This window comes from Echeneis naucrates, chromosome 11, assembly GCF_900963305.1.
Source record: "Echeneis naucrates chromosome 11, fEcheNa1.1, whole genome shotgun sequence".
Lineage (NCBI taxonomy): Eukaryota > Metazoa > Chordata > Actinopteri > Carangiformes > Echeneidae > Echeneis > Echeneis naucrates.
In genome coordinates this window covers 11,367,697-11,626,831 of record NC_042521.1, presented here as the reverse complement: position 1 = coordinate 11,626,831, position 259,135 = coordinate 11,367,697, and the positions used below count along the sequence as shown (strand labels likewise).

At 41.0% G+C, this 259,135-nt stretch overlaps 9 protein-coding genes and 2 long non-coding RNA genes across 25 annotated transcripts in view; 6 read left to right on the top strand and 5 right to left on the bottom strand.

The window, feature by feature from the left end:
- LOC115051120 (uncharacterized) overlaps positions 1–2,975 on the top strand; it is a 13,238-nt gene extending 10,263 nt beyond the window's left edge. For both annotated transcript variants that reach the window (XR_003841260.1, XR_003841261.1), the window contains exon 3: positions 1,662–2,975. This is a non-coding gene — a long non-coding RNA (uncharacterized LOC115051120). The remainder of the gene's footprint in view (positions 1–1,661) is intronic.
- Positions 2,976–26,528: 23,553 nt separating this feature from the next.
- sem1 (SEM1 26S proteasome subunit) lies at positions 26,529–28,393 on the top strand. The gene is made up of 3 exons (XM_029514500.1): positions 26,529–26,652; positions 27,103–27,196; positions 28,228–28,393. The coding sequence occupies exons 1-3, from the start codon at positions 26,577–26,579 to the stop codon at positions 28,268–28,270; spliced, it is 213 nt and encodes a 70-aa protein (XP_029370360.1). The 5' UTR covers positions 26,529–26,576; the 3' UTR covers positions 28,271–28,393.
- A 16,253-nt stretch (positions 28,394–44,646) lies between these two features.
- Positions 44,647–87,350, top strand: slc25a13 (solute carrier family 25 member 13). The gene is made up of 18 exons (XM_029514248.1): positions 44,647–44,669; positions 45,726–45,779; positions 45,937–46,079; positions 51,334–51,449; positions 54,478–54,617; positions 59,437–59,583; positions 61,559–61,697; positions 66,091–66,184; positions 67,221–67,305; positions 69,824–69,911; positions 70,951–71,109; positions 72,860–72,912; positions 73,325–73,405; positions 78,172–78,312; positions 81,960–82,098; positions 84,712–84,870; positions 85,516–85,606; positions 86,674–87,350. The coding sequence occupies exons 1-18, from the start codon at positions 44,658–44,660 to the stop codon at positions 86,852–86,854; spliced, it is 2,022 nt and encodes a 673-aa protein (XP_029370108.1). The 5' UTR covers positions 44,647–44,657; the 3' UTR covers positions 86,855–87,350.
- Positions 87,351–87,705: 355 nt separating this feature from the next.
- Positions 87,706–132,430, bottom strand: dync1i1a (dynein cytoplasmic 1 intermediate chain 1a). Its single transcript, XM_029513462.1, has 16 exons — positions 132,304–132,430; positions 131,890–132,004; positions 130,858–130,945; positions 128,435–128,494; positions 128,002–128,114; positions 112,893–112,991; positions 111,307–111,463; positions 110,349–110,448; positions 110,095–110,220; positions 99,862–100,008; positions 98,736–98,849; positions 98,461–98,594; positions 98,073–98,217; positions 93,616–93,756; positions 90,513–90,638; positions 87,706–88,440 (listed from the first exon to the last, which is right to left on the bottom strand). The coding sequence occupies exons 1-16, from the start codon at positions 132,409–132,411 to the stop codon at positions 88,330–88,332; spliced, it is 1,884 nt and encodes a 627-aa protein (XP_029369322.1). The 5' UTR covers positions 132,412–132,430; the 3' UTR covers positions 87,706–88,329.
- On the bottom strand, positions 132,313–145,601 carry asb4 (ankyrin repeat and SOCS box containing 4). 2 transcript variants are annotated; one of them, XM_029513465.1, is made up of 6 exons: positions 145,212–145,601; positions 144,498–144,797; positions 144,164–144,406; positions 143,810–144,057; positions 143,617–143,730; positions 132,313–132,428 (listed from the first exon to the last, which is right to left on the bottom strand). In XM_029513465.1, exons 1-6 carry the CDS (start codon positions 145,507–145,509, stop codon positions 132,390–132,392), a joined length of 1,242 nt encoding a protein of 413 aa, XP_029369325.1. In that variant the 5' UTR covers positions 145,510–145,601; the 3' UTR covers positions 132,313–132,389. The 2 variants fall into 2 exon arrangements, with proteins under 2 accessions (XP_029369325.1, XP_029369323.1); XM_029513463.1 differs by lacking the exon at positions 132,313–132,428 and adding an exon at positions 142,305–143,497.
- Positions 134,199–141,623, top strand: pdk4 (pyruvate dehydrogenase kinase, isozyme 4). Of its 2 annotated transcripts, XM_029513466.1 has the most exons (11): positions 134,199–134,552; positions 135,125–135,266; positions 137,233–137,304; positions 137,645–137,829; positions 138,157–138,246; positions 138,341–138,418; positions 138,733–138,809; positions 138,895–138,993; positions 139,143–139,256; positions 139,578–139,691; positions 139,906–141,623. In XM_029513466.1, exons 1-11 carry the CDS (start codon positions 134,435–134,437, stop codon positions 140,047–140,049), a joined length of 1,233 nt encoding a protein of 410 aa, XP_029369326.1. In that variant the 5' UTR covers positions 134,199–134,434; the 3' UTR covers positions 140,050–141,623. The 2 variants fall into 2 exon arrangements, 1 of the variants encoding a protein (XP_029369326.1); XR_003841215.1 differs by lacking the exons at positions 138,733–138,809; positions 138,895–138,993; positions 139,143–139,256; positions 139,578–139,691; positions 139,906–141,623 and having other exon boundaries at positions 137,645–137,855; positions 138,341–138,392.
- Positions 145,602–146,011: 410 nt separating the features above from the next.
- ppp1r9a (protein phosphatase 1, regulatory subunit 9A) lies at positions 146,012–189,727 on the bottom strand. Of its 4 annotated transcripts, none has more exons than XM_029513641.1 (19): positions 189,676–189,727; positions 183,295–184,825; positions 173,487–173,619; positions 172,392–172,512; positions 169,072–169,176; positions 164,158–164,293; positions 159,844–159,996; positions 158,434–158,487; positions 157,449–157,678; positions 155,994–156,090; positions 154,654–154,771; positions 153,490–153,569; positions 152,496–152,658; positions 152,236–152,308; positions 151,912–151,971; positions 151,655–151,703; positions 150,084–150,203; positions 149,100–149,282; positions 146,012–148,849 (listed from the first exon to the last, which is right to left on the bottom strand). In XM_029513641.1, the coding sequence occupies exons 2-19, from the start codon at positions 184,681–184,683 to the stop codon at positions 148,667–148,669; spliced, it is 3,447 nt and encodes a 1,148-aa protein (XP_029369501.1). In that variant the 5' UTR covers positions 184,684–184,825; positions 189,676–189,727; the 3' UTR covers positions 146,012–148,666. The 4 variants fall into 4 exon arrangements, with proteins under 4 accessions (XP_029369501.1, XP_029369500.1, XP_029369498.1 ...); XM_029513640.1 differs by lacking the exon at positions 189,676–189,727 and adding an exon at positions 188,481–188,542; XM_029513638.1 differs by lacking the exon at positions 189,676–189,727 and adding an exon at positions 185,956–186,313.
- sgce (sarcoglycan, epsilon) lies at positions 188,035–198,533 on the top strand. Of its 4 annotated transcripts, none has more exons than XR_003841226.1 (12): positions 188,038–188,230; positions 192,554–192,676; positions 192,947–193,104; positions 193,604–193,676; positions 194,601–194,799; positions 195,374–195,536; positions 195,754–195,968; positions 196,412–196,438; positions 196,908–197,096; positions 197,432–197,475; positions 197,733–197,874; positions 197,999–198,533. XR_003841226.1 is itself a non-coding variant. In XM_029513643.1 (12 exons), exons 1-12 carry the CDS (start codon positions 188,185–188,187, stop codon positions 198,047–198,049), a joined length of 1,326 nt encoding a protein of 441 aa, XP_029369503.1. In that variant the 5' UTR covers positions 188,038–188,184; the 3' UTR covers positions 198,050–198,533. The 4 variants fall into 4 exon arrangements, 2 of the variants coding, with proteins under 2 accessions (XP_029369503.1, XP_029369504.1); XM_029513643.1 differs by having other exon boundaries at positions 197,837–197,874; XR_003841227.1 differs by lacking the exon at positions 196,412–196,438 and having other exon boundaries at positions 188,035–188,230.
- Positions 198,534–199,916: 1,383 nt separating this feature from the next.
- Positions 199,917–209,838, bottom strand: casd1 (CAS1 domain sialic acid O acetyltransferase 1). Of its 2 annotated transcripts, none has more exons than XM_029514535.1 (18): positions 208,742–209,838; positions 207,555–207,651; positions 207,211–207,331; positions 206,419–206,463; positions 206,252–206,314; positions 206,080–206,124; positions 205,849–205,972; positions 205,343–205,557; positions 204,784–205,203; positions 204,283–204,372; positions 204,062–204,181; positions 203,393–203,549; positions 203,138–203,217; positions 202,697–202,798; positions 202,389–202,529; positions 202,070–202,147; positions 201,219–201,311; positions 199,917–201,024 (listed from the first exon to the last, which is right to left on the bottom strand). In XM_029514535.1, exons 1-18 carry the CDS (start codon positions 209,001–209,003, stop codon positions 200,755–200,757), a joined length of 2,523 nt encoding a protein of 840 aa, XP_029370395.1. In that variant the 5' UTR covers positions 209,004–209,838; the 3' UTR covers positions 199,917–200,754. The 2 variants fall into 2 exon arrangements, with proteins under 2 accessions (XP_029370395.1, XP_029370396.1); XM_029514536.1 differs by having other exon boundaries at positions 206,422–206,463.
- Positions 209,839–210,161: 323 nt separating this feature from the next.
- On the bottom strand, positions 210,162–227,878 carry col1a2 (collagen, type I, alpha 2). 5 transcript variants are annotated; one of them, XM_029513527.1, is made up of 51 exons: positions 227,675–227,878; positions 226,051–226,055; positions 225,021–225,032; positions 224,622–224,657; positions 224,149–224,232; positions 223,529–223,585; positions 223,297–223,341; positions 223,134–223,187; positions 222,908–222,961; positions 222,751–222,804; positions 222,600–222,653; positions 222,170–222,223; positions 221,738–221,782; positions 221,526–221,624; positions 221,206–221,259; positions 220,816–220,914; positions 220,357–220,401; positions 220,004–220,102; positions 219,797–219,850; positions 219,573–219,680; positions 219,421–219,474; positions 219,218–219,316; positions 218,970–219,023; positions 218,770–218,868; positions 218,630–218,683; positions 218,480–218,533; positions 218,336–218,389; positions 218,033–218,086; positions 217,853–217,897; positions 217,613–217,711; positions 217,354–217,461; positions 217,176–217,229; positions 217,016–217,069; positions 216,292–216,345; positions 216,096–216,149; positions 215,906–216,013; positions 215,620–215,673; positions 215,303–215,356; positions 214,955–215,116; positions 214,738–214,845; positions 214,288–214,395; positions 213,970–214,023; positions 213,777–213,884; positions 213,566–213,619; positions 213,303–213,410; positions 213,161–213,214; positions 212,783–212,890; positions 212,443–212,686; positions 212,125–212,309; positions 211,723–211,965; positions 210,162–211,554 (listed from the first exon to the last, which is right to left on the bottom strand). In XM_029513527.1, the coding sequence occupies exons 1-51, from the start codon at positions 227,742–227,744 to the stop codon at positions 211,408–211,410; spliced, it is 4,071 nt and encodes a 1,356-aa protein (XP_029369387.1). In that variant the 5' UTR covers positions 227,745–227,878; the 3' UTR covers positions 210,162–211,407. The 5 variants fall into 5 exon arrangements, with proteins under 5 accessions (XP_029369387.1, XP_029369389.1, XP_029369391.1 ...); XM_029513529.1 differs by lacking the exon at positions 225,021–225,032 and having other exon boundaries at positions 211,408–211,554; XM_029513531.1 differs by lacking the exons at positions 225,021–225,032; positions 226,051–226,055 and adding an exon at positions 226,899–226,924 and having other exon boundaries at positions 211,408–211,554; positions 227,675–227,744.
- LOC115050612 (uncharacterized) lies at positions 226,820–230,592 on the top strand. Its single transcript, XR_003841217.1, has 3 exons — positions 226,820–226,918; positions 228,797–228,904; positions 230,413–230,592. It is a non-coding gene; the product is annotated as an uncharacterized LOC115050612 (long non-coding RNA).
- The last annotated feature ends 28,543 nt before the right edge of the window (positions 230,593–259,135 follow it).

Below are 259,135 nucleotides of genomic sequence, written 5' to 3'. Positions count from 1 at the left end.
GAAATGTTTTGGGTTTTATACAGCTGCTAATCTTTAACACAGTTCGTACAATCATTAAAATATAGACAAGGGAAAATAGGAATGGTAGGGAACCTCAATGTTACAGAAATATTATAGCATGGGGAAAAAAATCATTGTTAGAATGTACTCATTGCTGTGCACCAAAGACACATATTTGAAATCCTGCAAATAATATCACCAGAATATATTGTATGTAATCGACACAGAAATCACCACTGTAATATTTCTGTTGTTGGCTGTATAATCGTCCAACTAAATGCTCATAAACACTCAGAATCCTTATAAGTGTTTGAAATAATGACGCGTGCAAAATTAAAAACAAGAGAGAAAATCTTTTGAAATTACTGACTTTTCATATCATGTGACCTTCAGCATGATGAGGGATCCTTCCTCTGTGAATGAATAAAGGCCTCATTTGTATATCAGCCTAACCTGACCGGGCCTTTACAGTTATCTTATCGGCTCTTCTAACAGAAATAAATCAGCTGCTGTGCAACAACTCTTAGGAGCACAATCCAGAGTGCCGAGTTAACACACCACAGATCTCAGACGAGTCTAATGAATTGGCCAAGAGATCATGTCTATAACACGCTCCATAATATCATGCTTATTAATTTGTTGGCTGAAAAGCCCTTTGAACCTTTATTTTCATTTACTCTGAACTCTCAGATTGGAGTGGTGAGATTTTTAGGAATTTGTCCATTTTGGTGAAGCGAAGGTAACCAATTATTGTCATCATTGCCCCTGAAAATGCATTACGCCTCACCTGAGGGCTCCCTCAATCAAAGAGACTGAAGCAGTGATTAAGAGATGACTTCTGACCTTAACCCATCGCAAAGTCAACCCAAAAGGGCCGCTCAGCAATCAGTATTTCATATTCAGCTTCATATTGCAAACTTTCTTATCTCTGACATGTAACCTTGGGCTTCACAATGCCAGTTCTAGGTTTGGGGCCTTTAACATTGTTTTACCTCGTTTATGTTTAAATGTGGATTTGCCACAATCGTTCCAAGACTGGTCAACCTTGAATATTTCTACAGTGAGTCAAACAAAACAATTCCAGCTCGTCATTCTCTGCTTAATTTCAAACACAAAAAAGGAAGTTTCACTTTAAACACATCCACACAGATATTAGGACATTTCTGAGTGTTTGTTATTGTACGGTGTCTGCCAGCAATTATACTGTCTTTAGGAAGAATTATTTCGGATCATTAGTTTTATTGTCATTTATTATCTGATTATACATCAGCTCACACTCACTGCTGGCCGCAGGAGAAGATAGGCATGTTTTCCACTACATTAAAGAACACGTATCTGATTACTAGTACATTACACTGTGTTATATGCCATTTCTTACATGTTTATATACTGGCTGTAATTGCTAAATAGGTTCCTTCACATGAAATATTGCTGTTCACGTACACGTTTCACGTTTTTAAATTAAGTTTAAAAGTTTATGGGGATTATATTTTTATTTTTTTATTTTTTTATTATTTTTTTTTCCAAAAAAGGGGCTTCTGAATAACTTTTTCTCCCTTTGTCTCCCTGTTTTCCCCTCTCCAACATCTCCCCCTGCCTTTTCCATCACACCCACCTTCCTCTCATGCTCTCCATCCCCCCTCCCTGTGAATCATGTCCAGCCACCGGTCTCCATCCTGTCCCCTTCTCTCCTCTTCATCTCCCTCTTCATACCCACTCTACCCCTCTCACTCACTCCCCTCAACCTCACTCCTCTCTCCCTGACCCCCCCCCCCACCTTCACCCACCCCCAACCCCACCACCCCACCCCAAAATAGGTATGCCTCCACCCCCTCTTGGCAGCTCCATCTCCTCCTCGCCTCCCCCTTGTCTCTCCTGGGTTGGTTTCCACAGCTGTGGTGAGTGAGGTGCAGATGACCGGAGAATTGGCCCCTGGGAGAGCGCTGAGCCATCCTGGTGCTATTAGGCTCGTGGCTAATAATAGGTGTTTCAGACCGGGGGAAGATCAATCAGGGGGAATCATGGGGAATGTTCGGAGCAGCGCTTTTTACACATCGGCCCAGATGGATGAAATTACACTTGTCAGTTTTTAGTTGCATTACTCCCAAATTGGTTGTCTACTCTTTTTTTTTTCTCTCTCACCCTCCCTCCCTCCCTCATGCCCTCTCTCTCTCTCTCTCTCTCTCTGTCTCTCTTCTCTTTTCTCTCTCTTTGCCCTCATTCATGTGTCAGTGGCCTGCTAAAAGGATTCGGTGGTGAAATCCCTGTCATTTTTGTCTTTGCCTTGTTTAGCCCTCAGCGAGCAACTCTATTGCTGCATATATGCACTTAGAAGAAATAAGTGTAAAATCTTGTCTTGCGTCCTCGGGCAATTTCCATAAATGACATTCTGTATATGCTCTGCATGTGTAATAAAACAGTTTGATGGACTCAACAATTCAGAGTAGAGTCGAAGCAATTAGTCTATTAATTGGTTAATTTATTAATTCAAGGTTTTTCAAACCAAAACTCCAAACTACTGCTTGTTGCCTGCTTTGCTTGGGTTTTGTTTTTGTTTTTGTTTGTTTTTTTGGTGGGGTGTGTGGGTTTTTTTTTCCCCTGTTTTTGTGAATTTAACATCTTTTACTCTGGGACAGCTGGTCGAACAAAACAAGACATTAATAGATAGCACCTTGGAGTCTTTGGATAATCAGTTTATTTTGGTTTATTTGATTTCTTGTCATTTCATGGACATAAAAGGATTTATTAAAAATGAGCAAGAAAGAAAAGGGTGTGAAATAATGGCTTACAATTATAATGTTTTCCTAATGATATGTTAATTTACAAAAACCTGCACTGTAACCAAACTGATAAATGTGTTAAATATAATAATTATATTGTAAGTGCAGTGAATACTTGTCTAACTGTAATGTAATTAAATCTGTCAGGTGGATATGAAACCTTCACAGTGTTTAAAAGCTAAATAAAATCTACCACAAAACACTGTGTCTTTGCCATTTATTGGCTTTTTGAAATAACAGCCTGTGTCTGAATTTCTTTGAAGCAATATATATTTTCAGAGAAAAGAAAGTGATGAAATGAAGCCGGGGGAGGTTTACATCAGGTATAAATCGAGACTTTGAATAGCAGCTCGATGCCTTTTTGGAACTCCTCTTGTGATTGACTGATTTAGACTAAAATATTTGAAAATCTTTTACCAACAAGGCACCTGGAGACAGAGATGTGGTAATTGAATGACCTGAGCTGCAGTGTTTCTGTGCAATGGCAGGGAGAGAACCAACTCAGTGAGGTGAATGGGGTTTGTGCCTGGCAGTGCATGTAAACCAGCATATCATCTAAACCCCCTTAAGCTCCTGATGTGTTACATGATAACTGGCACAGCGTGTCAGTCGGAAAGGCCGCTATGGAAGCTGAGAGGGATCATTTTGAGGCAGCCACACAACAGCTATTTGTGTCAGTGATTTCCACTTCTGACTAGGCGCTGACAGACTAAAATATTTTGTGTTTACTATGCTGTCCTTGCAGCTTATCTTCACATTAGCAATTTCCCCTTGATATGGCTACCAGCTCAAAGGAGTGGGGGTGTAAGGTATTGATATATCAAAGTGCTTGCTTGTGTTAGTCCTGTGTAAGACAAGCGGTTGCTACAACCTGCCATCAAAACACTAGCATGACAATCACAGCAGAAGATTGGTTGTGTGATAAAGCAGCTGCTCTGAATAGCTCACTGAGGAGAACCCCCCCCCCCCCCCCCCCCCCCACCCCCACCCCTCATTGGAAGTCAATAAAGCCCCCCAGATGGTGGGGTGTCCCGGTCCATGGAGCAGACCGGACCGGAGAGAGAGAAAGGCCGCTTAGACTGGAAGCACAGTGGCCATGGGGGAGGGAGCCGTGGTCTGTGGGACAGTCTCCTTAGCAACGGGAAGAAAATTAACATTGACATCCTGACTTCCCAGCAAAACTCGTCTCAGGGCTTCTGCTTGATATTTTCATTGGTGAGCAAAAAAAAAAAAAGATGTTCAAAGGCTGATATAAAAACATACACTCCCTGCTTGTCTTCCATTTATATTGAAATGAGTTTTTTTTTCCTACCAGAGCTCAGCTTGTGTGTGGTGAATACAGAGAGTCCTAATGTATGTATTTTGCTCATTTTACTGTGTGGCGTTTCCGCGCCTCTCCTCTGTGACTCTGTGTTTGCCTCCTGCTGTGGTAAACACAACATTGCTATGATAGCACATGCATTTCAGAAAGCTGAAAACACCGCCAAGGAGCCGAAACATTCACTCTCTCTCTCTCTCTCTCTCTCTCTCTCAATCTCTTTCCCCTCTGCTTCAGTCGGTCCTCTCCCTCACTTCCAGCCAAGGTATTCAGCTCCCATGATTGCAAACACGCATAATGACAGCATCTCCCGGGGCCCGGCGGAGGTACCCCACTGATGCTGAGAGATTCTACCCTGTCGTCACATTGCAGGGAAATTTGTCGGCGGTGCACATTGGAGCCTGGTGAGCTTTTGGCAAGGCGCCGCCAGAAGCTGGGCTGGCTGTTTTTTGTTAATAAAATGAAGTGCAAATTGTGCCGTGCTCGTATGCATTGGAACAGCTCACTGCTTCCTCCCATTACGAGGCCAGGGCGAGCGCCATGCAAGCATAAGCGTGAATACATTATAAAGTAATGAGGAAACATCCAGGAGAGGGTCACGGGGGGCGTCAAGCAGCTCCAGAGGCCTCACCAAGAGCTTTCTGTGTGCTCCGTGATGGATTAGTCATTTGCGTTTGAAGAGCGAGCGAGAGGTGGAGTTCAACGATGTTACACATAGCAACAGTTGCTAAGAGTTGCAGCAGTGCGGCCTGTTCAGATGGTGAATATGTACAGTTGCTGCTGAACGGGAATGTAGGTGAATGGAGACGAAGCTGTTTTGTGTATCACCGATGATGATGGCTGATGGTGACATTTCTAATAATGCCACCTAATATTCATGAACATAGAAGCACTGCTAGAACACAAGGATGGTGGAGAGGATAATACTGTCAACCATTCATGCCAGAGCTGTTCGTACAAAATGTTGCTGATATTTGGAATTGGAAGAAAATCCTGCTTTGTGGATGTCAAAATGACGGTTTTTGCTATGGCTGCAGCTGGAGTATACACCCCCCCCCCCCCCCCCCACCACCACCAGCGTGGTTCTTAGACCTAATGTTGTATTTAAAGGAAATCCTTCACCAAACAGGAATTATCACCCCCCCTATCTTACACTCTATTCAATATGTCACCAAAAATTGTGAATTTGCAGTGACACGTGTAACCGAGAAAGGCAGCCCTGAGTGCATTATATAGATTCTCCCTGTCAATCATTCATCACACAAACGGGTCACACTCTATACATTCCTGTATGTGGGGTGGGCGGCAGAGGGGAGGAAAGGGGGAGGGGGGCTGGTTTGAGCCCAGTGCTTTAGAGCCACTTTCAGTTTCTCCACGGCATGAACACCCTCCCATTGGCATTCAGTCACTGATGAGACCGCTGAGCCGCAATGGAGTCGCCTGATGGAACGCCATGGCAACGGCCGACACCTGGCAAGAGTTCATCCCACCTCCTCTCTCTCTCTCTAACCCCCCCCCCCCCCTCCCAGATGCTGGAACATATTTCCCTCAGACTGACTGAAAGCCCCTGTGAACAAATAATGGGTGCACGCCAGTCTAAATAAAGTGCGGTTTATGAGTTGCGGTCAGAAACGTCTCCCTCTGCCCCTCTCTCTCTTTTCTCTCTCACTCTCTTTTGCTCTCTTTTTAATGTTCTGTACAAAAAAACTGTTGCCAACATTTTTTTCCCTTTTTTTTTCAGGCCACATGGCTGGTTGGTGATTATACAAAGCCATTTTTTCCCTTTCTCGCAGTGAGGCACATAGTCAAATAAAAGAGAGCGGCTCCACACCAGGAGTCTGCAAACCCATTTTCTTAGAATGGAACAAGGCTCCCAAGCCAAAACAAACCAATGTGTACCATTGCCATTTTTCAGCCTCAGCTTTTCAATAATATGTTAGACCTTGGCGTTGAAGAAATGTGCAGCGAGCCTCGACTTGGCTTTGTTATCAATTAATCAAGGGCGGAGTTTTGCAAAAGCCTTGCAGTTGACTTAAAGCTTGCATGAATGTTCAAGTAAACCATTATTTGATGAAAAACCCTGAACTGTTCATCATAAATCAAACCTAATGATGATATAAGAGCTTGTAATGTTGTTTAAGTGTAATTTGCAGTGAAGTTTTAAAGTCTTTGTAAATACATACTAACTCGGTAGTCCAAGACTTTGGGAGGAGTGACCTAAAAAGAAGACTGATCATTTGATGTCATACAGAGTTGGACTCACCCTGCAGACAGCTAGCTCGGCTTTCACCACAGTGACAAAATGAGCCTACCAAGGAATTAAATACTGACTAATCAACATATTCTGTATGTGTATAATCTTCATATCTGTGGATAATTAAGCTGCAAATTCAACAACTAAAACGGGCAATTTATGTTGGGGGGTGGAGGGGGGCTAGCAATCTGTGTTAAATGGATAACACCGTGTGTGGAGGCAGTTTGGATTTGACACCTCCAGTGGAAAAAGAATAAAGGTAAGGCTGTTTGCAGAGTCTGTAAACCTTAACTACCTCACAGTCCAACTAGCTTGTTATCCAAGTGAGCCAATGGAGCCCAGTGAACCAAAGATGGTCAGACCAGATTTCACCTGGGGACATTTTCTTGCACGAAGAGGCAAATGTCAGGTGTGGCAGGAAAAAAAAGGTAAGCACTCAAGTTCCAAGCAAACTATGGGACACCACAGCCAGACAAACACTTTTCCACCAGCAAAGCATTAGACGGTGCTGTTTTGTCATTTCCTTCTATCAATGTTGTACGACACGCTGCAGCCAAGCAGTGTTGCTCTTTGTCTGTTGTTTAAATCCATGTAGATCCATCCATTACCCCATTAGGGGAGCTGGGGCTGATCCCAACCGTCATTGGGCGAGGACCAGGTACAGACTGGACAGGTCGCCAGTCTATCGCAGGGTCAACATATGGAGACAAACGACCATTCATGCTTACGCTCACATTTAGAGTCACCAATTAACCTCCATGTAAATGTCTTTGGACTGTGAGAGGAAGCCAGAGTACCCGGGGAGAACCCACATACCGACTCCACACAGAACCTCCTTGCTGTGAGGCAACAGCCCTAACCACTGCACCACCGTGCATGAAGTGTTTAATTTCCATGAAAATTGATTATCTCAGCTGAGACCTAAAGCTAAACGTTGACTCACCGAGAATCTGGCACCCTGCGCCGGATGTGCGCTACAGAATTTTACTCTGAGAAGAAAATACCTTCAACACGTAACTCTAAAGATCACAAGATTTTTCTTTTCATTTCTGTTCATTAAAATTCCGAATAAACAGGATGGAAATAAGACATCTTTAGATTTCTTGATAGGAATATTTTCTTCCAGTTTGGACACAGCCAGGCCAACTATTTCACCCAATCAACATCTAATGCACAGGCACAATCTTATTCTAAAACGAAAACAAGTAAGCCTATATATTTCCCTAATCTTTAACATGCTTTTGAAGAATGCTGTGCTATTTTATTCATTGAGAATGCTTTTACTTCTATTTGAGTTCAGGTATCAGGTAACATGAGTAATGCATCATATGGTACACCTGATACACCATTATACACTAGGCATGACAAGAGGACTTCCTGTGCAAGATAATAAAAAAACAGAGGAAGTATATGGTAACTGACTATTTTCACTTAGTATCCTGGTGATTTTGGACATTCATAAATACACTAGCTATCAAGACTTGGTTTATAGCCTGTGATTAGTGGCTGCTACAGTGCTATGCTTTGGTGCAGCCCTTAGTCTCAGTTTTCCTAAGGTCTGGCAGTATTTACATGCCTCATTTTGTCCCCCTAAAACCAATCTGCCGAGGCCAAGTCATGCCAGTAGAAGGATCAAGATGGCTGCCCCAGCAAAATCAAGGAAAAAGCCTTGAGGTTTTCACGAGGATACTGGCAAGGCGGATTGCATTTTAAAATGTAACACATTTACCAGAAATTAAGTCTTCAATTTCAACAGCTCCCCCTTAGACTTGGTGCTGGAATACAGAGGTTTCTCTTCATCTTTCTGTTTCTGCAGTGAAGCATGTGGCCATCATCAAATTATTTATGCTAAATTGCCAGGCTATAGGAGGTATGAAGTTAAAGTGGAATGGCAAAGACTGTAGAGAGCCATTGACTGGTCGCTCATTAAACCGAGAGACAGTAATGATTTTCACTGGTGTAACAGAGCCATGTTTAATTCTAGTCGGTGATCATGCTGCTCGCACCGTAACCACATGCATGCAAATAGGAAAATTAGGATTTGTGAGTCTATTACATCAACACTGTATGAACAATCACTGCCTGAGCCAAACAACTCTCAGCAAGTAATCCCGGAAACCACAAACTACAAGTTGTAAGAAGGTGCATCAGGCATCGTTGTTTAAAACTTTGCTAAATAACAGTGAAAGCCAGTGAATGCTCTCCTTTCAGTCTGTGATAAATTGTGCTCCATGAGCAATGTAATGTGTGCTGATTATTTAAGTGTAGCAGCTACATGTTTATGGAAGCTTTAGGCAGTCTGGATGGTATGTCAATATTATGGCCACTGAAGTGTGTCAGTTACTTATTCATGTAATAATGCAGTTTATACATCAGGTACGCTTTCATGTTTGCCTGAGGGGAGAGGTAGCCATGATGTAAACTCAGGTCTGAGAGCAACCAGAAGTGTTAATGAGTGTTAAATAGCTCTTCATGTATAATCCTTGTATAATCACATGACCTCTGTGGACATCCTCAGCCCTAACCTCTATCCACTTTTCTCCAAGCCAGGAATCATGAAATCCGAACTCTTACCACAACCCATGACAAATACATCACACTGAAGCATTTAGGACCTCTCACGGGCTTGTCGAATGTTGAAAGGAAGAAGATACAACAATTCTATGATCATATTTATCACAGCGGTGTACAATAGGATAAGCTCAGCTGTGAGAATTCAGTTTAACGTCAAAGTCATTCATTGGTAGAGCATGTCTATGGCTATTCATGAATCTTCATCTTTGTGGGCATAATTATAAGGTACGCAGTCTTTTGTGTAAGTTGGACTATCTAATATTTGTCCATTCACTGGGAAAATGAGTGTAGTTCACAGAAAAGAACAGGCTGGGAGAGATGTGAATGACAGGTGTGAAGTGGCCAAAATACTCTGAACACAACCAAAAACAACAGTCTTTGTGTTTGCATGTTGGAAGACAAAAAGGTGACAAAGAGCTTGTGCGTACATGCTAAATCAATGTCACATTGAAGGGGTCTATAAAAAGTGGCAGATGTTTGTTTTTCTTTGGGTGGACTACTTCTTTCTAGGATTCCACTTTAGTGGAAAATGCAAAGTGGATACTCTTGTGTTCTACATCGGCCAAATAACTATCTTGAAAGAACACGAAAGAGCACCTCCATCCAAACAGTGGCTCTTGTTTCTGTCGTTACAGATGTCCTGCTTAACCCTTATTCATATACGGCAGAGAGACCGAGCAATCCTAATTGTCTATGCAAAAGGAAAATTTTGGGCTGAAAGGTTGTCAGTAAAGTAACTAAGGTTTACAGGTTCGATCCCCCATAGATTAGCAGGCAGTACACCGGGTTAGGTGTTAGATGAGCATGCCATCATTTACCAAAAATGCTCTGCGCACTCATACCGTGGGAAGAAAGTAAACTGGAATCACAGAGCAATTAAGAGGAGGTGTTTTGTGACACAAACCACACAAATAGCAAAAGTTATGGAAACTGTTCCCTTAAAGCCGGGGGGGGGGGGGGGGGGGGGGGGGGCAATAATTAGATTAGCTTTTAGTGATTTGGTCAGCACCCTGGATTTGAATAAGGTGGTGGATTTTAGAATGTAAACGCAGCATGGCAAGTGAGACAGTTGCTTCAATTGTGGGAATTAGTTACGACTGATTAAAGTCTGATGCTATAGGGTGGAAAATTAAACTTGGTGTTTATATTATATATTATTATTCATTATACATAAGATGTGCACAATCTATTTCCATGAACTGATAACTAATATTGGCAGCGGGTCCCGGCCTGGGGCCTTTCTGTGTGGAGTTTGCATGTTCTCCACGTGCCTGCATGGATTTCCTCCTGGTACTCCAGTTTCCTCTCACCGTCCAAAGACATCATGTTTAGACTAACTGGTGACTCTGAATTGTCTGTAGGTCTGAGTGTGAGTGTGAGTGGTTGTTGGTCTCTGGGACTGATGTCATTGGGAATGAATGATAACTTATACTGATACATAAAAGCGTTCAACCCCGTATCGAAATTTAAGGACATTTGTTGTGCATGCGTTTCTTGTTTTGTCTCTCTGCACAGTTTTCAGTAAACTCAGGTTAAATTTTTTTCTTAATTTTAGATTATGGTGACAGTGAATGTCAATATAACTGTAAAAAGCTGCTAAAATGGTTTGCTTTGTATCATATCAGATTTAGCCTTGACATAGAGACCGTAGTGGAAGATGTCTGTTTTGTGTAACATTCTGGTAGGACATTGAAACAACTAATCCTCTTTCACGGAAATGAAAGCCAAGCTGTGACGTATACACCATGCATATGTTGTGTCGGTTGTACAAGAACATTTGTGGGGTCATCAACCTTTTCTGTTGTAACCCCTCAAGATGGCTGCTTCTGTTAGCAAGACAGGAAAGTGAAGTGCTGCCGACTAATATAAGCTATGCAGCAATAATAAAAACGTACAAAAACACAGCCCAGAAATTTTTGGGGGCCACGACATGCCAGTTTCTTAGTAAATGTGTGGAGCTGGAGCTTATCAGTGTCGTCACTGCTACGAGCCACAGTGTCTATTGTAGGAGTCATGTGAAACAACCAACCAACAGCCTCAGAAATGTATCGGCCATCAACACTTTTATTTTTCATTCCATAGGGGAATTTCTGAAGTCACCATGAGCAGATAAATTTATACAGCATTTGGACACTGTAAAAAGAATAGCAAGCAGCAAACATCATTTACTATACACTGAATATGGAGTCATTTCAGACACGCTGGGCCGTGATGAAGTTTCACAGCCAAAAGACATTGACCAGCATGTAAGATTGTTACAATTATAGACTGTAAATGGGAAAACTGTCTTCACTGTGGCCAAGAAAACCTTTTGAAGAAATACATATACGAGACGTGTGTGTGTGTTGGGGTGGGGTATATAATTTCAGTGCACTTTGATGCCAAACTTCTTTTGACGTGTGGAGTACTTCAACACCTACTGGGTGTGACTAATATTCATCACAACAACAGTTACTGTTACACTAATTCATGCTACCTCGGGGATTTATTAGCTTTCAGTGCAAAATTAAACAAGCCTGCTTTTACATGGCTACCTTAAAATGGCCATCGTAAATTATCACGCATTAAAAGACGCTTGTGGTGTGTGCGAGTGTTGTACCTCTGCTGAAAGAGGAATCATGAACAGCTAACGCCGCAGGACAAACATTGCTCTGTTCACTTGATTACAACAAATAAATAGGACTGGGAGAGGGATATATCTTCCCTGAGAGTGCACATGCAGTAAAGCACCAGGATGTACTTATGAATTACAGCAAAGAAACTTGAAATGTCAATCTCTCCATGAGCAGCAGGGTTGCCCTGGTTAGTTACATTTTTCTGACACACTCATGCAAACTTTCTTTTACAGTGTTGACACGCACTCATGACAAGCAGTTAAAATGCTGCCTCATAAATATCGGCTTCGTTTTTATGCCCGCTTTGAGGTAGCTCTAATTAAATAGGCACTACATGCACTACCCAGTGACACATGTCCCAGCCCGAGCCAAAAATAACACCAGCCTGAGGAAGGACGGGAGACGACGGAGGAGAAGGTGAGTGCTTTGTTGTGTGTCTAAGTCGCATGCGTAGGTATCTGTGTTTCATCCTACATGTGTCTGTGTTTGCACTTGTCTGTTATAAAAATGTTCCTAGGGCCACAGTCTCTGGCCTGGGTCTCCTGCGGGTTCTCCCAGAGGAGTGCTTTAAAGGGCCGAGGCCCCCGGCATCAACAGGAGCCTGCTTCCATGTGAGCGAGGTGAGGCGAGGCGGGGGAACAGCTAAATTTGAGCTTTGTGGTGAAACATTTTTAATACAGAGAGAACTTGTTGACCTTTTGTGCCGCTAAAAGTATCCTGTCAACATTGTTCTCTTAGTTTTTTAACATGTAACATGTACTTTGCTTTCTGGCCAAATGCCTCCTCACTGGATCTTGTCCTTTTAATATCAGAATGAGAAGCTTATCTTCTGATTGTTACTGAGTTGTAAAGTCTGATGGCATTGGGAATTAATGACTTTCTGTAAAGACACAAGAATAAGTAGAATATTCAAAATCTGTTAATTAGTGTTCAAACCGCACTCATTTATCTTTTTCGACTACTGCAATGAAAAAAGTTATGGAAACACAACGTATGTTCGGCCAACAATTGAATCGAACACAACTGGCTTTAGGACCTAGGTTTGTCTGACTAGTGTCATCAGACTAGTGAGGACTAGTCAGACTGATGCGTTCCAAACTGATGAAGCCCCTGGATAAGGAGGCGAAACGTCTCTGACAAACCTAAGTCCCAAGTCCAGTTGTGTTCGATTCAATTGTTGGCTGGATATGACTATAACCTGGATGAAAGAGAATATGCACGGACACAACATATGTTGATTGTATTTTTTATGACAAATGCATCAAATAGTTACCTATTCACTCATCCAACAGACAGACAAGACAAATAACACGTGTTTGTGAGTTGTTTTACAGAGCATGTGGTTAATTTAGTTCAGCTTTCTGTGCATTGTTCTGCTTTGGTCATCATCTGCTCCAGATGTTAACTAGCTGGCTTGAAACAGCAGCTACTCTGAAGGAAAAATTCTGTGAGGCATTGTAGGCCTTAAAACCAAAACAATAAGCTGACTGGCACCAAAAACTATTTCGTGAAACTGCAAAATAACGTGATAATTCCCTCCATCTATCGTCTCATCAACAACTTTTACACAACAGCTTTTTTGTTCCTGTATAATTGTTGATGCTAATGCTATTGCAAGACTTCATTCTCAGCTGCTGCTTTCAATGACTTTGACAGCAATGACAGAAATTTTATTTAAAAATGGTTGAAATATGAACTTCATTAATTCAAGTGCACCCAATTCCCACGACTCACTATAACCAAGTTCTGTTAAATGAATATGGCAACATGCTTCACAATCCAAACCCATACATCTACCACTAACCAAAGAGCCAAGCATTGGGGAGCTGATCCTTTTAATCCAAGAGTGATAATTAGTTTCTTCAAGCCTCAGTACAAAAGTGTGGTTTCAAGGAACAGCTGTTTCTTATACATTTTCAACCTTTAAAAAAATTCTGCATTACACCCACTGTATATGTGCCCCTTAATGTTCACCAAGAGCCAAAACTTAAGATCCAAAACATAAACCGCTTCCTCATAGCCAAGAGCTAATTGATATTTTTCCACAAACAGCATCCAGTAAAGTTCTCTAATGGCCTTAAATCTTAATCATCGCAGTTTCTCTAGACTAGACATGACATCATGGCAACAGGTAGCCCAGTTTGTTCCACGGGTCTTTAATCATCGAGATTGCCATCATAATGGATGAGTGGTTCACTGGTTCAAGAGAGCCTTTTGTATGGAGGAGACAGATAAGGTATGTCTCTGCTGGAAACAAAGAGAGGAGAACAGAGTTTCCTTTATTTGGATGATCTCGGATGAAATTTAATTCAAATAGTTTAAATTATGAATATCGAGAAGTTACGATGATCAACAAAAATGGGATGCCGGAATGCCAGAATTGCAGACTTTCATTCCAATGTCGGGATACTTTCTGAATATGGTGCAACTGTGTGGACTAAACAACTGCAGATGGCTCGCACATTTTGGACTCCCATGACAATCAACAGTTATAGATTCACTCCATCACCAATAAGCCGACCACTGCCAAAACACAATCAGCTCGCTGTCAACATGTTCGCTACACTGTTCCTCTCTCCTCCTCCTTTCTCTTCTCCTCAGCCCTGCATGTTGGATGCCTCGGTGTCAGCCACACCAGTTATTCCCCTAATCCTAAACAGATTGGCTTCCGCCACAGAAGAAAACCCTCAGTCTGGCCGTCTCCTCTGCGCTTGCTCCGCAGAAACCCCATTAATCGGCAGCACATGGCGATAGGTTATGGAATGGATTATGGGCCTTGCAACGTATGTGGTCTGCAGGCTGCTCCAATGGTTGCATGGTGGCGTTCTAGGGACACACTCCCCGACAAGGAAACAGAATTGATCAGCGCTGTTCTCACTTTTACAGCCTCCCCGACCAAAGTAGGAGGGGGACAGTTGTCAGTCATTCCTAATAGTTGCTCCCCTCAACAGCGGAGTCAATGGCTTTCTCCCTGATGTGAACACTGCATAGAAACTCATGCGGCGGGCTGAACGTGTAATTATCAAACTTGGAGCTGCTTATTAAGATGAGAAAGAGGACAGGGCGATTGTGTTTTTTTTTTTTTTTTGCAGTTTTTTTTTTTTTTTTTTTGTTTCTCAGCACAATAGAGTAAGTGGAGGTCTGTGAAATCATGGTGAGGAAGAAGGATCCGTGAGGAGGAGGACAAGAAAGGGAGAGGGAGGGGGCAAAGAGAGAGAGAGACATGGGGAGAACGAGATAAAGGAGAAAGAGACAATCAAACACACACACACGCACACAGTAGTCAGAATATAATAGTGAGGTGGTCTTTTTTTCCACTACTGTGCCAGTAGGTGGTATGTGTGAATAAGTGTGTGTGAGCGTGTACACCTCTGAAGGGGTGGTTGAGGTCTCACAAACGCAGCTGCAAGGCCTGCTCTGGCTCCATCATTTGTATAGCACTAGTCTGCCAAGGGTGAAAAGTGACCAACATTATCCAAGAATCCAGAGTGAATTTTGTGTGTGTGTGTGTGTAAGTTCAGGAGGAAAGGGTGAAAATAACACCTCTGCATGTATGTCCAAATGGCTGGATCATACACACGGCTGACAAACAAACTTGTTATTTTACTGATTCTGTCTTCATGTGTACAATTTCAAACACAGTGAGTAAATTTGGTGAAGATAAGAAAGTGACATATTCCACCCTGCACAAGGTCTCTGTACAGGAACTGATTTGCTTTTCCACAGGAATTTGGCAGAGACCTGCATTGACGTCCTGTCTCTCGTCTCAACATAGGAACCCTTAACAGCAACCAAACATCACCTTAAAAATGAGTTCTGCTTTAGCTGCCAGCATTGGGTTCAAGAAATGAAACACACTGACATTGGATGTTTGGCAGAAATGATGAGAATGCACATTGAAGCTAATGTTGTTAGTATTTGAATCTGCTTTGTTATTCAGTAGTGGATGTAATCACAATTTGAAATTCAACCAGTTGATGCAACATGGAGGTTGGTTTATATTTGTGCCCTACCAAGGTCTTGATGTAGCTGATATTGATCTCGAAGGGGGTGAAAGTCCACCGTGAGGGAACGGTCTTTTTGGTGTGATATCTTCACAGCTGGTTAGCCATGGTCATAACTTGATCATAACATGGTCATAACTTCCCGTCAGCTTCAGTGACCTCAGGTGACAGGACACAGGAGGCTTTAAAAATTTCAAATGGCCTTTTTGGTGGAGCTGGACAGAGTTATCAAATGTAAACATCACATTTACTGAGGTCATGTCATTATATTTTTATATGTAAGAGAAAATAACAAATGTGCTTTCCAAGTGATTTACTCAGCAATGTTCATATACATTCTGTTACAAACCATGCTTAAACTTGGTTCAAGGCATAAACTTAATGTAAGTGCAAGGATATGACTCACCATTATGTGTGTGTGTGTGTGTGTGTGTGTAGGCCTGTGCATGTGAGAGGGGAAACAATAGGACTGGTTCATAGACGCCACTCCAAGCGACCCAAGGCCAGAAAGACGTCGGACTAACAACAGCTCACACAGACGAGTCTTTGGCATCCTGCCCATTATCTCCCTCCAACCAGTCAGCCATAACTATTCTGTGTTCTCTGGCATTTTACAAGAGCTAATGAATAGACTCAATAGCAAAACATGAAAAGGCATTTTTAACAGACTATCTACTTACACAGTAAGAAGGCGCAAAAATAGACGCATCCTAACACATTTTGAATGGTAGCTTTTAGAATCACAAAGATATTTTCTTTGAGACACACTAAAAAAAAAAAAAAAACTAGCTACGTATGCAAAATATTGATGTGATTTCTGGCACTTTCAAATGAAGATGAATGGCCAAGCATTTGGCATGCAAAGAATCAAAGCTTTGTAAAATAAAAGCTCTATTATGTCCTCATTTAGCCAGATACATTTGAGGCTGCCATAGTTTTTTAATTTGTGTGATTTTATTACTGCTCATAATCAGCTGGAGTTTACTTCATTAGAGCCAGGGGATTTCCTCTTCACACTGTCGCAGCGTACAGTGTGCATTGTTACAGCTTTTTCCATATTTGTTATTCTCTGCTGTGAATATTCACATAATGGAAGAGAAGAGCTGTTTCACTGAACGGGTCAACTCAGTGTTATTTCATTGTAAACTCTTAAGTGTCTCTTCAGCGAGTTAAAAGCATTTAGAAAGTGCACATTTTGACTACATGGCAGGATTTTTTGGGAAACAATGTAAAACGCCTGCAAGCACATGGTGTGTTTGTGTTGTATGAAAATTGATTTGCAGCCTTGCATATAAGTGAATGTGCAACGTTAAGAGGCCACTGAATTGGCTTTTGTTTTTCCCTTTTTAACATGCTGTATGTTGTACTCTTTAATGCAAATAGCTAGTAAAACTTTCTTGCACGAAAAGGAAAAATGTATTCTCAAATGTTAAGTCGACAGCTGCAGACAAGCATTTTAATTTTGTTTGAATAACTCATTGGGAACTCAACGACCAGGTTCTCCATCATATTCATAGGACAGGTGGGTGGGTGCCATTAACTTTGCTGGCAATGAGTTATAATCTTATGGTAAAATTACTTCAACACAATCTGAGCCTTTAGAAAAATCTCATTTTGCTTTACAAGGATTGTGGAAGTGATCCAGTATAACCATGAGCTGCCCTGTGTTTCCCCTTTGCGTGTGTGAAGATCTGAAACCTCCCACACAATCCCAGACTGCCTTGCTCTTGATCAAAGGTACAGTGTGTTATTCAAAGAGCCTCATACTATGATACAGGGGCTCCTGTTATAATTAGTGGGAAGTTGCACCGCTGCCGACCTCCAACCCTCCAACCTCATCTTGTAGTTGGGTTTGTCTGAAGATTGAGGACGTGCAAGCACCATCGCTGATGTGTGTTTGACAGGACTGATCGCTCCTTGACCTCAGGCTTTTGTTGATGATTTTTTGGCTGATTTTTTGCTGATTTTTTTTTTTTTTTTCTAACCGTAAATGCACTTCTCTGAGACCTGCCTGAGCACGAGCTGAAGTAGATGCTTTGACCATATGACCATATGAAACACCGCAAACATTTGTTTCACTAGCTCAAAGCTGATCACACATTCTCCTGTCTAAAACTTTAGCAGCTGCAGTTGCAGAGGCTCATGTCCCATAGGTCAGCATGCATGGGAACGTGTCCTTTTTGCCCCTGCACCCCCCCCCCCTACCACCACCACCACCACACCCCACTCCTTATTGCCTCCCCCCATCCACTTCCTGCTATCTCCAGGGCCAATCTAAAGCTGTGCTATTATGAGTCCTGTACTCGGTGTGTTGGCGGCCGATTTAGAACATCAACACCATCAATCAACCCACCAATGGGGCCAACCAGCTGGCTGAACCGTCCTGTCCCAGTGCCGGACAATTTGTCATCGAACGAGGCCAAGTTGCGTTCATGTAACTACACCCGAAGCTTTCGTCTCTTTGTGTTTCCCTCGCTAAAAAGCTCTTTTGATGACTTTTTGACTCGCCCTTTCAACTACTTCCTTGAAGCCTCGACGTCTGCACTCACAACAGCCTCTTTACCAAAAGCTCTACAATTGTTTTCTTTCTGTCCTCCAATATAGGATAATTGAGCACCATCGGACAGGCATGGGACATGGCTCACTTTTGTTTTTCTTGAGTGATAGTTTTGTTTCTGTTTGCAAGAGTAGTAACTTGTTTTATTCACTGTTTTGACCGTTGGCTGGAGAAATAAGCTGTGCATTTGCCATTACAAATGTTTCCCCTTTTTCTTTATGTGTTTCACTGGGTTGGGTCATTATCTACCCAAATCTATGCCCAACAAATAAACAAACAAATAAACATACAATGGAGAAACTATGAGTCATAGGTCTATAAAACACTGGATATGGCTGTCCTGGTCACATTAAGTACGCAAATATTTGATTTTATGTATGTTTCCTGTATACTTGAGTGATAATAATAGCGTAGAACAGACTTTATATGTCCATAAAAGTCATAGACAGTCAATAAAAAGGAAGGCTTTTCCCAACCTAATAAAACAGAGGCAAAATATGTCTTTCAAATTCATGTCATCAACTAATACGCAGAAAGGCAGACTCTGCAGCTTTTTTATATAAAAGTACATTTTAATTTTGTGAATTACTGCAGCTATAGATATGACAAATGGCCTTCACGAATTCCCTGTAACAATGATGTCATAGATTCCTCATCACCCTACAGCTCATAACACACACACACACACACACACTTCCCTTCTTAATTGCTCAGTGTTCACTGCTTTGCTTTATTTCTCCATTGCTCTCACTCTCCAGGCCATCTGAGAGGCCCCTGGGGGCTCTGTGGAGGCCTTAGAGTTGTCCAAACACCCCAAATGAAGGTCTGGGGAAGTTCCTTGCTCTTTTGTCTCTGTCGTCTCTGCCAGGGGAACAAGTGCAGCACAGTGCGCAGACTTGGGTGTGTGTCTGCTGGGGTCACGATGTGGCTGCTCTGCGATCCCTCGCAGTCACGCTAACCATTTCTCCTCTTAGAAGCCCACTGCCCTGGATGGCCAGACAGCTGCACAACTGGCTGCCCTTTACCAGTTCAATCAGCCAAGGTCACCAACAATCAACGAGTGATGATGCACATCTGTGTGTCTGTAGGCAGGAAGGTATTAAGCAGCATGCTTCTTTGAATTCTTTAAATGAAATGGTCACGTATCTCCCCTTACACACACACACACAACGATAATAACAAAATCATGTAACTGCAGTTCAGGTGTGAGCTGCGTTAAATTTAAGTGATCAACATTCAAGTGTGTGCAAGGGATTAACAAGAGTCTGCAGCAAATCACAGTCGACACCTCCAAATTTTGTAGTGAAAATGATTTCTGCTAAACAGAAACATGCTCCAAAAACTGGGCGGCTTTTTACATGGTCGCACGCAACTTTATTTGCCTGTAAATAATTTTCCAACATCCCATTCAAAAATTGGAGTGTTTGATTTTGCTTTTATGAGAGAATGTTTTACAAATGCTTCGCAGGCCAAGAGAAACTGTACCTGGCAGTCACACTGAAAAAGGCTTTCCTCACCTTCTCTCAATATTAATGAGCCCAGAAACAGTTCACATTCAAAGCCAAAATAGATTACACACAGTGCAAGGCAGTTGCCAAACATATTGCATGACAAAAATTAATGCAAATACTGCTGAAAAGATACTTGAGGGAATTATCTCTCATTAAACTTAGAATGATTATAACAATTAATGTTAATAAGTATTTCTGTCAATTGATTGAAAAAGGAAGTGTGAAATTTACAGCAACAGTTAAAAGAAAATGTCTCATATTTTGCCATTTAATCATGTACTTCCAGTTGCAACTTGTGTGGCATTCATTCAGAAGAAGAATCTGTTTAGGGGCATGGGGGCAAATGGGGTGAACTTATAACAAGTATGAATTGGACCATTGGCCATGGCCTTTCTTTGAAAAGTCTTAATGACAAATCACCACTTTCCCTTTCACCTCCTAGCACGCCACATCATTGGCTGGGCTGCGTAAGCCTCGCCCATGGCCATATTCTCAAAAAAACATTTTTTTGGTTTTATGCCTGTCTGGACTTCAGCGCTATGCTGAGTTTTTTCTGTTACCACTGGCTGCTTCTGCAGACTAGCAAAGTGTGTGGGAGCTGTGGTGTTCTGTTGTGGTCGGAAGACACAATGTGGCTTAAATGTTAAATCATATGGGTCTCAGGCAGCTCTTCCTAAATTCAGTGTGACCAAGTATGCATCTATGCATGTGGTATGTATTGTGGCCTTAGTCTAAACGCCTGATTTAAGATGTTTATGTTTTCCCTTTTTTTCTTGTGATTCTTGGGAAATTGATAATGAACACACACACTGTGAGTTATCATGAAAAAAACAATTAAAGGAGAAAAAACAATTAAGAGAAAGTAATGACTTTACAAAAAGGAGGGGAAAAGGGGTTCGATGCCTAGTGTTGCATATCATCCTCTCTGTTTTATCATTAAATTCCTGAATACAAAAACAATACCTGCGAAGGAAATCTAATCTGATACCAAGGGGGTAAAGTTAACAAGGACTGAAAAATCATAATTAAAAATGTAGACTTCACAGTGTCCTATTTTGTGGACAAAACTGAATTGTTCACATACAAATGAGGGAAAAAAAAACCTGTGGATGTTTGCCTGGTTGTTTGGATAAAGTGCTAATAATTACATCTCTTTACTCAACCAGGCTGAACGAACACACGACCCTTGACTTCAGCGTAGAAGAGGGGATTGTTTCTCACTCATGACATGAAACCACAGTTGGACCCTGAGACCTGAATGATGGCTGAGGGATGCCAAAGCTAAATCCAAGTCCAGGTGACCACCAGCGGTCCCTGTCTGAAGCCTCGTCTTGAGGGTCTAACTACTTAATAAGTGCTTGTCCCAGGTTTCCTGGACATAGTCCAGACCCACAGAGGCCCCCTTCGAACGGACGCCCAAAAGCATGAGGAGGGCTTCATTTATCAATCAGACCAATCACAGACTTTTCCGGGCTTGGGGACGGCCACATGTTGGGGATTAGGAACAAGGAATTCAGTACAACCAAATTGAGCAGAGTTAGTTAGTCAGGGATTATAGCAAATCAACAATGAAAAGAGTTGGATTATGTTACAGTTGCAGTTGGATCAATGTGCTGCTGCTGTCGCCTTTCAGTATAAATTCAAGCAACATTAAAGTAAAACTGTAATGTTCATGAAATGGTGGCCGAACATGAGAGTTTAGCATTTGAACTAGTAGTTTTACAAGTTTTACAGTAGGATAGAGGATAAAGTTTGGAAGTCAGAAATGTAATGCACTAATGTAATGCAAAGTTTTTCATTTTTTAATATATCTATATTTTTCAAGTATTAGTCACCATAAACTATAATGGACACCAGAAAAACTGATGGAATAACAGCAAAACTATCTGTATATTAAATGTGGAAAGCACTTTACATCTTGCTTCTTTAAGCATCTTTATGGTTCTATGTAGACTGATGTATCTGCATTAATATCAAACTTATTTGCAGTTTAGGATGATCAAACATGCAAATCGACGCACATGCATGATTCCCACGCCATGTCCACACCATCACAACTCAAATGTCTGAGCAGCGTGACATCACTGCGCTACAAATAAAGTTCATCTGAAGGCCCAGAGTATATAATTATTGTTACCCAGCCAGCACACGAGCTGCGAGCTGTGCAATTGATTTAGAAGCTGGAGGAGAGAGGTGAGCCATCACCGTCACCTCTGGCATGTTGTGTCACTCCTGCTCCATCTCTGCACACAGATGACAGATGAAGCTCTGACAGATGTCAGGGAAGAGCAAAGTAGGTCTTGTCACTCATTCACTGAACCCCCCACTGTGTGGAATACACACACTTTGACATACCATGACTATAACTAGAGAGGAGAGAGAGGTGTGTCTCTCTCTGTGCAAGATAGAAAGAGAAATAGAAAATGACTGTGAGAAGAGGGAGGAAAACAGGAGAGAAGAGAGACATGGGTGATGAGAGATAGATAGATAGATATGGATGCAACAAACAATATATAATGATTCTCTTAAAGCTGACAAAAACATTGAGGGAGTGTATAAAGTCTGGTGGGAGGGGTGGGTGGGGGGCATATTTGTTTGGCACATTGGCAGACAACTAAAGAGTTTTCAAAGCAAAAGTCTTAGAAATCCAGGTAGCCAGCATTTCTCGCTGGACATGCGACGTGTCATCCCTCACAAAGCCCTTTTGTGGCGCTGATCTTGGGACATGTCACACCACAATAGATGCACTTCAGGCCTCAATCAGCAAAGGCTCAATAAGCATGACGAAGAGGGAACATGTATCATTTCACTCCCATGTATAGCTTTGCCTTAATGATAAGAAATATACCATCACTGTCTCCCAACAAAACTGACTAATAAACATTGTGAGGGGATTATAAAACATAATGGAGCACTACAATTTCAATATAGCATGTGTCTGTGTGTGCTCATGTGGAGCTGCGTGTGTGTAATATTTTATATCTATGGGGTCCCTTACTCGATTCATCAATTCATTTATAGCAGTCAATGAAAATATGTTTCAATTCACCGTGCACCATTGGCAAAGAAATTAACTCTGATTTTACACAGAGGACAGCTTAAGCTAATGACTTAGTGTCAGCTAGAGGATAGACTTTGCAGATAATGGGTACTTCCAATAAGAGTGCTTTTCATAGAAGGGGTTATCACCTATGGTAAGAGTGTGTGAGTGCTTTTCACATACAGCATAGGTCCATGGCATTGGACCATGGACACAGGGGTAGTGCACTATTAGCACACTTTACTGGAAATAAATTAGCATGTAATTTTATGATTTTATTAAATGATATTTTGGGGGTCCAAAAGTACACCTGCTGTAATTGTGATTGAAAGGGTTTTGAACAGTGGGATTATCATTCATTTATGCAAAGAAATTACAAATCGAATGCAGTTTACATTGCCTGTGAGTGGAATTTCTACCACATCATTGTTGCTCACAAACTTTCACAGCGTAGAAGAGGAGATATTGGAAATATTGTGAATAATATTCTCATTATTCCATACCTGTAGAGATTCAAGACCAGCCAATAGAGGTGTCATTGTTCCTCAACTCTAGATTTCAACTAGGGGCTCAGGCAAAATGGAGCTAGACCCCCCATATTTCATTTCTCCCTCGCTGATAGCATTTATCAGCAGTGTCCTGATAAAAACAAAATATGCAACTTAAGCCCAAGCAGGACTAAGCCGCCGAGGTGGACAGGATTACCTGGAGGCTAGCCGGGACAGGCATCAGATTGTACTGTCATAAAGGGCCATTAGCCTCTTGGCAAACTGTACCTCAAGCCCAAAATGACAGAGCTTTTCAAGACAGACAGAGAGGAAAATATGAAACTTAAATTCGTCATGACAGACATGTCGGTGTATGGGACTCCCAGAAAAAATGGCTTGTAAAGAAAACCAAACAGAAAAAGATCTTTTTTTCCCACTTTTTTTCACTTTAATTTCGTGCCATGGATTTCAAGTTTCTTCATGAAATAATCAGTATCCATTGCTATTTATGCGAGATGTAAGGATTTATCTGAAAAGAGTGACAGCTTTCCACACAACACACAATGGAGTAGACTCCCTGAATGGCTGGGATTAAATTTAATGCACGTTCTTGACAGACATATCCTGGAAGCATATCATTCTTTCTGCAGGTTTCCTAGGAGCAAAGCTTACATGTCTTTTCTTGGATTTGCCTCATTAATTGGATAGTTAAGTCCTCTTAATCCACGATGATCACTTTCTTGTATGTCTTATGGCATTTCTTTAAGCTCCTGTATCGTCTTACCGTTCCACCTTAATACTTCACAGGTCTGAGAACAAAATTCATCTCAAACTTTCTGGCTGCGCACGTTCAGTTTTGAGTGGTGCCGTTGGAAAGCACATTACAAAGCAGGGGAAGTGCAGAGCATAATTGCAGAGCGGCTGGTGTTTAGACAAAGTGTCCACCTGTGGCAAGTATACAGCCAGACAGCATAGCAGACAGCAAGCTGTCTTCCTTTGCACTGTCACTTTCTCTGACATGTGGGACAAGAGGTCTTGTCTCTTATCTTTGGGAGGCGATCTGGATTGTTTGGTCTGTCTCACACACACACACACACACACACACACACACACACACACACACACACATATGCACACTTCTTTTTTCTCAAATATCCAGGCATTTCCATCCATCTACCTCTCGCTGTGCACTGCCTGAAGGCCATATCATGAGCTGAGCCTGTTTTAAAGAACTAAACAGTTGTGGCGGGTGTGTGGGGGCATTGTCAGAGTGGCCGGGCAGGCTTCAACTAGAGTCGTCCTCTGTGTCCCCTGTCTGTCTCTTTCATTGCACTTACCCCAGCTGCCAACCTGTCCTTTTCCCAGAGGGCTTTGTGAAAGGACAGAAATGTGATGCTGCTATTCAGACACAAGTTATGGAGTCTGTCCATAACTCCCAGCCCCCGCCACCTCCTCCTATTTCTCCTGAGTAGGGAGACTCGAGGCGCCAGGCTTGGTGTAACTGCAGTCTCAGGTATGCTAGGTGGACACTGCAGCAACTTCCCAGGGCTCCACCTCCACCTGCGACTGAGTGATGTGGCAACAGTCCATTATTCGATTTCTCCATTAGTGAAGATGGGAATGAAAATGTTTCTTCTCCTGGCATCCTAACTTATAGCGTAAATGACTGTGATAATGCCCATCACTTCAATGTGAAAGTCTCTTTAGCTCTTTAATATAGAGGATACTTTAAAGTGCGACATCTTGTTGAAAATTTTTTCCTAGCATTTTCTAGACATGTGTAGGACTAAAGAATTAATAGTTTTTCACGTGGCTTGTTTTGGTTAAAGTAGTTAATCATGGCTGACAACCCATACAATAACATATAAAAAGATAATAATGATACATGTTTGTCTGGATCTGGGGGCAGCTAATAATGAAAGAGCTTAAATAGTATATTCAGTCTCTTTTAATTGGAGAACGATAATTTGTGTACAGGATCTGCTCCTTTAATTGAATCCTTTAGTTTTACACATGTGAATGTGACAATTCAATACAGTGGCGTTTACTTCCTGCACTCACTCCAAGTCTTGTTTCCCTTTCCTGTGACTGTTGTGGCATTGTCATGTGTAAAAGCTTAGAATGATTACAAAATAATTTGAAAATAGAATAAGTGCGCACAGCCTAAGTTGAGGTTTGTTCCATCTGTCAGCATATGACAGCTGCAGAGCAATTTTCATTGTGGTACAAGTGGTTTTGTGGTAAATGTGTGCTCTCATTTATCTAAAATACATCCTAAGCTGTGGCTAACGCTTCATTATTGGAGCAGGCCACATGGATTACAATGTGCATTTGTTCCTAAATGAAAAATCTTTGCCAAAATTTGAATGACTTGTGTGCATATGTTTTGAGGAAAAAGAGGTCTGCACAAGGCTTTTGTGGTGATGGACAAGAAAGAGTACGTCTGGGACAGAGAGAAACATCCAGGGACAATTTCAGAGAGGCAGGGGGAAAGAGGGTTCTGTTTTCCAAAATATTTACGAGTTTGGTTATTTTGTTTTGTTTTGTTTTGTTTTTTTTTTTTTTTGCTCCACCTTTTCAATGTCAAACCACTGTTATTGAAAACCATCCAAGTTGAAAACAAGGAAACCAACAGATGCTTCACATTAGCCCTTGCTACAAGCAACACTATGTTGATGAAGGCATTCTTTTTTAATTTCTGTCTTCATCTACAACAACAATCACAAAAATAAAAAAAAAATTCATAAGGTGATAAATTGTTGGGGGTGTTTATTCCATTGGATGCATTTATTATATTTCATTTTAAATCAAACAGTGAAACAAATTTAGCATTATTTTCAGCTCTACCCCCCCTCACACCTATTGTGAGATCTACAATTGTGGTAAACTGGGATCTCCTTGACTACTGGATGTCCGTAATTATACTGAATGAAAGGCAAAACTAACTGATGCTAAGTTCTGAATATCAGAGAAGATAATATACGTTACACGTAAAAATAATAAACAGAGCAGTAAAAAAATATGAATCACCCTTGGTTGAACAAATGGTACGTTAGGAGTTAATATATCCTAACGATTAACAACGATTAAAATGAAATCATTCAATTGCAATTGCAGTGCCCTCTTAAATGTTTTAACATTTCACCCAGCCTGATGATTTTTACAGTAAATGTGAGGGTTAGTATTTAAGTCCTTTCTGCTTTCTGGTTCTTCCCTGCCTTTGTGTTTCATTTTGAATACAGTTGATAAAGTTGATCTGTGATGAAATGTGCTGCACAAAATCATTATCTCCAGTCAGCTGACCGCTGCGCTGCTCTGCGCTGTTCTGCGCACCGAGCGCAACCGGTGTCAGCGTTAACATCTGAGACTACCCACAATCCCCTGAGGCCAGAGCCGCCCAGTCACCAACAGCGACACAGCAGAGGCAACGCAGACATGTCGGACAAGAAACAGACCGTAGACCTGGGTTTACTGGAGGAGGACGATGAGTTTGAAGAATTTCCAGCGGAGGGTAAGTAACGTGTACATTGTTTAACGTCACGTATTTTCTCTCTTTGTTCAGTATCTGTTGGACCGGCCGGTGCCGGGCCCCGCTGCAGTGACTCAGCTAGCCAGGCCATGCTAGCGTTAGCATTAGCGTCCACACTCGCAACCAGCAGGGTTAGCTGGCTTAAGTAGTCGAAGCTTGGTGCTTATTGTTATTGTTGTGTGTTGGCACATGTTTTTCAATATATGTTAGGCATTCATCAAACCCCTTTCACTTATGTTGTTGGTTTTGTTGCTAATTTTTGCTATCTAGCCTGCCGCTAACGTAGCATTAAGACAACATGCTAAAGTATTAGCCTGTCAGGTAACCGGTTGATTTAAGCAGCTTTTGCGATTTATCTAGTTAATTTCATAGCCGTCTAAAAAGCTCCGAATAGAGAAAGCAATTATTTGATTTTCACTGTTTGGTCACTAGATTGGACAGGGTTGGATGAGGACGAAGATGCTCATGTATGGGAAGACAACTGGGATGATGACAACGTAGAAGATGATTTCTCAAATCAGCTGAGGTAATTGGAAAATGCTTACATCAGCCAAGTACAGCTACATGCCCTCTCCTCTACCATTCCCTGTACAGTACGTAGGTCGTTTGATTTGTTACCGCAAATACTTTGCTTTATTGAACTTATAACTTATAGAACTATTTTTGATTTTCATTTACTACTCAGGATCTGTTTGATGTAGTTATTATTGTGTCGTGCCTCAATTAGGAGGACACATTTAGATCTTTCACAGTTCACAAGTGTCTAAATATCTAGAGTTTCTCAAAGGACAGATGGGCCATCCTCTCACTAATCTACAGATTGTTGTATGCTGGGACCTGTCCTTTATACTGTCCAAATGTAGCTTTTATTATCATTGCCTTTGCTAACATTTTTATTTGAAAGCTCTTGCAATGTAATGTAGAATTGAATTAGCACTGCCCAGTTAACGTTGTCAAAAGATTCCTTCTATTATTTAACTTGATTTGTAGAACAACTCTACACAAAATGTAATGCTTACCGTAACTATTGCAGTTAGCAGTTTCAGTCACCAGTGCTGAATTTTACATTTTTTTTCCCAGTATAAAACATTTTGTGATGATATGAAAATACAACAGAAGACAGATAACAGGCATCATGTCCAGTGTTGAGATTTGAGCATTATAAATGAAATATATCATAATTTTTGCTTCATAGGCTTACTGTCACGCTTATTGAGTAATCAATAACTTGATAGATAAATGGTGGGTCTGTTTTTTTTGTTTTTTTTTTATCTGAGCACTCTGTAGACAGTAATATGCTATTGTTTTATTTGGGTCAATTATGACAGCTCTGCTATTAAGTTGTTTCTTGAAGATATCATTTTTGTTAAAGGGCATGGCTGCCTTATATATGTAATCATCAAATCCATAGCTGCACGCATTATGCAATATTTATATATTTTTCACTCCCATCTCTTAATGGCTCTCACAATCAATAGAGGGTACTTATGCCTCAACCACCCACCTGTAATCATCTCTACTGACTTGATCTTTCTATTTTCTTTATCCTCCCTGCAGAGCAGAGCTGGAAAAACATGGTTACAAAATGGAGACATCATAGCAACTGACAGGGCCTTTCAGTATGCGATGACATTGAATATGGACATTGATATTTGAACATTACTGGTTGACCACACACCAACAGAAGAGGATGTTCATTTGTTAGTTTCTTTTTCTTTTTTTTTTTTTTGTAAGAAAAAAAAAACCTTGATGACATTAAAGCGTTTTGACAAAGTAGTTCCTTTGATTGTTTTTACAAACTGCACTACATGTTGAGACAATTACATTTACAGATATAAAATTTCCTCATCTGTATGAACAACATTAGTGTTTAGTTTAGCTGAATCTGATCAAAAGAGTCATTCAACTTTGAGAAAATTGATTTCTTTTTTTTAGTACTCAGGCACATTGTTGAAATTCAGTTAGCTGTAATGCTAAGGTAATAAATCATTAATGCATTAAAACCTCCATTTCATGCTGCATAATCACGGGTTTTATTTAACTCATGCTTGAATGGGCATTATTAGAGACCCAACCTTGCTTCACCTAGTGTTTCAAATTCTTTTATTCTTTGATACACAAACAAAATCCAAAACCTTAGCTGCAATAATTATAATTTACAGCCCTAGCTGTAGCTCTCCTCAGAAACACATCTGCCAAGTCAATATGGGATGTCTGTAATTGACAGCTTGTTATTGCCTTATTTCACATTGCACATTTATTTTAGACAAAATAAAATTTATATATTACAGTAGTTGAATTGAAAATGTATATGAAATATTTGATAATCCTGTATCAACCATGCTTATGTATGGCTCTGTTAACTGAAATTCTGAGTAATCTCTGAATATGAAAAGAGCGAGCATATATAAGTTTAGTGCAATGGATATACACACTGCAAACAAGTGTCTGTAAGTGTGGTGTACGATACACACATAAAGAGGCAGATACTCTCTACTGTGCTGTATAACATCCCCCTTTCCTCTCAGCCCCACAGTGCACGGCTGAGTCCCTGAAGGAGAGATTATCCACTGCCATGTTTGTCAGAGGCAGGGAGGGGGTCTCAGCATGGGGTCTCCCAGCCTGCCTTGCCTGGGCCTGCCCCTACTGCCAGCCAGCCCCTTCTCTTCCGTTTGGCACAGCAGGGGCTCTGGTACTGAACCAGAGGCCAATTTATCTCCTCACACTCCCCCAGCAAAATGATTTCTCAGTGTTTTGTCGACTCTCAGTCCCAGGGTCCTAATGAGCTGAAACGGATGCTAGTAAGACCAAAGCAACAAGAGCAGTTTTCGGATAAAGAACAACACCCATCTTTTGACAGTAGAGGTGGAAACTAGCCTTAATACATTTACTCAAGTGTAGTACTTAAAAAGTGGGGGGGGGGGAGTTTCTGTATATGTATTTCAATTTCATGCACCTTTTTCTCATTTTAGAAGAAAATGTGTTGCTATGAGGATGATATTTCTGTTAAAATTTTTTACTCGGGCATGATCACTGCTTACAATCTGTGGGTGGTTATTGATTCTAGTTTTTTTACTTTGCCCTTTTGGTGCTGATATCCCAGCACTATTTTTCGTATCCGTTTATATTTGGAGACAGTTGTTCCGCACTTCAAAGTGTTACACTCAGGTTTGGCATTAAAAGCTGGAAAAAGGTAGAAGTTGAAATCCGTTTGCTCGGTTCAGGCGTTTAAGTGTTTGCAACTGAAAGCATACTGACAAGTGTGTTCTGCTCTTCTGGGAAAATGCACAATCCTTGTTTACTACTAGTTATTATCCCAATCAGCTCCATATCAGCGCAGGAGCTCTCCTGAGTATACACCCTCTATCTGTTTTTGAAAGACAAGGCCCTAGCTCCTACTGATATCTATGCCAATACAGAAAATAAACATTTTCCTGGCACATACTGCAGGGGAAAAAAAATCAAGGTGACATTTTCAATGAACACAAAGGGCTCATATCTATACATATGGGATACTCTGATCTGCTTATGCCCTTGAAACTGACGGCCCTGGGCCAGATGATTATTCTATGGTTTGGGAAGTCAGTGAAGTGAAAGAATCGGTAAGTGAGAGCAACAGAGGACCTGTGACCATTTTGTTTGTGCTGAGGGTGTAAGATTGGTCCCTTGTGCTTGATACTGTGAGGGCCCAGAATATGGGCTCACAATATTCAGCCTCACACCATTTGCTGAGCTTTTCACTTTCTCTGCACAAGTTCCTTGAACCCATTAAGACATGACTTTTTTTTGTGCAAGCTTTCTGTTGTTCTGTTATGACCTGCTAGCTTGAAATGTATTGATTTAAAATCTACTCAATTATGAGATTATACTTTTACATAATTTGAAGGCTGCTTTTAAAATAATTTTAATGGCGAATTATATTTTTTAAAGTACAGTCCAGTTCTCTTATGCAAGAATTGAAAGGTTTGGTTGTCAAAGAGACCACCTGTAGACTAACACTTTCACTGGATTACTTTCTGGATCAGTCTAATTGGGAACAGCTGAATGAAACAAATTTGGCAAACTGATTGTTGTCTTTCTGAATGCCCAGATTCTTTGGAAAGCATTTTCTTATTTGCAAATCATTTTCTCTTGGCTCATGCCGTTCTGAGACCACATGACTTCATGCTGCAGAGCAGTCAATGGGACTGTGGCGAGCACTATTTCATAATACTTCATGTTAGGAGATCGAAGATCCATTGTCCTCATGGCCCACGAGCCTGTGGGCAAGAGTCCCTGCTGTGTCTATACTGAAGAAACAGCAGCATCTTTGGGTATATTTTCCTCTTTTTTTCTGCAGATACTGGAGGCTACTGTGACCATTTCTCTCCCTGCTGCTGCAGGCCGAACGCTCCCTGCATTTCCACTCCAATCCCTTCATCGTCAAGCCACGGTGAAGACGAAGCTGCTGCTTCACAGCCAGGAAGCTTGCAGCTGCTACTATAATAGCTCTAATTGCATGTTACTTTTGTTAGGCTGAAATTAGTGGTGGGGCTACAATACTAATACTAAATCCCCCCAAAACCTCCAAGTAAAGATTGAGGGGAGAGAGATTGAAAAAAAAAAAGACACTTAGGGGTGCGTTCACCAGTGAGACTGCCAAGCCACTGCCGAATGGCCCACACCTGCATGCTTGCACCCCCGCTAAAGTAAACACAGATAATAAGGTATAATTACTTTAGAAAATAATAACGAGGAGCAACCCTCCAGACCCCCCTACTCCTACTGACAAAGGGCTGCCTGTTTATTGTGGGATGTGAAACAGCCCCAAAGGACGCCGGCGAGTGCCCTATCAAAAGACCTGAGGGCCCTGCCGAGGGTCCCTTATAGGACAGTCATCAGTGTCAAGGAGGACTGGAGCTTTTAACTCTCTTCTACCCTAACTGCCTCAATTAACCAGTATAGAGTGACCACAGGCTACTTTTTTCAGCTCCATTCATTCTCATTAAAATGATCCTGTGTCATCCTGATGGTTTTCCCCCTTTCAATGGGATCAGAAGAAACCTATCAGAAATTATACCAACAATGAAATGTGTAAGGGAGAAAATAGGTTCTCTCTCCATATTTGTATATACACCAAATAGTACAATGTGGAAATATGCTGTACTTACACACAGATGTACAAAATGTGTATCACATAGTTAGTTTAGCAGAAGGACAACCACATGAGACTCTAAGGAATCCCTGGGTACAGCCAAAAAATAGACTATCACATAACCCACTGCTGAATGTATTTTGGTCAAATGGTTTTTATATGAATTAAAATGTTAAGCAGTTCTTGCTGTTCCCTCATCAGGTTCCATTAAGTCTGCTAAACCTCTATACTTCAGTACTTTCAATAATTAATAAGCAAATAAACACAATTCCCAAGATGACAGGCATTACCTTAAAATACCTTTCTGTAGTTGTGTGTCAACTAGGCTACATTCGGATAGACATTTGTGCTGTGTTAAATCATGTTGTTACTGCAGATTGATCCAAATTCCACTCAAATCTCAAGCAACAAAAAATTCTGGTCCTAAAAGCTGCATAATTTGAAACATCTATTATGATTAGAGAGCAAAAAGTTTCTCCACACACTAAAGTAACCATCAAATGCCAGGTTTGGGGAGTAATGGAATACATGGAACGGCGTTACGTAATTAGGATACAAAAAACGTAACAGTATTCCGTTAAAGTTACAGGAAAGGAGATGTAATCACATATGATATACATTCATTAGAAAATTGGATTATTACTGGAATTCAATTTTTAAAATACATTTTTAAATAAACAACACACACGTGCATGCGCGCACATCACGACACGTCACGTGCCTCTCACCACCGCAGTACCGAGGGAAACGGCAGAGTTGCTAATTTGTTATCATAGTCCCGAGTAAAAAAACACGCTCTTACAGGAAGGAAATATCTCTATTATTATGTCTTTAAAGCTGAAAAGGGTGCATTACTGTACAGTGCAAGCTATGCCTTCCAGATGTGAAAATGCTCTCATTATCCAAGGACTCGACATCTAATTTAAAGAAACGTTTTCAGGTAAGAGCAACTGCTAACGTAATCTACTCGGAAACCTAGTTAGCTAAAGTTAAAGTTCGTTAGCTGGCTAACCCGTCAGCACTATTGTACGTACATCTAACCTACCGAAAATCACAGCTAAACTTAGCTTAGCTTAGCTTAAACGTGCTCAGAAACACTCCCAACGAGCCGCTGCTGCCCAGCATCGCTGCAAAGTATCGTACTGCCAGTGGCTAGCCCGGGAAAAGATCACAAGGCAAGATCCAAAGCACGGTTTATCTAATGCGCATCATAAGTCAGGGACCTCTGTACTACTACAGTACCACTGAAACATGTTGGTACTGCAGGTAAGAATGCTGCATACCGGAATAGTTTACAGCAGTTTACTTGAACTTAAAAAAAGTAAGACTTGAATTTCGACACGGCACATCCCAGAGTACAGTCAAGAGACTAATATTTGAATTTGTGATTGATGATGTTCAGTAGCCTTCATTCAGAAAACTTGTAGAGGGAATCAGTGGTGGCAAATAGTAATGTGGAGAAAGACACTAGTCCAGCTTGTTTAGAGGGAATTTGCTGCCATGAAAGAAACCTTGACTGCAACACTTCCGAAAGTGACTAATGTGTGCACAATAGCAGACTTGCGGACTGCACGTAACAGAAGTTCCTTTGGCATGACATGCCATTGGATTGAGGAGAGCACTCTGGAAAGGAGGTCTACTGCACTGGCCTGTGCACGGGTGAAAGGACTGCATACTTTCGATGTCCTTGTAGCAAAAATCTGTGAAATCCATGCAGAGTACAAAATACAACACAAAATTACATTTGTGTACAATGGTCCATAAATGCTACTTTGTTAAAGCTTTCCGTGAGTTTGAAACAACTGAGGAGGCAGCACAAGATGAGTTGGATGATGGAATAAGGTTCTTGAATATGGATACAGTTCTGAAGACGGAGGGAGATGACGAGCTTCAGTTTTTCTTTCCCCCTCATCAAAGATGTGCAGCACACATGCTCAACCTGATTGCCACCAGTGAGGTAGCAGCATCAAAAGGGCTTTCCCAAAAAGTGTACCGAAGCGCAGTGGGAAAGTGTGCTTTCATATGGAACAAGGCACACCGGTCATCAGCAGCTGCAGAAGCAGTGCAAGATATTGCTAAAATGAGGGTTTCTGTTCCAAGTGTCACAAAATGGAGCTATGAATATATGACAGTTGCCAGACTGATTGGAATTACAGAAGATCAACTGGATGACATTTGTGGAAGGCTCTAAGTGACCAGGCTATACCCTCATGAGATGACGTTTCTCAGGGAATGTGTAGTTGTGTTACAGCCACTTGCTCAATCCATTGATCTTTTACAGGTGGAGAAAAACTATCTTGGGCCTCTCATCCCAACAATCTTAAGCCTCAAGTCGAAGCTCTCTAACAAGTTGCCATATATGACCTACACAACAAACATCAATACTGCAGTCACAGAGGCACTTGACATCCTTTTTGCTGCCATCCCAAGCACCCTTGATGCAAAAATGGCAACAACCACCATGCCAAAATTTCACTTGTGTTGGCTATCTATGGAGATGAAAGAAGATATGTGCAAAACAGCGGTTTAGGAGGCAATGTCTTTGGAATCCAGGGCACCTGCAGCTGAAATTAAGCTCTCTGAAATGCAGCTCTGAGACTTATGGATCAGAAGAGGGTTTTTTGTGTTTGGGTTGATAAAGGCACGGAGGAAGAGGTTCGGCGGTTCCTTGATGATACCATGAAGAGCATTGATTCCCTACATGCTTTCCCCTTGGTTAAGCAGCTCTTCGTGACAATACTACACTGCCTTCTAGTGTGCCAGTTGAACGTCTGTTCAGTTATGGAGGAACTGTTCTTACCCCATCTCATAGCAGAATGTCTGATGACCACATGGAGCAAGTCCTCCTCCTTTGTTATAACAGAAAGTTTTGCCCAAAGCTAGGTTTGGATTAAATGCAGGTTTACAGTTGGGATGCACCTGTATGCAGTCTTTTGTCTTTCCAAATGTCGAAGGTCTTAAATTGTACAACTGTACTTTCATGTAGAATCTTATGGCTGCATTTGATTAATGGTTTTCTGTTTATTTCTTTTAGAAGATTCAGTTGGTGGATGCCCGATAAAAATAAATAAGTAAATAAAATAAAGTGGATGCTCTTATTCCATGTACTAAAATATAATTTTCTGTTTATCTTGTAAAAGGAGCATATTTTACATTTGCTATATAAATGAGACTATTCTGTTGCCTAGTACTTTAATCGGAAATTGGTAGGTGTATTGCGTGAATTTGCTTTATGGCTTTCATTTTCTTTTTGTTCAGTAGGTGGGCATCTTATTTGTTATAAAAATACTGAATGCTCTTAATGCATGTATTAAACTAAAGCAGTATTTGTAAATGGTACTTTTCTGTAGGCCTAGTCTATACTTTCATCTGTAATCCATAGGCCTAGTACCTATTTTTGCTTTATTGTTTTCTTCTTTTTGACAGATCAGTAGGTGGAAACCAGATTTGTTACAAATATTGTGGGTGCTCTCAGTGTAACGAAAAATTTGCATATTCCGTTAATTGTGAAAGGAGCAGATTTTATTTCTATATATACATTTTTAATTTTTTGTTTTTTAAGATCACAATGTTCTCTTGCACTTAATTAAAGATGATCTTGCTGATATTTATTTTCTCTTGTCTTCATTTGCATATTTGGTGTTGAGGTAATCCAAAAGTAACGGAAATTAATCAAATTAAATTACTTTCATATTGTGCTACTTGGATTACGCTACTGATACAATTTTTTAAGAAGTAATGAGTAATTGTATGGGAATACAATTTTAAAGTAACTCTCCCAACCCTGTCAAGTGCCATATTTTGTAGTCGAGGGGAACACACATAGCTAAACTTGAAATCTTTTACTCCACCTAGTTACACAAACAACTAACAAATACAATATCTGGATTGAATTTCAGCTTTTCTTTGCAAGCCCTATGCCTTCTTATGAGAGTCATCATAGCTTGGCTTTAAATGAGTATAAACTCCTCCAAGCATGTGAACATAACACTGGATAGTTCACCCAGTATGGGATCACGGAGTGGACTCACTGTCACTTAAATCTGTCCAGATTTTAACCTAATCTGACATGTTGGCACATAGAAAGAAACAGATGGCTATGTTTCAGTTTACCACTATCCCTGGTGCTTGAGTCATTATGAAAACACAAAACTATAGTTTGATGTCAGGATGGATTATAAGTGCTCTATTTCACCAGTTTATGACAAGATCCATTTTACAGGTCTTTGACAGATAAATGTACAATATCACAATTCCAAAAATATGCAGCAAAAGCAGAATTTGACCTCAGGAATTATCATAAATGGGAACGTTTCTTGGGGAAAAGAAACCAAACTGCAGTGACTGAGCTACAGTTACCTACAGCTAGCAGGTGAAATACTGTTAGTGAGATAAGTTTTTTTTTTTTTCTGTTCCAGGAGAGTCATTCATGCTACAAATAAATCAACTTGAGCAGTGAGAGTAATTTGCAGTCAATGATTCAATCAAACTTTCCAATTTGAGGATTTCTAACTGCGTGTTAATTGTACATTTAAATGTATCAAATATAAAAAAAAATGTTTTAGTTCAAATGCACGGCAAATCAAGAAGATTATTTCTGTACATGTTTTCCCCACCTATGGGACTGCTAAAAACTTAGTATAGTATCAAAATTGTTTTATATGTAATGCCAGTGGCAAATGATAGGTAATTGCCATCAAACAACACTTTACTGTTTACTGCCATAACTTTAATGTTTCTGTATTTTCTGTTTGTTTCCTTTTTAGGGTAGAAAAAGTAGTGTTGCTGTGATCAGCATCTGTGAAATGTGAAATATGATACAAGTCCCAACAAAACCAATTCTGTGAAATAGTACACACGGCAGAAGCAGAAACTCTCGCTGAGTAAATGTTTTCCATTGATTTAATGCAAGTATTGGTGGACTCTGGTACTTTTAACCAACACAAAAGGGAGATAATGGCTGCTGTGATTAAGGGAATGTAAAGGGAATCAGTGTTGCATGTGAGTCATCATCATGCCATCATTAAACCACATTGTGCAACCGAGTCAAATGGGCTCTGCAAGGATGGCAGCGTGTTTTTAACGGTGACGCCTGGCAACAACACCCCCTGCTGTGTTTCCTTCCCGTATGCCCATGATACCTGGCAATTAGGGAGTTTGTTTTCTATTTTTACTCCTGATTTTTTAGCTCTCTTCCCCTCCCAAACCTCCAATATTTGAACACACTGGATCATCCATCCACCTGTCCTGCACTTAAAAGCATTGGACAGTGAAGGAAGACAAATTAACAGGGGGGACAATTTATACACCAGAGAGCCTTTTTTCCGCCAGAGCAATAAAGCACACTTGATGTTATTATAATCTCTGGTGAATTATCAGGCCTCTGATAATTGTAATTAATCAATCATCAGGCTCACTCATGCACTCCCATGAAACCCAGCATCACTGCAGATCAACCTGAGCAGTGTTGACCTATGAGAAATCAATGTGCAGCCATGATTCAAGGCAATAGCTGGAGGTTCTTTCACTTGGATCAAGTAATTAGTGTATGCTTAGTTACACACCACAGTATCTGCATCATAACTGCAAAAGGCAGAGAAACAATTGCAGTGAATAGCCTGTTAAAGACCTCAAACATTGCACAATCCAATTCAAGTGAGCATAAAAAGTTTGCAGGACAAATACGTGCAGCCTCTGCATTCACACTGATCATATTTACCACAAAAACTTCATCGCTACGTTGTGCGGCCAGAGTCCAAAACAATGTTACATGTTTAAAAAAAAAAGAACAAAATGACTGATAAACTCATAAAATAGGACATAACATTCTTTCCCTCTCTCTCTTGCTGTCTTTGCCTTTCATCACTCTGTCTTTCTCACACACACACGCCTGGAAATGCTGGGTGGGAGGCCTTGGCCCAGACGCAGTCAACTGGTCCCAGTCCCAACAAGGAAACAATTAATCATGTGTGAGCGGCTGTCTGAGTGTCTGCTCTCTGGACAACAACAACACTCAGCCATTTATCTCCCCTCCAGGCAGGACAGCCAGCCAGCACACCACGCAGGCATGCACTCTCATCTTCACACACTCTCACACACAAACACAGATGTAGAAGAACAAAAATGCACAGATTCAGATACACTCAAATGTACAAGAACGCACATGTGCAAAGTGTAAAAGCACATTCACTTAGAACAGCAGATGTGAATGACATTTGGCAAAGCAAGGACACACACGCACACCCACACACAGGTGCTCACTGTTTTGTCATCCTAATCAGATAGATGTCAGCACTTCCTAATGGTCATGTTGACATATACAGGAGCTATATATTGCTGTATTGCTGCAAATCTCTGAGATCAAAGAAAAACTGAAACAACTCAACTTTGTTTCATTACTCATTTGAGAGCAATGAGTTTTACATCAGTTGCCTTTGATAATTCAAAGTCTATTTGGTGTTCAGTTGGCAAAAACAAAATGGCAGGACTGGGTTAGCTTTCTTGCACTCTTCTGAGATGATGGAACAAAGTTGAGTTGACAGTCATTTTATTTCAGGAAATTTAGTCCTCTCTAATTTAACTCTTGGTCTTCCGACGTGGCAAGGCAGGTTAGGAGTGAGCTAAAACAGGCAGGACTTGGCAAAATGAAAAAGGAAATTTGTCGTTTATTCCCCATTCCTGTATCTACCTCAGACAGGGGGCAGCTTGTGAGCATGGGGGTGCATGCAGGTTTGGGTAAGTCTATGGTAAATCAGAACATTTTTGTCCGTTGGAAAGTGTGTATCTGTGCTCATGAAGATGTGCAAATGTGTGAGCATCTGTATATGTGTTAATGCATGTCTCTTATGCAGTGAAAAAAGGGCTTTCTAAACCTCAAGTGGAGCAAACAAAGAGGCCGGTGTGTGTTTCAGGACAGGGCATCTGGATGGCATCACAAGAGCCTGGCAGATTGGTGGTGACGCAGGGTACTCCTGAGGTCCCTGGTGAGAAAACATTTCGCTGCAGTCTGCAGTGAAAAACAAGCTTTGAAGCGCTACTGCAAAAAAAAAAAAAAAAGGGAAGCAACGGCATGCCAGTGTTTTGTTTTTGTTTTTGTTTTTTTTTTTCATTCTGAATTGTATCTTGATCATATCAAATTCTGATTGTTTTACTGTATTTGACTATCTAAATTGTTGTGTCCTTAAGTGGCATCACCAGGCAAGCATAGGTGTGTTCATAGTGAATATTTGATATTTTAAGAAATGCGTACGAAATGTTTACGTCTTGCTGTAAAAATGAACTTTTAGTCTTTTAGCTTGGCTTAGCATGAACACTGGATACAAGGCAAAACTGATACCTACCTCTTAGTAGGAGCTTTAAGTTTAAAGACCACAGAATCAGAGAGAATGAGATTGGTATGACTCAAAATGTCCATTGTACTAGTTTCCCTATTTAGATATTCAATGTGTGGAGGAGAACCATCTGCAGAGTGGCAGCAGTTCTCTCTTTTATTGAATGTTGTGATAAATAGCAACACAATGCACATCTATACGAAAAAGTATTCAAAATGCAGGCATGCTATTCTTGTTACAGCCTAACACTTCCTGTATCAACTCAAACTTCAATTATGTCATTTAGACAAACGCGACCGTCATTCTCTTGCTGCCTCCTTCCCTCGCAGTCCAGGTGGCAGCATGACAGGAAGAGGAACAGGAAAGGACTTAAAGATTTGCTGCTGCTCTCATTCTCCTTCAAACACATATGCCCCCTGATCATTTCCCACAATGCTTTAGCACAGAGGCCTCTGTGATCACTGCTTATGAGAAAACACAGGAATCTGACAGACAACTGCCTCAACTACGGGGGAGGAAAAAAAAAAAAAAAGACGCAAGCCTCCTCTTTTCCTCTTTGCAGCACCTACTCCCCCACCTTCATTTGCTCAGCCTGTATGGTCTGCATTTGCAGGAACCATCTGGGTTCATTTATCCCAACCCAGGCAGGCTGTGGGACCCCTGTGCCCTCTCTGGTTGCAGGGTCTGAGCATGCTTCATTGTGGGTCCTTGTTGTTGTGGGAGAGAAGAGCTCAAGACTGCCTGCTAGGTTGTCTGGACCGTCTCAAAGTTCCAATCCGCCCTTTACCCTCCTTCACCAGGCCCACCACCCATCCCAGATGCCCTTAAGCATGGTTAGTGTAGCTTTTTATCAGAGCTGAAAGATACTAAACAGACTCATCCAGAAGCTACAGTGTAGACAGCCAGTTTGGAGGTTTAGGAGAGTTTCATAGCAGATGGAAAAGAGGGGAAGAGTGCAGAGGAAGCAAAGCTGGCACTTCAAATAAATGTGCATGTAGGTGGGGTTGATAACAACTGTCTCACATGTTTATGGATGCCCACGTAAACATTTGCATAATGTGACAAGTGGATGCACACCGCTTCCGAAAGTGTTTGTCTGCAGGAAACGCACTCCCATGTCTCAAGACCACAGGTGAAATGAATGAGACGTCCATTCGGGCCCATTATTTGGTATAATCCGCAGTGAGCTTCATGCCAAATGTCGGTCCAGGTTATCAAACTGCACAGCTGAATAGAAGCAGAGTGACTTTGGCTGGTTACTTAAAGTCACTGAGAAGTTATTCAAACACCCTGTTATTATGGTATAAAGAAAGGCAGCTTGTCATACACTATTACAGATATGGTGTTTACAAGAATGCCACTTTAATGCAATTCATATTATGTATGGTGATTAAGCATAGTGTTTGACAACCAACTGATTGGACAAATGAAAGTAGATTATGAGAGGCATTGTTTTGTTGTGACTCTGGCAGCAGAGACTATGCAGAGACAAGGTTCCTCTATATGACTGATCAAGAAAAGGCAAGATAGTGTTTATGAATTATCATAAATAAATCTTTTCTTATAGAACATCACACAGATGTATGAAGGAAGCACAGAACTGACATAAGAAGCACTTATTTGCTTTGTAAGCACATCATATTAGACAGATTACGAGGCTGATTTCATGAGAGTGGCTTCACCATGTTGTTTGTTCCTATCCTTTCTCGTCCACCACCTTCTTGTCTTTTATTCAAAACAGATTTGTCTCAGTCATCCCACACTATCCGGGCAGTCTGTCTACTCTGTGGTTTTATGGTGAGTCTCCTCTAAGTTATATAAAATTGAAGTTTGCAATGGTTTGTTATTGCACAATGTGTGTTTTCCTCTCAGAGTTTTTGAAACTGAGCACAAGTGAAACGACTGTGGCATCCATCTCATTTCTCACATGAAACATAGTTAATAAGTGGAAAATTAAAATGGCTATAATCAAGTGGTTGCAGCTTTGTAGCCACAACATCCATCAGTCATGGTGATGTGTCTTTGAGAAAGAAATCTAACTTCTCACACATTAAAGTTCTAAGAAAGGAGATCAGTTGAATATTAACAACAAGAAAGGCATTGTGGGAAAAATTATGATTCAGATTTCATCAGGGTCAGCCAATCGGGCACATGAAATATGTTTTTGCGATCAAAAAAACAAAAACATAAAACAACATAGAATATATTTACTTTTTTTTATAATATTGCAGAATTGAAACAAATTAATAAATAATGCATGTTCTCGTCCATATATTTAAAATAAATTGGTACATCTGGGAATTAATAACTCAGACAAAAAAAATAAAAAACTAACAAAAAAAAAAGGATTTCATTACATTTCCGGTTCTAAAGTAAAAATATTCCAGCCAACTTGGTCTTCCTCTGTCTTCAGCCTCAGGCTCAGATGTCAGTTGCTGGAATTCCCTGTGGTATTCAACTGACTGTTCCTCCCTTAATATTATGAAATATCAAGCCACAGATTGCTTTGACTGTTGTATAGACATGGACTGAAGATCTTGCTCATTTAGCAATATCAATATATGGGCAAAGGAAACAATATCACATAATCTTCACATAGCTTGAATTGAAGGAATTTTTCTGCACTTGGGAATGTTCTCCTTGTGAATATTTTTGCTTTGTAAAATTTTTTCAATAATTCTTGGATGCTTGACCACTTGATGACTCCAATTTATTTAAATATATGCTAGTGGAAGATGTCTGGATTATTCAAGAGCAATATTATTTATTTCAGGTATGCTTATAAAAATCTGAGATATTTGAACATTTCATCATCCATTTTTGGGATTACATGGAGAGGTTGTTGGGTAAGTGAGGGAAAGGAGGGAAGTTTTTGTATATTATCTTTATATTATTTTGGCACCAATATAAATGTAAACTATAAAGGAGATTTACTTAAAGGAAGGCTTTTTTGATTTAAACTGAAAAAACACTACATTTTTGCATGATCTTGCAATTGACCCATGCTTTCCATCAATCCATAGGAAAGCCTGTTTTAGCAGTGAGTGATGGATCAATTAATTCTTCAGTCAGTTACAGTTAGTTCTACAGTTGAGTCTTCTTGACTTTTTGCCTCCATTGCACACAATTCAAAAAAAAAGAAAAAAGAAGAAGTGTGAAAGAGCTGGTGTTCCTAAGTAGTCGAAAACAGGACAAAGCCATTGCCACAAGTGGCCTCTTTTTTCAGGTCAAAAAAGTCTTTCAAATTTGAATCTCATTACCATGTTATGAATACGTCTTTGGGAATCCATTAGGCATTTCCTGCCCAAAAATACAATAAGAATTCACATTCAAACTGAAAAAGAAAAGAAATAGGGGGAATAAGAATAAAGGCCCAGCGAGAACATTACTGTAAATCTGTTTTAGCTCTTTCAGTCCACTTAAGAAGAGGCAGGAAAAAAGACAGAGATGTGAGTGACTGACAGATAATAGCAATAAAAGTAAGAACAAACTGGCCATTTTACTGTGGTAAGGCCATTTGCAAAGGGATTATTAACTTGTCAGCATTTCAAACTGAGACACAACTTTTTCTCCTCCAAAACACATCCCCATGTCTGTGTTACTTTTATTAGAAAGTCTTTAAACCTTTTGACCCCAGAGGGCCTCCATTATTGGCTGTTAATAGGGACACACTGGTCAGTAGGGAGGCCCTAAACGCTCTATTAATCATTTGTTTAGAACTTGGGCCTATTTAGGAAGCTCTGTGTTTAGTGTGAGTTAAAAATAGGAGGAGGCAGATTGAGACAGCCCTCCGCCACTCATCGCTCAAGCTGTCAGGGCACGTGGGTCCTTGGGGATGTGGGCAGGAGACCCTAAAGCCATGGAAGTTCAGAGGTCACAAAGTTTATCTTTATTACCCACTTACTCTGTGGCAGTTGACAGAATCATTGTTAGTTTGATCGCTAAAAATAGAGACCAAAGTGCTGTTGTGGACATGACAAAGAAAATCATTTCAGAGCGTGTAAGTTTTAAAGCTTTTCCCATGTAAACAGTCAAGAGTTTCATGTCAGAGCCTCGAGACACTGTAGTTTATACGCCTCAAGTAAATTTTGTGCTTTATGAATAATACAAGAGTAAACCAAATGCTGCTACATGCTTCCTACACTAAATGCCACAAGTAAGAGTTGTTTGCTGGCAGATTGACAGTGATGGGAAATAAAATGTCATGGGATCGAATCATTAATCTTGTCAAATATTGTCATATGACAGGAGAAAATACAGGTGTGGAGATTGCATCTGCTGATAAAACATTACTTACAGCCATTTTTCCAATAAGCGATGGACTCAGTGCTGTCAATATTTGGAGGGGATGCAAGGTATGCCCTGGTGAAGGCTATTTTGTGAGGAGCAGAGAGCCTGCTGGGAAAAATACAGTGGTTCATGCTGGGTCTCCAGGAAGCTGAAAAGCCACCAGCAAAAAGCTATGAATTATTCTGAGCGCAAAATACATTTTCTTTGAAGACTGTCGGGCCATTAGAGCCCTTTTGCTCCCTTTTAAATTGTTTTTATGCTGTGAGTAATGTTAACCTTTGCTTTTGTAGTCATGAAATTCTCTCTGCACCTTTTTCCCTCCCGGCACAAAGCACAGATGGGCTGCAAAAGCTTGAAATAAAGTATGGGAACCATTTACTGTGAGGAAAGAAGAGCTGTGAGGAAGGAACTAAGACGACTACTGACGTTTACAGACCTCTGTTCCTTAGTACAGGAAAGACTTGATGTGTCGAAGAATAAACCCATACAACAACAAGTATATTTGTACGCTAATGCTCAGAGTCAGTGTTGCAGTGAGAACTTTTAAATACTTTGAAGCTGATGGTGGATGAATATCATTTTACACTAACAGGACAGGAGCTACTGTTGGTTTATTATAATACATCCAATAACATATAGACTGTTGTGTATAATAATATTAGCAACAATGAATGTTATTCAGTTGTGATCACCAATAGCTGTTTATGAAAACATTATATATTTAAAGCATATTATTATTATAAATCAAAAACCTGCATATACCGATGTGCGTGCGCAGTGTGTGTGTGTGTCTGTCCATGCGTTTAGCTTATACTCGATTTTGTATTTAACTGGATGATCAGTGTATCAATAATCCATAACAGAGAGTCTATTGCATTCATTTGGCCTGATAAATTATATGAGATTTTTATGGAACAAAAACATAGACAACGTAGTGTTCCGACACACACACACACACACACACACACGTCTCTCTCGCACACACATAGATTCTCTCTCCTTTTCACACACACACACACACACGGAGAGAGAGTCAGCCACATTGATGGATCACTGAATGAATGTGACATGCACGAGCCAAGCCACTGACCAGCTGACCTCTCGTGCCCTGCACCACGTGCATCGCTGATCCTCTTTCATCCTCCTCTTACTGCACCGGCGCGTGATCTCCATGGGAACGTCGTCACGCAGGAGGAAGTGAACGGGACTGTTTGACTGGGAGCTCGCTTAGCATGGCAGCAAAGGTAAGCAGCTGACGAGCTCTTCCCACATCGCTGTCTCCTGTGCTTGCAAACCGGGCTTCCTGTCGGTGATGTCTCCTCTGACCGACCCCCCCACCCCCGCCCCGGGAGACGGTCTTCCCGGGGACAGCTTGCTAGGCGCCGTTTAGCCTATTAAGGGGATGTGCTAGAGGTTAACACTGGTCATACGGCAATGACATTGAGGCTTTACTGTAGCCGTTTAGCTAGTTAATATACATTAGGCTAACACTACATAAGTGAAAGTTACTGAGCTGCCCTTTCAAATTTGTCGTGCTAATGGTACTCTATTTTTTTATCCACCTTGCTCCTTCAGGCCCCATCTCCTCCACCTTACCAGGTTATGTCTTTAAACAAACCGGTCGTGCTCACATGTAACCTTGGTTAGCATCATGCTACATGTCGCACAATCCTGCCACAACTACCTGCAGGAGCCAAAGTTTCTACAGGCTGTAAAGGACGAATTAACATTGTTGCCATTGTCTGTTTGCAACGAATGGATAGCATGTTCCCTGTCAAACTCAAATTAACTTTTAATGCGAAGAACAGATCAGTTCTTATCTCCTGTTCGGGTCCCTAAAAAATCTTTGGGGGAGGGATGTGTGAATTAAACATTCAACTGATATACTAGATTGTGATGAGACTTGACTGAAACTTATTGACATTTACAAAGGAATGCAGTTGAAAACTTTGCAAAAGGATAGTAAGTGCACCTTCAATAAGAAATCCTATCTTTGTGTTTTGCTTTTGGATCACATAATAATAATTGTAAGTCCTACAATAAAATGTTAAAATTAAACTTAACTGTCTGTCTCTACAAACTGTACAAAAGGGTCAGAAACAGACAATGATTTGTTTTTCAGACCACAAGCCAAAAAAGGTTGGGAACCACAAATGCTACTTCTACAGTGTTGCTCAAACAATGAACCAAGGCACACCAGGATGGCAACATAAGTGTAGTATTGATACATAGTGGGCCATTGTATTCACTCACCATGGATGAAAGTTGTATTCACAAAATCTTCATTTATTGTTTTGCAGGGTGTTCTGCCTAGGAGGGCCGACCCTACTGAGTTGAAAGCCATTTTTGAAAAGGTGGGATTTTACCCATATATCTTTGTGTTCTCTTTTGTGTTTACCTCTTATCAAAGCAGCTTTTCAGTCATTGTTCGATTTATGTTTGTTTCTTTTTTATCAAATTCTAAAGCACAGCATCAGTTCCCTTTGTCTGTATCTGTTTTTCTCTTTACAGTATGCCAGTGTTAAGAAGAATGATGAGCACTTCATGTCAGCGCAGGATTTTGTGAGCCGTTTCCTCCATGCCCACACTGACATCCGGCTGTCAGATGAGGCCACAAAGCTGCTTGCTGGAGTGGTGGACCAGAAGAAAGATGGGTAGGCGGTCTAATTTTCACTTAAATATAAGGCAATGTGATAATTTTTTTCCACATAAATTGAGGTGCTCATACACTTTAAATTATGTAGGTATTGGATGGTACACTTATGGAATTCTAACATTGTAAGTTGTTACAATGGCAGTACAGAGCAAAAATCAACTGAGCTTTTGTTTGATTAGAATTGAAATCAGTTAAACCCTTTATAATAAAGGATATAAAGGATATTATAAAGGATATTATAAAGGATAATATCTGATAAACTCACTGTGAAATTTCTATGGTAACCCTTTCTGTATGCTGCAAATTCATCCTTTCTCATTAATAACAAGCCAAATATTAACTGAACTTATAATAGACTTTTATAAAAGCTATCAGAATATCCATTATGTATCCTTTTTGATCATGTGTAACTACCTTTCTAGTGTTGTTTTGCATTTTATAAACAAATATATGAGTGAATCCTTTGGAGTAAAAAATGCACAGAGGGGATGTTCTTACTTGAATTATATAGCAAAGAGACATCAAACCACCAAAGGCCCCTTTCAGGTGTTTCCTTCTTTGTAGATACACCCCCAATTTCACACTTACTCCTCCCCCTATTCCCATCCCTCCTGTTTTTTTACATTAATATGTATGTATTTAATGATACATAATGATGGGTGATAAAATGTTTGGGTAAGTCAAAAAAGATAAAAAAAAAAAAAAAAAAAAAAACAAACCCAAAAAAAACCTATATTGTCATGGTAACCACCTGGGCTTCTACAAAGAGCAAAGTGCGCATGGCTGCGTAGTTTTATGTTATTACATCTACTTTAAGGTGTGTGTGAGTAAGAGTGTGTCTGTCCCTGCACACTCAGAGGACGATGAGATGGAGTAGTGGGGGTTTTGGATATGGAAAAAGGGAGAGAAAGGTACACACACACACACACACACAAGCACACATTTAAAGAACACACAAGTGCACTGTAATTGCCCGAGCTATTCAGGAGCACCCCGTCGCATTGTGTAGCTTTGGAGCAGGATAAATGGTGGCCGTGGCATCAGGGTAAATCTATCAGGAACCCATGGCTCTGGCTTTGTATCTAAACCTCATTGTGGTTTTGTGAAGGGGAATGGAAATGATACAGAGGCAAAACAGGAAAAAAAAGTTTTTTTTATTTAATCTCCGTTCTCCCAAGTATTGTTCAGATGTTATTCCTTTTTTTTCTTACAGTTGACATAAAGACCTTATGATTCTTATATGGTGTGGTGTGTTATTTTCCTCCTGAACTTTGACAGATAAATGATTTGACGAGGCGAAGAGTGTAGATGATTATCTTGCAGATCAGCATTTCATGAACACAAAGCAAATAGATGTAGAAAGGGGAGATGCAGCAGCATCAGTCCTGTCTGTGCTAGTTGAAAACACAAATGCATTGTTTTTCAAGCGCTCAGCCGCGCAAACCTTATGAAAGGAACAGGGAGCAAGACAAAACAAACCACTTTAGCGGCTGTATTTGATGCAAATACATTTCAAAACAATAAGTTTTGGTTGGTATACGTGCAAAGTATATTTAAAGCTTGTGCGCCAGCTGCTGTTTTTTCCAGGTAGGACTCCATTTCAAGAAGATGAGTCAGGAGTAATAGATTTTGTGGGGGGTCGGATGGGAGGCAGCATGCTCACTTACTTTTTTGTTGGGGTGTATCTGTGGGAGAATTTTTACTTCGATGCCAGGGTGTAAACAGTGAAAAATGCATTTGTCTACCTCCCTCTCTGCGACTGTGTAAATCAGGGGATATAGTGACAGTCGTAACAATCTGTTATGTGGAAATCACTTTTCTCTCTCTTATTCTAGCTGCTCCCAGTGAGACAGAGAAACAGACAGAGATAGATTGACATATAAATAGATGTATAGATATAGAGAGAAATATACGCAGAACTTTTGAAATGTTTCAGTTTACAGGAATCAAACACTTAATGTGTAGACACAACATGATTTACAGATTTTCTCTACTCTCTCTACTCTACTCTCTCTACTTATTTATTCCGGTTTGTTTTCACTTTCGACTTTCCTCATGTTTCCTCTCCGTTCATCACTTTTCTGTAGACTCTCACATACAATAATGTACACCTATTTCCCTCCATTTCATTTTGGACTTCAGACTCCCTACCTCTCTGCTTCTCTGTTCCTTCTTCCTTCTGATATTTTGATAGAAGCATCTGTTCAAGTGTGAACAAAAATCACTCTCCCCATAGACTTTTTTAGGTAAAAAAAAAAACAAACAAACAAAAAAAGCCAACAAAAACAAACTTTGTTAAGGGAGCGTGCTGGGAAAATAGTAGTCTGCCAGCTGCTGTGGGCATTCTGGACTTGGACTGGTGGGTGTCCACTCTTACAAACTGAACAGATCCTGGCAGCTAACACTCACCTGGGTGTGTGTGAGTGTGTATGTGTGGGCATTTCTGTGTGCAAGCATGCTCTACATTGGGGGAAGGCTGTCAGTAACAATGCAAAGATGCGAGGGACAGGGGATTATTGAAGCCCCCACATGCCCTTCTCTTCCACTGCCATCAAGCAAGGAGAGCTGTCTTTCTATCAGCCAAGCCAAGCCAACACCATGCATTTATTTTACTCATGAACAATGTTTCCAAGCCTGGTTTTCAGTTCAAAGGAGAGCATTCAGATGCCTACTTCGAAGAGACAGATAAAAGCTAGGTGGTGAGGATAATATTAAAACAAACAAAAATATATGGAATATAGGGTTGAGTTTTTATGCTTTAAAGCGCATTGTATTGGCATCATAACAGAAGCATCATTCAGCTGTCATCTATAGCACATACTCTTTATTAATGTCTTGTTTGTTAGATCACCTGTCGGATACATGTCACAGATATGTCTGGACCTGTTTAAATATTCAAAAAAGTCCTTCAGAGTAAAGTAAGTACGCAGTACGGTGAGGAGGTGACATGCTACAGTATCACATTAGCCCTGTCTCTGAAGTTCATCTTAGACTGCATAGTACATGGATTGGGCAGCCCTGGACACATGCCATGGCAGTTGATGGTTGGGAGATACTGTAGGTTTATTTGATTATTGAGTGTCTCGTTGGGTTGGGTCTGCATTGCAAGAGGGATGACTTCCCCGTCTTGTGGTAATCATTTTGCAGCCGTCATGGCGCTGCTAATCAACCATCATAAGCTTCATCCCTGGCTACACAGTTGTGTGTGTAAATGCTTATGAGTATGTGGAATGTTTCTTGTGTGTTATGGAGATGCCCCCTGGATCTTGTCTGGACTCCCTGGTTTAAACCGTAGTCCAATCCCTGAGTGATCAACAGCCCTCTCAGTTACACTAATATGCTGATTATCCACGTCTGGGAAAACACAGACAAGATGACCAGTGTGTATGTAAATTGATGCATGCAAAAAAAAAAGAAAAAAAAAAAAAGAGAGAAATCAGCCTTTTTTACCTCGGGTCTTCCTGGGAAAATACTGTTCTAAGTCTTTGTTTTGCAGCCTGTACCTGCTGAGACTCCTTTAATAACCTCTGTGAGGTATGATTTCTGAGTGTACTATGCATCTGTCAGAAAGGAATGATCATTTGATAACATTCCAGCAGCGTAAGCAGCAATTGTATTGGCTTTGTTTTTAACAGTGGATCCCCAGTCACAGCTGTATGCTTTTGTGCACCTTTCCAGCTGCTTGCCATCAGCAGGGCCCTGCTCTTTAGAACTACGTGCTTAGTTAATAAAACAATTAGCCTTGCCTTTGAAACAATGACAGCTAATTTCATTTGCCACTGTGGAGAACTTTATGCTCTCATTTATTCCTTTTCCATATTTCTCTTACTTCCTCTGTTGTTTTCTCTCCAATGTACTCATTTCTTTTCTTGCCTTGTATGATACAAGTATGTATTTCTAAATTTGTTTGAAAGCAGCTTTTGTGTTCACATTTTTTTTCTCTCATGAATGTTTGAAGGAAGAAATAACATTCTTGCAGACTAGATTCAAAAGCCAGTAATCTAAACATTGCTTTTCAACCTTTATGAAGTATCTCTGGCTCTCAACAATTTTCAGAAGAGGTCCCTTTTCTCGTTATTATTTAGGTAACCAATACTTGCAGTGCACAACACTTTTCTTCTCAGTCTCATCTATACAGCATAGGCCCTACATTCAAGTACATACAACACAAAGAGATTCAGAGAAGCACCTACATCCAACCTAAAGACAGTCCACTACCAAACAAATATCGCTAAATTTAATGAGAAACATAATTAATTAAAGCAACGAGGGAAATGTAATCTTTGCAAGCCCCCCCCCCCTCGGAAATTGAAATGGGTTTAATAGATGGATGCTCTGGGACTGCTCATTAGCACTGACCCCTCCTGTAATTACCAGATCCATTTGTGAAATTCATAATGGATTTCTGTGCAACTGTGAACCAGGACGTAAATAAAGACTAGACTGCCTGGTCCAGTTCCCCATAGCAGGAATCTCCTGAGGGAGCTTGCAGTGGGTTCACAGAGTACCATTGTTTACGTCTTTTTTGATGTTGTTGTTGATGATGCTAGTGGGCATATTACTATACTATGGGGAGGTGAGATATTTACCAATGTAACACTGATACATTTAGAAAAACATGAAGACATTACTCTATTAGTGCACACAAATCAAGGTCACAATTTCACATTTTTTTCCACCTTGCCTTCTCTTAACTTCCTTTTAGTCACCTCATATTGTATTACAATTAAATTGAAATGAATTATATTTCCTCAACTGGCTCCCAGCTTCCTGCTTGTGTGTCTGCCTATTTAAAAATGTCACACTATAATATAAAACTTCCTATTTAATAAATTTTTTCCTTGCTGGTGTAAAGTTGGCCTCTCTATACCAGCTGCCAGCTCAGACTGAGAACACACACTGAGCTTTTTAAAATGTTTCCTTTCTTGCTGTCTTACTCAATGAGTTTATGACATTACATATGGAAGAACAGAGTGAATTAAAAAGCAGTCTGAATTGCTGGTAGTGCAGATTGATAGGTTGAAACTAGTCTATTAGTTTTTAGTTTAATTCTTTACTTGTTTATTCAATATTTTATTTAATTTATGTTAGTAAGGTGAAATATATGTTAATATTGGGGTCTCAGTTTCTCACATTTATAGCTGATGAATCATTGAAACAGTGAACAACAGATACCAAACTAATGAAGTGATTTTACAGACTTTTACAGTACTACCTGCCCTCTGTCTGTCTGCCTGCCTCTCTTCTTGCAGGTTGATTTCCTTTCAGGAGTTTGTCGCCTTTGAGTCGGTGCTTTGTGCCCCGGACTCCCTCTTCATGGTCGCCTTCCTGCTGTTTGATAAAGCGGGAAATGGAGTGACTACGTTTGGTGAGTAACTTGAATTTACAGGATTAGATAAAAATAATACTCAATTCAGGTACAGTGCACAGATACTCAGTCTTACTAAACTATTGTGCTGTAATCTGTTTTATAAGATACTACAAAAAATATACAGATTTTTGAAAAATACAAATGTTAAATAAAGATATTCTTAAAATATTGCTGCTGCGGTATTTATTATATATTGTCTCTCGTTCTTCTCTAAGCCTTTTGTATAGGCTTATTCATTTGAATTTATCAAATCGCTTTTTAAAAATCCAAATTACTCCATATTTTAACCATTTGTCTTCTTTTTGAGTTATTTGGGAAATCCAGTTTCCAGTTATAAGCATGTCCTTATGTCATTAATTCATGTCATGTCATTATGTCAACTGATGTGTGCTGGTGAAATTAGAATAAGGATGCAGTGTAACTTCAATGGTGTTATGTAAACACAGAATCGAAGTTCAGGTCTCAACACTGCACTTGTTCCTCTGTGTTTGACATTTAGCAGAGACTTTTTTAGCCAATACAGCCGGAGCAACGTGACTTTTCCTCTTTAGTGTATCACTAAAGACGTTTGCATACAAAGTCATCTTTTATTTATGTGGGGGTTTGACCTCCCCCATCTATTCTGTTATGGTTGCATCCACAAACAAAAATACTGTACCTCATCTGTAAAGAAGATAAGGTGAGATTTGGAGGTGGAGAGGGCTGGTGGCAACTACAAGAGGGAGGTGAAGATGGAGGAGGGGTTGGGTAGCTCTATGTGCATGTATATGCGTATGAGCATTGATTGGCACCATTACTCTGATGCCTGGAAGCTCTGAGGTGAAAAGGGAAGACATTTGTACTCGTTGCTTATTTCACATTTGCCTAATTGATTTAAACAAGTCTAATGCCAGCCTTCTGTAGGTGTGCGAAGCGTTAGCACATTAGGCTTGATTTGAAATGCGGTGCACACATCCCGCTCGCAAACAGGGAAGAGTAAGTGAATTTCATTTTAATTGTTGCTGTCGACAGGGTGCAAGATCATTGATGGTGATTATATATGCACATATGTAAATTTTCATATTTAAAAGGATCAATTAGAGTGACGTTGTCTTGGTGGCAATTAAAAGGTCCGCTGTTTTTCTACGTCTCCCAAAGGTTAATGAATATCCCAATGCCAGTGAGTTATGAGCCTCACATACAAGTGGAAAATTGCAGGAAAAACATAACACACATCATGCCATGCGCAAACACTGACTGCAGTGTCTGCTACTTGCATTGGGCTACCATTTCACCAAAAGCAAATAACTTGTGACTGAGATTATAGACTTGTCAAAGTTGCTTATTGTGATACATTACAGAATTCACCCCTTTTTTTTCTCTTGCTTTCGTTTACTCTTTGCCTTTCATAAGATTAAAGAACTTCACAATGGCAAATAAAGAAATCCAGTCTTTATTACCTATTAAACACAAACATTAATGGCTGCGGCTTATGTTGCATTAAAGGCCTATTTGTTCTCCCATGTAATAAATGCCTGTGCTCTGATTTCTTTTAATAAAATGTTTCTGTAAAGCCCTTTTAATTTGATAATAACCTGTGTAATTTCTGTTAAGTACAGGCGATTCAAGGCTCAGAATTGTTAGCACTAAAAAATAAATGCATAATTTGGTAGAATTTTGAATTCATAAAAATTGCAATGTAACACGACATATGAAATGCACTTTTGTCTCAGCCAGAAAGACAATAATAATAATAATAATAATAATAATAATAATAATAATGATAATAATAATGATAATAATAATAAAACAAAACCGGTAAAGACAACTGAGTGTTGACAGGTCTATAAAAGCTGATAATATAAATGGCAGGCTCTGGAGCAGCCGCTCTTTTAAAGAGTTAAAGGCTGTATATTTATTGCCTCATTAAAGTGTAAAAAAACAATGCACAAGCTGTCTTCCCTCTAAAGGTAAGGCTGAGCTGCAGTAAATATCACCCTTCTCTCCTTCTCTTTTTCTTTCCCGTCTGTCTTTATAAAAAAGTTGTTTCTTTCCTCCTCTCCTTTCTCCCCTTGTTCAGCGCGGCTTGTTTGGTAATAAGAAACAGGTCACTCTATTGGTTTGTTTTTGTTTCTTTAGTAAGGCTGTAATTTAGGACTCATGTTCAGTGTCTCTCCACTCCACTGGCTGTAGAGGCTTAGAGGTTTCAGGCAGAGGAACATAAGTGAGAAGAAAAGCCTTTCCGTCTGAATTCATAGCCTATACAGCCCAAACAAGTTCTGCCATGTGTCATTCAAAACTGATTTAGAGTTGAACAACTTAAGTCTCAATCAGAGTGGAATTGTGTTCTGGAGATTGATGTTGACATTTTGACAGAAATAATCAGACTTATTTTTTTCTTTCAAAATCAAATAATTACTAATGTTAACCACAAGATAGGAAACACATGCAGTTTGTTAGGACCTGACTCACAGGAGTTGATTGGAGCAAATTAATAATTTAAGCAGGCAGAAGAATTTGACAATTGTTTGTTATTGCCATTGAGAATATGGGGCTGTTTTAATGGCAGTGGAGGCTTTAAGTAAAGTAGCCAGCCTTTGAAGATGGGTGTAAACTTTAAAACCAAAACAGTCCAATAATCATAGTTTCACTTTTGTCTCATTACTTTCACTTTTTTTGTTCAAAATGTCTCTTTTATATACATCAAATGCATTTATTATACATTTATTTGACAGCTGTCATCACTTTGCTTATTGAGATTGACATTACACACAAAACATTTGATCAGCTTTACAGATTTTACAGTTTAAACTATACAATAATGATGCCATTGAAATAAGCTTCAGTCAGACTGAATATAACAGTAACTGCTACTTCCTCAATAGCACCAATGATGACATAATTGAATATGTAAAAAATTGACAGAAAATGAATGCTACTTAAAGTACCTTTTGTTGATAATATTTAGGTTATGCATAGTTGTTGCATCTTGCTATGATTTCAGAATATTTAAAGGAGTGTATCTCTGTGTGTGTTTCCTCTGCAGAGGATGTGAAGCAGGTCTTCAGCCAGACCACCATCCACCAGCACATCCCCTTCAACTGGGAATGTGAGTTTATACGGCTACACTTTGGCATGCAGAGGGACAAGCATCTTGGCTATGGGGAGTTCACCCAGTTTCTCCTCGTAAGTTTTGTGTTGATCACCTGCTCTCACTGTCCCTCACATGCCATTTCTTCCTCTGCCACTTTGCTGACCCAAGATTGCACTTCTTGCGTCTTTGTTTTTCCTCTCTGTTTTTCTGCTTTTGGCCCTTTTAAGCGATCTGTCTGACTGGCATCAGGAAACGTCAATGAATCCATTTAAGCTAGCTTTACTGTGCCTCAACACATTGCCTTATCCTCACATACTGCTTATAGGTGGCTCATACAAACCTGTCATGTTATTGTATTCTCAGTCACTTATCTAAGCTTGTCCAGATGAATGTGCTCACAAAAGTGCACATCTCTATTCCTCCCAAACACAGCTCTCCATATTGACCAGATTAGTCATTAATGAAACACTGAGGTTATGAGCTTAATTTTGAACATTTTCAGCATTTGTTTTTCATTAGCTGACGTACACCAAGCATCATTCCACTCCACCGATTCTGTAGCAGGTAGAAACACACTACCTCCATAAATAGTATAGCTGGAATATTCCTAGTGTATTTGTGGTGTTTGAGCCATTTTCCAATGTGATGTCTAGACTTAAATCAGGCCTAAGCAGGGAGAGCTGGTAGAGGGGGTGGGAGAGTGTGCCTGAGCTGTGCCAAGTTTGCATCCACATTCACCATGTATTTGAATGAGCTTTTTATATTACACTTAACTTAGACCAGATGGCTTGCACACAGTGGGCAGCAGCACATGGATATTGGGATATATATCTATATATATAGATATGTATACAGGACGTGTGTCCTTGTGTGTGCATGTCTTTGAGCATGTATTGTCTGCCTTTGAATATGTGCTGTTCTGTGTATGTGTTTATCTTTTTTGCTTAACTGTAGCAAAAAAGCAGCAGTGAGCAGTGGCATGAAAACTTGTGCAACTATGTTTATGTCAATGTTTGTGTATTTGTGTGTGCTCGTGTTTGCCTGAGTGTGTATACTCGTGTGTACATGAGTACAACTGTTTGGCGTTGTGGCCAGTTAATGCTGTACTTTGCATTGACAGCATGGCCAGTTCTCTCCCAGTCAGTCACTCAGTGGTTTCCAGCTCCTCACAGCAACAGGCTAGCAGCCAACCACACTCATTGCTCAACTATGAAATGCACATTTCCTTCTTTTGCTCTCTGTATTTGATCATTTCTCATAGCTTTTGATTCATTCCTTAATAAATGGCAGAAGAAAGTGGATTTCACATTGTTATAGCGTGCCTCTCTGTGTAGGTAAGACTGAGGAATGTTCAACAGAATTTTTTTTTTAAGTGTTGTTAATATAGTTCTGCATTCATTTTTTAGATGCCTCTTCCCTGATATACTTACATTTGTAAAAGAAAATTCTAAATATTTCAACTTGAGGGACCTAATGTTGCTGTAGCTCTTGTAAAGTAAGTCATATTATGAAGACATAATAATAACACTGTTAAAAGGCATTACTTGCTGCAATTATAGTACTTAGATACAAGTGAAATTCAGGTATTGGGAGATCAGTCCTATTGTGCATTATCTGTGACACCAGTGATTGCTGACAGGGTAATTAGGATAGACACAATAACCTTTCCTGAAGCAAAATTTAAACATTTGCAATTATTACATACTCTGTGATTGCAGTATTAACGAGTGATGCTATGATAACTTTGCTAGTAGACTAAATATTCCTTAATGCCAACCTTAAAGGGAAATGCAACACAGCTATAGAAGTTCTCAAGGAGTTGTTAACATGCAAAAATGAATATTTTTCTGTGATTCTTTAATATCCTATCAGCCACCGTGTTTCCCCCAGGAATTTTCCTGTCCTTTATTTCCTCTTTTTCCTGCCATACATGCATGTGTTTATTGTTTTTTTTCTGCCATTGTAGCCATGCCACTGCCAGATGCTCACAAGATGGGATTATCGGGGAAAACGTTTGCACCGCATATTTCTCACAAGGGCTCTCTCTGGCCAATTACTGTCTTGATGGAAGCCAGAGATTCTCACCAATTACGTGCATTTTTCTCATCTCATGCGTGGAAGCTGGCTAAGGCTCAGCTCACACTGTCAGTGTGGTGTTGTGTCTGGTAATGGTATTACCAATGTCCAGAGAAGTGGCACATTTTAGCCCATATTATAAATGCTGGCAAGAAAAGGGCTTGAATTACATGGAGGGGACAGCACATGTCCCACTTCTTTCCTAAGCACTCAAAAAAATTGAATTGTTGGCATTACTCAGATTTTTAAAGTCCCAATTATATATTTGACTCTTCCAAGAATCATTGGACAGCCCTTAACATCTCTGTGCAAAGGGCTCGGTGGCACACATGTAAATGTGCAGTTGTGCTGATGCTTCTCCTTATAATAACTTTTGCCCTGTGCTGATGAGAAGCAGAGATTGGAGGGAAAAGAGAAACAATCCTGCCCCACTCATATCTGTTGTTTAAGTTTTAAAGAGAGAACTAAGAGAATCACAGCCATTAAAAACAAACAGCGGTGGTTTGTCATGTGTTTTTATTCTCTTCCAAGGACAATTAAAGTCACTGCACATGCCTCGGCGGTCTCCTGTTGGCTGTCTTAAGCCCCCAGCTTTATGTCTCCTGCCTCCATCACTCTCCACCCAAATGAAAACCATGTCTCTGAAACACTCGTACAGTTGCAGCGAGTTAAGGTTTTAAGAGGCTGAGAGGAGAAACTGCTCCTTCTCCTGGACCACAGTTGTTTTGTTGATCCGTGTGTTTGGCTCAGACTTCTCACTTGACCAAAGAAATGGGATCTAATTTTATAATTTTTTTTTAATACATTTGTAGATGAACACAAACACATAGATAAATGTTTACCCTTATTTATGCACATGCACACAGCCATGAATGCGAAACAAATCACTTCTTCACTTTACTTTTGTTTTTTGGCTTTAGATATTTTAGTTCCCCTCCTCCCTTTTCTCTACCCAGTTTATTTATCACCAAAGTGTTTTGACCTACTCACAACCGACCAGAGAAGTGAGTCACGACACTCAGGATGCTGACACCAAAATATCTCACCTTATTTACTTTGGAAGTGTTTACGTGTGTCAATCTCTTTTCGTTTCCTTGCCTTCCACTCACTCATACACTCTCCAGAACTCCTGCTGTGCTCATAGGTGATACTGACACATGGCTGCTACATTTGCTGTTTTCGCAAATCTGGCTCTTTTGTTGCAATGTCTATTCTTACTCCCCTCCGGTCTCCATTCATCTTTGTGTAAATGTCACTCTTCCCCAGTCGTTTCTCTTGGGCGCTGCGAATTTAGAGTTCGATCAGTTATGCTGTCAGTGAAATATCACTCAAATTCAACACAACAATAAGTCATAGTCTCATAGGGTTTTGTGTTGTGGTAATACCACTTTTTTGAGTTCCATTTATAACAATAACATCTGAATCAATCAATTGAATAATGTCATGCATGTTCAAGGATTTAATCAGTCCCCTTACAGTACTTTTTGTCCTTAACATGTGGCTTGAAAAATAATGTCCATTCTTCTTGGATAAATTGATAATCGTTTATTTTGGACTGAAAAAAATGACTAGCCAGTTGTTTCTTAAAAGAAATATCAGTTAAAACATTTCCCCTGACATGATTCTGCATTTATATAAAATTTTGACATATTGTCATTGAATATAATCTGAATGAAAATGATGGCATGTATAATTGTGTGTGCAGTGTTTCTTTAATAGAGAAATTATGTCTCAATTAATTTGTAAATCCCATTCCCAACCCAAAGCAATGCCTCATCTATCCAAAACGCAAAGATATTGAGTTAACCTGAAACTTTTGTTTTTTTTATTTTATAAATTTCCTTCCTGAAAAATGATTTAGGCATTCAATAGCGTTGTCACTTTACATGTGCATTGGAAATGTCATAAGAGAATCAAAAAAGCTCTCAAAAACTCTTTGGCTCTTTGGTTGCATAGCTGTTTCAGTTGAGTTACCACACCGATATGTATGTAAGTAAGCTTGAGTTGGCAATTCCGGCCTTCGTGATTATGTTATGTTGCAATTTATTGGCGTGGACGTTTTTTTCTTTTCTTTCTTTTTTTTTTTAACGGTATTTCTTTTTTGAACTAAATACCATAAGTCACTGCAGGTGAGTCAACAGCCAAGTCAGACTTAGCTCACTGTCTTCATGCTTATGGTTTTATTACACAGTGACTCTATGGATTAGTATATCCTTGGTGTTTGCTGTAACTGATTTTCTTGTTCTAAGATAGATAAAGCATTGGTGGCGGCAGTTTGTTTACAGCCTCCGTAGACTTGTGGTTGCAGGTACCGATAATGGCTGCTAATTTCAAAGGCCTTGTGGGATCTGTCCCCACCACAGCCTGCCATTGTCCCAGAGGACCTTTGTGTGTATGTGTGTGCAAGAAGAGAGACAAAATGAGCAGTTGGGTGATTAGTCGTCTTTTCTGTGTGTGCATGTCTGTGTGTGTGTGTGTGTGTGTGTATGTTGTTGTATATTTCTCCCTCAAGTGGGTTTAATGGGGATTTGGGGAGGGTGTGAAAAGCCCAAGTGACACCTCACAGTAGGCAAGCTGCTGTTTGGAAAGGAGAAAAGGCTGAAGCCCAGCCAGGCTCTGGCCAGCTGTAACTTCAAGGAGGACACGGCACCAGGGGGCCCATCAAAGCAAGCGCTGTGTTTTATGCATATGTGCTTATGTGTGAGAGTGTATGTGGATTTTAATTTATAATTGCGACATGAAGAGGTGACTGACACATGTGTACAATAATATGCATTTACTGTATGATCTAACACTCAGACTCCCTGTCTTTCTTCTGTGCACTCCCTTCCACAGGAGATGCAGCTTGAACATGCGAGACAGGCTTTTATCCAGAGGGACCAAGCCCACAGTGGCTCCATCTCAGCCTTGGACTTCAGGGACATCATGGTCACCATCCGGCCACACATGCTCACGCCCTTTGTGGAGGAATGCCTCGTGGCGGTGGGTTTTTTGTTTGGCCCTGTGGTGTTCTCATCTCATTTGTTATAGTACTGTTCACAGAGTCAAACTTTAACTTGTTAAAAATAGTGAGTTAGGCTACAGTTGTACACCTCAGAATGGGGATATTTTATAATTTTTGTCAAGGAAATTTAGCAAAAGTGTATTGTATAAGACATTGTAATACTGTAACAATCAGAAATTATATACATATACAATCGCATTGTAGCTGCAAATTTTATTGGCCACGATTCAAATGAATGCACATCTCATGATCTGATGTGGTGTAAAAATGTGAATTGAATGATTAAATGCGCGAGGATGTTCACAAAAAAACATTTTTATTGTGAAGAGCACCTCTACATACATAGATACATTATAAGCAATTCTTTTTTTTTTGTTAAAATCAGTGTGAATCTAAAAACTTAAATCTAACTGTGAAGAGGAAAAGGCAGCAGTTACGCTTATTCTCTTGTTCCCTTTTGTCCTCTTTCTTGTCTTTTGTCTTGCTTTGCTCACTTCTTTCTTACACTCCCACAACCGAACACTGTGGCTTTCCCTCCAGCTCTATATCTCTCATGTCTGCCTCTTCTTTACCTCATCTGTCTCCTCTCGTCTGTCTCTCACCACTACCTTCCCTTCATTTTTTTTTCTCCCTCTCTCCCTCTCAACTGCCCCTCTTTCTATACTTGCCTCCCCCGTGTCTCTGTCTCTCTCCCAACATGTCATTAAGTCTAACCTCGCTGGCAGTGTCAAAGCCAAGCAGGCCAGCTGAATGGGGAAGATAGAGACAGAGATAGATGGGGACTGGAGCTTTACAGTCCATCATCTTTGCTTGTCTTTTTTGTGTGTGAGCAGCTGTGCATGTGCACTGTATTTGTTTTGAACTCTGAGATGTTTGTCTTTTTTGAATCTTGTCTTTTCCTTCTGTGTGTTAGTGTTTTTGTTGCACGTGTGTGCGTCTTGTGTCTGTGTCCATGTCTTGCCCTATTTCATAAACACCTTGGAGACTCTGTCATTTTCTCCACTGTGTTTACCTCACCAACCAGAAATTTTGGTGTGCTGTTAGTAAACTTGCACTCATGCACACTCACACAACACACACACATTCAGACACATATATTGAAAATCTCATAAACAGTGCAAAGGCATAAATGGTGGTATTATGGCAGAACACAAACAGTGAAGGAGCAACCTTTAATTCAGTCACCAAACATGGTAAATGATCAGCGCCACACTCTCTCCCCCCAAACATTGTTCTCCTCTCCCCTTCTATGAAAGACTCTGTGTTGGATATCATGGGAAGATCCATGTCTATAGGCTCCTATATAAACAGATACAAAAGTGTCTCTCTGTTAGGGTACTTTCACCCAACCTAGAGCTTCCCTCCCATGTTGCAAACACAGAAAGCTGCTAGCAATCTTCCTGCATGTGTCTGTAAAGCAAACAGTGCCATCTAGTGAAAGGAAGCTCTCAATTTTTAATGGAGAACAGCAAAGCCCCAAGGCTCATCTGATACTCTCGTTTTAACAACCCAAAACAGGCATTCAGGGAACATGCTTGAAAAACACATTACTAAACAAATCTCAGTTAGAACTACTTTTCCTGAGTCTGGTTTGATAAAGATGGGATCCTGGCTCTCATAAAGGAGTTTGTGGACAGCATGGAATGTCCTCAAAGGCCCCAGCATCTATTTTTAATTCCGTTACCTTTTTTCTATTTTCGCTTCTTTTACCACTTCCTCCACCTCATAAAGAAAGTTAATTAAACTCCAAAAGTGTTCATCTTGTGATGGAAAAAGTTGTGGTTGAAAGAGGTTTACTACTCCCTGTGGACTTAAACTGAGAGAAATCTTGCTGAATAACCACTGGTGTTTATAAAGACATCCTCCATTGAGATTTTCTTCCATAATCATGATATGTGGATGCATCCTGCAAGTCTACTGCCTGTAACATTCTCCCTCCTCTTCCTCACCCAGGTCGCAGGAGGCAGCACATCCCATCAGGTCAGCTTCTCCTACTTCAACGGTTTCAACTCACTGCTCAATAACATGGAACTGATGAGAAAAATCTATAGCACCCTGGCTGGCCACCGCAGAGATGTGGAAGTCACCAAAGGTAGGAAACATAACAACATTTATATTAATAATCAGATTCCTATTTATGAATATGCAAGCATGTAACTATGTGTAATGATACTTTCTTTATGTATTCAGTGGAGAAAGATATAAGCTATCAGGAGACACATTCAGAAAGCAAAATCTGAGCTAGCGTGTGTGTGTGTGTGTGTGTGTGTGTGTGTGTGTGTGTGTGTGTGTGTTTGCTTTCTTACTTTTGTAAACAAAAAATATCCACGTTAATACGGCCCTCTTACTCATCTTTTAGCCTGCTGCTGAGACAGACTCACTTGTTTACTTGTTTATCGGAGGGGAGAGCTGTTACCTGGGGTGGTGAGATATTTGTGAACCAGAAGTGTCAGCTTTTGATGGGCTCCTGAATGAGCTGACCAGTAGTGACGGAGGTAGTGATTCTATGGTATGGATATATCGATACTCATACAAAACTAATCTGAGTATCGATTATAATGAAGTATGGACACTAATTAATAAATGTGAAATAAAAGTGCATGTCACTTCCGAATCTTTTATTGTAACTCTCCAAGGGACAGTCCTGCATAATAGTGATTAGCTTTGCTCTGTACATTCGGCCGCCGCCTCGGACAGTGACGTCACTTTAGTGCACTACCCAATATGCATTGCGATTGGGTTAAAATTTTAGTCAAATTAATCATGAAAAGAAATAATCTGGATTAACACTTCATTTTTGACACCTCTAATATATGCATACACAGACAAACTCTTTTACACAAGCTAATCCTGGACTACAGGCAATATTGACAGTGTGTCTCAGATGATGTTTTCACTTCTGTGTGTGTGTTGAAATGAGGGTGGAACCTTGTTTTTGTTTACTTCCTTCCCAGTGGCATTTAAATGGTCATGTTGGATTGGACCCAGCACACGCACTGCATACCCAAATCCCTAATGGTTGCTGTCTTGTCTATTAGATATCCTGGCGCAGATCTGTGGACCGTTTCATTTGTCATGGGATGTTTTTTGTTGATAGTGAGACTTGTAAATCTTCAACAGCAGAACAAAAATGAGAAACATTTGATTTGCCCACAAAATATTAGGCTTCCATTTTTGAGGCTGTTGTTTGTAATCACACCAGATAGAAAGATTGAACCTTATGTCCTTATAGCCCTTCATCATCCAAAGTAATGCAGAACAAACATGTAAAATTACAATAAACTGAAATTAGGTTATTTGTCATGTATTGCTCCCACATGATTCACTGTGTTAATTGTGCTTCTTTGTCTTTTGTTTTGTTTCTTAAAATCTTTATCTATCTCGCACTAGCTTGCTCCACTTGCTATCTCTCATTCTTCCCCACAGTTTTTGGCAAGGAGCCTAGTATGCTCTCCCTGTCCCTCTCGTTCTGACTCTCTCTCCTGCTCTGGTCGTCTTTAAGAAACCGTTCTAATCTCTCTCCACATGGCCCAGGGCCACTAGTGTAGCCTTATGATGCTATCTGAAGCCTTATCAGGGGTGTGGACCATAACCGACCCAGACCAAAAGTCCATGTGCTCCCCAGGCTGTTCCCACCATGGGTACACCAAGAGTGAGCTTGGCTCGACCCGTGGTGGCTCATAGCCAGCCAGACCTCCGCAGCCACCACCCATCCACCCTCCACTCCCTGAGTCATTAAGGCCTCCTTGGGGACTGCAAGTGCTCAGCTCTGTGTACTACTGGCCCACAAACACATACTGTACACACTCCATCATGTATCAAGTGTATGTGTATTTTGCAACGCACCCCCCTCACATTTCTCACATACACACAAGCATTCAAATACATGAACCCGGCCAAGCATGCACACATGCGTAATAATCCTGATTGATTCCGTATGTGCAGCAAGGCCACTGTTTTGCTCTGAGGATACCAATACAGCACTTAATGTGTACACAACGTATGTTGAAGCTACAGTGGGAATTTGTCACTTTGAACAGATTCAATAAGGTATATTAAGAATTAGGTTAATGGTAGCTTGTGTTAACAAATTGTGTACACGGATGTTGACCGGGTCAGGCGTGACATGATGACATGTCAGCCAGTACCCTTGTGAAATTATCTGGATGCAACTTCAACAATAGTTTTAAGGTTTTCACACTGAGTTTTATATTCATAGTCATGTTTTTTATACTTATAGTCATGTTTAACCGGTTGTAGTTTTATCTTGCATTCAGGTTAAAGGTTCATGATACTCAGACATCAGCTTATTAGCATGCTGATGTTGTCAACTTCTCAACACACAGTTCTGTTTTGTTTTTGTTTTAGTTATTTTTTGTAATACCTCTTTTATATTTTACCCCTATGGTTATTGTTTGCCTCACTTTCATAACTTTTTTTAATGCATGTATAATGCACTTTGTATCACAAAATTGCTGTATAATTATTATTATACACTGAAGAGACCTCCATTAGTTTGTGCTCTGTAACAACAAAGCACTAATTGTCTTGACAAAAATGAGAGGATAATTTTAATTTTAATTTCACTGTAATATTCCAATTTTTAAATGCTTCAAAATTTCTGAATGCCAGTCTGCAAATGGAACTACCTATGTCCAAACTGATTTGTACATTCGTCTTTATCACCCCTTTATCATAACCTAAGAAAACTGAACGCAATCTAATACAGAGGCCCTGCACGAAATCCACGTAAGAGTCAATTCAGCTGTGTGAGGATATAGTTTGTGATGCTTCGGAATCCTATCACATTATATAGAGAAGTAGTTAGAGCATGCAACAAAACACAAGTCAGGGATAACACGAACTGCAGCAGAAATGACCACATTGACTCAACATCTCTAAAACATTATAACCTTCATGAGGAGAACGGTTATTGCTATTGCTACTATCAGGAACCTTCATGGACTAGGTGTTTAGGTGCAACTCTTTTTATTACATGATCCAATTACTTTACAAAGAGGCAAATAAATATAAAATGTGCATTATGTAGTGTGTTTGTGTGAGTGCATGTGCATGTGTGTGTCGTGGCTACAGGCTACAGGTAGACAGGTTATCAGCATTGTGATCTGCAATCTCTCCAGACAGAACTCTGTCTATGTGTTTGTGTGTGTGTGTGTGTGTATTTAGTCTTGTGTAAGTATACTCTCATCCTATTCCTTGAACATTAACTGCATGTGTCTGTGAGTGTGGATGTGTGTCTGTGTGCGTTACAGAGAGATGGAGAGGGAGAGAGAGAGAGATCATGCCTTAGGGGTAAGCTGAGCCACAGTGGGGTGAATGGCTCCAGTATAGGACGACTTTGTCACAACTTCAGCCTGCTGCTCTTTGAATAAAGCAGGTCAAACAATGCTGACTCCTCCACTGTAAGCCAGCCTACAGTCAACCTGTTCTTTATTTCACCAACAATAGACCAGGTTTCATGTAACGGCACACTGAAGCTGCATCAGAGAGCTTGTGAAATCCATAACTCTTCATGGCCATATTTTCTATTCTGTTTTCTATTGATCTGTTGCGGGATTGTTGGGTCTTTTTGTTATGATTTGGCGCTATACAAATAAATCTAATTTGATTGATGATTTTTTCTTGGATTTTTATACTTCTTACTTGCAAATCACAAGCATGTCATACAGGGACGTTTGAAGAAGATATACAATAGAACTATCAACATTTAAAATGATGACTGGGTTCTCCATGTCACAGCTAACTAAAAAGAGTAACAAGAAGATAATGAAACATTCAGTACAACCCGGCAATCCAGTTTACATTATCTAATCGTCCAATCCCCTCAGCCTTAGATTCAGGATGAGCAGTGTAGATGCTTTCCTGGTTGTGAAGCCGCGTACTCGCTATTTACTGTTGTGTCGATACTGTGACCACAAAATATGGTGCCTAAGCTGTTGCTCCAAGTCATCTGGCCCATTTACAATTGTGTTTGCATTAAGTCAAGAATGTTTTCAGTTTTTGATCCACCGGGGCTGTTCCTTGTCACTTATTCTGTTTGTAATTTTCATGGACAGAATCCCAAGACACAGCCAAGTAGTTGAGAGTATCCAGTTTAGGATGTCACAGATTCCTTGCTGTCTGCTGATGATGTAGTTCTGTTGGCCTCATCAGACCATGACCTCAGTTATATGATGGACCAGTTTGCAGCCAGCTGTGAAGCTGTTGTGACCATTGTTAGTGCCTCCAAATTTTAGGCCGGAAAAGGGTGGAGTAAGTTTAAGATAAAACAGTCGATACCTGTGGTTAAGGAGTTGGAAAAAGGAGCTAGTGAATGTATACTGCTCCTTGGTTCTCTGGATGATGTACATAGATCCTGTGCATAGTATCTGTCTATTGATCGAAAAATGGTTTTAACCTGCATATTCTGTTGGTTTAAATCTCAACTAAACTAAACTAAATGAAAACCTCCTTTTTTTTCGTAGAGGAGTTCATTGTGGCAGCTCAGAGGTTTGGCCAGGTGACACCCATGGAGGTTGACATCCTCTTTCAGCTGGCTGACCTGTCAGAGCCCCGTGGGTAAGACAGCCACAAATTACAATTATATACGTACACAAACACACTCTGTCAACAAAAGCTTAACAAAAAAAAAAAAACGTTTTGACTTCCCAATTTTCATAATGTGACAGTTTTGGCTTTTCTGTGTTAAATCCAATGTCAATGTGGGTAATATGAGAGAATCAGAAATAATTGGTAATGTGGGTCAGGTAGAGACATCTAAGGCTTCATATTTAGTCAGCTAGTCAAAGAGTAAGTCTATCCCGCACTTGCCACCCCACATTGCACCTTAAGCCCCAAGGTCCATAACTCAGCAATATAAGCACATTCTTCCTTCTGTAGAAGTGTAACTGCAATGTATCATAATAATCAGACAGGAGTATATCAGTGCCAGAGAATTCTCTTTCAGCCTAAACCCAACCCAAATTCTCAGTCTTCTAAAACAATGTCATTTCCAGTTCCTCTAATGCATGGCACAAAACAACTGTGTATGTCCAACATTCCCCCACTTCCTTTGCGTCTGCCTTGCGGCTCAACCAGTGCACTCATAATTTTTAACCCTGGCATGAGACACCACCTGATTATTATTTCTGGGCAATGGGATACTTTAATAGCCCTCTCCACTGATTGGAGATGCAAGAGATAATAGCCCCAATATTCAGAGCAGAGAAGTTGGGGGAGAGGAGTTTGGCCTTCCCTGTTCCCCCAGCCTGGGAAATTTGAGACTATCATAGACTGGCAATGGAAAGACTCAGAGAAGGAGCATTTTTCTATCTAATGGTTAACTTGGATGAAGGGATAAAAGATTGGGAGTCATTGGTTCATGTAGACTGGCTGTCTAACTCAATCATGCCACAGCACAGGTTCCACCATATTTTTACATTGAACAATGGCAGTATCTTTTAAAGTTTGAGTTACTTCACACTGACAGATTGTGCTTGCAAAGGCCACAACTGTGTGATGCAGAGATGAAATATTATAATCCTCTGAGAGTTTGTACAACAGTTAAAAGTTACCTGAAACCTCTCTCTCTCTCCTCATTGCCTCTCTTCACCAGTCGCGTTGGTTTAGTGGACATTGAGAAGATAGCTCCGCTGGAGGAAGGCGCCCTGCCCTACAACTTGGCAGAGGTCCAGAGACAGGTACAGAATATGAAGACTTGTTGATGTGTTTGGTTTCCTCTTCCACATTGACAGCTCTTTCCCACCTTGACACTATATCTGGGGTTAAATGTCACTGTGCTGAAAGCCAAGATTTATAATTAAGGCAGAGATAGCTCCTTCATTGGTAAATAATCCCCAAAACCGAAACACCAGTTTTGATTTAGGATTTTTCATTCATTGATGGGCTTAGAGTTACAAAGTAGTGAAATTCAGGAAAGGCTGATTCAAACAATTTTAGTCAGGCATAATGTTAAAAGTTTGCCCCCAAATTGCTGGTCAGCCTGTGGTCATCAGCTCTACTCATTTTCAAAAGTTCATATGAAGGTTAACCCGAAGTAGTGTCCAAGAAACGTCTCGATAAAGATTTGGGTTAGGATTTTCTTGAGAGAAAACACCACTACACCACCTTGATGCTTTTAAAAAAACATCCACTCAAAAATCAAAGAAATTAAACTGAGGCAGAGCCATTCTCAATGAACTCAAACATGCTTCAAATTGTAAATAATAGATATGAAAAGACATTAGAGTGGCTAACAAGAGGAAGGATTTTATGACAGCCCGATAGATGAGCAGAGGAGTGTTTTCTTTCTCTGGCTGTTTAGTTAGAGCACTGTTGTCTGGTGGGTTCCACTGCTAAAGTCAAGGCTTGGCCAGGCCATATTGGACCAGGCTGGGGCCAAAGGGGAGCAAGCAAAGGGGCCCAGCACTATACAGACGCCAGTCCCACCACAATGAGCCACTTTAGGCCCTTGTGGTTTGGCCTCAGGGGCTGGCCGCCAGCGAGCAGGAGTTCTCTCTCCTCATCTTTCACTTTTTCTCTTTATTTCCTTTCTGATCTGTCTCCCTTTTGCTCTTGCTCTCACTTCTTTCTCCACATTTCTACTGGCTCACCTTGTCTCCTTTCACTGTCTTTTCCACTTGTTCACTCTTTCTCCCTCAAACATCCTGACACTTAGTATTACCAATGTTATCATTCCTCAAGCAGATAAAGGTGAGGAGGATGGGAGAGGTAGTTGAATTTTTTTTAAAGGGGACATTTGGGCAGGAAGAAACTTCTGAGGTCGAATTGGGGTGGGTGGGGAGCTACTCTCTGGCAGGTGGACCTGTTTTAGAGACTCCCATCCCCCTCACGCACACACATACATACTTACCACACTCCACCCCCCCTCTCCCCAGGGTCGAGAGGCCAGAGCTGGGGAGACCAGACAAGGCAACAGGTACCTCAGTTGGAGGAGGGAGTGTGGCTAATGTTACTGTGTGACTAATGCTGACTGTTAACACATTCAGATCACTTTAATTAAAAATCTATTTGACAAATGGCTTACCAAATTAGGATAGGTAGATTCTTTTATACAGGCATTTCTGTCATAATCAATCAGTTAAATTTATAAAATCAAGACTGTAAAATATATCACGACATAATACAAGCTTTTTATATGTCTTTCATAGACAAAGCTTCAGGTGCAGAGGGGCAATAAATCAACCCATTATAATTCGAAATAGATATGAGTGTTATCTTTACTTGTGTCTTAAATGTATACAATCAAACTAATTGATGTTGGTGATTAGAAATGTGAAATTAGAAAAAATAAATACACTTCTGTAGACCAAAGATATAAATTTTTACACCTTTTAAATATAAGGTATGTACATTATTCAGGGATATAGTATGAGACATTAATTAGTTTTTTTTGTTAATCTTGTATTCTGTCTTAAAACCTGGAAAAATCCAACAATGCTTTTTTTTGTTTTGTTTTGGTCTTTTTTTTTTTTTTAAACCTCTATCCTAGTTCAGCACCTGGACACTTGTGTAGAACTATGTGTTGTTTTCAGTAAGTACTCTTTCTAGTAATAAAAATCAATTTGTTGATTAATCTAACCCCCCAAAAAAATCATATTTACTTTTTTGTGAAATTGTTTGGTGACATATTCTTAAATTAGATGATTGACTGCTTCTTTGTTTCTTTTATCTGTAATTTGAGAAGCTTTGTGAGAACGTCACCTTGAATTATGGGAAATTTAATCCTTTTCTGGCATTTAATCGACAATCAGTTGTCATAAAGTTATTTACACAATAATTACAGAGATAGTAATAGAAAATAATCATTAACTGTAGCCTGGATTTTATCTTAATATCCAACTACAGGTACATCATAATTAAATACTGAATGTCCTCGCTACATATTAAGACATTTCTGCATCGTGTGACTCTAACATGTTTTTGTTTGTCCACTTACTTAAAACATTTACTTACTCTCATTATACTGTATATCAGGAAATTGGGACTTGCTGTCAAACACTGGACTGTGTGATAAATTGTTGATTTAATAGCCTGTAATTTATCTTGCAGGGTGGTGGAATTAGATGTGTGGCATGCATTGTGTTATGAGATTTGATATTGAAGCACATGTGGAAGGTTTCAGTGAAATCACTTAAATAGTGGCTTGTCTACTAGCATGTCTCTCTAACAGTTTTGATTTTTCTGTTCCACCTTGAGCAGCAGTTTGGCAGTGATGGCTCCCGCCCCATCCTGGTCCAAGTGGCAGAATCGGCCTACAGGTTCACCCTTGGCTCATTGGCAGGGGGTAAGAGTCATGCCCTATTGGCTCCCTGCATACCTTCAACCCACCACCCATCCACCTACCTGCTTGCCTACCTACCTGCCCCCCACCATCCACTGTGCTCATAAGAACTGGGTGAGAGAGAGAGGACAATGGTTCCTCTATTGCCCTTTCCATTGCGTACCAGGGCAATGGTCAGTTCCTTGTTTATAGAAAAGTACTTGCTCTCCTTGTTCTCGTGCAGTCACTCTTCCCCTGTCTTGTTCCCACCCTCTACCATCCTTCTGTCGCTATCCTCTGTATGTCATGGGAAAACCTCCCCATGAGGATTCTTTTGTACCTGTATGAGTGATCACAAGAGGGAGAATGACGGTGGGGGTGAAGGGTGGTGCCTAGACGTTGTGTTTGTCTCCAGACTCCCTGCTGTTTTTCTTATTTTCCTCCTCCCTTCCTTCATTCCTCCCTCCTCTTCCCATCCTAAGACAGACAGCTTAATAAGGAGGTACGGGTCTTCTATACCTTCCTCCTTCTCGGTCCCTCTCTAATTAAGTTTGTCGCCTTGGGTCTGTTCTTTTTGTTTGTGTCCGACTGACATGCTAAAGACACCAAACTCAAAACGCTTTTCAAAATGTTTTTCTTAGAATTAACCCCTGAGACTTCCTCTTTCTCCTCCAATATTTCCTCTTCCTGTTAATGGGTCAATTCAACCAAATTACTAAAACCAACCAGTTCATCTTCATTTCTAGTTGCTCTTGGTTTGGGCTATTCCCAATAAAGTATTTAAGCTGCCAATTTTAAAGGTTTCATAATTTGACGGTAAAGGTTTTATAATGGGGCTGTATATAGTATCCGCTCTAAACACTAATTTTTTCTGCATTTTCTACTGTTGTTGTCTTTATTGTAAAACTTATAGATGTGAGCACAAGGCCCAAGAAGACAATGGTGGCATTGTCTTTATGGCAACCACAAACCTCTTAAGTGAAATATGTGTGTTGAAATGAACAATAACCTCATAAAATGTGGTCACTGTCTTAAAAAAAAAGCTTTGTTTTGGTCTCTGTAGCTGTGGGTGCAACAGCAGTGTACCCTATCGATCTGGTGAAGACCCGCATGCAGAACCAGAGGAGCAGTGGTTCCCTTGTAGAAGAACTCATGTACAAGAACAGCTTTGACTGCTTCCAAAAGGTGGTGCGCTACGAGGGTTTTTTTGGACTTTACCGGGGTCAGTATGTACAAATGTCCTGTCGATACTGTGTTAGATGGATTGGATTAGTTGTGCAAAAGCTACTGCTGTTTATAATTGCTTCAGTCTGTAAGACACATTCACTGTTGAAATGTAAAATCACTTAAAAAATTTCCCTCATCGTGGTTGCAATGGTCATGTTACAGAGCAATGTTGGTAACATACAGTACATGCTATTAAGTCAAAGCTAACATAAATGTGCACAGACCTTTCAGGAACAGCTCAGTGGCAGTCAAACCCACAATGCAGGTTTTGAAGAAAGGAGATGGGATGAGAGAAAAGAAGAGGTTAGTAGTAAGGAAAATAAAAGACAAGAGAAGCAAGAGGAGATGAGAGGAGAAGAAAAGTGTATGGGAGACTAGAGGGCGGTATGAGTTCACCTCTCTTTTGACCTGTCTCCTTTGAAGTGATTACTGACTGGCTGGGGACTTTCATAGCAGGACAATGAACATCACACGCAAGGCCACATAGCTTTAGGCCTGTGTCACGATGTGGTGATGTTGTGCGTGTAGACCTACACACTCATACAAACATATAGAGATACTGCGCAGAAGTAGATCTAAGTAGAGATGAATACGTGGACATTCAACAACTAGTTGGGCATGCAGGTACGCACATACCAGGGCATGACATCCCTAATGACTACCTGCCCTGTCTTCAGACACAGGGGTTAGTGTGTCTGCGTGGGTATTGTTGGGGAAAGATTGAAAAATGGTCCCCTGGAACTGCGGGCCTTTAGCAAAATCCCATGATTTTGATTGACAGCACTGGGTTCTTGGGAGGAAACTTGAATGCTTGGATTTCTGTGGGAAACACAAAGATCATCAAGAGTGAATTGTCTCCATAGATAACAGAGACAGACGGGTTTGGCTCCAGATAGATAGACAGGTACCATGACATCCAAACTGAGATTATGTAATATAAATTGAAAGAACATTCACTTTTCTAAGAATCTGCTAAAGGCAAGGGGCGATGGGGGCTTGGAATCATTTACACAAAATTATTGCACTGCACAATTAACAAAGTTTGATTTACACAGATTTTTTTTTTTTTTTTAATAGGGATAGAAATGTCACGTTCTGAAGTTCATTTGTGTGTATATACATATATTGTGCATTGAAGAAAGTAAGTAAACAGTTGGAAAAAATATTTTAAAAATGACTTTGGTTTGTATTTCATGAGGTCCAGGCTGCTTTTTTCACTGGGTTCCAAATTGAGTATATGATTATGCGTGTGTGGCCTTGCTGCACACAAACTACTGTGGACTGTAAGTGTGTCTGTGGAAATGATGTGTGTGTTTGTGTGTGTGCCTGTGTCTTGCCTAGGGGCTGGGTAGGGGGCCAAGTTTCATTGTGCTCTGTTGTGATTATTTTGTTTATTTTTATCCAGCTCTGGGTTGTAATTGAGGTCTGCGTAAACTTTTGGTTGGTTTGTTTTATACTCTGCCCTTTTTTCCCTATTCTGGGAAGCAGTTTCTCTTTCTTCCTCCTCTCCTTACCCCTTCTTCCTCTCTCTTTCTCTTGTTGCTACTCTGATGTCCCCACACTCCACATCAATAGATTCGTTAGCATCTGGGGGATCTCACAAGGTCGGATGCATGCAGCAGGAAGCCACAGTTCATGTGGACTGTGTGGAAGTGGTATATGTATGTGTGTGTGCGTGTGTGTGAGGAGGGGTACCACAGCATTTTTTTTTTTTTTCTAATCATCTTGTCGTTTCCTAATGATAGGTCTGGTACCACAGCTACTGGGTGTGGCGCCCGAAAAAGCCATAAAGCTTACAGTAAGTCACTGCATTAGACACATTGACGTTCACATAGCCAGAAATAGTTTTTATCTTTTTAATGGATTTTATATATAAAGATACAACACATAAAATGCTTTCATCACATACACATATGTACATCCAGACAGACTATCTGACATCTTTGTGAAAACCATCCAAAGCATTAAAGCACACACTCACCCCAGCATCATTTGTGTTGTTATTATAACAAGTATAATGGTTCATGCCTTTTCATATCCCTTGACTATAATCTCCACTTGTGAATTAAATCAATTGTCTTTCAGTGCAATCCAACCAAGATATTCTACAGAAAACACTGTATAAAGTGGATTACCTCTGTATTCACACCATGCTGATCCAGCTTTCGTAATGCTAGCTCTGTAAGAAATTTTGGCACTTCTTTCTCCAGGTGAATGACTTTGTACGAGGAAAAACCAGACAGAAAGATGGCACAGTCCCTTTGGCAGCTGAGATCCTGGCTGGCGGATGTGTAAGTCTCAGTCAGCTCTTGCAATTTGTGATGAGACCTTAGCTGAGATCTGTATGGTGTCATTCATCCACATCTAGGGCCAACTATGCAAAGAAAAACACAGAAACAAAATCTGATCATGAAATACCGTCATGCAGTCAAAACCAGAAGGTTAATTGTGGTTTTTAACTTTTTAGTGCCAGTGGAACATTTCACAAATCTGAGAGAACATAATAAGAAAGAACATTTAAAGCAATTATAATGATAAAACTCATCCGAAACCTAATTCATGCAGTATTTCTGCAATGTGTTCTTTATTTATTTTTGTGCATGCTACAGTTTCTAAGTATGGGAATACATTTTTTCCCAACATTTGTTAACCATTTGTGGAAAATATTGCAATAGTTAAGTTTACCCAACACGATTAGATGTTAGAAACAGGATTTTTTTTTTCTTTTTTAACGCAAGACCTAAAAAGACACATAAATCTAAACGTCGATCCAAGAACCTGTAATAAAATCTTATAAGTGGATCGTTCCAAAGGAGTGACCACAATGGTAATAAGCCATTTAGATTTTCAGTTGTCCCAGAGACTTTACACTTTTTAAAGGTTTGACTTACACAGCAGAGCTATAATTAACACCAACCTCCAGTCCAGTCAAATACTGATGTGCAACCTCCTAATAATAAAGCCAGATTTTTCAAAGACATCAAAAATGATATCATGATGTTCACAAACATATGTCATGACTGCAAACAGTGGCACCAAAATAAATGGCTGGAATTGCTTTCACATGGAAACTGGGATTGGAATATATTGAATTATATAGAAATGTAATTAAAAACAGATATCAGACACAGTAGTTTATATGTCAGTGTGGTGTGTGCTTGTAGATATAAATTCTCAATGACATAAGCCACTGTGATGTGAATGGCTTAATCAGCCAGCCTCTTGATTTTCAATCACACCTCTTCACTGAGACCCCTCTTCTTCTCAGTTTCCATGTTCAGATTCACTTTTAAATTCTCTGACAGTTTGAAAATGTTCCAGTATATTCAGCATGTTTATCCCACTCTGCAAGTATTTTACAGCCAGCTTTACATATTTTTGTATCCGACTTTATTTTTCTCCCTTGAAAATCCAAACATGGAGAGCCTCTCTTTCCCTCTTCATTGCCGTGGCTCTTCAAAGTGCACTGTGCAGAAATGATGCTGTGCACTACATAGACAGTGTGTACAGGACTAAGGCAGCATACGTCTCTTAACTATGTTTACCTGTTTTCTGAGCGCCACCCCTCTGACAGCTGAGCAGACAGACATTGACCTGTTTGGAGGCCAGCAGGAGCTGCATGTTGATGGAATGTGTAGCAATTACACATGAAAGCGCAAACATATATACTCTATCTCACACTAGTAAGAGAAGAGCACACAGATGCACGCAAACGTACACATGCGCACACACACTAAGATGAAGATTGACAGCAGCTGCTACCTGAGACACCCCTTCAGTCTGTTACCTGTTCCCCTCCCATCATAGGTTTTGATCACTGAGCTGTCGCAGTCCACCCACAATCCATGTATGCACACATGCAGACACACACACACACACATGCAATGAGTCCTCTAAGGCGGAGCAAATGAAAGAAAGTCTTTCACTCAACCCTCTTTTGATGCTGATCACTAAAGCAAAGTATTTCAGGATACACAAGTCATTATGGGTTTAGCGCCACTCAGGCACATTCAATTGACCTTATTTATTATTCTGGGAATACGTTTAAGACATTTTTTAACATGGTACATTTGCTATAATTCAAATTTTGGATGGTGATTTTGTTTTTTGAAAGACAGAAATAAAACAGTATAGTAAATTTAGCAAAGCAAACATATAGTAATATAGTAAATACATGTTCTCCACTGTACTGGGTGTGAAAAGTAGCAGTTGCCTCTTTTTCATACAAGCCATATGGATTCAGAGGCAGAACCATAACAGGGGCAAAGGGAGAGGATAAATGTAGCGGAGAGAAGTGTGGATGGATGGATTTTTCCTCTTTTCCTCCGTGAGCCGTCCTGACAGCTCCTTTCATCCTGGCTGAGGCCCCGGTGTTAGTGCTGGCACTGCACTCTGCCCACCACTTTATCTCATGCGCACACATACACACACACACACACACACACACACACACACACACACACACACACACACAGACGCACTCACACATAGAAGTCGAACCCTCCTGAACCCTGTTTTAGTGAGGCTTCAGCCACAGCACATGAAATCTGTTTATATCATTTGGTAGCTGTGAAAGTGTTGGTTTAGACCACAGTGTCAGCCTCAGATCCGCAGTCTATAAAGTAAAAGAGAGAAAGATGGGATGGGATTAGTAATGTTTTGTTAAGTTTCTGTGTATAAGGCAAAGTATATATCATCACAACTTATTTATCTCCCCTAATGTGCTGTTCAGAATCCTAAGTTCTCCAGTCGTGGGTTTCCTTTTCCTGCTCCTAGTGTTCTGTGCCCTCTGAAATATGCTCCTCTTCTCACCTACCCTTTTCTCTCCTCACCTCCTCCACATGCTCCCTCCTTTTCCCCCCTCTCTAAACCTGTGGCTCAGGACCATTAGGCTCCAGTGCAGGTTGCCAGTTTCTAATGATTTTTTGGTAGGAATGGCATGCTCCCTTGACTTAGCTGGCTGGATGCTTATCTCACAGTTACTGGCCTGCATTTCAAGACTTAAGTTACAGAAATGCTTACTGGGTCATTGCTGAAAGGAGGTATGATGGAAAGAGTCTGAGTTAAAATACAGAGATACTTTGTTCATTTTCATATTAAATATATCATAAGTTGCATGGTTAGTTTAAGTCTTTGCATGGGCTTCTTTTTCAAGCCTAGTGTGAATATGAAAATGTTAGTGAAATACACACACATACATGGATGTAGCATGAAGGCTGTGAAATCCAAGTGAAAATGTGTTATTTATGGGTAGTGCACAATGTATATATCTGGCGCTAATCTCTTCTGTGGGGGGGTTGGGGGTCCTCCAACTTTACTAAGCTCTTTTTGCAGTACATGCAAACACACACACACACACATAACTGGGAGCTGCGGTGCGTGCATAAGGTGCCGACATCCCAGGTTTCTAAGGATCACCCTGCCTTGTAATTACCTTGGAATCATCGGAGAGCCGCCAACACTGTCACTCCATAATCACAACCCTCAACCTTACTGCGTCAACCTCGACCTTCTCTCACTTCTCTTGTTTTGACTACCCCCCTCTCTGTGTCCGTCTAACCGTCTTTCTCTCTCTTTCATTAGCTCTTTTTGTTTAGTTGTCTGATTCCCCCATTTCTAATCACCTCTCTCTCTCTCTCTGTCCCTGATGTTCAAAGGTTTGCCAGAATTATTTGATAGGAATGTGGGATGGTAAAAAGCTCTGCACTGTCACTCCTTTTATCTCATGTTGTCAGGCATAATTGTCAGCTCATCTCACTGAACAGTGTTGTTGTTTACTCTCCTTGAGTAAACAACATTTCCATCTCCAGTCTCATTAGAATCCAATTGAAGTAGCCAACACTGCCCTTAATGCTCTTGCGATTAGCCAACATGTAATCAAGAAAGTTATTTCGATAAAACAAGTCATAAATTGTTAGCTTTGAGATGTAGCAACTTTGGAGCAGAGGCCCTCCTGCTATTCACAGCCTCTCTTTGGGTCTGGAAAGAAAAAAAAACAACAACTGAAAACACCTTCAAATGAGACGATTATGATCTCTGTCTCTCCCCCCTCCCTCTCCCCTCTTAGGCAATATATGGAAACACTTAACACTTTTAGCAAGAAAACAACTGCCCATGTTCCAGATTAGAGCTTGATGCCTTCCCGTAAGGCAAAAGCAGTTAGAACAATCCATCATTCATAATGAAACGAATGAAGGAGGGAGAGAAAAGGACAGAAACAACAACAAACAGACCAGGCCTATTTAAGACAGAAACGGCACCATGGCAACCGATTGCTATCTAATTGGGATGTGCTGCCCTTCTGCATATAGCTACAGTAACCATTGGCAACTGCAGCGACAAAGAGACAATACAAGGGATGGGACATCATTTGAGAGGAAGTCAGAGAGTGAAAGTGACAGAGAAAAGCACAACGCCTGAATAACATGGAGTCAGCAAAAGTCCACTTTACAAATAAAACAGTCTTAACTTTTCACTTTTGAAATCCTGTCGTCCTCTCTGACTACATACAGCTAACCGTTTGTTTTGCTGCAACTCCACCACGGCAGCTACCTCCTATATTTAAAAGCACTGCTGACCTAAAAGGCAGAGGAACTAGTCTGAACTTGCTGCAGTCTTCTTGCCCTTCCTCCACAAAGTACTGGTTTGCAGAATACAGCAAAGTGTGAGGTTAGGGAGAAAAAGAGATGTCAGAGCATCCCCGCAGGATCTGTGTGATGAAGACGAACAGCTGACAGCTGACAGAAATCAGATGGATTTCCCATCAGCCTCCTCTACGCTCCTCCTCTCCACGTGTTTGTTTTGGAGCTCATTGCTGAGGCAGCACTATTGTTAAGTTTCATCTCTTGCTGCAACAGCGCACAAGCAAGATAATGGAAACATTTATTCCTTGTGTTTGTGTCATGTTGGTTTTTGAGTGGCACACTCAATCTCATACCAGTCTTAGGGAATGCATACATTTTAGTTAATTAGTTAATTTGCAGCGGTGTATCACTGTGTCACTTCTCCTAATTTCAAGTTTACTCTCTTTACTTTCTTTTTTTTTGTGCTCTCTTAGGCTGGTGGCTCCCAGGTGATCTTCACCAACCCTCTTGAGATTGTAAAGATTCGTCTGCAGGTGGCAGGCGAGATCACCACAGGGCCAAGGGTCAGTGCCCTGTCTGTCATCAGGGACCTTGGTTTTTTTGGACTTTACAAGGTGGGAAACGGTGTTGAGGTCAGATGCTTATAAAGATCATCACCTGTATTCAAACTGGATACAAAAGGCTCTTGTGCTGCTCAGTACCCCAAATTCATTTGGTGTCGATCTACTTTACTGTATTATCTTATAGTATTTTAACAGTCACTGTCTGTGTGATCCATTGGCTTTTTTCAAGAATCTGCAAATGTAATAGACATTACAATTAAACTGTGTTGCAGGTTTGAAATATAGATTTCAGGATTTGATTTCAAAAAATGTTTCCATCATCTTAATGCTGCTTGTTCTGTTGTCCCACTGAACAGCTAACCAGGATACTATGTGAACAGTACGAACATATCTTTTTCTGCTCTTATATATTTTTCACCACGCTTAAGATTTTTTGCTCAGGTCTTTTTAGGATCAGAGAGTAGGAGTTGCATAACTTTGGAATTTCAAAGATGCACAAATGTACTTTTTGTACATTTTTTCCCCAGTTAAATTATAACTGTTGGTTGCTGTGGTGGCCAATGGATTAAGGCGCTAAACCAGGGACCTTATGTCCCTAACTGGGGACCATATAATTTCCTGCCATGTCTTTGCTATCACTGGTTTATAAAGGCAGAAAGTGCCCAAATGTTAATGAAAATGTTGCTGTCATTACAGTTGCCTCCCAACAATTCCAGTATCCCACTGGACAGACATCAATTGAGCTGAACTTTAGTAGGAAAGCGTGCTACTATTGCTCACAAAGCCATAGCTGCACACATGAGAGCACTTGCCCTATTGCTCTCCCCATTAGAAATAATAGCCTTTCAATGCACAAGCTTGAACTTGCACTATTGGTGTCGAAATCCTGCATGTGTATTATTCCCAGTGTTTACTATTCTAATTGCAAGCTAATTAAAACCTGACCAAATAAGGTCAGGTAGACATTTGGGTGTTAAATAGAATGCTCTGATGGTTTTAAATTGAGTTTTCTGACACAGCAGCGGCTTGTTGGTTTTATGCCAAGTCAACACACTTTTACATCCGTCTCATCTGATGTATGAGCATGAAGCTCATTCTTCCTCATCACAGAAAAGATGTTGGAGGATGCAGGGATTGCAACAATTTTAACATTGTCAAACATGGCAGCCAGGCATTGTTTGACAACGTAGAAGTTAAATTAGTCAGCAGTTAAAATTAGACCATCGTACCATATCAGTGAAAGGAAATAAGACATGAAAGAGAGAGATGTAAATGTATTCAGGAGTATTTCCAATTTTTATTGAAAGGCTCATCTATCTGTAAATGGAAGGTACACTCTCAGAATGATACATTCAAATTAAATTATTTGGCAAATAATTGCCAGGTGTTAAGTATTCATTCTTTTGTGTTTTTGTCAGCCCAACAACTTCATAACAATGGATTATTTCTCATAAGTGTTGTGGCTAAATCAGAAGTGATTTCTCTATTAACTGTTGTAAAATTATACGCACTGCCTTACCCCACATCAGTTATGATTTGAATCAATAATTCCCTGTGATCCTCTGTTCAAGTATAGGGGAAGTCACAACTTCTATTTGAAACTGTATTAAAACTTAATTGCTGTAATTGGTATTTTTCATTGGCACAGGGACTGAAAATTACAGTGCCCTCTTTGGACATATTTGGTTTCTCTGATATTATGCACCAACGCATTGTAAAGGTTGAAAGATTGCATACAGTGTAATAATAGCAGCACATGTAGAAATATTGTAATGTTAGTGTGTTGGTCATGTTAGTTTAGTATTTTCATTCTACCCTCTCCTATAAATTTTAAATGTTTGTGCCAGGTGCATGTACAGGTACTGTCCACAGCTACAATATACAGTATATACATAGTTGTTTTGTTCACTTCTGATTGTACCATTTATATGAGAGCTGTAGGAAAGCTGTAGACTGTTGCTAACATTAGCAGCCTCGCTGGTAAGAAAAGGACATTAGCCCTCAAGGTGAAACAAAGCATGCCTAATTAAATTACAGAAATAAATCTTAATGGGTCTTGGCAGGAGATATTCTGCTTCAACTGTAAACACAATCAACTGTGAAAATGTCAATCTCATACCTGTGGCTGAATTAATCACCCTCATTTTATTTATGTAAGACAATGGAACTAAGTAGTAAACAGTTCTTGACTACCTTTTGGTTATGTTAACAAGGCTGCAAACACAAATGGAGCCTGCTCTTGTCTCCATCTACCTGCCTACCTGTTCCATATTTGTGTGTTTGTCTGCTCACTCCTAGCAATTTATGACTAAGTTGGAGTGTGTGTGACTACTGTCTGTGGGAATGCCACACTAACCAAAAGAGTGTGTGTCAATGGGTGCACGCTCAGACATTTAATGGTATTCACCTCCTGGTCCATGCAACGAGAGGAGACAAAGTGCATTGAGAAAGAAGTAGCGGTGTTGGTGGTGGTGAAGGGGAGGCGGGGAGGGGACGAGCTTCAGCCTGCAAGCCCCAGACGGGCTGGCTCCGGAGGGGCTGCACCCAGGCACAGAGCTGCCTTTGTCAGGGTAATTATCCTGACGCTCACCCTCCGCTGGTGGAGCTACCGGTTGGTGCTGGCTGACACACTAGCGCCACCATTGATTACAGGGGAGAATCTGTCATTGTAAGAATGTGGATCGAGATGATGCTCAAAATATATGGGGGCATTTAAGTTGACTTATGTGCCGAAGTACATCCGAGGCATTTTGCCTATTCTGAATAGCATTTCATCTTGGTGTAAAAGGCCTCTTTAGATGGCTCTCACTAAGCTGCCACTCTGCAAGTGCATTAACCAACCCAACACCATTAAGGCTTCCAGTTCCCGTCCCAGTGACGCTGCTTGTCTGTCCAGCATCGATAGAATCTCCCAGCTTTCAGCAGCCGCTCGGGCCCCAGGCAGCAAGCAAGAGGGACAGGTAGACAAGAAGTGCCAGAGGAAAGAGAGGGAAAGAGATAGCTGAGGTATCTGCCAATTTTCTCCCTCTCTCTTCTCTCTGTGTGCAGAGGAACCAAAGGATTATCCCATAGGAGTTAAATGAAGCCTGTCCAAAACAGGGAGACCTTGGCCAACTATTTAAATGCCTTCTGTTGTCTGTAGTTGCTGTATCAAGTCGATGGCAGTATGCCAACAGGCTTGACATGCATCAGGAAACTCAATAGGCTTGATGATATAGTGTTGTTTACAGTGGCAGACAACGAGTCATCTTCGTCAGCCAGTCTGTCTTTCTCTGCTCCTCCCACTCCTCTTTCCCCCACCTTTTTTTTTTTTCTTACTCGGCTTCGCTTTTGGAGCATCACCTGCTGCTTAGGACACAAATTGTTTGCCTATGCATAGACATGATTTATCTGGCATGTTGTGGTCAATATATCACTGCCAAAACGAGTTATTTTAAGGTAGTTTCTTTGGTGGTGACAGCAGTTGATAGCCTTGTGAGCAGACAGTTGATGTTTGACATTGTGGCTGAGAAGAAAAAAACTAAACAAAAACACTATTCATCTTCAGATCGCAAAGCCAGAACTCAAGGTCTGAGTCCTCTGAGTGCTGCGTCTCTTCCTCTACTCCCTTTTCTGTTTGTCTTTCTGAGATTTTAATCCCAAACCCAGTATTATAACATAAAATACATCTTTCTCCTCTCTAACTCTTCTTTCTTCAGGGATCCAAAGCTTGTTTTCTGCGGGATATCCCCTTCTCAGCAATCTACTTCCCCTGCTATGCTCACACTAAGGCTTACCTCACTGAGGAAGATGGAAGGATAGGGCCGGCCAAAATGCTGTTTGCTGGAGCTCTGGCAGGTAAAGTACTTTTTAACAAACCACCCTTTAAACTCTTCCAGGCAAAACAAAACCTGAAAAAATCAAATCAAAAGCATCTATGTTCACCATTAGTAGCAGAAGTAGAAAGTATCAATCAAATTTTATGCTGGAATCAGTCCACTGGTGAGGCAGTAGACCCGCACAGTGTAGGACCATTTCTGACCATGTCAGAGAGATCGGGTATTTTTTCTGATTTTCTGACAGCATAGCAGTCCCTTTCCTTTCACCAGCAGCCTGGAGAACATAAAGGAAAAGAGAGCATTGACTGCATTTTTATAATCCATTCATTTATAGAAATATAAATGAATAAGTACAATTTGTAATTGATGGCAAATACAGTAAAATACCTTCCAACAGTGAAGCAGAAATGCTGGCCTCACAATGTGAGACCTTGAAGTTCAGGAGATAAAGTCTTTTGTGCACTCCGGTTTTGCACAAAGTGTGCGCGCAGGTCTCGCTTTGCTTTCTCATCACATCATCACAGGCCTGCAGTAACAGTAGCAGAGCTCAGAGTTTGGAAGCCAGGCAGCCTCTGACCACAGGCTCCATGGCGGTAGCTCCTAATTAGAGCGCTGCTCAGTGATTGGGGACTGGGGTTTTGGAGCTCTGCTCAGGGAAGCGCCTCACATGCCTGCCAACCAGGCTGGCAAGGAGGCTTTCCAATCCTAATAATACTGTACAAGCAAATACAGATGCATGGGAGAAAGCACAGACTGTTGCACAAACATGCTTGGACATACTTTTCACATGTTCACACTGAAGGAATGAGTGCAGTCCTGTATATGCTTTAGTTTGGCTTGAGACGTGAGCTAAGAGACCAGAAGGACCAAAACATCCACTGATGACTTAACTTTATCATCTCCCTGGAAATATGATCCATTCAAAGCAGACTTTTCATATTGGAGTTATTCTAAAAAAAAACACTAATAACAGCCCAGCATTATCCTGCCAAGTTAAAAAGCTTTGGAGCATTTGCATAAAAGACTTACTATTTGTTTTGAACCCTCAGAGATGTGTCAGCAGCACTCTCTTTTTTACGCAGAGGCACGGTACAACACGGAAAAATCATAAATCGAACCTCCCTCCTCCATTTTTACTTGGTTTCTTACCACAAGGCTGGCAGCCACGGCCCAAAGACTCTGAGCTGAAACGAGCCCCATGATTTCTTTATTTTTTTCGTTACGTCGACACATTTATCATCCCTCTTTCACATATATTTATCAGCGGTTGCAGGATTCTGGCAATTAGTGTTTTACAGTCAGCACAGGAAATTGAATTACACGCTCAGTTTGTACAGCATTATTTAGCCAGGCATTAGTCTCCTCTGTGAAGAACATTGTGTTTGACCATCTCTAACTGACATCAATGTTAAGATGCATGTGGGAAAGAATTTGTATCCTGTTGTCCGGTTTGTCGAGAAATTTAGAATGAATAATAATGAGGACATGCCAAATATTTTTAGCACTTTTGCCTCTGGCTATGTAGACGTGAGATAGTGGATCTATGGATTAATCAAGTGACAGCAGCTTTGGGCTTCTATGCATTCCCTTTGGGCCTCTGCTTTTCTCTGTTGTTGATAAATGTTGTAATATCGTCCTCCTGATCTGCTTTTTTGTGCTATTTCTGCACTCAAAATATCTTTGTCTGTTTGTCTAGAAGGATAGAGGGTGTTGTTTTCGCATAGATTACAATGAGAGCATAATTTTTTTCATAAAAGAAGTAGTTTCAGCCATATAGTCATACATAAGTAATTTATATTTGACCATACAGTATCAATACAACGATCCTATACTACTTCAAAGTGGTGTATAATTGGTATGTGCAATACAGTTGTATATCAAATTGCCTTTGTTCAGGAGGTTCAGGTTTTTAATACTTGATTTGCAGGCTCCCACTCCCTTTATTAGCTCTATTTCAGATCTCTCCTCTTTTCTCATCTCCCCTCTCCTTTCGTCAGTGCAGGTGGTCAGTCTTCACCAGTTGCTAGTCCGCTACCTAATGCTGAGTTGATCTAGGTTACTGAATAGCTCGTTTGGCTGCTACAAAAACCAAGAAGTCAGACTAAATTGTCAAGAGGGCAGTTGATGGTAATGACTGAGCCATCAATGATTGAGCCCATTCATGGCTGAAGTGGCTGGAGTGGGGACTTTGCAGTCACTCCCTTCAGTCAGCCAGTCACTTTCAGTGGTACACGGGGCACAGTGTGCATTGCTGTCATTACTGTCCATTGTCTGGCCCCTTTCAAATGGCTGTAAGGAAAGTGGGAGAAAGAGGAAAGGGAGAAAAAAGGTGGAGATTAAATAATGGCCTCGCTGGTGGTATGGATTGGTTGATGGTGAAGTGATAGGAACTGGCCCCTTCTTGTGTAGGGGCCAGTACTCAATGTATGCAGCAGCCTTGCTGCAAGATGGTCAAGATGTGTTTTAAAAGAGGGAACAAAGGGTGCCAAAAGCACTCCATCAGACACAGTTACGGCAATATGCAAGATTTCAGCCAATGCTGATGACTGCTTTCTACCGATCATGTGTTTGTGTTTGATTTTAAATATGTGTTCTCTTCACAATCAAACCTGTCAAACATTTTTGTGTCCAGGCATGCCAGCCGCCTCTCTGGTGACCCCAGCAGACGTGATCAAGACCAGGCTACAGGTGGCGGCACGCGCTGGTCAGACCACTTACAGTGGCCTGGTGGACTGCTTCTGGAAGATCCTCAGAGAAGAGGGGCCCCGAGCTTTCTGGAAAGGAGCTGGAGGTACATTCACAAATTCAAACATAACATAAAAAAATTTTCCCACCCCCACCCTTTTACAATTAAAGTTTGATTTTCCTACGAAAATCTCTCTAAGCTTTTTTGTCCAGCCACTATTAACAAGATGAGGGAAACTCATAAAACTGGATAAAAATGTAGATATGCTCTTGTGAGTCGCCTCCTGTTATTAATTTCACTTGCAAAAATACACTTTACAAGCAGCAGTGACAGCTTTGCAGCCTTTTTTATGGCCTGGGTTTCTCCTTGTAGACTGCGTACATGTTGATCTATGGTACTGGTTGTGAGGCCACTTGCAAACCAAAGAAAGGAAAAGGGCAGTAAAAAGTTCTTGTCTCACCTCCTGTTTCTGTGATGATTTAATCAGCACTTTCATTCATGGATGTTTTCATGGAGATATTTTGGAAAGGGATGTAAGAATTGAGCACATAAAGCACCCAAAGACTGTGTTCTTTGAACATATTTCCATAATAATAATATTTGAATGTGGGACATCAACAAAACAGACTTCGCACTGGACACTGTCAGCGGGAAGAGAAGCAGATTTCTAAATTCCATTTAATAAGGTAAAAACCAAACTTGATTTTGTGTACATGGATTATTGAGACTCACTTCCACCTCTTCCTGCAGCCCGAGTGTTTCGGTCCTCACCTCAGTTTGGAGTGACTCTGGTGACCTATGAACTCCTGCAGCGCTGGTTCTATATTGACTTTGGAGGACAGTAAGTCTCAATCTGTGTTACTAACTGCTTTTATCAAACTGTGTCAAAAACCCAACCCTAATCTCCCAGTGAAACAATAGAATGTACTTTTTTTTTTTTTTTTTACTACATCTAATTGATCCAATTATCAAGATGAACTGCCTCCCCTTGAACAGTAGGCTTGATTTCAATGTGCAGCAGCTGCTCTTGGTGTGTGTTCCCCATCCACTGAAAAACAAAAAAATAAATAAAAAAAAAAGCCATGTGACCAAAAATAATTTCCGTGCGCACAAGTCTTCAGACTGAGGCGCTCACTCAGGTCTGAACGTGACAATTTTCCTCACACTCAAGGGTTTCAGTGCAATGTGATCAGGGCAGACAGCACCCATTTAACTCGAACACATACTGCTGGGACTGAAAAAAATACCCCAAAAAACAATTTCCCTCCTCCAGATAGATCACTCTCTCTCAATAATTCTTTAGTTCTCTGAAGCTAAAGAGGTCCGGTGGGGGATGCAGGCGGTGAGCCTCTCAAAATGACTAAGAAAATGCTTCTTTTAATGGACAGCTGAGACCATGTTGCACACGTATGTATGGGCTGGATGGCTCATTACTTTTATATGAAGCTGCCTTTCTCCCAAAGGCTCACAGTGAAACCAAATCAACTGCAGATCCAGTGAACAGTCAGTGCGGTTTGGCGCGACTTCATCTGTTTCTTTGCTGTCCGTGACGTGTTGGCAGTGATTCACAAAGCTCGCTGTGATGTCAGGCATGGATTTACTTCAGCTGTTTCAAGGGAGAAATATTTAATTGTTCCACCTTTGATTTTCTATCAAGAGTTTATTTCTGTGGCGAACCATGTTTAATATGATAATATTAATGTAAGATTGAAAAATATTGATTGTAAAACTCCCGTCTGTGCACACTCACATTCTCCTTTTGTTAAAATAACATTATGCACCAAGTTTATGTTGTTCAACAGATTTCTCATTTATCCCACCTTTTTTTTGCATCGTGTCTCTCCTCCTCCTTCACTCTGCCTCTGGCTTCATCCTCCGTCTGACTTTCTGCCTCTCTCCACACCACAGAAAGCCGGCTGGCTCGGAGCCCACCCCCAAGTCTCGGATCAGCCTGCCGGCGCCCAACCCAGACCACATCGGAGGCTTCAGGTTGGCCGTGGCCACGTTCGCTGGCATCGAGAACAAGTTTGGACTCCATCTCCCACGCTACACAGTGGTGACTGCAGCAGCCCCTACAAACACCCCCTGAGTTAATTCACATGTCAGGGTGGGAGTCGGTGACGTTAAAGAAAAAGCTTGAATGTTTTTGGTACAAAAGTAATTGTTTAAAGTAATTTAAGGTTTTATATATATATATATATATATCGCCATGGGTTATCTTAAAACTTGTGCAGATTAGTTCCACCTCTGATTGACGTTATTATAGACTTGCATTACATTGTGGTTTTGTTTTTCACAGTTTATGCACACACGCAGTAGAAGGCTGGCAGACATTGAAATATACCTTAACTGCTTTGGAAAACAGCATCAAACACTATACACAGCTGCAGCTCTTTCCGGTGTCTTCCTATTGTTGCTTTATAATCAAAAGCACATTCATTGTGATAATATAGCTGGCTGAAGAAGGACTTATTGATCAGAAGTGTGGCACTCATGTATATATGAGGTATCTAGTGACATATTTTCATATCTTATATGGCTGTTTGGCTGTTTTGGTCCTGAGTTGCTCATTTGAGCATTTACAAGAGCGAGACATAAAAAAGTACTTGAATCTGGACCCTCTGACTGTACACGTTGGTTTCAGGTCTAAATGTATGCAGATGTGTACATATCCGAAAGAGAGCTGGCTCCAGCTGCAGTGCTGTAGTGTGTCATGAGTATTTAAAATTGTACAGTACAGAGAATGTAGGAGTTACAGATGGTGTGTGATATTTGTGCCTTACTGTACGTATGGCAGCAACATGTCTCCTGAGAGTAAAGAGAAACTTATATTAGTAAAGTGAATGTAAACTGGAGTTTTCATTATTGAGCAAAAAGCAACACATCTGTTCATCAGCTATGCTTTAATGGTAAACATAGCAGGTTTAACAGCGAGCACTCTGCGATACAATATACCTTTTGTTAACTGTTACTGTCCATGAATGAATATACATTTGCAGCTCCTGTTCAGAACGAAAGACATATGTGTCAAAAATCAAACGTCATTCTGCTTCTGACACCCTGAAACATCAAAACAAAGCCCCACGGGTGAAAACATCACCATATTCACTCCATCTGTACGCAGCTGGGATATTTAAAGAATGTGTCGCATGCAGGCCTGACACAGAGAAAAGAAGCACAACGTAAAGTGAACGTGACATTTGGTAAACATCGATGACTAGTCTATGGACCCTGCTTTGTTTTTACAGTAGTGCAAAGCATCATTACAGTACACATATCTCCATAAGGCTGCCACTTTGTATATACTGTAGGCTCACAATTTGCAAGCAACAAATCACTTGAATTCATTAAAGGAATAAATGAGAGTGGACAAATGAGTAGAAGTCAACAGTTTTACCATTAACAGACAGTTGGTGCATTTACAGGAGAGCAAATGCAAAAATAGAATAACACTGCGACATGAAGGTGGAGAAAGAAAACTGAGTGAGAAGCATCATGCTACAGTGACACCGATTAAAGCACACCAGGTCTCGGATTCGCTCTGCTTTGGTTTGGGGTCCTGTTCTATGAAGCCAGCTCCATAGGCCCCTCCTCCTCGCCGTCTGCCCGGTTAGCACGGATCTCCATCAGGGTGCGGGCGAAGCGTGCCCAGTCGTCAGTGTGAGCCACCGACAGCTGGAGGAGGCGTCGCAGAAACACAGGGATATTGTTGCATTAAGCGTGGACACATCTGTCTGATGTTGTTGGCGCCACACCTGAGCTCCTGCTGTCAGTGCTTGTCATGAGGAGGCGGGAACACTTATTTTTACTCAACACTATTTTAAGACAAGATGCAATGATGTGGAAAAAAACACAGCAACTGAAAAACACACACACACCCCCTCTGTCTCTTTGCCTTTCAACTTGTGGGACTTGAAAACTGCACGGCTGGTCAAACACATAGTGACACCGGCTTGCTGCATACTTTGGAGAGACAAATTGCAACATTGTGCTTTGAAGGTCTCTCTTACCTGCCCAACACAATGTGCGTAGGTGGGCAGGCCTGCATGTGAATGAGACTCCAGTGGTGCAGCAGGAATGCCAGATCCGGCGGTTCCAGGGTTTTCCTGCAAACCAGTTGAGTCAGACTCAACTTCTGCCGCAACATGAAATGTTGTCATCTGGCAGTGCGCCGCGTGGGCCAATCAAATACATGCAAGGGCACATTCCTGGTAGATCATTTTGTAACAGAAAAAAAAAAAAAAAAAAAATCTTTCAAGGTTTCCACGGCGTCTGAGCAGCCTTCAACTCCGGACTTGTTCTGCTGCTTTTAACGCATTGCTTTTTTTTGCGGGGGGGGAGCTTGAATGCTAGATCAATGTCCACAACCACATGTGAGACTCAACAATTGATGGTCATGACATTAGAGTGACTTCATTGTCACCCACAGGCTTGCTGCCTGCATGGCAATTGCAGAGTAGAGGGCTAATAAAGGACTTGTCAAACTGAATGTTGTTGCTCTCTAAGTGTAGCAGAGTCGAGCAGTGTGGGAGTCAGAGTGAGTGGGACAGAAGCCACGGCTGCCACCCAAGCTGTCTGCAACCGCTCTGCATGGCCAGGCTGTAATTAAACAGGAACCAAGAGGAGGGAGGCAGCCATTTTGAACCCTTCAACCCCCCACAGAGCTGCGGTGGCCACAGCAGGAGGCTCTGCCAGAGCGTCATCTATATGCTGCCTGAGTGACACCAGCATCCGTAGCATTTCAATGGCCGCTTGAATTTTTAAGAAACTCTGTCGCCAGATGAAGCAGGTCTCACGGAAAAGCATCCAACCGCTGACCCCGATCTGTTAGTTCTGTCACACAGAAAGACTTTTGCTTTCTGATCAAAATCAATTCCTGCTGATCTAGCAGGAATTGATTAGTCCTTGTTAAGTGATTAGTTGATCTAACTGAAACTCAATTAGACAGAGCCCAGCTCAAACTTACCACAACAAATAAAGTGACTACAATCAGCCAAGCAGCTAGGCTAACGTACTGACACTGACCAGAGAGCTCCAAACATAAGAGAACAAACAAGCACAGGCAGAGCGCCTGGCCACTTCTTGGGGATGGCAAACTAACATGGAGGCCATTTTTAAGGAAGATGAGAGGAAAAAGAAAAGATTACATATGGAACAAATCCTGGGTGAACATACAGCACTACAAACTCAAAGGCTCAAACTCAAAGTCAGTCCCCCCCCCCCCACCCACACACACACACACACAAACACACTTTGTTTTGCTAAAATCACTACCAATTAATCCTTTAGCGGCACCATGCTGTACTATAATCTCTGTCGACTGTCCAACAGCTAAATTGCAGCAGCGCAATAAATTTTGGTCACTGTAGTTCACTCATGCTTTTGGCACCTACGGTGTAATTGAATCTTGATTGTTTGAAAACTGAGTCTGTGAGAACCACCAGCTCTTTGCTTCAGAGCCCTCAAAGGCATTCCAACAACAATGCGCTGAGCAGATTTTTTTTTTTTTTGTTTGTTTTCAACCAGAGCCGGCTGCTTAAACATTAACATTTTATGAGAGAAACGCTTGAGTGCAACATTATTTAAATTGTCGCAGTTATTATTCTTCAAAGTTTAACCTCTGCCTTAATGCCTGAAGCCAACGAGCACTCACGCTGCTCCTCTTTCTGGGTGTCACAAAAATAAAGTGGCATGGAGTATATTTCTGCTTTAGAGTGACTCTAACATGTTACTTCATTTATCTTTACCTCTCCAGTGTCGTAGATCCAGACTCGACCCTCTGAGTCACCCACGGCCACTTCCTTCCCTCCTGAAGACCAGTGGACTCTGTTCAGGGCTGACGCACCTTCGATGGTCACGCTTGCAGTTGGTACCTGGTGTATTAAACAGACCAACAAAAATACCACAATCTCACCCATACAGAGAATCACATTGCAAACTGAATTCTTTTTAAACAAACAACAGTTGATTCAGAAAACCATTTCAGTCTTAATCCTGCTTCAGATTACTTTCCAGGCCATTAGCACCTTTATAACAACTGGCTCTTTAATACAAAATGTGTGGCTTCATATAACTAGTGTGCTCGTTCACAAACTCCAGACATCTTCCTTTGTAAGTGTGGAACCTGACAGGACAGATCTGATCTCTTTCCTCAGTCTTGACTGATTATCCTCAGTAGCCAACTAGTCTGACTTTTTCATCTTCATCTTTGTTGTTCTTTTGGAATTGCGCAACTTGAATGCACCTTCTAAAAATTCTAAAAGGGGAATTTGAACCACCCGACAGAAAGACGGATTTCAAAGTGAAATACTTTAATACTTTAAATTCAGTGGTTCAGTGGTTTTTAAAGTTGATCACCAGGTATTCAGGAGTGGTTATATTTCACATTTATGTCAGTTGCTTAACTTTTATCCCCTTCCTTTTCTTCCCTACACTGAAGAGACGTTTATGAAATTCTCCACTGCTTCCATAACACCAATGACACCTCCAGCCTGCCACCTGCAGGCGGTGACTCTTACAGTCGCAGTTGTTTCTTGTTTACAGCTGCATTTTCAGTATGTGTGACCTTTTATATTTTATGTATGCAGCTCTTGTGCTTGTTTCAAGCAGGTCCACGTAAACACGACTGCTAACTTTCTTTTCTGAGCCAAATAACACTGAAATTTATTGTCTTACTGTTTATCCTATTTGTCTTAATGGTTAGGAAATATGGAAATACGGCGCATTATGCCATCATAGTCAATTTACTCCCCTAAAAGGACAAGTTTATCCACATGTGCTACCACTACACAAACCACCAACAGAACAAGAAGTTTACAACTTCTCATTCAAATGTGGACACAATGATATTTACTATGTAATAATTACCTTCACGTTTGCTGTTGTGGAGGAGCTGATGCTCTCCGTAGTAAACAGCAGCACTCAAAAACCAAAAAAACCATCTGTAGTGTTTCCATAAACTGTTGCTGACATGTGGCAGGCGAGTCTGACACATGTCACCGGTGGAGACAGAGGCCTTGGCATCATGTCCTCTCACACACCGAGCTCCTGCGTATTTAAAGCAGCGCTAACCACAGACTGACTGCCATTAGTCTGCTGGCTTCCACCGCTCCGCCCGACTTGATCTGTACTGTATCTGTATTGGCTGTATATGTGTGTTTTGTGAATGTGTGAATGTATGTGTGTGCGTGCGTGTGTGCGTGTGCGGTGGTGGAAATGAGAACCAGGCGCACTGCACTGTTCGGTTAATGTCGTTATGACTGTGTGTTTTTAATATGATGGCAACAATGGGAAGTCTGTTGCTATTAGAACGACTCTGTGTGACTGGATGTGTTCAGTACATCCGTTTGTGTGTGCGCGAGCAAATGTTTCTCATAAAGCACATTGTTAGCCGAGTTAGGCCATCGATAATGAACTCTTCCTCTGTCAGTGAAAAGGCCGCTGTTGAGGGAGCCATGGGAAACTTGTCGTCGGCGCTGCTGAGGGAAGACGCGACACGTGTGATGGGATCAGCGGTAGAGCGGGGTCACAACGAGAAGAAATGACAGATTAGATGAGACAATGGAATTGATTTCACCCACCAGGTCCTGCTTGATGAGATATGAATTTTCTGTGTGTGTACAGTGTGAAGGGGCTGCAAGAAAATGAGACAAATAAGGAGCAAAAGAGCAGAGGGAGGAGAGCCTCTGTGAAGATGCAGACATGTATTGAGGTTGAAGGCGCTGTGGGTGTTGTCTCCATGGAAACCGCGAGCAAAGGAGAATGGAGGATCCTTTTACCTGAGTGATCAAAGGTTTGGTGCCTACTCCGCTACAAAAGTTGGAGCAAAGTATGGTTTTCAGACTCAGAGGCTGAGGTTACATTTTCACTATAATGAAACTTTTTCTCTTCTCTTATACTTAACGTAACAGCAAATGGACTGCACTTACCCAGTGCTTTCACAGTTTGGCTGACCACTCAAAGTGCTTTACCCTACAAGCCACATCCAAGCAGACGCTCACCAGTTCATACAGCGCTTTTTCTGTCACAGTTCCCAGAGGATTGTTTGACATGCAGACTGGAGGGGCTGCCGATCGGTGCACCACCTGATCCAGGAAGGAGGAATCGTGCTGGCATTTTGGCAAATACGATTATCTGCTCGCTTAGAGTTAGATGGGAGGTTGATACCACACTCACATCTGAGAGTTTAACAGGAAATGTGAGTTTGGAAACTTAACTAATCATATCTCTAATATTGTTAACTTCTAGTATTTATTATGTTCTATGCATTGAGAATGAATAGTAAAATTAACCACCATTTACTTGCCTTAAATGCAATCTAAATAACCTAATCTAATAAAGAGACAGATCTTGACTCCTAGGCTGAACTTCCTGCTTTTATTTTCTTCTTCAGCATGGGACTGCGGATTGAGGGCTGAGGATCATGGTCTCCGGCACATCTGTGTGCTTCACTGATGGTACAGATTGTGGGAGGGAGATGGGACGGGCTGGTGGGGTCCTGAGGTTGCCTTAACGTTGGACAGAAGTTGCAGGAATGTTAGCGGGATGGCTGGGTGGGAGTCGGGATGAGGAGATGTCACCCAGGCTGATTTAAAGCGAGAGCTGTGGGAAACACCCACAGGGGTAATCCAGAATCGTGTGTGTGTGTGTGTGTGTGTGTGTGTAGGATGTGGAGGGGTTGATGGGAGGAAAAAGGGCTTGGGTTTTTGGTTGTGTGGTTCAGGCTGAAGCCCAGCAACAGGCCCCGAGGACACCATACACACACTACAACAGACAAAGGGATGACAGAAAACACACCCACAATGACCTAAATTTACCCACCAGTGCACACACACACACACAAACACACACCTCAGTGTCGTTGTTAAGGTTCCACAGGTCTAAGCGGCCCATTCCATCCACGGCAGCGAAGATCGCAGGATGCACAGGTGACCACATGACATCATACACATAGTCTGCGTTGTCCTCAAACGAGTACAGAGGCTTGTTGTGCTGAAAGAGAGGAAATGAGGATATCTGTGTGAGGAGTTGCGGATTACAGTAGATGACATACTAGAAAGATGAGTGAGAGAGAAAGCAAGAGAGTGAGGAAAGGAATGGAGAGAGGGAGCGAGTGAGTTTCAGACAGAGTGGCGCTGCCTCAGCCTTGGGGCCTGTCTGGGTGCAGAGCCTAATTAAAAAGCCTAGCACATTCACACAGCGCCATAAAACCGCTGGGAGAGATGAAAGGGAGGGCCCCTCCACAAGGTGTACTGTAACCTCAACACAACAGCTGTCTGAGAGAGAGGAGAGGAAATCAGCTAAAGCAACAAAACTTTTTCTTTATCCTTGCAGATTTCAGTATTGTAGTTTAAACATTTTCTACATTTCAAGAATAAACTTGTTGGTGCTCTCCAATTGCCTTTTTATTGGCCAAAATGAATATGTATGATTAGGTAATATCAGCATGATGCCATTGTATTGGTCTGTCAGGTCATCTGTAGGCCAGATGACCTGATGACCTAAAAAGCAGAGCAGGATGGAAGAAAGTTATGTAAAAGAGAAATTTGTGGGTTATTTCAGGTTAAGGGAACAAATGAAGTCAGTCAAAGTGTATTAAAGTTATTACTGTAACAATAACACAGCTCTCAGACGTCCCTACTGCATAAAAGATGGTTTGCATGTGTGCGTGTGTTGTGTGCGTTGTGTGTGTCCCTCTCCGACTGCCTGTTCGGATTCCAACAGCTTACGAACTGCATTCCTGACAGGTAGAGTGGGAGGGGTGGAGGACAGGAGACAGGGTGGCTGGAAGAGTAAATGAAGGAATGCAGTCTCTCCATCTTTTTCTCTCACCTCCTCATGTCTTCTCTCTTTTTTTTTTTTTTTTTTTTTTCACCTTTACTCGCTCGCTCCCCAGTTGCTCTGAAAGGCTGTGAGAACTGCAGACAGGTAGCAGGACTCACACACTTGCACACAAATACAAATCAAACGGGGGCCAAGCCAATTTCAAGCCTCGATTGAACCTGTTTTCCAGCCGCACAGGTGACAGCAGAGGTCATTTTTCTCCACCTCGCTGTTTTCCAGCTTTCGATCAGCTGGCTGGCCTTGTTTGTGCTCCCCTTTGTGTGTCTCTCCTTGTTTTAGTGTCTGTCCCCATTACATCAACTCATCTTCTATCTCCACAAAATCCTGTTGCATGTGCAGTGTCATTTTATTTTGATAGTCTGGCTTGTCCCTGTATGTGAATTTCTTCCTTTTTTCAAAATACAGAGTAAAGATGAGATGATTAAAGTCCTCTTTTTATCCACTATGCAAAATGTAAACTACTATTTCACTGTCTGGCAATGATCTACCTTTCTTAAATAAGGTGATTTGGGGAAATAATTTGCAGCACAGTCTCTTTAAACTAATCTTAAAATCAAGCTTAATCCTTGTGGCGCCACTTGTGAAGTAACCGTTTGTCATTATCTTTCCTGTGCTGAGGAGCTGGGGAGTTTCTAGCATGTTTGAACTGAAAATCCATTACTCATACACTGGATACCAACAGGCCCCATGTTTTACACTTGAGCTCTGCTTTATTTAAAGTGTTGATATCCACAAGAACATTTATTTGGGGTTTTAAGAGAAAAGAGAAAATCTCCTTAATGTAATTTCACATCTACTCTCTGAGTAGCCATATAAAAAACAGGCTGGTCGATTTTCTGATTGGCAGACTGTCCTCAGAGTGAATACATAAAATAAACATATGGCCACTTTCAGCTGATCAATAAATTAAAAATAAATAAATTAAATAAATAAATCAAATCCTGTGGCCGACAACTGCGTCATTGTGACATCACAGAGTTACACAAATCTTAAGGCTGAGTTTCTAAACGCAGGCAGTGTGTGAATTTTGTTTATACTCTCACAGTATTAATGTAACATCTACACCTGCTTTATATTAAAAAAAGAAATATCACTTCATACAGTTTGCTTCCTTTAAGACTTTGGTTAAAAAAAGTTGTCAGTGACAAGATACTGGGGATTGAATAGTTGTCCTAATGTTTTAGAAGCTGTGCTATAGGCAGAGGGGACTAAACCCTGAACAGATCCTCATTTTCTTTTGAACAAATACATCCACAGACATTCATCTGAAATGTTAGCGCCACTCTTTAATAATCGCCTGAACTCACAGTGATGCGCACCTTTAATTTACTTCTTAAGGGAGCAAAAGTGGAACGATTATGTTTCATTCAATCACTTAGTAGACGTTGCTTTTGGGGTCAAGATAGCAACATGGTTCAATTTATGCACAATTATAAACCCACTCCGAGCTGTCGCGACGTCTTCACACTTTGGCTGACTTGAAATCTTTTCACTAACCACAATATTTGCACTGCTGAGAGTAAAAACATCAGCAGGCTCCTGTCCCACGGCCTTCTATAACAGCGAGGGCAAACGTGTGTCAACGCAGAGAATCCACTGTGAGCACTGCGTGTGTGTGTGTGTGTCCGTCTGTGCTTTTGTGTGAATGTGTTACAACAGCTTGTGATGGCTGCGATTGGTGGGTTGAACCCAAGACTCAAGGGGATTTTAAGTAAGCAATGACAGCTTGCTTAAGGTGTATATAAGGTATGTGTGGTGTCTATATTTACACGTACACACACACACACGCATACGCTCAGGTATTTTGCCTGCCCACATACAAACATGGGTTATGTGGGATAAGAGACCGGCACACATTCTTGCGGTGCCCCTCAAAGGAAAGGGAATTCCCAAATCTTGAAAAATAAGCCACTCTCCTGATGAAAATCCACAGAAATGTTTTAATATGTAACACGGGACGCTTCACACGTGACTTACGGACCAGCTGCATGCAAACATGAGCCAAAATTCATCTTTCATGTCCAAGTGTGTAAACTGTAACTGGATCTTGCATAAAGTGTAAGGTATTATGCAATATGCATTATGTATTTTCCTCACGCTGAATAATTCTCTCTTTGATTCTTTGTTGTTTTTGCCGTTTGACAGCCAGCTCACATTGATCTCTCTGTCCGTCAATGTTTGCTTTACTTTCCAATCACAATGACCATGACTTTTATTTGTCCTGAAAATGCCCCCAGGCCTGTTACGCCTCACTCCTCCTTCCTGCTGTTGTCTTCCCATCCTTCCTTCCCTCTTCAGTCTCAAATCCTGGACCATCCCATAGCACTCACAGAAGCTTCCTACTGTATGAATGAGTTAGCTAACTTTTCTACTCTCTAACCATCACTCTGAGACAAACAGTGGCTGTTTGCTTTGTAGTGCCACTAAAAAGCTGCAAAATGGAATTTGTTTTGAAAGGAGAACAAGTACCCTGAGTGTACGAGGTCACTTAAAACCAGTGAGAGGAGTGCCCACCTTCAGAGCGGCTCACTTAGATCCACTGAGTACCCATGCATTTGGGTGGGGGGTGGGAGGGGGGGGGGGCTTGCATGTTTACAGGACCCTCAGCATTTTTGTAAACTACAAAATTGGTAAATAAAATGAATGAGGATGAGGTTCCGTTTATTGCCAATAGAAAAACGAATTATTGGTCACAGCTAATTGATCTTTTCCCCGTCAAAATATTCCAAAGACAAATTGTGTCTTTTTGTCTTAGTGACTTTCTGCAGCAAACCCTCACGCTTGGCTGGAGAGTCACCACTTCTCTGACATGAATGAGCAGCACAGCCATTGTCTCTAACTTTAGTGTTTGATGATTTGGTTACTTGAAGTTGCAACTGCCTTTTAGCAGCAGCTTGGAGGTGACCATTAGTTAACATGATTTCTACTTGGGAACATTTCAGCCACTATTTCCAATACGTTGCATCATGTTACAATAGAAACAAGTAAATGAAGACAGCTTTTTTGGGAATTACACAGTACTAAAATACTGTACTGCCCGCACAGGGAAGACTCCCACTGATATGCTTTTCTATTGGCAGTAAACCATTTTTTTCCATCTATAAAGCTGCAGCATTTTATTAGTCCAGCTTCCTGGTGGTGAGGCTGAACTCAGGTTAAATTAACCAGCGCTACAAAATCTCGTTAAAGTATCAGTATCTCAACATTGTTGTTGGATGCTCTAGTAGTAGAGGATTTACAACATCGACACAAACACTGTCATTGTGATATTGGATCATTTCACTTCACCCCCACACAATATCCATGTAACCAGTCACACAACTCACCCAAATTATTCTCACACACACACACGTACAGAGACACACAAGTATTGAGGGACAAGAAAGAAAACCTTTCGTGCTTTCCTTCTCCCTCCCTCACTCATAACATACCCCTCCACACACACAGACGTATGCATGTTATACCTTGGTGCTCCAGAGTTTGACAGTCCAGTCAAAGGAGGATGTGATGAAAAGATGGGAAAAGTCAACCGTCCCCACAGCGCTGTGACAGCTGATGCCTGTCACTGGCCCCTGGTGGCCCTCGAACATTTCACAGATACCTGCTTTACTGGAGGGGGGAGACAAGGATCAAATTCATTATTTTGATATACAGGCCTGCTGAGGAATTAAGTAGTTTGTGCCTAAATGAGGATGTTCATACTAAAAGCAAATATATTGTGAATGAGTTAAAATGAGTAGCTTTGCTCTAATACTGTAACTTCGGATTAGCAGAGAGCAGAAAATCTGATTGAAACATAAAGCACTTCTCTGCACTGTGATCACATGACTGCAAGCCCCCTCTCACACCAACCTGCCATGTCTGGATGCAGTGTACACAGTGCCCTCTTCACTCCCCACCACATAGTTGTTAACGTCTCCAGTGGGGAAGGCCATGCCTGTCACTGCCACCGGTTTGGATTTATTGTAAACCAGTTCCATGGTCTCCTACACACACAACAGTTACAGTACAGTAACAGTTACTTTTTAGCATATACTGAATATTATTTTTCATCTTATTTTTATGAGTCTTACGAGACAAATTGTGTTAGGTTTGTGGCTTGTGCGCCTGAAGTGTGTGTTTTGTACCTGTGGCTGGGACAGCATGTCTAGACTCCAGGAGCACATCCTGCCGTCTGTAGACACAGTAATCAGGTTGTTGGCATTTTGGGTGCCAACCACATTCACGCAGTATACTGGGTGCTGCAAAAACACACACACACACACACACACAAACATGTGAATGTACACAAATCAATCAGGGACACAGGTATTAAAAAAAATGGATGAGATGGTCGGGAAAACACACCTGCATAATTCCACATAAGCACTCCCGACATATTGGGCAGTTTGTATATTAAATACGGATACTTATCTTGAAAAGCTAAAATGTAACTTTCCCCTTATACACATGATGTCATTTTATACGTTGTGAACGAACAGACACCTCACATGCCAGTGTGCAGTCATCCTTTTACATGATTCTACGTAACCATTATGTCATTACTGGGCAGTAATTGATTTGTGTGCTGGGCTGAACAAAGAATGCATTCAGCAATCAGCACCATGCTCACTGGCTGGACTACATGACTGGTGAAGACGAGAGCGACGGCCTCATTGCTGAAGTCGACAGCCACTTTAAAGCTACAACACGGATGGCATGTCGCAATGCGTGTGTAGCTGCTATTAAAAACGCTGCGTCTCTTCTAACCAGGATTACAACAACTATCCTTGTTCTACACGATTAGTTAGTACAGTAATAGAATTATACAATATCTATTCATCGAGCTTTTTACGGGACAGTTTGTCAGCACAGTGCTTCATGGACAGGAGGATTTCTGAACACTATTGGTTCTTTCACAAGAGATATGTTCTCTGTTCAACCACATCAGCTGTAGTTACACTAAATTAATGCTCTCAATACCAACTGCAACACACACCTTTGGATGTTTTTGAAAATTTTAAATTTGATTGGTGTTTATTTAGTTATGAACACTGACTATGATATTTTAGACGAACATGAGGATGTTTTAGGTTTCAATTAATGTGCTGTCCATTGATTATGCACCATATTCACTTATTGAAGGTACATTTAAAGTTGCTGAAAAAAAAAAATATGTTAAGTAACACTAGAAGTATCTGATGGGCCCTGTGATGTTACCATGCTATATTAGATTTTGTGTAAGGTTATACTGACAGTGGACACCAGCCTTACAGTGTGTGCAGCAGCAGAGAGGGGAGTCCTCTGGACAGGGGTGCGCCGGTGGCTGCGATTGTCCCACAGCACGATCTGCCCTGAATAAGTGCCCCCCACCACCAGGTTGGGGTGAAACCTGGCAAAGCCCACAGACACCACCGGGGACTGAGGAGAGAGAAGGAGACAAACGGAGGAAAGATGGGAGAGTGAAGCCACCAGGTAATCACATATTAATCTAGCATGACATTGAGTTTAAGAAAAAATACATAAGTCAGAAAAGAAATGGCTCAATCAGATAAAATGTCAAGATTAAACAGCAGACGGTGAGAAAGGAGCAACAACAAAGAAATATGTGAACCGAAAATCGTAATGCTAGACGAAGCATGAGTGAGAACGAGTGATCAAGGCATCGTGATGGGTGGCAGACATCAAGCAGATAGACGGAGAGGGAGATGATGAGTCTGGCTGTGGTGGGGGTCCGCGGCGAAGAGGGGAGAGGGGTGATGCTGGGGTGGAGACCAGACAAAGAGGGGAATTGTAGTCCTCGTTCCCCTCGTCGTTTCACATTACAGCATCAAAACCTCAGCAGCCACTGGAGCGCTCACTGTAGCCTCCATCATGACAAGCGCACCCTTGAACTCCCTCCCTCGCCAGTGGCGTGTTTATTGAGTTTTGGTTCCTCTTCACTGCTTGTCCCATGTGGGCTTCTGCGTGCAACAGCTAGCCTCGCCTGACCCAGAGCCACTGAGGCATCTGCATTGAGGAGTGATGAGAAAATGCTCCAGCTACACAGTGCTACAGGAGGGTTAGGGTTAGTGATCTTATACATTGACAAATTTATCCCCCATCCATCCGTCTCATTAACTGGCATAATCACATCGAGTTAATTTATAGGCAAGACACATTCGAGAGAGCATCCAACAAGAAGCTCCGAGACACAAATCAAAATTTTGCATTTCGTAAGAGGATTGATTTGGTCGTATATTTTGTTGGAAGGGGTGACACGGACAGATTTAGTATTTCAGAAAATGGTGCGTCACACATTTTGTTGATATGACAAGAACCCTGAGGCTGTGTTTGGAGACAGTCTCTCCATTTACTGTCAGAATCCTCCAAAATGAATCAATGTATTTCCCAAGACAAGAACTTTATGTTTTCTTATGCAAATGCTTTTATAAGAGTATATAATAGCATTAAATTAATCTAAAACTTTATGATATTACTGATGTAGAGTGAGACCAAAATTAATATGGTTTTAACTCTAAATACAAGTGATCAGATGTTATTGAAGACTAATGCACTGCATTAGTGAAGCAACTTCACATTCATCTTTTCAGACTCATCACAGCCTTTTGCCAATAGTTAACTTAGAGAAGACAGTTCAGTTCAGTATAGATGGTAGATATTTTTAAAATGGGCAATCATGTTTGGAAAAGCATCTGATATTGACAACACTCCAGAATCTACAATGGCTACCATATATAAAAGTAAATACAGTCCTATGAAGTAGTGTTGTTCCGGTTCAACACAACTGAGACTTTAGTAGTACAGCATAGTAAAAACAGAAGTAAGCAAAAGACATAAAATTAGCAAACTCACACAGAACAATACTTGGTAGCTTGACATCAGCTGACCAAACTTTCTAATATTAGCCATCTTCATTTACTCGACAGGTTGTGCTATGACCAAATTCCCAGAAATCTAATTTATAAGAAGAATACTGTTATTTTATGCCAATGAAGTGATACTACTGAATAGCAGAGACTAAGGTAGTAACATCATTTCACAAACTGTTCACTCCAAACATTTGTGCTGGCTTAGGATAGATCAATATGCAGAGCCTATAGAAACAACCTAAAAATCCAAAATAGTGTAACCGTCTCCTTTCGCCATCCCTATCACCACACCACGTGTGAAGCAGCCAACTCCAACCCAGTTCATTTTGAAAGGAGACTGGAAAACAAACCAGAGGAAAAGAAAACACTGCATACTCTCTCGCCCTCTTTTTTTTTTCTTCTTTGGTTTCATCTGAGGAGTCACAGCTTCTAGACGATCGGCTTGGGAGTCGCTTCAGATGTCAACACTCAAAATAAACTGAACTTCTGTGGTAAAAATAAAGTCGCTTGTCAGCCGGCACTGCGGTACTCTCTGAAAAGTTTATTTACATGGTCAGATAAAAGGAGATTGAGGCCTTTGATTTATTAGCATGCATTAGTACACAAGATTTGATGTTGTGAACTGAAACAGTTATACGATTTCATAGCAAGGAAAGTCACTTTTGCCGGTTTATTCTATGCAATATGCTACAGTAAAGAAAGCTGCAACAGAATTTAAAGAATATAAAGCCCAAACAAGAGCAGGCAATCCACTCCTATCCTACCTTACCCTCCTAAAAATATTCTACAAGAACTAAAGTTCTAACCTATTCGAACGACTCCACCTTGAACTTGATGACTTCTAAAAATTGCAGAATTTCAGGATGACCTTTGCCCTCTGTGGTTGTCTGACAGGCTGCTGTCTGATGTCTGCTTCCCCAGACTCTATCAGTGGGCCAATAAGGCTAAGTCCTGCCCTCTTTGTTGTCCCTGTCCACAAACACACATCACCACAACTGCTAACTAAAATCTATCCATCAATCCTTAGAAACCAAGGAAACTCTAAACCTTATAGACATTCTGAAGACAGGAAAGAAGAAGAGAAAAATATTAATTGTAAACAAACATCTAACAGTATTGCCGTCTTACCCCATCATCATTAAAGTGACAGTAACATAAGACTACTATAAAAAGTTACATTTGTTATCTGTGTTTAAGATGCATTTCTTCAATTGGAACAAGAACATAAATCTACCTCAAATAAATTAACAGTACTATTGATAACCTTCAATATAAACCTTAATCCCTTTAATCTCTCTAGTAAAAACCAAAATGTCTCCACTTTTACTATGAAAACTGTATAAAACGGAAAATACACACACAAATCAACAAGCATACACAGACACAAACAGAAAACATCCCTGCTCTGTAATCTCTCGTGTGTTTCTTAAACCAGTTATCACCCTGAATAAACATTTCTACCCCACATGAATAATGAAAAAAAAAAAAAAAAAAAAAAAGCAGCAAAATCAAGGGACCCTTCTCCTTCTATTTGCTCCATATGTCAGTTTAACTCGTAAGCCCTATCAGTGTCCTCATCTTAAGAGGAAAAATCCTGAGTAAACTCTGAATCCCCTGCTTAAGAAACCACAGGTTATGCCACCATCCCCCTCATGCACTGTTAGGCTTAGTGAAAGAGCTACTGAAAATTAACCCCACTTTCCCCCGATAGTGCACTTTGAGGAGCACGCCAGCCACAACTTGGACTTAAAATAAAAGCCATTCTCCCCTAAATGTTTCTAATCAAATGCCACATCAGCACATGTTTTGGAGTTTGATGCCTTTTAAATTCGCTGTATGTCATTTAGAATTTAAATAAGATCAATTTGTCCCCTTAAAACTCCAATACCCCCTTAAACTCTCGGGGAATTGGTTGGTTCTCATTTAGATGTCATGTAGAAGGTTATTCACCAAGTTTAGAAGTAAATTATAGGGAGTACAGTTCTGTTTATTACTGCTACGGGACAATGCACCAAGGCATGGGACCACTATAGCTATGAAATAGGTCCAATATGGTTAATGCTTGTTTCTTCCTCTTGCGTCAAATTTTGGTTTGCCAATTGTCCCACAGTTCTGAGAAAAGCCCAAAAAAATAATATATCAAAACATGCCGCTCAATTGGGATCTGTGTGTTATGACTTATCTCTGATGCTTCTAAAGTTTTTGGCAACATAAATGGTGAAAACGTGGCCAAAAACAAAACAACAAAACAATGCAAAGTAAAATGGGAGGAGGCAAAAAACAGAAAAATTTTTCAAACCTCTAGTGCTTCTGTTTTCAGCTCCAAATGTCAATAAAACTTTATAATATAACCTTTTTTTATATCTTTTACATTTTTTGGGTAAGCTTCAATTTATAATGTGCATATATTGTATAGAAGAGTGATGATGTCATCAGCTTGAGTGGTGAGCCAATCTGAAAATTATTTTGAATAAATAAATAATAATAATTTTATATATATATATATAAAAGTGGTCATCACAGTGACATTGTTTGAACTATACATAATTTTTTTTCAAGAGTAGTAGAAATTTTTGTCCTCTTTGAGACAACATGTCTATTTTAACAGAAAAGCATGCAACATAAAAAGTAAAACAATGCACACACATGCACACGTGTGTGTGTCACGTCTCTCCCACAATCATATATGAACACACACACACACACACACACACACACACAGCACCCCATAGCACTTTCAATTTCTCTGAGGAAATGTTCTAGTACCTTTTCTCCTAGTTTTCATTCATTCATGAGCCTTTTCCACTGTTGATCCAAACACTGCCTTTTCATCGATTTGGGGTAATTTATTTTAATGTGTAAACATGACTGTATGTAATGTTACATGTGCAAAGCCTTCCATTCTGAATTGAAGAAATTTTAGGAAAGACATATATTTCTTGCCAAGAGTTAGATGATAACATTTGTTTATGGTTAATATGAAGTTGCTGCCAATAGCTGGCTGACTTAACTTGGCACAAAGAGTGGAAACAAAGAAAAACAGCTACCCTGAACTGTTTCTTGGCCATGACTGGTTGACAAGCAACTGGTGGAGATTTCACAAAGTTAGAAATGTTGGCTGGGAAATAATCTGGAACAAAACCCTCCAAAAAAGAACACTGCCATTTTTTTTCTTTTGCATGTACTCAACAAATATAATGTGTGAATCTGTGAGCTTTGGAGATGATAGTTAGAGATTTTGGTTGCTTCAGAGACGGCCATCCCAGATCCTTTTCTGGTTTTCAACCTTCGATTAGGCTAAGTTACCTGGATGTTGGCGGAGCCTTCTTACTCGGCATACAGACAAGAGAGTGGTATCAATCTTTCTCATCTAACTATGTAAGAAAAACTCAACGGCTTATTTAATAATAAACCCATTTCCCCAAATGTCAAACGTTTCCTTAAAATCAGATGCAGCCACACTCCCCACTTCCCCTGCATCTCCTCTTCATTTCAGATTCATAAATCTGGACATACCAGTCATGCGCCACATCTGTCTAAATAACATCTCAACAACTCTCGTGTCAGCAACGCTCCAACTATGATTGCATCTCCATATCAGAGCTGACTCAGTACTGAGCCTGACATTTCATTTCCAAAATGCAGAGTGGCTGTGTGCATGGTTCTAATCTCACATGCAGCGCAGGTCAGACACCTGCCAAGTCATCTCCTGCCAGCCCAGATGAAGAGGATGTGGGGAGTGACAGCTCCTGGAAGAAAAAGCAGCAGCAAGAGTCACTTCAGCATATCGGGCCTGAGATAAATTGTGGACATTTCACAGGGAGACACTCTCACAGTCAGAACAGTGGGTTTCATTTCTGTCCTTGGGCAAGGTCGGCTCTGTGCCTATGTGTGTGCTCGCATGAGGGAGAAACAACTCACACACGCACAACGTATCATCTACCATATCTCACACAGGCTCACAAGGCTAAGTGCTTCTGGCAACCCTTATTATATTAATGGGAAGTGTTCTGTAGAGCATAATACACACATGGTAGGCAGTGATGAAAGATGGCACCCAAAGAGGGATTAGGGAGATTTTAAGGAATGACAGCGAGAGAAAGAAAGTTGTAGAGAGGGGAACACTCCCTCTTTGTTGCCTCCTCCTCTTTCTCGTTCTTTCCCCAGGCAACAATCTGTTGATCAAGTCAAATAGGGAAGGTAGAAACAGAATGAGGGTGCTCTACTAGAAGAAAACAAGGAAGCAGGAGGCTGATAGGACACAGCAGACAGTATATGGGCCAAAGTAGATCCATGCTTCATGCCCTCCTCCCTCTCTCACCACACTCATCTGTTTTCCACTCTGCCTTATCAGGACCAGATGGATCCAACTGTCCTCTTTTGCATCCCGGCTTCTCAACTGCTCCCACCCCTGCAACCACCTTTCTCCTCCCTCTCTCCCCCTGGCTTTGCTCGTTTATGACACCCCACGGATTTTGTCACTCTGTGGTTTCTGGCGAGGAGAAAGAAATACCAAGCTGAGTCTCCATTTCACCAAGCAAAGAATGAGGGTTTGACGAGCTGGAAGCAAAAGGAGGAGGCTCCATGAACACAAACTAGCTTTTCTGTCTCCTCTCTTGAGCTCCTCACCCTTTACTCACCATGTGTTGTATGTTCAAATTTTATGAACGTTTTGGCTTTTGCTTTCCTTTATTGCTAAACTTATGTTGTTCTATTCTAGTATTGACACTACAGATCCTCTTATTAGATTTGATTTCAATATGAATTAACAATGTAAGCCAAATGAAATGTTTTTCTTTTTCTTATTTAGATTAGGGACTAAAGTGTCACTTTCAAATATAACACAATGAGTAGCACTCACATGTAACTCTGAACACTTGTAAAGTGGAGTATTATAGATATCATATTAAAATGATTAACATGGGTTTCCATATTTCAACTTACCAATAAAAAAGGTTTCAATCAGCACAGTCAAAGTTGTACAAACTAATTTAGTTAACTGCAGCGTTTAACACCTTTTGCCAGTAGAAGCTTCATTTATGTAGTGTCACAAAACACAGTGAGCGCATAGAGGTTTCTCTGCTAAGCTTTTGAACACAATGCTGCTCCATCATCCAGTGTAATTTCGCAGGTTCCAAATCAGATATAGCCGATGAATAATGTTGTATTGTTCTTTCTTTCAAACTCACTTTACCCCCTGAGTCTCTGCAACACCCACCAACACTCTCTTTCCTGGCTGCTCTGCTTCTCTTTCTCAACCTTCCTCTAAGTGCAAAAGACCTATGGAGCAACACAAAACAGAGATATTAATAAAAATATGACTGAGTCCAATGGGATATGACAGTAGCGGCGGGGGTTGTTATAGGGAGGCGTGTGGTTTCAGGGGCTCAGCAGAGGTTTTAAGTCAAACGGGCCCTTTAATGTGGCCTGACTTTGCCCACTTGAGAGGCTGGTGTGAAGTTACAAGATTGGACCCAACTGGGATGAGGCGATGATGGGATCAACTGGTGGGACAGCCTTGATGAGGGGAGGCATGCTCAAATGGTACCAGAGTCTAAAGCACCAGCAACCTCTTTTCCTGAAGTAAAAACCCCAGCCACACTGATGGATCACACACTTCCTGCACAACGTTACAGATCAATGGCAGCTGAGGTGGAGTCATGAAACTGCCTAGTCTCCTTACCGGGACTGTAAGAGGCTTCCCAGTACAATAGGGGTGCAGGGAAATACAGTTTAATTAATAAAAAATAAAGATGCAGATTATTTACTGTCTTAAGTAAGAAAAAAATGCACATTTCTTTTCATGGTATAAAGGAGAACAAATCTCCAAAATAAAACTGTCAGATTATTGCATTTTGAAGTTGGAGCCTATTAAATGGCTCGACAGAGAAAAGCAGAGGGGAAACAGCAAGCAGAGTGTATAACCATGACATTTCTGTGCCATCTGTTTACTCCTCAAGGGAACAAGCTCTGCCTCTTGAACTATTGCATTAGAATGCAATATTACAACAGCACTGCACATTCCCAAAAAATTTTCATGCATATTTACCAAATTGCATTTGCCTGGAACTCCTCCCAAAACCAGACTGTCAGCTTTTAAACTACGTACTTTTCACCTCGCCAGTATGTCAAGAACATGATACCCCCCCCAACACAAACACAAACACACACACAATGTTTCTGATGAGTAAAAAGCAGCTAATTGTTTTTCAAGAAATCACTGAAAAACAATATTAATAACAGTGGGTAATTTGTATTATTTTATTTTGCATCAAAGAAATATTTCAGGTTATAAATGGTTATAAATTTAAATCACAAGGAAAAGGTTTTTGCATTGTTAAGCCTGTTGCAGAGCCAGACAAGAAATATAGAAGCTTGACCTCACCAAAACCCCATCTGTAACATGAAGCCTTTTTAAGCCATAGCCGTATACAATAAAGCCCCTGCTGAACCAGACCTCAACCACAAAACCCCAGCTCTCCACTACAGGCCCAGCACAGTCATTCTTTTGTATCTGTACTCTCTCTCTCAAACACACAAGCCACATCTGTACAATACACACGCATGCACGCACACAAAAACATGTGACACACATATACAGTAGTTGGTCCTCTACCTATCGAGCCACCAGATAAAAGCTGCTTTTCCGGGCAAAGTCTGGAAAAACTAAAAATGTCTGAAAGGCTGCTAAACCACCTACAGTGAGTCTTCCTGTAGCTAAGCATGAGAGGTGGATGGAGTGAAAAACTAAATTTGAGAAAGTAGAGGAAGACAGGGTGAAGAGGTACACAGCCCTTTAGTGTGAGTTAGATGGTAGTGCATGCTCGCACATTAAAAGCCCTTGGATCCATGGCTAACTTAAAAAGTGGCAATTTTGTGCCCCACAGACAGAAAGACAATAATAAAGTTATGCAATCCATTCATTCCTCTCATCCTTTCAGAAAACTGCTCCTGTGGTCCCTCCACCAAAATCAAATCTCCTCTCTGTTTCTCTTTTCAAATTTAATTATTTAATCTTCGCATTATCCTCCGCTGTTTACTCCTCTTATTTACTGCCCGCTCTGTCTTTCTTTTTTTATGATTCTGTTTTTCTGTCATTGACTTTCTTCTCTCCCTTCATGAAAAAACCATGGCACAACCCCAGGCCACATTAACTCACTGACTAAAACTGGTGGGGGGGAGTTGGGAAAGTCAGGCACTCAAGACTTTGTTTCCCTTCAGTCTTTCTTCTTTCTTTTCTCCATCTGATATCACTTCATCTAATGCACATCCTTCCAGTAAACACTCACTTAGAACAAATTGACTGTGTTTGTAGAAGTGGTTTGTATGTGTCAGAAAATCAAAACAAACTACAATGACGATGTTTCATTTTGTTACAAATTGTAATTTCCCAACATCTCAATGCAAACGTGCCATTATGATCTTGTCATTTGTATTTCCCCTTAAATGTGAATGCACTTCACCTCTGTTGCACGAATTTGCAGCTGATTGCCTGGTTTTGATACACTAAGCAGTTTATCAGCTGCTTAGATAAATATTCTTGTTCCCAAATGTTTTCTGTTTAACGTAGACAGTTCACGAATCAGCGTGCTCAAAAACCGCAGTTAATAAAGTCAGATGTATTGTACATATTCTGTCAGAGACCCACATGGAAAAACTACGAGAAAGTATGACATGCATAGCTGTAATCCATACCTAAGACCGCATGGATTTCAGCAGCAGCATAAATTACGGTGTAGTGCAGCACTTAAAAAATCCATTATGGAGCTAGACGTACGTGGCAAGCTTTATATCGAAATATTTGTTAGCAGCATGTGGTCTGCAGGAGTATATGGTTCAGAGCGCATTTGAGAAAAAGAGAGAAAATCTATTTCGTCTAGCTAGATGAAGTTTGAATGTGAGATGCAAACGCATTATAAGATCTTTCAAAAAGTGAGGTGATTGTTTGTGGCATTGATAGTGCTACAGGTGTATTTCCATGTTTACAGTGATTTGTACGACACAGGCCTGTCAATTAGTGGGAAACAGCTCTGCTAACATTAAATTCGGCATCAGAGTGGGTGGGCTAACACACACATGTGGCAGCCTCGGATTAGGAAGTGGTAGCCCACATCATTTTACTACCAAGACGTCTCTATATGGCCTCGCCTGTCTCTTGGGAACCATGAAGCCCTCACACCCAATCCCACCATTCTTTCTCTCCTCCCTCCCTCCTTCCTTCTCTTGTTTTCACTGTCATTTGCCATTAGCATCACACTCGTCAGTGAGTTTCTTTCCCAGCAAAACCTCAGTTTCTTCCATCGAAACTTGTCTCCAGTGGCACCTTTCAGCTTTAATCCAGTCTGCAGGGTCAAACGAGTGCATGTGGAGCTGTTTTTCATTCCCCTTTACTTCATACATAATTTCTTCACTCACAAAAGGTTTTGCCATTAGAGCACAGAAAAAGGCAGAAAGCTGTAGATTTCTGGATGTACCAAATGTTCAGCTCAAAGATATGGTATGAAAAAGACCTGAGTGCAGTTAAATACTTAAATTCACAAAACATAAGGGGAAAAAAAAGGAAAAAGAAATGGCAATCCAAACCTTTTCCATATAGTAACCTGACATCATGACTTTAAGGTATTTTATAGATTACCTGACAGTGAAAGATGTACTCAGGAGTAGCCTTTTTAAACTTAATGTTCCACACCAGGGCAACACCATCCGGCTCATGGGGAGCATCTTCATTGTTGTTATAAGAAGCAACCAGCAACTCTGGATACTGAAAGAGAGAGAAAGATGAATGTTAGTACAACCACAGAAATCTGCCAAGACAATCATGCAGGGATTCATGATGCTAACACTCTCTCTTAACACACAGTAGGTAGGTTTCAGAACCTGAGGACTCACCTGAGGAGACCAGTCGAGGCAGGTGATAACCCGATGTTTTGACCAGTGTTCATCATAGAAGAGTCTACTGAAAGAGAGACTGGAGCCGCTTCCCAAGTCTCTGGAGGCAGACAGTAGAGATATAGTTCAAAGGTTATGGCCTGATCAGACCTGGAGCAAATAGTTCTGCTCCAGTCTCTCAACGGCCATTTGTAAGAAGCAATAAAAGATCCAAACAGAGGTGAATGAATAAATTAAGCAACTATTCAAACTAGAAATTCAGTTTCAAGATGCAGTGTTTGCTCCAACTTCCCAGCCTGTGACAGTTATTTATTGTAGCCCAAGGTATTGTAAAAGCTTTCATAAGTTTGGAGAAACATCAGGTTCACTGAAAGACACTATGATGGTGCATTGTGGGCACACAGACACCTGCTCTGTGTGCCATACTATTTAAGAATTAACAGTAATAATAAAAGGAAATGAATGAAGAGTTATGTGTGTCAGAAAAAGCATGCCAACGGAAAAAGAATGGCATTGGAGTTAAGCGCTCGACCACGGCCTGTTTTAGAAATAATCTCTATTTGACCACAGGTTTGATGCTTCTCTGTGGCTGCAGCGGTCAAAGTTGAAGAGAGTCAGTAAAAACAGCCTACATCTGTCACAGCAGAGCAGTATCCCAAAACAGCTTTGCAATTATGACTCTTACAACTTCAATCACAACTTGGATAACCTCTGTCTGAAGTCAACCCCTTTCAATGGCAAGACAATGCTCTTTGGGTCGTGACGGTTTTCAGTTCACAGGAGTTTTTGAACCCCTGAGAGTGTGAGTTCAGCATTCAGACAGATACTCTGAAGAACAAAGGAGCCTTGCAGGCCCCTGGAGTGAAACAGTGCGCATGAGTCAGTCTTAGTTCGAGGAATGAAAATAAACACGTGCTTGCACAAGCAAACAATCATCCTTCCTCCTTTCCCTTCTCACCCCTCATTATCCTCCAGGTCTCGGCCGCTGTAGTCAAAAAAGATGTCACTGTCTTCAGCCAGAGCCCTCTCCATCACTCGGATGCTGCAGTCAAAGAAACTCTGGAACTCAGAGGAGTGAAGGATCTGCTGCCTCTCCTCCTCCGTCAGCTCCCTCAGTACTGGAAACGAGCCTAAACATAAATATAAAGATACAAGCATGTCTGGAAGACTCCATCTTATATTTTACACCACCTGAATTTAGGGATGTGATTAACCTGCCAGGGATTATCTCAACTAACAGACCCTTTGTTTGGTCTTCTTAGATCTTTGGGACTCTTTTCAGATGTTTCGAAATAACCCATAGATAGTGAAATCATTACCAAATAAGACAAAGAGGACTCAAATATCTTGCTGAAAAACTAATATACTATTTAGAAAGGCAAAAATATGTACATATGACATGTTATGTTGTCATATCTCATGTCTGAAATTACTACCAAAAAAAAAAAACCAGAGGAGTGCTGTACATGATGTGTTTCGACATTCAACATTTATATCTTCTATGAAAACCAGAATCACATCCAGGACATCATAAACTACAAACAGGTCCTAATGCATCTTTTCTAATAAATCCCCCTCCAGTAAGAACTTCATAAACAAGAGAAAAACAAAGACCTCTGAGCATCCCGCCTCCCTCTGAACGTAATGGCTGCACAGCACGGCAACCGTTTTGAAGTCACTGTCCCCAAGCGCACATGCCATTTACACACACAAGCATGCACAGACACACATATATTGACCTTTACCCTGCCTCTTGACTTTGATCACCCCCCCATTCCTTTATATTTCTTACGAGTTGTCAGAAAAGACCCAGTGAATCGAGTGGCAGAGATCAAAGGCCGGGCCTTCTAATAGGCCAGGATGGAGCAGAGATGGATGACTGTGTTTATGCATGCGCGTGTGTGTGTGTGTGTGTGTGTGTGTGTGTGTGTGTGTGTGTGTGTGTGTGTGTGTATACATCTCAATATGTGCATGTTTAGTCAGATGTATTTGTGTGGTGAAATGTGAATATTTCTATGCATATGTGTGCCCATCACATGTTGTTTTAACTCACCCAAGAGCTATATGTCTTTTCTCTCTTACTTACTATGTGAACTCTCCTCTCACACGCATGCGCGCGCACACACACACACACACACACACACACACACACATTGCTATTCCCCTCTACTTTGAAGTGTGGTCAAAGGGTCAAGTGACAGGTTTTTAATCAGTGTTGACCCTCTCATGCCATGGATCTGATATGGTGGACCCGCCTTAACCCCCAGTGTAACATACCCCCACCCTCTCCTCTGATACTCCCACTGACTGGCAAAGGATGTCACACATGAGTTGCCATGTTTCGTGACAGCAAGTGTGAGAAATTGAAGGAAAAAGGGAACTCACGGATGAAGAATGGAGATGCCTGTAGAAACTGGGACATAAATTGCCTGGTATATCAAGTTCATTTATGTGGATTTGTGAACTGACATAATAAATGGATGACAGGAGCTGACCATTATAGTTAGTGCTTTTCCATCAGCCATTCAATTAGCAATTGGCCATTTGTACCTTCTTTGTTTTCTCTGTTTTCATCTTCATCCTGCTGCTCTGACTCGGGACCTGACTTCGCCTCCATCATCTCCTCATCTTCCTCCTCCTCCTCTACTGAAAAAAAAAAAAAAAAAAGGAAAGAGAGAAAGCACTTATGTTAATCAACAGCTGTTCCAATTTTCCATGACCTCCTGCTGTGTATCCCCCCCCCCACTTCCCAAAGTAATCATTCCCAGGCAAGGACTGGTACACCTGACTAACAAACATTCAGTCCAAATGGGTTTCATTTACAAGCACGCGCATAGACACCAGTAGCACAACTTCTTGCAGAATTTCCACCAATGTTACTTATGTATATTAAATATACATTGTCATGGGAAAAGAAGTCTCACGAGAAACAAGTCTGGGCCCATTTCCGGGTCGTAGCTGAAAAATGTGTTCACGTGGTCCCCGTGTATGAAGACACTGTGTCTATCGTGCACACAAATAAGACACACAGAGACACATCCAGTCATCAGGAAAAGTCAGAATTGCATTTGCTCTCCACTTTGTGTCAACTTTGACCCCAAGCACAGAGATTCCATGATGTCTGCGTGCAAAAGGGGGATTCCCTCTACATTCCCTCCAATCAGGCTCTGCAATTACACACAACTCTCCAGGATTTATTGTAAGTGTGCGCAGTGTGTGTTTTTGGTCCAAGAATGAAAGGCTGCTGTCAAAATAGGCACCTGCAAGTCAGCCACTGCCCCCCTAACACCCTCCACACCCCACAGGGTATGTGTTGGTAACCCTCACCAACCTCTCCTCCTCTGCTGTTCCCTCCCTGCAAAACAGATGCTGAGAGTTGAGGGGCCTCTCTGAAGACCTCTTAACACCCTGACACCGTGACCAGACACCTGTGGTCTGCCAACACACGCTACAGACACATATACAATCTGTCTTTCTCTGCCTCTCAAGTGCACACTCCTGGGACCCTCACCCACAGTGCCAGGGGTGGCGAGGGGTTAACTGGCGCAGGGTCAAGCTGACAACAGTCGCTCAGTCCAGTGGGAGGAAGTGACTACATCACACCCTTAGACGTGTCATGCCTCCCTCTCATACACACACACACATGCAGAGTCACACAAGCACACATGTCGGGGTGTGTTTAACTCAGCTGGAGTATGGCCTGGGGCACAGTCAAAACCACTCACTCAAGGGCCTCTCTTGGGCTGGATGAAATGTCCATTTATCACTTGCCTAAGCTTCTGATGAAATCTCTGGTGCTCTTTAAAAGTAACAAACAGAATACTAATCAGAGGAAAACTTGGCGTGGTTTTAGTATTATCATTATAATTAATAATATTACTTCTGTCATTATTTTGCTGTATTATTTTAGCCATTCTAGTACCTTATTCTCTCACACTGTCTTTGTATTCTCTTTTCATTTTCCCTTCTAAGTAAATGTTTTTGATGTATGACTTTAATTTTCATAGTGTGCATATAATAAATGACTAAGCTAAATCAAACACACGGCGGCAAGTTTTTTATTCCAAGTTGGTGGTTAACAGCCAACTGTAGTGATCCAAACACCAGTGACCCAACATTGTGGAGGAGAGACCAGAGAGGACCAGACAGGCAGACTGCCAGACTAGCTGCATCTCTGAGCTGCCAAAACAGACAAACTCAGAAGCCAAAATGCTCAGGGATACCCTTCTTTCCAGCGTTTTGGTCTCTTCCTCTGTGCCTGCTTGTTAGGACATAATTCTCACAGCTGTTTGCTGTTGGGTTTGTTTTCTTTCTTTTTTTTTTTTTTTATTTGTCTCCTATGCAGTCTTTTGGTCATTAATCAGCAATTCCCTTCAGACGTGAATAAGCAAGTGAGGGCCTGCTAACCAACATTGTGTAGATAAATTAAACACAACTTCTATTCTATTCCTTTCCATTCTATTTTCTTGACCTTATGTGACCAGTCCGGTGGTTGGAATGTGTGGTGATTGGGATGGGAGGAGTGTGAGTAGAGGAGAGAGACCACATTGAGGAGCGGTCAGACTGTCAAACCCCAGGACCACAGGACTATGGAGCAAGGCAGCATGATTCATGGCCTATGGGTTACCTCACTAAGGGAAGACGGTCCAATTCCCGTATGAAGATACTGCTGATGTCGTTGCCAGTGGCCATGCATCAAGTTGTTCTGTCACAGTCACGCACCAAAAATATCCCGGCAATTTCCTTTGAATGGAAATTTTCAGATATATTTCTGCGTTAGCTCAAAGTAAAGCACAAGCTACATTGCGGTAAATGATACTGGAAAATAACACTCATGGGTAAGAAAAGATAATCTAAAACTTTATGTAAAATGTACACCCAAACACACACAGAGACACTACAGAGTTTCCTGTTGAGTTGCAAAAGAAGCAGGGAAGACAATTCAAAAGAGACAATCTTGCCCAGTATGAGTGTGTCTGACTGCTACCCTGAAAGTATCTGCACACTTTCTTGTTTCCACCTCATTCCAGTCACGGGATGCTTTCTCTTTCCACCTGCTGCTTAATACCGCTCCTCACTGTAGGACAACAGGTTAACTGGTATCCTCCCCCTCAGCGCAGACAGGGGTCCACCTTGATGAAACTCCGATGGGGGCTCCAGTTTGGCCGGCAACACACCCAGGGTAATGATATCCTCTGTAGCCTAGGGCCATCACATCTGGCTGTCTCAATCTTCCCCTGGCTGCTTCCTCATGCTGACCAGGCTCAGTCAATTCAGCACAGCCTGGCAGGTATGTAGACACAGATAAAAATCACACACCAAATGTGTAAAGGTGTTTGTAAAATCTTATGGACACACACAGACACAGAGTGAGACACTTGCAGAAATGTTTAAAGGTGAAAGCCAAATATACAAATAGTGTTTGAATATATCCAAATCTAAATGTGGCTAATACTGTAATTCCAATAGAAAATGTTAGAACAATTTCTGGCCAGAGCTCAATTAAGATTTTTTTTTTTTTAAGTCATTACATTATTTATCGCTGATTCAATTCTTTAGCTTTTTTGTTTTTTGTACATTACATGTTTTTTATATTTCACAGGTTTACAGGCCATTATTTTGGATGACAGATTCAATTTTCCTGGGATGACACCTGAAGAGATTTCCTGTCATTTTTCACAGGAGATTTTTTTCATGTGCTCTTTGCTGGAGCAGTTTTTGTTGCTTTAAATCCCTCCACAGGTGTGTTCTGTGGGATACAGTCAAGGGACATATTTGGCCAGGTTATAGTTTTAACTTTTTCTTCTTCACAAACTCATGGAATCATTGACAGGTTGGAAACTCCCGCAGAGCTTCTTGGGACTGGGAGTCATCTTTTCATTCAGTATTTGATCCTTTAATATGTGTTCAAAACACCATGAGCTATCAATGTCACATCTTTTACATTTCCACTCATACAGCCACATATGTCCATGTTTTATGATCAGCACTGTGCAGTCACTGTCATGCTCCTGGCTAGTCCACGACAAACATGCTGGACCCCATTTGACTCAAACTAATTTATTTTGGTTTCATGAGACCAAACAATGTCCTGCCAGTATTCATCAGGCCTCTTTTCAAGTTCTTCGGCAAAGTTTGATCTTCCAGTTTTATGAGTAATGTTTTGACGCCCGTCCAAGAGTTTGACTTCACAGTCTGTCAGTCAAAGAAACACCAATTCACAGAATCCTCGTGCCAAGTCAGAGACACTTTCACACCTGTTTTTAATGGAGTGTGTCTGTTACTGGTAGTCTAGCTTTTCTTATACCTCCTAAACACTGTTTCAACTGTGTTCCAGCTTATGTTCAGTAATCTCCTGATGCTGTCCTGCCTTCTCCTATCTTCAAAAAATTTGGTCTCTTGGTAATTCAGACAGTTTCTTACAATATAGAGAAAAGCTGTATTAGACGTAGACAAATATTGAGGAAGGTGTCTAATAATGTGTGTGTATATATTTGACACAATATGCTGAAACGTCCAACCTTCTTACATTTATCTGCAGTAAGCCAACACCAATGAAGAATTTTCTGATCAGGTTTTCCATGCATGAGGTAGTTTTTAGTCAACATAAGCAAATAATTGTTTTTATGGCCTGACAGAGGAGTGAAATAGTTCTGGTAAGAGTAATGGGTTAATCTCTTTGTAGAATAAAGAAAGCATAGTCTTAATGAAGGCTGATACACACCGCTGAGAATGTCATTAGCTTAAACATCTTGTATTATTTCACAGTAGGCAGCAGCTATCAAGCAGTTGGAGGGAACAGTTTTAAAGATACTGAAAAACATATATAAAGCGCACACTGTCCTTTGCTTCCCTTCAGCCGGGACATAAAGCACAAAGGCGTCATGTGTCAACGCAAATGGGCATGTGTTCTGTTTGGTAAAGATCAAAGTGTTTGCTAACCTTTTATTCTGAACCCAATTCACAAAGAGTGCTAGTGTGCTGAAATGTGTTAGTGCAAGCTTGGAGCGATTGGCATAGTTATCAAAGAGCTGTGGGAGAGTGTGCTGAGGGGAGGATGAGCCCTGTCCCCACATTTGTCATCAACTACATTATAGGGGCAGAGCTGCAGACTTATCATAGCAGCATTGAGGTGACTCGCAAACTGAGTCACACACAATCAAAGATGACATTACACATAATTTTTATAGATCCCTATTATGTTAATCATAAAGAGAAATATTGATATGAGAGGAGAGGCGGCAGAAACAGCAACAGGGATACAAACGAGGAATCCAGCATGATACTGGGGGATCCCACACATTGGGAATAACGCAACATCATATAGAGGCACGCACATGCACGATCACACATACACACACACTTTGCAGGGGTTCTGCAAGGCTGGCTGTTGAGCAGACCACAACACAAGCACTATGCAGAGGAGTAGGAGGAGGTCGACAAGACTTGAAAGGCTTCTCTAATGTGGCCCTGGCACGACAACACACACACACGCGCATTAACTTCTCTGACATCAAGACACAACACACACTACATTCAATTAACCTCTGCATATATCATAAATGACCTAAGGCATAAGGGGAATTCTCTCATTTTTACTCATTCCACCTCTAGTAATCTAATCCTTGTTATCCAACTGCCAAAACAAGAAGATACACATTACATAAACACAATCATTTTATAGGACTGAAATAATGATATAGGTCACAAATGAAACGATACAATCTGAAATTAGATCAAATGGGCATTACCAATAGCAAACTACCAAACACCATTTTAATACAATAATTAATTGGTTGACAGCCTAGAATATTAACTGGAGGGATGATGAGACTACAGAGCTTTAACTCTTCACAATTCTTCAGGTATTCTAAAGCAGAACTATCTTGTTTCAGTCACCTGGAATAAGCTCGTAGCCCATTCTGACAGTAAACCAACGCACCAAAATAAACACTGCTCCACGTTATTGTTTATGCTTTTCACAGACCGGCCCCCCCCCATTTGCACACCGACTCAAGAGTCGGATGGAGAACTGTCTTGGCAATCACTTGGAGGGAACACTGATAACATTTTTGGACCTCTGTTTGCCAAGCGGAACAGAAAATTGTTGGGTTATTCCGAAGTGTGTGCCTGATCTTTTGTCTGAAAAGTGAGGGGCAGCCTCACCAACTCAAGAATCTCACTGATCTGTTGATCAGCAAGACAGACAAAGTGGATGGTGTGAAAAGGGGCAACAACTTGGCAATGAACTCGCACGTCCTTATGCGTCAACTGAATCATATTCTAGGTTTAAGATGTACCGATAATCCTCTAAACCCTTTTACTTCCGTTTGTTAATTTTATTCATGTTCTCCATTTGTTTTAACAGAAAATAATGTTTAAACTCATCATGGTTCATCAAGGCATGATTGCCACAGTAGGAGTAAAAATATTTGCCACATACACACACATCAGCTGGAAGACCAGCCAGAGTAAAACTGGTGAAGCAAAAAACCACAGGATGATTTAGATTAATTCATCTCTTTGCCACACTTCCCCACACTGATCAAACATTGTGTTTGAGAAAAAGTCTGTGTATAGCCGAGTCCACACTTCATGCAGACATGCATGGCCGCACATAATCAGGTGTCATTAATGCAGCCAATTCAGGCCATTGGGGGTCTGTGGTAAACTTGGTTGTGTGCTATCTTTCTCTCTTTCACTTTGAGTCTCTCTCTCTCTGCATAACCCCCCTCCTTTTTCTAGCAGTGCCACCCCGGCTTGGCCCAGACCCAGACCCACATCTTTAAACTGAGCCATCATGCCATGCCACGCCATGCTCTGAGCCTGCCCGCAAGGCCTGATTAAAACCCATGACTTCAAACTTTCCAAACTGTCAAAAAAGCAGTCAGAATGGGGGAAAAAGGGGGAGAGGCATCAATTCACTTTTCAACACATCATCTAAGCAGAAACTTGTCACTCAGAAATAGCACTGTTTATATCGCCTCAGATGGTCACTGGTGGTCTGCGTCTGCCACTTGAATGATGATTGTCTTTAATTTTGCTGGACAGACGGCTGAATGGGACAAACTGTTTTTATAGGCCTGCCAAATGAGGATGCTTGAAATTTAAACTTTCTGAATTGCAGCAAAAAAGGATAACTGAAATTGTAACATCTCAGATATGCTTAAATAAATAAACAAAGGCCTATTCTTAGAAAAATTATTTTAGGAGTCAAACACTTGCTTTCATTCAGGAATTGTGTCACCCAAATTAAGACTTTAAAAGCCAAAACATGTTTGAAATTATTTGTAAAACTGTTATTTTAAATCATTACCATAATTGAATTTCATGTGATATTAATTTATAATAATAAATCTCTGACACTTCTGATTAGTGAGGCTCTGAAGGAGCCTTTGAGTATATATCATGTATATGTGCCAAGAGTGCTCCCTGCTGGAGAGTTTCAGGACAGCTTATCCCACTCCTGCCAACAGAAAACCAGGATGGTCAAATTTCAAATCAAGCAACTGTCAAGCTATAAAATGTGATAATGATGTTGAAATTTTCAGTCTGAATCATTTTAAAACCAGAACTGAGTCGTTTGAATTTTCACCAAAACTGGCTAAAGAGCAACAAAAAACAACTTCTATTGTTCTGCATTGTTTGTCGCACAATATTTATTTTTTCTTAATCATTGTTAGGCTAAGGTTTTAATTGTCTATCTCGATAAAGGATTAAATTCACCTGGGTGTCATTTATTCTTTTTGACTGTGCAGGTAAAACACACAAACAAGCCTTGAAATGGTTAATAAACATCAAACTGAAAAAAACCGTGCGGAAACAGGGCTATAAGCTGCAGGCTGGCTGTGGCAGTGAACCGCTACATTCACAAATGAAAACCCTTAGAGAGTAAAAAGGATCATGTAGTACAAGGCAGACCACCCAGGGAAAAGTTCAAGACCAAATGTTGTTTTACACATGTATTTTAAAAAAAATGCAACGGGGGGTGCACATGTCAAAAAGTCAAGCTAAACAAAAAACAAGTGAAAAGGGGAAAAAAGAAAACAGTTGAAAAGAGTAAAAAAGGAAAAAAAAAAGTGTGAAACTATATTCCTAGTCATCTCAAGCACTCATCAGATGGCAAATATTATTTTGGATGATGGTCATTTTGCCAAAGACAAAACGAAAGCCAGAGGGAGGGAGATGAAGAAAGGAGTTCATGTACCTTATTATACAGTGGTCATAGGGGAAAACTGCAATCATCTGTGACTCACATGGAATACCTTACACACTGTGAAAGACATTATTTTTCTCTAATATCAGGAACGTCTCTGGGCTTTGACTGCTGTGGCCATTTGGACAGAAGCCGCTTGGGACGCCACATCAATTTCGAAACAGGAGTGAAACTGGAGTGAAGGCTGCGCCCTTTTGAGGTTGATGACGATGAAAGCCAAAGTCAGAGATGTTTTATGAAGAGAGAAAGTGAGAAATATGGGCCAATTATGTGTGTCTGCGGGAAAAGCTGAGGCAGATCATAATAGCAAACCCCAGCTCTGATCTGAAATATGTGCATGTGTGTGTACGTGTCTTCCTATTGTTGTGCAGACACATTTTGGTCTGGAACTGCGGTTGTGAGGACATTTTGGTTTGTCTTCACAACTCGAAAGGCCTGTTTGAGGGTCAAAATTTTGTTTTAGCATTCAGGTATGTAATTCGATTTTTGTTGGGGTGAGAAATGTATTTGTGCTAGGTAAGATCAGAGTTAGAGAGAATGCATCATGTCAAAGAATCCTCAGATTTCCTGAGAGACAAGTATGTGTGCGTGTGTGAATATTGACATGCACAGTGAGATTAAGTCTTATCCGAAGAAGAGGCTGCAGTGAAACAATTACACTTCCAAAACATTAGTCATGAAGTCACAAAATATAAAAAGGCAAATCTTATGTGAACTTTCAGGAGAAAAAAGTAGTGATTAAAACAACAGAGTACATTTTGTTCAAGGTTTTTTGGATTTACTCAGTGTAGTTATTCTCCACATGAATTCTGCTTTTAGAAAACACACACACACACACACACACTCACTCACGCTCTCTCTTTCTCTCCCTCTGGTCTGTTCAGTCTGTTGTACCCGCCTAGCTGGAACAACAACAATGTATGAGACAAGCACTTCCATATGTGGCTATACACACATATATATGCACATACACAGACACGCATAAACATATAAGTACCTAACCAAGGAAAGCACACACTCACGCAACCACATTCCCCCCTTTAGGGCCTTGAAGACTGCCCGCAAATCCTCAGTCATGTTGGATTCTTATAGACTGGGAGTGTGTTACATTTACTGTTTTTTATTCAAATGCATCATAGCTTCACTGGAAAAAACAAGGTAAATTGACTGCAAGAGCCTATAGGACCTGAAGCTCATGAGTTGGAAGTGGTATGCGCTTCAGTCTCCTGCCTCATGCAGTCAGACTTTCCTTCTTGGTGCTCTTCTGTAAACATAACGACTGCACCCAGGTTTTCCGTTAAACAAACATCAAATTACAGTTATGTGACAAATGCCATTGCACGCCATAAAAAAACTGTCACTAAGCTGTTGACATAATCCATCATTTTCCCAATTGACTGTAGTTAATGTGTTGCTTTTTTGAGCATCCCTGACTAAACAGTCAACATTTGAAGTAAAGTGAATAGGAGATAAGTCTCAGACATCAGAACACACTGTGCGCTAACTGAACAGTCTATTAGTTAAACTTATGGCTAAATAAGTAAGTAATGTCAGTAATGATTAAATATCATTTACATATTCTATTAAAATGCCAGTACAATATATTTTGTTATCAATAAGAAAATACTTTATACTTTATACTTTAATATTAAAAATTTTCTACAAAATCCTTTTTCAATTAACAAAAGAAGCAATTTGCGTTCCCTTAAACACAGGGAGCTATAATTCAGAGTTTTGCCTAAATGAAATTGTTTTAAGTTGGAAAAATTGTAAAAAAAAAAAAGAAAAAAAGAAAAAAAAAAAAGAAATCTGTAAATATAAAAAAATATATCTGAATGGTGAGACAACTACAAATTTGAGCATTTTGACACTTACTGCTGCAGTGAGATAAATATTTTGTAATTTTTTCGTTTTCTTATTATTACATTTGATGATTTGCAAAAGATTTTGTTCGGTATGTCAGACAGTAACAAAAGATTTCAATGTGTGCCAAATAGCAATATGTTGAAATGTCATAAGGGTAATATGAAAACTTTCCCAATGTCGATCCATGCCCATGCATGACACAGACAAAAAAGCTATAAAGAAAAATTGCATAACCTAATTATGCAACTGAATGAATCCCAATAGTTTTGGTTTCAAAAATCAAATGATTTCATATATATATATATATATATATATATATATATATATATATATATATATATATATGAAATCATTATATATAAAATTTTGTAGTTATTTATTTATTTTACAACTTTTAACTGAAGACAGTTCACAACCTGCTGAAACATATTTAGAAGTTTGTGGGGAAAAAACCCAAAAGTAAACACATTTATTGCACCACTATGCTGCCAATGGTCAGTATCATTTCATGAATTAAACTGCACCATTCTGGGATTATATAGAGTTCAAGGGACACATCTGAATGTATGTGTGTGGGCCACTTTGTTGGAGTGGATTCATATGATTGTTTATTCCCATGCATGTTAGTCTGCAAATACATGCTTACATTTATGAATCTCTTTGCTTATGCGTTTGTGTGCCTACTTAGGAAACATGTCTTTTCAAATGAGAGCTTCAAAATGGGTTTTCTCTTACAATTAGAGGCTATTACCAGTCCACCACATGTCAAAAGAAAGCCTCTTATTTCAGTAAATATACTTTAGGAGAGAATTACTGACCAACTATATACACTCAAACTGTACAGACCCTGAAAGCTAATGGGGCAGAAAATACTACAGGGAGAGAGGGAGTCGCACACACCTTCGCATTGAGACACACAAAACACACACTTGACCCCGCAAACTTTAACCCTAACAAGGGATTTTCCAAAGTTGCAACATCAAATTATTCACAAACACGCAGATTTGTACTCCTGAAGGCCTACTTGTGCTTCACTGCAAACAAATACTGCTGAAACATAACTGCTGCAACATCCCTCGGTGGCCTGCCTCACCTCCTCTTGCGCCCCTCTTGCTCTTTTCTCTTTAATTCCTTTGTTTATTCCCCAGAGACCACACATTCGTCTTCACCCTTTACATTCGCTGTTTCTGCTTTTCCTTCACGTCTCTGTATTTCTTTGGATAACTTTGCAAGTGTGGTCCATTATGGGTGTTTCAGGCTCCACTGAGCGAAACCCATTAACTACAAACTGGGTCAGATTCACACTACAGCTAGGCCAAATTACAAACATATATGTGTACAAGCACATGCAGAAAATGCCTACAATCCTTTCCTGTTCTTGCCACCATCAGCACACACAGGAAGAGAGAGATAGCTATCTTGATCTTGGGATCAGTAAAGTAACAGAATGGGTCAGAGCACTGAAATTGACTCTCGACACAATTAAGGGAGAAAGGAGAAAAAAAAAAATTAAATGTTCACATTTTCTGAAATGCTGTGAAATCGTACCTCCTCCTCTACTGCAAAAGCTGTTTAAAACTTGAATTTATAATTTTTGTAACATTTGAGATTTGGAATATTTCAACTGCTGTGATTCACTGTTAGACTTAAGAGAGGTTTCACGATCTTAATGTAACTCCTGCTACACTTACACACTGACATCAGTGTCTGTGTACAGTCACACAATTACATGTTTGACTGTTGCACATAAGGACAAAATATAGCCGGATTTCCATTTAGCAAAGGGAAATATTTCCATAGAACACATCATTACAGTCTTACATTTATTCTTATATCCAAATATCTGGGTCTGGCCTTACTTTAACATTTCATATACTGACCTAATACTGACTTTCAACTGCAATGATGGTAATCATAGATCATCATTCAAAGTTTGCTAACAATGATAACTGTAGATATTTTCCAAGTTAAAGAAAGCATATAAAATCATATATATTTATTGTATAAGTATCATACAATTTTAAATATTTCCATAAAAATTTCTTGTACAAAAATTCTACATCTCATCTTTGATCACCTTTTTTTACCCTTTGCCAGCAGCACAAGAAAGTAGGGAAACAATACTGACATATTATCAACATATAAATTACACATCAAGCAAATTCACATGTACAATCACCTGACATTTTAAACCCTTTGATGGGGTACCTTATAAATACAAATACAATCCTCCTGCTTGCTCTCTTTGGCTCCCCAGCTGCTGCAGGCATACTGACAGTCATCCACACGTCAGATTGCAACAGTTGCTGACCAGTTTGCAAGTACTGATATTTGGAAAATTAAGGAAAATTATTTTGCAAATTAAAACTGAAAACTTTCAAACTTTTCGGCTCCCCTGTGTTGGCTGAGAAGTTTATGGTCAATGTGAAATAAAATACACTTCTCTTTCTTAAGAACGAATCATTACTCAACATATAGAGATGAAACACACTTTGATTGACCTCAGTGGCTGAGGATACTATCACACACCACATTAGGCCTTATTTGATTTCCCTGCTATGTCCTTAGACAAATGCATCCCTCATGACAAGCACGTTCATTCATAACCATTAGAATAGCAGTAAATAGATGGAGCCAAATGTGACTGGATCTAATCCGATTGTCTGACACAATGGACACTCGGGACAGACGGATCACTGAGGAGGCAATGGGAAATAGAACATGCATAGGCAGCCACACATTGCAATCACATGGAGGCAAATTGGTCACGGAAATGAAAAACCATATCATTAGCTGGTTTAACTGACCCGACACATGCACATCGGTCTTAAGAACAAATTTGTATGTAGAAAGACAGACACGAGTTCAGAAAGACAATAAGTCAGATAAATCAATCAAATTTGTTAAAGCTGCTATCAGGTTTGAACACTTTCACACATAGACTGCTACACACCTTATTCAAGCAACAGACATCAACAGTAGCTATCCAGCCAGGGCATGAAAGAAGAGATGAGTACTTGGGAGGTCAGAAGTTCATGAGGAGAAGAAGCCACGAAACAATCCCTGAGTAATTTAACAATGATTGTGTAAAGTCATTATGATGAGACTTCACTTATATTTCCTTTCAGACACATTGATGCCACAATATAAACATTATAATGTGAAACCACCTACCAAATAACCAAATGATGACAAAGATAACAAAAGTTCTATTAATTGGAAACATGTCTGCAAAACTAAAAGAAACCATTGGTCAAATGTGGTCATTAAAAAATTATGTAAACAACAGAATGTGGTATTTTAGTCATAAGAGCATGGAATTTTATAAGAAAATTATTGAGGATTGCAGGCAACACTGACTTGTGGTCAGCCCTTATGCTGCTTTTAGTTCAAGGACATTTGTTTAGAACGGTGGAAACTCTTCACATCTGGCTGTGAAGTTACATGAAAACCACCAGAAGGTTTAAAGTGAGCTCACTTGCTCTCTTTGTCCAAGACAACACATGCTCTGACAGCCAACAGAGATGTATAAAGAAATTTGTAAAATACTTGATATTTCTCAAGCCAACTAAAATTTAAATTCAACATTTAAATAATTTGTAAGCAAAACATGCAGCTGTGATCTGAAAATTAGATTTCCTACATGTGTATTGGCGCAGTAATCAACAACAGGAACTGGCCTGAACAAACACATAGCTAGAAGTGAAGGCAGGTGCTACCATCATCCAGCTTTCTTGATCCAGACACACAAGCTCTGTGGTAGCCAGCAAAGGGAGGGTCTCCTAAGGCCAAGGTCACCTCCCTGTAGACCACCACAACTCTGTTCTGGCTCCCAGATGTTCTGCCGCACATACTCAAACCCCCTCACAAACACACACATCCACCTTCTGAACACACTGATGGAAGACGAAAACAAATTAGCCAAAAAAAAAAAAAACCCCACACACACACACCAACATTTAGCATTGACAGACATTAACCAGTCATTGTGTATGTATTTGTTTTGTATGTGTGTACACACAATATTTGATCTGTGTACAGAAACTGCTTCATGCTTATTTAGTTGTCTGCTTAATTGTTGGTCTTTGTCTCTTTACCTAATTGCCCTCTGCAGTTTGTAACATTTGTATTTGTTTGTGTGTGCTGTTTTGGTTCTCTGTGTAGGTAAATTGACAGTATCTGACAAATGAAGTCCTTTAAGCTAACTAAAACTTTGGTATGTATGTGAGAGTACATATGCTTGTCAATGTTTCCCAGCACATATATGTGAGTCAGTGCCTGTGCACTTGTTGAATAAAGGATCTATTCCTGGGTTTGTCAAGGAAATGGGGGGAGTTGAATCAGGCCATTTGGATGCTGATCAGGAGAGACGTGTGTGTATGTGTGTGGTGGTTGCTGGTGGAGGAGGGCGGTGGAATCCACACCAGACCATCTATTATAATGACAGGAAGCAGGAAGTACAACCCCTTCACAGTCACATGGCTGCCAGCTGTCTTGGCAAGCAGAAGGAAGACAGAGAAGATGATAAGGCACATGTGTGCATAAATGTGTGTGTGTGTATGTACATACACACACACACACATGGTAACAGTCACTTTGGACTGAGTGTAGGTGGAGCTCTATTTGTATGTGCATTCCTACACATGAGGATGACATCTCAGAATGGAATATCTGCTTTTGCAATAAGAGCAAAGGCTTGAAGTTCAATTTAGTGGAACAACTCCAACTGTCATCCCTCCAAATCTCTACTGTCTTTCTCTTCTAATATATCTATAACCTCTGGAACCACCAAATACAGCATACTGACCATATGGATGTACTTAGGAACTCCTATTAAGTACGCATGTACTCAAACACTTGCAGAGATGCAAATACATCCACACATTTTAACATATAGCCTATTCACACATAATTTAATCTCTTTAAAAAAAAAAAAAAAAAAAAAAAAAACATCAGCAACCACCACATGCAGAAAAATAGGCATATTTTTTTGAGTACGAAAATGTCAGCTTTTTTGAATCACATTTTTAACAACTGCATCACTTCTGTAAATGGTAAAATCTGACGTTCATAAATGCATAATGTTAATTAATACATGGAAAATTGAAAAGACATCACACACAAACATACAGCTGTTCTCCAAAATCTATCAGAAGTCATCTGGGAGAATTTCATCTGTCAGCCTGTTTCCACTTAGGACCAGGAGTCAAAAGCATGATGTTATGTGATTGAAGACACTAAAATTGACAGACACTTGTCAGCTTCTCTCAGCCTTGTTCTCTCGCTCTCTCACTTTGTTAGATCTTTAAGTCATTCCAGGTTTACAGACCCTGAACTTTCTATCTGAAGATGTATCAAATTCAACCACACGACAACAACAATTATTCAATCCTTGCAACGTGAAACTTCCTCTTGCCTTGTATAACCTTTGGTGTCCCTCTGGGTTTAAAAAAAAATAAAAATAAAAATACTTGAATCTTAGATTGTTTTAGCCAGAAATTATGGACAATATGGAATGTCAAGAAAATATTCTTGACTGTCACTCATACACACAAACATAAAAATATTCACCTTCAGACAGGAGGGCAGTGAGCGTCTGTGTCTCTTTACTGTAAGAGACCACCTCTTTGGGAAGGAAGTCTACCTGTGTGATCTTAGAGGCCCCCAGCCTCAGCATCCTCCGTCTGGAAAACAGAACCAAGATGTTATCATTAGCATGGCTATATTATACTTCAAGCTCAAATTCATTTTTTTTTATGAAATACTTATATTTGTATAAAGTTTACATTATTAATAAATAATTACAATAATATAAATAATTAGAGATTAGTGTCTGTTGCAACAACTAGTTCAGTTAATAGAGGATTGCATCATTTGAATTTACATTCATAATATAACTATAAATTTAAAATGAAGTATGATTTGAATATGGCACACAGTGCCACATATTAGTTTCTTTTCTTATTTATCAGACAATCAACAAAAGGACAGGAGGAAGATGTACCCGAGCTCAGAATCAGCCTGCAACTGCAGAACAGAGGGGTCTGTGTCCCACTGCAGCGTCCTGATGTCACCAACAGGGGGCGGGGCAAGAGAGGACATGCATGTTTACAGATACATTGTAAAAACTACACAAGCATCGGCACATATGTATCAGTGGCACATACAGTACTGCATGTATGCATACATTTATACATACATGCGGACACAAAAAACACACACATTCTCACACATTCCACTTAGTATGACTGTTTATATAAGTGGATTAAGTGTGGGAGGGCGATACATTAGGGAGACATAATATTTCATTGAACGTCAATGTTCTTTCTTCATTTAAAGATCTCTGTCCACCTCATTGTATAGAAATTATTTTCAGGGTCTTGGTCCAGAAATATGACAAATTGAAAATACAAATACATTTCTGGATAAGAGAAAATGCTGCACTGTCTGGAATAATGCAGAAAAGATTGAGTATGCTCAGCGGAAGCACTATATGATGGATTTTTAACACCAGGATATGTTGAAATATTTTAACACCATTTTGCAGCATCTGATTTTAGCAACATACATCACATTTGTTGCATTTATGTGGCAGTTCAACAGCTCTGCAGGTATGAATTATGCATTTGCAGGGAAAAAGCAACGGAAACCTAAATAATTTTAAGGAGAGTTGGTTGAAATCTACCAGCTGTGAAAGGATAACACTTCCAAACCTGCTACACTTTGATGATACCTTTTAGGGCCAGTGAACACGACCATTAGGCCATCAACTGGTGCCATGCAGCACCAGGTGAGAGCGGAAAAGCATCTCTTTAGCCTGACAGACTTACTGTTTTACAGTAACAGCGATGACACTTTAAGCAGCTGATTGTCAACCCTGTGAGGGCTGAGACGACTGCTGTGGCTCAACTCATGCAAGTAGTAATCTTTCAAGCTGGTATTAAGGGAGACAGCACAGTTTCAGAAAGGAAGACCGTGGAGGAGAGTAGAAGAACAAAGGTAAGAGAGGCACTGCACTGTTTTGATCTTATAAATAATGATGAGAACACATCCACTAACTAAGACCACTGACAATGCTTTGGTGTCTCTCTGTGTTCGAATTGAGGATAACCTAATTCAAAGAAAATCAGAGGTAGGGAGTGGGGGTGCCTGGGTTTGACACGAAAATGCTTACCTTGTGCTCTGTGCTTGGGACTTGTTTTTAGAGAAACCTGACCTAAGAAGGGACACACACATACACAGCCACAAATGGAGAAGCTCAATTGGCATGCCATCATCCAGGGTGGATTTGGGGTTAAAAAAATAAATAAATAAAATAAATCTTTCATTCTCTGTATTAGAACTACCTCACCAATCAGTAATAATTCAATAGATACAAGCTAAACAAAAGGTCTCACGTAATAGAAGTGATGCGACCTAGGAACTTTCATCCCCAATTCCACCCCTGGCTATACCAGAACAACACATCGCTAATGACCCCTGAGGGCATCCCTCACACATTGACCATACAGTCTGCTACCATTAAATAGCAAATGGAAAGTGCTTGATGACCACTCCGTTCTCAACAACAGGTTCAATACACCAAAAACAGCCATGTGTAAACTTGAAAGACAGTTTGTTTATGCACAGGTCTAGTGTTTTGTGAGTGTTCTGTGGGAACTGTAAATTAACCCTAAAGAATGTGGGGGGAAAAAGGGGAAAGTTTGAATTTTGTCACTTATGCTTAAATCTGCTACCTTCCTGTAAATGTATGGTCATGCCCCTGAATCTCCATATTCCAAACATATTCTCTGTTCTCTGAATGTTTACCTATGTGAATCTCTCAGCTGAGTCTCCAGCTGGGCCTTGCTTCAAGATCAAACCTAATTTCTCAGGATCATTGATGAGAAGCAACAAGCACCACAGTGGTCATCAAAACACTGAATGTCATGACAAATGACCACATAATGACACAACATTCATAACCTGACAAGGCACCACAACTTTACCAGCTGTGACACTCATTCTTACCTAAACCTGCAGTGCAATTTAGAAGAAAAGAAACAGAATGTGTGTCAAGAAGGACAAATTGTCAACAGATATTCAGTCAAACGTCCCTTCAAACGATTATCTTATTGAGGCCAGGTTTTGGCCTCAATTTAAGTCTTTCTCCCATAGATCATGCCTGGCATGTGCATAATGCCTTCAACTACAAAGTTTTGGATTTACATGAGCCACTAAAATGTCTGATTTCAAACATAAGAATGTGAGAATTTATTGATTATTTATTTTTCCCAGCTTTAGAACTTCAAAATTGTTTTTCCTACCGCAAATATAATAAAGGGGCCAAAGCCATTAAAAAACAACGGTTGCTACAGTGAGATGGATGAAACTCATCCAGTAAGGCAGGTTTGTGAATAGAATTCGTAATACACAATTTTGACCTACCTGCCTGCCGCTCCTCCATCAGCTGAGTCCTGGCTTCCTGTCTCACTGGGTGTGCTCACTGATTTGGAGGGGGACACAGGGGTCGGGACTAAATAATGAAAGTAACATGAATCTAACATTAAAGGCTGCAAAGAATGGACTGCTCAAAAAAAAATTGGGATGAGAAGCAACAAAGTAAAATGAGTGAAGAACAAATATAATAAATGTTTAAAAGAAAAGAGAGGGAGGGCAGGATATCAAATGCATTGTTGACTTTGCATTTACTGTTTTTCTGTACTCAGTTGTATTTGAAGATGTGTTATAAATAACTTCAACTAATGACAGGCATAGCATTGACCCAGTTCTGAGGTGCTAAAGATGTTGTTACAGTTCCAGACCACTAGAGAACAGTGCTTCCAAATGTTTGCTTGTGATTTGCGCACAAGGGAGGACATTTTTGAGCAGCAGACCATCTCATTTCAAAGTAAAATAATAATTCTGTCCAAATACAACAATAGAAACAATAATGATACACATAAGGTAAACAATGAAACAAAAAACATTACAAAAAGGAAGTTGTCATAAAAATTATACATCAAAGTGATAATAAAATATGGTAAGCCCAGTCCAACCATTGTGTGTACAACAAATCATGAAATCAACTTAAGAGAAGAAAGTGTAATGTGATGAAACCTTATAAAATATAATGTGTGACAAAGTTAGTACTTTTGTCACTAAAAAAGGGAATAAATAAAATCAAACCACAAGTACTACATTATGCAGTGTCATGGCAACACTGATCTAGTCCAGAACATGACTGGATAGATAGTTTTCACCAAACATCATGTACAGTAAATTGCTAAGTGCCTCTTATGTCTGCAATGTGATAAGGATCATTAAACTGCTGCTCTTTTTTAGTTTTTTAGCTGGCATTCATGAAGTGGGGCTCAACTTTTAGGAGAGCCTAAGTTAATGTTATTGTAATAATTTCCCTAACCTTTTGCATCGCAATCATAAGGAAAGGACTGATTAGAGTATAAGAGCATTATGTACCTAGCGGAGGCTCCGGTGATATGCCAATACTCTGAAGGAGGGCTTCAGTCTCCCTGCGCTTACGGTCTAGGTCTGAATCCTCTGGAGTCACCTCTGCCTTCTGCTGTGTCTCTGCCTGCGCCGGACACAGAGAAATGTCAGCTTACCCATCACAAATTAAAAACAGGTTCAAAGCTCTCCGATTGTCAGTTACTGTCAAAGCCCGCAGGTGTGCATGCACAGTTCCAATTAAAAATTTCCAACACCAACCTTCTGCACACACAAAGATGTTTGTATGCACGCATGGACACACACAACCTCTGTCTTTTACATTGCACGGCCTAACAAGGAGCAAGTGACGACACAAACAATAGACACTAGAGAGCAGTACAGAATGAGTTCCAGTGGTGTGAATTTACTCACTTTTTTCCTTACCTCTTTCTTCTTCCTCTCCTCCTCCTTTCTCTTTTTCTCCTCCCTGATTTGGGCGAGGCGCTGCTTCTTGCGTTCAAGCTCTGCTTTTAGGTCACTTTTGTCCGACATGGTGTCCTAAGTAGGGGCTTCAAGCCAGAGGATCGAAGAGGAATGAGCTATACACGACGCTGCCCCATTATGTTCTGGTTTTATTTTGACATGACACAGTGTGTTGGAGTATCAGCTAATCCAGTGAGCCAGAGTGGTTCTTCAGAAAACCTGCTTATACAGTTTACAGTAGCACATAACATAGCGGGCACAGCAACCAATAATGATTCGATATTGTCCAAACCATGGCCAGTACTAAGTCATACTGAGCTGAAATTAATTACAAATTCTTGGGAAACTTGGGAATTATTCTAGTAGAACTAGTTTTGTGTATGGAGGCCATATTTGTACTGCCACCTTTTTTCTTCAAGTCAACATGTTTAATAAAAACTCACAAACCTCTTTATGTGTATTGTTATGATCTAAGTTGATGACAGCTTCATGGCAACCGTTTAAAAGCTCAGTACTTGTATTGCCACTAGTGCAATGAAGAAGACAATGAAAGCGAAGTGGACCAAAAACAGCTTTAGTGTAGCTGGATGATGTGATCTTGCATCAGGCTCGCTGCGCCTCAGCTGAGACAGAAAGGTGGGCCACCAATTTATAGCAGCCTAGTCATTTTCTGGGTATGAAGCCAGTCTAACTATCCTCTCACACAGAAAATTAATAGAATGCATTTGATCCTGTATGTTTAAAACCACAACCAAAGCTGTTTAGACTGACTAAAGACCATGATGTCCTCCAAAATAAAGAACAAAATTAACAGACGCATGCACTTTTGTCTTCATAACACAAAATACAACTTGACCCTTTGACTGACTGAGGTTAACAGGGCAGCTAATGTTAGCTAAGGATATTCTATGAGGAAATGCGTTTTAAGGCCTTGCTGGTGAATTTCTCAAACGTTGGCTGACACGAGTGGGAACATTTTAAAACGAGACAGCTCCATAACACGGCATCGTTTTCCGACTCGTACCTCGTCCACCGGTGCTGTAACGACGTGTCACTCGGTAAAGATGCTGTCTCACTGCTGCGCCCCGGAAAAAAAAAAAAAAAACAACAAAACGGATCAGCACATTCTCCACCTGAGTCACACTGAGTCCGGGCCGCTCGGCTCCCACCCAGCAGGTGGATTCAACCTCTTCGTGCGGCTTCTGGCGGCGCTGCTCGAAACGGACGACCCAAATCCGGGATAAGACAGGTGCACCGCACGCCGACACATCCCCAGGCGGAGAGGGATGATGGGGATGGTGGTGATGGTGATGTCGAGGAGGAGACCGAGGCCCACCTCCTCTGACACGCGCACTTTCGCTGCTTTTGCAACGCCGCCATCTTGTGGGCATTTGGGGGAAGTGCGTCAAAAGAGCCAAAACTAACAAACAAACGCTCCAGGCCCGACTGAACCGTTCAGAAGCCGTCTGTTTCGTTTTGATTTGTTTTCAGGGCCGAGATGGGGGCTGCAGGCGTTGGGAGTTTTGGGTAGATTAAGTTTAATATTGAAGTCAACGAGAGAGCGAAGCACTCAGGTCAGTCTAGCTCTGCTTCCGGTGTGCAGTTATCAGGTATACGGGTCGGTTTAATTGATATAAATGACCAATTAAATAGCTGATTAAAAAAAACAAAACAATAACAATAGAATTACATTTTTGATGACCAAGCGCTTTGGATTTCTCGTCGGTAGGTGATGCTGTAATAAAAGATTGGATCTGGATCCAAAAACTCAGCTGGGTCATACGTCATGGAAAATCTCGCCGCTCATTGGCTGAGGTCGACGTCAATCACTGCTCTGCCCCTCGTCTGGAGAAAGCAGTGAGCGCTGGGGTCTGTTGTTTGTGCAGGACAGGACGATTTGCCAGCATGAGGCGGAGTGATGGGGGAGTCATCGGCAGCCAGCTTAAAGATGTTAATGTAACGAGGGGGTATTTTGTACGTCGCTAGCTGAAAGTCGTCAAACTGGATCGTGCGGGAGAGGAACAAGCAGAGTTCCCCCTTCCCCAAAAAAAAACAAATACTGGCAGTCTGAGGCTGGGGACGAACAGGAAAAATGAAGTTCGCTCAGATTCTGCTGAAAAACCTCTCCGTGGCTGGGATACCTAAACAAGTGGAGAGGTTTTCCAAGTTCTCCCCCTCTCCTCTGTCCATGAAGCAGTTCATTGACTTTGGTGAGTGTTGTCGGGGCCTATGGATTCAGCTGGACTGTTTTTCCACGCTCAGTCCTGTTGCACAACTCAAATTCAATTTTGTGTGTGTGTGTGTGTGTGTGTGTGTGTCCGTGCTGACAGCTGACTTTGTGCTTTTCTGGTCACTGACAGACAACTGCTGCTTACAGCGGAGAAATGCACATGAGGACAGATGTTCATGCAGATGCTGATGTTTCTCATGTCAACAACTGTCGTTTTCTGCCTGTATGTGAAATCTTTGGCTTTTGCCCTAAGAAAGGGTGGAATCCTTCAATGCCAAAGCAAACAAACACAAAAACGGATGCTGATATCTGCATTTATATATCTGAGCTATATGACTGCCATTTAAAAAAAAAAAAAGGAGTAGAATGTATTTGCATCATGGTTCTCCATCTCATTTGTACAGCAGATCCCCGCAAAGCTTGACTAATAATCTTCAGATGTCACTCTGTGGGACAGGTTGCTGTTTTAGAACATTTACAGAATGTGGTCATAGGTGGATGCTTACTCAGTCATTTTCCTTTTTCCTGACTCTGTCCCTCATGTGACTACAGGCTCGGCCAATGCATGCGAGAAGACCTCCTTTGTGTTCCTGCGTCAGGAACTTCCTGTCAGACTGGCCAACATCATGAAAGAAATTGATTTCCTCCCTGACAAGCTCCTCGGCACTCCATCCCTTAAACTCCTCACCAGCTGGTAGGATCTCCACACCAGATGTCTATTTCTATATAAGATGGTGTGCAACAGTTGCTGTTGCTGAACTCCAACAACCATTACTTCACATTTCTCCGGTAGTTTTTGTTTGTGTTAGTTTTGGGGACCTGTGTCTCCTATGCCCATTTCATTGGAAGAGAACATTTCAGCATCTGCCCACTCAGCCTTTTTCTGGTAAACAATGCATGTGATACCTTCCTCCCACACCCACCTGTCCTTTGCACAGACACAAAAAGCCCAGGTGTCATTGATCTGGGAACTTACTTTATTATCTTCCTCTGATTTAGATAAATCCAATGCTAGGATTGAATGATATGTCACAGAAAAAAAAAATCCATAATGAAATAAACATGAGAAACAGTTAGTGTATTAGTGTAAATAGCATTTTTTGTCTTTAATTTTTACCCCCCCAAAAAAATAAAAAATAAAGAAATGATGATAATGTGATTTTTGCAGAGGTCTGTATCAAATACACCTGTTTCCTTACATTTGCAGGGTATGATTTTTTAAGCCAAAATATCTCTGTAGCACTACAAGGCTTCATTAATAATGGTCTGTTCTTACCGAGCTCTCGCTATTTGTATGCTGCATTTCAATAATATTCAGATAACTTGTTTAGCTGTTTAGCTCTTACTGCCTCCAGCCTCCCTGTTCCTGTTTCTTGTTTGTCTGTGCAATAGGCCTTTATAACGTAATGGAATTTGTATACATTTCAATGTGATGTCTTTGAATGATTTCGATCTTTGAAGAATACACACCTTAACCTTTTGGGTAGTCACACCCACCAGACAGGTAGAGCTGAGCCAGCATATCCAAAGTTGTGTACACATGTCCATTTCAAGGTACACTTGTGTTTTATCTAATGAGCGATAAGCCACAAACACTGAGGGTTCATCCAAACACAGAAAAGTGATTGTAGAACAAATAGTAATGATATTTGTCTGTTCTCAGTTTTTGTTGTAGAATAGCTTTAATCATTTTCACGCGTCCTGATGGGATTCTATGAAACCCTCTTGGGACACATGACATTGGGTTTACAGCAGTGAATATTGGCTATTGGATTCAACCCTATTCCTTTTTCTTTTGCCTTAAGTTTGTCCTGTAAACAAGAAAGAAAGGTGCAGACTATCTAGTCACGGTGTCTAGTGTGTTTCTCATGACTGGAGCAACTTATCTATTAATCCAAAACAGATGATTCTACCTCTGTGTACATTTCAGTACTTGCAGTTTGGTTTTTCGCTGCAGCTACTGCAGACAGGTCATTGCATGTTGATTATGTTTGGTGCAAGAGTCACGTGAGGAGAAGACAACAGAGGTCATTACCCCACACCCACTCTTTTATAAGGCCCAGAGTAATGTCTATATTTGGCAACCCTGCCACTGTTACTTTCTCTTCCCCAAGCGGCAGAACCCTTTACGTTTCCCACAAAATACTTGATCAATCCCATCATGTTGTTTACAGAGGGAGAGAGTTGACAGCTCAATGTTTCGAGGCAAACTTGTAAATACTGCTGCCAGATAGTCATCAAGTGTTTGCATTCATTAACTTATATAAAATGAAGAGCTGAAGGTCAGATGGGGGACATACTCAGCACGCTGAACACATGACAACACTGTCGTTCACCTTTCGCCCAGTTTTTCCACAGTGAGACAGTGGAGCAGTGAGCGTGACTCAGGGAGCTGAGCACTTGTCTACTCTGTCAGCTAAAAAAATCTGATCATAAAAATAAAAGGATAAAACAAGCAACAAATAATCAAAGGAGGGACAGTGATGCTAATCATGTATTGTTTCAATAAAAAAGTTCAACGATGGTTGTTCACTTTCACATGAATTCATTTGAATGAAAACCCCAAATAAATAATTTTTAAATCATTTTACCTTGTTGTTGTTTTGATCTACAGCAAATAAATCAGACCTCAGCCCTTTCTTTGCTTCTGTGTCCACCAGGTATTCACAGAGTTTGTTGGAGCTCATAGAGTTTTTAGAGAAAGATCCAGATGATAAAGATGTCCTGCCAAAGTAAGTCTTACTATGCTTTCCTTTGATTATCTGTGGATCCTAACCCACCAAGCCTGTAATTAAATATTAACTGCCTAGTTTCGACCTCACACTGCCAGTTTAATCTTAAATTAATTTGTCTTCAGCCACATGCAGTGGCCTGTATGGTATCTGTGTGTAACTTTTTCTGTGACTGTTGCATAAATCAGTAGATACTGTATCTTGACGATTTCCGATGGAAAGTAGCCCTTTGTTATATGTCATGATATGAACATACCACGTTATGCTACGTTAAAGGAAGTCCGTGTGTTCTCACTTAAGAATACGTTCACGCATTCATCATCACCATATTTGTTCCCAGGTTTACACAGGCTTTGATTAATATCCGGAACCGGCACAACAATGTGGTACCGACCATGGCTCAGGGTGTGGTGGAGTACAAGGATGCATTTGGCGTGGACCCTGTCACCAACCAGAACGTTCAATACTTCTTGGACCGTTTCTACATGAGCCGCATCTCCACACGCATGCTCATGAACCAGCACAGTCAGTATAGCACTTGGTGATTGATTGTGAGTTAATCATCTCAGTTGCTAACACTCATGGTTCATGTCATTGAATAGCTCACAATGTGCTGAAAACCTTTGACAGCCAGAAGAGGTTCTGCCACAGCGTGTTTTATCATTAAAAAAAAAAAAAAAACCTCTGATAAAGCATAAAGTCATAATTACAGTCATGTTTAAGATTTCATTGCTGTATAGATGTTCCATGCAGTAAACACTTAGCTTAGCTTAGTACTTTGTTGTACTCAACCATTTTGCATGCAGCTGTGTTTTTTGAATCACACTCAGTGTTTATTGTTTTGCCATGTAGCATTAATCTTCAATGGCAGTGTAAACCCAGCCCATCCCAAACACATTGGAAGCATCGACCCAACCTGTGACGTTGTGGAGGTAGTAAAAGGTAATGAATGAGCTAAACCCTTAACACACACAAGCTTAGCCATTCATTTCTCACACTGAAATGTAACCAGAGATTGTTTTGTCTCACTCTGTAGATGCTTATGAGACGTCAAAGATGCTGTGTGAGCAGTATTACCTGACATCTCCTGATATGGAGATCAAAGAGGTCAATTGTAAGTCTGACAAAGCAATCATATTATTTAAATGAGCAGATTCTTCTTTTTCGTGTGTCAGTCACAATCAGGACAAAAATATCTTAGTGCAGCAGCAATGGCACACTACAGACTTTAATGGAGTACTTCACCAAACAGAAAACCTATTTTTTAAATGTAGTAGTTGAAATAATTTCTTTAAAAGAAGCATCTCTTATTTCTGTTGTTGTATGTAAGTGAATAAGGTGGGTGGCAGTTGCTCAGTGGGTTGGGACTCTATATAAATGTCCTTTTCTCAATAAACAGTAACTTAAAATGTTTGAAATGTTTTACAGCCAAAAACACTGGCCAGCCTATCCACATCGTCTATGTGCCCTCCCATCTCTACCACATGCTGTTTGAGCTCTTCAAGGTACAGTAACCAACAGACCTGAAAACTAGCTGTCTGCCATTTTACACGTCTGTTCGCTCATTTTGTCATTCATGTTCTCTGTCAGAACGCCATGAGAGCTACAGTAGAGACGCATGAGACAAGCCCAACATTGCCCCAAGTCAAAGTGCGAGTTTCCCTGGGCACAGAGGACCTCACTATCAAGGTAGATGCACTGAAGACAGTATTGCACACGCCATTGTTTTGAGCCTGTACTGCCCAACTGCTCAGATGGAACGTAGAGGGTTGATGAGTTCAGTGGGTGTGCGGCTGCAGGCAGACCAGTAGGTAAACTTTTGTCCTCCTTATTTTTAGATGTCTGACAGAGGAGGAGGAGTCCCGCTCAGGAAGATTGAACGTCTCTTCAGCTACATGTACTCCACAGCTCCCAGTCCTGTCCATGTAGACAACTCACGTAATGCTCCTCTGGTGAGACTGTTGCACATAGTTACTAAAATATTTTTCAGCCTCAATTATTTAATGTGGATGATTGTCTCAGTCAGTACGCCAAATAACCACAAGGATATAAACTTGAGTTTACAATTTAAAATGAGATCATGTTGATCTCATTTTAAAGAGGAGCAGTCAGCAACATTTCAATATCTTGAACCAGAAGACATATTTAAAATGCATTTACAAAGCAGGACCTCTACAGGATCCAGTTTATGTTTTCATCTTTGTGATATTTTGGTTTCTGGCTCAGGTAGCCTGATCTGTAAAGATACTGTAACCCTGCTGTTTTTTCTGTAGGCTGGCTTTGGTTATGGACTGCCAATTTCTCGTCTGTACGCAAAGTATTTTCAAGGAGACCTGCAACTCTATTCAATGGAGGGTTTTGGTACCTCAGCTGTCATATACTTAAAGGTGAGAAAGGTGAGGGTGGACTGAGTAGAGGCAGATGTAGTCATCGCATAATACAGATGCACAAATGATGTGTGTCTTGATGCAAGTGTCACCCAAATGCGTGTCTCAAGTTTGAAAAAGATTTAACTAGGCACAGATGGAGCTGAATAACATGAACGTGACACTCATTCATGTGTATGTGTGTGATTGGGATCCTTCTGTCTTGTATTACCAGGCCTTGTCCTCAGAGTCTGTGGAGAGACTTCCTGTTTATAATAAGTCAGCCTTACGGCGTTACCAGAGCACCACCGAGGCTGATGACTGGTCCATTCCCAGCAAGGAGCCAAAGAAACTCAGCAAGTATGAAAGCACTCAGTGATGGTGGTCTAAGCAACAAAGATGAAGTCTGAATAAAGGAATAAAATAATTAAGAGGAAGAAGGCCCGTGCTGGAATAAGTAGATAAACCTGCACCGTAAGTGATTGAATTAACCAAATCCTGTCAGCATGCTGCTGGACTTGGACTTGCACATGTACGTGGAACATGGATTCCTTTCTCACCCAAGAAAGTAAGCTAGGAGAAGAAAATAGCTCATTGTTGTCAAGAATCAGATAAATGCAGTGAAATAACTGTGCTGAACTATTACCGCCAGCCTCCAGGCACCCAACAAAAGCTCACCCCACTTTAATTCCATTATACAATGATTACAGGCTGCTAATGGAACAAGTCGAGTATTAATCTCTTTTTTTTTTCTACACTACACCCATTTTTCAGTTATCTAGCTTCAATAATATGGGCACACTTTGAAATAAGTATGCTTGCTGTTTATGTTTATGTTCATTTTTTTCTTTCAAAATGAATTTGTCATGAGGTGTAAATGTGTATCAGTGCCTTCATCTGGGTGGGAACATGATCAAAGCCTAAAGACAAAGGGAGCAAAGTCTGTCCCTCCTGTAGGTATCTCAGTCCTTTCTAACTGACAGGACAAACAACGTGTGCATTTCACGTGAACCTTCATACAAACGGACCTAATCATTTGTAGGAGTTAATGTGCTGTGAACTGATGACCCTGAAATGATTTTTGCTTTGATCACTTTGGGGTAAATACTGTAAACTTGGTGAATAACCGATAAGTTGAATGAATCTGAGTTCCTAACAGGAGAAGTGGACTTGCTGAATCTAAGTATTAATGCATGTTAATGGGTCCAGCTGAAATGTGAAAGAGTTGTATCATAATTGGAAGTGCTGCCATTCACTATAAGTTAACATTCACTGTAATTTGCCTGCGTTGAAACTGCTTTGTTCAGTTAATCGCAGCAGGAGCTAAAACCAAATTTTCCCAAAATGTTTTCAGTGTTGCCAGGAGCTACACAGCAGCTCCAATGCACATTAAAAGGAATTTAATAATATCACCTAAGTGTCAGTAATGACCCATATGTTGCATATTTTAAGTATCTTGATGAACTTAAGAGGATTTGAAGGCTTGTGTGAAATGCTAAATGTCGCACTGAAAACTCGACTCAGCTCTTTCTCATTTGACAGCCTATAAGCTGACATTCTCGAGTAAGACAGCACATTCTCTGTATTTCTTGGGCTGATACACACACTGGAGTTGGTGTAGCAGAGAGGAATAACACGTACAATGCCACAAGGAAGTTGTACCAGTGCATTGATTTCCATTTCCACATTTCATACCTCAATTCAGTCTCATTTTAAACTTTTAGAAATTGCTTTGTGAAAATACTGTTTTAGGTTTGTAATATTCTTATGACATTCTCCCAATTTTAGGTGATAATATTTAATGATTTGTGAACAAGTAGACATGTTTTGGTAACTTTTTATGTCTTGCACAGTGCAAGACTTTCTTTTAGGCCAAGTTTTCATGTACTGAATTTGCTCTTCACCGTTAAAAGAACCGGTGAATGTAGAAAATAAAAATGCCATACCTCAACACATCATTTGCTCTGCCTTTTTCAGTTCACTGCTGTTGCTGATTGATGTGATTCATTGATGTGCAGGACTCTTTTATCTGTCCCTTTGTTAGTTTTTCACAAATTGACTTTAGGTTTAATCAGATCACAGATGTGCGCTCTATAGAAGTTGAACTGAGTCCACTGCCTTATGTAAAGATCTCCACGTGCAGTATCTCCCTGAGTCTGTTCCCTCCACGGCTTGTTTTTAGGAAACTCGGCTTCTTTGTCAGCGTCGCAGACAGTCCATTGGCTTTTCGTGGCAAGCTGCCAATAGGCACTGAGAACAGAGTGTCCTGCTCTGTTTTGTCCCTTCATTAGCGGCCAACATGTTGAACTCTGTTCTCATGTTGTTACTTTCTCTGTTTTTCCTTTCAAGTCCCTTTTCCACGACGCTGATGTAATATTGATGTGGCAGCAGTACAAAAACAGTATTATTTCATCAATGTTCATGTCAATTATTTTTATACCATGTCTGTCACGGACTCTTGCAGATTTATTTTAAGATCCAAGGGTGTGTGTTCTGGCCCTTTAGTCATCTTGACAATGTGCCCTCTACAGAATATATCTGCTACACATGCAAATCAGCACACTACATACAGTAGAGATTTACTTTGGATTTAATTGGTTCTAATTTTCATTCCAATCTGTGAGGCTAGTCTGTATGGATAGTTTTAACATATGGCATACAGTATAACACACCACAAAGCTAACACGATACCAGCTGTGTGGTTGCTAGCAGTCAGGATTACCATGGCATTTTATGTTTACTTACTAGACTGAGGACTTGGTTGCATGTCAAACTAAAATGAAAGCAGGACTAAACAGTCACAGGATGTTTGCTTTTAATCATGTAAAGGTGGCAGTAACTTTGCTTAAAGTTGGAATCTGATTGGCGGCACTATTAAAAACACGGAACAGACGCTGGATTTAGGTTGAAAAATCTAACTCAGACTTTGTCTGAACAGACACACCTGTATACGTGTTTGTGAACTATGGACTGCTGTAAGGATCATAAATATTGTACCATCTGTGCAGTTACCAACAGCGGTCATTAGAAGATGAAGTCGCATTATCCAAGATGAATTTAATTATTTATATAAAAGATGTGTCATTCGGGCAATGCAGACCCCCATACTGCACCATATTGCATGAATGTGGACACTTAATATTTTACATAAAGCACACAAAGACATTCCCTCTGTATGAATGCAGATTTTGTTTTTTAAAGGTACAAGGAGGTTGTTGAACTCAGCTTTCACACAGTTTTCTAATGATTGCTCTTATATAAGTTTTCTGTATAGTTTGTGTTGTATTTATGGCAAAGGTGTTCAGTAATTGTATTGGTCCATATCCATATCCGTGCCAATGTGTGCAGTCCGTTGGAAAAACAAGCACTTGTTATGGAGCGCTCTGTCAAGTGTTTGTTCTGCTGTGGAGTGTCAACAGAGCATGACAGTAAATTCAAAGGGTGGTTGCCAGGTAGTTTAGGAGGCAGCAGTAAAGTGGAGAGAGGAGTTTTCCAGCACAGCACAGGCGGAAAAGAAGCGCAAGACAGAAAAAGATGTTCACTGGCAGCTCAATGAGTGAATTCAGATCTGTTAGAGCCTCCCATACTGCATTTTAAGTGTAGAAAAAGAATCAATCCATAAACAGAAAGCCTCTCCATCAGTACAGTAGCCCCTCAGGTGTCAGTAATAAATATTTCTTCAAGCGAGGTGGCAGAAGCAGCTGTGGAACACGGCTGTGACAGAAACCGCCCAGGCTGGCTCTGATGGCACATCTGGTCAGGTGTAGCAGGCTGCGGGGGGTGTTGGTGCAAACACTGAACAGGGAGTCATAGAAGTCTTTATGGCGCTAAGGAAGGAAAAATGTGTTTATGATCTCTGTCTTTGTTGGGTTGTTGGTTCTTTCTCTAAGTGAACTCAGGCGATAATACTTATTTAGAAAGTATCCGTAATATATCCCTGTACTACCTTATAGCAGTCATCAGGAATGGCAGCTCTCCACTTCCTTGTGGGCTTTAAACGCTCATAACAGTTGACCATGATCTCTAACACTCTGGGATACTCATGGCAGGACTGAAGCACCTGCACAAAACAACAACGTGATCAGTGTATAATATATCTTACTTACAGTTCAGCAGCATGTTAAAGCCTGGGCCTGCACCTTGTGGAACTGAGGTGGGTAGACCCGTGCTGCATGATGGTTGAGCAGCAGCTGGTAGCAGAGCTCAGGTATGGCCATGGGTCTTACATCAGTCACTTTGAGAAGATACTGAAGAGGGGCGCAGCCGTTGATGTCCATGGCTCGTGTGTCTGCTCCGGCCTCCAGCAGCATCTGCATCAGGACGTGATCGCAGTTCCAGGCTGCTTTGTGAAGCGCTGTTTTATTGTCTTCTTCTTGGAGGTTGGGATCTGGGAAGAGGAAGGAACGTTTTGGGGAGCAACAGCATGAAGCCTGCTTGATCCTGACAGTGTGAGTACAAGAGTCATGTGCAGCCACTGATCCAAAAGCTCTCACCTGCTTTGTGATCCAGCAGGAGACGACAGACAAGATGGTGATTTTCGCTGTAGATTTGCTCTTTACTGTCAAAAGCCCAGAAAGCAGCAGTCATCAGAGGTGTCTCCTGAAAAGAGTTGACCGCATCCACAGATGCTCCATGGGCCAAATACAGAGCCACCAGCTCTGGAACGGCAAATCTGGCTGCTGTGTGTAACGGCGTGTCCTCATCATTGTTGTTGCTGGGCATGTTGACGTCGGCACCTCCATGAAGAAAAAAAAAAAATCTGGATTATTTAGTTGTTCTGATGTCTTTTCCATATTCTATATCTGCGCCTCATCCTTCCCTCCTGACCTTTTAAAATGAGCTGCTTGGCACAGTCCACAGACTCCCTGGTGATGCAGTAGTGCAGTGCTGTGTGCCCACTCAGCGACAGGCTGCTGATCTTTGCCCCATGAGCCAAGAGCAACATCACACAGTCACTGTTGGAAACATCACAGGCCACATGTAGCGGGGTCTTCCCATTGGGCATCCGGTTAACGGCCGCGCCTTCCTGAAGGAGCACCAGCGCTGTTTCTACGGCGCCGTACATCATGCACACATGGATACCCATCGCCCAGGAGTTCTCCAGTTTGTAGCCCGGTAGCCAGTAACCTGCAGCAGAATGGACAACCAGACGGCTTCATAGTAAGAAAGGGCTAAGATGCTGAAATTATTCAAACAGATCTACATCACATCCTTCATTTGAATGTCGACTGTAGGAGAGGGATGTTGACTGTGTGATTAATAATGGCTCAAGCTTTTGACTGAAGATGTGTTTTTGTCCTTCTCCAAGATCAGACATTGCTTCTTCTCAAAAGGCATCCATGTGGGTTTAGCACCACCTAGTGTTTACACAGCTGAACAAGAGTGTTGACAATCTGCTGCATTTCTCTCAGCTGAGGCTCTCATGAACTGTGCGACCGACCTTTGTTTGTTTATCACTCTGAGCCGCTGTGACAAACACACCAGCTGCCAACAGCCTTATCACTCTGCGGGCCGCACACTGCTATCCAACTTCCTCCTTACCTTGTTTGTATGAGGCCAGAACCATGCCGGGGTCTTCCACCTCCAGCACCGTGTCGATGTCTAGTTTGCTGGTGTGCAGAATCCGAAGGACCTCCTGGGCATCGTTGGCCAGCAGGGCCTGCAGGAAGCTTTGCTTTAGCTGCTTGGCAGCCTGTTGTCTGGGGTTCAACTCCTCCATGAACGCCAAAGCAGGAGGCTCTTGCACAGCTGAACCAGCTGTCGCAGACACTGTTCTCCACAAAGCACCGAGGAGATTGGAAATAAATGAACAAATTGTGACAATGAAGTAACTAAGCATACCCACACTTGTAGGCCTCTGTACGCCCAGCCATGGGAAGTGCTTGAGGAAAGGAGACGGAAATGAAGTAGAAGAAGAGGGGCAACAAGTGACAGGAGACGTCAGTGGGAAAAAATAGTCGTGGAGAGAAATGAAGGGGAGTATAAATAGAAAGCAGAAGTGGGGGGTGCTGGAGAGCTACAAATGACTGTGTCTGACTCAAGGCCAGAGAAAGGTATCACGGCAGAGCAGGGCAACGTTTTACTAGAATCAAAAACACTGAACTGGATCTTTTATTTTGAAGTCAACCCTGTTCAGCAGGTCAGACCTTTCTAGAAGAAATCTATACAAAGAACAGCCATAAAATGATTATTTTGGTGGGCTGTATGTGATAAAGAGTCTGTTCCTGGTTTGCAAATGAACACTTAAAATTCTAGCAACATTTTAAACTAAAGGTGAAGAACAGCAGAAACAAAACCAGGCTCTGGACACTATCTGCACATTTTATTCAGTGTGACAGGTAGCTGCCCTTCCAAACTTTTCAGAATGCAAAAGAAGAGTAATAGGTAATGACAAACAAAGGAAAAAAAGAGAGAATAGCATGGCTAGCAGTCTGTGATTATCTTTTGCTCTCTACACACATGAAAGACAAACCCGTCCAGACGTGACTCAAAATGTTGCAAGGAGCACCAGGGTCTCGTCATGCCAGGCAACTTCAGTCAAGCACATAGAAAAGATCTGGAATCACGACTGGACTCAGGTCTGAGCTTTGAGCCACCTGAGCCCTCCCACAAACTGTGGACACACACTGACACAATAGAAAACAAGGCTTCTTTAGGATTCATACAGCATATTGCTCTCAGTGTTTTTACGATACATACAAAAGAATCAAAAGAGTGCAGTCTGCTGACTGATTTCGTGGGGTGGAGGGTATTCACAGAAAGGTTCAAGTGTTACAAAATATTTCATAAGAATACATAATGAGCAATTTATCAGAGTAGCACTGGAGCAGCACTATGGTTGTATTAGAGGAAAACCACGAGCACAGCGGGAGAGTATTTCTGTGATTTCTTTCACTTCCATTACAACCATTTAAATCTTTAAATCATTTTTAATTAACAGTTTTCATTAAGTTTTGGCAAGAGGAAGAAATCATACAATTCTGGATAAATAATTCTCATTAATAGGTATCAATAATTTTCTTATTTTGTATAAGTTATCATAAACAATAGTCATTTTCTTCATTAAATACAGAAATAAATAAATAATAACATCAACAAATTTGTGATAACTGTCTTATTGTTGCATTGCATGGCAGTAACGGTAACCCCAACTATTCTTATTCCTAAGAATATCACTTCTATCTTCTATCACTTGACACTGGTGTCTCTATATTTATTGTAAACCTACATAATGATTCCTGGGAATGATAAAGAAGTAACACAGGGAACATGTCTCTCAGTGAGCTTCATAATCCTAAAACAAAGTACATAAATTAAAATCAGTTTAAGGTATATTTAGCATCTAAAAAATAAATAAAAAGTGTTTAAATCTAAGTGAATGAGTTCCATATGAAAGTTAAAACTGTATTGCATCTATCAGGTGGAATTTTCCAGTGTTACATCAGTATTATCAGGTGATCTTCAAGACGATTTCCTCCTGTATGTGTCCTATCCCGTATATGGCAGCATTCCTAAATATTATTAAGAATATTCCAGAGTAATTTGCATGGTGAACTTGACTGATCTGAAGAAAATAACAATCAGGAGCGATCACTCGGCTAAGTCTGCTGTATGTGTTTCAACACTCACACAGAAGCGGGTAGAGTTCATAAAAATTCTACTACTCTAGAATTTCTAAAGGCAGCAGTGGGGTATTTGTTACTGAAAGGATATAAAAAGAGGTCAAAAGCAGGTTACAAGCAGAGTAAAAGCAACATTATGCATATTAGCAGGATTTTCCTTTTTATTTTTTTAATTTTTAGAATATTTCTCTTTTTGTTCCTGTGGTGGAGGTTGGGTAAGTTGGGTAAGTGACATTATAGCACGGTGGCATAGTGCTATAATGGTTAGCACTGTTGCCCCATAATAAGAAGGTTGCGGGTTTGGTTCCTGGCTTGGGGCCTTTTGTGCCTGTGTGGGTTTCTTCCCACCATCCAAAGACATGCATGTTTGGGCTAATGGGAGACTCTGAATTCTCTGTTGGTTTGAGTGTGAGTGGTTGTCGGTCTCTGTCTGTCTCTGTGTGATGGACTAGTGACCTGTCCAGGGTGTACCCTGCCCTCGCCCAATGTGAGCTGGGATTGTCTCCAGCACCGCCCACGACCTGGAAGTGGATAAGCGGTAGAAGATGAACGAACGCTGTACCTGAAGTCATCAGAACCAGTCCAATGAGTACAGCATGTCCTTGTAATTCATACTTGGAAAACTTTAGTTATGGTACATGTACACTGTGTGGTGCACTGGATGAGCCACATGTTACATTTCCAGTGCTTGCACTTTCAGAGTTCTTGCAAATACTGAGTGTGCTTCTCTCAGTGAGACGTTGTCCTCATTTCAGTTCCTATTGGGAAGTTCCAGTGTTGTCAGTAGTGAAAGTAAACAGCATGGGGACACCCAGTGGTGAGAGATGAGTACTGCTTGACCTGTATGTGCTTCAAAGTAATATAGACTGATCAATGGATTTGAACAGTATATACATAAATCTATCAAAATGGCACATCAGAGATATTTGTATCTGTATTTATCACTGCATATGTACATAGTTGTGTCTAAAGGTGTTGTGATGGGTAGCACATTGTGGGGCGAGGACCCTAACCCTTAACACAGAATTACTCTGGATTTGAATAAATAAACCCAATTTACAAGCTTTAAACAGCAAAATAAATAGAACTAGATTAATGCTAGATCGTTTTTAAATAGCTAGAAAACACAGGATGGTTGTAAAATGAGGCAAAACAAGGGGCAGCATCCTATGATGGAACTGGTCATTTTGGTTTAATTTGCTTGGTGAAAAAGTCAGTCAACAGTCTCTGACAGCTTGGGGTGGAGCTCCACCATTGAGAACTTTTGAACTACTGAGTAGGTGTCCCTCAGGGTTCATTCGTGGGGCCTATTGACGTTCTGTTCCTCGATGCTACTTGTTGTGGTGCTACGGTAAAGCAAGTGGCAAAGTCATTTCACTCTGCTGCGCTTTCTTTGCGCCCCTCTTTTTGCTGCTGCTCCAGCTGTCTTTTCCGTAGCTTCTCACGCTGTTTCTCCACCTTCTCACGGTTCCTCTTGGCCTTCTCCATCAGAACTTTAAGGTCTTTGATCTTTTTCTTCATCAAGGCACGGTCCTGTGAAGATGTGACTCCAAGGGCCTAAAAAAAAAGGGGGGGAGTGAATTCAACACCCTTTGGACTATTTCCCTTCGAGATTGAACAGTCTTTGAATAATATATCAGGAGGAATTAAATTAGTTTAATAAAAAACTGATTAAAGCTATTATCACAGAACCTATAGAAAAAAGTGCTGATACACTGTATATGTACCAACATCAATATAAACTATATCTATCTGTAGGCTCTAATTTTGCTGTATATATAAAAACTGTAGAAATGTTTTAACCCACCTTTAACTCAGAACTATCCAGCTGCAGCAGCTGTTCTCCATCTATGTTTTTGGCAGTGAATTCTGGGATATGTTGCTCTAAATTGAGGCCAATCAGCCAGCGAGCCACTTGCTGGGAGGTCCACTCTGTAATGGCGCGGTTCTGCCACTGATACTGCTTTGAAATCTGTCCTTCGTCCAGGATCTGAAAATATAGAACAAGGAGAAAAGGGAAATAAACTAGATTAGATGCACACATCTCTAACATCCATTTTTGCACAGGCAGTATATCTTCTACGGAACACCGCCTAGATAATGAATTCCCCGAAAAATGCATTAAGTGGAAATAAGAAACGCATCAGCGAAACATGCAAGAAACAAACAAGCCAAAAAATAAAGAAACTAAACAAAACTATGGATTGTGTGGAAATGAACTAAACACACACATACACAACAGGATACACTTTCAGTAAAACACACATGTAGCCTGCAGGCTAACAGCCTCAGTCTCACCTCATCATCTATCATATCCAGACTCTGAATGTGGCGGCATAGAAAACAACAGAAAATGACTGGGTTGTTAACAAAGCAGCAACAAAATGGCTTCCACTAAATCAGCTTGAAACAACATTTGAATACAATGAGTCTGTGTCAGAGCGCTGATTATAGCTTGTTTGTTATCTACAAAACGAATATGAGAGAAGCAACTCCCTGTAGAGAATAGAGCACATCTTTTCAGAGATATATAAAGATGATGAATGGGACTGCGTATGAATTAACAGATGCATTGTGGGAGCAGATCTCTTCGTGTTTCACTTGTTGTTTGCATTTACAATAACCCCTATAGTGTCACATTTTATAGAGCTGCGGTCTGTCAGTTCATTGTTGGGTGTGAATGTAATTTTATACAACGTGACAAGTAATCACTCTGAAAGCTTTTATACAGAGTGTTATGTGAGCTTCCTGCCAAACGGCCAAACTTCCCCTGAGAAAGAAAATGTTTTACCTCGTCTGAGGAAAGCACCGGGGTGTGTGAGTGTCCTGACATCTTGGTTTCACTTAGCAGACCGCTGATATCCACAGAGCTGCTGCTGCTGGCGCTCAGATCATCGTTCACAGCAGGTCCCTAAAACAAATCCACAACACACTTCTAAGACTCACGGCCCAACTGGCTCAGAGGCTGAATTTAGTTGATTAGTTGGAGTGCCTCTCTCATATTGATATTTCTGTTAAGTGTTATTGATTAAAAGCGACATGACTTTGCATTAGTACGTTGATGTTCTAAATTTCAATGAGCAGAAGTTATTAAATCTATTTCTTAAACAGTCAGATTAGATGAGCAGTGCATGAATGGAGAAAGTGAAGGACTTTTCCTCTGCGCACGTACCAGAATGACTGATGTGCTTCATTCCAATATTTGAAAACCAATAAAAACTACATTAGACTAATATATTTAGGCTGTCTGATAGACTGCAAAGAAGAAAAAACTGTGCACATATATGTGATTAGTTGTGAGGAATGATGTAGCCAGATGCTATCCAACTCCAAAATTCTCACTTCTCTCTCTCTTTGTGTGGACATTCAGGGAATCACATTTAGATCCAAGATATGTACTCAAACAGCAAGAGACAAGCTGCTGCTGAGAAAAGCTGTCCATCGAGAAATCAGTTTGCAACACTTGGTCTGGTCTGGGTTGACTTGACTCAGATTGGGATTTAGCTCACAGGCTGCCAGTTGAACAGGCCTGACGTGGACCACTGCCTTTTTACTGTGGCTTGAAGGAGTTCTTTGAATCTCATGACTGTCAAAGCCGGATTAATCACAGGTACAGACTTTCAGCTTCCTGTGTTGAACCCTTGCTTAAATTCTCCATAGAACTATTACTGGGTATAAATTATGAGATTTATCAGATTGATCTTCTGAGTGTACATGCAGTCCATGGAGAGAAAAAACGGACTGGAATTGGTATGGGATCAAAACTAATCTCCTTCTTAATCCTAAAGTAACTACATCTGATATTGGCCAGGATTAGAAAGAGTTAATGTAAATTCCTACACTACAACTAAGACCCATGTTCACAGTTTTAATACTACTGTATTAGTATTACATTCAACAGTTTCAACATGATTTATGATACAAGGTAGTTAGTACTGGGAACATACTTCACCAAACCAACTGAAATCTAATGCTATCATATAAAATAGGTCATATGATTAATAAAAGTGTCTTGTCTTGGAATTAATAATGCAATTATGCATTTCTTTAAATACATACAGGACTAAACCCTGTTTACCTCTTAGAGTACCAACACATACCAATTTCAGTGGATTGATAATTAAACAAAACACAAAAGAATACAATACCAAGTAATACGAATAGGAGAAGAAGTGGGGCCATGTAAGGGAAGTCTGTTCAACAGAAATAACACAATACATCAAAGCTAAATGGTATAACACAAGAAAACTTGTCATTGAAGTGCAAATATGTAGACCCGGCAAGAAGATGCTCTGACTGGACTTGGAGTTCGTTGATTGAATCATTATTTTCCTAATGTACCAGTTAGCAAACTTTTTGTACCTTGGCTGTGAGTTTCTCGGGACTGTTCTCTGCTGACAGCTCCGTGGAGCTGAGGGAGAGAAAAAGAGAGATCAGTGTTTGACAGTTACTCAATCACACTTTGATCATCAGCCCCTGAATGAGTAAACATGGAGAACAGGGACTATAGAAAACTTCAAACTGCTCCAGCTGATGTCTCACAGTTTAATCTTCATTAGCTAGAGTCAGACAAGCAAAAGGAAAAACATTCCTGTGACTCTGAGGGAAGGATTATTTACCTGTTTCCAGGAGAGGCTCTAGGATCATGATCCTTCACTCTAGTTTTCCTAAACGAGGACCTGAAGAAATATAGAGTACAGAAACATATTTGGATCGGATTAAAATATGCAAAGTAGTTTTGATTGTCCAAATACATTTCAGATTAGTTATCCAATAAAAATTTTTTTTTACATTTCTTAAATCAAGATTTGGTCTAAAAAAATGCCCCCAAACTGACAAAATCTTGTGGTGATCATCTGTCAACTTCCTCCTTCTAAAGTGCTCCTAACATTTTGTGATGGATGCTCATTGATAACATGGGATTTCACTCTTTGTTGCCATACCCAGCATCCCCAGGACCAGCTCTGTGCTCCTCTGGGCCGTGAGATGGGCTCAACATTGCAGGAGACAGAGAACCTGTGAATGCAAATAACCAACATTGAAATCATTCCTACTTATTCTTACAGTGAATAAGATTAAATTAATGAATATAGAAAGAAGAACTCATATAATGAGAGAAATGTGATGGTGGTACTATAGATAAAGCTCATGATATGCTTGGTGACAGACTGAGATGTCATTGTGAAGGTGCAGGTGCACTAACCATCTTGGAGGACTCGAGTGGTTGATGCTGGGTGCACCGTCCGCCTGGGGGAGCTTTCAGCACTGCTAGATGCCCTGAGGACAACAGCTCCTCCATCACAAGAGGCAACGCTACGGATTGAACCACAGTGACTGTGGGCAGGACTGCCATGGCCCTCTGATACCTGAAGACAGACATAAGCAGAAAAAAGAGGAAAAAGACAGATGAAGGCCAGGACAGAGGCTGTAAGGAGAGAGAAATGTACGGGAGGAATGTCTTCGAAAGAGAATTCAAAATGAAAAATCATAGGAGAGAAAGGTAATGGTTTTGAAGCAGAAAAATAAGAAAATAAAAAATAAAATAAAGTGCAATCAAAGGAAGGCCAATGTGAGCAGCCAGTACTGCAGACTAATCTGAAAGAAGTCACTTGACATACTTTCACCATTTCTAATTCCTTGCCCTCTTTTCCCCTGGAAGCCTCACACTGCCCGCTTTCTGTGTTCCTGCCAATTCTCATCCGATTCTCAGCCTGTTTATCCGATCTGAACTCATTCTTGCTTGAGCTGAGTTTGGGGACAGCATTAGCCAGACGAGAGCCTTTCATCCAGAAAAAGACAGTGGCTGTTATTATCACGCTGGGAGAGACAATAAGTTGTGACAGCGCCACAGACTCAATTAGTGCCACGGAGTAACACACAGCAATTAATCCATTAAGGGAAGAAAATGGAATAGGCAGGGGTTAAAGTCACACAAACACACCGATAGACACACACACACTCGGTAATTAGACACCTTTGAGGAAATTAAAGGCATGTTAAATGTAAGTGTAGTTTAATGAGAATAATGGGACTTGTTTTATTATAAAAATCCCATGTAGCCACACCACATCTGGTTGGTATCTCGACAGATGTTGTTAGGAAGGAAATCTGACATAATTTTATGCCTCACTGAATTAAAGAGAAAATGTGCAGGTATGTGTGTGTGTGTGTGTGTGTGTGGATATTTTAATACAAACCTCTCCCTCTGTAGAGCTGATGCTGTCACAAGTGTAGCTCTTCTTTTTGACTGGTGAGTGAGAAGAGCCCTCCTTCAGGTCTGGAGTCACACACACACACGTACACACAAACAGTGGGTTTATTTAGCATTGTGGAAAAAAAAATGCACATGCATAATGCAACTGTTCATCAATAATGTGCATGTTTTGTTGTTTCAGTCTTTATTCTTGGCACTGGGCCCAGAGATGTTGGCGCCTCCCACTGACATAAATTCAGTTCAAATATCAAGTGTTCCCCTAAAAGCAATAGTATTAATTAGGCAGGCAAAACGCTGTCAGATGAGATATATTTAAATAAGATAATTTCAGCAGATCCTGTCTTCTCCTCCCACATATTCTCTCCCTTTTATATCCCATTCCCTCAACCACCTCTCTCTCCTTCAATATTGCATAATGGACTGCGTCACTTGGATCGGTGCAGATCCAAGCACTCTGTTTTCCTGTCTGCTCTGTACAGTATCAGATGTGGCGCTTCTCCGTGCACACTCCCTTTTGCTGGGGTGAAGCAGATGCAGCAACTGAATTAAAAAGACTGAAGGAGAAGAAAGCCTGACAGATGTGCTCAAAAGGGATAACCCGTTTGTTTGGGTTTCCAGTGAAACATTGTGGAACTAGTCTCAGGGGTGAAAGTTTGTGTGGATGTTAAGACAGTTAATAGTTCATTTAAACAATCAAACAATTAGGGAAGCCAAAAATGTATTCACAGCTACATTCTTTGAGAAATAACTATTCAGGAAATTAACCGTTCGATATACTGAGTAATGTGTTTATTTGGTATCTTGCTGAAAGGGAGATGGAAAGATCGAAGCCAACCTCATGTCTGTCTGTTCAATATGAAACTGGAGCCAGGAGGCAGTTAGCCTAGCTTAGCACAAAGGAAACTGCACAATGTCAATAAAGCAATGTACAACTTTGGTTTCCTTTATGATTTTCTAAGTCCTCGAGAGAGCCAAGCTGGGTGTATGTGCCTTTTCACAGTCTTTGTGCTGAGCTATTGTGCTGAACATCCAGATAGGAAGGTCCTGATCCTCTTATCTAACCCTCAGGAAGAGAGCAACTAATCGTACTGCCCTGACTATTCCTTTACATCAGAAATATCACAATGATCCTCACAGAGAAACAGACCTCTGGCTGGGCTGTGCTGCCAAGCACTGAACCTCTCAGCACTGTTGCTGTTGTTGTTGTTGACCTGGATGCCATTCTGCTTCATCAGCTGCATTAGCTCGGACTCCAGTGCTGCAATCTGTAGTGGGAGAGGAAGGAAGCAATGTCAACACACAGACCTTTACTTGTCAAAAGCTGCTTTAAAGCACTGAATGTAAAAGGCTTACATGATCCCATTTGAAAAGAGTCTCTAACAGGAGTTGGCCATGTCTGACAAGTGGATATATAAAACATTTGAATCTACACCACATTTGATCTGGGATGTCAGTTTAATTAGAACATGACTCTACTGCCTTTCTACCACTCCTGTGTGAGCTGCACTCACATGACCTGCCTCAAGCCAATATAATGTGCCTCAACTGAAATCTCAATTTACAAATTTGAGGACGTGTCCTCAAATTTGTTTGACTAATATGTATTATTATTAATACGTTTGACTAATAATTATTTAAGCCAAAAATATGGAACACGTGGAAGAAAGTGAAATTCCTCAACCTGCTCCATTAACCAGTTCTACAACAACATTTAAAGACTTGCTGCAGATTCTGCACTGCCACAAAAAGTCAAATACCATTCAAATGTATCAGTTGTTAGCAGGCCTGGTGTTGACAGCAAAATTAGACTTTGCATGGCCATTGTGTTTTGACTGATTAAGTTAACAGACTGGGGTTGGGCTTCAGAATTTTATAAAACTTAACGTGACTTGCTTGATTGAGCAACAGCTTGACTTGTCACCATAATAAATTGGCATCTCCTTGTCATTTGCATGTATGACTTAATTCCTACTTTAGAATTCAGCATGTACTGCAGTGCAGGAGTGTATCCAGTGTGGAGAGCTATCATACTGGACAGCCAAGCAGACTGTTCCTTCAACTCTTGGGCACGGCCTGAGATTTGTACAGAAAATAACACAACTGTCTGGTTGAAAGACGAGGAAAGCAGAAAATCAGCTGACAGCAGTACAGGCCACAGGCCCCTGGACACCAAGTCCATCTGCTGTCACTGTCCAAGGACAGGAAAAAGCTTTTTATATGTGGCAGAATAAACATAGGTAGCCTTTCACAGGGAAAATAGCAGGGATGATTTTTTTCACATTTCTGATTCATATGAAGAGCTAAAGTGATTAATTTTGTTGATCATCAGAAACAGATTATTCCTGTCTATGAGTTCATAGTTTAATTTGGATGAAAGGGATTTCTGTTCTGTTGAGAGATGAATTTTGAAGACAGTGACAGAACAACTAAGTGAAAGGCCAGTACACTAAAATGAGAAATGGATAAAATTGGATCAAGCTTATTTACCCTGACTTGCAAACCCTGGATCTCAGCCAGGTGAGCTTTCTCAGCCTCCTCCAGCCGCCTCCTCTCTGCATCCTCCTTCTGAATAAACTCCACCTCTCTAGAGGAAAAGAGAAGAAAATCAGAAACTGCTGAGTAGGTGTGTGGTGAGACAGGAAAACAGGACACATTTATTTTTGCGAGGATGTGTTGCCACGTGTGACTGTGCTTGTCTCCCGCTCAGCTGTAGTGATAAGTGAGCCCAGACTGTTAGAAAGTAAGCGTGACTCAGTTTACTCTGACTCTTACAGCTCATAATGAACACACACACACACACATATGTATTCCTAAGAATATGGATGCTGCCTACTTTGCCCTTGGTCTAGGAGTTTGCTGTCTCTCCTACACAGCTCAGTCTTTTATTCACGATAAGCACAGGGAGTTTCATTAGCTGACCTGCATTTGGCCTGCAGGAACAGAGCCAATTACAGGCAATCAGACTGGAGCTGAGAAGGAGAGGTTGTGATGGGACTGACCAAAGAGATCAACGCACAGAAAAGCAGGAGGGCTGCGCTGCTTTAGAGTAAGAAACTCCACTCTTCCTGTCAAATTCAGATAAGACTTGGGCTATAAAAAGAGCAGCGCTCTGCCTCACAGATGGAAATGTAGAAAATATTTTCTTTTTTTTCTGCTCAAGCAAGGGAGGGCTGGGCCATGGAGGAGTGTCAAAAATGGAGGATTTCATCTCGAATTATTTATGAATATGAGCAATTAATGAAAGGATTGGAGCAATTTTCCCATTTAGGAAAAGGCTCAAGTGTTGGAGTAACAATAAATGTGCCAATTATGTTTCACTCCAAGTGTCTCTCTTCACAAGTCAAGGAGACAGGGTTGATGAATTAGAATGTGAGAGAGCAGAGGTTTTTGACTGCACTATATACTCAGCTACAGCAACAGCCTGGTCTGGGCTAGAAACCAGAACTTTATGAAGCTACAAACTTCTCCTCGTCTTCCTTTGGTTTAGAGCCTCTTTGTGTAGGCTTTGAAACGTTACCATTCTCCTTGTGTGTTTATCATCCCCGAATTTTGACTCGCTCATTTTTACTGAAAAATTCTATCCCATTTGAATCACTTGAAAGATTTTATATCACATAAAAACTAAATGCACTGGAGTGTAATTTTGATCGATGATAAATGATGATATTAATGATTCTGATCAAATCAAATGACTTACAAATCTTACTTACTACTCATTTATTAAATTAATTTGGTCTGATATGTTTGATACACAAGAGCCTCCTCTAGTCGTTGTTCCACTTGGTGTCAAGTTAAGAAGGTTAAGGTAAATGACCTAAATAAGAGAATTCAGGTTGATGTTTTAGTATCTTATTTAATCGTATATAATAACCCTCCATATGATAATATTCCTCCGTCGTTCCCTGATCACCTGGTTGTCAGTTTAACCCAGGGTTCACTTACTTCTGCTGGAAGTCTTTGATGAGTTTCTTGGCCTTATTGTACTTCTTTTCCAGGGACTGGTACTGTGCCTGAGCTTCCTTCAGGTGTTCATTGACGGTGTGGCAAAGAGTTTGGGCTTCAATCCAGTAGCTCTCCAGCTTCAACATCCTCTCCTTGTTCTCCTCAATGCTGGCCTTCAGCTGACTCTTCTCCTTCTCCCAGCGCTGTTTCTCCCTCTCCACTGATGCCAGCTGGAAGCAGGAAAATGCACTTACATTACAACTTGGAAAGTTTAATGGGATTCTAAAGAAAATTACAAATATAACAGAAGGAGTCCAATAATATATTTTAATTTTCAAAAGGATATTATGTTTTGGAGTCAAATATTTCACATATGATATTTCCATATGATATTGTTTGCCCTCACCACAAAAAAGTGAACAGAAATATTTCTGTTGTATTTAAGGAAAATATCTAAAGTGGTCATATTTAAAAGCTTTTTAAAAGCAAAGCTTGTATTAGTCCATTTAAAGTTTGTATTTTAGACCATGAATTCATGGATTATTTCTTGCCCTAAACCAGAACTTTAGGCATCACATAATTTGAACATATTTATTCAAACCACATTAGCATGTAAATTAATCAAAACAGATAATTTTGTATGTAAATGGTGCATTTACAGTAACAAATTGCAACTTTGTCCTAAAGAGAATGTTTTCACATGCACTTGCAAATTTTTGTCTTAATCTAACTGTTAAGGCAACTATTCCTCAAAGAAGCATAGTTTTGAAACACATTGTTGAAACCTCTTCTTAAAAGCATATTCCTTTAGAAGTTACTGTGAAATAGTCAGATTTCTGGCACTAAAGCTTTCCATCTGAGCATGCACGCCTGCTCCCTGACCAATTTGACACCAGTCCCACATCCTTTTATAAATAGTTTGACCAAACTTTCTATAATTTTCACCAAACTCTAGCCCTTGCCCTAGCAAGTTTTAATCTCTTACCTTGTTTTTAAGCTTCTGTATCTCAGCCTCGGTCACTGTGTGTTTGATCTGGAGCTGTTAAGAGAAAAGAGAAGATAGGAGAGAATAGAGAGCTCGGTCATATAATCAAATGCATGGCTGCACAGGCTCTCTGTGCTGTCGATACACTGTGATGGACGGAGGCAGCCAAGCCTGTCTGCCCCTGACAGTAGCCCAGCTCCAGCACTGCCATGCACTCTCTGGGGAAAAGCATGGAAGAGAAAGTGATAGGAATGGATAAATAGCATAACAGGTTGAAAAATTCATTAACTTGGTAATAAACCCCAAAATGTATACATTTTTAGAACAAAAAAATGCTTTCTCCAGGGTTTCTTGTTGGATAGATAGAAAGAGTGAAAAGGGAGTTTTGGAGCAGTTCTGAGGCATTCTGAGGCAGACACAGAGAGGGGGAGATAAAGAAAAAGCAGCAATAAAAAATTGTCTATGAAGAGAGAGAACTGGATACAGTACAGGAGATACAAAAATGGCAGCAAATGAGGGCTCAAGCTGGTGAATGGGAAATGGGAGAAAAAGATGACATAATTATGGGCTTCTTTATTTTTCACCTCAAAGATTCTCAAGGATTTAGTGGAAAACATTTTCAAATGACATTGACAGACTAAAGGTTTACGGATGTTTGCTGGGTGACACACATCATTTAAACAGAACCTCTTCCACACTTAGAGGAACATCTCAGCCATCTCATTGTTTGATAGAGTTATCCCCAACTGCCAGACACCTTTTCTTCTGGAAGTGTGTAAGAGACAAAGAGGAGATGAATAAAAGCTAGATTGTGGGGAGAGAGAGGTCAAGATTCAGAAGAAATGAAAGAAACGATACATGGTGAGAGACCAGGGATTACATTGTATTTTCACTTAATATCCCCTGCAGTGCATGCAGTGCAGCTGAAGCCATTTGTTAAATGTGTCATACAGCTTTTGTGGCAGTCTGCAGGAAGCGTGATGGTGCCAACAGTGCTGGACTGTTTAATCAATATTACCAGCTTCCCAGCCTAAAAAGCACAAATGACTTAACAGTCTACAAATTTATTTTTCCATTCTGCAGCTCCTTGTTGGTGATGTACTGTAGGAAGGGCTCGACAAAATATGTCTCTCTTCCCAGAGGGCAACTGTGAAAATAGTTACCAAATTCAGGATACAAACCAACTCAAATGCAGGTTTCATTAACTCTCTATTAACTCTAAACTATAGATTGCCTTTTACTTTTACATTCATGCCTCTAATCATCCAGATGAAAAGTTGGGGAAAAGAAAAGAGTATAAATATCAGATAGAGGAGAGTATGGCTTGATTCTGTTGTTAGTCTTCTCAGTTATGTGATCCCAATGTATGTTTAGGAGAGAGGATTAAACTGAAAATGCAGAAGAGATTACCTCTCTAAACTTCTGGTAGAGTTTAGTAGCATCTAACTCCGAGGGAGACAAGATGTCCTCTGTCTCTGGCAAGTCAAACACCTCAATGTTCTTTTCGCCGCCTGCTGCTGGAGTCCCTGTTTCCTCATCATCTGTGGCATACTCGCCTGTCTGCTGTAAGAGGAAAATGTACAGTCAGTGTGACAGGCGTCTTTCTCCTGATCCACCTGATATAGCACAGATGTCACCCATATCCACTTTCCCTTTCCCTGCACTTATCTTTTTCTGGTATCTCAAAGATCATGTGAAATTTGAGTCTTATGCTCCTTTTTTTTGTAATTCAACTGTAATTTTACTACTTGACAGACAAAACATGGCCTTACTTGAGCCTCTCCCCTTAGGAAATAAATAAAAACCAATTAAACATCTTTTACAAAAGACTTTTTTGTAAAATGAGTCAGCTGGGGACATTAAAACCAGAAGGAAGCTTTTTGTAGAAAATAAATAAATAACTAATTGCCTGCTGCAGCAAGCAAAACTAACAGTTACCACCTACAAATAAAATAGAGACAACGCTTTTCTGTACTTCTAGATTAAAACACCTTCCAACGACTGGCATCCGTCTGCCACCTTCTTCTTTGTCCTCCCTCTCTTGTCGTTCATCATCATTTGTCTGTCTCTTCTTAAGGTGGCATCAGTCAGAGTCAGATTCATATTGCTCTACCTGCTGTACATTGCGAACACCACCAGAAACTTCATGCTCCCTTTTCAATTTCTTTTTTACATAACTAAAGCTATTTTAAAGCTATCGGTTATATAACATCTAGTTAACCCACTTAGTTGCCCAAAACATTGTCAAAAATGAATTGGTCTGACAGCCTGTTCAACCACAAGTGTCATTTTGATGAAAATTAGCCACAAGATAATTGGGCTGGCAAAATGTGAATGTCATTTCCTATTACTCTGACATATTAGTCACCATCTCACTTTAAGTGTGAGTGGTTAAAGGTCAAAAGTAGTGAGCCTGTTATAATGTCTCTCATGTAGCTAATCCAAAATATATTTCTGATTTATTAAAACTATTTATTGACCAATAAAAATCACCACAAAGAACTTATTCGAACAGCACTGAAAGATTTAATGGGATTGAAATTGACGCAACTTTGTGCTTTGACAGTGATACTGGCCTTTAGATTAGTTTTTCTTGTCTCTGATTCTCAGAGTAGTGAATACTGAAGCTTGGCAGAGGTCATTAGGCATTAGCTCTAAATGAATCAGCTGATTCACAGAGTGATGTGGAACAACTCTATGAAAACATCTCTTTCTCCCTCTAATCATCTTGCAAGCTTCTCCTATTATTAAATGTATTCAATTTTTTAATCAATAGGTTTAAGATAACTTCATTCTGTGTGAGATAAAAAGAAACCGCTTTTGGCGAGTATAGACTTAATGTATAGAATATTTATTAATAATTTGGCCCCAAATCTCTTTGTCTCCGTATTGATGTCGTGTTTGCTCCATCTCCAATACATCTTCCTATATTTATGTCTCTGGTCTGGATCTTGCACACATGTGCAATGCGCACACACACACACACACACACACACACACACACACACACACTCCGTTTCATCTCTCTCATCATCTTGCCCTATATCCTCTCCACATCTCATTTTCTGCACTTCCCTCCATTTATCTCCCCCAAGATAACGGTGGCCATGCCTGATTTGTCTGCATGCATGGTTGACACAGAGTACCATTTCCATAATAGGCTTGTTGGTTGCCATAGTGCCTCCATCAAGCATTAAGATCCCATTTACTGAAGGTAGAGTTGACCATTGAGCACATGGCAGGGCAGTCAACAATTTGCATGTGATAAATGGTTCCTCCAAGACCACACATGAAGAATCAGGTGGCAAAAGGACGATTTGAGGAGAAATCCTGCTCAGCAATGAAGTGCACTATGAATGTCTAATATGAATATGGTGTTGGTGTAACAACTGTCAGTCAGCCCTGCAGGAAGGGGCGGTGTTTTACCCTTTGACTGAAGTAAGAGTGTACTTTGACTTTGACATGTTATATTCAACATTATTTTTATTTGATACCTAAGTTTAGGGGTGAATTAAATTTTCCAGCAAAGTAAATTCATCATTCAATCATTTAATTTATTCTTATCAAGACTATATTATTGAAGAATTTGCCAAATGTTGAGGGGTTTCAGATTCTCCAATGCGAATATATTCTGCTTTTCTAGATTGTCCATTTGGGTTTTATATATATGATGAAAGTAACTGTTTCTTTTATATTATGGGAATAATTATTAATAATTAACAAGTAAGTAATTACCACTGTCTAACAAGTTGACAAAATAAATATGTCAGAAGAGGTTTAAATGATCAATTGAGTTTATGCCCTACAACCACCACAGTTTATTGTTTCCACAGTAGATTAGATCATATACTGTAATCTGAATGCACTTGTTGTTGATGTCCTCAAAGCAAACTAGCGTAGTTAAATTTTCTTCACACTTTAACATACTGTAGGGGTTGAGGGATGTCTCATTAAATATGGCTATATTGAAAGTAAACTAAGATGATGAGGATTAGAATCATTATGCCTGCACAACATGAACACACTAGCATCATCACTGTGAGGTAGTTAACATGGTGAAAATTAACTTAAAACACTAATTGATGGCTGTAGATTTTTATTCTTTATGCATTATTTAGAAATTATTTTTAGTTAAAAATCTAACAACTTAATATTTTCAGGTGGTTTGAGGTGGAACCAATGGAAAATCTAAATTTGCAGTTGACTAAGCATTTCAAAGCTTTCAGTGCTTTTTCAGGCTGTATATTAGAATCGACTGACTTACAGAATACGCAGTGTCTGTCCATGCTTTTCCAATGTATGTTTACACATTAAACTGCTGACAGATGGGCATGCATGTGTGTTAAATTACAATATAATCAAATACACAAATGGGCTGACGTGCAGGATGTGTATTGCTAACTGAAGAGGGATCCCTTCCTCTTGGGACCTGAGCCCCAGCACCAGTAAAGAGCTGTCTGTCACATCTAGTCGGGCAGTACCCAGAGTGAATAAATAACCACCCGCCCCATCCAACCGGTGAGAACTCGATCTATTATTTACAGAGATATTAATATTGATGAGCTCCTTTTATTGCCCCATATATCTCTGTAATGGCTCTGTAACTATTTACCCTATGGGCAGTTATGTGGGGAGTTATGGTAGCTTCTGTGTTTCCTCTGTGGCAGATCTGGAGTCAGTTTTTACAGGGTTTTGCAGTGTTAGTATCGATAAGCAATCTTAACATAATCAACATTTTTATGTTTATGTGCCCTTCTGGAGATATTTGGCACAGGGTGATCATTCAAGCCAACGCATACGTTTATTTAGATTTTCTTCCTTGATCTGAAGTGACGACAGGAAAACAAAAGAGGGGAGTTTTTTTTTTTTTTTTTTTTAGGTGTGGGGTATTTCATAATAATAACAGCTGACAGTGTTAGACGTGTAAGTGGCTGGGATAGCTTCCAGGGGCCCGGAGAGGAGTTCCTTATGCATGAGAACTCACGATTCATCATGTAGCAGGAAATGAAAGACTTTGAAACAACACTGATGAAGTTGGAGAAGAAGAGATGCCTGAGTGAATGTGTCTGAATGTAAAGCTATCCATGAGTGCAGCTGTTCCACATTCATTTGTGTCTGTGTGTAATTGAGGACACACTTTGATCTCTTGTACTACAGCCTGTGTTTTTGTGTGAATATTCAAAGTGAATGTGTGTGCATGCACATGTCTCTCCAGGGCGCACACACACACACACACACACAAAGCATGAGTTGCAGGGCAATGAGCTCAGTGTCTGGTGGATTAAACGTGCTGCGTATAAACAGAAGCAGAACGAGACTGGGAAACGCTGAGCGATGCTTTCTAGGACTGCAGCTCACATGGCATCCTCTTAGTGTGTGTGTGTGGCTGTGAAAGAGTTGTGCGTGCTAGCATCAAAGCCTACTGTCAGTTTTAAGGAGCTAATAAGCTATAACTTAAAGACATCTGAAGCTGAGCTGATTAACACTAAGTGACAACAATTTTTCCAGTGTAATGCCATTTTTAGAAGATATGTGGTCACAAATAGCAGATGAACTTTCAATTATAACAAGTTTAATCAACACGAGTTCAAAGAATCCGTTCTTCAAGTGAATGTCACCTTGCTTAAATTTACTTTTGTCTACTAGGACTGCAATTTCATGTTTTGTATGAACAACTTTTTAACAGTACAGCATTGTGCATAGTGGCTGGGGTTGTGTGGTCACCTCATCATCATCAGCATCGTAGTGTGCATACTGCTGCTCCAGCAGCTCCCTCTGTCTCCTCTCCTGCTCCAGGGTCTGCTGGATAAGAGTGGCCACCTCACTCTGCTGCCCTGGACGTTCTCGGCCAATCACAAACCTGCAACAACAGATACCGTTTTCACTCACTACAAAATTTGAAAAACTGACACATGATAATATTTGCTTCAGGAATAACAATACTGAAAGTATAAAATCATTACAAGACATTAGAGTGCATTTTACACCATCTCCTTTTCTTATTAAAAAGAATATCTATATAAAAGAAAGTTAAACCAAAGACAAACCAGTCATAACAAAACACACAACCAGCCCTGTATTTTCATTAACTTTTAAACTCTCATCTACAGCAGTAATATTATGTTGTGCAAAGTTTTTTATGCAGTTGATTTCTTTTTTTGCGTCCAGCAAGCTAGCAGTAAATATGATCACAACTCATCTCACAACTCATTATGATGTGTTACATTTCTACTCTGAGGTCTTGTCTTTGTCTTGTGGGTGTGTGTGTTTGGGCAGAGAAATTACCACAGATTCCAAGGCCCAAAGCCACAAAGCAATGATAGCAATAGCTGCTGACATATCAGTGCGGGACAGGGAAACGGAACACACATAATAATGTGAGAAGACAATCGGCTTGGTCAGAATGTCTGTTATTCACCCACCACTGAACTAAACTGAAAACCACAGATTGTGCTTCTAAGCTACTTAATAATAACTACTACTAGAACACAGGAAAGCTAGTTTTGGGGTTATATCCTGGTGTATTCAGAATCAATTCAACATTAACCAGTCATGTGTGGTGATCAGTCTTTACCTTTAAAAAGCAAAATCTAAATACTCCTTGAAGTGGCTGAAATGGCCTCAGGGTGAGATTGGGTGTTCAAGAATGGGACGGAAAGATCACCTGAAAACATAATGCCTCTGACTGTGACTGTCACCAATGCAGATGCATAAAAAGAGAAGAAGCAGAATGCCATATTCCACCCTTTGTGGTAACTTCACTGGGCCATGGTCCTGCCATTCAGAAGAAATCCTGTGACAAGATCTCCACTGTACTCTTCTTTGATTAAAAAAAAAAAAAGAAGAAAACAAGCAGAGATGGATCAGGATTTCTTTGACTATTCCAGGAAATCTCTAAGCCAGCAGGGGGCCTATAACTGTACATGTATGAGCATTCTATTTGTGTGTGAGTATGTGTGTTACAGTGAGAGACAGAGATGGACAGAAAGAGTGTGAATGGATTCGAGATAGGGTCTAATCAAGTAAATTCAGTCCCCAAGAGCCCTTTCATATATTTCAAGGCGATGCAGGAAAGGTCTTACGCTCCAGCAGAGAAGTGTACTTGATCTAAATAAGAAGGAACAACTGAAGGGCAGGACAGACGGAGCACATATTAAAAAAAAAAAAAAGGAAAGAAAAGGGGGCTAGCGAGGGCCTCGGCTAAGTGAAGTAGTGTAGTGGACCAAAGCTTCAGACAGCAGCGAAGTCTGAGGAGCAGCTGACCTGGAAACAGCCTTACTCCTCACACACGGGGAGTATGTCTTGGTTCCTCACTGCTTCCCACTGTTCTGGGGCTGCCACATACAGCGCTGCCTCAGCTCAGCAACAGAAACCTCCACTACTGACCTCGTTTGCTTGGATTAATACAGACATAGTTCAATTTCAATGGATAGCACGATGTAGGAGCTTGACTTTTTCCTCAGAGAGAAAGTAGAAAATGAAAATGAAAAAAAGAAGGGAGGGCTGAAGTGTCTTCATCAGTTGGTAGTACTGGGCCGACAAGCATTTGAAGATGTCTGTTCACATTTGTGCATACCAGATATGACTGGTCAACCGTGATTGAAAGGGGTTATCTGTTACATTTAAGGTCATCAAGACATTTCCTCTTTTTACAGTGGATTATACTGAAGACACCATTATTCTGTTTTCTTTTCTTTTTTTTTTAACAAATCACATTGAAAGACCAAAAAATAATACGTTAATGTACCCCTTTTGATTGACATACATACAAATGACATGGATCTTTAAATATCAGTTTGAGTTGATTTGAGCTTTGTGACATGCCGTGTTATCCTGTTAGACTGTGTTAACAGGAGATGGATAGACTGTGGTCACAAAGGGATGGACATGGTCAACAACAATACTCAGGCTGGCTGTGGTGTTTAAACATTGCCAAATTGGTCCCAGAGTGTGCCAAGAAAATATCCCACACACCTTCACAACGCCACCACAAGTCTGAACCACTGAGGCAAGGGTGATCCATGCTTTCATGTTGGTTACACTGAAATCTGACCCAACCATCCCAACAATGAAGCAGAATTTAAAACTCATCAGACCGGGCAACATTTCCAACTCTCTATATTTGGCGGCCATTCCTGTGGTTTTCTATTACTTTAGCCCATTTGCTTGAAGGTTTTCTTGATGGTGAGTGCTGACGTTTCTGTCCAACTGGGTGCTGAAGTTTTTAGTTAGAACAATCTACAGATTAATACACATTTATTATTCTGCTGAGTATTTCTGGTGCTTGAACGGTGTGTGCATGCAACTGACTAAAAATAAACAAATTACCCATGCTCAACATAATGGAAGAACATGCCACCCAGTGCAACTGTGTGGCTCATTGATGGATTACAGTCTTTTGATAACAATGGAAGTCGGTGACCCAGAGGAATAAGCTATTATCAGGCTCCAGCAACCCAAATAATACTTTTATTGTTAGTTATTATTGTTATTGTTTGTTTTTCATGGGATTTGTTGACAATGTGATTAATGGAATTCACTTTTAAAACTGAGAAGAACATTCAGCGGATTGATGTACAAATAGAGTGAATGGATGTGCATCATAATAAATGTAACAATTTAACAATTGTATTGTGGAGTAAATATTTTTTGAAAAGAGAAAACAAGAACAAACTCATGTCAGCATGGCCTTTTTAGATAATTAGTGTGAATGCATTTGGAGCAATAAAGAAATTAGGTCTAAAACCAACTACCTTCCACAGCTGAAAGCCATGCATCCTATGTATTCTGTTACCATGTGCATATTTTCTTCTCCTGCTTCCCCCGAGCTGCTGTGTCTAACACAGTTTTTATAGTGAGAGGGGTGAGGGGAAATGTCTGACTAAAACCTGGAGGATTTGCTGCTGGAGGTTGGGGTTAAATATAGCTAAAATGGCAAATCTAGGACAGTTGGTCATAAAACCTCTGGTGATCAGACACCGAGAGGGAAAGATTTACCGAGTAGGAGTATGAACAGGAGGAGGAAGAGATGATGGAGTGAGTGGGTGAGATGTGATGGAGGAAGACTGAAATAGAGAGAGAGAAGCGTGTATATAGGTCTGGTCATCCTGAGGAGTGACAATTATCATTACAGCTTGTTACTAATAATGTCCCAATATGTTTTTATCAATAAGTTTTAAAACATAAACATTTATTCTGTGTAATTCTACATATGTATTAAGGATGTCAGCTTTCTGCACTTCTCATAGAAATCCATTTAAACTTAGATAAACAGGTGACAGATGGAGCTGCCTCACCCATAGTGCCACATCCTGGTATAAGAAAAAAACAACACTATCAATATTAGTTCAGCTAACAACATCTGTCTGGTTTGATACTGTTGGACATGTCTTTGTTCAGCCAGAGATTTTTCCCTAGGCACTGTACTCTCCACACAACCATCCATCCTAGAACAGGCCTGAAAACAAACTGAGGCGTCTGGATTATTTAACTGTAATGTGATTGATGTCTCACCGCAACGTGGTGTGTCTCTATAGATCGACAGGGATGACAAAAAACACCAAAGGCTTCACTAAGGAAGCGGGACAGTGAGAGAGAGGAAGAGTAAGAAGATGAGTAAGAAAGGGTGGACAAAAGCAGACAATACAGCAGACGTCACTAATCCATACAGAAGAAAAGGAAAGACAACTGAAATGTTAAGTGACAGACTCACAGATTTGCCAAGGACAGCGCTGGCTCTCTAAATCAAAGCCTTCCTACAATGCTGTGTGTGTGTGCATGTGCTCCACTGTCAAATATAGAGGTGTTTGCTACATTAATCTTCACCTGTCTCAGCTATGATAAAATAGCCAAGAGCCGTGACTAACAAAAGCTTACGGATAGCTACCAATTGGCAACTTTTAACAGCAACAGGACAAACAGCTTCAGCATGCAGCTGTCGTAAGGATGGAAGGATGAAATATGTGACAGTTCAGGGCTGACTTTGAAAGAGGCTGATATGAATTATATGTGACACTGTATGATGGTAGTCTGTTCATGGACTCATAACATTTGTCATACTTTGGTTTCCACAATCTTCCACTGATTCAAGAAAATCTTAAACAGCAGGTTTCCCAATCATTTTGTATGTTTTAAATTTATTTCACAGTTTTGATAATGGGCGGCATTGTGGCTAACACTGTTGTCCTACAACAAGAAGGTTGTATGTTTGGTTCCCAGCCTGGAGCCTTTCTGAGTTTGCATGTTCTCCCCGTGCCTGCATGGGTTTCCTCCGAGTACTCTGGTTTCCTTCCACCATCCAAAGACATCATGTTTGGGTTAACTGGTGACTCTAACTTGCCCATAGGGCTGAGTGAGAGCGTGAGTGGTTGTTGGTCTCTGTCTGTTTCTGTGTGTTGGCTCTGTGATGGACTGGCAACCTGTCCAATGTGTACCCCGCCCTCACCCAGAGTGAGCTGGGACTGGCTCCAGCATGCTCCACGACCCGGAAACGGGTAAGCAGTAGAAGATGAAGGAATTCATGTTTTGATAATTATAAGTTGTTCTAAATTATGAAATGTTAAGTTTGCAAGCCTAAACCTGAGGGCAATCATTTTCTATGAATTGCCTTTTGTTGTGTAGCTTGTGTTGTTGCCTTACCGAACCACTCCTGATGTGTTCCTGAGGACAGAGGCAGCAAAGCTCTGGGTGACTCCCACAAGACTGGTCCCATCAACCTCCACGATCTGGTCATTCACCTTTATCCTGATGCAGACAGACAAAAGTGTTATTATTTGTCCACACATCTGTGTGTGCATATGATCCTCAAAATGATACTGATGTAGTTTGTGCACTTCTGATAAAGCACCACTAGTTCACAAAATAAACATCAAAATACATAGTGTCTCATGCAGGAGAACTAAGGGACCAACAAACTGGCCTATCATGCGTAGTCACATGATTTTGTACAAAGCAACAGTGCCAGATTCTATTTCAGTAATACATTTCCACTGTAAAAGCCCCTGACTATTGCTTAAGCAAGAGACAGAAGAGATGAGGCTCAAAATAAATTAGGAGGGCTAACTACCAACAACACAGCCACTATTTCAGCTCTGCTCCATGAAGCGAAGAAAAGTCACTTCTTCACTTAGAATAAAACTCCCGATCATCCATTACAGATGACAAGGAAATTATTTAGATCGTGCATAAAAGAGACATCCTGACTAAATATTCAATTTAAATCTGCTTTAAAATGTGCATGAAAAACAGAATTCAGGAAGAATTTGTTCAACAAATGAATATCACCAAAACATGCAATTGCAGTCAGTGTAGCACATGCCTCTGCTGACATTAACAATCTTACACACCTATATCTAGCAGTCCAAATAGAAAATTGTCTGATAACAGTAGCCATAACATCTACCCATTCCTTCCTGAGAGACTGATGAAAGTGTTGAAAATCGGTCACAACTTCTATCTTCTGTCACCCTTTGACTGGATCAGCTCCAAAATTTCAAGCACTCCTCTCCTACCTAAGCCCGATCCCAAATTTATTTCAGGCATAACTACATGTATAACTTCACTGGTTTCTTATTTGTCCAATGCTCCCATTTCCATTGTATTAAAAATGGTGCCATCAAGCCAGTGCTTATAGTCCAGAAATGAATCCGATCAGAGTTGTATTAAGTCTGAAAAAGATGAAAGATTCACTTGGAATTTATTAATTAAAGACTACTCCAGTGCATAAACATGTGGGATTCACGAGAAACAGGTTCAAAATAGAGAGTGGTGAACAGAGAGGAGGCTTATCCTTTCCTCATTACCTAGAACGACTCAAGATGCAAAAACATCCTGCAAAGTTCAAATAAAAAAATCAACAGCTGCAGAAACTAGTCAGTCTATCACCACGCCTATCAGCTGCAGAGCAGAATTTTAATAAATACACATCAAACAGAGGTGTGATGCAGGTAAAGAAGGGAAGCATCACTCTGTCAGGTAGACAGAGAATGAACTGGCGCTCTGTCAGTCAGCACCTCTGATGCTTTTCTGACTTTCACAACTCCCAGCATTTTAATCTGCCCTTATGCAACTGAGGCTGGCTGGCCGGCAGGCATACAACTGCCAAGTGCAGCCAGCAAAACAACAGCAAAAACAACAACAACAAAAAATCTACACACCCACTGACAACAGGGAAGTATAATGCAAATAAATGAAAACACACCAACTCATCTCTGTACAGGGTCTTTATCTTTGTGTCTGCTTATTAGGGTGTGTCTGTGTGTATCAGACCATTCAGTCAGACTCAGCAAAAGAGAGAGAGACCTACAGCTGGAGAGGTAATGATGGAAGGAAATTACATTCTAGCTCGTGACTCCTCCCCCTGTGAGTGTATGTGTGTGTGCTGTGTTTGTGTGTGTATGACTCAGGGTGTGAGCACTTAGAGGGCAAATGAATGTGCACGACTTATCCAATATCCATTGCTATCCAGACACTAATATCTAAAGTCTTTGGGTTTAGTTCTGTCATATTGTGATGAAGGTTTATTGTGTAAATCTGTCATGAGGACAAAGGAGGAGCTGCAGATTCACAATAGAGGATGTTTCTCTTTCCATTATTCATGTCTATATCCTACTCTGTTGTGTTTGTGAAGAGGTTGGCATCAAATGGGATCAAAGGGTTAGGATTATTATAGTATAATCGATTACCATGCCAAAATGTACTGACTTTGTCCTCCGAGCAACAGGAATTTCATTGCCATTGTCACTCCACAAAATAGTTGTGAAAAAATGTTAGCCTGGGCAAAATTGCTGGACTTACCATCACACTAATGCTACTCAAAAAAAAAAAAAAAAGATTGCTTCCCATGGGCAAACAAGTCCTATGCTGAGAGTCACACATTCATGAATTTTTCACAAAGCTATTACATGTGACAATTTTTGGAGAACTGAGAAGCAGTAATGTAAAACTTTATTCATCATAAGAGAGTGACTCAAATTTACAGTCTTAGAAATGTAGTGAACTCTAGCTTTAGCACAGTCTTCCTCTGATCTTTTGAACGTTTCCTGTTTAGAATAGGCTCATCTATTCTCACTTTTGAGCAAGTTCTATTCCCCTCTTACGGCTCCTCTCCTCTGTCTCTCTGCTCACTAGATTTGAACTAATCTCATGCTGTTCATGTGGAAATGGCAGCCATGAAAATAAATAAATAATTAATAATATACACCTACTCCAAACAGCCTCTGTGCAGCAGAGCCCTGAGTACCGCCGAGGAGCTTACAGTACTTACTGCTGCCATACTGCATGCCACACTAAATAGAGAGACTTATCACTTTTCTAAATCTGTTTATGGGGAACCTGGAATACACAGACACACTAACAGGTAGAAGTTTGTGCCTTAGAGACAGAACAGCACAGCTTTCCTACTGACGAAGCTGTTGTGACCTCCTCTATCCCTGGCTCAGTGCTTACTCTGCAATGTTCACGCTTTTTAATGGAGAAAGACACACAATGCACACACATTCAGTTTCTCCCACACAACACACAGACTGGCTACCCAGGGATACAGATACATATATAGTGAATATGGAAGTCTTTGATTTTCAATACACCAACTCTTGCAAACTGATACAAAATATAAGACACATGACACAAAAAGCAACATGTACATAACACACACGCTCAGCCATGTGAGACTCCATATCCCAGACTGGGCCTCTTCTACTGAGTCTAATCTGAACCCCTGCTGCTAAATCTGACAGGCACAGAGTGTGACTGTGTGTGTGCGTGTGTGTGAGCTGTGGTGTTTATCTGAGTGAGGGAGAGAAGATGGTGGAAAAATATAAACGAAGCAGCTCCTTAATTCTGTGGTTTTTATGCAATAAATGAATGTGTTCCTTTAGTCCTGAACACGCTGAGCTTTCATGTGCGTTCATACTCCCTTTTCACTCAGGAGTGGTATCCAATAAGGAGGCAGTTCTCACCTGTCATCTCTCTCAGCAGCTCCACCCTCAATGACAGTCTTCACAAAGATGCCCAGTTTCTCCAGGCCTGCATCAGCACCAACACCCATCCCGATTATACTGATCCCTAGGCCATCCTCATCTGAAAACATACAAAATGCACGATTACAGTGTGAACATTAATAACACCAGACCCCTAAAGTTTTGGCCACAACATTAAAGCAGCTAAATCTGCCACACAGGTTTTTTTAAATGTTGACATAAATTAAATGAAGCTTGGGCTTGGCATTTTAATATAGTCTCCATTAATTCATTTCACAGCCGGATTAACTGCATCCATTTCCTAACTTTCCAATGAGCTTGGATGAAATCAATGAAACCTAAAAAGGCTCCTCAGACACTGATGTCAAGTGGAGCATGGGATGTGGGTAAAAATGCCCCCTTTCCCCCGAAAAAAAAAAGAACAATTGATTTATTAATGGAGATGAAAAAGACCCATTTACTATGGACAGGTTGGCCTTAAATATAAATAAGTCAGACATAAATAGGAAATTCACTGGATGGGAGATTCCCTGCTAGTGTAGCAATTGTCCATCTACATCCTGTATTGATTATTTGTGAGTTGTTATTCTTACATAATACTGGGTGGATGGTGAAACCTTAAAATGTAAAGTCTGTCTATTTTAGGCCTTGGGCAGATTTTAACACAGGACCAGACAAGTGAAGAAGAGGCAACTGGAAAAAGTGACTGTGCACTCTAGTTTCTTTCTAACCCTAGATCACTAACCCTGTGATCTAAGAAGGTGTAGTGAATTCCAAATGGATGTTAAAGACCAGAGAGATATTTTACATAGTCTTTAAAGAGGAAGAAGTTCTTAAAGAAAAAAAAAGGGCAACAAATTTTAAAATAACGAATCATTAAAAAACAAACAAACAAAACCAAAAAAAAAAAAAAAACCCATAACATATTAAATCAAGTACCAATGAACCAAGTGGTTTAGAAAGAACAGAACAAGAACAGAAACAGGTGAAATATGACAAAGGTGAAATCCAATATGTATTCTGTCTACTGGGTGAGATGGGTATGGTATAATATTTTTAGATTTTCTTTACCACCTTTCTCAAGCTCCACAGGGAAGAGCTCCAGTTTTTCCACCCTCTTCTCTAGTTCATATTCTGCAGAGGAGGCCACAGGATCCACCTCTTCATTACGTCGGTCATAGTCCTCATTGGAGTATGTGTTGAACACCTGGAAGGGAAACACAGTGAGTTAATGGTAGAGAATGGACAGGCACAAAAACTCAAATATAGCAGCAGCTTGAAATGACAAAGATAGCAAAGTGGTGTTGGTCTGAACATAAGTTTTTTTTTTTTTTTAAGTGTATACTATATACTAAACTAAATGTATTAAATAAAGGAACACATTTTGTTTAGTAAATTCAGAAAAACAACAATACTTAATACTTATTCACTTATTTGTGAATATGTTATTTTTAAAGCAACTCTAACAACTCAGATAAAGAAAGGAGCTTAGAACAAAGCCACAACTAAAACCCCAAATCAACCAATTAAGCTAGAACAAACGACAACAGAGACAAACATTATGTGGTGATGGGGGATATAGGGATGCCTCTCTCCCCCCCACACTGTGTACTATAGACCTCTCCCCCCCTACACTGTGTACTGTAGACCTCTCCTCCCCTACACTGTGTACTGTAGACCTCCCCCCCCCCCACACTGTGTACTGTAGACCTCCCCCCCCCTACACTGTGTACTGTAGACCTCTCCCCCCCCACACTGTGTACTGTAGACCTCTCCTCCCCTACACTGTGTACTGTAGACCTCTCCTCCCCTACAAGAGTCAGCTGTCACTTAAGCTCATCCCAGCCGAGTGCTCTCTGCACTGTGGAGGGAGGAGAGGAGGAAAAGGGTCTGCACACAAGCTAACTTGAACGTGCACGCTGTTGTCACGCCTGTGGGCCGTCATTCTGCAGAGTGCTCACTACTGCTGCTGAAATAAAGGAATGCACTGGAACACTAAGTGTTTACGTGGATATCTAGACATAAGTAAGCACAGGTGCGCTACAATAGTGAAATTAGAGTCATCACAATGGGCTGTGCTTCTTATTCAGGAAGACACATTCACACCCACGGTAATGAAAATATACAGTCAAATCTTATCACATTCTTTCTCACTTGCTGCCAACCAGCTCCTCAATGTCTTAACCTCTATGATTTGGGTGCAAGAGGAAGTACACTGCGCTTTAAGCAGAGATCAACGAGGCGCCATTTCCCATCACAAGTATTGATCCAACCTTCAAGGCAGATTTATGTCCGTCACTTGGTATATATGTGAGTAAAAATGGAACAAGATCTCAGCTGTGTAAGGTCATGACAGATACAATAATCAATGCTGGCTTCTGCTATCAATTTTTTAGTATTGAGAACTGTGAATGATACCAATACTGTGGGCAAACAATTACGGAGCATAAAGAAAGAAAAATGCCAGTCAAGGTATTTCTGCTTTTAGTTACAGATTTTTCCTGCTGAGCTCCTGCCGCTGATAGTGCACGGGTTTGGAATAATACCTGACCACATGGCAAAGATCTAAGAAGCTCCAGGAAATGAACAAACTGTTCTCTGTTCAGGATAGTGCACTGGTTGTATACACAGCTTGGGCTCATTGATGTCGTGTGATGCTGTCAGGGTTGGTTTTTATTCTTTCCTGTGTACAAGCCTGCGTGAGCTCTATCCATGACCTCCCTGTCATCAATCATTTAGTGTGATCAACAGCCCTAAATTATTAATGCTTGGAGGCACAAAGAGACATACACACACACAGAGACATGCTCACAGTGTTTTACATAGCATTATAGGAATATAAAAGTCAATATATCGGCACACTGACATTCAGCAATCAGCAAATCACAAACAGTACTAGTCAAAGGTTAGCACATACACACACATTACTATTGGCACATGCTAAAACCAGCACTTGCACCGTCCTGGATCTCTTGGATGGACCCACTGGCAACCAGTAAACTCTCTAATGGCCCCTCTCAGTCACTGCGAGCTATCTACAAACACATTAGCATGTTGCAATTCCCTTGAGAGAGTAAAAGAGAAGGAGAGAGAGAGGGGTGGGGTGTCATGAAGGGGATGAGGACAGATGAAGGTTGTTCTGTGAGAGAAGGCAAGAAAAGAAGAAATGGCTGGAACGCTGCTTCTTCTTGGACTTTTGGGTTTACTTGTAGAAATACTTGAAAATAATTGTTCTTGCCAGATAAGATGTTCAGTGTGTCTTCCTGGTCTCTGACCCAAAAAAAAGTGGAAACAGACGAAGAAGTTATGAGTGAATTTATGATTATACAGTGATGATAGTGACTATTTTTAACCTTGGCAGGATGCTACTGCCTATTGCTGATGTTGCAAAAGGCCAAAGTCTGTCTGCTCTGGAGCTCACAGGTAGGGGGCACATACATTTAAACAGCTTTAAAAAAAAAAAAAAAAAGCTGGTCAGCACAGACAGGAAGACAGCATAAAATCTGACTGACCCAACAGGACCCATACTCTGTGTTTTTGGACACACCCGACAAATCAAGTAAAGCTTGACAGTGGCAACAAATGGAATATGATGTGTATAAATGTGTTGACCCATATAAATCCAATAAACTAATCGCCTGGAAATAGCAAGGACAGAGGATTTGACCTTTATCTGCTTTAATAACTGTGTGAAACCGTCATCACACAAGATTACATGGCAGCAAAATGTGGAAATATATAAATGCTCTATTGTATAATGCCACATAGAGATGGACATGGAGATACCCATGGAGACAGACAATGTCTCCTTTTTCTTTTTGTCATTCATTAGATCAATCAATATCTCCTCCCATTGCTTGTCATCATCAAATTACTGTACTCAATTATCATGACAGAAATAATAAGGAGTCACCTACACACTTGCATTTTTTAGAAAAAAAAAAACAAAACAAGCAAACAAACAAAACAACTCTTTCCACCAGAGCTACTTGTACTTGACTGCAAATAGTTTCTGCTTGGGCTTTTTATTTTTCATGCTATCTGATCGCTGGTCTCTCAGGATTAAATTCAGTTTGAGTCTTCTGAAATGTTTTATTGATATTCAGGGACGCTGCTGTGACTCTGCAAGATTCTTTCAGGCCTTCAGCCACAGATGTCGGTAAAGCTGAGCCCTCTTAGTTGGTATAAATGCCTCTCTTTGTATTTGTTATCGGCATCTTTTGAGTGTGTCTGATGAATGCACATTGTGGATTTCGGTGATAACAGCAATAGAAAGTTGGCAAGCTGCTGTGCTGAATCAAGATTGCTCTTCCCGGTTTTGGTGCAGGATGTCCTTTCAGCCACATCACCTCTGGATAGCTACTGGGCAAGCCTGAAACTCTCCTTCGGGACAGAGAGTCAGATATTGGTGAAGGACCCACTATTCTACGGCAGACAAAGTGAGGAAGAGGAAGAAAATGGGATAATTCTGCGTAAAAAAAGGTTATCATTGTCACTTAAAGATAATGAAGAGGTTGAGGGGTCAGTACAAACAGAGAGGCAAAGGCTTGGTTTGTGCAAAGAAAGGGATAGATGATGAGAGAGCTTTAAGATGGTGAAGAACGGAAGAATAGTAACTGAAAAGGAACAATCCAGTTAACAGAGGATGGAACGCAATATCCACTGAGAGAGAAACAGAATGACTCATATGATTCATGCGTTAGAGCACCAGCAGGCAATTGAAGAGTGAAACAGGCAATAAGAGAGAAATAAAGAAAAGAACGGGAAAAAAGACAAAGCTGGGACTAATCTAAGGAACAGGCAAAGCTAGGGGTAATTTGATCCAGGCTTGCTTGCGTCCTTGCCTCAGATGTCACGGCATGGTGCCCGTGCCTGGCCGACCACCTCTGATGGTATTAAACTGGGGCTTTGGTGTGACAGTGCCAGCGCTGTCGCCCATCCTACGCTTTCCAGACAGTGGATGCTGCTCAGGGCAAAAGGAGGCTGGAAACCCAGGAGAAATGTTCTTACTGCTGTGACTCGAGCCAAGCAAACCCTGCAGTGGATTAACCACAGGCTGGCACACACACGAGCCCACATACACACACATTTGATTTCTGCTGCAACAGCTCAGCACATTTACATTCCATTAACTCTACCTGTGGCCATCCACCCACACACACGCACAGACACACACACACACACACACACACACACACACAGAGCATCACGCAACATGAGTGCTGAGGAAGGTGTCTGGATGCTGAGGCGACGAGACAGTAGCTGATGATGTGAGTGAATTGATGTCTTGCAAGAACAGAGTAAGATTGACAGCTATGCAGAGGTGGATAAGGGAAAAGTGTGAGTGAGAAAGAAGAGTGACATGAGCAGAAACATTAACTATATGGCTCTAAATAAATCTAAGTGACAATGTGTATTTTACAGTCAATTCATGGCCAACCACTCTGTCTCCTCAACATAGAGCATATCAGCCCTCCTCTAAGTAACTTTTGATGTCAGGGAAAGCCACACTTACAAGTCAGCATTTCTTTTTTTAACTTCAGATGGAGCGTCTGCATACAGGGCAGAAACAAACTGTTCATACTCTCATCTTTGACAGCAAACACAGCCAGGATGTTCCTTTTAAAGCATAACTGTGATTTAATTTCAGCTGTGTTCTTACTCTTCATGATGAACTAAATTCAGGTTTTTGCAGCCAGCTTGTATTTTATTTCTAATACAAACTATGACACAATACCTATGGGTGCTATGTCTCTAACCTACAAAGCAAGTCGTAGGCAAGTTGCTAAACTAGCTACACAGAAAACGAGGCTGGGGACAGCTTTAAACAGAGAGGAGAGAGTTGTAAAGAACTTCAAGTAAATGACTGCAGGGAATTCCCTGCTTTATGTTATGACTTGGTCATATATAGTGGGTGAGATGTTGGCACCACAACTAGCACCACAACAGAGTTTTTGTCATAGCACTGATGCTCCAAGGCCCACTTGCTATGCTATGTAATTCATTATGCTGCAGCGATGACTAGGCGTAGTGTATGGCCACATTTCTACACAGCACAGTAACCGCTCTGTGTTATCTGCACTATTGCGAATGTAGCACCTAATCTTAAACGCACCTTAAACAGTTTAAGGGGCTGACATTTCAGTATTTGATTAAGTTCTAATTCAGACAGTTCACAACATAACAACCCGGACTCACTGTAAAAAAAAAAAAAAGGGATGGTGACTGTACAGCACTCTGAACCTTCCTGAGCACAGGCTGAGCAAACACAGGGAACATTGTGCAACTGAGACGCTACACTCTTTTTTACTACAGTAAATATTGACAGCTCACTGATGATATCTTTAGCAGGGGACCAGAATTGCATAGACAGGAGCTGGGTGATGGTTCATGACACATTCTACTTTGTGGTAACAGACCAGACTTAAAAAACCACAAGACACTTCTCGCGTTTCCCGGATCATTAAAAATTCATCCTCCTCGAAGGATCAGGTGGCACTGAAACAAGCAAACAAAAACATTGCTGTTTTAATAATGGAACAACAATGCCACATGCACGCAAATATACAAACCAAACCATCATTTTCTTTTTCCATTAATAGACGGACACCTAATTTCATCAGGCGATTCAGGTAGAATTTTAACGTTTGATCCTTAAGAGTCAGATTGTTTATGTTGACCTGACAATTTTAATCCCCACGTAATGATGTAAAACCATCAGAGAAATTTTTAGACTACTTGATCTTTTATAAGGAGTGTACTATAATTGTGGGTCAAGATTTTTAGTTTAGCCTCCCCGAAAGAAGCTTACCCAAAGTATTCCAAATACCAAACTGCCGTCCTGACTGAGCTCAGCCTGTTTCTGCTGGTCTAACAAAAATGTCAGCTGTTGCATAGCTGCTGTTGCAGGGTGTCTGAACTGTCTCCCAATGAAACCCTGTTCCCTCCCATTAAACCCAGCCACAGATTGTGTAGCCTGGCATTGACAACCAGATTCGCCAAGCCTGCGGAACAAGATATCAGAATATACTGCGCAAAGCAGAAGATTACATACTAAATAATGTAGTAGCAATAATAGGTACAGAAAATGGTATTGTGAAAATCTTGTAGTAAAATAACACTTAAATGGTGTTTTATTGACTTGACAAATGTCCATTCAGTATGAGTGGAAAAAGAGGGCTTATCTGAAGAAGCATTCACTGTAATACTGGACTAAGGAGGCTAAGCTGTGGCATTGCTTTTGCGGACCTAAATACTATTTACAAAATCCATGTCAGTATTGGTTCCAAAATTCGAGAAATGTCGTTGCACATATATCATCAGTCAGCATGACATACTGTGCTTAAGTAGAGTAATCCTTTCCATCAGAAAATACGATCAGAAAGTTCCTGGCTAGAGGCCATTTAATTTTAGTTTGTGTTGCACATTAGATTATCCTCCAGATAAGGAAGATGTTAAAATCATACAGATGTTTACCACTGATGCATGTGGATGTCATGTACAGGGAAGGGTTGGCTACAATTTACATCCTGACAAGATGCTGGTAGTACCTGCTGTCATGTACTGTATCAATGCATGACAGACTGCATCTGCATCTTTATATTCTGCTCTAATAAAGAAGAGATTCTGTACTCTTTAGAGATATTGTGGCTCAATATGCAAACCAGCAAACAAAGAAAACAGAGAAGGGAAATAGACTGTTTTTGGAACTAAATGATTGGAGTGTATAAAATCTTGCAGCCATAAAAGCATTGCCATAGATTATAAAGTCTGAGCTCAGATCTATGCTACTAAGTAGTCCTCAAACAAAGCAGGGGTTGAATCTAATCCAAAAACACCAGTCACTTTGATCCAGTAACGAAAATCATCCTGGATGGAGGGGCTGATTTCAAAACCCTTTCAGTGGTCCAGTGCTCCACTCATCACATCTGCTTTACAACATTAAGATATTGAAACATCTCCTGTGTGGAGAGAATAAAGTTGATATTCTCAGAACAGTATAAAACACAATATACAAAATAAGAGGAGACCCACAGAGAAGACTGCATGTAGAGAAATAATATTCTGCTATCAAACTCCTGGGGCTGACAAAGAGAAAACACAAGTAGACAAGTAAGACATGATCAAAACACACTCAGCTGTGCAAAGTGTAGCAGTCAAATGATGTTAAACCTGCAAAAGAGGATTGAAAGTACCACATTACTCTATATGCCATAGACTGGACAACTGAACTATGGATAGTAATGTCAAGGATAAAACCAGTTGCTTGACTGAACACGAGAACTGATTGTTTTCTGTAGGTCAGTGCCTTCGGGAAGGAAGGCCGTTCTCTGCCTTGAGTAGCTCACAGCAGGCACTTCTCAGTGGGTGAAAGTCGAGTGAAAGGATGTGGAAGTAATCATTAATAAAATAAGTATATATTAAAAAAAAAAACATATGAATTGTTGTCATGCTTGTGGCTCTGCAAGGTTGTTCTTTAGCACATCAGTGCTTTGAGCCAAATGCTAACGTTAGTGTGCTAACATGGCTGCAGGTGCTAAAGAAAAAGTCAGCAAATCACCAAAGACTGACATTAATGGGAATCCGGTTATTTAATTCTGCACACAATCAGCAGGGCCTGATCAACCAGAAAGGCAGGCAATCTAAAAACTGGGATTGTAAACTCAACACTCCTGACTTGGGAAAATGATTTTTGAGCATCTGGACTGGTGATTTTTTTCAAATTGAAGTCAGCATGCATGTTTACAAAATGTTGACAAAAGCTGCTGGTGTATCATCTCCTCACTGTGGCTGCCATGATGATTTCTGAATTAATTAAGCCTTCAAATCTGTTATGTTGAACTGATTTATCCACTTGAAAGGGCACGCAGAATTTTGCATGAGGGAATATTAAGAATTAGGTTGTAAGATGGCAGTTTTTTATCAGGCCTTTCTAAAGTCTCCTCCCACAGGGGTCAAGCTGGACTCGTGCAGGGCCAAGCTCTGAGAAAATAGCTTTGTCTCTTTCACTATATTTACGAACAAAAGACAAAACCTTGTTTGTTCCTCGTGTGCCGAGAGGAGGGGGTGTGAGGGAGAAGTGGGAGGGGTGCATTTCTAATTGTGCATGGTTGTGTCTGTGTATGGGGAGGGGGTTGGTGCACCTCTTGAATATTCCATATGATGAATGAGCATCAGCTCTTTCATTGCAAACGTTTCCTTGAAACGACAGACAACCGGGCAACATATGCCTTGCCCCTTAAAGCTAAAAGGGGAAACAAGTTCTACAAAGTCCACATTGATTGTGACCATGAAAATAAAGCTCTCTAAAACAACCTCCCAGACAAAAATAATTTTGAAAGGATCCAAAATAGGTTTTGTAGATATAATATGATGTAAGTTACAGCCAAGTAGCAAGTACCAAAACCTTACATACAATCTTAAAATAATGTCGTACAATTTGAAAATTTAAATGTCAACACTTGGTTCAATATAATGAACCAAGTGTTGACATTTAATTTGGAAGATTTTATATTCTTGTGGAAATTGGTATTTGAATTTCTAAGCATGTGAAGTTGAGTCCTGCGAGGTAGGAAAAGAAATAAAAGTAAAAGGACGTGCAGTGCAGAGAGAGTATAGTATAATTAGTGAGCCAACATCACATTTTCTCCTGGGAATAACTGGGCTAATTCTTCTGGTTTGTTACAGCATGTTAATAGGATTGATCCTACACCTGTGGAACGTTTGTGCTAGCTCCAAATCCTTCATACATATATATGATCAACCACAGCTGTACTCTGATTACATATACACACTAAATGTATGTCAACACATCTCAAAATAGGCAAGCTCAACAATAAAAACTTTTACTGACTAATTCAATAAAAAGGATTAGAAGGAACAAAATGACCTAAAGCGTGTTGTTTATTACTTCAAACATTAAGCTTAATGATTCCTAAAAAAATATTTTCCATAATCTTTCAAATCCATCTTCCCCATCCCCATACAACACTGGCTGCATTGTGTCCAACTCAGCAATGAAAACATTATCAAACTATTTCCAAGGCATATGATGCAATAAAGACTATGGTAAAGGTATTTCTGTTAATATATATATATAAAAAGGGAAATGACATACTGTTGAAACTGAACTGAGCATTAAGAGGGTTAAAAGGACCTGGGGGATTTTTTTTTTTTTTTTGGTAAAAGCGTTATTTTCCTGTAATGACCACTGTGATAACCTCATAAGATGGAGGGTAAATATACACATAATCTCCAGCTAGACCTCGGTTTATATTGTAGATGTAACAGGAAGGTTACATACTAAACACATTATATTTGATGTAATGATAGATCCTCTGCCACTGTATTGGTGCATCTTCACAGAACAACTAAATGTATTTCTGATTTGAAAATTGGCAGTGGAACTGCTTCAGAAAAACAAACACAGCGTCTTGTATGAAAATTGTGTGGGTGCAGAATCAACCCTTTGACCCTCAATCTCAGCATCATAAACCAGCTATAACACCTGTCATCAGAGAACAGTAGCTACAACATATGATCATTTATCTATCATATAGCAGAACATAACAAAAGGAAGGCAATGTAAAATAAAGCCACACTATAAAGCTCACACAAGGATAAACATTAGTGATGTATTTCATTATCATCAAATGACCCCATAAAAATATATGTGAAAACAGCAAAGCTAACCACAATGAGTAGTTTATAGATCACTATAGATATGAGCCCATAAAAAGAAAGCTCCAGATACAATATTAGCCCTTTGTTGTTTTAATCTACTTCTGATGAGAGCTGCACCAGGGCTTTTATGTTTAATGGTGTTCAGTGTGCTTACACAATATAGGCTTCCACGACAACGTTTGTATGGCACCAGACTTACTGTAATGGGAGAAGTGCTGAAGCGGATCTTTCTCTTCGGAGGGATGTCCTCTTTGTTTTCTTCTGGCAAGCCGGGAATCTCTGTCAGATCAGAGCCTGGGTCATAGACAATATCCTCGTCGTCTCCATAGAGGTCATCCTCAGGATCCGTGCAGCTTTCACCCCAACCCTGGTAGCAGGCATCCCCGTCAGCGTTAAAAACCACCCTCTCATTCCCAGTGTATTCCTCATCAGGTTCTTCTGCCTGGACACTGGGAGATGGACAGGGTTTGTCTTCTTTTGAACTACTTCCATCTTCCTGGACTTCAGCCAGTATAGTTGGGGTTGGCAGGGGCCCTGGAGTGGTATGTTCTAAAGCTTTGTCTTTAATCACAGCATCATCTGTAGGTTTTGAGGGTTTGGACGTCCCAAGATCCTCAGTCTGTTTTCGTCTTTCTGGGGGTTTCTCCTCATCTTCACAAGAACCATTGACGTGGCTTCCATTGGTAGTGGCCCCTGAAATGTGCCGTCGATCTCTGCCTGTAGTTTCAGCCTTGTCTGCTTTGTCTTGGGCTTCATCCTCTGGTGGAATTGGTTTTAACGCTGTCGTCTCTGCTCCCGGACTGGGGCTCAGGAGGTCCTCAGAGGATGAAGACGTGGGAACCTTTCCCCCTATCCTGGCTCGGTAGTTCCCACAAACAGGAGACTGATGTGAATCATCCTCACTGAGATCACCTCCATGGCGGTGAAATCCGTCTGGTGAGTAGAGGGTTCTCCTACTGATTCCTCTGTAGGGCACAGCCTGGTTGTGATGGTCAGCATTTTCGAAAACAGCACTGAGCTGACTCACAGTTGGTGAGGACGCCTCTGTCCTGGAGCAAAGTGAGTCCAAGGAATCTGTACTGCCTCGATTGGACCTCATGCCTCGCCAGTCATCAAGATGCTCATGGGAACCTCTTTTATCACGTCCATAGGGAAAGACTGGGGATTGGGACTGGTCACGCGACTGTTGCTCAAACAGCTTCCTGGTTTCAGAGAACTTTGCTCCGGCACTGCCCACCCTTTCAGCTGACGAGGAATGCTGCAGTTTTATCACTGATCCATCAGCCTTGTTGATGAAGTTGGTAGGCTTAACCAGCTTTTGTGGCGAAGAATCATCTCGACCCCTCGTCTTAGAGGCTGTATTTTCTGAGCCCATCTGCATGAACATGTCCTTAATGCGACTGACATGGGTGCCATACTGGCGGCCCCTTGGCTGTTTCCGTTCAAGGTCTTTGGGCTTTGAGTCTCCATCCATCTGAGGCTGGTCAAAGGCCTTCTTCAGTGCCTGAAACTCAGCCCGATAAGCATTACGGTGGGGGGAGGCACTCCGGAGGCTGGTCCTCTCCCCCGTGGCCTCGGTCTTCAGCATGATGATGTCTCTGGATGCAGAGGAGATGTCAGCATTGCTGTGGCCTCATTAGAACTTGGGAGTGTGGAATCAGGTTGGACCTATTGAAGCTCTGCCTTATCTTACAAAGCCGATGTTATACGTCCTTTACGCCCATTCATATCTGTGAAGATAAAAAAAATAGGCATTTGTCAGGGCAGATCTTTTTTAAACACTGAGCTCAAGAGAGATAACTATTTAAACATGAATACAATGACGTCCCATTACTTAAAGTGGTGCTTTCAAATCAAACCTGTGATTTTAGAGCTAGAAAAGTGATCCTATTCACCTTTTGTCAATAACACTTTTCAAACGTGGTATAGGCTCTCAGTACAAGAGAACTACTTGTAAAGCACTCTGATGATGTTGTCCATTCATTATGGCTATGCTAATCATTGCCGTACACCTCAGAGTAAAGACGGGATGTCTTCGTGCTTAATATGATGCTATATTGTTTTCCCCCCACTCTTACAATGAGCTGTGAACCTTGTATACCGCAGCTTTCTAAACCATCACTGACATTATGCTGGGTCCTGTTAAATGTCAGCACTAAAACAAAGCAAAGCAGGGCAGTTTCAACCTTTACCGCACTAAAGAAATGTTGAACCCACCAACAGATGCAACATTTCATGACCAGTGAGACATACAGTTTAAAAGCTGATCATATGCCTCTGCCTTCTTTTGAAATACATGTTGGTGGGTGAAATGTGAAAGCACAAAACTGTGATAAAGAAAACAAAAGAGATACAGAGAATTCATTGATCTAAGTTGTGTTTAAACCCACATCCTGGGTGGGATGGCTACAGCAGCAGCAGCAGCAGCAGCAGCAGAGGCTCAAACCTAAATATCCTGCTTCACTCTGCTGTATTCACCATGCTGGACTCTTTCTGCTCGTTTTGTGCAAAACAGAACAAGCATCCGTTTGAACTTGAGAAAGAGCTTGAGGATATTGCGGGCGGGCGGGCGGAGGGGGGGAATAAAGTTAAGAGGTGAAAGATGGATTCGAGGCTTTGACGTTGTGTGTCAGTGGGATTAGACAAACACATCAGCCACACCGCACACAACATGATGACAGCTTAGCTTCGGACACTATTTCATTACACGAGTCCCCCTGCGCTGACTTCTGCAGGGGACAGTAAGACACTAACCCCCCGCCCCAAAAGCAAACAAAAAGAAAAACAAGTTAACAGTTTAACCACAAACCACAGCGGTGCTGCCTCAACGTTGCAATAAAAACAATAGAGTCAGACTTACATTCATGGCTCCGACTCCGCTTGACGCGTGAAATAAATAAACAATAATCCAGAGGGGAGGCTGGCGGAAAACAGAAAGGCTCCGAAGGCAAACCCTTTCAATCTAAAACATCGCTTCCACACGGTCGGATGGAGTCCGGGACGGTACCGCCACAGACGCCATTGCAGGCGGCGAGTGATGCTGCCAGACGCACAATGGGGGGAGTCGCAGCTCCGCCGCTCCGGCTCGCTGCTGGAAGCTGCGTTTGGCGTCCGCAGTGTGCCAAAGTAAACACAATCAGCTGGAGCCGCGGGCCGAGCGTCTGCAAATGTAAAGCCTCATGTGACAGGTGATGAGAGCTGAACTGCGGCAATGGCTCTGTCCGATAATCTGCTGCGAGTCGAGAGCGAGAGAGAGAGAGAGAGAGAGCGAGAGAGAGAGGCGGGGGGGGGGGGGGGGGCAGTCTGGCATAAATACCAGCACACAGCAGCTGAATTTAGCTGGCTGTTCGTTCGTCTGTGATGTGATGGGGCAAAGTGTGGGGTGGGGATCACCTGGTGGCCTTCAGGAGTCCACAGGAGGGTGTAAGGTGGAGCACACACTGTCTCGCTCATTAAAGCTCAGTCTAATGAGGGAGTATGAATGCAACATTCAATTCCTCCATATGGGAGCAGCTGACAATTCATTAAGTCACAGGGCGAAATGTTTTGAAGTGAAATGAAACATCTCAAAGTACTACTGGCTACTGAGCGCAGCAAACTTAGTCACGCACACTGATTAAATGCATATTTTGACTGTGAAGTTACCAGGAAGTTCTCAGTCTTTTACCCCAAATTATGCAATTTATATTTTAAAAGTCATCTACTAAAGAAGAATAGGGTGTAAAAATTGTGTCTGACTGGATCACACAGGAGACACTGCCTCAAACACGGGACGGGATTCATGTGATAAAGCTCTATAAAGGATACTTTGTATACACCCAAATGTGTGATTATTTTCACCTACAGGAGCTGACTTCCATAATTCATTTTGATATGTTACAAAACATGGCATTGCTGCAGAAGCACGTAAATATAAATAAAATGGAAAAAGGCACACATTGAAGAATTGAATCAAATGTGCTTTAACAGATCAAGCATTGGCATTTTTATCTGTTCCATCTGAAGTGCATCGGTAAGGAGGCTTAAGTGAAGTATTCACTGAAATACACACTTTGTTGGCAACACAGTGCTGCTTCTCAACGAGGAACACATCTGTTGAAACAGCTTTTCTAATCCATATATTAATAACAGGTGCTGAGAGTGAAGTGCAGTTTTTCCTCAGCCTTGATTACTATGCGTCTTAGTGTATAGACCTGTAGTGAATGTTGTGATGCCTTCATACCCAGTCCAAACACTGTGAAGATGTTGCTAAGCAACCTAAAAATATTCTTAAGGAATAAAAAGGAGGGTGAGACAGTCGCCCACTGCAGAGCACAGACGATGGATGGCATCTTGTTTATCATTAAAGAGGAAGACATGAATCCAGTTTTAATAACAAACAAGAGCCACACAGTGACCACTGTCAGCGTGTCGGCCATATTAAGGATTTGTTTTCAGCAGGATAAGAGCCTCCTCAGTGGCAGCCGATGGTGGAGCATGAGGGAGTGAACCAAGAGTCCCGCTGGCCTTTAACAGGCCTGACCAGGAGCCATGGGGGCCAAAGATGACCATCTGTCTGCTAGATCTCTCTCTGCATGAGGTCTGGACAGATTGGAGCAGGCTTCTCAAAAGTGTCTGTGCCCTCTTAGAGCTGGGCCCAGGAGGTCAAGCTCTGCCTGGGGTCAGGGCGTGTGTGTGAGCAGTGGGTGTGTCTTCCTTTCATCACAGAGGCCTAAATAATTCCCCATTAAACAATCACCAAGGGAAAAGGCAACTTAATCAGAATGTAAGTGATAAAGAGGTCACATCTGCAGACGAAGCAGTCCTTGAGTTTCATAACAAACGGGGGTTAAAAAAAAAAAAAAAAAAAAAAAAAAACACCACACAGAAACATATCATTAAAGGCGTGGCGCTCATGATTGTGATTCACATCGCGTTTTCAGGAGACATCCATCTTTTTCCATCCAGATGTTCAGCCAATGGGAAGTGCTGCTTCCAGTGGCGGAAGGAGGCGGAGGGAGGAATGCTGCAGGATGCTTATTACCATGGCTGTCAAAGCCAGCGGATACTCCATTAAAACCTCAATTTTCATGTGAGATTGACGGGGAAGATGGGCACCATGTCTGCGGCAGCCGTCGCGGTATGGCTCGGCACGGGTACGTATGGCTTAATGGTAGAAAATGTCCGTTTCGGGGTTTTTTTTTCCTCAGTCACCCGCTCGGATTTGACGCCGTTTCCATGCTAGTTAGCTAACCAGTTAGCCTGCCGCTCTGTAGCTGCGCTGCTCATATTTTCCGAGCGGCTGAGGAGGAGACGCGGAAAAAATGGCTAACAAAACACAGCTGTACCGTTACAGGAGTCCAGTGGCTCAGCGTTTAGGATACAAATGACTGTGGTTCACTGTACCTTGCGGTCTTTAACGAGGTGTGTTTAACGTTGGACGCCGTCTTGCTAGCTGTTGTAATTTGAGTTTGGGGTGAAATCGCCTGTTTCCTGTGACGCAGGCCTGTGTTCACAGGTAGAGCAGGTGTATTATGAATTAGTCATCAGGTGGTTTGGAAGCTACAGTCGTCTCTAATGACATCGTGGAAATAGATCAGATAGTACTGACGCATTGCTGCACCGTCCACAGCATCAGCACTCCGTTTGTTGCAGCTTCTCATCGCCTGGAGGGAAAATGTACAGCCAACCAACTAAACTAAGCATCCGATGCTGATGCAGCATGTTAGGCGTCCTTGTATCCGTAACGTTAGCGCCTGGAATCTGAAATCTGCGTGATCTACTGCTGTTATGAACTATTCAGACACCTCATTTAAACTGTTTTCACGCCATCTTAGAGCCAAAAATAATAATAAAAAAAAGGGAGTTGCAGCATTTCGATTCTATGAAACAAACTTCCAGAAAGCTGCACGTCTTTTGAAAACCTTTACATTTTCCACTGCCAGTTGTTTCATCAGTTATGTCTCAATGAACAGAACATGCCATGTACGTCATTGTCTATCCTGTTTTGTTTCATTTTAGTTTACACACCCCCACTTTATTCTCTCTGTAACCCTTTTGCCTTGAAATCTTGTGTCTATTCATAATGCTGTGGAGAGGCATGCTTGTTCCATTCATGCTGTTATTCATTGATCCAATAGTTTACATAGCTCATGCCTATGATGCCAAACGCGGCACTTTGCATGAGAGACATGTCCACATGGAGCGATCCATGGGCTTGAAGCAGAGAACAGCTTTGTACAAAGATGGTGAGTTGAGTTGGTGTATGCAGCTGTGCGCTTGGTGTGTTGATCTGCTGTCCCCTCCCCCCCCCCCCCACTATAACACAGTGACACACTCGACTGGTTTTCCATTAATACTGGCACAATTGTTTGCAGTTGTCTTCAGACTCACTTACCTCTGTTGTAGCAGCAACCTACTCAATTTAGATTTTTTTTAAACCTTTGTTTAGAAGTTAGAAGTTATCCTAGTTATCCAAAGTTATCCTAAATATTATCTTTACAAATAGATAATAGCTAATCTCAGCTAATCTAAATATATATCAGCTGAGTGACCGAAGTCTTTTTCCATGTCAAAGGACTAAAGTAAGTAGTTTTCTTACCGTCTTGGATCCCTTGAACATTGAACAGGCTGTTTCATATCTAATCGTGTTCTCAGTTATTGCCCTCTGCTTCTTGTGACAACTACTTTCACTTCCAGGTTTGTGCTTTGAGCAGTGAGGCTCAAACTCAACCAAACGCTTGGTCCAAACAGTAGCAATCCTTGTTGTCTTTGCTTCCCCATCAGACATCACAGAAGCACATGCAATCCTCCTGACCTGGACAGTGTGTATATATGAAACTGATTCAGCAGATCCAAAGGACTTCCTTCCTTAATAGCTGTGCCTCAGTTAGCTAGAGCAATTAGAAAGACAAGGCTGGTTTATTCTCTCCATGTTGCCAATGGCAATTATAACTAAAACATCACTCCTGAGACTTCACCCAGCCCAAGGTCGGCTCAGAAAAGCAGAAAATCTGGTTAGCCATTTCCACACCCCCGCCCCCAAGGCCTGTTAGTCATGTAGTGCGTCTACGTGTTTGAGAGTTTCTAAAGTTGTGGGCGAATTATTATGTTTAATTTATGCATAATACTTGAACGAGTGTGTAGATGTAAACAATGATAGCTAAAGTGCAGCTTACTGTATGCATTACAATGCTGCCAGTCTCTGTCTACCTTTGTCTCACAGTTGGTGCTGACAGGATAGTCTGCAATACAGTCCAGTATTAACCTTTAATAGGTGATGTATTATGTACAATAAGAGCGCTGCAGTTCATCATCTTGAGAAGGCCTGGCAGAGAGTCAGCTCACCACAAATAAGGAGATCTGAAGCGATTAGCAGGAACTCTGTTCAGCTTCGTAACTGATCTTTTACCTACACTGGCTGCTCTGTAATTAGACGTGACTGCGATTAAAGGTGAGGACTGCACACAGCCCAGTAAGAACCTTTATATTAGACTGACCTACAGAAGGTGCGCAGGAGTGTGAAATGTGTGCTGCTGCATCAGAGCATTAATGTTGGTAGGCTGAAATGCATTAAATACAAATCCCATAGGTTGTTTCTTCCTCCTCAGTCCATTAATTGAGTCCAGGCCATTGGGGCTCTCTCTATGTCCTGCCTGTCTCAAATCTCGATATGTCCCAAGTGTTTACACCACATCTAGCTGGTCTTTAAGTAGAGCAGACTAGCTGGTACATGACCTAGACTGTGTGGCCATCTTTTTGTGTGGTGAAAAATTGATGAGGCCCAACTGCTGGTTAAAAGAAACTGAAAGTGCTCATTCAGAGTGGGACTTGTGGATCGACCGAAGTCATCACAGAGGGCGCCAACAGTGTGCAAAAAACCGAATTAGGTTTTATTCTTGGTCTCTGAATAACCTAGATCCTAATGTCAGGGGTGCAGTGGTCGCAGCAAGAGATGAGCTATTGTGTGAATTAGTCATGCAGGTGGTTCCCCCAGTCTGTCCTTGGGTGTAACCTCCGGTTTCTCTAAATAACCCCACATTTAGTGGTGTAGAAATGGTATTGATTCTATCTCAATGTGATCAAGCCCCCCTGGGACATGGGACATATGGGCAGTTCAGTGTCTCTGTATGTAGCCACAGATGTAGCCCAATTTAGCATACATACACATGGGGCCATTTTATAACTTAACTCTTCCAACGGCTCATCAGTGCACTTAGATAGCAGTCAGGCGATTTGGGCTGATAGATGTGGGCTACTTTAATAATCTAGAGTTTACTGTGCCACCTAATCTTCTTTTGTACACCCTAGTATTAGATAACACCTAACCAAAGATCACATACTGACTTCCTCATTCATTCATGGACCCAGATTAAAATGTAAATCCTGCTCTATTACTCTCTTCAGCAGAGACACTCCTTGGAAGTCAGCCTCTGTTGAAGGACGGGGCTCTTATTGCTAAGCCCCACGTAATTTAGCATAGCTGATGATTGTAGCAATTTAGAATATGTTGTTTTGTTGCTGATGAGAAGATGGAGCAAGATTTAAAAAATTGTGTGAATAATGACAATAATACAGACGAGCTAATAAAGACATCTTTTCTAGGCCTTGCTCTCAAGTTATGCGTCTGCAGGCGAGACAGTTTCAACTCAGTTTTTTGCACTTCCTTGTGCAGCTCTACAACCCCCCTTCTTCTTCCTTGTGCATTCGATCTCCCCTGGTGGTTAAAAACTGAGTGCCCACCCACTGTGGGAGGGAAGGGAACCTTTGGGTGAGAAGAGAAAAATACAGCACAAAAATACTCAGTGGTTGAAAAAAGACAAATGAGAAAGAGGTTGAATTAGTGAAAGAGCAAAATGCAAAAAAGATGGAGAGAGCTTCCCAGAGCACCTTCAGTTTGGCTTTGTGTAAAACTTTTCTCAAGGAGCCTGCCATTTTCCTAGCAAAGCCTTTCACAAATAAGGACAAAATGTTTGTGTTTGAGAAGGAGCGAGACTAACTAAGAGGGCATAATGGAGACCGGGTGGGAGGAGGGCATTCAAAACCTCGAATGACAGTATAGTCTGAATGCTCATTACTGCTGCTTTTACTCACAGCACTTACTGCTTACTGCTTACTAGCCAATCAAATTCATGATTTTAACAGCCTGTCATTGTATATGCACATTTATAGTGTTTCCATGATAGTTTTTGGCTTCATGTTTCTGGACTCCAACCAGACAACAGTTATTGCCTTGAATGAAAAAAAGTAGTGGTTGGGCAAAAAAAGAAAAAAGTCATTCATTGTGAGAAAATCAAAATGTGAAGCTGAGTGGCCCAAATGTCTGCTTTATTTGTTTGATCTTGTTGCCTTCTGTTTTTGTTATTTAATTAGAGCTGCAGGCAGGTCACTAATGATGAATACCACACGCACACACAGAAGGAAAAGGAAGTGCTCCTCTCTCAGGACCTAATTTTCTCTTTTGGAAATTTGTATTTCAGTGGTCACCATCTTGTCCAGGTCCCATGCGGACCGTAACGTGTACCCTTCTGCAGGAGTGCTGTTTGTCCATGTTCTCGAAAGAGAGTACTTCAAAGGAGAGTTTCCTCCTTACCCTAAATCAGGTACTTCATTGCAGCGTTACAGCTTATTGTATATAATAAGTTATTGTGTTAAATGTCATTACCTTGATGACATTGAAACATTTGTAGTCATACACTATAAATGCCAGAGTACATTGTTAATTAATCAGGTTTAACAGGTAGAAAACTCTTAGCTGAAGTTGGCAAAACCTCCACAATTCAGCTAATGGGTCTGAATGTACATTACTGAATTAGTTGTAACCCATAGCAGAGCAATTTGGCGTCCCCCTCATTGAACTACTTTGCTTGCAGGTGATGCCAGCAATGACCCCATCACTTTCAACACCAACCTGATGGGCTACCCTGACAGGCCAGGCTGGCTGCGTTACATCCAGAGGACGCCACACAGTGATGGTGTGCTATATGGCTCCCCCACTGCAGAGCACGTTGGCAAGCCCACTGTCATAGAGGTAGGTGGCCGGACCACTTTTAAACTGAAGAGGAAGTCATTCATGCTGCCGCTTCTTATGTCATGGGAGGAAAAGGAAGGGCTGTAGTGCTCATGCATGAAATGAAAAAATGTATCACGCTTTGTCATTTAGTTGGAAGACAGCATTAAGTATTTTGTAGTGTAAGGCCACATAAAGCTAATAGAGTATTTACACATTTGAATTGTTCGGCTGATTTGTGTACTTGCTGTTGTAGCTTTGTGCAGTGTTACACTGTCTAGTCTTCAGACTTAAATTCCATTATGTTTTTATATGCTTTCTTTGTCCCCGATAAGCTACTGTAGAAATTCTTTTCCCAAAAGGCTTAACATTCCCAGTGGTGCACATGTGCCTCTATACTGTGTTTTAGCTGCGTACAGAGCCGGTGGAGCTAGTGTATCTAGCTCAGCCTTGTCCAGCGGGCGCTTGTCATATAAGCTGCACTGATCTGGGCTTAAACTTTCACCCCTGTGTGTTGCAGATTACTGCCTATAACAGACGCACTTTTGAGACAGCACGGCATAACTTGGTCATAAACATCATGGCTACAGAAGGTAAGAGGTGCCAGTATGGGAGCTTAAAGCAAGCACAGATCAGACTGTGCAAGTTCCTTGATTAAATCCTCAGGGCACATTCAGTCCTTGAATTGACTTCTCTGGAGGGGTTTATACCTCTTATTACCTTTGTTAGCCAGAACTAATCAACCATCTAAATCAACTGAACAAATATTTCTTTATTGATTTTTAGAGCTGAAATTTTCTACACAATTTTTTTTCATGCATGATACACTGATCTCACCACAAGGTGCATTTATAAGCCTGTCTGGAGCTTTTGCTCATATAACATTTTCTTCATAAGCAGACAAGCAGAGGTTGCAAATTTACACTTCATGATCACTTGGCAGACTCCATTTGCAGTTAAAGTGAATGCACATGGAAGACAAAGCTCAAGTAAAGCTACTAAATAAAACCCAAAATAATATTTCGTTAGAAGTCAAAATCATGCGGCTTCTGCAGACATCATAGTTGTGTATGGAGCATTGCGGTTCGGAATGATCACAGTGCAGTTGTATCCTGTTTGTTTGTCTGACTACACTTCACATCTGTGCATCTGTGTGTTTGCGCACTGGCTTGTTGACCAGTCACGGTACATGCAGTGCAACATTAACAGAGTCGAGCGAACACAGAGCAGATGTTCGTGGTGCTAACGTGACATCATTCACCCTATGCTGTGATGTCATCCACCATCTGGCTCCAGAAGACAAAGTCATAACAGAGCAAAGAAATCAGTGTCAACTGACTGCATGCAGCACTAATGAAGTAATAATGACATCTTAGTCTGCACAGCGGCCATGCTTCGTCACTCTTTTTCAGAGTTCATGGATTCTAATGCTTCTAGCTTCTTTCCTACCTCATCTTACTGGCTTTCATCTTTTTCAACCTTTAGCCTCACCCTTTTCTCTTCGTCCCTCTTTACAGAGTTCCCTCTGCCATACCAGGCTGAGTTTTACATCAAAAACATGAATGTGGAGGAGATGTTGGCCAGTGAGGTCCTGGGGGATTTCCTCGGAGCGGTGAAAAATGTATGGCAGCCTGAGCGCCTCAACGCTATCAACATCACCTCAGCATTGGACCGCGGTGGCCGCGTGCCCTTGCCCATCAATAACCTGAAAGAAGGGTGAGGATTCCAGAGGCTGGACTGGATCTGGTTAGATTTCTCTAACAGCAGGAGTCCCATTCATACCTGAAGGAAAGGGTTTTTTTCTTTTCAGTGACAAGGCTTAGGTTTACTCACTTCCCTGTTCGCTTGTCATGTAAAAATTAATTCAATGAAGTGATTCAACAAAAAGGATGGAGTTTAATACTGCATTTTGGATTCTCTCCATCTATGACAGCTTTACTTCTCTCAATCAAACAAATTGCATATATTTTCAGCCCACTCACGTCATGCCACTCTTTTATCTAATTGGGGCCTGGGGAGTCCTCAGTCTGCAGTGAATTAGATGGGCACATTTGGCCGTTAGCACTGACACTGTCAGTTGCTTTAGCTCAGCAGGGAATAGCCCACATGAACTTCCATAAGTTGTGCATCAAAGATTCATGCTGATGTTTTGGGAGATGAAAGAATCTGGGAGAATCAGTGGAGGAGAAATTACTTTTATAAGCTCACCCATAATAATGTACAGCGAGGCTCCATCTTCTCTTCAAGCCGCTTTTCTCATCTGTTATATTTCACTGTCTCCTCTTCCTAGAGTGTACGTGATGGTTGGTGCTGATGTTCCCTTCTCATCGTGCCTGCGGGAGGTGGAAAGCCCACATAACCAGCTGCGCTGCAGTCAGGAGATGGAGCCTGCCATCAGCTGTGACAAGAAGTTCAGAGCTCAGTTTCACATTGACTGGTGTAAGATTTCTCTGGTGAGGAATCTCCTGCACGGATTCTCGAGGACTGAAAATTGTAGGGCTTTTTTTTTTATGCTTTGGCAGTTTAAAACATAAACCATGGCCACATAGGTGTTATTTTTTACTTCTGTTTTTATCAATTCGAAAAAACCTGATGCTTCAAACAATGAATTAAACACCCTGCTTTCAGTTATTTATATATATAAATATATATATATATATATTTTTTTAGGTGGATATCAACAAGGTAGTCCCTATATACATTACCCGTTCCGACCCAGGCACAGGGATCCTGCCTGAATTTGGGGAATACAACCCTCCTTCTGAGTCTCTGAAGAGCCGGGACTACTTTTCTGATTTCCTCATCACGTTGGCTGTTCCCGCCGCTGTGGCAGTAGTCCTCTTCTTCATCCTCGGCTACACTATGTGCTGCCGACGGGAAGGGGTGTAAGTGTGCTCGGTCTTATATTCTTATGCATATATTGCAGCATACAGCACAACAGACATTAGAGGGAAGCAGTGAAAAAGTTGAGAATCAAATAAGAGACAGAAAGGATAGTACAAAAAATCTGGACTGGAACTGCAGCTTGTCATTACCGTCCACTTGTACCGTCTTCATTTATTAAGTTACCCATAAAATTAAGTTTTTTATTAATTTTGCCACGTAACGTCTCAGTGTTTTTGAAACGTAGCCATGACATCGCTGATCATTCATCCATGATTAATCCTTTCATCATTCTCCACATTTACAGGCTGGGAGAGACGTGCCCCCTCCTTCACTCTCATCAACATCTCCACAGTCTTTACCCGACAGTCTATTCACTTGTGTGTAGATGTCTCTTCAACTATTAATATTAGTATTTAATTCATTCATTTTGTTTTGTTTCTAGGGAAAAAAGAAACATGCAAACACCAGAGTAAGTGTTTTACCTCTCCTGTGTTTTTCTTGATTTTGGGTCTGTTTCTGTTCCCTGCCTTCTTTCTCTCTCTCATTTTGATTTGCAGTTTTGTCATCTTTGTTGTCACTGACGGCTTTCTCATAACCATTTTTATTCTCATCTGTGTGTTCACCTCCATTGATTCAATGGGCTGCTCAAAATTTTAATGACAAAATAGAGAGAATCGTTGTTAGAGTAGCAGTGGCTGTTTCAGTTGTCTCAAATATTGAATAAGAACATATCTTGCTGTTAGACACAGTGATAGATGAGTGTGGATAGATTCTGCTGTGCGTGCATGAATTAAGTGCAGGTCTAAACGTCCCTGCCAGATTCAAACATAAACATCTTTCCAGTAGCTACAGCATTGCACACGGGATGAAATAAATAAACACCACCAAACATGACAACATCACAAGCATATTAAATTCACTGCCTCTCCCGTCTCCAGCATCCAGCTGGTTCACCACAGCTCCATCCAGAAGTCCACAAAGGAGCTGCGGAACATGTCCAAGAACCGCGAGATCTCCTGGCCGCTCTCCACCCTGCCAGTGTTTAACCCTGTCAGTGGCGAAGTGGTGCCACCCATCCACCCCGACAACTACGAGACCACCAGCATGCCCCTCATGCAGACACAGACGTGAGTTAATGCATTAGGTGGAGGGAAATAACATTCACACACTCATGTTAATGAGCAGGCGCACCGATCTACAGCTTAGAGGCATCATTATGGGAAACATAAGTAGAAACAATACCGTTGACGTTTAATCTTTCTTTCAGCTCTTTCTAACCACATTTACAGCTAAAGCAAATCAGGCCTGTGGAAAATACAACTACAGCTTAACAGGTTCAAGCTGTCCCATGATTTCTACTAATGGGCTTGATACTGAAAAATTTTAAATCCAAGATGCTTTCACATGATACTAAAGGCTCTTGTGTGTGAATGTCTGCTCAACATAATATTATGTTTTTCAGGAACCTACAAAATCAGATCACGATACCACAGCAGCGGCCATCAGGTTAGTGCCAACATATTTCTGTTTCTGCACGTGCGCTCTGAAATGGGATTATTTAAATGACTAAAACATGCCACATGGTTGTTACATTAAAATTTCAAGTTTACTCCTCAACAGGATGTCAAATGCAGGAAAATACTTTGGAATCACAATAAAATGACGCGTTGCATCAAACTCATTGTTTGACCGTCATCATTATCAACACCTCAAAACACAAAGCATGACAGCATCTGTGTCATTGTGTCTCAACCACTCTTAAGACGGACAACTTTTTCTGCTGTTGGTGTGTGAGCGCCCCCCTGTGTGCACAGTGCTGTGCTGCATGATGAACTAACCTGCTGCTCTCTGTTTACTGCTAACAAAGGAGATAGTTATGTCATGTCAACATTTCGAAGGCTGGAGGTACGTGCTGCAGCCTGTTTATTAGCTAATGGAGAGATCATTCATGCTTACTTTTAAGCTCTTCTCATTCAACAGATTGTCCGCTCATGTGTAAGTTTGATATATTTGTTTGTATTTCTTTTAGGTAAATGGTATTCCTGAGGAGAGAAAGGTGGCCGAGGCCCTTAATTTGTGACCAGACGGTGTCGGAGCAACCCTTGTTTCCACGCCTATGTATTTTTCTTTTATAACTTGTAACTTATAACACTTGTGCCAATCTGCATGCCTCAGAAGTGTCTTTACCAGACTCTATTGTCCATATGCTCTTATACCTTGAGGGACGACAGTGTGGAAGAGAGCAAAAGAGTTTACTGATTACAATGAATCATTGGAATATTTTGGAATATATGTGTAAATGTTAAAACTATGATGTTTGTATTTCTACTTGCTTTGCACAGCAGACTGCTTAGCAGAAAAAGGGAGTTTTACATTGAAATGCTTCAACTCTCACATCTTAGATAAGTTGTCACATGATGACAATAAAATATTTGGGGAAAGAAGCTTGTTTTTACTGTAAGTACTTTTGCTTCAAATATAAACAGTTATCTGTGATGACGTGGGAAAAAAAAAAACGCCCAAAACAGCACATTTTATGAAGGTAATATTAACAATGTACAACAGAATAAAGGCATTTATAAATAATATGGATACATTTCACATTTTTGACAGCACAAATTAAAGAAATCTGCATGTAACATTTCAAAGAGGACCGGCACTGGGGTATAAATAGTTTTGCTTTTACACAATCTATTAAGGCCTGACGCAATTAATAATTTTATAGCTGTTGATCAGTAACAGAAAACATAAGTAAACTTTACACATAAAAGGAAATTGCAGCGTGGAAATGCCATTCTCCTATACAAGGAAATGGTGACAGTTTATACAAATTACAAATTCACTTGGCTCTTGTTCAGTTTGAGAACACAACTTGAAATGTACACAATTAGAAATGACAGGAGAAAGCTCTAGACAAAATTGTTTCACTGTAAAGAAATTTTAATTCCATGTGGACCTGTGGTTTTTCTTTTTAAAAGGGAAGCTACATACACATGTAGTATCTCCTAGTCACTTCGATATTTAAGTCAGGATTCATATGTGATACAGTTGGTTCTTACAATTTTGTGATTAACTCTCTGCTTAATGATTTTAAGAAAAACATCTAATTAACCCAATAAAAATGTGCAGAACTTATCTGCTCTGATAACATGTTTAGCACTATATTCCACCTCAAGAGATCAAAACAAACAAACAAACAAAAAGATTTTGAAAGTGCTAATCTCAGTCAGACTCTGTTCAGTTTAATAGACATTGCCCAATTGTCAACCGACAAAATATACAATATTTTCCTTAAAGCGACAGGAATATATCTCCCCAGCTCAATCAGTGCATTGCCAAGTAATTGTTCTTAAATGTTGATGTGGCCCTAATGCAAAGTGTGTGAAGACAGAAGACTGTCACAGCTGTGACAGAAGTTCACCTGGAGGTTTGCTGTATGTTCAAAGGCATTCAGAGAAATCACTTATCAATGCACTCAGTGACTGTTGGCGTTCACCGGCTGTGACAGCAGATGTTCTGTGCTTAGCCTTACAATATGTGCAACCCGGCATTGTCCTACAGAGCAACGAGTCATATTTTTAATGACAGTGACATGGATAAAGGACTAAAAACACTGCTGAAGCATTGCTGTATAAAATAAATCTCTCACTTTATCATACAAATATACACAGAATGTGACATGAGCTGCTAATATGACAGGCAGGTGGTAAACTGAAAAGGCTCAACCTCCGCAGTGCATCTCTGAGGCAGGCAGTTATCTATGACATGCTGGGAATGGTAGATGGTAGTCCATGTGATACTTCCTTCACAAAGAGCAGTCATGGGCGCAAAGTACAGAGATAAACAAAGCCCCCCCCCCCCCCCCCCCCCCCCCCCAAAAAAAAAGTATAAAATATAAGCTTAATTTAAATCATTAAATACTGTACATATCACATAGAATTTCAGAGCTACAGCAGATGACCACAGTACCTTTCAGCACAAGGCAAATGTTCTTTTTTTTCCTTTGTCACAAAAACATTAGCAAAAATATGTTGTGGGATATTCCAACAATTGCACTCAAAATTTTGACTGCAGTGTAGTGTTTTTTTTCTATCACCCAAACTAGTTTCAGGTCCATATATTACATATTAGATATCCCACACAATTGTAAAGTCACCAGTAATACTGTACAGAATAATGCTGATAATAAATTGCTGCACGATTACAAATTATTGTCACAGAGTAGATATCTGAATATGTAGGCTATGGATCCACCTGAGTGAAAATACCTTCAGCTGCTACTGCACTGTGGACGGAGTGTGTGCTGAGGGATCTCTTCTGGATTGAAGCAACAATGACAGGAAGTCATGTGACAAAATAAACGTCTCATTTGTGTGTTTGGTGAAATAGAGACAAGGCTGCGAAAATTCACACGGCAAGCACAGAGTCTTGAAGCAAAAGGAACTCTTTTTGTTTAAAATCTCCACGTTTCTCCTATGCTTCATGTTGAATCCAGGTAATGTAAACGTTTCAAGCGTTATTGTTCTTTCTTCTCTCTTGTAATTCGCATTTAGAGAAGCTATTCCCTCCTGTACTCGGCGATTTTCCTTTTCTTCAGTGTGTGACTTTCACAGCAGTCAAAGTACTGCCTCTGCTTAAACACGGCCAGTGGTCATCTCCCATGAGTTCCTTCTTGTTGCCTGTGGCCACCAGCAGCCGAGGCCTGTTCCTGTTTGGATCTGTATCTCAACAGGGGCTTAGTCAGTACTCCGTGCCCCCTCCCCCTTCTCATCGAGAGGTGTCTAGTCAGGCACCAGGTGTGGTCTGGCTGCCCCTGGCTAGCAGCAGCACAATCAGGCTGAAGAGCCCCATGGCCCCCAGTCTCTTCAGCAGGGCCATGCTGTCTTTGGGGATGACCACCTGAGCCAAGTCATTGGTGATGAGGGAAATCTCATGAGCCACACAAACAAAGATGAAGGTGCTGACCATGATATTTAGTGAAGGGATTCCTGGAATCAGGACCAAAATTCCCTTGGTGTCTGCTGCGAGCCAGATGTGGTACTGGCATATGAACAGCTGAGGGAGACAAACAAAACGTGTTCAACAGCAGATAATTCACTAACATGGAACGACAAAGCTGCATTGTCATTTATTTACTGAACAATACTTCTACTTATATTTTCATTCACTGCCAATTCTTTATGATATCTACTGTAATCAGAGAGACAGACTTTTATAAAAATATAAAGAAATTTCTAATCGTACAATACCTCCAGTGAGATCTTTCCAAACCATGCAAAGAATGAGCTGTATATGGAGCGAGCATAGCCAGGAATGTTCCTGATAAGAATAAAGGCCAAAATCTGGGTGGAGGGGACAACAAAGACATTTCTTAGAGTTAAAACGTGAAGATGCGCTGCACCTGTAACCATAGCAACATAACAAGCCCAGCGTTCAAACTGTCAACTTCAACACAAATGGGTGATTTTAGCATTTAACTTATTTGGAAAGTAAAAGGATTTTGAGGAATGGGATGCTGCAGAAGAAAAGACAAAAATAAAGAGAAAAACAGCCCATGGAGCTGACACCTGAAGAGCTAGAAGATAGGGAAAACTTTTAATAGCCTACTTTTGAGCGATTGAGCCACAGCGCTCATCCTGTCCTGCTGTGACTACTGTAGGTTGTAAAAGGGACTAGTTTATTCCTTGACATGACAATGGTAAGGTCTTGCTTCAAAAACTTTCAATTTTGAGTGCAGAACTTTCACCAAAAGTTGGTGAATCCTTTTATTCGTATATTCTTGAAAAATGACAATGGTATAAACTGGTTAATCCATGAGGCACGTCATTCATTAAAACCTTTTTAAGCACACCTACTCGTGGATTAACCCTTACATAATGCCTGTTCTATTTTTAATTCTTTCAAGAGGGCAACACCCTTGTTTTTGCACACTATCCTGTAAATCCTGTCATGCAATGAGGGTAATTACATCTCAAAAGCAAAGGAATTATGATCTACACTGCGGTTTAGGAGCACAGTTCTGATACAAATCTGATAACACTGAATACAGACAGGCCAAAAGGAAACATTGGAAAGAAGAGAAAGGACATGATTACTGTACCTGGACCACAGAGATGTAAGGATGCATCTCATTGCATTCTGCTTTGGTTTTGCAGCTGCTGGCCCATATAGAGTAAGTCTTCAATAAGGGAGAAAAGAGATGTTGATTACACTCAACAAAGCTTTAAGGTTTAATGTGGTTTGAGGCAATTTGATGGGCTTTATCCATCTCACATGAGATGAATAGGTAGTCATCACCCTGTGTGTGGTTCTCAAGACAAATACAAGGTATGGCATTAATCCAAATGCACATCCATCCCTGTGAAACCATCCAAAGTGAGCACTATATTCATCAGCTGCAACAGGATGAAGAGTCTTACTATGAAGGAGACAACAGAGAAGAAGAGGAGCAGGTTGCAAATCTTGGCAGAGAAGAGAGCTTCTCCTTTGCCCTCTGATAGCACCTGACGCTTCTGTAGCACCAGATAGATAAAGGCAAATAACATGCCATGTATCACCGCCTGCAAAAAAACATTACTCAATGAAACAGATTTCCAACAAAGTTCACAAAATTAAATTCTATTTGAAAAAGCGTCTGAGGTACTCTGTCACATGCTACATGTCACAAGACAAGTTCATGCAGCAGCTACTAAACTTGGAGGCATCTGGAGCAACACATTTCACTTACAAATCGGTCCAGCTTCCATCTGAACCACCACTCGTGGATGCTCCCATTTAGCTCGAAGAGCTTGGAGATGGGCCACATGGAGAAGATGCTCTCAAACAAACCCTAGAGTCCCAAGGCCAAAACATGAATATTACATGGAGTCACAAACAAGGGCCATGAATTTGAGAAGGGAAAAAAAAGAGATTGCATCATTCAGTGATCGTTAAAGGAGTGTCTGTCTATCCTACAATGACTACTCATCTAATCTTAACACCTACTGATCCACTTCATTTATGCCATAAATCCAATCAAATAGAAATTATTATACTTTGTAGCAAAGAAGCATTAGCATTACCTTTCTTACTTCACACTCAATCTAAAACCTATAATAATTATACTCAAACAAACTCAGAACAAAGGAGGGGGGTTACACTTGTTACTGATGAGATTAAAAATTCCCACCTGTGAAAAAGCAAAAAAGCATATGAAGAGCAGGAGGCCCAGTAACTTGACCAGGACCCCAAGGTGCCACATGCCACTGCCTGTTCAGAAAACAAACCAGCCATCAGCCAAATTGTTTTCTAAACACAAACCTGCCACTGGCATAAAATATTTCACATTTATTGTTTACAAAAAATTGCATGTATTGCACAGTCAAAGATAACAATGGAAAACAATGGTCAAATCTTGAACTTTCATCAGTTCTCTGATACTCACTGTTGGCTTTCTTCTGTAGAATCTGAGGCCACATGGCCAGTGTAGCATAGATGATGACAAACCAGAAGGTGACCAATGGGACAAAATAGTAGAATTGATATGGTCTGTCCATTACCACACACAGCACCAAGACAAGGAAGTTTAGACGGAAAAGTACCTAGCATAGAATAAACATGAAAACACAAACCTTAATAAATTGACAGTATCATACTGAAAGTCCAACTAAAATACTTTGATGCACTGATTTAAAGTCAAACTAACATGAAATGTGTCCCCACGGGTTCTAAAAATAGTAACAATGATCACAATGAAAGCACGATGATCAATACACAATATACCTGCTGCTGTGAGGGCTCAGAACAAGAGTTATACAATGGAGAAATTTCAAAACAGCAGGAACAACTCAGCTTGTGCAATAGCAGTGAAGATTTTGTGTAATGTATAAACCAGAATTTATGTTGGGAGAGCAAATAGGTACAGAATGCTCATGACATCCATGTGTAAAGATGGGAGTGGAGAGCCAAAAGTAAGAGTAAGAGCTTTCAGATTAACGCAAGGGGTTGACTGCTGTAACCATGATCACAATAAGTGATTCCAAATATATGTTCAGTCAAAGTGGCAAGATTTAAAAAAGCATTAACTAAAAATTGTAACCTTCTGTATAATCACCTGACATACTCTATACAGTCCAAAGTCTCCTTTGAGCCAGAAAAAGGAGAAGTGTCCATAGCCAGTCTGAAAAAGATACGCTGCCACCAGCACCCGCACGTGCATGTACACTGGAATGAACTGTGAGAAGGAAAAGGGGGGGGGGGGTCCAATTCATGCATCAATATACACCACACAAAGAAGGTTATGTATGCGATGAAGAGATGTTTATATTTACTTACAGCACTGGCACCAGATATATGATAGATGAGGATGACAAGTTGCATCCAGCCTTTCCACTCATCCGTTTGCTCTCGGTTCAGCAATTTGGTCTGTGAAAAAGAAAAAGTAAAACTGTGAATCCATGAACAGCAATAAATTCATACATTTTTTTCTTAATAGATCTTTACAACAAACTGAGATTGTCTGTCATGGAAAATCACTTTGCTTTCCCACTCATTTAAAAACAAAGAAGCATTTGTTACGTTTTGGTTATGCACCCAGCTAAAAGGTATGCTGAACTCTAGCCTAACAATGACATGAGACTAAAGGCTAAAGTAAGACAGGTTATTCTAGTTAACTGCTGTGAACTCAACTTCACCAGATCTTCTGTAACTACTTTCACACAAGAGGACACATACAAAGCAGATGAAGATGTAAAATAGAAAAAGCTTAAAACACCAAGTGCGTAGACACTTAATTGTATGTTTAAATGCTGTACTTAACAGCACGTCCTGTCTTACCTCCTTGGTGCTCTCACTATAAAACAGTCCCAAGACAAATATGTAGATGAGTGGGATGAAGAATGTGGAGTGTGTGTAGAACTTCTGCTCCTTCATGAACACATCTGCTCTGTCACAAAGGTAAAAATAGCCCATGATGATGCCCATCCTGCAGAGAGCCTGGAAGGGCGCCTTTGGACCCAACGGGACAGCTGCAGTTGCTGGCTTCTTCTCCTCTAAGCTCTCCACATCAGGGGGCACAGGTCGGCGGTGGCGGTTGTTGCCAAGGACGTGGAGCACCAGGAAGACCAGGGCCGAGCCCAGGAAGAAACACGCTGACAGTTTCTGTAGGAAGTTGGGGGGTGGTAATGTTTGGCAGCAGGATCCATCTATTGGCCTCAGTAGATTGTTGCACACAGAGTTCATGAGGACCATGGCCCCCTGCCAGCAAAATTACACAGGATGGTGAGATGCATGATAGTAAGGACCCAAGTTCAAAATCTCACAACTATGTGGCTATATCCATTAAAAATATATATTTGGCCATCAATAATCGTAAACTAACAGATATCCTGCCTACCACACTTCTGGTACTCTCAGGCAGGTGCAAGCCGTCATCGGACTGTGCGATAGTTTCTAGTGCTGCCTGACGGGAGGCGGCCAACAACTTGACCCGAGACCTGCCATTATGCTTGCTGCTGTTGAGAACGTCTGCTGCGGCTTCATTGTACAGCTCCAGCTGCTGGTTTGTGATCATCTTCCTGTTCTCACTCAACACCTCTTCATTCACTGGGTCTATTGGGTGGAGGTGTGGTAGTATTGAATGCAGGGTGAAAAAAGCATTAGTTGAGAATTTACATATATGAGAATGTGTAATACTCACAATATTATACAACTACATGCGAAATTAGTCAACTTGTAGGGAATTTTAGATTTATTAGAATGACAGTGTAGCTAAATTACCAAGGAGAATCTAAGTTATCTATTTGACATGAGGTTAAAGGAAGAGGCAGTAATCTGATTTACCAGCCTAATATTACAATTACAAACTCTTATTTTCTGTATGCTAGCAGTAGCTGAGCTAACCTTGCAGCACCCAGTAGACCTCTCCAAGGTCAGCCAGCCTCTCGAGATGCACAGCAATGGCCGTCAGGTTGACTTTGTACTGCTGCAGGGTCTCGCTGCTGCCGCTGTGTAACTTGATGGACCACTGCAGATAAACAAATGAAATTAAGATTTAAATAGCTCAGCCAGGGCCTTGTTTTCGTGTGTCACAAAGTGTCCAAACTTGTCTAAGCACTTGCTTGTGCAGCTTACTGTGGCAGCGCCAAGAATAACAACATCTGGCTTTATTGAAGCTTCCTGCAACATAAGTGAGAAGATGTGGTCAAAGTAGCAAATGCTTGTTCTAACCGCAGTGACAATTTCAATTAAACTTGATTAACACTATTCCCATGTGTTAATGACAGAACTCAACATATACACTCACGTGTGTCCATGAAATCAAGCGCTCCTTCATTGAATTATTTGCCTCTGGATACCACAGGAAGTTCTACACGCATAGGGTGGAAATTACTTTGTTTTGTTTTTTAAACTTTTATCAGTGTTTTGACATACAGACAACAGGATATAAAAATAGATCCAGAATTAGCTCACCACATTGACAGCAGAACTCTTGTCTTCAAAGGAGATGTCCTCATGCTTTGGACATTACATGGAGACAGACAGAGAGAAAGTCTGTTAGGCAAAAAGAGTTCCTGTTTTTCCCAGCTTGAGATCAGACTAAAATAGTTCAGACTGCTGCATAATTACTATGCCTTCCTGTGCTCCATTTTTGGTTCGTGTTTCAGTGCAAACAATTAACTATTGAATTTTTGCTGGAGTACATTTTTTCAGTGCCATTTATTTCAGAAAGTATGAAACCCTCAAAGTATTTGCATGTTTTAAAGAATTCAAATGACAGTGAGACTATTTCTCATGTTGTACATATATGTAAATTGATCACATTACTTTCAAATTCAGTATAAGTGACAGTGACTGATTAGCCAGATCTATATATTTAGCACAAAATTCTTGTAAATAAACTGAACTGAGTGATACTCTGAGTACTGGAACTTAACAGGAATCTTTTTTCCATTTCAGAAAATGTTTGATCCAAAATCCTGATTGAACAGGTACATGTACAGGGACTTTTTTCTCTTACAGGACACGGACCTTGCCTCAAAAGCTGTTGTGAATAATAAACACAGACATAGCTAGCTGTCTACATATAAAGATTATGTTCATCACAGTTCTTTTGTAAACATGAGCAGAGACAAAATGTCGGAATTACCGATATTGTCTGCACTGCGCCATATCTTTATTTTAACCAAAAGATATGTAGATATAATGCGTAAAAATGTTTGCTGACAACCTTCATCGTCCCTTAGTGCTGATTCTCATATTTACCTTGTTGCCATCTTCTCTTTGTTCAGGGTCAATAATTTTGATGAAGGAGTAAAAAAGCTGCCTTATTCGTGAATCACCAACAAAGGCCACCCGTTTTTCAGCAAGGCACGTTTTGGCTTCGCTGTAAGACAGAAATGATTGTGAGGATTCTTAACAACTGCAGATGGCAATTATTCATGTGCTGACGAGTTCATCGCATAGATCTTATTGCACTGAGTCAGACCATGTGATTTGGCACCTGAATTAACCATCCACAGATTCACAAACACATTTCACCCATCAGTTTTTTGTTTTTTTTTTTTGGTCTCAAATATAATGGGAACCGTGCAGTTAGTGGGACTCACATGCTCTTGTATTTGTGCATCATACAGCCATAAGGCTGCCATACATTCTCCCCCAAGTAACGTCCTCTGGACAGCAGCCATTCACAGGAGTCTCCACCTGGAGGCAAGACACAGATCATCTACCAGTAAGACCAAACAAAAGCTTTCACCTCGCTTTCATCCATTCTCTGTGTAACTGTGAGCACCACTTGCGGTTTCAAAAGCACCATGGCTTTTCATCCAGCGCTGTCAAAGGACTGGGGTACACTACAGTGCTCTGCTGGGGGGCCATAAAAACGAAGTCATCAGTAATTTAGCGACACAATAAATCTCTCCAGCTATTCATTTGTGTGCAAAATGAATAGAGCCATCCACAACTGAATCAGTCCATAGAAACAGACGAGCATGGAGGATCTGCAGGCTGTTTCAGTGCCACCGCCAGCCAGAGCAGCTGCTATCAGTGTGTATTCGGAGCTTTCTGGTTCCTATCCATTTCCACGGACAAAGTCCACTCAATGCAACCCAGCTGCGAGGTGGATGCACGCCATGCGAATATTTCTTTATCGTGCATCTGGGCTTTGAGCCATCGCTGTCATTCTCAGTCTTTGGGGGTGTGGGATGTGCAAAATGAGACCCAGCTCTTCACAGGAGAAAAACAAAAGTGGACGGGTTTTCTCTCATCAATCGTTACCCGACAGGCAAATATAAACCTGAAATACTAAAACTGCAACATTACTGCCCATTACAGCTCCAGTTTCTGCCGGCAGTTGTTAACGTTGCACCACAACATTTCAGGCTCTATCGGCAGACTGGCACTGCAGATGAAAACGACCCTGGCCCCAAAATGTTAAAAGCTTGTGATGGCAGCTCGTCACTTCATCCCTGTGATCTCAGCTCTCCCGGCAGGACCGAGGGGCGAGCTGACAGGAGTATGTAAACACAGCGGTGTTAGCTCGATGCAGCTAGCCACTGGGACTGAGGCCAGTCAAGTTCACGCTTCCCCTCGGTGAGTTTAATCTGTAAAACGAACCTCTCTGCTCAAAGTTAAGTTTAAAGCCTGTTTTGTAAAAACACAAAACTCGACATTGGGTAATGGCAGCCACAGACAGAAGCGCCCAGCAGCTAGCCGGCTAACGTTAGCCGCAGCCTGTGTCAAGTGTCTGACTGGCCGACTCGATTTGAAGCTGAACAAACGAGAGACCACTTACCTCCGTAATACCGAGAAGCTGTGTGAAACACGAGGAGCAAAGCAACGGCCACCAGCGAGATTAACTTGGCATTTCTGATGGTGAAATGTTGATTTATTTCGCGCTTGCCCAGGCTATAGGCCAGGACCGCCATCTTTGCTCCTCCATGACAACAAGCAGCTGTGCGGTCCAGCGGGGGAGGAGGGGGCGGAGGAGCCCCTCCTGGTGCGCCACCTGCCTCTTCTGCTTCAGCCGACAGCACCGACAGCACCCCCGGCTCCATCACTGCTGCTCAATCCGGAGTTTAGACCAGAATAGATCCACCAGACAGTATGAGATGGCCGCAGAGAGTTTGTTTGTTTTGTTGTTTTTTTTTTTTTTGGATGGCCTATTAGAGTCCAAAATTCAGTGCAGTCTCCAAACAAAGTGGCAGTGTAAGCGCCACATGCTGCTGGATCACTAATGTTTGTTCTTCTCGGGGATCCAAAGGGAAGTTCTTCACTGACAGGGGAATGCTTGAAGGTTATTTCTCAGGCCACAATTTACAAAGAGATATTGAATGATGAAAGTGAGTATGACTTCATGCCAAACTAAATCCACCTGGAACGTTCATTTTCTCAGCGTTGGAATCAAAACTATCAAAATGATCTCCTGATCTTATTCCGATTACGTTTCATCCATGGATTTGTTGTCTCCCTATCATTTTCATTTCATAATTTCTTGTTAGTCCCCACCCCTTTAAAAAAAAAAGTGCGTCTAAATTTGTCACAAGCAACTTTAAATTGTCAGACTAATGTAGTGGCAAAGTTTTAAAAATGGAAAGTGCAATAATGCCTTGTTATGAAACATTAAGTTGAGAAACTCTGAAGTAATAGCATCTCAATATTGTACTCATGTACAGTACTGTGTTAATTTCCACCCCTGCTATTTAAAAGAATTTCAAATATCATCAACAAGATCATTATTTTAGTTTTCCCGTTAATTAAATTCCCGTTAAAAGTCAAAGAGATACTTATAGTCTGACATCTGTGCCATATAAATTCCAATCTCTGGATAGTTTTCCTCTCAAGAGACACTGCATACCCATTGATCCAAGACACATCCTGCTTCCAAGACTGTTTGCTACTCAGTGTTTAAAGATAATATGTTGGGTGTTTCTTATATCATCCCCTGAACGTACATCAAGTGGGGATAAACGTGCCACAATGTCCTCTAGTGGCCGAAAGTGCTATAAGTGATATTTTATGTGATGGTGCCTCCAATTCAGCGCAAGTAAATACTCTTATATGTGGAGATCAAAACAGTTTTGACAAATTCTGCATATCCCAGTTCCCTTAACACACTGTACTCAACAAACAAGTAATTTCTGTAGGAATTCCATTTTCCCATGTTGAATTTAGCTAAGACCCACGTGCATGCATCACTGCAATTCAGGCCTTGATCCAAATCACAGAAGTTTATTTGGATGCAAAAGCTGTCTTATGCAAGAAAAAGCAACATGAGATGATGCATATTTACAAGAGACAATGCACGTTAGTAATCACACATTGGCATGGACAGTGTAAACAGAAATTTACTGTACAATTCAAATTGGATGTACTGTTGAAAAGCAAGAGGGGGAAAGGTAAATAAGCATCTGGCTGTACTTCCATAATTGGAAGATGTTGTCAGTGATGATATGTAAATCATCAGCCAAACTAGAACCAAAATACAGTGACACACCTCCAATTGTGTCATTAAAACATGAAAGCACTTAAGTCACTGAGTAGTGTGTTTTGGAACATTGGACATGCTTTATTTCAGAACTTTTCACAATTTATTTAAACATCTCACATATACAAAATAGGTACAATAGACTTTGTGGTGTCATTTTTGAGAGAGAGAGAGGCCGCCTAAAAACCATTCAGAATTGGGTGAAATATGTGCTGTCAGAATGAACACTGGGTGTGGGATTGGAAGAGTAAAAAAGCCTGAACAAAAAACCAAAACAAAACAAAAAAAAAAAACCTTCTAGACAAACAAAACAAAAAAGAACAAAAGAAAACAAAACAAAAACTAGACATTAGGTTTAGGAACATTCCACCTGCTTAAATTGAGGGAATATCAGTGGACGAATGCAAGACTCCTCAAAGGTCAATACAAAGTAATACAGTAAAGAGTGGTTTGCTCCACAGCTGCATATTAGCACCATAGATCTCTGCTTCAAGTAATGAGCACCTTCCGATACAGGACAAAGCTCGAAGCATTAGAAGTCTTAACATCTCGGTTGTGGACCCAAGTTTTCTCAATAGTATTTTCTTTAGGTACAGGCATGAGGTAGTTTAAACCTTTTTTCATGGAAATTGTGGTTTTAAACCTCCTCCTTGGAAGATATACAAAGACCACAAAGTGATGCATACTTTCAGCGTTTTTATTACACTTCTTTTATTTTTTACAAAATGATGACATGATGTCCCACAACAAGGTGTTTTCCCGCGTCCCTTTGGGTTGCTGTATTAATTTGCATTGCACAAACGCTCCGTTCAGTCCGTTCAGTCCTCTCCGATAGTTGCCCATCTTAAGCAAGTGGATGTGCAGAGAGAAATCAGCATTCAGTATAAAAAAAAAAATACAACACAGACAGAAGGGCAGAGATTTTCTTTTTTCGTTCTTTCTCTCTTTTTGGTGTTAATTTATCATGAGTCTATTTATTTGAAACAGACTGGGCCAATGTCCAAACCAAACTCCTGATCAGCTCCACCAATGTCCAAAGGTGCAATGTCGAGGATGGGGAGGCGAGATGGTTTATTTGTTCTGTACTCAATCACTGTCTTGCTCCACTCGCCAGTGTGTGTCTGCAGGGGTAGAGAAAGAAAGACAGAATTTCAGTGGGGAAAGAATATGAATCTTACATCTTTAAGACAGCTTGGTCTCATTTACACAAAACTGCCTGAATAATTAGTTGGACAGACTCATTTTTTTTCACATGAATAAAAACCAAAGTGAAGCAAAGAGCTACTCACAGTGCAGCCATCCTCCAGCACGGAGAAGGTGAAGCGGCTGTTGCCCTCGGCCCTCAGCTCCACATCATTAGAGCCCTGGAGCACCACAGCCTTCTTCAGGTTACCACTCTCACCATCCATGTAGGCAACGCTGTTCTTGCAGTGGTAGGTGATGTTCTGGCTAGCCTGGTTGGACAGCAGGCGCATGAAGGCCAGCTGGGTGGCCATGCTCTGGGGGCTGAGAGTCTCATCATTGTAGGTAAACTGTAGGAAAGAAAGGGCAACTCTCAGTATTTCAAATATTATTTAATATGTAGAAAATATTCCATATTTAATATTTTCCAGTCTTTCCAGTGTGCTTGTGTGGTACTACCACCCTTCTCATTTCAACTGCAGCTGACTTGTTGTCAAACTACAACTCACCTCAGTACCACCGTTGATGGTCTCTCCGAACCAGATGTGCTTCTTGGTCTCTGTGCTTCTGAACCAGTTCTTGCGGGCAATGCTCTCAGGGTGGGCATAGATGCAGGTCTCACGGGTGGTGAAGTCACAGAAGACCTTGATGGCATCATTGATGCAGCCCTGGTTGGGGTCAATCCAGTAGAAACCTACACAGTAGGCAGAGAAGAAAGTGTAATTGCTGGTTTAACATTACGAAATAAATGCATGGGCTTTAAGTAACTTAATAAATATTACTGTATATTAAGCCCACACTGCCATTACTTCTGAATTTGAGCTTACCGCTGCTCCAGTCGGGGTGGCTGAGCTTGATGTCACGGCAGGTGCGGGCAGGGTTCTTCCTGGATCCCTCAGGGGTGAGCAGGTTCTCGATCTGGGTGTTGAGGGACTTGATGGTGGCATCAACCTCGTAGTCCTTGGCTCTCAGAGCGGGCTGATCAGCTCTGTACTCATCATATCCGGAGACATCGTATCCACCACCAGCGGGGCCAGGAGGTCCGGGCAGACCAGGAGCTCCAGGAGGACCCTAAAATGAACAAGTGAGTGAATTTATTTTTATCTCGCAGATATAGGTGGATGCTTTGTAGATAATCCTTGAGATGAAAGCATTTTGGGTGCTTACAGCAGGTCCAACGTATCCAGGGGGTCCACGAGCACCAGGAGATCCAATAGTTCCATGGCTGCCAGCTCTTCCGTCCTTACCAGGAGGTCCATGGGGTCCAGCAGGTCCCTACAGAGGAAATCATCATATGATACAGTAAAATGTTTGTCCCTTATGTAAATTGCTGCATTTGGTGTTTTGTGCTCATGGGAAGAACTAAGTAGAAGTAAATGGAGTATTTATGAATCTTTTATCATGTTTACAAATGTTGTCAGGTGCATGAGATCTGGAAGTGTTTCATCATATTACAGTAGTAATTGCTCACTTAAATGTGTAAATGTGTAGTTGGGAATACGAGAAAACTACTGGTGTATCATGAGTCATTAGGATTCTACTTACTCTGGGTCCAGCATGTCCAGTAGGTCCAGCAGCACCACTGTCACCGGATGGTCCCTACGGCAACAGAAGACTTGAAATATGAGCATATGCTTCTGCACATTTACAGATTTTGTGTGCATCATTATTGTGTGCTGTCACTCACAGAAGGTCCAGGCATTCCCTGGAGACCAGGATGACCACGCAGACCCTTCATGCCTCTCTCTCCCTTGTCTCCAGCAACTCCCTTCTCACCACGGATTCCAGCAGGTCCCTATACAAAAAGCAAACACACACACATACATGCACAGAGCCACAAAATATGTTGCGTCAAAATAAGGCAATTCTCATTCTCACATGCATATGCTGGATGTTGTAGAACACTACAATATGTTCTACATAATGATTATGGTCCTCTACTGTACTTACAGCAGCTCCTCTTGCTCCAGCGGAGCCAACAGGTCCAGCGGGACCTCCTGGGCCCTAAAGACAAGAAAAGACAAGAATAAAAAGATTATCAGATAATTGTAAGGCTGTCATTGTGCGCTCCATCAATGTTGCAATTTGAAAAAAGAAAATGATCTGTCAGTTTGTGTGCCTTTTTTTTTTTTTTTTTTAACAGATTGCTGTTGGTACTTACAGACTCTCCACGGTTTCCAGGTCTGCCAGCAGCTCCAGTGGGTCCAGCAGGTCCAGGGGCACCAGCAAGTCCCATGGCACCAGCGGGTCCAGGCTCACCACGGTCTCCCTATGAAGGGTGGAAAGGGGCAAATGCAGGTCAGATCACTGTATTCTGTATATGTGGGTGCATTTTCTTTTCAGACTTGCATTACCTTGAATCCAGCAATACCAGGACGACCAGGAGGCCCATCATTACCAGGGTTACCCTGTAGATGACAAAGAAAATGATGGTTTATATCATGGCTTTTGTAATATTTTTACATTGGCTCAGGTTGTTGTGAGTCCATGAACTTGATTCAAAATAGCTGCCTTTGTACAAGAGCAAATTTCAACCACATAATCAGAGTAAGAGTAAGTAACATATAGTAACATCCAATGACGTTAGATCAACTTGGGATATTTTTGTACTCTTTCTACACCAGAGCACAGGTCAGCATCACAGGTACTTGCACTACATGTGAAATTCTTACCTCACGTCCAGCCTCTCCCTGAGGTCCGGTCATACCAGGCAGACCAATGTTACCAGGGGGTCCACGGGCTCCAGGGGGACCAGCAGGTCCAACTCTACCAGGCTCTCCCTGTGTTAGGATGAAAATAGGAGGGTCAAATAAGACTTCATACTGGTTGTGGTACAATATGTATGCAATGCATGTTTGTCCTTCTGGTATACCTTTTCTGTTCATTCATTTTGGCCTGAAAAATTTCTGTGAGCTTGTGAAATCTTAACATGCATGCATATTGTGAATTGTCCAGACAAACTGGAACATCCTTTTATCATACACACATTGTAATTGCCATAACAAAAGATACATGCTATAAAAAATTAAATACGGCTTATTAATCAAATTATTCACCCCTTGTTTTTCTGATCAAAAGGAGGTGGTCATTTAAGAGTTTTTTTTTTTTTTTTATGTACTTACCAAAGCTCCAGCACCACCAGGTGAACCACGATCTCCTCTAGCACCAGGCAGACCAACGAATCCTTGAAGTCCAAGAGGACCGCTAGTTCCAGGAGCACCAGGTGGACCCTAAGCACATAAGATACAAATAATAAGGACATTAAGGATGTTATACAATTCCATAGTTTCAATAATTCTAACTTGTTTATGAAGCCAACAAAAAATTGTTAGAACTTACAGGGGGACCAGACTCTCCAGAGGGTCCCTTCTCTCCAGAAGGACCAGGTGGTCCAACCATACCCTGCTCTCCAGAAGGACCAGCAGGACCAACGTCACCGCGGAGACCACGAGGACCATCTTTACCAGCAGCACCAGCAGGACCAGGAGGTCCAACAATACCCTGAAGCAGATGGGGGTAAATATTAGTGTGTGTGTATGGAACATGAGGTTTGAGAGTAGAATGTATCGTTATTTAGGAAACAAGAACGGCTGTGGCTCTGATTCATTACATGAGAATTCGCCCATATAGACATGTTTGTACATCCATATGTTCACTCATGATTATAAATCTAAAATCAATACTCACAGCAGCACCACCAGCACCAACTCTACCAGCAGCACCAGGGAAACCAGTCAGTCCCTGTTATCAGAAATATACACAATACAGGGTTACATCTGTGTTTTAGTGTTTTTATTTTCTAGCCATGAAGCACTGATGAAGAATATAAATAGAAATTCACTATGTCCCACCTGTCCTACCTTAAAAGAGATTATGAGGCCTTTAGAGGTCATGTAATTGTGTGTCTGTGTGTATATGCGCAAATGTGCATGCGTTTTATGTATGCTTTCATTGCCATCAATGCAATCAATGATAAATTATTCTTTTTATGTTCAAATACTCACAGCGGGACCAGTGTCTCCACGAGCACCAGCAGGTCCAGCAGGGCCAGAGGGACCCTAGATACATGAAAGAAAAAAGCAGAGATGCAATTTCACTTTAGAATTATTCAACTTATTTAAGCATATAAACTAAAATATTAAATATCCCCAATATCATCTGAATGGTAACCTAATACTGTCTGACAAGAATTCTCTCACTGTGTCATTCTGATCCAATATTGAGTCATGTCTGAGCTCTAGATTTCTGCCACTTGGCACTGCAAATATCCTGTATGTGAGTGGTACTAACAGCAGGTCCAGGAGCTCCAACGGGTCCGGCAGGGCCAGCAGCGCCAATTTCTCCCTTCCCTCCAGCAGGTCCACGCTCTCCTCTTACTCCAGTCTGACCATCAGCACCCTGTAGGAAGGTGGAAGAATAGCTGGGTCAATACCTGCCAATTATCTGTGTATATATGGAAGGGGATTGGCAGTTTGCTTACAGGGGGTCCAGCGAATCCGGCAGTTCCAGCAGGTCCAACCTCTCCACGCTCTCCCTGTGGGCAACAAGCAGTGGATCAGAAAGACTGTTGTACTGTACATAAACAGTAGTTATACTAAGTTCTGATCTGATATTTTTATCAACAGGTCACAAGCCACTGCAGACAATTTTTGTAACAATAAAGCATAGCTACTTACAGAGGATCCACGAGGTCCAGCGGGGCCAGCAGGTCCGAAAGAACCGCTCTCTCCCTGTAGAAGAGGTAGAAGGATTTAATTAGCTCAACATATTTCCACCCATCTATCAATTAAGGAATCCATCATTTTTGCCTTAAGTCATATGCTAAATCTTTTGTCCTGTCATGCAACACTACAGTCAGTGTTACTGTTCTACTCTCTGGCTCCACTGGCCAGCAGTTGATAAAAAGTCAGGCAATATCACTGTAAAGTCCCTGCAAAGTGTAACTTTAATCACCCCCAATATACCATTAGCGCTGCCGTCTTAGTTAGTTAGTTTTAGGCAAGCTACTGGTGTAATTCTCAAAACAGCCATTAGGCTGCAGTGTTGAGATTCCAGCGTCTGGAAAAGCTGACACTGCCAGAAACGGGGGTAACAGTACCATTAGTGCTACAAAGGAAGAGGAAGTCCACAAAACATGAGCACTGAATTATGGAGTGATTCAATCTAAATAACACATGTTAAAGGCTTTCATTGGTAGGCCAGTAGTGCAGGGGTCAGCCATCTTGAATTTTGTTGGTGGCAGCCATTTTTAGGTCACACACACACACACACACACACAAAGCCATGACATTTGTCTGTAATTAGAGTTTTAATTCTAAATGCTTGCATTTTGGACATTTTTGTCGGTGATTAAATAATCTGTGGTCTATGGTTAATAATATCCATGCATCACCAATTTACCTTATCTCCATTGGCTCCGGTGGGTCCAGGGGGTCCAGCAGGTCCAGGCAGACCCTATAAAGAGAGAAAGGGCACTAAGACACAGGCTGTGGTTGATACACTAAACTAAACTACTGGATTGGTTGATTTCAAAGGATTAGAGTTTAGATATTAAACTTACACGGGAACCATCTCTGCCAGCGTTTCCATCAGGGCCTCTGTGTCCGGGCTCTCCCTATAGAGAGAAGGGGAGGAATACAAAGAATGATAGAGAAAGAATATGTTTTCATTAACAAACATGGGTCATCTTACAGGGATTAATTCCTTTTAAATTTGCAGGTGTGTGATATTTAACGTACCTTCTCTCCCTTGCCTCCAGGAGCACCAGCAGCTCCACGCTCACCAGGTATGCCACCAGGTCCCTGAGGTCCGGGACCACCAGCAGCTCCAGCAGCACCGGGCTCTCCCTGGGTTAAGACAAAACAAAGTATGGTTGATTTTTATATAAAACACAGACGCTTCAGTTTCCACCAGAGCATAATTCATGTCAAACATGTTACACCACAGTCCCTCCGTTTTCAACACTTTTTCTGGCCTAGCCATAGTGAATCATTTCACCTTGCCACCATCAGTTCCAGGGGCTCCAGCGGGTCCACGGGGTCCAATAGCTCCCTGAGGGCCACCAGCTCCAGCAGCACCTGGATTACCACGCTCTCCCTGGAGGAGCAGACAGATGGAGTCAGCATAACAGCCACAGCTACTATAAAATGTTTTCATTTTAGTATTTTCTATTATTATTGAAAAATGTAAACAAAATGAAAGATTCTTGAGAATTAAAGTATGGTTAGGTGAACTCACCTTGGTACCAGCAGGTCCAGCAACACCCTGGTCTCCGGGGATACCCTATGGAGACATCAATGGTTGGTTAAAGATGTAAAGCTGATTCTACTTTGATTGTTGGAATAATAATAACAACAATATTGATAGTAATAATAATAATGATTATCATAGAACTTGGTGTGGATTTATGTTACTAACTCTGTCTCCAGCCTTTCCAGCCTCTCCAGCAGGTCCAGCAGGTCCGGGAAGACCCTAAAAATATAAAGCCACAACATCAGCACCAAGGGAATCAACAGAAGTTAGTGAGCATGTCAGTTTACCAGTACTGATAAAAGTTTGTCCAGAATCTACGGTGCACAATCCAAGCCTTTTGCCATGATAGAAATGTATTACTCTATATTTTGCTGTGGTGTGTTGCAAAGTAGAGATTGCAACACTGGCCAGGACCTGAATAGCTGATTTTTTTTTTTTTTTTTATAGGGAAAGATTATGAATCCAAACCTGGAAGCCAGGAGCTCCGGCAGGTCCTTGCTCTCCCTTCTCACCAGCAGCACCCTACAGCAAGAAAGAGAAAACCAGTGTGAGACACTGAAAAATATAGAAAGAGAATCCCATCAAAAAATGAGTGCATGTCAGGGCACTTACACCAGGTCCCATGGCGCCAGTGGCTCCATTGTTACCATCAGGTCCAGGGCTTCCCTAAAAAAATAAAGATTGAACAAATTAACATCTTGAACATTTTTTATATTAGTGCGCGATGAGTGAGTATATTACAGTAGTTTTTTTTGCACTTACTCTCAGTCCAGTGGGGCCAGTGGCTCCTTTGTCACCAGGCTTGCCAGGCTCACCCTGCAGGAGGGAGAAAGCAAGTTAAGATAATTTAATGATTAAAAACAACAAATGATTCAGTTTCAAACGGCTTTATTTTTACTTACAGAAGGTCCTTTGGGTCCGGGGAAGCCAATGTTTCCAGGCTGGCCTCTAGGTCCAGTTGGGCCAGGAGGTCCAGTGCGGCCATCTTGTCCAGCAGGTCCCTGGACGAGGAAACAGGGAGTGTCACAGGAAATGATGAGCAAATATGATGATAGGCATTACAGACTGAGAACAATGGAAATGGATGTTCAAGCATACTTACAGAGGGTCCCTCCTTTCCTGGGGGTCCAGAGCTTCCAGGGCTTCCTGGGAGTCCCTGTTGAAAAATATTTATCAGTCCTCAAGATTTCTATTGATTATAATGAATTTGTACTATTACACAGTAGTCAATTGCAATTACATCAAAACTGCTCTAAGCTGTTCCAGCTTTAATGGGTCTCTGTCTCTCTGAGTTCACACACAGATCAGATCCCTGTCATTGGCCAAAATCAGAACTTAGCAGGGACTCACCCTGAGGCCAGCGGGGCCAGGCTCACCAGCACGACCAGCATCTCCAGGGGGTCCACGAGGTCCAGCTGAGCCAGTGGCACCACGGGCACCAGGCATACCCTATGAGAGAGAGGGACAAGTGTCATCAAGGGTGATTCAATTCAAGTGGGAACGATTCAATTGCATGTTTGTGGGAATATTTTTATTTTTATTAAAAAACTTACAATGGGGCCAGCTCTTCCCTCAGCACCAGGAATACCACGGCCGCCAGGAGCGCCCTATAGGGGACACACAAGCATTAACAGACAATCCATGTAACGTGGCTGTGGATGTGTATGGGTATGGAGGCCAGCAGAAAAGGTGGCCTGGTACTCACTCTTGCGCCACGGTTGCCACTAGGGCCAGTGGCACCAGGCTCACCAGTGGATCCTCTTTTGCCCTCCTCACCCTGAGGTCCAGGAGGTCCCTGTGCTCCGGAGTGACCCTGCAGAAGGCAAGCAGAGATGATGAAGGTCATTGTTCATAGACACTGTCTAATACCCTAATGGGTATCTACACATTCAGTTTGGTGAAATGAACATGATCATCATAAAAACTTACAGGCTCTCCCTTGGGACCACTATCTCCCTTAACACCCTGGGCACCAGGATCTCCCTAAAAGGACACAGATGCATTAAGTAAAAAGAACAAGCCGTGTGGGACAGTGTGAGTGGGCATGTGATAGTGTACATGTACAGCTGCATGCTTTAAGAAGAAGAAGAAGATGTGATATGTTATTTGTTGATGTTTGCATGCATATGGACTCACAGCAAGGCCTCTAGGTCCAGTAGCACCCTGAGGTCCCTGAGGTCCGGGTCCTCCTCTTGGTCCAGGGAAGCCAGGAGCTCCAGCAACACCTGGGGCACCCTAAATGACAGCCATCAAACACAGGTGAGCATCAGTTAGCAGGTAAACTTCAACCATCACATTTGTTTGACTTAAAAAAAAATTATATATATACATTTATATATACATTAAGAGGGACAATTATTAAAATAGATAAAATAGGATCCAATATTGATGTGATTATGTTTTGTAATTGAAACATCATGATTTATCTGTTGGGTGGATCATAGTATAAGCCTGATTGTCATAAAATGTGCAACCCTAGATCAACTTACAGCAGCTCCCTTAGCTCCAGTCAGGCCATTAGCACCAGGGTTTCCCTAGGATGAGAGAAAAACAAAAATATATTTTATCACACAAAATCTGATCATGAGAGGCCTTTTTTTATCCCAGTACATTGTGATTGGAAATGTGTGACACAAAAGATTGCACAATCACTGATGGAAGTGATACTGCTTTAAAGGACTGTAAACTATTTGTGCCATCATTCAAATAATAATATATAATAATTATAATGGCCCTGGAGGTTGTAGATGCATGAATAATTATCATGATAATGGACAGAAAGTCATGAAGTCATTTGAGGAGATCTGGACGACAGCAACACAACCATCTTCAAACCAATCAAACAGACAAAATTCACACTCTCACCAGAGTATAGGATCCTTTTAACAATTGTTCCAAACCAAGCTTTAAGTAATAGCATGTTGCTTGGGATGTCTTTGTTTACTTACAGCAGGACCAACGGGGCCAACAGCGCCATTGGGACCAGGCTCTCCTCTAGATCCCTGAGCTCCAGCTGGGCCAGTTGCTCCAACAGGTCCAATCTCTCCCTGCGAAAGTTGAGTCACATTTAGTCATATACTTTATCATTTATACCTGACGGATGATTGTATTGTCGTAAAAGCAATATCTTAGCTATGTGCATTTGAATTATTTAGAGATAAATTAGCATACTGTTAACACTGACGGACACTGGCATTTGAGATAACAGAGTAACGTACACGTTTTCAGGAGCTAGTTAGACAGTATTATAATGAGATCTCTCTTGTATTGTGACCCTAGACATGAACCCCTTTGTGAGGCAATGCTAACAAAAGGACAGGAGGTGACATCACACCCACCTTAGGGCCGGGGCCTCCGGGGAAACCTGGGGGTCCAGCAGCACCAAGAGGACCCTGAGTAGAGGAAAAGTAGACTTGATATCAGAATATATACAATTTTTGGTTAAAGACATTAAGACATTAAGGTTAAAGACTACAAATACTTTTTTTCTCGAACATAGGCCTTTCCTCAGGCCCTGGTATTGAATTACATTTTATAATTTATATGTGAAAATATCCATCATCAAGTACATTATGAATATGTGGGTACGCATAAGTTTTGTATTCATAAAAAGGGTTCATTTTACTATCACAAAGCCGATTAAAGTGCCAATACTCACAGCAGGACCGGCGGGTCCAACATTGCCATCAGCACCACGAGCACCAGCAGGGCCAGCAGGGCCAGCACGGCCTCTCTCTCCAGGCAGACCACGAGATCCCTAAAGTGAGCACACATGAAAAACAGAAGTGGTGAGAAAAATGTCTTCACTGCATTCGTACAAGTGGGAAATTATACCGATCTACTATATAAATGCATGAATGTTAAACTTACAGCCAGTCCAGGGCTTCCAGCAGCTCCATGGGCACCAGGCTCACCCTATGGGAGAAGCAGGTGAGAGTTTATTAGGCGATGAGGCACCTGGCATTAGTATTAAAGGTTAATAGATTAAATAGGAGGTGAAGTTGACTGTAGCAAGTGATGTAAAAACTGTGAGTAAGCACACGCAATCTGTGTGCGTGCTTAGTTGTTTCAGTTTGTACTTGTCTCACATACATGTGTATTTGTAGAGAGTGCAATCAATAGCTAACTTTATACTCTCTTGGGAGGTTGCTAAAATAGCTCTATCTATCTAGTTCAACCTCAAATCAAATCAAAAGTATACCTTTGGTAGCTGCATTAGACTGATATCTATATTGCTTCAACATCAACTAAAGAACTCAGAAGGTGCATTTGTTGCAGTCATGGGGAAGGTGGCTTTCTCACCTTGGGGCCAGCGCCACCAGGCTCTCCCTTACGTCCATCCAGACCAGTGTAACCCTGAAACATAAAAAGAAAGTGATGATTGGAGATGTCAACACAAACTAGGCCAACCAGATATAAGAGTGAGGAAAAAAGAATTAAAAAGGGAGTGCTAGCCCAGAGATAGAGAGAGAACAAAAGATATTAGCAGTAAATAAAAAAAATGGTTTGCTCTCTGGTTTGTGGTTAAATTGAACAAACTGGTGTCTTACGTGCACAACTGGCAGTCATATTCTGCCAGTATTGTATCTGATAAGATACAATCCTCTTGAGTCCACTTTTTTTGCAGACAGGGAGTATTTTCCTCTATTTAATACTGCTTTGATTAGACTTCTTCAAGTCCCTGTGACCAAAGTGAGGTTAAGGTCAAGCACAGGAAAAGATTGACACTCACTCTGTGTCCCTTCATTCCTGGAAGTCCAGGGGTTCCGGGGAATCCACGAGCACCCTGCAATTCAAGGCAAAGAGGATCTTAGTAAGACATAGCCCATTCTCACCACTAATGTCTTATGTATGTCATTTTTGTTTAATTGAATGTCTCTTACCTGAGGGCCGGGGGCACCTCTGTCTCCAGGCTTGCCAGGTCTGCCGTTGTTACCCTGTATGTCAAAAAACAGGGATAAACATTTGCTATGTAAGGATCAAAAAAGCTATAGTTAGCTCATAGCCCTCGTGATCGTTGAAAAGAAAATATGTACGTACGTCCTCTCCAGATTTGCCGGGAGGTCCAGGGGGACCACGAGCACCGACGGGGCCCTGAGAAAAAAAAAAAGGGAAAAGGGAGTATTAGGATCTCATTGAAAAAAATAATTTAAACTGTCAAGATATTGCCACTCTAATCCTATCCCTCTGACAAGGAAAGCTAGCTTTCCATCTCTATTTATATATGAATCAGAAGAAATGGAAACATCTTGTAGAATGATCTTACAGTCTGTCCAGGCTCTCCAGGCTCACCGGGGTGTCCGGTGTGTCCCTGGGATCCCTGTTGGATGAGAAGAAGACAGCAATTTGTCATGATGATAGCATATTAAGAGCAACAGCAGATTACATACATGATAAAGGGTAAATATGCATCAGGCATTTCCACTTACAGGGGGTCCAGGAGGTCCGGGAGGGCCTCTGGCACCCATCATACCCTGAAAATGAGAAATTAGTTAATGATCAATCATAAACACTGAAACATTTTTATCATGATGAAACAGTATGAGGATAGGAATCAATGTTCAAAATAATTGTACTGATTTGGTTGGACTAGTGTGACTGTGTGTTGATGATTGTTTATGAGTGTGGCTATTTGTGTATGAGGAAGAGAAGGGCCCTCACCATGGGACCGGGACCGGGATCAGGAGCTTTTACACCATCATACTGAGCAGCAAAGTTCTGTTGGAAAGAAAGAATTAACTACTGATTAGTATATTCATATATACTCATAATCCTGTATTAATATAGAATATATAATACAAATAAAACATAAAACAACACGGAATGTGCCCAAACAGCAGAACTTTCTAACTAAATATACCAAAATCTAAAATTCCATTGCATATTTGCAGTTCCTACCTATTTAAAAACCATGTTTTACATGGCTGAAGGCCTTAAGATCATATTGGTAAAGGTCAAAGGTCATGGGGTTCCCATCATTAATTAGGCAGCAGCAGTTTAACAGAAAAGTCAGGGTGCCACAGTAGCATGAATAATAATAACTTCTCAAAACAAAATTAAAAATTTCTTTACAGGACAGAATTAATCAATAACATGCAAGACGTAAAGCCAAAAAATGAATAAGAATATCAATAAGACATAAATTCTCTGGGAATGCCTTCTGATAAAACTAGGTCTTAGGATAAGATTTAAAAGACATCACAGGCGTATTTTGCTGCTTATTCTGCACAGTTTGCATTCTAGGCTCTTTCATTTTTTTAAATCCCAAACAGTAAACTTACTCCTCCAAGTCCAGGGGGACCAGGGGGACCAGCGGGGCCGGGGAGTCCAGGTTTTCCATCTTTGCCATTTGGGCCCTGAGGACCCTGTGAAACACAGATGATAAAGTGAGTTAATGCTGTGAAGAAATTCCAGCTGTTGAGGATGTTTCTATAACACAAACTCTATGAATTCTGCAGGGGATGAGACTTTGAAATATATATTTTATGAATAAATAGAGATATAAAATATGTGTAAATTAGATCCAGCTGCAGCACTGACAAAAGTAGATAAAAGTTCTTATTACTGTTTTATATTAGTCTCATCATTAGCACTGAGGCTGCGGGGGATGTAAACAAAGGGGTGTGGTCCTACTGAGGTTAAAAGGTCAAATGATGTCAACAAGCACTGTGCCAAACATGCTTCATAAATATTAAAAGCTAAATAATTAGAGAATATATTGCATCAAAGGCCGGAGGGTTTCAGTTCAGCTTACCCTGTCACCTCGAGGTCCTTTGTCTCCTCTGGGACCCTGCAGCAGAGAAATCATACCAGTCAGACCAAAAGACCGAGCAGATGGCCCAGCTCAGCTTATTTCTTCAACCACATACACCCTCTAGCAAAGCAGACCGTAGTCATCTGAGCTAAACTAAAAATCATTTTGAGCAAATCAGGAAAAACAAACAAACAAATTCAAATTGCATGCAAATAAACAGGGTCATGCTAATATCAATAGAATGTGTATGTAAACAAACTTGACCTTACAGTAAGAGGACAAGAAAGTTTTAACACATTTCAGTGATCAGACTACATTTCAAAAGCAACGCAGTCAAATCTAAACTGTTCACGTCTGATATGCCACAAACTAAATGACACAAGAACAATATGTGCTCACCTTGACTCTTCCCTAAACAGAAAAGAAGATAAATAAATATAAAATTTATTTATACAGTCTTTTCAAGGTGTGTCAAGTCATTTAATATGTAGGGTATATCAAACTCTCAGCTTATAAGTATATAAGCGTGACAGAAAAAGCTAAGCATGCAATATGATATAACACAATGACTAAAATACAGAAAACATGTTCATGCAAACGTGATTTAAATGAAAGTACAACAATGTGTATGTGATCTAAATCATCCACATCTAACCAGAGATGCTTTATGGATTAGCGTGAGAGGGCATCCAAACAAGACTCAACAATCTCTTAGCAGTAAGAACGTGTCAGTCCATGGAACAATGAAAGTTCTGACATTATACCAGAACCATAAGCATGTACTGCAACTTTAATAATAATAATATATAATATAGTAAGATGCTAATATTGCTGTTGAGTCTGTTTCATTTTAGGCAATCTCAGTAATGAGCAGAACCATTTGAACAAACGTTCATCAGGCACCGTCTGTTCAGTAGACAGGCCTCAGTTCGACATTCTTCTTAATCTTTTATCTGGAGCTGAGGATGTCAATCGCCTCTCACTGGTTTGAGACCACCTTTCACTCCCTACATCAAATCAAGATCATGAAGCAGAGGAAAACTCCAAACTGACCCAAAGCCAGCTGTTAGGCGCAAGCCTCCCTCTGCCCCCTCTCTGCTGTCCTCAGAAAGGATCCTTTGTGCCAGGCCCCATGGGTGCCTCAGCACGGTGGTTTTAACTTTCATTGACACACACTTTTAGCCAATGAGACCCTCACCTATCCGTGGACAGGAAGGGGGAAAACTGCAAGAAGCAATTTTGGTTCAGAAATTCCTGAATGTTGTGCTCTGCCATCGATGAGATTGCTTAAATGGTCAAGAACAGCCGACAACTCTCTCCTGTCATGGCACAGTTCTCAGTTATTAGTAAGGGCGAAAAGGCAAGAGTGACACGGTAAGGCTGTGTTTAAGATATGTTGCTTTTCATGATTGCATGCATATGTACTAACCGAGACTGTGGCGTTGGAGGAGGAAGCGGGAGAAGGGGAGGGTGGGGAGAGAAGAGGGAATACTCAGTTAGAACACGATAAGCAATTTAGAGCAAAACAGTCACCTGAAAAAGAAGCAATGTCATTTCCATTGGTCTGCATGTTGCATGTTAAACATCCTGCTACAGTTGAGTGGGAAGTATTGCTTTTAAACAGGCTGCTGACCGGCAGCTTCATTATGCAGAAACAAGACATTAATGTCTACATGTCGAAAAAGTGCATTTTAGAGAACATTCAGTGTGAAATGGAAGGTCTGGCTCTTCTTGGTGCATTAACACTAATAACTATGCTTAAATTATGTCATGTCTTAAAGCAATTAGCCTTCCTGTGTCGATTGCTTATTGACAGCCTGCCTGCTGTGTCACATTTCTTTGCCCTCTTTGTCTGAAGCTTTATTTTGTAATGTGAATGTGAATTTAAGTGTACATAGCATTCCAGATATTAAGGCTCCATCCGCAAACAGGCCCGAACAGGTACTGAATGCCCTTGGGCCAGGCATAGTTGGCTTGCACCTGCAAACCCCCTGCTGCTGTGGACTTGACATGACATCTGCTTCTGGCAATACCATAATGTTAAAGGGACATAAAGGTGATTTTCAGGCTATTTAGAAAGACAGTTGTAACATTGCTTTAATGTTGATCACTGGAATGCTCTAGCTTTCATTTGTCACTGATTGCTGTTCCTCCCATCTATACCTGGCTGCAGGCGAACATCATCTGAACTATCTTAATGTGGATCAGCTGGCCGTGGCTGGCATGGCAGACATGAACTGGGACATGTCGTGCCCAATCTGGACCAGGAGGTGGCGCAGTTGGGCCTTCAGAGTGAGGTGAGACTCTTTACGTGATGAGCTATAATGTTGAAAAATTTACATGGAAGCTTCAAATTAAACGCACATCTTGTGCTCCTGTTGTAAAATGGGCCAATCCCTTAAATGCGAAACTACATAAGAATCAGCTGTGAAGAAAGAAGGCTTTATATCTTGTAATTTTAAACCTTGCTGAAATGTGATCTACTTTATATATTTGCTTTATTCTTCTATCTATCTTGTGTTTAAGCTTTGGCAAACAGATCTGTCCTACTAAAGAGAAAATTTAAATGGTGCCAAGTAGATGTTTGCACCCTTGGCCACAGGGAGGAGACACTGCAGCTTCCTACAGTAAAAGATCATTCCCTGGACGTCTGGATGGAACAATATGTACAACGCCCAACAGCCTTTTTCATCCTTTGTCTACAAGAAAATCCACTTTTAGTCTATTTCCATGCATTAAAAGCTTTTTATATACACTAGGCCGACTACTTAAACGTCTCTATTAAAACGACAAAACTTTTTTTTTTCAGGGATGCAACTTTTTCTCCCTCAGAAACTAATCAAATGATAATATTTGTATCCTTGGAAAAAAAGTGAAGAATCCTCTGCAGAACCTCAGTCCACTGAGCTTAATTCAGCAGTGCTTTGAGCTGTCTTCACGTTGACCTTGATGTAAGTCCCAAAACAAAAGCCAAAGCGCAAGATCCTCAAGCAGTGGGACCCGAAAAAAAGAGATATCCATCACAGAAAAATAGAGCAGATATTCAAACTTACATTGACATGATGCTAGGTATGAAGTTACTGCAAGCAGCAACAGAATCCGGGTATCCACAAAGCTGAGCATGTCTAAACAGACATGCAGACTCCTTGTGCTGCTGAGCCCTTGTTTTTAAACCACCTTCAGGCAGGCATACAGTTGTGGTGACAAGAGTAACTCCAAACTGAGCAGAAACCTGCTGCCGTGATGCTAGAATAATAAAGGTCTATCAGGCCTATTTATACGGCAGGAGGGTCCCTGGTCTGCGTGTCAGAAGTCGGCCCACCGGCCAATCCCGGAGCAGAAACCCAATCTGACTCCCATCCCTCTGCTGCTCCCCGGCGGTCATGTGGTCCCGCATCTCCCAGCCTCCTCCGCACCGGAGTCCGCTTGGCAAAACCTTTGGCCATGATGACGAGTGCAACGTTTTAATTAGATCCATTCTTTTTGAGGACGTGGACAGCGTCGAGCTTTAAAAAGGGGCAGAAGAAGGCCTATGTTTTTTCCTCCCTTTGACGGGCTGCAGTCGATCCGGAGAGTCACTGCAGAGATACCTGCGCAACTTTACGCGCGGTTTAGATTTTAGATTTGCGCTTTTAAAATGTGCCCTTTTTTGGGGGGGGTGCGCGCAGATAGGCACGAATTGGCACCGAGAAGGCCAGGGCCTTTCTCCCCTGCGTTGGACTTGGTAGTTAAATACCTTTAAAACTTTAAAAAGTTTAGGATTGTTTCGTCATAGACCTGCTGCAGGCAGAACTGTGGTGTACCGGATTTACTGTGTGATTTTGAAGGCATTGTAATGGCACATTAGCAATTTTAGTAGTTTGTGACTTCCACCTATACATCTCATGTGGCTAAGCAGATTTTGTGCCGTATTTAAATTTTCTCCAACAAATGCACCAAGCACTACCTTAACATTTTCCAACTCTTTGTCTCAAAATAAAGGTATGCTTCTGTTCACATACTTTATCTGTTCAAAGCACTTGAGAGTCGCTGACAGTTTATGGTTGGTGAGCGACTTTTCGGGTAGAATGCAGGGATTCACATTCAGACTGCTGGAGATCCAGTCTGTCAGAGGACAGGTGTGAAGGAGAGATCGAGTCTCAACCCCCTCTCTCCTTCTCTCTCTCTCCAAGCAGCTCTAACCTGCCCACATGACCAGACATGTCATCCACTCTACCACCACTCCAACAACACTCAACGTGGCCTTCATACCACCTCATCTTACTCCCCCTCCACCCATATCAGTGAGTAGCGCTCAAGGCAGCATGATGCTATAAGCATTTTACAATGAAATTGAGTGATGCACTTGAACATTTTTTTTTCATAGATAACAGAACATCTACAGGGAAAATATTTTCTTTTTTTTTTTGGAGTTGGAAGTTTTGAAGCTATCGTAGCAGTATAGGGCAACATATGTCAGTAAATCAGTGAGTGGACAGAAAGACTTTTAAAATGAAGTCCTCTTCTTTGAAAGCGATTTCCTGCGTCTTTTGTCAACTGATCATTCATTCCTGATATATTCTGATACCATGAAGTAAAATGGTACGGGTGGAAAGGAAAAGTATTGGCACTTCCTCACTCTACTGAGCTTGGATGGAAGTTTGCACTACATGCCATAATCACAGTATGTCAATTCTGAGCTATTGTATTTAATTCTAAAGCCCTTATTTCCCAGCATGTTGAAGTGAAGGCATGTTTATTATCAGCCAGTCAGGGACGCAGATTGAGTACAGGTTGAATCCTGGCTCTATTCTCTTACAGTTTACTGATCCTTTCTCATATAACTGCACAGCTCTTATTTTCCTCCTAGAGACAGGCCTGTTCTCTGTCCTCCCACTTTGAGCCAGAAAAAAAGTCATTTTTGGACGCTCCCGGCTGCTTCACCCCATCTCTGCCCTGAGTCAAACTAGAAAGATAGAGAGAGAAAAATGAGGAGGAGGGGCAAATTAGTTTAAATGTGTTTTAAAGATGGCAGAGCTCCCGCTCACTGCAGAGTTACATTCTCATGTTTGCTGAGGAGCTGAAGTCTCTTGAAGTAGCTGAAGAGACCAGACAGGCGGCGTAAGAAATTAAAGATGGCTGCAAAGCTCCACATCATCACACTTTTGTTTCTTGATTCAGACACATTCCACATGAGACGACTACTTATGTGTTGCACTGTTGTGAAGAATTGCACTTTGCTGACATTAAGAGACAATATTTGTTCAAAAAAATTCCAATGTTATTAATTTTATAAGTAAATGAAGTAAAAAATTCCAGTAAATAATTGCAAATGTTTTAAATGGCATTTTCAGATGAAACATTGTTTCCTCAAGAATGTGAGGGTCTCTTCTGGGGTAAACTGTGTTGCACTGGGAGGAGACAGATGCTTTAGTTCCACTAATGTGTCTGATAACTCAAAAAGCACATCTCCCTCTTAACTCTCGGTCAGGAGAGGTTATTTTCACTTCTCCTGCTCCGTGCAGTGGGACTGTTAGTGAATTCAAATGCAGAATATTTAATCACTTAGACATGCCACACTGACCCTCTCAAGAACAATTGCGAATTGATCTGGCAGTTGTGTTAATTCAACCACAGTTTAACTTGCCTTTAAAGTTCAAGAAATACAAGGTAAGAGGCAAAAAGTAAAGGAAAGGGATATCTGAGTGAAACACAACCAAATTATATTATATTCCTCCTTTGACCTGACTTTTTTTCCAAACCCTTCAGCCATTTTGAACTGCAGATCTTGCTCCTCTTCTCTCTCCCATAGTGCTACCAGCTGGGCCTGCAGACAGATTCCTCCAGATGTGCTGCACTCTGATTGGCCGTCTAAGCTGTTTCCTCACTGACCTCAGTCTCGATGAGTCTCATATTTCCATTCTGATGCAGAAGAAGGCACTGAGGATTATGGGTGGAGCAGGCCCTCTCATGTCAGGAGTGGCTGTCCACCTGTCAGCCAGCTGGTAAGGAAACAGCACCCAACTAAAGAGTTGAGGAGGAAACAAGATTTGTTCAACTGTTTTGTGTTGAAATTAAAATGTGACAGTTCCATTCTTGATGGGAAAATACCAGTTTATATCTGAGCTCATTGGAGCTATGAGGAGATTAGATGGTAACACTGCAAACAGAAAAACCTTAACTGGGTATATTTTTGTCAATGTCAATGTCCAGAAAAATAAAATTTTCTGTGCTGGAAAGGAAAAGGGAAATAAAATTATTATTTTCTTTCACTTTTATACATTGACGTAATTTTTGTTTTGGATTTTAAAACCATATATTTCACCTTAATATTAAGCGACTAACATAGATATATGCCCTAAACCTAGGCCACACTAAGACACTCGCAGCCGTCTGCAGAGGAAGTATGGCGATAAAGAGAGAGAAAAGGAGAGTTAAGTGATTAAAGAGGCGGCGCACACACACACACACCTATAATCCTTTCAATGACTGAAGCAAAGAAAGACAAGACAGAGATGAGAAACGTGTACAAGAAAAAAAAAATAGCTGAAAGTTGAAAGAAAGCGGAGAGTGATAGATAAAAAGGTTCAGACATGCTGCCCTCTGTGACACTCACTCAGAAATAGGCCCTAATTAAACAGGGCACTGTATGCACGCACACACACACACACACACACACACACATATGCATCAGTAGACATGCAGGGGCGGTTGAGGTTTTTAAATTACAGCTTATATTCCAGGCAGTTTTTCTCCTTTTCTGCTCTGTACGATGGCGACACAAACCTTCATCTCAGATATACTGTTTCCAAAGCTCGAAGCTCTGACATTCAGCTCATTTGTGATAAAAGCATTAAATATTCAGATTTGGAGCAGGGGAGAGCTGCAAAGTGAGGATAAATGTACACAGCTTTGTTTTCTCACAGCTCCTAGCTGCCAAATACGCTTGGAGAGCTGGTTAGCTTTGCAGGCAATAAATCTGACCTAAACAGAGCCTCCTCGCTTTTATCAACTCAAAATGTAGCCGTTTTCAAACCTGCACAAAAAATTTTTACTCCTAAAAGAACACACTAGTTTTTCACAGGATGAATGCTTTTGGACAGAGCTAGGCTACATGTCTCATTCTGTTTCCATTCATAATGCTAACCTAAGTCAAGCTATGCTAACTAGCTGCTGATGATATAGAGTATTACAGACATGACCGAAAAGACACCAGAGTAAAATAGATCTCTGTAAACTACATAATGACTGACTGAGTGTAAGTTAAAGTGAGACCATGTAACCTTTAGTGAAGCGGCCACGTGTTGGCATAGACAGTGACTTTTTCCAGATTTCACGCAGCTGCTAAAAAACACAAAGTACACTCATATTGAACACAGCATTAGCTCAAGGTTGCTAAAACTAGCCACTATAAACTACTGATCATACAGACCATGATAGGTGATGAACAGATATTTTGTCAGTTCTTTTATCAACAGTTAGTGACTTATTCAAAAGAGCCTCTTGAAACCCAAATAAAATAAACATTACACAGTGAATGAATAAAATTATAGAAAAGTATTCCTATGTCCCATGTTGGCTGGAGGAGTCCATCAAAATGAAAAAGGAGAAATGTCTCCACCTATTTCAACGACATTCAGCCATTTTTCAGACATTTTGTCACTGTGGAAACTACAAGACACATTTTGGATTTGAACAATGCTCAGTGCAGCACAATATTAATTTGTCATGAATTTTATGCCACAAGAAGGCTGATCCAGTTAGGCTTCAATACAGTATGTTTATTAAATACAGTTAGTGAGCAACATCTAACTAACCCTAACCCTAACCCTCTTCAGCCCATCAACAACAACAACCTCAATTTACACATTGAATCTAATTTACTTTTATTTCTTTTGCACTAATTGATCGCTTAAAACGATTCTCTTATCTACTGTTTAGAGGAGACCTGATGTTGCTGGCACTTGCGGCAGCACTTGCAAGTGTTTAAACACGATCAAAAAGACAGGTAGAGTCAAAGAATTCAGCTGTCTCGTTGGCCCCGACAGGCCTGAGCGCATATCTGCATGCTGAGCCCACCAGCATCACATTCACCCTGCTGACTGACTGCGCAGCGCCCAGGAAGGAAGCAACTGGGGGAGAACTAGTAAAATACAGGCAGAGCTTTTTTCGGAGCGCTTATTTATTTTAAGTACTTCAAATTATACAACACTCGTGCCAAGTTTGTGATGTGTCTCTGTATGGAACGCCTTTTTTCACCCGTTCCTCTGCTTTTGCTTCTCTTTTTCCCTATCATCTCAGTCTCTCCCTGAGCCTCCATCAGCAGCTCCTTCCTTGTGTCTCTTTCTGCTTGTCGGTCTTCTCTCTTTCAGGTTACCACATCTGCAGACTGTTTCCAGTGGAATAATTATCCTCAGCAGTTAGACTTCAGGTGGGCGGGGTTATTGAAGAGTAATGTCAGTTTGGGAGTGGGTGCAGGGAGGGAGTCTGAGATAGGGGCAAGAGAGAGTATAAATATACGTCAGGCAATACAAGCAAGTGTGGTGGAGAGTATGAGTCAGAGAACAGTTCTTCTACTTCTCAAACGCTGAATGAGGCTTCTTGCAGCTTTTTGTGCTCCTCAGAGGATCCATACAAAACTGAGTAACAAGGAAGAACGTGAAAATCACAAAAAAGTTAAAGGCAAGCGGATGAAAGGCAAAGTAGGGGAACCTCCCTTGGCTGGCAGTAACACATGGTTAGATTTGCCTGTGTGTCCACATGACTCACAGTCTGGTCAGCAAAGGCATAATAAGCATGACAGAAATATCCCCACACAATGTCACCAGAGTCCATGGAAGGCAGTTAATTGCTAGATAGAGCTGGGCCGTGGTTTCAAACAGGAAAAAAAGTCCAACTTATAAGAGCAGAGCAAGAGTCTATCCAAACACACACACACACACACACACACACACACACGCAAACATATATATATATTCTTTTATGTCTTTTTCTCTTGGGAATGTTTCCCTCTTGTTTTCGCTGGTGTATAGATATAATAAAGTCAGGTGATCAGGTATATAATTGTATAGATGTGTCATCATACATCTATAGCTTACTGTGTGATGACTTGGTATGTCTGAGTAATTTAAATCTTTCACCTTTCCGTGGATTAATAAAAAACCACCTACCAGGGTGGATAAAACTCATTAATTCATATCTTATATTTTGATGGTTTAATGCAAACAAATTATTTGTGCTGAGGCAGATTGTAATATTACCTTTGAAAATGGCCATGCTAGCTGTTCCCCCATTTACAGTCTTTATGCAAAGCTACTCTAAATACTTCTTTTGATTTTGTTTCAGTATGATTGGCAGAGGAAACTTCAGGGAGACTCAGCTCTATATCTTAGCCTCAGTCAGAGAATGTAATGTAATGGAGCTTTAATTTGTATTAAAATGGTGAGCAGTAGATGTATCAGAATGGTGTGAGTGGTGAATAGCTATGTTTGTTACTGTAACTGGTGGTGGCTGGCACAGTGATAGTGGCTGTGCTAATGCTAACTCTTCCTCTCTGTGCTGACAGGGAGTAGCATTTATTAAGATGGTTAGTGTTGGAGGAAACAACAGAGAGACTCAGCTACATGTTACTGTCAGACCAACCCAGACTCAGATGGACAATGTAATGTGACCCCAGTGTAGAGGCTAGCAGACATATTAAAACAGTCAGCGTGTTAGCATCTTGTATTTGTTTGTTGACTTATAACTGGCATTGTTAAGATGCCGCAGTGTTGGTGAAGTCTGGCCCCTGTACTGACAGGTGGGTCATTTTGCCCACTCACTGTCCCTGAAAGTTAATAGAATTGGTTCACTCTTACTCTTATTCGATCCTTGTCTTATATCATATCTAAAATGTTAGAAGGTTAAAAGCCTTGTGCATCATTGCTTCAATCATTCAAGTAAAAAAGTAATATTCATATCCTACTTATATCAATACTCCACATATTGATGCGTGCATGCTAACAATGCTAGCAGTTAGCAAGATTCCTTCGCTTCAGCAGCATTAACATCCACTGGAAGGCGTTAAGTGTGCATTTTTGAAACATGTCAGATTATTTATTTATTTATTTATTTTATGATGCACAAGGTTCAATACTTTACAGCCAACAATCAACATCTTTCCTGAAACTTACAAAACTTCAAGCAACATTGCCCCTTTTTTACCTATCAGAAACCTCTTTGGGCATTTGGGCCTTATCCTTATAAGCAGCGTTATGTATTTTGTCTGTGTGTGGGAGTGTGGCCAGTCCTTTCTGAAAAACAAAGGTCTTGCTGTGAAGTCTGCTGTTCTTCTTTCGCTTTAAATCAGTCATTCATATTTACTTGCCGGAGATGTGATGTTAGCGAATTCAAACACTTCCGTGTTACAATACACAAGATGGACAGTACATGAAGAGCAGACTGTGCAGAGAAGCTGTAGACCTCTTTCGTAAAGTTTGGGTGCTGGCTGCTGAAGGGTTAAGCTTAGCTCAGTCACAGCGAGTGGAGGGGTGAACGCTGAAATCTTTTCCATATTACAGCACACATGAGGAACACATTTAAGTGAGTTCAGCTGTCTGGAGTTTCTCGCTCGCTCGCTCTCTCTCTCTCTCTCTCTCCTTTGCACTCTCGTTTTCTCTCTCTCTCTCTCTCTCTCTCTCTCTCTCTCTGTGGCTGGTTAGGGGCAAGTTCAACACAGCCGTATATCATTACACATCTGGGAAAATGCACTCAGAGCCCCAGATAAAACAGGGCAAAAGAGCAAAGACAAACAATCTGCACTGCAACCAACCTGGTAAAGGACGAACAGTTAAAATGTAGCAGTGTTGAAATGGATTAACCAACTGAGCTCAATGAACAACAAAAATAATACTAACAGAACTCAGGATACCCCCCAAAACTCCACTTTGTATCCATTTGATGCCTGAAAGCTAAGGCAGTGGCATTAATATTAACTCTAATAGAAATCTGAGACTTCATCAGTTTTAACTCCTCCCATCACTTTCTTGCACTAACCCCACCTCTCTGAAATTGCTTTAGTTGTTGCAGTTTTATTTTGGTCTGATGAATGCCAACTGGTGGAGCTTTCAGGAGGGAGGAATCTCTATACCTCCTTTTTTTTTCCAGTATGGAAAGTGTTGTTTCCTTTCAGGTCCTCATCCACATACCATGGTCATTCTGCTTTCATGACTTAAGCTACCTCTGAATGCTTCTCTCTGCAGATACAAATTCTTCTTGTATTGTTCTATCCTTCTCTCCATCCCCATTTCAGTCAAGGTACTACCCCATGAAAGTAGTGGGGTCCATGCAGAGAGAATAACGGGTGGGCAAACAAGATTTATAGTGACGAGGTCGAAGTTGAAGGGACAATAACCCTTCATGCATTGCTTGAAGGCTCACATGCCTGACCTCAAACTTTCCATGTCCTGTAAACAGCAGATGAGACAATTTAATCTCTCTCACAATTAATTCACATTCTGACCCATGAAGGTAACATTCCCACATTAATGGCAGATTTCCAATGGAGCTGGACCCATTCACATTCACATCTTAACGATGTTCAACAGCTATTATTGAAAGTCTCTATCTTTTTGTTTTTACCGTCATGTCTTCACCGCATGTTGAGATACTACTCTGATGAAATTTAGTTTTGCTAGTGTTGTACATTTAAGATGCTATTTACCTTATTGCATTTAGTTTTGCTCAACCTGCGTCTGAGGCCCAGCCTTTTTGGCTTGAAAGCCACTGCTGTCAGTATGACAACAAGGAAGTAAAATGACTCCTTCAGACCTCCTCCGCACTTGAATGATTTCACAGATGGGAAAGAAGAAAATGGCGCACAAAATTGTAGGGCCAGGCAAGGCATCTGATGGGGGTTGAAAAAGTTCCTACACATTTTCATGTAGCTGTACGAATGTCTGTTGTGTTGATGTTTTCGTACGGTCGAAGTCCAGATTCTGGCTTTTTCCTCCTTTGAACTGTATTGTGTTATTTGTGTTTTGCCTCCACAATATTTGTGTGGAATATAGCAATAGCTAACTTTAATTCTTATCTTTTTTTGAGTCCTATAGAGGTAAAGTTAACATAGCTCTGCCATATCCTTTGCTTGGTTTTTGCACTGCACTTTATGTTGATATCAAGTGCACATTAGCTGCATATTTCCAAACGCCTTTGGTTCATGCTTCAATTTGTAACAGCGTAAAAATGAAATACTTAAACAAATAAATCAATAAATAAAAATGATAATACACATTTGTCCGTCACCAGCCCCCCTACAACCTTGTTTAAAGGTTCATAAGACAGAACTGGGACCAAATCAAAGTTCTTTGTCATCTTCCTCAAGCATGACTCTCCTCTGCTTGGAAGTGTTGATGCAGACAGCCACTAAAATGGACTGTCCCTGTTCTTGCTGGGTTATGGGCTTAAATGGCTGCTTGAACTGTCTGCCACCTGCTCCCAATCAAACCTCCACCTGCCGCATAAAACACCTGGTGGATACTTGCTGAGGGCAATGAGGTCTTTGAAATCTCTTGGAGCTTGTGGTAAAATGATGACGCCTGGGGACAAAGACAGGGCCAGCGTCATGGATGAAAACCCTGTTGTCTGATTCTAGACATTTAACCTCTCAGGCTGGAGGAGGAAGAAAATAGTGTTTTCAGAGGACATGAGGCACTGATAGCTACTATCTCTTGCACATGTGCCTCCTTTGGATATGTGGTATGCATGGAGATGGAGTCGTTGCTGATGGATTGCCAGTAGTCTATGTTCAAAGATCACTTTAAAAAATTTTGTGTTAAGATTCCCAATTTTCTGAAGTAAATAGCAAAACGAAATAATTGAGCTGACTGCAAACTCAACACTCTTGAAAAGGATTCAGGCAATGACAAGATTGTGTGTGTGTGTGTGTGTGTGTGTGTGTGCAAACCAGGGGTGGGAATATTATCTAAAGCCATTTTCACAGCTGAACATCTTCCTGTTTGTAACTACACACTCTACAGTTATTCGTCCACCTTCTCTTGTGTCTTTGAATTGTGCTCAGTGTGTAGATCATGCTTTCGGAAAAAGGTCTGAGACTTTTTCACTGTCTCCGTTCAATCACTGTGTCTGGGAGCAGTGTTACCTCCTGCATTTTAGTCTGCTGCTGTGTCATTTTTTCCACCCGTTAAGCCAATGGGAGGAGGGCAACAGCAGAGTAAGACTAAAGCCATGAGTGGAAGACATCTCCTATCGGCAGCAGGAAGCCCCACCAGATGTTTTATCAGAACCCAGCAGTGGTCACAACCGTGTAGAACAATTTCACCTCAAACTGAAATAGTATGCCTCATGCTCATCTTTTACATTAGACTTTTTTGATAATGCTGTCAAGTCAGTTATGACATTTCCCACCACATTTGAGAAACATACGAAGCTATAACAGATATAGAGAGTATAGTTAGAGTTTTAATAGCTGAATTTTGGAACGTGCATTCAACACGATCATCCACATAAACATTATCCATCAGGTATCAGCAGTGTTTGTGATAATCATTATTTTAGAGTCATGGCCCTGTTCAATGCAGTTTTGAATTCATGTCTGAAACAGAGTTGTACATTTCCATTGGCATCTGCTGACATGTCCTTAAAACCTTGGAGAACCTGTACACAGCCCCAGCTACAGTGAAGAGGACTTGGAACTTTGCAGGAAATGGAAGGATGCAGGATGTTTCTTCAGACCTTTAGTGGAGCTAACACAGAAGAAGACCCCCATGTTGTAGAAAGAAGAGTTCAGAAGAAATGCTGGGAGAAAATGACACATATAAATGGCTCCATCAAAGCAGGCAGCTCATGAAATGCACCACCTTCACTAAAGTTAGCCTAATTGTTGTTTCACTTAATCAAGACTCTCAATTACATCGATTGAATTAAAAACCATGAGCGCTGTGATTAATGTGCCCTATCTCAAATTAGATTTCATTAAACTGAGCCAAATAATAGATGTTTTTCAGTTTAAAGTTAAGGTGTTGTGAACAAAACTAATTAGCAAATAAATGATTCCTTATTTGTCCCCTGGTATTCAACAAGCAATCATTATTATAAAAGAGCTCATTTAGAAAGTTAACATGGTTTCTATATTCACACACATGAATCCACACGCGCACACTCGCACACCCGCCCACAAAATGGCAAACTCTTCCCTTTTTCTAAAAATCCACCTCACTTTGGCCATGTTCTACTTTCACAAGCTCCACATCATCACTTTTCTTCTTCCTCCTCCTCCTCCTGCCTTTCTGTCCCCTGGTCTCTTCCCTTCTCCTCCGCCTGTAGTGTAGCGCAGTTCTTTTGGATCCATTAGTTTGGCTCGCAGTCAAAATGTTAGGGTTTGGTGTCCAGAAAAAACACAATGCAGGGCCGAACAAAAGCAGAAAAAAGAAATAGGAGGGGAAACTACAGCCAGTGCAGGGAACGGTTTTCTCTGTCCTGTGATAGACATGTGAAGCACATATCGATATACTGTTCGTTTCAAAGTTGGGACTCAGTTAATTTTATTCTGTACATGAAACTGGGGAGGGACATGAGGACAGGCTGCAGGTTTATGAAGCAAATAAGTGCAAACACAAAAACCTTTTTTTTTTTTTTTTTTAATCACAGAGGCTAATTTGGATCTGTCAGCAGTACTGGGCAGACATATATGCATACATATTTAATATGTAAGAATATATATTGTCATGTCTCTGCTTTTGAAAATAAAAGATGTGATCAAAGTCAGATGTGTTCTCAAGTGACAAACCCTTTGTTACAACCAAACACGTAAATTAGGGCGACTTCATTTATTACAGTGGAGTTCACTAATTGGTGAAAATGTGGCACGGAGCAGGAAAACCCCAGGTGAGTTCCTGCTGAGCGTCTGTAAGCACAGGTAGTTTGTTTAGAAGTTAGTGGCTGACCAAGTATGTTTATTACGGTGTTCTCAGAAGACAGCATGGCCTCATGGAGGCTTGTGGTTTTTCTCAAGTGAAGACGGTTACACGTCAATATAGCAGAGCGCCATTTTAGGGTGGATGTGTTGAGTATTATATTTATTATATATATTTACAAATTTCCCCTGTGTTAATAACAGAGCTGCTCCTGGTGAGGGTTTATGATATGAAAGCACCAGGAGCAGCAGAGTCCCCGTGAATGGGATCACGCCAAACTTGCTAACTGCTGGCAGAAGAGTTACAGACTACCTAACAGGATTTTGTAGCTCGGCTTGAAATGCTTTATATTTCCTGGATAGCCTGTGAATATGTTGGTTTACATGTAGCTGTGGGGAAAAAGAATGTAAGCCACACACACACACACACACAAATGCTGTTAGTACGGAGAACAAAGAAAGATGTTCACTTTGGCATGGATGTCAGTGTTAAGACTACCTGATAAAAACTAACCCTGTTTGACTGTGTTTGTCTCTGATTGTGGGTGCATGTGTGTATGCCATTAAGGGTGTGTGAGCACTGCTGTTAGTCGTGGTTGGTAACCAGCACAACAACCTCCCCTCTGCACAATTGCAGTTTTCTTTATGCTAAATACATTTGGTGCATGCACACCTTGTGATCGCTCACTCAGGCTCTTATTTCTTTGTGTACATGTATACAAGCATAAGATTCAGGTCTGTGTGTACATTCCCAGTGAAAACCACCTGGAACACATTACATCCGTACGGAGCCACGTTGGGGGCACAGGAGTCTTAAAAGGCAGGGAGCTGTCTTTCTCACATTACAGTCATTAGCAAAGTCCTAACCCCCCGCTGGCCTGACCATTTGGATTGACCCAATGACATCATCGTGTGCTGGGTAATATGGACCCTTTCTATGGCCGTATTATATCTTTGGCAATTGTTTTGCTCCTCAATCCTTTGGGTATGGGGCAGCGATGACTTTCTATGCCAAATACAACCTTCTCCAGAATTAGCTTCTGTTGTCAGGCTTTGGGACAGCTTCCTGATTTAATTATAGGTGGAGTTGGTGTTGATCTACAGTGTGTGTAGGCCACTAGATCCACCAGACTTAGCATATGTACATGTGTGTATGTGTGTGTGTTGACCTCCTCTGCTGGTTACATTCGGAGGTTTGGCTGATGATGGAAGAAATTCCAGTTCAGAATTACAGATGGTTTTATTTTTTTCCAGTTTCTTTTGTCTAGTCCCTCCCACTCGCTCTCCTCTTTTCTCATTTCATGAGTGCCCAATGGAAAATCACCATCATAGCAAACGGCAGAATGTGTGTCTGCTCAAACTCGGGTTTACATGGAGCCAGCTTTTATATTCTACAGCAAAGTAGCTTAATTCTGACTTTCTTTCGACTTCTTCTGAGGAATAGATGAAATTCATGACCAGTGTTTTTCGTGACAATGTCAGACATCTGTTTATGTGAATGAGTCAGAGGCTGCAGGCATGATCCCATGGAGGGGAGATAGGAAAATGGGCGGGTGGTAAACAGAGTTTAGTTTAGAGAGGTTGAGAAAAAGAGGTGAAAAGAAATACAGAGAAAGAGAGGGGGAGAGCAAAGGAAGGGGAGGAGGTTTAAGGGTAGAGCAGGCAGCTCATGACATAGCTAAAGCATGAGTACATGCCTGTTGGCTGACATCCACTCTGAGAAGTTCTGCATCTGGTTAAAATCTAATGTCTCTGCCTTCCTCTCTCTGCTTCCCTGCTTCTTCTTCACCTCTCCTTTTCATCTCTTCCTACTTTTGAATTATTTACTCTGCTTCCATTCCCTGTCTTAAGACTCTGACCTGAATACGTTTTGCTTCTTTTTATGTTTGAGACAAGGACAAGCAGGAGGAGGTTTCGCAACTTTCCCACTTGATGTTTCGGCATTATTGGAATGAAGAGTTTTGCTAAATATTTTGTCGTGTTGCTCCTTTGCTGTTGTTTTGTCCCGTACTCTCATACTTATAAATCATTGATTGATGTAAATGGTTTAAAGAAATCAAAATTTTGGTTCAAAGTAAGGCTGGGAAATGTGGTTACTTGCTTTCCTGCTCAGAGACACCTATCTTGGCAAATAAAGCCTCTTGCAGCCAGTTAGCATCAAACATAAGATGCATCCCAATTCAAGGGGCCACATCCTTTGCAGACTGCATCTGAAACAGTTCGACCATAAAGGCTCTGCAAATTCTGTCATGTCACCATCTTTTCCTGGTCAATGAAGGATCCTCCAACCTATTCCAAGAAAAAAAAAAAAAACAAAAACCCAATATCGCAGAAAACAACACAGACAGTTTCACTTTCAAGATTCCAAAAACATTTAACTGCTTATTCAAAAATGGATTTCTAACTTTTTCCATGTCGTGTAGCAAAGTCTCTTGGCCCTTTTGTATTGTATCTTTCTAAAATCCTATTCACTGTGAACGGGAAAACAACAGACTTACCTGGTTTAGCACCGCCATTATAGAGCGTGTCCAAGAGAACGGTGTTTGGTAATTGTCAGTGTCACAGAAATAGGTGTAGTATGCAGCCAGAAATAAAGTCAGCAGACTTAACTAACTTCCAGCTTTCAGCTGATAAATGAATGATATGGAGACTCGTGCGTGACTGCAAATCATGTAAATGCTTTTAACTGCTTTGCACCTTGACTGTTTTGCAGCTTTACGTCTCCACCTTGCATTGACCAAACGTCTGCAGCCCGAGGTATTTGGTCAGACAGCTGTGGTTTTATAATAACAATAAAGACTAATGGATGGGGCCACGTGTGGAGTCACTGGTGGTCCTAACTCTTGTACTGACTCCCAGTCATTCCAGGCTTTTTCATGGGGTAGGGGACAGGCATGAGCTTGTCTCACTCACTCTCACACACAGACACACACTTTTACCTCTGCAAGCTAAAGGGGACCTGCCATTTAACAACTCCCCCTCCCAAAAAAAGTGATGAAGTCCGGTCATTAAAGCACTTTGAGTGAATAATCAAGTTTTTTTTTTTTTTTTTTTCATCTGACATATATTTCATGCTTAACTTGTAGATTTTATTCAAAGCATCAAGAGAGCAACTCAGCAGGAAAAACACTGACAGACAATGCAAACACGCACACACCCCTACACACATGCACACATGCACACACATGCACAGATTCAGGGCACGTCCATACTTCCACTCTTTACCGAGTTCAGCTTGTTGACCAGATAGTCTCCTGGAGCCAGTCATAATGCTGGGGTGGAGTCTGAAGTCTTCTTTTCTTTTTCTTCCCCGCCCTTTTTTTCTCCAGTCCTTCCTTCTGTCTTTTCTTTTTTCCTTAGTTGAATTCAAAACTTCATGATGACCAAGAAATTCTTCCACGTGTCCACCACTGACGTTGGATGGAGGAGGGGAGAAAATAAACATGTCCACTTTTTTTTTTTTTCTAAGTTTTTGTCTCTCATCTCCTGAAATGAAGGTTATGATATATTACTGAAAAAACAGTTATTCTGAGGTAAAGGTCCATTTAGATGGAATGTGTAGCATATACACACATACTGCAGCACACAAACGGCCACATGAAAACACACACACACAGCTGCCTGGCTAAGAAAGAGACTAAACTTTTGAATATTTCTGTTCAGTTTTCAGGCTTCTTCATAATCACAAAAGTCCAAAACTCTTTTCTTATATCTTCTTTTAATGTCCACTTCATACCTCTGTTGATGTGATAAGGGCGCTAGAAGCTTGGCTCATTCATGCTGTGCTGATGTGACCTGGGTAACCCAGGCAGTGAGAGAGGATGCGTTTTGCCCCAGGGTGGTTTGAGAACAAGGAGAGAGACGCTGAGTTGTAGGGGGCAGGCCCCGACTGGTGAAATAAAGAGAGTAAAACCAATGTTATACTTTCTGCACTTTCTGCAAAGTGAGTGTCTGTGCGACATCAGTTTGTGTAGCCGCCATTATTTGTTGTGTCTGATGTATTGTTTGTGGAGAGCATGTGCAGTTAATGCCCTTACAGTACAGTGTAGTGTCTCTGAGTGCTGTATACTGGTGGATGCAGAAAGTCTAACACTGACTTAAAGTGGTGCAGTTGTAGTTATATGACATGGTGCTCTAAGAAGTGCTTACCAACTGTCAGCGTTGTTGGTTAAATGAGATGTTGGAAAGCGGCCACTTGTCAATCCTGACCAGGCAGAGATTAAGGATATGCTGGGACTTGTTATTAGCTCTGTGAAATGTGACCCCTTTCCCTCCCTTTGGGACAAAAGCTTAAAAAAAAAGCCCCAACCATGTTTGTCTCTCAAGCACATCGACATACAGTCCAGGCCAAAAGTTTGGACACGCTTTCCTATTCATTTGAATGAGAAGGTGTCTGTACTGCATTGACCCATAGTTAACATCTTTAAATGTAAAATGCAGTAAGATCAGTCAAGGAAACTCATCAGAAGTGTTTTCAGAGTCATAAGGACTACACTGCTATAATGAGTACGCTGGTGGTACAGTGAATAAAAAAGCTACTTGTAAGTCTACAATACCATTAACAGCTGTTTCCTTCGAAATGCAGAAGCAAATGTTGGAAATTCAAAATGTATTCCTTTCCACACCAGGAGCTTTCTCCAGCAGTGGAAAGCCACATCACTGACTTACCCCTAACGCATCTTTCCATTCACTGAGGTCAGCATGCTAACCAGCTATCCATGGCCCCGTTCATCACTTTCTGATAGCGTGTCGCTGTAGCCTCCGGTTTTTCCTGAACACTTAGTGCTGCTCAAAGGGCACATCACAAACTCTAAAGATGGTTGAAGCGTGTCTGGGGGGAGAAACCATGTTTGGTAGCAGAGAAGATTTAAAAGATTTTAATTATTTTTTGCGCCACAAATATTGAAGAACTTTGCATTCAGCTTGTGAAAGCTGCCTGCTGTGACTGAAGATAATTATGATGAAGCGTATTAATGCCAGAAGGCTTTTTCTTCATCATGTGTGACCTCGAGCCATGTCTGTGTTATCCTGTAAGTGAGCAAGAAGTACCAGACAGTGAACCTGTGCAGCCCTGAACATACTGTATATAACCATATCTATATGGTCCTAGCTTAGGATCCATGTTGCATGTTGCATTTATTTGATCTAGTCTTAATGTTTAGTCCTGAGGGAATTTTTTCATGACTCATATTTTGTCTTCAGAGTAGAGAAGCACAACAGGGCAGACCCGTTACTCAGCAGTGACACAGATCTTTGTCTGAAATGAATTCCATCATGTTGCAAAACTTCCAACAAGTTAATTTTAGGGAAATATATTTAAGCTGAACTATTTCATGACGTTCAAGAATTCATTCTCAGTCAGCTGAGTACAATATATGATATCCCCCCTCTGTGTCTCCCGTTAGTGTGTGCGCTTTTAAGTAATCACATTTGGGTTGTAAATAGACCATGAGCATCCATGGCCTTAATGTAAATCAGTAAAGTCTCATATTGGAATGAAAAAAACAAAACAAAACAAAACACAAACCCGAACACACACTCAGGTAAGTGTGTCTGTTGTGGAGGGGGCCATGTTGCTGTGTTTTCTTAGCCTGTGTTAGACAGGATGACCATACTGAGCAGGAATCAGGGGTGTTTCCTCTGACGGCTCCCTGGGGTCTCCAGTTTCAGCATAAACACACACACACACACGACAAAATTCTTGCTGCCAGAAACCCAGTTTCAGTTTGAAAGAGTTCATGTGACAATCTTGAATCACTTGAATCACTTGAACTTTGATGGAAAGGATTCCAGTGAAGCAACAAACCTCTATGGAGGCACTTTCCCCAGACGTCTCCGGCAACAGAACTTTATAGACACTCTTGAGGCTTTGGAGCGATGCAGGAGTTTAGTTTTCATAAAGATTAGTTATGAGAAGGGAGAAACGCACAATTTTCCAGCATGTAGGCTGATCTCAAAATCTGCAGCCTCCAGCCTCAGAGATCTGGTTTTCTTCCAACATGTCTGGAATTCTCTCCCCTTTCTTCTTCTTCTTTTCCCTCTGTCTTTCCTCTTCCACGTCTATTGACCACTCCCTTTGTGGGAATAATCACACGTGAAAAAAAGGAGCACCATTTCCCCTTTTAATTTAAGGTGTTTTTCCTCCTTTATGGCTTAAGATCTAAAGTTAATCTGAAAAAGATGTGAAATATTTAACCAGCAGTGACCTGAGTTAGTTTGTACAATCCCAGACTGGGATAGCAAATAAAAAAGGAGCCCCAAGACATTCAAAGTGATTATTTTTTAAGAGAAGGATGCAGCTGTAAGTATCAGGGTGCAAAGCTTTTGTGCAAAACAATACAATATATAACACAGACAGTCATTTTACAACCTTGAAGGTGTTTGAGGGGAGACAATGGGTTAAAAGAGCTAAGAAGCCCAAAGAAAAGTATATCATCTCTGCAGCTTTAATGTAATGCTATTTTCTTAATGATGAGATGCACAGTGATCATTTCCCTTCACACAGACTTGTAGATGACGTGGCTGAGTCGGGCTCCTGAGACAGACTGCTGCTCGTGGCTCAAACCAATTTCTAAAAGAGTACAGAAAAAAAACTTAATGACAAGCCGTAGCAGCCAGAGTGAATCGAGAGCTGGCACCACTCGCTGCTTCTCCCAGTGTCTGCCAGCCTATTGTGGAGAACAGTGCGTGTTTAGGGAGGGACGTCTCCAGCTTAGAATAACATGGTGTTAAACTCAGAGATGACAGCTCACCGTCTCCGTTATGCTCTCCACTTTCTGCTCATCTGCCACTCTGTAGGCTTTTCTGATTTCTTATATTCTCTGTCTACATTTTTAACTCGTCACACTTTATTCTGAATAAAGCACGTCACTTCTGTGATTCTTTCCAACCAAACTCTGCAGTCTTTCTCAGTCCTATTCTTTCCTACTTTCTTCCTAGCCACATGTGTTTCTCCTCTGGATCCCCCCCCTCAGTGCAGGCCCCCATGATTCATTTTCCACAGACATCTCAAAAGGTCCAAAACGCTCCCCTCCCCCACGTCCTTTTCCCTCCCCACTTTCTTTCTCTGTGTTAAGGCTCCTACTGCTGGATTGTCTCAGTCTGAAGTGCTTGTCAGCGACGGTGGAACGAGGACAGAACAGTGAGGAGGAGTAAAGCTCATGTGGAATCTCCATAGCCAAAGGGTTGGCGTTTTAGCGCAGGATCTTTTCTCCCTCTTTCTGTCCTCCCCTGGTGGTCAGAGGGGGAGGTGGGACCAGCCTGCCCAGGTGCTGTCATGGGTGGATCCGCTGTAGATGACAGCCTGAGGGTGGTAAACACACCTCCCACATGAGGGAAAAGGCTCTTCCTCCCTCCTTCTGCTGCCCTGCCACATTCCCACCCTTCCCCACTCATCCCCGTCCCGCCCAGTCACACTCCTCATCCTTTCACTCTTTTCAGTGTGTTTCCTATGACCTTCCACGGAGTACGATGCTTCCTTGCAATTGGTGCAAGGATTTCCGGGCAAGAATCTCATTGGGTGAACGGTTGTTACAGTCCGGATGATAAATTCTCGAGCCGTAGCCACGTTAGCAATTTAAGGCCCATCATGGAGGTATCAATCCTCCCACTGAATTCTGCAAACAGGCACATTTTACAACAACTGGAGCAGATTCCTATGAGTTTCATTTATTCATTCATCCGTCTTTTCCATTTCCGGGTTGGGTGGGTGCTGGAGCCAGTCCCAGCTCGCTCTGGGTGAGAGCAGGGTGAGGACAGGTCACCAGCCCATCACAGGGCCAACACACAGAGACAGACAGAGACCAACAACCACCCACATTCTCATTCAGACCTACGGACAGTTCAGAGTCACCAGTTAACCCAAACATGATGTCTTTGGACAGTGGAAGGAAGCCAGAGTACCAGGAGGAAACCCATGCAGGCACAGGGAGAACATGCAAACTCCACAGAAAGGACCCAGGCCTGGCTGCCTTCCGATAAATATGTGCAATAAAATTAGGCCATAAGGTGAAAATACCTACCAACAGTGATATAATAAGCACTTGGCTTGGTCACAGGTGAGGACACAAGATAGAGCATCACAATAAACTGAGCAACAAATAAACACATTGAACTGTTAGAACCAAAAAGGGCAGAGGAGAAAAGATCCTAATAGTTGAGACTGATTAAGAAATTGAAGAAGACTGGCTTTGAACTGTCTTGCTGTACAGACACACACAAGTTTGGAGGCCTAAAGGAATTTACTTCATTCTGATTTTGTGTACTTACAGTAGATGAATAAAGAAGAGGATGCTTTACATGTGATCTGGTTACAGACTCAGAACTTCAAAAAACTGGAAGTATATATACTATAGTTATAACTATATAAGGAAAAACTATAAACACACCTGCGTCTCTCATGTCTGGTTCTGTGAATTGTGTGAGGATGGATTGACTTTGCCAGACCTTGTCTTTACAGGTAAGTGGCCTGTGATTGCATGTTGAGAAAGCCCCCCTCCAGCACACACACGCACATGTACACACAAACTCCCTATTTCAACATCAATAAAGTTAAATTGAAAGGTGGGCCAAAAGACGGTAAAACCTACAATTACCTACATCTCTCTTTTTTATTTTGTTAAAATGTTTGAAAAAAAAAAGCATGAAAACATACAACAGAAATGGCACAGAAATTTTGCACACATTTCATAAGCATCTTAGCACCTATGCCACGTTAAACCTGTAGCTCTGAAGTTAAAAGCTCAAACAAGCAAAGATAATAAGATAATTGTATAATCCTCCAACCAAACAGTTTTTCTTCAGTTTTGTAAGGATTTAATATATTTTAGAATCTTCTTCGTATTCCAATGGAGGCCGCCGATTCATTTGAAAGGCAATTGCTCTTTCTGTGCCATAAACAGGACGTTCCACTTAAATAGTGCACCCTGATCTTTGTGATAAGGTCCGTCAGCAAGGAGAAAATACACACAGGTTTGGAAACACAATGAGTTCAGTCAAAGCACACTCTAATACTTGTGCATTAAATTGCACTGCTGTTATTACATAGGAAACTGTGTTAATTTATGGCTTAATCTACAAAAATGCCCTATATTAGACTTCATTTAATGCCATGAGGATGGCATCAAATAAGTAGTGAAAACCAAAGTGCATGAGGAAAAAGCCTCATTAGCTGAGCTGCAAACAGCAGTTTAAAGAGGCAGAAAGTTAATGACTGTTTAGCTCCACTGCACTTATGAATGGTTACGCAGCTCTTTCTACCAGCACTCATCCTCATATGAACTCACTGTCCTATCATCCCATCCAAGGTCTACGTCGAATGAAACCTCCTGCCACGTTGTCTCTGCTGGTCTTTCTCCCCTCCCTGTCTCTCCTCTCTCAGACTCGGTCTCTTCCTCATTCTCTTGCTCTTTTCTCACTATATTTTTTTCTATGTTCTTAGGCCTTGGGCCCTTTTTCCTGCTATTTTCCCCTGTCTTTCTGATGATACCTTTCACTTACTTAACTTCTCTCTCTGTTTCTTCACCATTTTATCTTTGGTCCTTTCTCTCTTTCTTTCTTTGGCAAAGCTTGGGCTTTAGTTGTATGATGTGGTTGTTGCAGGGATGAAGGGAGGGTCGGTCCAGTAGATTTGCTTCCCGTGCTCTCTGCAGTCTAAATGCCAGGTTGGTGACCGCACGGCAGTGCACGAAGGGTGCAGTGATAGTTCAGCTGCAGCATCTCAGTCAGAGGACATTTTCACCAAGCTGCACTCTCTCATTTTGTCAAGAGTTACAGACAGACATTCTGTCAGGTCCTAGGAGCTTCCACGCACAAACGGCTGAATGTTTGGGAAAAGCTGAGACTTAGCACTTCCACTGTATTTCATCATTTTCACGTTATTAATTTCAGTAATTTAATAGAACTCAAAGCTCTGATCTGACACAACTGTAGAAAATGACTCCACTGTGTATTGATGTTATAACCTATTCACCGTCAGCTAAAATTGACCAAAAACATTGCGAGTACATCTAATTGTAATTTGTTGTGTTATGTTTGTATATTTTTGTATTGTGTCTAAGCTCAGTCTGGATCCACAGTGTATTTTTTTTTTTTTTGTTTGTTCGTTTATTTAATGCAGCATGCCATTTCATCCTTTTATCTTAGTTTTTACAGTTTCCCTCTTGTCTCATGTGGTCATGAGTCTGTTTGTAGGAGTTTTTTTTTTTGTAAAAGTGAATGCTACATGTTAATTCTGAGCATATGGTAAAGTATTTCGTACTAATCGGTTAAATAAATATCCTTGTATAGGTATTACATGCATGCGGTGTCGTGCCTGATTTTAATCAATCATGTCGTCATCAGTTGTTGCATTGCAGAGCAGGAGCTGGACGTGGCTGCTTCGGCCTGACTAATCCAGCTCCTCCTTCCTGAAGGAGATGGCGCAGCCACACAGACACCAAAGTAAAATGCTCCTTTGAACACTTCTCCTTCACTCATGAAGGTAAATGTTGCTGTTGAAATAGAGTGAGATTGAAGCATGTTTATTATGTGGTGGAAGGCATTTTACATTCTGAAACGTGCTAAATATCAGTTATTTATGTAAAACGTAAAAGTTTATATTACTCTCCGTTTCATTAGATAGATTAAAGTCAACATTAACCTAACCCAGGATTAACTGAAGGCTTAAAGTGAAATGCTCATTTTTCCAACATAATAGGTTGACGGATATGGCCTTAAGTTATCACATTAAGCATGCTCACAGTGGATGCTGAGCCTATTTTCTTGTTCCTGTGATGACATACTCAGAGGGAAACTTTAGAGAATCCAGCCTCAGAGTTTGGACACGTCTACAATGAAACTGCTGAGTGTAAACAGTTCATTATATGCATCTCTTACTTAGAGAGTACATACAGCACAACCTTCAACGATGTCAGAGCTTGAATTTCACTCTGCTGTGTCCCTGTGTCCTGCCAGCTGGAAATGTACAAACACTTGGGCTTTATTTGTTTTCAGCAAAGATCACATTTGCCCAGTCAATGCATATGCTTCAATTCACATGCACACCATTGATCACCCACTTTAGATTATTACAGACTCCCCTGTCTAGACTTCTCCCTCACACTAAACTGTCTGAAATGCATATCTTTCTAAATGCTCATTACAACATTTAACCTATTTCAGAGAATTAAACATTTTACTTCACCAACAATGTAGACGCCTCCCACAGTCCTTTCTAAGGACCAGCCCCCCGACCATCTGTGAAAAGAAGAAAAAACAAAGAAAACGGGAACTTTCGACAAAGTTGTAAAGAAAACAAAGAAAAGATCAAATGGACAGGCAACCATTAGTTTAATTCTTTTTTAGCGTTATTGAATGATTTTCACAAGTCATCTAATTGTAAGGTATTCTGCAAAACAGATTGCGTTAAACTTTCATTGTACTGTTGGTCACCGTTTTCTCAACGTTCTCTTCTTTCTGTTACTGTGAGACAAAGACTTTCCAACCACAGAGCTCATCCTGCGAGCTCCTCTGTTAACCCCAGCAACTTTTTTTCTGTCCCACCATGAGTGAGAGAGCAGCATCCTCTTCTGGCTACAATGTTCAGTAAACAAGACACTCCCTAAGTTGGACTCTTATTTTAGTCCCTGGAGTCTCTGCATGGCACTGAGGGGTTTGCCAGAAAGTATCCTCACTGTCATCGCCATGGAAATTAATTGCCATTAAATGTTCAACTCTGCCATCATTATTTTTTTTATTTTTAATCTTGCAAAATTGATGAAACACTAAAATCTGTATCGCTGGCACATGTTTACCATCTACTTCTATGTAGCAGCCATGTAAAACACTGTCCCTTTGTCCACTGGAGGGGGCTACTGCACCACATACTGTCTGCAAAAACCATCCTGTACAACTCTGTGCAGCAAATAAAACACCTGTCACTCAATGTTCATTTAAACATTTCTTCTTTCTCATAAAAATAAAAGTTCTCGAATGAGAGAAAATTGTGGTACACGGGCAGAGAAAATGTGATATGATATGAAATGTGATTACTATTCAGCCTCTCATGCGACTTCAAAGATCTCCTTATGTGCAATCGCCTCTCTGCAGTGGAGTTACCGTTATTGTGGCTAAACAAAACAAACAACAACAACAAAAAGAAAAAAACCCTCTGCTGAGAGATCCCATTAACCTTTAATTCAGACACACCACAGCATGCTCAGATCATGAAAGGCAGCATGCTCGTTAAAATGAAATATCACAGGAGAACACAATGGATGAGCAATCGATCCAACCCCACTCCAACTCTGGTGCATTTTCATTCAGATTGGAGAACAATTAGGCTCAGTTTATTTGCTCCTCAGACACCCCTCCGTGGCTTGTCTCGCTTTCTGCTATATGATGGATTATTTCCTTTCTTTTTCTTGCTGCCTTTAACAGATGGGGTTAGTTCGTAGCCTGCATTGAAATTTAGAATCACATTCAACTATTTCGCTTCTCCACGAACTCTCTGTGGCCACCACATATAATAAATAAAACCTAAGTTCAGCCTGACCTGGCTGTCACTTTAGCAGACAAAATTTTGTTCTGAATCTCTCCTGTGGCTCTGATGATGCAGGATGACAGATGTGTGTCTAATAAATTCATTTTCTGTTTTCCGTTGAGCCAAACACACAAACCAGTTTCAGCTGAATCACTTGAGCAGACCATTGCCGTAGTTATTTACACTCTCTGTGTTACAGCAGGTTGAATCATTATGGTGAGAAATCGAAACAGCCAGTGATAGATGGTGGAACAAGAGAAGGTGAGAATAACTTAAGGCCATGTGAAAATCTAGTTTGTGCTCCTCCCATGGACAAACTACAATAAAAATAATCACTGGTATGAGAAGTATTCAGGTTATTTACTCCGGTCAAACTGGAGTGCGAATAAACTCACTTTAAGCAGCAATCTTCATCACAATAAATGACAACAAAGTTGAAAGGGAGCAACATTCAGTGAAAGGAACCTGCAGGACATCCCCCAAATCTCACCCAAATCATCCTAACTGCCGCCCACAGTAGGCCGCTGTATGGAAATGTAAATGCAAATAAACCTTCATTTACACAACCCAACCTGGGTATTGGGGGTCTGATGAACGGCCCACTCACTAAATTAATTCTTTGAAAGCTAATCAGCCTCTGACTGTTGGGTGGTTTGAGCTACAGCAATGAATCATAAGCTCCCTTCAGGATTCCTGTATTAATTCTTCATCCTAAATGAGGAACTCCAGAAATGCAGAGGATAAAGGTACTAGGTATTATAAAACGGAAGCACTGAGGTGGAGTACAGGAGCTAAACATGTGCTGAAATGAAAAATAAGTTCACTGCGTGAATGATTGTGCTGTTACATCCTCCACCGGTGAAACACACACATCCGGGACATATTTTGTACAAGGTGAGAAGACCTGAAGCCTTTCTTTCATTACAGCACACATCCTACCAGTGTGTTCCTTTTTCATTCACCATCTCAGCTGTACGACATGACACTGATTGACATCTTCTTTACAGCAAAACCTCAGTGGATCTAAAAGCTTTTTCTTTTTTTTTTAAGGGGTATTAATGTCATCGTAGAACCCCTAAGATTTTTTCTGATCTGTTTTTTCTTCTAGCAATACTGCCAATATGGGAGCAGGGGAATATTGGTTTGTTGATACTGATACACTGAGTCACATGTGGGGTCTGATCTCATCTCATTTGAGTCACTTCTCTGGGTGAGCAACCCTCCAAATCTAGTCTGATGCATGTCACGGCAAGAGAGAGAACCTGCCATGTTTGCTCTTGCTGTGCCTGCTGAAATGTATTTACCTGTATTTACCTACTCAAGCATTCAAGAGCCGCTGGGTGACTCCGGGGAGTGGAGGGATGACAGGTTGATCTGCATAACTTAGAATTGTTAATACAATCAGATGCTCATGACAGCAGCCATACATAAAGATGAGTTTTAAAAAGTGTCACAGCTCCATAGACAAGCTTAGGGGACACAGACCAGTGGACTAAAGACAGAGAGGCCACCAGGACACTTAAATAATCACGCATATAATCGCCTCAGTTTACTGAAATGTGTCGTTGAGGAGAAATAAAAATGTTTTTGGTGTGCTAGAAATTTTATTTCACTTCCTGGGTCATCAGCAGACATAATACATAACATAATTAACAAGGAGGGAAAGAGCTGTGCAGATTAAATTTAGAAAAAATTCCAATCAAGTGGTATTTTCCACCACAAGTAACTGAGAACCAAAGCTCTTCGAACTGATCACATACGTATCAGTATATAGCTTGTTTGGATCCAGTTATACTTTAGATGGTAATCTATATCTTCATCATTAATTGCATGGACAGATTTGGAGGATCGGATTTTGACTTTGCACTGAAAAATTATCCATTTTCACGACAAACTAACAGTCAAAACAAGCTTGAGATCCAGGCACTCTAAAATGCTGACAGGTTTTAATGTTTGTCATAGTTACCGTCGTAGTTTGAGTAGCTTGCCCCTTTAAAAAAGGTCATAGATCGTCTGTTGCTGGAAGTTTCAGCCTCTACAGTGCCTGCCAGCCTGCCGTGACTCAGCCCTGAATAAACATGTCTGACCTGTCTGTTGGTTCATCGTCTCCATCTAAATACCCACCCTTGGAGAAGAAGACACCAACAGCTATTCCTCCTATAAAGCCAACATCCTCTGTACTGTGCAGACAATCAGCAGTCGTGGGCCCAGACCATCGGGAGGTCCCCTTCTTGTTACCCTGAGTGGACACCTGCAAGCACTTTATTAGTTTACTCTGAGTCCATGGCACAAGCTGTGCTCGGATGATTAGTACTTATTGACACGAAGGCTCTTTGCTTAGAAAACGCATGCATATGTTGCTGAAATTAACTTCCTGATAAACTAGTTAGAATGCCATCAAGCTGAGGGAAAAAGGAAAATGTCAGAGGAAGCTTCTTTTAGTAAACCTGAGTTTAAAGTGTGATTGTTGTGCTTATTGATTTTTATTTAAGTACACTGTGAGACTGTACTCTGAATACACAAATCTTCACTGATGCTGAAAAATGTACATTCACATCAGCTGTTAATGAGGATGTTGGCTGTTTAGCACAACATGAAAACTCTTCCTTTAATGAAAGACATACAAGTGATGTATGAAATCACATCTTTCTTTAAAATGATTGTGCCAAATTAAAAGACTTCTGCAGGTTTGGGTTCCTTTTCATGGCTGTCTTATTATCAAAATGTATAACACGATGTTATTCTCAGGTTCAGGCTAACCAGAGGTTTGAAATAATTAATGGCCAGAATAATTAACAATCCATTTGTTTGTGCACAGTCTTTAATGGAAAAACTAACAGTACCACAGCATGTATGTCCTCCATCCACCCCCCCGCCTCTCACTACGTTGGGGTCAATTTCTTTTTACAATGTGTTTTCAGAACAAAGCTGCTCCATACAGCAGAAAAAACGATATTTGATGACACTGTTGGTCCCAACGGCCAACAGGGGACAACCTGGTTAGTGAAGATAAGGACTCACTTCATGAGGATATCTATTCAAAACTATAGGAAACAATTAAACAAGTACATTCTATTTATAACATCCCATCATCTTAATTCAAAAATTTTTCCCTGGCAACAAATTACCATTGTGCTTGTCTGTGGCTTTGGAACATGATGTTTTTCCTTATTTTGGCTGACGAGTTTGGACGGTGTTGGACAGGATGTGTGCAGGAAGATTTGTACAAACCCACACAGGCTCCACTTATCACTCCCCAATCCTCGTCTCTGGGTTTCGGTGACAGCACAAGATGAATCTGTCATTTAGAGCAAACCGTATTGATTTTTGCCTTCGGCCACAGAAGACCCATGGAAATCTCAGTTTATGTCACATTGTGTTTCTGTAATAGTCTGTTTCTTTTGGCTGATTGCGTTTTGATTTCCCATTGCTGTTATTATTCTAGTGCATTGTTTTTTTTGCAGCTGCTTTGCAGCCAAGATTTTACTTCAAAGGATGGATTTGTGCATATTTGACTCCCAATCTGCTGACCGAGTCCCAGAGACAAGGGCGCGAGATCAGACAGTGAATTTGGTGGCACCATATGGGGGAGGGTTCGGCATGAACTGTTCAACTTTCTCTTACACTGCAGCCTCAGCACCTTCTCTCATCACTTTTTTTTCTTCTTACATTTCAGTCAACCTCAGTATGACTCATTTGACAGGAGCCACATCTAAACCTTGTGATCTATTCCTTCTATATCTAAACACCAGAATGGCATTGAATGTGAGGTGCATCTAAACCGTGGGAGAGGACAGCTTCATTAAAGTGACGGAGAAAACAAGAAGAAGATGGCAAGGCACGAGCACTGGAGAACTGGAGCACTGACTTCAAAGCTTGTATTTGTAGTTCGGCATCCAAAGAAAGAGGGAATAAAAGTAAAATCTCCCATATGTCTGCTCATCTGTTTGTGAAAACGTCAGATGTCTTATCAAAGCTTGTGGTACACTTCATCACACAATTTCCCCGAATTATATCTGTGACTCTAACATAGATCAGTCGTGTGAATGTTTTAATGATGATGCATTCTTTTTTCCTCTTGTTTTTATTCAGTAAGTCCCCAACCTATCAATCAATGATCGCCTCCGTCTTGGGATTTTAAGGCCCTCTCAATCTTCAAGGTGCACATTAAACTTGTTATGTTTTTGTAGTATAAACTTCTGAAAAGAGATCATGTGTCGTGATGTCAGGAATGTCTGCAGGCTGAGACCTGACAGAGACGTGAGGGGGAACTGCAACTCTGCTAAAGGCTGGCTTGTATTTTAGCAAAATTGTGCCACTGTCAGCCACAGCCATGGTCCCAAATATCAAAGAAATCTTCTCCTCTATTGAGTCCTTATTGTGAAGTAGCTGAAATGAGAAGTACTTGTTTTTTCAGGATGAACAAAAAGAAACTCTCAGGAGGAGAGCACAGAGCAAAATATCTACTGGAGTGTGAAAATACTCAAAGGTAATATTTCTTGGCAGAAATGTAAAAAAAATGGTTTCATTTAAAAAATGTTACACCTCTAATAAATAATATGGGTGTTGTCCACATGGAAAAATCATCTTATCTTCACTGTCTTATGTCTTATACCTGGGCCAGACTCAACATTTATTCTGTAATTTTGAATTTAATGTTTTTAGTTTTAATGTAATGTTGCATGATTGTTTTTTGTAAAATAAGCAATTCAACTGCTTTAATGATTTGGATGAATGTCACATTATTTTAAAATTTCCAGAGACAAATAAGGACAGGTCTTAGGACAGGAAATAGCAACTCAATCTAGCAATTCATTCAATTTTAATACAAACGACTTATGATTTTACTCAGGCTTTGGTCTTTTTTTGATTACCTTTTGTATCCAGTCCTCAGGTTAACTTCCCAGTTTGCCCTGGGGATATGGTTGGCTATTTTACTTGGGTCACATTATTTGGAACATTTGTCCTGCATTTGGTCTTAATTTTCACTGACTTGCAAACTAATTGGTTTGCAGCATTGAAATGACCTCTTGGTGTTGGCTTGGTCTTGACCTGCAGATGCCTCGGGACAGGTTGGTCTTAATTGCAAATTTACTTTGTACCATTTCTCAGAGGAAAACACTGAAATGTTGAATTTTTAACAAGCTGACTTGTGTTTATCTTGACTCACAATGACAGACAAAGTAAAACGAAAATTTCTATTGCAGCAGATTCTGTCTGTTTGAGAGAATTATGACAACTCTGAGTTTGGGCCATGAAAAGGAGGACATTATTTGTATGATACTGTCTGAGGAATTAACAAAACTGTAAAGAGATTATCGACATGTATGTCTATATAAATATATATATATATATTTTTATATCTTTGTGAAGCCTTCCACAAATATATTCATGAGCAGAGACATTCAAGAAAGCGCTGCTTAATATAGTAATGAAAGTGTTGTTTTCATTTCTGCATTGAGACAACAGGAGCAAATCAGCCATGCCAATTAAAAATTAAATCACCTGATCACATTCAGGTGTTTTAGCACCACGGGTCACAGCAGAGTGTCGCTCTGATGTTGATACAAAGAGCTTTGTGTTGTAAACTAGGTGGCACTGTTGCTTTGCTTCCAGTCTTACTACTGTTTGAGAGAACAAGATAAGTAGTGACTGATGAAGCAGTGACCCATGACATAAGAGACTCAAACTCAGCACGGGGAAGGTATCGTGAACACAAGTGATTTTATAGTGCTGTGATCTTCATAATGAAAGGAATGAGGACTCAGACTCTGTTCTCTGGCATGTTGCTGCATGATAATAATTGTGTTGTGACCTTGACAAATTTGTCGCATTTGGCAAAAAAATAGAATCAGATTCATGCATGGCCTCCAACTTTGGCTTTCCAATGACTGAGGTATGACTAATTTCAGAGATACGTGGTTCATATTTGTGAAAAACACTGCTGCACTAAACCCGCGCTGTTTTTCTAATCAGATTACAGTTCATGTAGTCATATTGTACTTTCCAAGACAGAAAGTGGGTCAGGATGCTGTAGAATGATAACCGCTCCCCCCACACTTGTTCTCAGTTTTTTTTTTTTGTTTTGTTTTATGAGATCGACTGTCTTCAGATAGTGATGTTGAAAAGTCAGTCACTGAATGACTTCAGTGAAACTTTCAAAGAATTTGCCTCAGTAATATGTAACTGCAGCTTGGATAATATGGTAGGTTTCATGCTATGTGAAGCTGGTAAAAAAAGGGACTTTAAGGCGTGGCTAGGGGCTAATAATTAACAGCATATTACCCATCTTTAAGTTATTTCCGTATCGACAGTAATATGAATTGAGGAATCCATCTACAAACCATTCAATGTATTAATAGCTGCGTTTTTCGTGAGTGACGCCAGAGAAAGCTGGAGGTAAGAGAAGACAAGTTAAAATAAGCTAAGATGTAATAGACATTAACTGTGGTAAAGCTTCGTTAAGACAGCACTGGTTGAGGGCTTCAGAGGCGTGAATGATGTGTTGCACTAAGCAGGCTTTAGTTCAGCCCCTGCAATAGCAAGCATATTGCAAAATTTAGCATATTGCTCCGTTCTTCCCTCAGTGCAATTTGTAAACTAGCCTCATTATGTCGACCACACGGTCCCTTCAGTGTCATTGCTCAGCTGTCATAATATTTCTATGGGAATTCAATGGCCAAATACTGATAGAAGCCATTCCTGCGTGGACATAAATATATAAAGTGGACCTGAATAAATGCCATCTTTGGGCACAGCAGAGGAGGTGATCTTACACTAAGCCACCTCCCTGCAGGAGATTACCATGAACCAGTACTCAGCAAACTGTGAATTGCTTGTCAGTTGGTCATGCAGAGCACTCAGCATACAAGAGGGTGCTGGAATTGAGCCCTGGTGATACTCAGTTATTGCAGGACAAAGGCATGTAGCACGGCGACATATTGGAGAGAGAAGAAGTGCAGCAGACCAAAGCTTTGGGGACACGAGAGGCACAGTAGTGCATAAAATTGGGATTCTGTTTTTCCATTGGAATTCACATCAGGGTGAGAGTTGTCTGCTTCTCTCCTTTGCTCAGAGGAAAAAAAAACCAACTCCTATTTATTA

What these genes read in the sequence shown, in the direction of transcription:
- sem1 (XM_029514500.1), top strand. Translation starts at nt 26,577, where the DNA reads ATGTCGGACAAGAAACAGACCGTAGACCTGGGTTTACTGGAGGAGGAC. An exon ending in TGAAGAATTTCCAGCGGAGG is followed by an intron (nt 26,653 to 27,102) that starts GTAAGTAACGTG and finishes TTTGGTCACTAG; the next exon opens with ATTGGACAGGGTTGGATGAG. An exon ending in GATTTCTCAAATCAGCTGAG is followed by an intron (nt 27,197 to 28,227) that starts GTAATTGGAAAA and finishes TCCTCCCTGCAG; the next exon opens with AGCAGAGCTGGAAAAACATG.
- slc25a13 (XM_029514248.1), top strand. An exon ending in TGAAAGCCATTTTTGAAAAG is followed by an intron (nt 45,780 to 45,936) that starts GTGGGATTTTAC and finishes TTCTCTTTACAG; the next exon opens with TATGCCAGTGTTAAGAAGAA. An exon ending in AAATGGAGTGACTACGTTTG is followed by an intron (nt 51,450 to 54,477) that starts GTGAGTAACTTG and finishes TTTCCTCTGCAG; the next exon opens with AGGATGTGAAGCAGGTCTTC.
- dync1i1a (XM_029513462.1), bottom strand. Translation starts at nt 132,411, where the DNA reads ATGTCGGACAAAAGTGACCTAAAAGCAGAGCTTGAACGCAAGAAGCAG. An exon ending in AGAAAACAAAGAAGGTACAA is followed by an intron (nt 111,464 to 112,892) that starts ATGGCCAATTGC and finishes CGTTTCCAGTAC; the next exon opens with TGAGGGAGCTGACGGAGGAG. An exon ending in AGTACATCTTTCACTGTCAG is followed by an intron (nt 100,009 to 110,094) that starts GTAATCTATAAA and finishes CTCTCTCCTCAG; the next exon opens with TCCCCGGTGGTGTCTGTGGG.
- pdk4 (XM_029513466.1), top strand. Translation starts at nt 134,435, where the DNA reads ATGAAGTTCGCTCAGATTCTGCTGAAAAACCTCTCCGTGGCTGGGATA. An exon ending in CTTAAACTCCTCACCAGCTG is followed by an intron (nt 135,267 to 137,232) that starts GTAGGATCTCCA and finishes TGTGTCCACCAG; the next exon opens with GTATTCACAGAGTTTGTTGG. An exon ending in CATGCTCATGAACCAGCACA is followed by an intron (nt 137,830 to 138,156) that starts GTCAGTATAGCA and finishes TTTGCCATGTAG; the next exon opens with CATTAATCTTCAATGGCAGT.
- asb4 (XM_029513463.1), bottom strand. Translation starts at nt 145,509, where the DNA reads ATGCTTAGTTACTTCATTGTCACAATTTGTTCATTTATTTCCAATCTC. An exon ending in CAAGCAGCTCATTTTAAAAG is followed by an intron (nt 144,407 to 144,497) that starts GTCAGGAGGGAA and finishes TTCTTCATGGAG; the next exon opens with GTGCCGACGTCAACATGCCC. An exon ending in ACCCACCTCAGTTCCACAAG is followed by an intron (nt 143,731 to 143,809) that starts GTGCAGGCCCAG and finishes TGTTTTGTGCAG; the next exon opens with GTGCTTCAGTCCTGCCATGA.
- ppp1r9a (XM_029513641.1), bottom strand. Translation starts at nt 184,683, where the DNA reads ATGCTGAAGACCGAGGCCACGGGGGAGAGGACCAGCCTCCGGAGTGCC. An exon ending in ACGATGCTGATGATGATGAG is followed by an intron (nt 159,997 to 164,157) that starts GTGACCACACAA and finishes TTCCTCTTACAG; the next exon opens with CAGACAGGCGAGTATGCCAC. An exon ending in GCAGCACAGCCCAGCCAGAG is followed by an intron (nt 153,570 to 154,653) that starts GTCTGTTTCTCT and finishes GTGTGACTCCAG; the next exon opens with ACCTGAAGGAGGGCTCTTCT.
- sgce (XM_029513643.1), top strand. Translation starts at nt 188,185, where the DNA reads ATGGGCACCATGTCTGCGGCAGCCGTCGCGGTATGGCTCGGCACGG. An exon ending in ATCAATAACCTGAAAGAAGG is followed by an intron (nt 194,800 to 195,373) that starts GTGAGGATTCCA and finishes TCCTCTTCCTAG; the next exon opens with AGTGTACGTGATGGTTGGTG. An exon ending in CAACATTTCGAAGGCTGGAG is followed by an intron (nt 197,875 to 197,998) that starts GTACGTGCTGCA and finishes TATTTCTTTTAG; the next exon opens with GTAAATGGTATTCCTGAGGA.
- casd1 (XM_029514535.1), bottom strand. Translation starts at nt 209,003, where the DNA reads ATGGAGCCGGGGGTGCTGTCGGTGCTGTCGGCTGAAGCAGAAGAGGCA. An exon ending in CTGAGAGTACCAGAAGTGTG is followed by an intron (nt 205,204 to 205,342) that starts GTAGGCAGGATA and finishes TTTTGCTGGCAG; the next exon opens with GGGGCCATGGTCCTCATGAA. An exon ending in GCTTTTTTGCTTTTTCACAG is followed by an intron (nt 202,799 to 203,137) that starts GTGGGAATTTTT and finishes TTGGGACTCTAG; the next exon opens with GGTTTGTTTGAGAGCATCTT.
- col1a2 (XM_029513528.1), bottom strand. Translation starts at nt 227,744, where the DNA reads ATGCTCAGCTTTGTGGATACCCGGATTCTGTTGCTGCTTGCAGTAACT. An exon ending in AGGGAAGAGCTGGCCCCATT is followed by an intron (nt 219,317 to 219,420) that starts GTAAGTTTTTTA and finishes TCTCTCTCATAG; the next exon opens with GGTATGCCTGGTGCCCGTGG. An exon ending in CTGGCCCCGCTGGCCTCAGG is followed by an intron (nt 219,024 to 219,217) that starts GTGAGTCCCTGC and finishes ATTTTTCAACAG; the next exon opens with GGACTCCCAGGAAGCCCTGG.